We start from the raw sequence: 288,358 nt of genomic DNA, 5'->3' as shown, positions 1-288,358 counted from the left end.
CAAGGAAAGAAAGAGCCATGGAGGGCTCACCATTCCCTGCCAGGCTACCCACAAAAGTGTCTGCCTCTGCCCTGGATTTCATATCTTCCCCACAGACTCAGCAGGAAAAAAATATGTTTATATATACACTATCCCCTTCCCAGAAAGGATAGTCATTTTCTTTGAGTTCTGGCTTCCGCCCTGCCCTCTTCTTCAAAGGAAGGGTCTCTCCTATTTCTCTCACCTCTCCCTTTTTATGGCCACACCTCTTTCACCACAGGGGTTCTCCGTGTTTGCGGCTCACAGACCTCTTTGAGAAGGAGGTAAGCTGTCCGCAAGCCATCCTGAAGAGGGTGATAGATGCCTAGGCTCACAGAGCCAAGGGGAGGAATCCTGGCTATAGTAAGTTTCTTTCACCTTAGACCTTAGCAGCTAATAGACATTTCTCCATCATTTCTCCATCTAGAATACAGACCTCTCTCTCCCTAGATCCTATTTCCTCCTCAATCCACTTCCCTTACTCCACTAAAACTAATCCTGCTAAAGTTACCCCCGACATTCTAAATGCCAGACCCTGTGGGTACGTTTTTCTCTCATTTGATCTCCTGCTGTATCTCACAGTGCCTGTCCCCATATCCTAAAACTCTTCCTCAGATACTCTCGACACCAGGACAGTAAAGCCCTCTTAGAGCCTGACTAATGATTTCTTCTCTAGGAAGTGTTCAAACCACCCAGCTGGACCACAGCTACCATGCGTTTTTTTAGGGGGTTTTTTGGTTTTTCTTTTTCTTTTTTTTTTTTTTTTTTTTTTTTTTGGTGTTTGTTTATTTCTTTAGGGCTACATCCACAGCATATAGAAGTTCCCTGGCTGGGGTCAAATAGGAGCTGTAACTGCCAACCTACACCACAGCTCACAGCAATACCTGATCTTTAACCCACTGAGCAATGCCAGGGATTGAACCCGCATCCTCATGGATACTAGTTGGGTTCATTACCACTGAGCCACAAAGGGAACTCCTAGCTACCATGTTCTGTATACTTACGTGCCTTCACCTTCCCACTGTGGTTGACCAGCCCGGGGATGGGCCTCGCCAAACAATACAAATCAGTGACTTCCCTGAGAACTTGTGAATAGAGAGGAGAAACAAACAAACATAAAAGTCTTGGGTTTCCTATAATGTTTGGTGACAAATTCCAGCCACATGCTCATACCTACATACCTGACTACCCCTCTATCTTTAGAATACATTTCCATTTTTCCTCCAGTCAGTTTGCACTTCGCTTCTGTTACCTGCCGCCAAGAGTCCTAACCAAAATAAACATTCTCTCATTTCTCTCCTCTCTCTAGCTGCTCCTCTCAGTCTTCTCAGCAGGCAACTCTTTCTCTGCCCATCCCTCAAACACAGCCTGATCTATCACAATCACAGAGGACTATGGTTGGTGAGACACAAATGTAGCTACATCAGTGAACCAGATTGACCTGAGGTTTTGGATTTCACCAAACCCAAGCAGGCCTCACTCAACTATTTGAAATTTTGTTTTAGGAAAATAAAATCAAGGGGAAAAAATCAGAATTAGCAGTGGCAAAGTTGACTTAGGGTAGACTATATTTTAAAGATGAGAGACTCAGAATATGTATCACTTTGAACATGCACCCCAATGTTCACAGCAGCACTATGGGCAATAGCCAAGACATGGAAACAATCTGAATGTTCATCAAACAGACAAATGGGTAAAGGAGACATTTATAGAATGGAATACTACTCAGCCATAAAAAAAGAATGAAATCATGCCATTTGCAGCAACCGTGGATGGACCTAGAGATTATCACACTAAGTAGGAAATACCATAATATATCACTTATATACAGAATCTAAAATAGGACACAAACTTATTTATGAAACAGAAACAGACTTACAGACATAGAGAACAGTTTTGTAGCTGCCAAGAGGGAGAGGGTTGGGGGAAAGGCAGATTGAGAATTCAAGGTTAGCAGAGCCAAAAAATTTATGTATAACTGAATTAATTTTGCTTTACACCAGATAATAACACAACATGTTAAATCAACTATACTTCAATAAATTTTTTTTAAATATGAAATTGTTCCCCTAACAACAACAACAACAAAAGTATATGTACATCTCTGTACAAAAGACCAGGCAACCAAAATATATATGTAAAATTTGGATCCAGACATATATGTCAGGTCCAATAATTTGAGCAGTTTCTGATAAAATAGTCAAAAATCTAACTATAAAAGGGGCCTGTCCCTGACATTAGACCCTCTTTGATGTGATGCAGTGAGAGGTACAAATACCACTTGCTGATGAGCTTCTGGAAATGGCTGACCTAAATCTAACTACAGAATGTGGAGTATCCTGCAGAACAACTGGCTGGACTCTCAAAGAACTCAGTGTCATGGAGAAGGGGGACAGGATTCTCTAGACTGAGACTACAAAAAGGTAGCAGTCAAGTGCAATGCACGAAACTTGAGTAGAGCCTGGATTTTAAGAAATGTCTTAAAAGAACAGTTTTAGGAATTTGAGTATGGACAAGATTTTGAATGTTATTGAAATAAAAACATGGGCATTTGCACATGCCAATCTCTCAGCATAGATGCCGTCCCCTCCCACCTCTGCACCAACCCCTCTCCCTGCTACTCCTGCTAGAGAAGAGAGATCTGCTGGGCCACCTTCTTGACATTCCCCTGGTCCATTTAGGAGCTCCATTCCTCCTATGGCCCTACTGACACTGATACACAACCACTTTAAAACAACTGAGCCTATTGCATTAGCTTGTTTATGTAATTGGTCTCTGATAGACTACAAGATTCTTAATATGGGACCTTATTTCTTGTTTTTTAATTAACTAATCCATTCCCGGTTGATAATAGGCTCTCAACAATTATTTATTTTAAAAATTGGCCACTAGGGGGAGGGAATGATGACTAGGTGGAGCCTGGCAGATTTTTAGAGCAGTGAAATTACTTTGTGGATATACGTCCTGGAACATTTACCCAAGCCCATACAATGTGTTAACACCAGGTTAATACCCTAATGTAGGTAATGGACTCTGGGTGATGACGTGTCTATGTAAGTTCATCAGTGGTACCAAACGTACTGCTTTGGTGGGAGATGTTGATAGGGAGGAGCCTGTGAATGTGTAGGGGGAGGTGCTATATGAGGAATCTCTGTACCTTCCACTCACTTTGGCTGTGAGTGTAAAACTGCTCACATAAATTCTATTAAATACACATATACAAATACATATGTATATACATACACATAAAAATATATGCATATGTAAATACATGCACATGTGCATATGTAAACATATACATATATGCATATATTAAAATATATGTATATGGAGAGAGAGAAAGAAAGAGAATCACATTTGAGGAGGAAAGTACAGGTCAGACCAGTGCAGGGTAGCTATTCGGTGCCAAAATGAAAAAAAAAATGGACAGCCAGAGATGACCTTCTGAGAAGAATTTACTCAAAAAAACTTTTTTTTTTGCTTTTTCAGGCCACACCTGCAGCATATGGAAGTTCCCAGGCTAGTGATGGAATCAGAGCTGCAGGTGCCAGCCTATGCCACAGCAACGCAGAACCCAAGCCGAGTCTGCAACCTACACCACAGCTCACGGCAATGATCTTTAACCCACTGAGTGAGGCCAGGGATCAAACCCACATCCTCATGGATACTGCTTGGGTTCATAACCTGCTGAGCCACAACAGGAACTCCTAAAAAACTATTTTATTTTATTTTATTTTTTGTCTTTTTGCTATTTCTTGGGCTGCTCCAGCGGCATATGGAGGTTCCCAGGCTAGGGGTTGAATCGGAGCTGTAGCCACCGGCCTACGCCAGAGCCACAGCAACGCAGGACCCAAGCCCCGTCTGCAACCTACACCACAGCTCACGGCAACGCTGGATCGTTAACCCACTGAGCAAGGGCAGGGACCGAACCCGCAACCTCATGGTTCCTAGTCAGATTCGTTAACCACTGCGCCACGACGGGAACTCCCTAAAAAACTATTTTAGATGAATGACCATGGAGGTACTACTAACCAGCAGGAAAATTTTAAGGGGAAAATTGGAGATTCGGCCTCCTGCATTCAGTTGTGAGGGACAAGAAACTAGTCAAGGGGTGGAGATGAGAGACAAGCCAGGAATGAAGTGAAAAATTTGAAAGTCCCTTAAACAGACAGAGCAGGATAATTATTTAAACCAGGAAGGCAGTAATTTAGGTCTAAAATGTCACCACCATCAATTCTAAGTTTTATTGTAGCCTGTGAGGGAAGAGTTCTCTGGGGATTATGAATAACTGCTTCTTGAAATGGAAATTCTGCAAAAACAATTGACATTTCTATAATCCTTAAGGAACAGGACATAGAGGAAAAATGACTATTCAGGTGGCTATCTGTGTCTGAATAGCTAATATTCATCCTTGCTTTATGTCACCCTCATTAATCAACTCCTATTAAAGATAATGCCATACACATAATTGTATGGCACAGCACGATATTAAATATTTAAGACTTTCATACTGCACCATATCTTAGGTGTGGTGATATAGTGCCCCTGATTTGAGTACATGTGTCAATTTTTCATAATTTCATCTATATTCATGGCTCAAGGCCCCTAGCAAATTAATAACCAAGAGTATGGACTCCCCAATTTGTAAATCCATAGTCAGTTGCTTAATTTCTTCACGCTTGCTTCAGCTCTAATAGTGCTATTTGGCTTTTTAAAAATATGCCTACCCTTTGTTTTCTAATTGCCCTGTTTCCCAGTTAGATTTTTAAATCTAATCAGATGTGATTTTAAAATCACATCGCACTTGTAAACAGAGCCATCAAAAAGACAATAAAGGAAACAAATGATACATTGTAAGGGAAACAAGATTAACTAAATCCTAGCTCTTGCAATAAAACCTAACCTACCCCACTTATTCTACATTTTTAACATCCAACAAAACTCATCCTTTAAAAAAAAAAAAAGCACCTCATCTTTATAAAGTTTCCAAGTGCTAACACGGTGTTTCATTCATTACTCCTTGCAACAACCTTATGAAGAAAAGTCAGCACTGTTCTAACTATATGATCAGAAAACAGAGAAGGCAAGCGCTTTGGCCAAATAGCTGAATGGGGATTAAAACTCTGTGTTCAGGAGTTCCCGTTGTGGCACAGTGGTTAACAAATCCGACTAGGAACCATGAGGTTGCAGGTTCGGTCCCTGCCCTTGCTCAGTGGGTTAAGGATCCAGCGTTGCCGTGAGCGGTGGTGTAGGTTACAGACGTGGCTCGGATCCTGCGTTGCTCTGGCTCTGGTGTAGGCCGGTGGCTACAGCTCCGATTCAACCCCTAGCCTGGGAACCTCCATATGCCACGGGAGCGGCCCAAGAAATAACAACAACAACAAAAAGACAAAAAAAAAAAAAAAAAACTCTGTGTTCACACGTTTATAGTCCATTTTCCCCTGCATATGTTTTCGTGAAAATTCTGGTATCAGGTGTCTGGCCTCCCTGGGGCCACTCACATCAATCATTAACCACCATTAAATCAATAACCTCCTACCACTTTCACCCTAAGCCCAGCCTGTTCTTGGGAGAAGTAGCATAGTCAGAATTCAGTGCCAGACATCACTCTAATTGTGGCTGACACTCTCCGCAAAGGACCTCCTCCTTAGGAACTCCCAAAGGTCATTTCCTTTCTTCTAAGTCAGACAGGCCCAAATATGCTCTTCTAATTGGGTGAAAATCCATCCAGCTGTTATCATTTGATATAATGAAGAGTAGGCAGAAACTCTGTTTTATCCCAGGGGGTAGTACTGTCCTAGACACTGGGGCAAACTCCGTGGCAACAATGCATGTCCTGAGCAGGAAACACAGCTTTGATATGTGGTGCTGATGAGAAGACTAGATTACTTCCCCACTGGTGGCCTTACAAGGATCTTGTTAAAATGCAGATTCCTAGGTCCCAACCTACAGAATCAGACATAAGGTGATGATGCATTTAAACCAATAACATGGCAATTCTTCTGCATATGGAAGGAGGAAAGCCCCAGGTTGGACTGGGGATAGTACACTAGACTGCATGCTTCTGTGGACAGGAAGCAGTTCTTATTCATTCTCGTAGCCCCAGAATCCAGCCGAGGTACTTAACAATGTTCTGAGTGAATGCATAGGAATGGATCATGTTAATCGGATGTGCAGTGTAAGTGTCCAAAACCTTTTGTGTTAGAATTAGCTCATGCTTACTTAGGAAGCAGTGTAAACCTTTATAAATCCTTTAAACTGATGTTTAGTTTTATCCTCCTCCCGGTCTGCAGAGTGCAGAGTTGACTACGCCAAAGGCGTGACCTCAGCAAAACTCAGGTGTACACAGACGTGCTCCATCCCAGCCCAAGGCTCAGAGATTCTCCAGTCACTCAGAACATTAAGAATCCTTTGATCATTTTAGGCAAAAATTCTACTCTGGTCAAAAAGCCAATCTCCAAACCCTCATTCAATTAAAACTTCTCTTTTCCCCCAGTTGGGACTTACTTCTGCTGGGAAATCAGCTGAGAATGGGGTGCGTAGGCCACGGTCAGCTCCTTCTAAACCTCCCCTCCTGCACCCTCTGTTGCCTCTGGATCCCCCTGGGGCAGGGGAAGGGTTGGGAGGGAAAAGAAGTGGCAACAGGGAGGTCCTCCATCACTGCTGGGCTGTGATCTGAAAGCAGGCCTCAGCAAGGCAGACACACAACTACCAGCACGTCTTCCTCCCCAGTGAAGACCCGGATGTAGTTGCCAGTGCAGACGGATACTGAGCCCAAGCTCAAACTGCTCCACGAGAGACAGGCCAATACATCAAGAGATGAGTTTTCAGGGCAAAGAATTGCGACTTTATTCTGAGAGTCTGCAGATCAAGAAGATGGTGGAGTCGGGAGTAAAGTCAAACATTTCCTAGTTCTCATCAGCCTCCAGAGAGGACGTGTTAATTTCTTCCTCCCTGCAGTCACTCACAGGTGGACCCCGTCAGGATGGTCCCTGTGAGCTAAACGCAGGTATTTCAGCTTAAGGCTCATTACCTGGAAGGCAGGGTTCCCAGAGATGGGCCATTAGGCAACATCCCTTTAGTGATAAACTTGGAATAGAATGCAAAGTTTCTTTCCTGTTACAGTACTTCCTCTAACTGGCCACAAAGCCCGCCCTCAGCTCTAATTTCCCTAAATGCCAGCCCTCGCAGCTTCTCTCCCTTTTTTTTTGTTTTGTTTGGTTGGTTTTTGTCTTTTTAGGTCTGCACCCACAGTCCACAGTATATGGAAGTTCCCAGGCTAGGAGCTGAATCAGAGCTGCAGCTGCGACCAATGCAGGATCTGAGCTGCGTCTGCGACCTACGCCACAGCTCACAGCAACACCGGACCCTTAACCCACTGAGCGAGGACAGGGATCGAACCTGCATCCTCACGGATGCTAGTCAGCTATCTTTCCACTGAGCCATGACAGGAACTCCCACCTCCAGCCTCTTGATGCGGGTCCACCTCGCCCCTCCATGAGATCCTCCTCATTGTGGTAAAGTCCCACTGCCTCCGTCATGAGTCCTCACCTGTTCACATCTTGGTTCCTCCACCAGTGGGAATCCAGTTCCTCCATCATTGCTTTCTTGCTTCATTCTGCCATCTCTGGCCAGAAAAAAGCAGGCGCCAGTCTCTTCCCCTGAAACTCTGAAGGCTCCCTTATTTGTCTTACTAGCCTGGGGAGCACTCTCCCCTGTCCAGAGGAAGACACACTGACAACTCTCTCTCCAAAGGATTCTCACGTCCTTCTCTCTCTCCCCACCCCCGTCACCTGGAGCACGTGAGGGGCAAATGAGGCCACATCAGTGCCACAGACTCTTAGCATGTCCCACATAGGTGGTCCAACATCTCACGAGGTAGTAAGGATATTTGTCACCTGTCCTAGTATCTGGGGAAACACCCCTAAGATCCAGTTACATTAGTCAGACTCTTAGTTACAAATCAAAACACTCACTCGATTCATCTTAATTAGTGGAGCTTTGAGAGAAGAATCCTAGTGGAAATATGGAACATCAAATACCACGGCAGCCCATGGACAGCAAGCCCCAGACCTTATGATAACTAGAGGAAAGCTCAGTGTGTGGGACAGATCTGATGACCAGGAACTCAGCAGAGCTGCCTCTCTGTCCCCCACCCCTCCTTTTTCTCCCACCCACATGCCAGCTCCCACTCCCAACACCATTACCTTGAACACAGTAAGATTGGACCAGGTGAGAGTTCTGTTGTCAGACACATCTGGGAAACATTAAGTCAAGAGTATTTAGACAAGCTTCTTACTGTGAGATTTTCAAAATCTTTAAAATGCTAAGGCACCACGTGACTATCCAAGAGGAGGTATAGATGTGACGTTTCCCACACGGGCCTAGAAATGCACGGGCCTAGAACACCCCATCCAAGGAAGATCTGTTACCATGTTCAGGCCCCGTCCATGGCTGGGAGCTAGCTATACACGTCCTTCCTCCACCTCCTGACTTCAGCTTACGCATGCCTTTGAGGTCCCGTGGCATCTACAGACCACCTTCTCTCGATGTTTTCAGCTCCCACTCCCACAACCCACCCACCCAACTCTCTCTACATCTCGATCCTCTTCAAGAGAAAGAAATTGCTTATTCCTGTGTGGTCACCATCAGGACAGTCTGGGCAGATCCTTGGTACTGAGCCATCGAATAGGCCACTGACCAAATCTGAAGCCTGACTCACTGTGGCCTGGGTGCTCGTCCCTGACCATCAGGGTGAAATGAAATATGAACTCCTACTTTTGCTGGGAGACTATGAAGGGGACAGCATCAATGCTGATCTATAAACACCACAGTATCTATGAGCCCATTGTGACAGCTAACAAGTAATGCAGGGAGGGTAACTGAGAGACTTAAGTCGAATAAATGTTTTTCATGAGAATCCTCCCCCACAACCTAGTGAAGTATATGGCAATCAAGATGAAACCAGGCTACATACAAACCACTCTGTATAAAACAAATAAACAACAAGGTCCTACTGTATAGCACAGGGAACTATATTCAATATCCTATAATAAACCATAATGGAAGAGATATGAAAAGGAATATGAATATATATATATATATATACACACATATATATATGAATCACTTTGCTATATACCAAAAACTGACACAACATTGTAAATCAACTATACTTTGATTTTTTCCAAAAAAGACAAAAGGGAAAACATGAGTAGAGAATCCGTGTTTGTGGAGAATTAGTCTCCTCCAAATCTTAATTTCAAAATAGATAAATAGAAAAATGATGAAACCGGACTCCACATCAATGCATCCAAATTTCTTCACTGAACAAGTGAGCCACATTTTAAGTACCTATAATATTTTAAGTGTGTGTTTGTGTGTGTGTGTATACTATATAAGAGGTATAGCACATTTTAAGTACATATGTTTAAGGACATAATATTGACTTCGTCCTTCAACCCACTATGTAGCTCATACATCAAGGCTAAATTATATTTCTGCATGTTTGATGACTATTGACCCAGAGGCTTCAAGTCTTTAACAGGTAGTGGCTGACCAATTGTAAAATGAGTCTTTAACTTAATCCAAAATAAAAGAATCTGTGCAAAAATGTTTTGTTGGCATCTGCATTTACAAATGCTTATTGGAAACATTGAATTTAACATGTCTGTAGGTGGGCTTTGGTCTCCCTGGCATGTGATGATACAGCCCTATTCCAGTTAAACGGCTCGGCCCTCCTTATCATAACCTCAACAGTCACATTCAGCCCACATGAGGAAAGTACTGGTTCATTAACCTCGTTCCACTGATTGGATCATAAAAATGCACCTTCAACATTATAAAAACATAAGTCGGCCAATGTGACTGAAGGTCAATTTAAAAAGTCATGCATTCTTCAGGTGGCTCTTTCCCAGGGCCATTGTGAGTCATAATTAATATGCAATGGTAAGACAGAGGGGAGTTCCTGTTGTGGCTCAGCAGGTAAAGAACCTGACTAGTATCCATGAGGACAAGGGTTCGATCTCTGGCCTCGCTCACGGGGTTAAAGGATCCAGCATCGCTGTGAGCTGTGGTGTCGCTTGCAGATGTGACTCGGCTCGGATCTGGTGTGGCTGTGGCTGTGGATGTGGTTGGCAGCTGCAGCTCTGATTCAACCCATGCCACAGATGTGGCCCCCCCCCAAAAAAAGGACTCCCCAACCAGGACAAGGTTAATGCACTACAAAGTGCCTGAGCCTGGACTCAGACAGACTAGCTCCAGGACTTCCAGCAAGTGTGTTAAATTTTCTAAGTGTCAGCTTCCTCTTCTGTATGATGGTGAGTGTCATATGTAATGTTCAGAAAGAAGCTACATACATAAAGGACTTGCCCTGTGCCTAGAACACTGGTAGTTGTTCAATAAACTATGATGGGGTACCCCACCCCCTTGACCACAGCCATGGGCTTCTGTCTCAGGCCTTTGTAGGAAGCAGTGCTCTTCTTGGACCCAGGGATTGGAGTTGGGGGGGGCAGGGAGGGGGAGCAGGTAGAAGAGATGAGTCAAGCCGAACCAATCAGACCCTTTCCTCAGGATGTTATAGAGAGATGTTGAGAGGCAGGCGCTCTCATTCCTCTAGGGCGGCTGGGCTGGGCTGACAGCTCAAAACTGTTGGCAGCCAAACCGCCCTTCACCTCCTGCACAGAGGGAATGCATCTTGAAATAGGAGACAGTGTGGCCAGCCCGGAGCGTAGCAAAACACAAAAGAGAGAACAAACAATAATAGCTGTTTCCCTGGACCCATCTCTACCCCTAGATTTACCATTTAAATAAGTTAATATATTCCTTTTGTTTAGGCTTAAGCTAATTTGAACTACTTTTCTGCCCTTTGCATTAAAAGATTCCTGTCTAATATAAATCTACTATTTTTTGAAGTTGTTTTTGGTTTTAGTTAGTTTTTTGTTTTTGCTTTTCTTTTTGGTTTTGTTTGTTTTGTTTCTGCAGGATTGGGGATTTGCATTTTTTTAATGGACTAAGAACTAGCATTGTTTCTGTGGGAAGGTAGGTATCTTGGGTGACCCACGCCAGGAAGTTCACTTAGTCCAGCTTAAGGAAACCAGTACCCCTGGGGTGCTGTCGGAAACACTGGCAGCACATGTTGAGATGGTGTTTCCAGGTCAGACTGGCTGGCTGGAGCAGGCGCTGCAAGAGAACCCTGGCTGCATGTTCTCCAATGGCTGCCTGTGACCCATCTTGCTTTCTCTGACACAAGGAGGCAAGAGGCTAAATATGCTTTTTTAAAAGGAAGAAAGAGAAGAAGAGGAAGGTGGATGAGAAAAGGGAGCACAGAAGCAATAGCCAGAGGCACCGTCTCACCCTCCTTTCAGCACAGCCTGAAGGGTCTGGATCACTGCAGCCCTGAAGTGAGCAGCAACCGGAGTGGAACAGCCACTAAATAAGAGGCAGGTAACCTGCTGGGGGACACAGAACACCATGTGGCATCACTGCAATTTCTTGCCCAGAGTTTAGTCAGTGGAGAGAGCAAGGGGAGCCCTGACCCCTGCTCCACACACAAGACAGAGAGACAGAGGCCTGCAAAGCTGGAGGACCTGGTAGGGACCATGTCATGGTGGCCTCACTGTGAAATGGAAAGGAGCTTGGACTTTCCCCAAGAAGCCACAGGAGCCATGGAAACCTTTTAAGGAGGGAAAAACGACATGATTTTTGTGTTTGTGAACACTTTCCCTGGCCTCAGATTGGCGCCTAGATTGAGGGAGAACAAAGCCAGAAGCAAGGGAGACAGAGCAGTGGGAAGTTGTAGCAGCAATCAAGTGAGTGCTTGAAGGAGGACAAGCCAGCAAGGACAGAGACTAGAGGAGTTTCTGCTGTGATTCAATGGGATTGGAGAAGTCTCTGGAGCCCTTGGATGCAAGTTTGACCCCTGGCCAGGCACAGCGGGTTAAAGACATTAGACATTGCCTAAGTCGCACCTTCAGCTTGGATCTGATCCCTGGCCCAGGAACTCCACATGCTTCAGGGTGGCCACAAAAGAAAAGAAAAAAAGGACAGAGAATAGAGAATGTGAATTTAGCAGGTGACATGGACAAGACTTCATGATTGATTGTATGGGGTAAGGTAGGGCATTAAGGAAGGAACCCCAGCCATATAGTCACCAACCAACTTCAGGGAATCCAGAAGGAAGGCCTGGCCCTAGACATGGAGGAAGGGAAGGAGTTCAGGCTGGCCATGCTCAGCTGGAGAATTCATGGGATTAGCCAGGTAACGATGTCCAGAAGGAAATTAGGTCATATGAGTCACTGATTCTTCGATGACGGACATGTTTGAGCCTCAGTCTCTTTAGAGCTGCAGTCTTCTCACTTGTCAAGTGGGAATAATCTCTCATCAGAGATTTTAAGTAATTTGTCCAAGTCAGCCCAGCATAAAATATCTTCCTAAACAAAGAGAAAAGACTTGATGGAGGAGTTCCCATCGTGGCACAGCAGAAATGAATCCTATTAGGAACCATGAGGTTGCAGGTTTGATCCCTGACCTCGATCAGTGGGTTAAGAGTCTGGCGTTGCTGTGGTGTAGTTCGCAGATGCAGCTAGGGTCCCCGAGTTGCTGTGGCTTTGGCGTAGGCCGGCAGCTGTAGCTCCAATTCGACCCCTAGCCTGGGAGCCTCCATATGCCATGGGTGCGACCCTAAAAAGACAAAAGACAAGAAAAAAAATCATAACAGCTCTGAGGGTGAGATTCCTAGGAGGTCACTGGTCCTGCAAGCACCTCCTGCTTCCCCCAGTCACACCCTAACTCCTGCCTTATCCTAAGGAAGCTCAAAGACTTGAGTAGCTCAGGTTTTGCCCTGAGAGTTTTTATGTAAGTCATCCATTTTAAGGGTTTGGACCCAACTTTTGGTCTTTGCATCTATTGTTCCCTCTGCCTGGAACATCCTTCTTCCACTGGTTTGCCTAAGGAACACTTTTGCATCCTTCAAGACTTTTTTCCTATCTCCAGGCCTGTGATGTTTTAGCTGCCTTGTTTCCCCGGAATAAGTCTTTCTTCCTTTAAATCATCAGATTGTCTGTTAAGTCACTGAAGTCTGTAGGCTGACACAACTTGAAAATATCTGAATTTAGACACCATTGACATGTGTGCCAGTTACTAAGCTATAATCTCTCAGCTCCAAACCCAGCTTTCCATGCTATGCCCTGTGGTGCTGGGGCTGGCACTCTGCAAACCGCATTTCTGCTTGGCCAGCAGCCTCCCTGCTAAATTCTGTTCTGCTCGAGGAAGTCTTGGAGGGTGGAGGAGGGAGATCTAATTTGCAGTTTTTCCAACAGTAGTTTGAGCCTCATCCCAGCTGCTGCCTCCTTCCTAGCAGTCTGGTTCTCAAGCCCACAGGGCTCCTTCTCCAAATTCAGAGATGCTGGTTCCAGCAGAGCTGTGCCTCCTCCTCAGAGGTCTAAGCTCCACTCCATGGGTCCGTCCTCCAAGTTTCTAATTTGCTTTTCTTTTTAGGGCCACACCCATGTTACATGGAAGTTCCCAGGCTAGGGGTCGAATTAGAGCTGCAGCTGCCAGCCTATGCCACAGCCACAGCAACACCAGATCCAAGCCACGTCTGTGACCTGCACCACAGCTCACAGCAACACTGGATTCTTAACCCACTGAGCAGGGCCTGGGATCGAACCCACATCCTCGATACTACTTGGGTTCATTATCACTAAGCCACAAGGGGAACATCTCTAAATTTCAATAATCCCAGTCTTGGAGTTTCCATCATGGCTCAGTGAGTTAAAGGATCTGGTGTTGCCATGAGCTATGATATAAGTCGTAGACATGGCTCGGATCTGGCATTGCTGTGGCTGTGGTGTAGGCCAGTGGCTACAACTCTGATTCAATCCTTAGCCTGGGAATTTCTATATGCCACAGGTGCAGTCCTAAAAAGACCAAAAAAAAAAAAAGAAGAAGAAGAAGAAGAAAGAAAGAGAGAGAGAGATGGTTTCATGAAAGTTAAAAAAAAAAAAAAAAAAAAGTCCTTTCATTTGGAAGAAAAGAACAAATCTGTTTCCACTTCCACCTCCAGAGTCAACCTATTAGTCCTGAAATAGACATGCACAAATGGTGACTAGGACAATGCCCGTCCCCAAGTCGTTCCAGTCCACTGAGGAAGACAGATGGTAAGTTTCTAATTAGAATACAGGTTCAGATGCATGGAGCAGAGATTCAAAATTGCAATGAGTTAAGATTTCTTTCTTAGGAGTTCCGATCACGGTTCAGCAGAAACAAATCTGACTAGTATCCATGAGGATGCAGGTTCGATCCCTGGCCTCACTCAGTGGGTTAAGGATCCAGCATTGCCATGAGCTGTGGTGTAGGTTGCAGACTCAGCTCGGATCCTACGTTGCTGTGGCTGTGGTGTAGGCCAGAAGCTGTAGCTCCGATTGGACCCCTAGCCTGGGAGCCTCCATATGCTGCGGGTGCAGCCCTAAAAAGACAAAAAAAAAAAAAGCTTTCTTTCTCATGAAACAGCCCAGATGTCACTGGAGGGCAAGCAGAACCACTCTATTCCATGAGGTTGTCCAGAGGCCAAAGCTCTTTCTGTCTTGTTTAAAAAACCATCCTTTGAGGGTTGCCATTGTCCACAAGATTGAAGATGACCAGCTGTTACATTCACATTCTACTCAGCAGAGTGAAAGAGAGGAAGAAGAAAAGGCATGCCTTTCTTTCTAGAAGCCCTGTACATCCCTTTTCCTCACATCCCAACTGGCCAGAATAGAGTCATATGGCAACAGGGAGCTGCAAAGGATGTGGGGAAATCGAGGCTTTATTCTCAGAGCAACCACATGCCCAGCTAAAAATTAGAAATTCTATCTTTACAGAAGAAAGAGAAAATGGCTATTGAGGGGAACTAGCAGTCTGAATCATAACAGACAACTATAATAATGTAGTGGGTAGTCATGAGGAAGACGGGCTGTAGTGAGGAAAGTGCCTGAGAAAGCTTGAAGGATCTTCTTTTTCCAGTGCCCAAGAAATGCTTAAAATCCTTTTTTTTTTTTTTCCCCCTTGGCCACATCAGAGGCATACGGAAGTTCCCAGGCCAGGGATCAAATCCAAGCCTGAGCTGCAACCTGTTACAGCTGCAGAAACACCAGATCCTTAGCCCACTGCACAGAGGCAGGGATCAAATGGGTGCCTCCAAAGAGGTAAGCCGGATCATTAGCCTACTGCACCACAGTGGGAACGGCTTAACATCCTTTTATTTAGTAAATCTGGACAAACACAAAAACAAATAGATGTTCAGATGGGAATTGAACTTCAGATACCAACTGAATTGAAATCAAATACTACTAAGCAAAAGCCAGTGGGAAAAAATACATAAAATGTATCATTGTGGCAGGGCTAGACATGGGGACATGAGATCTTCTCTTCTTGCCCCAACTACTTTCTCTTTTTAACAGTAAATCCAGGAGTTCCCGTTGTGGCTCAGTGGAAACGAATCTAACAATATCCATGAAAATGCAGGTTCGATCCCTTGCCTCGCTCGGTGGGTTGAGGATCCGGCGTTGCTGTGAGCTGTGGTGTAGGTCACAGACTCGACTCAGATCTGGCATTGCTGTGGCTGTGGCGTAGGCTGGCAGCTACAGCTCTGATTTGACCCCTAGCTTGGGAACTTCCATATGCCATGGGAGTGGCCCTAAAAAGACCAAAAAAAAAAAATGTAAATCCAAGGAGTTCCCATTGTGGCTCAGCGGTAATGAATCCGACTAGGATCCATGAGGATATGGGTTCAACCCCTGGCCTTGCTCAGTGGGTCAAGGACCCATTGTTGCTGTGAGCTGGGGTGTAGGTCGCAGACTCGGCTCAGATCCCATGTTGCTGTGGCTGTGGCATAGGCCAGAAGCTGCAGCTTTGATACGACCCCAGCCTAGGAACTTCCATATGCCTCAGGTGCAGTCCTAAAGAGAAAAAGAAAAAGTAAATCCAGTACTACCATGATTCAGTACTTTAAAGGCCACACCAATAAGCTTTCACTTCAGACAAGCCAGAATCACAAAGAGCTTGACTGACAATTCCTCGAATTCATAAGTAATAACATCTTTAAAATGAGGGGATCTAGATTATCACATCCTTACTTCTTCTAAGGACTAAGGTATCCTTCAATCCTAGGACATAAAGAAAAATTATTTTGCCCAGCTTTGGGCCAACAGTGTTTAAAGGATGAGACAGTTTGAAGTTTTCCAAGGGTCACCAATAGCAGATATTTTTTTTTCTCTCAACTTCATTAAAAGGGAAACCAAATGATCTCTTACGCAATTTATAGGAGAAAACTCCTCTTGGCCAACCCAGAGTTCCTTGAATTGAAAGGGAAGTGCAAGGCCATTGCTTTCATAGATAACAAATCAGTTCAGTCAAAGAAAGACAGTAGATCTGACAAAGAAAAAAGGGCATGCTCAAGAAAAGATGAATTTTTACCATATTTCATTATAGGAAACCACAGTGAAAGAAAAATGACTTCATCAGTCCCATTCTAGGAGCCCTGGTGATGCTAAGGATAAAAGGAGAAAGCCTCTGGAACTGGCTTCCTGTCATACAAGTTGCATCCATCAATTCAGGGCGGCTTCAGAGGGGCACATGCAGCCACAGCTGACAGTGGATAAATCACAATTATCAAGACCTTATTAGCTATTGCCCTAGAGTTAAAGCGGGTCATTTGCCTCTATCGGGTAGCAATCAATTGCTTTGTATGGGCTACAACTTATAAGGCCAAGGTCAAGGTATGGTGATGGAAAATTAGGTTCGATATCATAAATCCTCCAGTGCCAATCCTTCTTATCTGAACGAGGGTGCTATAAACCACTAACCCGGAAGACAGGTTAGAGGGAAATATAACAGAATCCAAAATCATAGCCAATTCTCTGATGGATAATACAGTAGACCAGAAATACCTAGAAAGATTGACCTTTCTTCACTTGATAAGAAGAAAAGAAAATTGAATTCACCCTGCCTTGATGCACATGGTTAATTCTTCAGACCAGCAAAGACTCATCAAAAAGAGGTGGGGGTGGGGGGAGACACTTTATAGAGGAAATATTCTCTTATTTCCCCTCTTCTTCTCCTCTTGCTCTGATCGAAGAGAACCTATGCCCTGAATGAATGGCTCACAAGTAGAAATACCATGAGGCTGGCACCGACCAAAGTGAGGGGATGATTCTGTCTTTGTAACCAATCACCAAGAAGCAAACTACCAAATAAATTAACAAAAACAAAACATAATTCTCAACTGCTCAAGTAAAAGATGTGTTATAACGTTTTAAAACTGTCAGAAAGATTAACAACCCATAAACTGAGGTAAAAGGCATATGGTATCACTTGTGCCATTCTTCTAACATTTCTGAATGAATGAGACTATTCCATTTAAGAAGTTGCATGGAGAATTCCATGGGTAATGAACCCAACTAGCATCCATGAGGTTGCAGGTTCAACCCTTGGCCTCGCTCAGTGGGTTAAGGATCCAGCATTTATGTGGCCTGCAGTGTAGCTTGCAGATGTGGCTTGGATCTGGTGTTGCTGTGGCTGTGGCATAGGCCGGTGGCTATAGTTCTGATTCGACCCCTAGCCTGGGAACTTCCGTATGCTTCTGGTGCAGCCCTAAAAAGAAGAAAAGAGGAAAAAAAAAAGTTGGATGGGAGAGTTCCCTGGTGGTTCAGGAGGTTAAGGATCCAGTATTGTCACTGCTGTGGCTCAGGTCACTGCAATGGCACGAGTTTGATCACCGGCCTGGGAACCTCCACAAGTCACAGGCATGGCCAAAATAAAAATAAAAACAAACAAGCAAACAAAAGGTGGATGGGCTCTGATTCAGGTGACACACACAACTGAAAAAATATAAGCTTTCAGGGTATGTACTACTTTAAATGCATAATGCAACTTGATGCCAGTCCAGATGCGTTGAAAAACTAAACAAAACCACCTCCTTTTCTATAGCCACTGAATCAAAGTTTACTGTTCTAACAAGTTTGTATTTTATTTTGCATTGCCACACATCTGCTTATTTAAAAACCAATCTCGAGCCAGTGGGTTAACGATCCAGCGTTGCTGTGAGCTGTGGTGTAGGTTGCAGACGGGGCTTGGGTCCCGCGTTGCTGTGGCTCTGGCGTAGGCTAGTGGCTACAGCTCCAATTAGACCCCTAGCCTGGGAACCTCCATATGCTGCGGAAGCGGCCCTAGAAAAGACAAAAAATAATAATAATAAATTAAAAAAATAAATAAAAATAAAAATAAAAACCAATCTTGGAGTGCCCATCGTGGCTCAGTGGTTAACAAAGGAACCATGAGGTTGCAGGTTCAATCCCTGGCCTCGCTCAGCGGGTTAAGGATCTGGTGTTGCCATGAGCTGTGTTATAGATCACAGACGAGGCTCAGATCTGGCATTGCCGTGGCTGTGGCATAGGTTAGCAGCTACAGCTCTGATTAGACCCCTAGCCTGGAAACCTCCATATGCCTCAGGTGTGGCCCTAGAAAAAGACAAAAAACAAACAAAAAAAAAACCTTTAGTATTAAGGTTCAGCACGAGTAAGTATTACCGCTTGATGTTTGTGTGTTCTAATTCTACGTTCTTTGATTCCAGGTCTTATAGAGCAGGTAAGGCAACTGTAATGGCATTTTTTTTAATGGCCACACCCACAGCAAATGCAAGTTCCCAGGCCAGGAATTGAATCCAAACTGCAGCTGTGGCAATGCTGGATCCTTAACCTACTGCTCTAGGCTAGGGACTAAACCCACACCTCTCCAGTGACCCGAGCCACTGCAGTTGGATTCTTTTTAATTTTTATTCATTTACTCATTTATTTATTTATTGGTTGGTCTTTTTTTGTCTTTTCTAAGGCCAAACCCAAGGCACATGGAGGTTCCCAGGCTAGGAGTCAAATCGGAGCTGTAGCCACCAGCCTACACCACAGCCACAGCAAGGTGGGATCCCAGCCTCGTCTGTGACCCACACCACAGCTCAGGCAACGCCAGATCCTTAATTCCTGAGTGAGGCCAGAGATCAAACCTGCAACCTCATGGTTCCTAGTCAGATTCAGTAACCACTGAGCCATGATGAGAACTCCTGCAGTTAAATTCTCAACCTACTGTGCCACAGAGAGAACTCCAAAAGTTTTGAGGTTTTTTTTTTTTTTTTCCTTTTTGGCTGCCCCACAGCATATGGAGTTCCTGGGCCAGGGATCGGATCTAAGCCACAGTGTGACCTACACTGCAGCTGTGGTAGTTTTGGATCCTTTACCCACTGTGCTGGGCCAGGGGTCAAACCTGTGTCCCAGTGCTCCAGAGATGCCAATGATCGTGTTGCACCACGTCGGGAACTCCTATAATGGCATTTTTTTAAATACATTGTAAAATCATAAGAGGTAAAAAAAAATGCTTTAAAGTTGGAAAACTATCTTATCATAGTTGGTGCTTAAAAAAAGTAGCTGTGATTTAATTCATAAAAATAATTTGATATGCTCCCTGTATTTCTATTTTTCTTTTTTTTTGTCTTTTTGTTGTTGTTGCTATTTCTTGGGCCGCTCCCGCGGCATATGGAGGTTCCCAGGCTAGGGGTTGAATTGGAGCTGTAGCCACCGGCCTACGCCACAGCCACAGCAATGCGGGATCCGAAGCCGCGTCTGCACCTACACCACAGCTCACGGCAACACCGGATCGTTAACCCACTGAGCAAGGACAGGGACCGAACCCGCAACCTAATGGTTCCTAGTCAGATTCGTTAACTACTGCGCCACGATGGGAACTCCTCTATTTTTTCTTATGGAAGAGTTACTTGACTTTATACTGGCAAAATAAATGGTTTCCATTTTAATGTATATTGAAGTTTTTATACCTAGCATTGTACCAACTAGAAATATCTATAAATCAGCATTTTCATATGGATCACGACAAATATTCAATCAGTGACCTATCTAGTCCTGGTTTTGCATTTTCAAAAAACCTTGAAGAAGACACAAAAAATTAAAATCATTTCTGATGACTGCACTTTTTTTTTTGTCTTTTTGCCTTTTCTAGGGCTGCTCTCATGGCATATGGAGGTTTCTAGGCTAGGGGTCTAATTGGAGCTGTAGCCACCAACTTACACCACAGCCACAGCAATGTGGGATCCGAGCCGTGTCTACAACCCACACCACAACTCACGGCAATGATGGATCCCTAACCCGCTGAGCAAGGCCAGGGATCGAACCAGCAACCTCATGGTTCCTAGTCAGATTCATTAACCACTGTGCCACAACGGGAACTCCTGATGACTGTCTTTAACATAGTTGATTCAAGCAAGAAAAAAAAAAGAATCCATTTTCTAAACTTTTACACAGTTGAAAAGGTATAAAGTTTTATTAAGAACATGAGAGACGACAGATGTTTTTTAAATGAGTCTTGTTTAGAAATGTCAGAAGTTCAAGGAGTTCCTGTTGTGGTTCAGCAGTAATGAACCCAAAACTAGTACCCATGAGGACATGGGTTCAAACCCTGGCTTCGCTCAGTGAGTTAAGGATCCAGCATTGTGTGGCTGTGGTGTAGGCCAGCAGCTGCAGCTCTGATTCAACCCCTAGCCTGAGAACTTCCATATGCTGTGGGTTCGGCCCTAAAAAGCAAAAAAAAAAAGAAAGAAAGAAGAAATGTTACAAGTTTGAAATTGTTCTTAAAAACAATGGGCAATGAGAATGAATCTGATTAATTCTCTAAGCCCAGAAAGGGAAACAAGAAAACCTAAGTCCAAAGTTGTCTCTAGATTCTTAGCTAGTTGAACAAAGCTTGACACTAAATCAAATTTTTTAAAAATTAAAACCTCAGAGTTCCTGTTGTAGCACAGCAGAAACGAACCTGACTAGCATCTATGAGGATGCAGGTTTGATCCCTGGCTTCACTCAGTGAGTTAAGGATCCCACATTGCTGTGGCTGGGAACCTCCACATGCTGTGGGTGCAGCCCTAAAAAGACTGTGTGTGTGTGTGTGTGTGTGTGTATTACTTTGCAGTCTCCCACTGCTTTCTCCCACTATTATTGGACATTTTATCATCTAAAACGATCCATTGGAAATGCTAGATTTATTATCTGCTACCATATCTCAGCATCTCACTAGCCTAGACAGAGTTCTAGTTAATCAGTGACAATTTAAGTCTGCCCTAGTAATCTTTCAGTTTTAAGTATAACTTTTGAATAGAATCTTGGGGTTTTTTGGTAGGTTTTTGGGGGGTTTTCATTTGTTTGTTTGCTTTTTTAGGGCTGCACCCATAACACACTGAAGTTCCCAAGCTAGGGCTCAAATTGGAGCTACAGCTGCCAGCTTACACCACAGCAACACTGTAGGAGCTGAACCTCGCCTTCGACCTACACCAGAGCTCACAGCTGTGGGACAACATAGGTCGCAACTATGGCTTAGATTCAATCTCTGGCCTGGGAACTTTCATATGCCTCAGGTGTGACAATTTAAAAAGAAAAAAAAAGAGGATGTTTTCCTATCCAAGAACCTGTTGCTCTAAACCCCATATTTATTACCCATAAATTATATATGTCTTCAATATAAATTTTCTAAAAAATATATAGATCAAAGTAAAACAATAGCCAAACATATGCATGTTCCACTTCATGAGCTCTAGTATCCTAGAATTAAATTTCTTACCTTTTTTTAATAATTTGATTTGTTAAACTAGTATTTCTCTGATACCAAAACCAGAGAAAGACTGTGCAAGACAAGAAAAATACAGAACACCGTCCCTCGTGAACACAGATGCAAAAATTCCCAACAAAATATTGTAAACAGACTACAATATATAAAAAGATAATACATCATGACCAAGTCAGGCCCATTCCAAGAATGCATGGCTGGTTTAACATTCAAACAGAAAATTAATTCAAAAGTTAATTATTATGTTAATATAGTATAAATGGAGGGGGGAATGTATAATTCAACAGCTGCACACATACAAAAACTGTTGGAGTTCCTGTTGTGGCTCAGCAGGTTAAAGACCCAACATGGCTTCCATGAGGAGCCAGGTTCCATTGCTGGCCTTGCTCAGTGGGTTAAGGATCTGGCATTGCCACAAGCTATGTCGCAGATCGAAGATGTGGCTCTGATCCGGCATTATTGTGGCTGTGCCATGGGCTGGCAGCTGCAACTGTGATTTGACCCCTAGCCTGGGAATTTCCATATGCCGCAGGTCTGACTAGAAAAAGAAAAAATAAGGAGTCCCCTTTGTGGTTCAGGGGTTAAGGAACCCAACTAAGATCCATGAGGATTCGGGTTCAATCCCTGGCCTTGCTCAGTGGGCTAAGGATCTGGTGTGGCTGTGAGCTGTGGTGTACGTTGCAGACATGGCTCAGATCTGACAGTGATGTAGGCCAGCAGCTGTAGCTCCGATTCAACCCCTAGCCTGGGAACTTCCACATGTCACAGGTGTGGCCCTAAAAACCAAAAATAAATAAAGAGAAAATAGAGGGGAAAAAAACTTTGACAAAATTCAACCTAAAATCATAAAACTTTAGCAAGCTGCAAGCAAAGAGGATAAAGTTCCTATCTTTATAATGTCTGCTTTAACTTTTCAGCAACATATAGGAAGATGAAGAAATACATATTATAAATATCAGAAAGGTTTAAAGAAATTTTTTTTTGGCTGCACCCATGACATGTAGAAACTCCTGGACCAGGGATCAAATCTGTGCCACAGTAGCAGCCCAAGCCACTGCAGTGACAATGCTGGATCCTTAACACACTGCACCCAAGGGAACTCCAAGAAATTTAATTTTTTCTATAAGGTTCCGATTACAAAATTAATGCATGCTTATTTTTTAAATTTATAACTAAGTGAGGGGATGGATATTATCTAAACATAATGTGGAAAATCATTTTGCAATATATACATATATCAAATAATTACATTGTATACCTTAAACTAATACAATGTTATATGTCGACTATATCGCAATAAAATGGGGGGGGGGGCAAACATTACCCAACTATGCAAGATAGAAAGGGAAAGTCACCAAGAACCCCATCCCCTGGAGGCTGACCATCTTCTTCCAGATGCTTTTCCTACAGATATACTAACACACATATGTAATGTGGTTGTAAAGTTTAATTTGCTACAATGCATATTTGCAAAGAAAAATGAATTTGATTATGTTGTTATAGTTCTGGTCTGAGGCATTAACCACTTACCAGCTTAATCCACTGCAGCTTTAACTTAGTTGGATCCAGCACTTTCAACAGTCTCTTCAGTCTTCTGTCTGGATGAAGATGCTCACGATCTCAGACAGCATCCTCCTCTGCTCCTCCACCCGAAATAGGCTTACACATCCTTGTTGGAGTAGTGAAGGAAAGGGAGTCCCTGGCATCATGCTGATCCTTGGGTTGTTGCTACCTAGTGTCCCCTGAGCCCCAGGGTGACTATTCTAGTCTGCTGGACAGCCTGGATACTACTTATATGCTGGCTGTCCTGAAGACTCTGTGGTCTGTTCCCTTGGCTCACTCCACCTTCCAAGGTTTACTGGCCAAATTCTCCTTATTGATTCAGTTTCCTCTCATGCTTCCTCAGTAGGCCCCTCCAGTTTCTGACTGTGGCCCCCATTAGGTGCCAACCTAGAGATACCACCCTAAAGCCTCCTCTCAACCCCCAGCAATACTTCTCCCTGCCTTAGCAAGTCTCCTCTGACAAACTTCCCAGTCTGTCTCTCACCAGCTTCTGGGTCCATCTAAACCCCCAGGGAACTAGAGCAGCCTAGGGAGACTCAAATTCAAGGCCTCTCTCTGCTTCTCACTGCTAAGTTTACTTCATTGTGGCAATGCCCCACATTGGCAGTGCACAGGCTGAGAGGCCCTAAGGGCTCCCATCCTGGGTGCTCCCTTCAAGAGATCCAACACAGCACCTCATCTACAGGCCAAAGCCTCTGAGGACACTCCACTAACCACTTCACTCTCCACCCTTCTCTCTCATGCACCCCAAGGCTCTCAAGTCTGTTGCTTTACTGCAAAAACTTCTTTTGCACTTGTAGATGTTTGCACTTGTGCCAATAGGGTGATTATATAACTCTATTTTGCAACTTGTCTTATGTGTTCTGGACATCTTTCCAAGTCATTTCAGAGATATTCTTTTCAACTGTGTGGCATTTCATTGCACAGATGCACTTTATCACTTTATCTATTGATCCCTACTGATGGACATTTGTGATGTTTCCAATTTTTTAACATTAAAAACAATGCTGTAATCCTCATACACTGCTAGTTGGGGTATAAGTTAGCACAGTAGAATGGATAAACAAATTGTACCATATATTCATAAGCTTGAATACTATATACATGAAAATGAATGAATCACAGTTTTATGTGAGAGCAGGATTAATGACATAAACATAAACAAAAGAAACAAGATATAAGATACATAAAGCATTTTTTGGAGTTCCTGTTGTGGCTTGGCACTAACCTGACTAATACCATGAGAATGTGGGTTCAATCCATGGCCTCACTCAGTGAGTTAAGGATCAAGCATTGCCATGACCTGCAGTGTAGGTTTCAGACGTGGCTCAGATCTCGCATTGCCATGGCTGTGGTGTAGGCCAGCAGCTGCAGCTCTGATTCAACCCCTAGCCAGGGAACTTCCATATGCTGTGAGTGCAGCGCTAAAAAGAGACCCAAAATAAAAGCATTTTTCATTTTATAAAAATTTCAAAAGTGAGCAAAACTAAACTATATTATTTTACACAGGTGGCAAAAATCTAAAGGAAAGGAAAAATATTATCAATAAGTCAAGATAGTAGTTTAGTAGTTACCTACAGAGCTGGGCTGTTCAATATAAATATAATGTGAGCCACAAAAGCCATAAATGTAATTTTAAATTTTCTAGTAGTCACATTACACAAAGGGGAGAAAACAGGTGAAAGTAATGTATATTTCATTTAATCCAATATTAAAATATTATCATTTCACTACATAATCAATATTAAAAATTATTAATAAAGTGCTTTACTTTTTCTTATACTAAGTCTTCATAATCCAGTGTGAATTTTACACTTATAGCACATTTGAATCCCATCTAGCAGGTTTCACATGCTTATTAGCATGTGTGGCTGGTGTCTACCACGTTGGACATCTCAGTTCTAGGAGACTCAGTTCTAGGAGATATAAGTCAGGAAAGAAGTTATCTATATAGGAAAGAAGTAAGACTGCAATTGGGAAGAACACCTGGGGATTTCTGGGGAACTGGCATTGTTATCTTTCCTGATATGAATTTTGGTTACATGAATGGTTTGCTTCATAATTATTCATTAAACCATACATGTGAATTTTATGGGCTTTTTTAAATGTATTTTGTTTCATTAAAAAAGAAATGTTTTAGGATTTCCTGCCCAGCGTAGTGGGTTAAGAATCCAACTACAGTGGCTTGGGTAACTGCAAAAGTGAGAGTTCCATCCCCAGCCTGGAGCAGTGGGTTAAAAGGATCCAACATTGCCACAACTGCGGTATAGGTCACAACTGAGGCTCAGATTCAGTCCCTGGCCAGGGAACTTCCATATGCCATGGGTGCAGCCACAAAAAAAGAAAAGAAAAAAAATTAATGCGTTAAATAATACTGAATGTATATTCTTGTATGTTCATTGTTATAAACTTGAACAAATGTTTCTGCAGGATAAGTGTATAGAAGTATAGCCACGGGATCAAGTGATACAAACATAAAAACACTTAATAGCACTAAATTGCCTTTCAAATGCTTTACCAATTCTCACTCCTACCAATAAGAATGAGTGAAAACTCCCATTTCTCCACATACTTACCTACACTGGGTTTTATCAATTTCAGGACATTTTGACAGGTATGTGTAAGAGGATATTTGAAGAGTTAGGGTCATTCAGTGAGTATTTCAAGAAAACACAAAATATTCCATTCAATATGAGCTCTCCTTTTGCACATACAGGCACTAACAATCCACTTGTTGGTCCTTCTGGTGCCTCTGAAACAGATGGGGCACCTGCATTCTGGGGCCAACATTGCCCTGCACCAGTAACTTCACCCAGCAGCTAGGTAGTTAGTATGTGAAACAGCCTTCCCTTGAAAGTGCATAACACCAACCTTCATTCTGACTGAATGTATTTGCCTTTGGTACTTCACCTCAGGGCTGTTCATGCTGTCAAGCTTGAGTGTTGGCCAAAAGCAAAGCCCTCAAAGCCAAAGATGACCTTGATTCCACAGAATGAAAAATCTTCCACCTTGGCACTATTCCAAACTTTCTCCTCTAAAGTGGCATTTACAGTCCTGTTTCCTATTTTGTGATATTTTTTAATCTATTGGTTAGACTGTATGTTTGGAACTCCCTAACAGAACTGCCTTGGAGGAGATGGATTATCAGCCACATAAGAAAAATGAGTCTTATTTACTCTATAATCACCAAACATTCCTTTATTTGTCAGATTCTTCTCTCTCTCCCTCCCCTTCTCTTTCCTATTCCCCTTTCCTCTCCCTTCTCTCTCTCTCTTTTACTTCCCAGCATTGCTTAGCTCAGTTCTGACCTCTTCTTCCTTGCTCTTCAACTTGAGCCCACAGCCTAAGAATCCCCAGGGCTTGCAGCCCACAGAGAAGATGCCTCAGGACCAAAAGTTGGGCAGCAGAGAACTAAGGACCCTGGAGACCGAAAGCCTTACCCAGAGCATGAGCAAGCAGCTCTATGGCTTCCATGTTTAGCGCTTATTTGCTGACTTCTGCCAATAACGTGGGCACAAATAACTTGACGCCCAATGGGAATGATCAGTAATTAATTCAGGCCTGCTTGTACTTTTCTCTGAACTGAGAAAGAGACTATCTGGTATTGTAGAACTATAGTTACAGAATAGCATGACTGACTAGTAGGGATTTCCAGGCTCCATTGCAAATCTCCTGAATCAGATGCATCAAGGATGATCCTCCTGGTCAGGAACCACTTAACAGAGGGAGGTATACAGAGGTTCCAGCCTAACAGCCCAGGACATAAGTCTGCAGACAGGCAGACACATATATACACAGAGGCCCATCCCTGATTAGTATATGAATTTGAAAGTCTCTGAACCTGGAGTTCCCATTGTGGCTCAGCAGTAACAAACCCGACTAGTATCCATGAGGGTGCAGGTTCCATCCCTGGCCTTGCCAGTGGGTTAAGGATCCAACGTTGCCATGTGCTGTGGTGTAGGTCGTAGACAAGGCTTGGATCCCGCATTGCTGTGGCTCTGGCTGTGGCTGTGTCTGTGGCTGTGGCTGTGGCCAGCAACTGCAGCTCTGATTTGATCCCTAGCCTGGGAACTTCTATATGCCATGGGTACAGCCCTAAAAGACAAAAAAAAAAAAGCCTCTGAAATTGGTTTTTCTTATCTATAAGACAAGAATGATGCCACACAGGACTAGTTTAAAGATTCTGTGTATGAAGCACTTGCACATAGTAAGTTCTCGACAATAAGCACTTATGATAATAATATGATGATTTTACAAAATGATAAGCATCATCCAATTTTTCCATAATTTTTTATACGAAGCTCATATTATTTTTTACCTAGGGAAAAAAAATAAAGCTACTTCTGTCTTTAATAGGTCTTGCTTTTTCAAAAGCATAGCCTTTAAGTATCCATTATAGAATCAGCTATTAAAATTGTTAACTGGAGGGGGAGTATGGGCCAGCTTCAAAGGATAGGAAAAGGGGGAAAAAACTTTTCCATCTCTTCAAAACATAGCTTTTTTCATCCCAATTATATTTACAGATATTGAAATAGAAATGAACAAGAGAGACACAAGAGCTACTCTCAAATTTTTTACAAGGTAATAGGACAGCAACGCCTTGAAACAGAAATCACTGGAATTGTGCTATTGTGACACTGTGTCACAAGGCCCCCCCAACTTGTGGGGGGAGGGTGGGGTCACAGAAGTTTCCTGAGGAAGAGCTATCTGTGCTGGGTAGAAAAGAGAAACTCTCGAAGAGTAAGGAATTGCCTTCCTCTGTTTACCCAGAGGAAAGGGCCTGGGTAAACACCCCGAAGTGGAAAGAAGGGCCGGGAAGGGAGGGACAGTTGGTTGAGAATCATAAGAAAAAGCTTGTGGAGCACAGAGGGCAGATCATCCAGGCCTTGTGAAAATGTTAAGGATTTGGGACTTGATCCCAAATACAGCAGAAAGCCACGGGTGGGTTTTAGGTGGTAGTAATACAACAGGATCTGTTCTTCCAGATTAATATGGGTGCTTCATAAAGTACTGAGATGTATAATAAGAATGCATGTTTGGGAGTTCCCGTCGTGGCTCAGTGGAAATGAATCTGACTAGCAGCCATGAGGATGCAGGTTCGATCCCTGGCCTTGCTCAGTGGGTTAAAGGATCCAGTGTTGCTGTGAGCTATGGTGTAGATCGCAAACACGGCTTGGATCCCAAATTGCTATGGCTGTGGTGTAGGCCAGCAGCTACAGCTCCGATTCAACCCCTAGCCTGGAAACCTCCATATGCTACAGGTGAGCCCTAAAAATACAAAAAAGAAAGAAAGAAAGAAAGAAAGAAGAAAACAAGAAGAAAGAAAGAAAGAAAAAAAGACCGAAAGAAAACTGAAAAAGAAAGAAAGAAGAAAGAAAGAACGTAAAGAAAAAAGAAAGAAAGAAAGAAAGAAAGAAAGAAAGAAAGAAAGAAAGAAAAAAAAAAAAAAACTTTTCGGTCTTCATCCCAGGTTCTTGGCACAGAGCTCCTAATACCCTTGGAATTTCCTGAGTGGAGAGAGATGAGAGGAATTTTTCATTATTCATAGGAAGTCCTTTCCAACCATACATGGGTTTAAGTTAATGAGGGACTTTTCATAGGGCCCTGGATTAGCGTCGGGATGGGGTTGGAAGAAACAACCAGGTGATCAGAGTGTGGGAACTTTCAGTCCCATCCCTCCAGGCAGAGAAGAGAGGCTGGAGATTGAGTTTAGTCACCAATGGCCAGTTTTCTTTTGGTTTTTTTTTTGGGGGGGGTCTCTTTTTAGGGCCGCACCTGTGGCATGTGGAGCTTCCCAGGCTAGGGGTCAAATCAGAGCTTTAGTTGTTGGCCTACACCACAGCCACGGCAAAGCCACATCCATACCATGTTTGTGACCTATACCACAGGTCACAGCAACGCCAGATCCTTAAATCACTGAGCAAGGCCAGGGATAAAACCTGAGTCCTCATGAATGCTGGTCAGATTCGTTTCCGCTGAGCCACAATGGGAACTCCCAATGGCCAAGGATTTAGTCAATCTTGGCTATATAATGGAACCTCCAGGGAGTTCCCACTGTGGCTCAGTGGTAATGATCCCGACTAGGATCCATGAGGGATGCAGGTTCCATCCCTGGCCTCACTTAGTTGGTTAAAGATGTGGCGTTGCCATGAGCTGTGGTATAGGTCACAGACGTGGCTCGGATCTTATGTTGCCGTTGCCGTGGCATAGGCCGACAACTATATATCTCCAATTTGACCCCTAGTCAGGGAATTTTCATATGCCATGGGTGCAGCCTTCAAAAAGTCAAAAAACGTAAAAATTAAAAAATAATAATAATGGAACCTCCGTAAAAGCCTAAACAAAGGGGTCAGGAGAGTTTCTGGCTTAGTGAACACACTGAGGTGTGGTGCCCCTTCCCACAGACCTTCCCCAATGCATCTCTTCCATTTGGCTGCTCCTGAGTACTCTTGGAATCAGATGCACTAGCATTGTACCATGAGGTCCCTCTGAGTATCCCTTATTATAAACCAGTAATAGTAAGTAAAGTGTTCATTTGAGTTCTAACAAATTACTAAACCCCAGGAAGAGGTCATGGGAACCCCCAGCTAAAATCCAGTAGATCAGAAGTGCAGAGGTCCAGACTTTCCACTGGTGTCTGAAATGGCAGCAGTCTTGTGGGGCTGCACCTAAATCCGTGGGTTACTAACCCCAGGGAGACAGCGCCAGAATTTAATTGAATTGTAGGACACCTATCTAGTGTCAGAGAATGGGCTTTGGTATGGAGAGAAAACATACATTTGGTTTCAGAAGTATTGTGAGTAGAGAAGGTTTTACTTTAAGCATGGATTCAGGGTATAGATGGCCAACAAGCACATGATGAGATGCTCAGTATCACTAATTACTAGAGAAATGCAAGTTGAAACTACAATGAGGTATCACCTCACACCAGTCAGAAGGGCTATTATTAAAAAGTCTACATGAGTTTTCTGGTGGCCTAGCAGGTTAAGGATCTGATGTGGTGACTGCTGTGGTACAGATTCAAACCCTGACACAGGAACTTCTGCATGCCCCAAGCGCAGCCAAAAAAAAAAAAGGCTATGAATAGAGTGTAGAGAAAAAAGAACCTCCCCATGCTATTGGTGAGAATGCAAATGGTCCAGCCACTATGAAGAACAAAAAAAACTAAAAAGAGAGTTACCATCCTACAATCCCACTCCTGGGCACATATCCAGAGAACACTATAATTCGAAAAGATACATGTACCCCAATGTTCATAGCAGCACTAGTCACAATAGCAAAGACATGGAAACAACCTAAATGTCCATCAACAGATGAATGAAAATGTGGTGTATAAATACACAGTGGAATATTACTCAGTCATAAGAAAGAATGAAATAATACCATTACAGCAACATGGGTGGACCTAGAGATTATCATATTAAGTGAAGTAAGTCAGATAATGACAAATATTATATCACTTAGAAGAATAATATAGAGGCATTCCCGTTGTGGCACAGTGGTTAACGAATCCGACTAGGAACCATGAGGTTGCGGGTTCGATCCCTAGCCTCCATCAGTGGGTTAAGGATCTGGCATTGCCGTGAGCCATGTTGTACATTGCAGAAGTGGCTCACATCCTGTGTTGCTGTGGTTGTGATGTAGGTCAGCAGCCGTAGCTCCAACTCAACCCCTATACTGGGAACCTCCATATGTCTCAGGTGCGGCTCTAAAGAGAAAAAAAAAAAAAGTGGAATATAAAAAAATGATATAAATGAACTTATTTACAAAATAGAAATAGACTCACAGACATAGAAAACAAACTTATAGTTACCAAAGGGGAAAGGGTAGATGAGGAGGGTGGATAATTTAGAAATTTGGGATTAACATATACACACTACTGGGAGTTTCCTTTGGAGCTCAGCAGGTTAAGAACCCAACTAGTATCCATGATGGTTTGATCCCTGGCCTCACTCAGTGGGTTGAGGATCGATCCAGCAGTATCGCAAGCTGCAGTGTAGGTGGCAGACACATCTATAAAACAAACAACAGGGACCCACTATATAGCACAGAGATCCATATTCAATGTCCTACAATAACCTTCAATGGAAAAGAATCTGAAAAAGAATATATATGTGTATGTATATATATATTAAAAAACCTGAAAAAAAGTCAGAGAAGTAATTTACAAATGAAAAAAAAGAAACCCAAATCACTTTGCTACGCACTTGAAACTGATACAACATTGTAAATTAACTATACTCCAATTTTTTTAAAAAAGAGGAGTTCCAGAGTTCCCATTGTGGTACAGTGGTTAATGAATCCAACTAGGAACCTTAAGTTGCAGGTTCGATCTCTGGCCTTGCTCAGTGGGTTAAGAATCGGCATTGCTGTGGCTCTGGCATAGGCCGGTGGCTACAGCTCTGATTAGACCCCTAGCCTGGGAACCTCTATATGCTTCAGGAAGAGGCCCTAGAAAAAGGCAAAAAAAAAAAAAAAAGGAGTTCCCATCCTCTCACTCCTGATTTTCTTGAGTTTTCCTTCAGTGCAGTCCTGGCCCCTCTCCTCCTGGGGAGGTAAAATGACTTACTTGCTTGGAAATTTGGAAAGAACTGGAGATGCAAGATATTCACTATATTCTTGGGAATGAACTATCCACTGGGAACACCAATTTGCCTGCTCCTCCAGAGGCTGGCTCTTCCCCCACACCCTGGTCCAGCACTGCCTGTGACTGAGAAGGAAATTCTGCATAATTCTGGTTTTGTGACGAGCAACCATTTTGGACAACAGAACAAAGTATATCATGCCCTTTGATAGTAAGAGCTTGGAGGGGGGTGGATTTTCATCCATTATGGTACCTAGTACACACCATTTATTATTTGTTATCTTTTCCTAATGAAAACTAGATGTTGGGGTTCCCTGGTAGCTCAGCAGTTTGATCCATGGACTTGCTCAGTGGGTTAAGGATCCAGCATTTCCTGAAGCTGCAGTGTAGGTTGCAGATGTGGCTCAGATCCCCAGCTGCTATGGCTGTGGTGTAGGCCAGCAACTGCAGCTCTGATTCAACCTGATATGCCACAGAAGCAACCCTGAAAAAAAAAGAACATCTGCCCATTATGCTCTTCTTAAGAACTTGCATCCTTTCCTTTGACAAAGTATCATTCATCTATGACTCACATATTTATCTTTAGCCCAGATCCATTTCCTAATTATTATATCTCCATATTCATCAAACTACTAAACATCTCCACTCAAATATTTCACTGACATCAAACTCAGCATCCTACTATGCAAACCATTCACCTCTTTACATTACTAATTTTTTCCTTTTTTGGCCATTACCCATGGTATATGGAAGCATATGGTCTATCCCAGGCCAGGGATTGAATGTGAGCCACAGCTTCAACCTTAGCCACAGCCTGCAGCAACACCAGGTTCTTAACCTGCTGTGCCACAGCAGGAACTCATGGGGGGGGGGGCTTGCCCACAGTATGCAGAAATTCCCAGGCAAGGCATCAAGCCAGCACCATAGCAGGGACCCAAGTCACTGTAGTGACAATGCTGGATCCTTAACCTGTTATGCCACAAGAGAACTCCTACAATAATTTTTAGTGAGTGGAAATTCATTAAAAAATTTGCTAACCACTCATCTGAAGCAGGCAAAAATCTGGTCAGCAACCATGACTTCCAACTCTCCTCCAGCTCGACATCTGTCAATTTTATCCACTTTTCATCTCCATTGCAACAAACTTATTTTTGGCCACCATGGATTGACTAAACTACTCTAACAGCCTCCTAGTTTTCCTACCAAAAGTTTTATCCCCTCCAATCCATGTTTAACATTGCAACCAGAGTGATCTTTCTAAAATGCAAATCTGATATCACTCCATCATTTAAAACACTCCAGGAAGTTCCTATGTCGTGCAGATGGTTAAGGATCCAGTGTTGCCACAGCTATGGCACAGGTCACAATTATGGCAGGGGTTTGATCCCTGGCCCGGGAACTTCCACATGCCATGGGGGTGGCCAGAAAAAAACAAAAACAAAAAAACAACATTCCAGTTTCTCCCACTGCTCTCAAGATAAAGTCCATACTCCTTAACATCACTTACAAAATCCTCTATCATCTACAGCTCACTGATTCCTGCATGATCTTCCCTATACCTGATCCTTCCCCCAAGTCCCTGTGTTAGTGAATGTCACCATTTACTAAGTCGCTCAAGAAAGATACCCAGGCTCTCTCCTCCCCCTCTGTATCTAATTAGTCACCATATCCTGTTTCTACCACAGCGCCACCACCCTGGTCCAAAGTCAGCCTCTTCTTCTCACCTAGACTACTCAACCAGCCTTCCCTCACTGAGGAAAGAATGAAGCAGATAGTTCTCATGAATAGCTTGACCAACCAGGCTTAGTAAGGAATTCACTTTTGAGAAGAAAGAAGGAAGGAAGGAAAGAAGGAAGGAAGGAAGGAAAGGGGAAGGAAGAAGAAAGGAAAGAAAGAAAGAAAGAAAGAAGAAAGAAAGAAAGAAAGAAAGAAAGAAAGAAAGAAAGAAAGGAAGGAAAGAAGGAAAGAAGGAAAAGGAGGAGGGGGGGGGGGAGGGAAGGAAGGAAAGGAGTTCCCATTATGGCGCAGCAGAAACAAATCCCACTAGGAAACATGAGGTTGTAGGTTCAATCCCTGGCCTCACTCAGTGGGTTGGGGATCCAGCGTTGCCGTGAGCTGTGGTGTAGGTGGAAGACACAGCTCTGATCTGGATTTGCTATGACTATGGCATAGGCTGGCAGCTCTAGCTCCAATCAATTAGACCTCTAGCCTGGGAAACTCCATATGCTGCAGGTGCAGCCCAAAAAAAAAAAAAAAGAATTCACTTTTATACTGTAAAGACGTTTATGTAAGAACATATGATATGCTTTTAAAAACCCTAATGAGAAGTTCCCGCTGTGGCGCAGTGGGATCTACAGTGTCTCTGCAGTGGCAAGGACACAAGGTCTGATCCCCGGCCCAGTGCAGTGGGTTAAGGATCTGCCATCACCACAGCTGTGACGTGGGGTTGTAACTCCACCCTGGATTTGATCCCTGGCCCTAGAACTCCATATGCAAAGGGGCGGCCAAAAAACAAACAAAAACGAAAACAAAAAAACCTGGGGAATATTTAAGAACCATGGAAAGTAGGAGCTTCCTGGTAGCCCAGTGGCTAAGAATTCAAAAGCGGCATTCAGCATTGAGCTATGGTGTAGGTCAAAGACACAGCTCGGATCCCATGTTGCTGTGGCTGTTGCAGTTCCAATTCAACCCCTAGCCTGGGTACTTCCATACGCTGCAGGTGCAGCCATAAAAAGAAAAGAGAAAACAAATACCAAGAAAAAGAAGCCATAAAAAGAAAAAAGAAAACAAATACCAAGAAAAAAGGTTGGTTTAATTAAACCATAGTACTATCTTATTATTCAAAGTAAATGCAGTAAGGAAGTTTAAAGGGGAGTTCCTGTTATGGCTCGGTGGGTTATGAACCTGACTAGCATCCATGAGGAGGTAGGTTTGATCCCTGGACTTGCTCAGTGGGTTAAGGATTCCGTGTTGCCATGAGCTGAGCCATAGTCTGTAGATGTGGCTGGGATCCTGCATTGCTGCAGCTGTGGCATATATTGGTGGCTGCAGTTACAATTTGACCCCTAGTCTGGGAACTTACAAATGCCATGGGTGTGGCCCTAAAAACAAACAAACAAACAAACAAAAGTTTAAAGAGACTAAGATTTCATCCTGCCCGAAAGCTGACAAGTTAGCCTATTAACTCTTTGATGTCTGCTGAGGAAGACAGGAGACTCTAGGATCAGAGACAAAGGTCTTTATTGCCCTCAGCAACAGCAGTAGCTGAACACATTTTCCTGCTCTAGATCCTCAAGCTCTAATTTCCATAGAGCGACACTAAGAGGGCCTACGTGACATCTACACATACAATGAGTTTCAATGCAGGTGAGAAGCCCTGAGCTTCAAGAATCCAAATCTTTTCCACTTTTTTTTTTTTTGTCTTTTTTTCCTATGGCCGCACTGCAGCATTATGGAGGTTCCCAGGCTAGGGGGCCAGCCGCTGGCCTATGCTAGAGCCACAGCAACGTGGGATCCGAGGTGTGTTTGCAACCTACACCACAGCCCATGGCAATGCTGAATCCTTAACCCACTGAGCAAGGCCTCATGGTTCCTAGTTGGATTCGTTAACCACTGAGCCATGACAGGACCTCCCCAAATCTTTTTATACTGGACAATAAACATTTCTCTGCCCTTTGCCCCAGAGGTAAACACTGTATCTTCCAAGGTTCTAAGCATTCACCCTAAAAGGAGACGCTGCATCTTCCAAGGTTGTTTCCTTTACAAACATCCTTGAACAGATAGTCTGGAACAAAGACACTCAGGACCACTGTTTACAAGACATGCAGAAATGTGAGAGGTCTACAGAAAGCTATCACCCAACAATACCCACTTCCCACACATGTTAGTTTCTGCACATAATTATGCCACTCCAGTCCATCAGCCACTGTAGTTAATCTAACCAACAGAGGCTGGAACCAAATCAACTTGTCTAGCACAGCATTTAATTAAGGCTACTGTCAAATAGGACTCTGACACGATAAGATCATCCTATATGGATCTCAGCCATGGCCCCCAGTGTCCTAGGACCAACCTGCTTAACAAATCCCCAAAACTACCGGAGTCTACTTTGAAAAGCCACATTTCTGTAATGACCTTCCCACTTGGCCTAAGGCATTAATCCATGTACTTGAGATCACACAAAATCCACCTTGGCCCATGAGGAGGAAGTGTAGGGCAACCCTCTCATTCATAACAGCTTTGGCTAAGGAGCTGAAGCCAAGCTGAAATCCTTCCACAGCCAAGGCAGTGTCACTGATCACTTCAGCGAAAATCACAAAATTCTGTACCACCTTTTCTAGTTGGGTGACTCCTGTTAGAGGGATCGCTGTCCACAAGGTGTGAGTGAAGAATGAATCAGTTACCTTTCCAGAGAGCCCCATTTGTGTGAGATCTTTGCAGGCATCTGAGGGCCATGTGATCTGCCAGCGGTGTTTCTCAACACTCACAGGTCTCTTAGACTGCCCCGATGGGGGTTTTCAGGAGATACAAGTAACTCCTGGCTTCCACACAAGAAACAAAGTCCAGAAGTCACACATGGGGTCCCTGGAAAGAAAATGTTTTTACTATTATTAGCCTCAAGTGAGCCTCCATCATTCAAAGGGCACAGGTTCACAGTTCCTCACAGGGCCTCCTAGCAAGCTGGTAAGCTTCAGTTAGAGTTTTCAGCTCAGTTTGAATAACTGAACCTAGTCCCTGTTTTTGGAGGGATTGTCTGAGGGCTGACAGTCCAAATTGTCCTTTCTATCCAAACCCCCAGAAAGGTGGCATGTGTTTACCTCCTAGAAAGATGAAGCAATGGTTTTGGGACTGGAAGACATCAGAAAGTGTTAACCAGTGTTTTATATGAGACATGCAGAATCTGGGGTGATCCTCTGCTTTATCTGATAGATTTCTTGACAAGATCAAAGGGCATGGCAATCAAAATTGAATGGCCAGCTAAAAGGGGGCCTAGGGCTTTAAACTGGCTCAGCCTCCAAGATTTTCTTGTTGGGCTGAGATAGCCCATATCGCAAGGCTGATTATCACGTGGTTAAGTACACCCATTCAATTTACTGGCTTGGGGCTGCTATGTGTGAACAGAAAAGCATCATGCCCAGATACTGTCAGGGAGAAATCCCAAATTGTAAAATAATAATAGATTATCCTAATCATTAACCAGAATGTGGCTGAGAAAAGATGGTCCCTTTCTGAGCAGAGCCACATTCAGTGACCAAACTGCCTTAAAATATTCGGACCTGGAGTTGTGGACCCATTGTGGCTCAATGGGTTAAGAACCCAACATAGTGTCAGTGAGGATGTAGATTTGATACCTGACCTTGTTCAGCGGGTTAAGAACCCAGCATTGCCGAAAGCTGCAGCACGGATCGCAGATGAGTCTCGGATCTGGTGTTGCCCTGGCTGTGGACTTCAGCATTTCCATCTGACAGTGAGGCCAGTCTGGCCCTCCCCATCTTTCTCGTCTTTGACTCCAATTGCTTCACCCTGGAGACTCTCATGCGAGTCACAAAGCTTCCATGAGTCAGTTCCAAGAACAGCCCAGTAGCAAGTTCCTGGCTGTTTTTAAAAAGGAGAGTGGTATCAGGGGGCGAGGGGGCCAAGGAGTCCAAACAGCCCAGGAACATCTCAGAAGAAAGATGTTCCTTTTTGCCAGACTCTAACTGGTTAAGTCATCAGTCACAGAGACCTGTAGCTCAAAGGGGTCATTAGAGTTGCAGGGATCCAAAGGTACCAGTACATCCTCTACATGCACCTCTTCCCAAACCTGAGAATGACCTTTGGCATTTTCAAGCATTCACAGCACACACATGTGAACATGGATATGATTTACACCAACTTATGGAAGCTACAACCACACACTGAATAGGCTTAAAGGCCTCCACCCAACAGGGCCACAAATTTCCCTTCTCCACTGCAAAAATTGCCCAAACTCCACCCACAGAATTCTGGGGGCTCTCCTCCCACAAAAATGGGTAGGATAATAACTTGGGGCTACATCCAACAGAGCTATGCAGGTTTGGTGCTCTCTCCTCTGTGAAGCCTCCCAGGATACTCAGACAGGGGGCATGGGGCTCACCCTTGATCGTCTTCCTCTTTAATGAAACTGAAGTTGGGGTGGAAGAGAAGGGGACACGGAGAGTAAGAGCAGCTCCAAGTTGATAAGCAAGGCTCTGCATTCGATTTCAGTGGGCATGCACTAAATAAAGGTCAAATGTTTCAGACCCCCCCAAAGGTCTCTAGTGAATACCATGTCCCTCACTGCTGTCACCACTCATGTCAGTTTGGGGGCTTCTCTCGGTTAGCAGCAACCACCACATTGTCTTTAGAGCGATCCCTTTATCATATGATTTCTTCTTCCAGAGTTCCCACTGTGGCTCAGCTGTAACAAGACCAACTAGTATCCATAAGGACATGGGTTCAATCCCTAGCTCCATTCAGTGGGTTAAGGATCTGGCATTGCTGAGAGCTGTGGTATAGGTTGCAGATGCATCTTGGATCTGGCATTGTTATGGCTGTGCTGTAGGCTGGCAGCTACAGCTCCAATTCAACCCCTGGCCTGGGAATTTATATACGCCTCAGGTGCAGCCCTAAAATAAATAAATAAATAAATAAATAAATAAATAAATAAATAAATAAATAAATAAATAAATAAATAAATTTTAAAAAATAAAAATGTTTCCTTCTCCCAATTCCTGCCCAGAGGGGTGCAGCCAACCACTAAGGCACCTTGTAGGCAGTGGATTCCAATCCTACCTCTCACTGCTCAGCCTCTAATGATTAACAAGTAGGATGGTAGGAGATCCTTGGTCCCCTAACCACCCAATACTTGAGCCAGAGCACTTACTTATCCAGTAGGATACCAGGGTTGTCTCATCTCAGCATCTGGCCTGTAAGGCCATCATCTTTCCTCTCCTAGGAGACCATATCTCTTCATCACATTCTCACCACCAAAACCATCAAGAACTGTGAGGGATCTGAGACTCCACCCTACCTGTAAGCCAACAAGGCAGTGTGGCACAGTTTTGTGGGTGCTGGCAGAAGACATGAGATTCCAGGGTCAGACACAAAGGACTTAATTATTCTCAGAAAGAGTCCAAGTATCATTTTCTTGTTCTGATTCCCAAGCTTCAATTCCCACAGCTCAATGTAAAAGAAGGGCCAGGTGCCACCTGTACGTGAAGAGGACTGCATTACAGGAGACAGACCCCGAGCACAGGGAACCCAAATCTCTTACAGCACCCTTTGCTCCAAAAGGAGATGATCTTTATTTTCCAAGGCACTAAGCAAACCTGCTCTTTCTTCTGGACCAGACATTATCTCTTCTCTATCATACAAATGTCCTTGAAAAATATTTCATAAAAAAGGCAGTCAGTATCTCTGCTTAGACGACATACAGAAACATGAGACCTATAGAGCATTGTCTAGTTAAGTACCCCCTAGTAAACAGATGCAGTGAAATGATCCCCCCATTTGTTATTTACTGACAAACAGAATACACTCTTGCCTCAGCGGGTGAGAATATGCTTCCCTGATCACCTCTCAATGGACCTGCTCCTATTTCTCCTTCTGACTCTTCTCAAGATTCTCTGTAAGGCTAAACTTATCTTCCATCTATCTGACAGGCCAGTGTTGCATAACAACAATTGGCTATATACTACAATTTAATGGATTTCAGCAGAATGAGGATGAGTTAAAGATTTCTGAGTAGAGGACTAGGATAGATAATCTGGATACCTATCTAAACCAGTGATTCTCCTCTCTTTCTGTCTTCAACACACCAGAGATCTGGATATTAGAATATACTTGTCAGTGGTTAAGGTGGGGAGGGGAATGGACAGTGGAAAACCAAATTTGAGCATTAATTGAGCACAAATCCAAATTTAAGTTCTCATATTCATTATTTTACTTGAGATAGTATGAATCCTTCGATATGCCATGACCAGACATAACCACATCCAACTATTTTTAACCACTTCAAAACTAAAAAATTACATATTATCCTCACCATCTCTTACCTAATAGTGATGATATAAATTATTTAAAAATACCGGGAGTTGGGGAATTCCTGTTGTGGCTCAGCAGTTAAGGAACCCCACTAGTATCCATGAGGATGCAGGTTTGATCCCTGGCCTCGTTCAGGGGGTTAAGGAGTTAAGGAGCTGTGGTGTAGGTCACAGATAGAAGCGACTTGGATCCCGAGTGGCTGTAGTGTAGACCAGCAGCTACAGCTCTGATTTGACCCCTAGCCTGAGAATTTCCAAATGCTGAGGGTGCAGCCCTAAAAAAGACAAAAAAATAAATAAATAAATAGATAAAAAATTAAAATAGGGAGTTCCCATCGTGGCACAGCAGAAACAAATCCAACTAGGAACCATGAGGTTGCAGGTTTGATCCCTGGCCTCACTCACTGGGTTAAGGATCTGGCATTGCCGTGAACTGTGGTATAGGTCACAGACACGGCTCAGATCCAGCTTTGCTAAGGCTGTGGCCAGCAGCTATAGCTCCAATTGACCCCTAGCCTGGGAATGTCCATATGCTGCGGGTATAGCGCTAAAAAGAAAAAATAAATAAATAAATATAAAAATACCAGGTGTTCCCATGTGGCACAGCAGGCTAAGAATCCAGTGTTGTCACTGCAGCGGCTTGGGGCACCACTGTGGTGTGAGTTCAACCCCTGGCTCCAGAAAATCCACATGCCTTGAGTGCAGCCAAAAAAACCCCCCAAAAAAGCCAAAAAAAAAAAAAAAAGGATTTTTATGTATTACTTGATACTTCTGGACTAGAAAATACCTCAAAAGCCTAATCCTTACAATTTGGGGCCAAAAATACTTACATTTAAAAAAAAAAAAAAAAGAGCAAAGCATTCTAGGAGGTGTATTTTTTTAAAGTCTAACTTTTTTTTTTTTTTTTTGCTTTTTAGGGCCACACTCATGGCATATGGAGGTTCCCAGGCTAGGGACAGAATTGGAGCTACAACTGCTGGCCTATGCCAGAGGCACTGTAGGATCCAAGCCTATACCACAGCTCACAGGAACACCAGATCCTTAACCACTGAGCGAGGCCAGGGATTCAACCTGCAACTCATGGTTCCTAGTCGGATTTGTTTCCGCCAAGCCATGACGGGAACTCCAAAAGTTTAACTTTTAAAATAAGCAATACTTGGAGTTTCCGTGGTATTTAGCAAAACTGACTCGCATCCACGGGGGTTTGATCCCTAGCCTTGCTCAGTGGGTTAAGGATCCCGCCAGTGTTGCCATGAGCTGTGGTGTAGATCAAAGACGCAGCTTGGATCCCGTATTGCTGTGGCTCTGGCATAGGCCAGTGGCTACAGTTCCGATTGAACCTCCATATGCCCTAAAAGACAAAGAGATCAAAAAGAATAAATAAATAAATAATAAAATAAAATAAAATAAAATAAAATAAGCAATACTTTTATATTGAGAGACATGTTAAGATATACTTACTGCAGGAGTTCCCACTGTACCACAGTGGGAATGCCAGTGTTTTGGAAGCCCTGGACGCAGGTTCAATACCTGCCCAGCACAGTGGGTTAAGGATCCAGCATTGCCTCAGGTGTGGCTTAGGTGGCAACTAAGGCTCGGATCTGATCCCTGGTCCAAGAATTCCATATGCTATGGGGCGGCCAAAAAAAAAAAAGAAAGATATACTTACTAATTACTGCGTATTTTCCCATAGCAATTGATTCAGAAATAGAACTACTATTACATCAATATTTAACTATTGAGAGGGGTAAAAAAAATAACGTAGTGCAACATCAGCTGATTTTTCTCTCTTTGAATTTAATGAGTTTACATCAAAAAATCAGGTAGTCATTTTACATTTAAGGAATAAAAATCTTTTAAAAAAAACAATACAAAGCATGGAAGAATTTTAACCAAGTTTATGTTTCGTTTTGCTATAATTTTTATCAACAATTCATCTCATCATATGCAATTTGCAAACGCATTTGCAGCACCCATTACAATCATGGAACTAAATTTAAGGAAGTTCGCAGTTATTAATGGCGCTCAGAGGAAACTGATTTACCTTCTATTAAAAACTCTACAGTATTAAGCATTACATAATAATGCTACTTAACCATCATTTGTCACAAGAATCATCACCAAAATTTTCTGGAAATGAGTCCACACAAGAATTAAATATTTAAAAGGTGAAATGTTCCTTATTTTAACTTTAGCAAGATCTTTCTTTTTCATTGTTTAGAAACACTTTAATAGTTTTAAAGCAAAAGCTGTTAAGAGTAGAGTCTAGATAGCTAAAACTGTACTCCTGAGTTCAAACTTACAGATAAGTCTTTTGTAAATGGTTCTCAATAAAATATCCTCCCTCCCCAGCCCCCTGCCCAAAATCTTGAATTTTTCTTACAAAACTTTGGTCAAGAGTAGAAATATATCCAGGCAGATATGTTTTCCGTACAATAGCAAGAAAGAACGGTAGAGCCCAACTAATGACTTTGGGTTTTAGAAATAGAAGGCAATTAAAATGTACTCAAAGTTGTTACATTAAGAAAAGCTTTCACAGGGTATTATTGAAACAGTCACAAAGGTTAAGAAAATACTGATATCAAAGTACAAATGACTACAATGTTAAAATAGACAAAAACTACTATACAAGAGCTCCTTTTAAAATTAAAAATAAAGAACACAACACATGAGTCAGGATTGCTTTCCTGTTCTACTCATGAATTTTAGTCTTTATATTTGTAGGATTGATTATGTTGACATCTAGAAGAGTTTCTTACGACATTTGAATGAGGTCTCATTCCAACTTCAGACGGTGGCTCTTCCCTAAGGAACCTCTTGATTCCGGTCACATCCTGGTCATTGTACAATTTCAAAGTAGTGCAGTATCGCCATGATGTGCTGAGGCATGAAGACATATCCTGTGTACAGGGCCATCCCCACGATGGAAACCAGCATGGAATCTGAGTTGTTGTTAAGGAAACTTCATTTAATTTGCTTTCTCTTAATTTATTCAGAACTAAATCCCCCAATTTTCTTGAGTACTGTTTTTTGGGTTTGGTTTGGTTGCTTTTTAGGGCCGCGCCTGTGGCATATGGAAGTTCCCAGGCTAGAGATGGAATCAGAGCCAGCCTACACCGCAGCCGCACCAGTGCCCAGACCCAAGCCTTGTCTGCAACCTACACCACAGCTCACAGCAACACTGGATGCTTAACCCAATGAGTAGGACTAGGGGTCAAACCCACATCCTCATAAATACTAGTCGGGCTCATTACCACTGAGCCACAATGGGAAATCCCAAGAACTGCTTTATGTGGAAGTACCCATTCACTTGACGCTTTTCCAAACATGTCAAGTATTTATAAAGAACCAATAACTATACTTACGGCCACTAACCTTAACTATGTCTGACACCATTCTCAGAGACCTATTGACTTGAATAATAAGAATGCCTGACCTAGGCATTTTGGAATTATTTGGACTAGAATGTGGTAAAATATTAGCTTTAGAGCCAAAAGTAAGATCAATCACATACTAGTGACATAACCTGATAGCATCTGTTACTATTAAATGTTTATTACTATTATCACGAAACTTTGCAACAACATCAGAGTTATCTTGATAACCTAAACAATAACCATTCTCTGCTGCGTTCCCTTTTCTGCATTCCAAAAGGAACTGAAACTGTTGGGCAAAATCAACAAGGAGTCCTCCTTGTGGGCCACACAAAACCCTAACAAGAGTTATGTAAAAATCTAAGGCTTTTATTTTGGGGGGGGGGGGCTTGCAGAGTCACACAGCCATTCTAAGGGGAAATGCAGCTTCTGAACTGGGACTGTGTCTCACTCATTCATTCACATGCTCCCTCCCCCTCCCCCACCTCCCGGCTCTTTGAGCCAGTAGTTCCACAATACCTTACATTCCTTTACGAGAAGATAGGGTTTAAATAAACAAGGCACTTTACTACCAACTAATATTTGTATAACAGTTTAGTTGACAAAGCTCTTTCATATATTATCTTGCTTGACCCTTATAGCTTCCCTGTGAAATGTTTATTGGGACTGTTACTCACTGGGAAAGGACAGAGCACTGAGGGACATTCCAGAGCTGTACAGGAAGCTGTCTTAGCCTGACTGAAACCCTAAGTTCATTGCCCTCATCAAGGGGACATGGGTGAAAGGTCTCCCATGATAATTTTTTACAATTTATTTTTTAGCCTCCTTTGATTCAGTTCTTTCTTAAACCACCTTGCATTCACATTTTTTAACTGCATACTTGCAGCTTCCATGTCACCACTTACCACCCACACAACCACTTGCCTTCTACCCTCCAGACTATGGACACTGCTCTCAGGTCACTGGTGACCTATCCTATCCAATGGCTATTTGAATTGAGGCAGTTTCATCCCTCCTAATCAAGCTCCTTCCACTCTGGGCTGAGGTACTTCTCCGCAGCTCTCCTCCCTTCTCTCGCACCATTTTCCTATTTCCCTGGCCCTTCTTCCCTGTCTGCCCTAAAGTGTAAGATTAGCATCAAATTTGTTCTTTTCTCCCAAACATCCACTCCACTACCCCACCTGCTAGTAGCAGCCTCTTTCCCCCCCCCCTTTTTGACCCCCCCACAGCATACAGAGTTCCTGGGACCAAGGATCAGAACCAAGCTGTAGTTGAAAGTTGCAACCTACGCTGCAGCAGTGCTGGATCCTAAACCCACTGTGCCAGGCTGGGGATTGAACCTGCATCCCAGGCACAGCAGCCAGGCTCTTTGAGTGGGCCTAACCCTAACCCATCTCCAGGCGTAAGCCCTGATTGATCTTAGCCAACTGGTAAACTCTTCTCTTTGTAACAATGCTGACCTCCAAATCTGATCAACCAGCTCAAAGTTTAGGATTTCCACCAGGAATTCAGGATTCTCCTTCCAGAATATGCAGTTTGCTGATGGAAACCTGGAATCACTTTGCCTCCATGAGAAAAGCAAAACTCAGAACAAAAAAGTTGACAGATGAAGATGGCGGAACAAAAATAATCACAGAAAAATGGAGCCAGAACTCTGATCAAATGAATGGAAGCCCCACCCTACCACAGGATTTTTTGACACATAAACCAATACCTTCTCTTTACCCCAAACCACCTTTAGATATTGTCATATTTGTAGCTGAAAGGATTCTAAATGATAAAATGGAGTTCCCAATGATTCGTCTTGGGCACTACACACTCATAACTTAAACAATCACTTTAAAGTTGTTGACCTGGCCCCACAGTGTATAATGCAGACGAGTATTTCCTATGACACTGGACATTTCCACCTATGACGGTCTTAAATTCAACAGAGCCAAAACTGAACTCATTAACTTCTCCAAAACTACTTCTTCCTTATACGTCCTATTTTTCCAATGATTTGAAAAAACAGTTGATAGATTATTTGATGTAATGCTAGATTAACTATTTGCCAATCACTCAGTCTAGAAACTGCTTGGATTCCTTCTCCCTAAATATAAATGATTTAAGACTTCTCAGTTCTTTCCAACCCCTACCAATGACTCTTGTAAGTCATGTTCCCCTACCCTAATCAATGGTAAATATTTATCATGCCTCACTTAATCATGTAAAAGCTCCCATTTTTGGTCTCTAGCCATTTCCCATGCCATTCTGTACTAGAGTAAGCCTTTTACAATGCATTAAGCTTCCCAATGCCTATAGGACGGCACCTGAAATTCTAAGTCAAGCATCTGAGGACCTTTCCAATCCAGAGCAAAGTACCAGTCTTAAGTTGAGGTACAAGGAGTAGATAAGAATTGAGAGATTGGAAGAGGGATTCTTGTACTAGTTATTCTTTTTTTTTTTTTTGGCTTTTTAGGGCTGCACCCGAGGCATACAGAGGTTCCCATGCTAGAGGTGGAATAAGAGCTACAGCTGCCAATACACCACAGCAACAGCCCTCAGCCATGTCTGCGACCTACACCACAGTTCACGGCAACGCCAGATCCTTAACACACTGAGCAAGGCCAGGGATTGAACCCACAACCTCACGGATACTAGTTAAATTTGCGCCACAATGGGAACTCCTGTACCAGTTATTCTTAAGGTAGTTTTAGCAGAAAGGGAGTGAGTAGAACAGAACAGAGCAAGGGGAAGAGCTAAGGAGGTTCAGGGGCTTAGCTCCCACAGGGATCTCTGGAGCATGAATTGTACCCTATGTTGGTGTTGCTGTGAGGCAGGAGGACCTTCATATCCCTTTTGTATCATTGGTTACAGCGAGGGATGAGGAAAAACCACCTGGGCCAGACAGCTGCCCTGGCCAGGGGCAATACTCTGGAGAAGGGGGCAGCCAGAAGGCAGCAGCAGATGACAGTCACAGCTGCAGGGGACAAGGACATCAGCTGGCAAAGGAATCAAGGGGGGACCAAGAACAACTGGCCCTTGAAAAGCACAGGTTTGAACTGCATGAGTCCACTGACATATGGGTTTTTTTCAATAAATACACACTACAGGGCTACACAATCCATAGTTTGTTGAATCTACAGATGTGGAAGACAGATACAGGGAGCCCAACTGTAAAGTTATACTCAGATTTTTGACTATGTGGGGGTCAGCACACCTAACCCCTGCTTGTTCAAGGGTCAAGTGTACTATGCTGCTTTTCCATCAAACCTCCCAACACTCCAAATCATCCCAACAAATACACACCCTACTCAACACCATATTATGTGAGTCTCAGAAAACAACATTCTGTATTTTCATACTGTTCTGCCTTTGCTTATGGTTTAATAATATGAGTAAGGATAACAGCAGTAGCAGCTTTCATTTTGCAAATGTCTAGTGTGCCCCTGGCATTGTGTTAAGCTCTTCAGCAAGTTCAAGTAACATCTCGAAATCAGAGTAAGCAATGGAGTCAATGTCAAGCCCCCAAAAATATTTGTTCTTTGGCAGGGGGGCATGCCCACTGCATAGGGAGGAAGTTCTGGGCAGGGATTGAACCCACACCACAGCAGCAACCCAAGCCACTGCAGCAAAAATGCCAGATCCTTAACCCACTGCACCAGAGGAGAATTCCAAAAATCTGTGTTCCTAACCACTCTGCTATAATACCTCCCTATGTATGAAAAGTTCTACTCCTTCAAGTAAACCTAGTCTTCTTTTTTTTGGGGGGGGGGGGGCCCACACCTACAGCATATGCTAGGGGTATGGCTAGGGGTCAAATCAGAGCTACGGCTGCAGGCCCATACCAAAACCACAGCAACATGGGGTCCAAGCCGTGTCTGGGACCTACACTGCAGCTCACAGCAACACCAGATCCTTAACCCACTGAGCAAGGTCAGAGATCAAACCCACATCCTCATGGATACTAGTGAGATTTGTTACCACCGAGCCACAATAAGAACTCCCAACCTGATCATTCTTAAAACTCAACTTATCTCTTTTCCCAAGCATTCGCACATTTTCCATTCTTACCCCAAACTCCTGGCAGAATTAGTTACTCTCTGATGCTCATCAAGCTCTTTATTCATATCCCATAGCACTTCTCACCTGTCATTACCTAATTGTAGATACATTTATCTCATCCAGATTATCAACTCCTTGAACACAGGAATAATGTCTTATTATTTGCGTATCTCCAACATCTATCATCACACATGCTTAATAAATTGAATACTTGATGAATAAAGGAATTGCTCAAGGAACATTATGACTCTAGATCCCCTGTGGTGACTTCTACATGGTCCACATATTACTGTGACTGACAAACTCTAGAGTGACTACAACAAAGAAAAACAAAATCTATTTCCAAGTAATAATATATTTTCAAAATGCTTTTTGGTTTTTTTTTTAATTTTACAGTCTTTATATAAGACTTATAAGTGTTGCACAGCAAAGGAAACCAAAAAGAAAACAAAAAGACAACTTACAGAATGAGAGAAAATAGTCTCAAATGACACAACTGACAAGGGCTTAATCTCTAAAATGTACAACTTACACAACTCAACAGCAAAAAAGCCAACGACCCAATGAAAAAATGGGCAAAAGACCCGAACAGACATTTCTCCAAGGAAGATGTACGGATGGCCAACAAGCACATGAAAAAATGCTCAACATCCCTGATTATTTAGAGAAATGCAAATCAAAACTACCATGAGATACCACCTCATGCCAGTCAGAATGGCCATCATTAGTAAGTCCACAAATAACAAATCCTGAAGGGGGTGAGGAGAAAAGGGAACCCTCCTGCACTGTTGGTGGGAATGTAAGCTAGTACAGCCATTATGGAGAACAGTATGGAGGTACCTTAGAAAACTATACATAGAACTACCATATGACCCAGCAACTCCACTCTTGGGCATATATCCAAACAAAACTTTCCTTTAAAAAGACACATGTACCCACATGTTCATTGCAGCGCTATTTACAATAGCCAAGACATAGAAACAACCCAAATGTTCATCGACAGATGATTGGTTAGGAAGATGTGGTATATATATACACAATGGAATACTACTCAGCCATAAAAAAGAACAAAATAATGCCAACTGCAGCAACCTGGATGAAACTAGAGACTCTCATACTGAGTGAAGTAAGTCAGAAAGAGAAAGACAAATACCATATGATATCACTCATATCTGGAATCTTACATATGGCACAAATGAACCTTTCCATAGAAAAGAAAATCATGGACTTGGAGAATAGACTTGTGGTTGCCAAGGGGGAGGGGGAGGGAGTGGGGTGGATGGGGAGCTTGGGGTTAATAAATGCAAACCATTGCCTTTGGGATGGATTAGCAATGAGATCCTACTGTGTAGCACTGAGAATTATGTCTAGTCACTTATGACAGTATGATAATGGGAGAAAAAAGAATGTATATGTGTATGTATAACTGGGTCACCATGCTGTACAGTAGAAAAAAATTGTATCAGGGAAATAACAATTTTAAAAAAAAAGAAAAAAAAAGATTTATAAATGTATACACCAAGCAAATGACATGGTAGAGTAATAATCTTCAGGTCATTGGCTCAAATTCAATTCAAGTAAGAATTACTAAAAACAGCTATTTGAATGATTATATTACATACTCTTTATGGCACTACAATTCTTCAATTTAGCATGAAGAATATATCCATTAAAGAACATGCATAAATTACCTTAACAGAGATTGTGCCACTATAAGAATCTGAAATTTAAGCTCAATTTTGTGAACACTAAATTGTCAAGACTTTATATTCTCATATGCATGTAAAATCAGGGCATTTTTCCAACTGAAACAAGAATTTATCAAAGCTTGAAAAGGTTTTTAGGGGTTCCTTTCATGACTCAGTGGTTAAGGAACCCCACTAGGATCCATGAGGATTTGGGTTCGATCCCTAGCTTTGTTCACTGGATTAAGCATCTGGCGTTGCCATGAACTGTGGTATAGATCGCAGATGCAGCTTGGATCCCACATTGTGGCTGGCAGCTGTAGCTCCAATTTGACCCCAAGCCTGGGAATCTCCACATGCTGCAAGTTCGGCCCTAAAAAGCAAAAAGAAAAAAGAAAAGAAAAAGTAAAGAAAAGGTTTTTAGCCTGGTTAAATATAAGATTCTAAAGTTCATTACTTTCTACAGCATTATGTCGTGATGCATACACACAGAGTAAGAGTAGTAAGAATAAGAAATAGGAGTTCCTGTCATGGCTCAGTGGTTAACGAATCCCACTAGGAACCATGAGGCTGCGGGTTTGCTCAGTGGGTTAAGGATCTGGCGTTGCCCTGAGTTGTGGTGTAGGTCGCAGACGAGGCTCGGATCCCGCGTTGCTGTGACTCTGGCGTGAGCCAGTGGCTACAGCTCAGATTAGACCCCTAGCCTGGCAATCTCCATGTGTTGGATGTATAGTTGATTTACAATGTTTTAGGTGTACAGCAAAGTGATAGATAGACGATATAGGTATATATTTTACAGATTCTTCTCCATTATAGGTTATTACAAGATACTGGGTATAGTTCCCTGTACTATACAGTAATTCTTGTTTATCTATTTTATACACAGTAGTGTGCATCCATTAATCCCAAATTACCACTGTATCCCCCCTCCCAAATAAGAGAATATTTAAAACCAACATAACTATACAGTGACACTCATATTAAGTGAACAAGTAAACAATAGGACCATGAGGAATTTCTACTAGTTTAATAATCACCCTATAAAACATGCAAAAAGAAGGTGTGTTTAATAAGTTGCTTTCTACAAATGCAATTTTAACAATGTAGTTGAAATAGCTCCAATATACTGAGTTGAATATTCCCTGAGATTATGTTTGGCACCATTTAAAATGTCATTCTTACAGACACTCGTAGGATTGGGTTTTTTGTGACATTTGCAAGATTAGGGAACATGTGACCTCTATCTCCTCAGAAATATTTTCACAAACAGCTAAACATACACCATTTAGAGTATACTAGCTATTATTTGCTATGTGGTTACTGAGTGGATTTCTCAATCCACTGCGTTCTTTTAACACAACTCTCAAAGTTTAAAGTATACTTGACACGCTGTGAAGTATAAGAAATGGGTACTGGGAGTTCCCTTGTGGCTCAGTAGTAACAAACACAACTAGGATCCATGAGGATACACATTCAATCCCTGGCCTCACTCAGTGGGTTAAGGATCCGGCATCACCATGAACTGTGGGGTAGGTCGCAGACATGGCTCGGATCTGGCATTGCTGTGGCTCTGGCGCAGGCTGGCAACTGTAGCTCTGATTCAACCCCTAGCTTGGGAACTTCCATGTGCTGCATGTGCAGCCCTAAAAAGCAAAAGATTTTTTTTAATAGAAAAATAATAAATAAATAATAAATGGGTACTGGAATCACCATGGCACTGGTTTGTTGCAATCCTGCCAGTCCCTGGTTGCATCAAAAACTCTCTGATCATTAGTCTTCTCATCCCTGAAATGGAGACACACATCACCTACCTTTCCAGGTTGATATAAAAGTTTGGAATCAAATGTATTCTGCAAGAAAAGGTAATATAATCCTCATTAAAATTACTACTTGAGTGCTTAGACAGTCAACATTATGACTCAGACTTCAGTATGGAAATTACCTAAGGTCATCCTGCTATTAATTTGTTATTAATTTATAGTACAACCCTAGATTATCACAATGTCTCTGGACCTGAGTTTTTTCCTTCATAAAATGAGGTCCCTTCCTACATTATTGTTTTAGGATCCTAGAATAAATAAACAAATAAACAGTTTAGGATCCCACTTGCTCAGAGAGGGCATTCAGTAAATTTATAAATGTAAATAACCAATGTTGTATAACACACATGTATTGGAAGATGATATACAAAGTGATAGAGTAATCTTTCCATTCACCAAACACTTCCTGCTGTTTGTATAAGTATCAGTAGCTCTATACAAATTAATCATGTCTACATTTTAGAGGGGTTCCATGATTCAAGAAATATAGAATCAAGTTAGTGAAATCTAGACCATCACAAACAAAAAACCTCAAAGACTATAAAACTGGCTTCTCTGTTTCACGTGTTTATAACTGTCTCTACCACTGAATTTTAAGTGCTTGAGAGTGAACACATTGCTAGACAAAGCAGGCACTCCATCAGTCCAAGAACTGAGCAGATAACATGCTGGATCTGCTCGAACACAGCTGATAACTGTGTGTTCAAGGGCTGGGTGAACAATCGGAGGTTTTTCATAACCTGGACATAACAAATCTTTTATGGGTTCAATGGATTAGAAAGCAAATAAGTGTGAAACCTTGTATCTGGAAGTTGTTTGCTGTTTTCTTTAACAGGGATCCCCAACTGATCATGAGCTGATAAGTTCCCAGTTAAACTGAAAAAAAAGTACAGACTTGTTTGCCCATATAAGGAATTCATTGGCCATTCCCAGTCCTATTTCCCAGCAACTGAAAATAATAATAAAAACAAAAATAAGAAATGCTTTAAAGATAAAAACAGTACATCAGAAGTAAGACCACAGTAACTAACACTTCCTGCCCCAACCAGTAACCCCACACTATTACTACCTCCCTTAGGAAACTAGTCATGAGATTTCAGAGAAATCAAAAGTAGTTCCTCATTGGGAAAAAGTCAGGGATCTTTGTTCCAGCGGGTATGACTTACACCTCTTCACTAATCTAAATAATTTCAATGTTTTCAGTCTCTGATGGCACTGGTCATATCAAAAAAACAAACGTAGGAGTTCCCATCGTGGCGCAGCAGAAACAAATCCAACTAGATACCATGAGGTTTTGGGTCCGATCCCTGCCTTGCTCACTGGGTTAAGGATCTGGCATTGCTGTGGCTGTGGTGTAGGCTGGCAGCTGTAGACCCCTACCCTGGGAACCTCCATATGCCACAGGTGTGGCCCTAAAAAGCAAAAACAAAAAACAAAATGAAAAACTAAAACATCATCTGAAATAATTATTAGTCTATTAGTCAAATTCCTTTTGTAAAATCAAAATACTACTTTTATCCTCAGAAACACTTGAAAGTTTTGATAAATCAAACTTATTTTAAGGAACCATCTTAATGAAAAGAGAAAATAAGGCATTTGACAAAGTATCACCATAGGCTATTTGGTGAAAAGCAATCAAAGTGCTAAGGGAAAACAGGTGTTGGCTACTGAAGGATGCTCCAAAAAGGAAGCTTCCTTATCACTGCAGGTTTTTTCATTTGACCTCTAAAAACTGGAGATCGGAGTTCCCGTCATGGTGCAGCCGTTAACCAATCCGACTAGGAACCATGAAGTTGCAGGTTAGGTCCCTGCCCTTGCTCAGTGGGTTAACGATCCGATCCAGCATTGCCGTGAGCTGTGGTGTAGGTTGCAGACACGGCTCGGATCTCGTGTTGCTGTGGCTCTGGCGTAGGCCGGGGGCTACAGCTCTGATTCGACCCCTAGCCTGGGAACTTCCATATGCCGAGGGAGCGGCCCAAAGAAATAGCAAAAAGACAAAAATAAAAATAAAAATAAATAAATAAATAAAAACTGGAGATCATCACCAAAAGACATGGTAAGAAAGCTTATTTTTTGTCAAATACATAAACTATTTCTTGCTACTTTTCTAGTTGTCTTAAATGAAAGCAAGTAGGAGTTCCCCATCATGGCACATCAGAAATCGAATCTGACTAGGAATCATGAGGTTGTGGTGATCCCTGGCCTTGCTCAGTGGGTTAAGGATCCGGCATTGCCGTGAGCGGTGGTGTAGGTTGCAGACTCGGGTTGGATCTGATATTGCTGTGGCTATGGCGTGGGCCAGCAACTGTATACTGTAGCTCCAATTCAACCCCTGGCCTGGGAACCTCTATATGCCTCGGGTTCGGCCCTAAAAAATAAATAAATAAAGCCCCCCCCAAAAAAAATTTTGAAAGCAGGTAGAAGATAATGATACAGTTACAGTCCCATGTATGTGAGCCAACTTGACATTCTTAGGTCAGTTAAAGGATATCACATCAGCATCAGAAACAAATGTTGGCAAGCAAAACCCACTCTCTGAGCTTTCTGTAGTGTTGACTATACCTAAGTATGGAAATTGATTTCAGAACAACTTGATGACAAACTCCTTAAAAACTAGACAAAGGAGTTCCCATCGTGGCGCAGTGGTTAACGTATCTGACTAGGAACAATGAGGTTGCTGGCTCGATCCCTGGCCTTGCTCAGTGGGTTAAGGCTCCGGTGTTGCCGTGAGCTGTGGTGTAGGTTGCAGACACGGCTCGGATCCCCTGTTGCTGTGGCTCTGGCGTAGGCCAGTGGCTACAGCTCTGATTCGACCCCTAGCTCGGGAACCTCCATATGCCATGGTAGCGGCCCAAGAAATGGCAAAAAAAAAAAAAAACACTAGACAAAAAAATAAATAATAAATTGGGAGTTCTCCAGTTCTCCTTGTGGCTCAGCGGTAATAAACCCAACTAGTATCCAGGAGGACACAGGATGGATCCCTGGCCTCACTCAGTGGATTAAGAATCCAGCATTGCCATGAGCTGTGGTATAGACTGCAGACATGGCTTGGATCTGGCATTGCTGTGGCTGCAGCAACATAAGCCAGCAGCTACAGCTATAATTCAACCCCTAGCCTGGGGACTTACATATGCTGAGGTTACAACCCTAAAAAGACAAAAATAAATAAACAAAGAAATAAACAAGCCTACTGCTGAAACCAGCAATGATCATGTTCAAGCCTGAACTGAAATCCTAGAAATGGTTTGTAGCTCTGAGCCCAGATACCAAGGCTATGAATTGCTGTATGCCTTTATGATTAGAGCTTCTATTAACCTCATGCAGATCTAAAGCCCCAGAGTCAAGGGAGGAAAATTGCCTGTCTGCTCTAAAATATAATCCATTCTACTACAACACATTTCTGGAACATCAATTAGCTCCCATACGAAAAGACAGCATAGGAGCTACTTTGTTTCATGTGGCATTTTTCATGAATCAGGGGAGGCAGAGGAGTGGGAAAAGAATTAAAATCTTCAGCAAAAACATCCCTCAGCTCAGCTGCTGCAGTCCTTTTAGCTCTGTTTTAAGAAAATTAAAAATTAGCATCTGTACCCGGGCTTCTCCAGAAAGGCACACCTTCTAGCAGGCTAGCACAGCCCTCAACTAATGGCAGGATTGCACTGACTCCTGCCCCTCCTCTATGGCAGCCCACACCATCACCATTACTTCAGCACCTCCACTCAACTCTGCCAGGCATTCTTTTTTTTTTGTCTTTTTTTGCTATTTCTTGGGCCGCTCCCGCAGCATATGGAGATTCCCAGGCTAGGGGTCGAATCCGAGCTGTAGCCACCGGCCTACGCCAGAGCCACAGCAACTCGGGATTCGAGCCTCGTCTGCAACCTACACCACAGCTCACAGCAACGCCAGATCGTTAACCCACTGAGCAAGGGCAGGGACCGAACCCACAACCTCATGGTTCCTAGTCAGATTCGTTAACCACTGCGCCACGACGGGAACTCCTGCCAGACATTCTTAATGTCCCCTGGGGCAGGCTCCAGCCTGCCTGCCCAGGCTCCCCAAGTTGTGCCCCAAAATGCCAATTATTGTTTTTGTTAGCACCTGCTTATGAAGTCACATCAATTTTGAGTGGTCTGGCGGTCTGCTCAATGGTCTTTTCCCATAAACTTTTTTTTTTTTTTTTTGGTCTTTTTAGGCCCACACCCAGGGCATATAGAAGTTCCCAGGCCAGGGGTTGAATCAGAGCTGTAGCTGCCAGCCTACACCACAGCCACAGCCACAGCAGATGTGAGCCACTGTCTGAGATCTACACCACAGCTCTCAGCAATGCTAGATCCTTAACCCACTGAGCGAGGCCAGGGATAGACCCACAACCTCGTGGATACTAGTTGGGTTCTTTACTGCTGAGCCACAACAAGAACTCCCCATAAACTCTTTATCTGGGAATTTTTCAGGAACAAATATGACACATGATGGCCAAAATTCTTGTAGTAGTAATTCTACTTTTCATAACTGTTGATTAAATACTACCTTTCTACCATGCCATAACTATTAGTTTTTAAGCATTCCAATTCATGAAAAATATATATACTCTACCAAGTAGATTTTCTGGAATACATAGTTTAATGATTAAATTTGAGCATGGGTTTGTTTTTGGTTTTTTTCCCCTTAATCAAAATAATTTATCTGGCCTTTGCTCCTAAGTACCACAAATGTTACAAGCAACAAAGCCTGTGCTGGGGTGGGAATGGAGGGGAGTCACCAGGGCTTTAAGAGTATAAAGCAGGAGTTCCCTGGTGGCCTAATGATTAAGGATCTGGTGTTGTCACTGCTATGTCACAGATCACTGCTGTGGCATGGGTTTGATCCCTGACCCAGGAACTTTTGCAGGCCACAGGCACAGCCAAAAAATATATGTATGGAGCAGTGGAGAGAGGATCCACAGTCACCTCTATTGACAAATCACTGGTATCACCTGCTGAAACATTGTAGATGATTTACATATGCTTTGTCCCCACTGCCATCAACCTCCCACAACTTCCTTTGATGTCCTTGGTACAGATCACCTACTTATGCAGCGTAGTTTTGGTCCTGTTCCACCTTTCCTGAAAAACACTACAGAAAAAGGTCTAATATCCAAGGAGTACAGATGAGGGACAGTCTAACATTCTCATGTGGCCAGCCAAGTATCTGGGCAGTGTAAAACAGGTTAGAGCAGCTGTCCCCAAACTAAAGCACAGGACTGCTGGAGGGACAAGACTTCTCAGGGGGTTAGGATCCATTAAGGGGAATCAGGTCACAAATCTTCAGCTTCCACTGTACTCTCTCCTCAAGCTCTGAGAATTGTGATCTGCTAGCTCTCCCTCCCATTCCCTCCCCCCCCCCCAACAACTTCACTTCTCCCACTTTACTTCCTGAATCTCAGGACTGCGTGCGTTTCCCCAGGGTACAAAATAACCTCTGGGACAGCAAACAAAGGAATAACTAACTTACATTGAACTTTACTTCCTTCAGGTAACAAATACCTGGCACAACTTCAAGTCTCACCTATCTATCCACCTAATAATAGGAGTTTGAAAATGAGACACCTTTCCAACCTCGCAAATGCCTCCAGCAAAGGAGGATGGTGAGAAGAAACAGGAAGAAACATTCACAAGCCCATCCACAGAGTGAAGGTCAAAGGAGCAAGCCTCTGGGGCACTAAAAGCGACCCAGAAATCTGCCAGGAGGAGACAAGAACTCCAGATGTGCACAGGGACACAGGTGTCAACGAAGCTGTCTGGGCCAAAGGGATAGGAGTGCCCTGCACTGTGCAAGTGTGCAATTGTCCAGGAAATGTGATGGGCATGAAGATTCACCAAACAAGCTCTCTACCTTGCTTCCCTATGCACCTGTCACCATTTTCAAAAACCTATCATCAGTGTGGATGAGAACTAACCACTGATTGTCAAATACAATTATAAAATAGTGACAACAACAAAATGAGATAGTGTTCACCTAACAGTCATTTGAACAGAAGAATGGTACTGAGCTTTTCCTGGCAGAAACTAAGGCTGATTTTGCCTATTTGGCTTCCCAGTTGAGGGCCAGCTTTGCCAGTTAGGTCATGTGGTGGACATTTTCTATGAACCGTAGAAGAAAAAATTATAACTTTAAGGTTTGAACAAAAATATACAATAATAAAATGAAAAGCAAAAAAATAAATCCTGTGTAACTGCTTAAATTTACTATGAAAGATTTCAGATGTCAGCTTAAATGAGTGAGGATACGTTATATGCTTTTTGTTCTGGTAGGGGATACACAAACCAAAAGTCTGAATACCACTGGGCTGGAGGATTGGAAGTATTAATTTATTGGTTACATTAAATTTAATAATATAACCAGTAAATTTCCCTATGTAACCCTTCTTGAGGAGGGAAAACTGCATTCATTTCTACAAAAGGAAGATCAAAAAGAAATGGCATAAAATACCAAAAAAAACTGAAGATTGTTGGGAAAAAAATTTTTTTCCCACGGAAGTTTGAAGGTAGTGCAAAATGTTCAGGTTATTTCAAGGTCATTTGGAAATCACATGTGACTTGAAAGTACCCTGATAAAATCTTTCTAAAGGGCATTAACCTTATTTAGTAAGAATACTTTTCTAGAGGTAACTGTCTGATATTAAGAATTTTGCCTAATTATCCAATCACATGCTGATTTTTACTGGGAATCTCTACAAATTGTCAGATGATTCTATATATGCAGACATTTTCTTCTAAAAAGGAGTTCACTGAGAAAAAAGTTCTAGTAGAAGACTCTGGTAAATTGGAGTTTTAATGGTAATTCTCTTTACTGACTAGTTCAGAGGAAGCTCTGTCAAAGACAGAGACAGGCAGTGGCCTAAAGTTCCCACTGGCCAATATATAGTGTTTTTCTTGGTCAATTTTGTTTTATTTGTTGTATTTATTGACAAAATATACTTTATATAGAAAATATATAAAAAACAAGGACACTTAATTGTAGAGAACTGTATCAACCCTTTCTAGTACCTCCAAAAGAGCACAGCAAAATATATTCTTTGTTACCTCTCAACTTGCTTGTAAAAACTGATTTCACCAAACCACAAATACCAAAAAAACTATTTAAGAGTATTTTTGGGAGTTTCCCTTGTGGCTCAGTGGTAACAAACCCCTCTAGTATCCCTGAGATCGCGGGTTCAATCCCTGGCCTTGCTCAGTAGGTTAAGGATCCACTGTTGCCATGAGCTGTGTGTGTAGGGTCGCAGAAGTGGCTCGGATCTAGTGCTGCTGTGGCTGTGGCTGCGGCAGCTGACGCTCTGATTAGACCCCTAGCCTGGGAATTTCTTCATGCCACAGGTGCGGCCCCAAAAAAGAAAAGAGAAAAAAAAAAAAGTATTTTCCAGCTGTTCACAAAATATCTCAGGAAGGTGCACAGGCAATGCCTGCCACTGCCGGGGGCTGGAGTGGAAGGAAGACCTTCACCATCTATCTTTTTGTACCCTTTGAGTTTTGACCATGAGGATGGACAATCTATTTTTCATTTATAGTTCAAGAATTTGTATTTTCTAAGCTCTCAAACACTTTAACCACTCCAGCACATTGAGATGTGAAAAAAAAAAAAAAAATCCTCCTCAAGTCCAGCTGTAAGCATTCAAGGATATAGCAAAAATCTAAGAAAGTAAATTAACTTAGTTGCTACTGAAAAGAAGATACAGCTTAACAAGTATAATACAAAGCTGGAAAATACTCTTTTTTTTCCCCCCCTTTTCTTTTGTGTATCAGCAAATAAAACGGAACTGTGTAGCTCCAGTTTGACCCCTAGCCTGGGAACATCCATATGCCATGGGTGCAGCCCTAAAAAAGACCAAAAAAAAAAAGTCAGTGAGAAAATTGTTACTGGTTTGAGTGACTCTACTCAAAAGGTATGAGCACCTCTGTTCATCTCCAGAGCTCTCACTCCATGCCTAGGAGGCCCTACTGCATGAGATCTGACCTCTTATCCTACCACTCACCCCCTCTGCCCTCAGCCCCAGCCCCACCAGCCACTGAGCTGTCCCAGAAACACACCAGACACACTGAGGCTTTAGGGCATTTGTAGGTACTGTTCCTTCTGCCTGGAATTCTCAACCCCCTGGAATTTTCTCCCTACTTAAATCTTTCTAAATGTCCCCTTCCTGACCACTCTAGCCAAGAACACGCCTTCTTCCTTAGTTCCTAGCCTTCCATCTGCATTATCTTTCTCCATAACAGCTATAACAATTTAATAGTCTATATTTTTTAACTTATTTATCTAGTGGCATCAGAATAAACATCTTTATCTGTTTTATTCATAGGTACAGCCCTACTATCTAGAATAGTATGTGGCAGTTAGAAAGTACATAATACTTATGGAATCAGAATTCAGCAAATATTTTACAAAATGAGGAGGCAGAGCAAGGCAGGTTTTGTTAACATCTCTGAAATAAAAGTTCTTTCAATCTATAGCCTTTTATATTCCTTTAAATTCTCTCCAAGAACTGAATTTTGTTCACTGGAAACACCCCTGTCCCAAAGTTACTCTAAAAGTGGCTTAAAATCTTACCTCTTTTCCCATCCTTCTGCAATTTCTTTGAAATGAAAAATCAACATATAAACAAAGTTTGCCAAGCATTATTTGGGTGCCCAGTGCCACAATTAAAGAACACGCTCTGCTTATGACAATAAAAACAAAAATAAACAAAGGGACCTAATTAACCTTAAAAGTTTCTGCAGAGCAAAGGAAACCCTAAACAAAATGAAAAGACAACTCACAGAATGGGAGAAAATATTTATAAGTGAAGCAACTGACAAGGGATTAATCTCCAAAATTTATAAACAACTTCTGCAGCTCCATACCAAAAAAAAAACAAACAACTCCATCGAAACATGGGCAGATCTAAACAGACAATTCTCCAAAGACATACGGATGGCCAAAAAATACATGAGATGTTAAACATCACTCATTATTAGAGAAATGTAAATCAAAACCTCTATGAGGTACCACCTTACACCAGCTAAAATGGCCATCATCAAAAGTCCACAAACAATAAATGCTGGAGAGGGTATGGTGAAAAGGGAATCCTACTACACTGTTAGTGGGAATGTAAACTGGTGCTACCACTGTGGAAAACAGTATGGAGATTCCTCAGAAAACTAAAAATAGAATTACCATTTGATCCAGCAATCCCACTCCTGGGCATCTATCCAGAGAAAACCATGATTCAAAAAGATATGTGTATGCCAATATTCATTGCAGCACTCTATATAATAGCCAAGACATGAAAACAACCTAAATGTCCATTGACAGAGGAGTGGATCAAGACAATGTGGTACATATACACAACGGAATATTATTCAGCCATTAAAAGGAAAGAAATAATGGTATTTGCAGCAATAAGGATGGACCTAGAAATTATCATGCTAAGTGAAGTTAGTGAGACACCAAGGTCATATGCTATCACTGACATGTGGAATCTAAAAAAAAAGGACACAATGTACTTCTTTGCATAAGAGATACTGACTCACAAACTTTGCAAAACTTATGGATTCCAAAGGAGACAGGTTGGGAGTGGGGGATGGGCTGGGGGTTTGGGATGGAAATGCTATAAAATTGGGTTGCAATGATCACTGTACAACTATAAATATAATAAAATTCATTGAGCTAAAAAAATAAGAGCTAATAGATTTTAAAAATACACATGATTTTAACAGACAGAAGATTTACTGTTACTCAGGGTAATCGTATCAGGATGCAATATAAGCTTTATTCTAGAAGTAATATATTGTGATACTTACAAATTATTTTCCCACCCATTTCTAAATAAAAGTGTAATAAATACCCACTCAAAAAATAAAATAAAATAAAATTTAATTTTAAAAAAAACTCTTTCCCTGAAGAAACATGACTGTCTTGGGGGGATCTAATTCCCCCCCCCCAAAAAAAAACAAAAACAAAAAAACTGCCCACACTTTTTCTTAAAATAAAACAGAAGTAAAAATGCCATGGAAACATAAGAAGCTGTAGAGAGATGGCAAATATAACCCAGTGATTACAGAATAAAACTTTTTTTATTTAAAAAAAAAGGATAAAATAACTTTTATTTATGCTTACAAGGGGTTTTTTTTGGGGGGGGTTGTTTGTTTGTTTTTGTCTTTTTAGGGTCACACCCACGGCACATGGAGGTTCCCACAGCCTGGGTAGAATCGGAGGTGTAGCTGCCGGCCTATGCTACAGCCACAGCAACACAGCAACACAGGATTCGAGTCTGTCTGTGACCTACACCACAGCTCACAGCAACGCCGGATCCTTAACCCACTGAGCTCCTTAACCGGCTGAGCAAAGCCAGGGATCGAACCCACATGCTCATGAATCCTAGTCGGATTCCTTAACAGCTCAGCCACTACACTCCTATGCTTGCAAGTATTATAACAAAGTATTTTCAATTCTCCACCTCCCCTCAACAGCATGGTTACAATGTTACTCAGTGAGGCCCTCAGGGAGTGTCTCACTGGTTACAAAACCAGGTCTTTTCCTTTCCCAGGGATGGCTGTCAGCAGAGAAAGGGGACTTCTGAAACATGTTAAAAACTCCCCCTCCAGAGGTGAAAGTCAATGGGACCATGAGGTTGCGGGTTGGATCCCTGGCCTCGCTGTGTTAAGGATCCGCTGTTGCTATGAAGTGTGGTGTAGGTCACAGAGGCAGCTCCAATCCTGTGGCTCTGGCATAGGCCAGCAGCTGTAGCTCTGATTAGACCCTTAGCCTGGGAACCTCCATATGGCGTGGGTGTGGCCCTAAAGAGACAAAAAAGAAAAGAAAAAGAGATGCTCTACATTTCAGTATACAGTTTACTATACATTTTACAAAGAGGTCCTCATTAGCTCCAACCTATAGAACTTAGAGTGAAACTGAACTGTAGTAACAAATAAATGGTGTAGGAAATTAGAGCATACTTTACCTTCAAACTTTAAATCCAAAACATGCATTCTGGTTCTTAAATTCCAGGTTTGTAAAGAAATGTCAACAATAATAAAACTAAGTTTGCTTGTAAGCAGCTAAGATACCTCAGAAGTGGTGAAACAAGACTCTGCTTTTAGTGCAATCTTATGCCTGTTTAATATAAATAAACACACTGATTAAGCCTTGGAATGAAATTACCTCAGTCATTCTACCACAATGCAATAATGCATTTGCAAAGTTGTTCAAAGTTGTTCTGAAGCTACTCCAAACTAAACCACATTGAAGAGGAGAGGCCCTATAGGAAGCAAGCATGCTACGTAAATTATGTTCCTCATTGGCCCCCAAGTTAAAAAAAAAAAAAAAAGTTACATCTAATTATTAGTGTTTATTCTACAAGAATAATATCAAAGGATCTCAACACAGACAAGTGGAGACACTTCGGGAAGCATTTCTTCACAACCTTGAGTTATTAACTGAGGTTATGAAAGTTAGATGCCTTAAGATAACAGGCAAACTGCTTAGCAGAGTTGCTTGGCTCACAGTAAACGCTCAATAGTCGGACAAGTAGTTACTGGCTATCTACTAAACGGTTTCAAACACTACCTACAACTAACCACAAATTCCTTTCGAGCTTGACTGCTAAGAACTGTGCAAATGGCAAATTAACGAGTAGAATGCACTTTTTAAACTAACCATCATGAAAACCAAATAGGTACAATTTAAAAAATTGCTTTCTAAAACTATATTGGGACGCCATGAACACAAATTCACAACCCGATTTAAAAGCTGATAAAATGGTTAGCATTTTCATTAGAACTAAAGCCAGGTAAATCAGGGACAGTTAAAGGTCAAAGCCGTCCGAGCCGGGAGCAACCTGCTCCACTTACACCTCCCACAAGAACAGGAGACTGAACCAAAGGCTGCCACGGCTGAAGTGCAAGGGTAGGCACACCAGGCACACATCGCCGGAGGGGAATCTCCTCCACTAATAAAGACGCTTCTATTTCGGGTCAAGTGACTCATCCGCGACCTCGGATCTCAAGAGTTCCCGCCGCCTCCCCACCCCCCACCACCGCAGGAGCGTCACCCTCGGCGCCGAGACCTCGGCTCCGCGTGCCCGCCGCGAAGAAACGAGTCGGCGCGCGGCTCCCGCGGGGCCGCCTCTCCGCCCTCCCGCCGGCCCCTACCACCCAGCCCTCCAGGCCCTGGGCCCCGGGAGGATGCGGCCCCGGCTCCGCGCCCCCACCGGGCCCCGAGGCCCGGGCAGGATACTGAACACAGTCCGCTCCCACGGCTCCAGCATGTAGAGCGCCGTGACCAGCAGGTACTGGTAGTAGAACCAGGACATTTGCTTCCAGGCCCGCGCCAGCGCCATCCCGGACAAACCGCCACCCGCGTTGCAGCTGAACGTCAGTCTGTCCGGCCGGCCTCCCGTGCGCGCCCTAAACCCCTGGCCACCAGGCCCGCCCGCCCGCCACCCCGCGCCCATTGGCCCGCCCGGCCCGGCGCGTCACCCGTGGGCACGCCCAGCTCCGCGCGCGCTCGGACCGCCGGCCGCGAGTCCCGCCCTGCCGGCGCTCATTGGCCAGGCCTCGGCCTCGCGCCGTGTCCGCCCCCTCGGTGTTTCCGCCCTCCCCGGGCCGCGCCCACGCGAGCCGGAGAACTGTCCCCGCGAGAGCGCCCCGCCGGGCCCCGCCCGGCCCAGCCTTGAGCGGTAGTTGGTGGGCGGGGCGTTGTGCCCACTGGGGGCGGGCGCTGGCTCCCTTGTACGGTGGGTCCACCCAAGTCTTGCCCAGAAACAAGGGTCGAAGAAATATTTGTGGAATACCAGTGATGCCTTAGGCGTCCTACTGGGCTGGAGGATTACTAGTGTGAACAGGAACGTAATACATTCCTTACCTCGTCGGGTACAGTTTACCATCTAGCGAGGGAGACAAGCGGTCAGCACACACATGCAATCAGAGCTGTGATCAGTGCAGAGAAGGAGAATAAGGTGCTCGGAGAGGATGCAGAGGTGAATAGAATCCGGTCAACGAAGTTAGGGAAGGCATCTGAGGAAAAAAGAGATGAACCCTTGACCCTCTTCCTCCCTCCCCATGCACACATGCACTCAGACACACAAAAACACCCACATAGACCGACATCTGTGCATTCCTGAACCTAAAGACAAAAGAGATTACCCTAAATACATCTATCTGTTCACTTTTTTTAGTGTCTCTAGGTGCTATGTAGGTCAAGGCCAGGAGAAAGACGCAGATCTTGTGGGTTCTGCAGGTGACAGGCTGCTTGCAGTCTGTCTGTAGGCAGGTACCTCCAGGAGATTTACCCTTAAATGTTCAGGTTTTTCCACTGGCAAATGAGCCAGCAACAATGCACTCACCTTCAGGAATGAAGACACACAGTTAGTGAGATAATTAAATGGCCTGTCATTGAAATGTTAAAAGTTTTCTAAATAGCCTTTTGCTTAAACTTTTAAAACTTTACTGGTTGATAACTATTTATGCATTTAGACTGCTGTCGAGCTAAACATAAGAGATAGAAAGACAGACAGACTGAGATCTGCCTTCATAAATTACTTGGTCTACCAGGGAAGAGAAGCAAGTTAACGGATTACAGTGAAATGTTGTAAAGGGTATTTTTATGTTATGTGTAGAATGCTATGATAGCCCAGAGAAAATGAAATTGGTATTGTAAAAGTCTTCTGGGTTTTTTTGTTTGCTTGCTTTCTGTTTTTGTCTTTTTAGGGCCACACCCACTACATGTGGAGGTTCCCAGGCTAGGGGTTAAATGGGAGGTGCAGCTGCTGGCCTGCGCCACAGCCACAGCAACGCCAGATCCAAGCCATGTCTGTGACCTACACAATAGCTCATGGCAATGCCAGACTCTAAACCACTGAGCAAGGCCAGGGAGTGAACCCACATCCTCATGGATACTAGTCAGGTTCGTTACTTTTGAGCCATGACTGGAACTCCAGTATTCTAAAAGGCTTCTGGGAAATGGTGCTTAAATTGAGTCCTGAAGGGAAAGAAGAAATGGCAGAATGACTGGGGTTAGAAAGAAGAAGGTGAGGAGTTCCTGTCATGGCTCAGCAGTTGGCAGACCTGACCAGCACCCATGAGGACGTGGGTTCTATCCCTGGCCTCACTCAGTGGGTTAAGGATCTGGTGTTGCCATGAGCTGTGGTGTAGGTCGAAGACACAGCTTGGATCCTGCATTGCTGTGGCTCTGGCGTGGGCCGGCGGCTACGGCTCCGATTGTACCCCTAGCCTGCGAATATCCATATACCAGGGGTGCGGCCCTAAAAAGCCAAAAAGATCAAAAAAAAAAGAAGAAGAAGAAGAAAGAAAGAAACTGAGATGGGTATTCCAAGCATGGGAGCATGGAACCCCTATATGAAGGCCTGGTGCTTTTAAGAGATGGAATAACTTCCACACAGCTGAAGCAAAAAGAATACATAAGTAGTAGTGAGAGATGGGGCTAGATAGTAAACGGGACTTTGTCCAAAAGTTAAAAGAGCCAATGACTTAGTAAGATTTGCTTTTTGGACAAGATGTGGAGGTGAGCAGTAACCTGGAGGGAAAGAGGATCCTGTTGGAGACCTCACAGAAGTAAACACTGTAAATGGGACGTAAATAACACATACTCAGACTTCCTCATCCCTGAGAGATCCAAGTCCTCTTGGCCCTCCCACTTTTTTTTCTTTTTTCTTTTTCTTTTTTTTTTTTTTTTGTGACCACACCCATGGCACATGGAAGGTCCCAGGCTAGGGGTTGAATTGGAGCCATAGCTGCCAGCCACAGCCACAGCCACAGCAATGCCACATCCAAGCTGCATCTGCAACCTACACTGCAGTTCACGGCAATGTCAGATCTTTAGACCTGGGAGTGAAGCAGGAATCAAACATGCATCCTCGTGGATACTAGTCAGGTTCTTAACACTGAGCCACATGGGGAACTCCATTCCACTTCCAAGTCCTACTGTGTTAGGCTCCTTTCTGTCTCTGGTTCTCCCTGAGCTATCTCTTTCCAGATCTATTCGAGCACTGGCAGGCTCTGTTCCTTTCTCTTCAAATACTTCAGCCCTTGGTGATGCTCGGTTAAGTTTACACAAGATTGGAAGCCTCATCCACGGCTATCCTTCCCTCACTGAGCAGGCTCCCAAAGTGTCATTTCTATCATGAGGTCCTCCCCACTGTGTGTAGACCCCCCCAATCCACTGCATCTCTTCAGGAGAGCAGCCTTACCAAGCCAGTCTCCATCTCTCAGCTTCCCCAGGATTCCAGTGAACTCAAATCTTTCCATCTCTCTAGACTTTTTTTGTTTGTTGTTCATTTGTTTTCTGTTTGTTGTTGTTGTTGTTGTTGTTGTTGTTGTTGTTGTTGTTGTTGTTGCTATTTCTTGGGCCGCTCCCGAGGCATATGGAGGTTCCCAGGCTAGGGGTTGAATCGGAGCTGTAGCCACCGGCCTATGCCAGAGCCACAGCAATGTGGGATCCAAGCCGCGTCTGCAACCTACACCACAGCTCACGGCAACGCCGGATCGTTAACCCACTGAGCAAGGGCAGGGACCGAACCCGCAACCTCATGGTTCCTAGTCGGATTCGTTAACCACTGCGCCACGACGGGAACTCCTGTTTTCTGTTTTTAAAGGGTGATACCCACAGCATATGGAGGTTCCAAGGCTAAGGGTCTAATCAGAGCTACAACTGCTGGCCTACACCACAGCCACAGCAATGCCAGATCCAAGCTGCATCTTCTACCTATACCACAGCTCAGGGTAATGCCGGATCCTTAACCCACTGAGTGAGACCAGGAATCGAACCCACAACCTCATGGTTCCTAGTCAGATTAATTTCCACTGCACCACAACGTGAACTCCCATCTTTATAGAGGTGATGACTGGCTAGAAATGATGAAAAGAGGATGGGATCCTGGATAATGACAATATTCACAAAGAATCCAGGAGAAGTTTGGCTGAAAAGATAGGAATTCTGTTGGGAAGAGGCTGAGTCTGAGGTACCCGAGGGACTTGTAAGTGTCCAGTTGGGCATATGGTCTGAAACTCAGAAGAAAAGCCTAAACAGGAACTAAAGGCAAGAATTATTTTTTTTCCCTCTTTTGGCAGCCCTATAGCATATGGAGTTCCCAGGCCAGGGATCAGATCTGAGCCACAGTTGCGACCTAGGCCAGATCATTTAACCCACTGTGCTGGACTGGAGATCAAACCTATGTCCTGGCACTGCAGAGATGCTATAGATCCCACTGCACCACAGGGGGAACTCCAGAAATTTTCAATAAGCGGTGGTAATAGATGCCATGATTGCAGATGGGGTCAGCCAGGGAAAGCAGTCAGTGTGGGAAGAGCCCAGTACAGAACAAACCCGGTGACTCTGCATTTAGGGGATGAGAGTCCAAAGGGAGCCAATAAAGACACTCAGAAGCAGCTAAGAGATTTGACAGCAGAGAGGAGAGACAAATGAACAAAGCCAGGGGAGGAAGGGATAGCCCTCGGATCAAATGGCTCAGGGAGAACAGGCAAAGGAGGAAAGGAAGGGCCGGTTTGTTTTGTCCACAGTGGACTCAACTGATGACTCATTCGTTGTGGAGTGATAAGGCAGAAACTTGATTAGAGAGGAACCAGGAGGTAAGAAAAGAAGAGAGTGATCAGACTTCTCCTTGCAGGAAGCTGGCCTGTGAAGGGAGAAAGGATGGTAACAGAGGTTTTTTTGTTTGGTTTGATTTTCAGATGGAGAAAGTAAACAAGTTTATGAGCTTAGAGTAAAGATACAGGTGAAGGTGGTGGGTTGGGAGAGCCAGATCTGAAGCCTTAATCAACAGGAATCCATAAGGATGGAAAGATGGAAGCCACATAGACCTAAACATGGAAGAGTAAGTTTGGGAGCTCCCTAGTTTGCAGCCTCAGTTTTCTTAGTGAGGAAGAAAGGCCTTTTTATTTTATTTTTGTCTTTTGTCTTTTTAGGGCCACACCCTCGTCATGTGGAGGTTCCCAGGCCAGAAGTTGAATCGGAGCTGTAGCTGCTGGCCTACACCACAGCCACAGCAATGCCAGATCCAAGCTGCATCTGAGACCTACACCACAGCTCACAGCAATGCTGGATCCTTCACCCACTGAGCAGTGCCAAGGATCAAACCCGAGTCCTCATGAATACTAGTTGGGTTCATTAACCACTGAGCCACAATGGGAACTCCAGCAGGGCCTTTTTAAAGTAAGGCAGGCGTTCTGATCTGGCTTTGCTGCAGCTGCAGGGTAGGTCTCAATTGCAGCTCAGATCTGATCCCTAGCCTGGGAACTCCATATGCCACAGGGTGGCCAAAAAATAAATAAATAAAAATAAGGCCTTCTCTTGAGAGGAAGCAAGATGCTGAGGTAGACCATTGGAAAAGGACAAGGGGGAAGGGGTGAAACTCCCTACTGCTGCCTAGGGATCATCAGGCAGAAAAAGCCTTTCAGTTTCACAAGCAACTCACACGGACCCATGTATGGAACTGGAGAGTATGAATTAAGAGAATTACTCCAGGGTGGACTCTTGCCTGCTGAGTACACGGGAGAGACAAGGAAGCAAGAAGGTTGGTGGGAAGAGAATCATTGAAATAACTAACGGCTGTTGAGAACTGGGTCAGCGATGGAAGTAAATACAGCAAAGAGAAAATGGAATCATCAAGCGCTGTGCAAGGTTGGAAACTGTAGGGAGTCCAGGAGTGGGAGAGCTTCTGTCCCGGAGGAGAAGAGCCATGGATTTGCTGCCACAATTGAGATCGCAGAGACAGGTCAGTCCACGACAACCACGAGCACAGCTTTGAACCATGGGACAGGCAGCCAATGTGGGGTGGAGGAGAAGGGACTGTCAGTGACGATGGTGACGATGGTGTCAGCGGGGCCGGCCACATGCAAGCTGAAGTTGTTCAGGGCGGTGGCAGGACTAAAGGTTGAAAGTCCACAGCATCCTGGGGGAGCACAGAGAAAACCCAGGAGAGGAGTGGAACAGAAGGGGCAAAGCCCAGGGGCATGAGGTCTTGGTGTGGAGGCAGTAACAGGGGCAAGAAGGCAGCCAACGCACCCTGCCCCCAGCCCCTCAAGGGGCAGGGAGGAGGCGGAGTGTTCACAGTGAGGTGAAAGTGGAGGAGACCTTGTTTGTATGGGAGAGTCTGACCCAAGAGCAGGTTGGCAAGGAAGGTTCAGTGCAGGGGTGTGTCTGAAAGGAGGAAATGCCAGAGTTGAATGGGAAGGCGGGACATGGACCCTTAGGTAGGTAGTGCAATGGCAACACGGGCCAGGCTGACCTCCAGGTCTGGAGCATTGGTGTGGACATGGCAGGCCCCAGGTGGTGTCCAGGGCTAAGGGGCAACCACTGAGTGCAGTCTAATCAGCAAGCTTTTGCTCATTCATAGCCTGTTTTTCAATTACATGTTCATAGAAAGTCATTTGGGGCCTCAGCAAAGCTCAGCCCTGGGGTAGCAGGTGACACAACTGATGGAAGTAACCAATAGCCCGTGCAGCTCCCCCCCCTTCAGCTTTCTGTCCAGGCAGAGGAGGGGAAGGAGGAAACTATACCAGCTCAGGGCTTCCAGCTTCTGAAAAGTGGAGTCCTGGGTTAAAAGGGAGTGACACAGTTAGGTCTGAGTCAAGTGTGAAAGAAAACAATGTACTCTGCAGCATCTTTAAAAGAAACACACACACACACATAACTGTATTTATAAACAAGATCAATGCCAAGCAATGAGATCCTGCTGTATAGCACCGGGAACTATATCTAGTCAATTGTGACGGAGCATGATGGAGGATAATGTGAGAAAAAGAATGTGTATATGAGAAAAAGAATGTGTATACATATGTATGACTGGGTCACTTTGCTGTACAGCGGAAATCGACAGAATGTTGTAAATCGCCTATAATAAAAATAAATAATAGTCTATAATAGAAAAAATAAAAATCTTAAAAAAAGATAAGATTAACGCCAAACATATAATAAAAATAATGTAGGAGTTCCCTCATGGCTCAGTGGGCTAAGGATCTGGCATTGTCACTACTTCGACTCTGGTTAAAACTGTGGTGCAAGTTTGATCCCTGGCCAGATCCCTTGTCTTCTCCCCACCCCTGATGTCTGTCCCTAAGCAACATGGAGTCATTCTCCTAAGTATCTCAGGTTTGCCTTCTTTGGTAGGATCTGCATACAACCTAACTTTACTCAAGAAAACGAGCTCCTGTCACCCAAACTGACCTTATCAGCTACTATTGTCTGTTCCTGTTTGAAAACTCTCATCTTGAAAATATCTGTAGCCTATGAGAAGAAATGACAGGCTTTAAGGAAACTATCCCATGTTGTTTGCATCCTCATAGTTGTCACTTAAATCATCTTTTCAGTTAAAATGACCCAGTAGTTCACCAATCTACTCACTTACTGCCCGAAACATAGTGGCTGTGCCAAGGCTGGGTTACAGAAAGACCAATGCCGAGTTCCCATTGTGGTGAAGCGGAAACCATGAGGTTGCAGGTTCGATCCCTGGCCTCGCTCAGTGGGTTAAAGATCCGGCATTGCCATGAGCTATGCCATGTGGTGTAGGTCACAGACACAGCTAAAATCTGATGTTGCTGTGGCTGTGGTGTAGGCCAGCAGCTTTAGCTCTGATTGGACCCCTAGCCTGGGAACATCCATTGCCTCTGGTGCAGCCCTAAAAAAAGAAAAAAGAAGAAAGAAAGAAAAGAAAGACCAATGCAACACGACATCTGCCCTCAGAGTTTCCGGTCTGATGAAAAACATGTCCTTGTGTCCCTGGAAAGAATGTTATGTTTATCTTTTTTTTTTTTTTTGCCATTTTCTTGGGCCACTCTTGCGGCATATGGTGGTTCCCAGGTTAGGGGTCGAATTGGAGCTGTAGCCACCAGCCTACACCAGAGCCACACCAACGCGGGATCCAAGCTGCGTCTGCAATCTACACCACAGCTCACGGCAATGCCCGACCCTTAACCCACTGAGCAAGGCCAGGGATTGCACCTGAAACCTCATGGTTCCTAGTCGGATTCGTTAACCACTGAGCGATGATGGGAACTCCCAAGAATGTTATAATTATGTTTGAAACTACAGTGAGGGCCTCCTTTGCTAGGGGCTGTGGGACTAGTAGGGCGGGTAACACAGAGCCAGCCCCTAAGGAGTTCATGGCTCAGGGAAACCACACATAATGGCAACAAAATAGGGCATTCATCCTGCCCACTAGGTTTTCACGATATTCCTGGTCTGGCTGCCACAACCCCAGATTCTGGGCCCAAACCCCTCCTGCGGTGCCTGGGCAGCGCCGCTGGTGGCTGAGCTGTGCAGGGAGCCGTAGGGTGAAGAAAGAAAAGGTGAGAAGCAGAGAAGCAGAGGCTCTGGCAACAGCAGAGGTGAGAGCTGGTTCCCAGGGTAGAGAAAGTGATGGTCTGGTGGCTTCGTGGTAGGTGGAAAAGGGTCCAGCAAGGCAAACCAATGAGTTTAAACTAAGGTAAACCCTCCAAAAATGTTGCACAATGTCTCTAAACACAGTAAGTGCTTGCTGCAACTCTTGTGCATTTTTCACTATAGCAAATACAAAATGGCACAAAGAAGAAAATAAACGTTCCTAAGAGGATGACTATCAATACTTCCTCTATACATAATTTATTCAAATGGATTGTTCCTGTGGAATAAGAACAGAGTTCAGCAAATGAATGTGCTTCCAAATGCAACTGAAGCCACTCAATGCAACAGAAGCCACTCAATGCAAAAGAAGCCACTCATTCCCACGGCAATGTTACATGTAAAGGTAAATATGCATTGCCAGTTGGTTAAAATGCAGCAAAATATGGCTAGTAATTTGCTTCAAGAAGAAGGAGCTACAGGAAAGTTGATTTAACCACGGCCCCCATTCATCCATGCAAGCATTTAGCCCATCTTTATGGAATGCTTACTATGAGAGGCACCGAGGCCTGATTTCTAATACTCCCATCTTGTTTGTTGCCAGGTTACCTCTAGCGTTTTCTTTTTTTTGATTAGTTTTCTTTTGTATTTTGGGGTATTGTTTTATTTTGGCCACCCCGTGGCACATGGAGTTCCCAGTGTAGGGGTGTGGAAAAGGGCATAGGGAGCTTGACAAGAGCAAAACCATTTTGCTGCCACCGTCCATCTTGGTGAACTTAAGGTGACTCATATGAGGGCTCTGAGAAAAACAAAGTCACTAAGACTTGAGAACTAGAATTACTTGAGGTTAATCGTTAAAGTAACAATACAAGACATTCTGTACAGCTATCATCTTTCTGTATCCTGCATGTAACTAAAGGTTAATGTAGCATGTTAAACACATAAGCAAGCACTGTAAACGTATCTCCCCTTTCTGTTTGGGGTCCATGATTGGAAAGCGATTCCCCGTGGACCCACTGGTGTAATAAAGCTGTTCTCCAGCTTCCTCGAGTGTCCCCTGAGGTGATTTCTGGGAATTCTACAACTCCAGGCCAGGGATCAGATGTGACATACATACACTGTAGCTGCAGCAACTTCAGATCCTTTAACACACAGTGCCCGGGGGGAAGGAACCTGCCTTCCGGTGCTGCAGAGATGCCCCTGATCCCCTTGCCCCACAGCAGGAACTCCCTTCCTAGAGACTTCTGAGAATGCCAAGGAGAGAATGAGTAGGTGAAGAATTTGGTGTCACCTGACATGAAGGCTAGATGCCAGGGTTTCCTAGAAGATGAGTGGCAGGAAGTGAGGGGCCTGCCCCCCCAACAAGGACTGTAGTGTCAGCCCTATCAGTCCCCTCTCTGATCTCAGGTCTTCAAGGGAATGAAAACTTTCTCTCTCTTACAAAATGCCTGTGAGACTAGAAGGCTGGCATGATCTTACTCCCCTCCCGCCAGAATAAAGGCATTCATCCAAATACCCAGACCAACCAACCAAGTGGGGGAAGGGGCCCTAAGGGAGGGAGACCCAAACTATGAAAGGAGATGACCACGGAGGAGCCCTCAGCTTGAGAAGTCTGAGGCTAAGGAGGCAAGAAGGCTGGGCAGGGGAGAAGGCTGAGGAGATGGTGCCTAGGCTGCTGGGAGAAGAGGAAGGCAGGAAGCAGAGTCTGGCTGGAAGGGTGGGGTCCTTGCCAGTAGATCCAAGCACCAGAGCCAAAGGTATTTTTCAGAGACCCCACAGTTGTAAACCTGCTTGTCTCTTTAGAAAATGAATGCAGGCGTTCCTGTCATGGCTCAGTGGTTAACGAATCTTATTAGGAACCACGAAGTTTCGGGTTCTATCCCTGGCCTCACTCAGTGGGTTAAGGATCCGGCATTGCCGTGAGCTGCGTAGTGCAGGTCGCAGACGCGGCTCGGACCTGACATTGCTGTGGCTGTGGTGTAGGCCGGTGGCTGCAGCTCTGATTAGACCCCTAGCCTGGGAACCTCTATATGCTGTGGGTGCGGCTCCAAAAAATAAAAATAAAAAAAAAAGAAAATGAATGTAAACCAGAGGCCCCACTTAAGTCCTGCTTCCTCTCAGTTTTATTTCCAAGTGCAAATAGAGTAGTGATCTCAGGTTAGTTTCCTTTTTGTTGTAAATAAATAGCAGGCCTTGTCTGTGGTGTCATTCTTTGTAGCCTTTATAATAACCTCTATATAAATATAGAAACATAATTTACCTTGAAACTTTGCTGGGAAAAGTGAATCATTTTGACAGGCAATCATCAGTTTTAGGGTGTTGAGCTTTTCAAGCCTCAAATTCATATGCAGGAGATGTGGCTACTTTAAGGAGATATTTGAACTGATCAGCACTTCACCTATGAGACAGAATTCTATGAACTAATCATGTGGTGAAGTAAACTAACCTCTCTTCTATGACGCTGAAAATTATATCAAAGAGGTTCTGAACTGTGCTATTTATTCTAGACATAATTAAATCTACTTAAGGTCCTGGAAGAACTTGTCCAGAACTTAAGGTGAAGATGGGTTTCAACTATTTGAGAAAATTGCACATCTGCTCATTAAGGCTAATTAGTGTTTTCTGTCATTAGCGCTAGAATGCCAAGCTTCCTACTGCTGAATTTCAGTCCCACCTGGAACATATATCACACAGGCCAGAGATTTAGCAGCATCTGCCCTGTATTATTATGTCATATCACATGTTATCTCATTATAATTTTATAAATTATATGCGATGAAAGCTGGATTGATTATCTGACATTACCCTAACAAGTTCTAGGAACTGGTGTCTCTGATATGCTCCTAAAATAAATCTCTATGCTAACTGACTACTAATACTGAAATTCAACCAGTGTCAACACACTCTGAAGACCAGTCAGCATTGTCTCAGAGTCTTTAGATAAGGAGAATAGATAAGAAAAAAAAAATCAATTCATCAATCTTTCCCTGCAATTTTTTTTTTCTTTTTATGGCCACAACTGCAGCATATGGAAGTTCCCGGGCTAGGAGTCAAAGCCAAGCTGAAGCTGCTGGCCTATACCACAGCCACAGCCATAGCAACAACTAGATCTGAGCCATGTTTGTGACCTACACCGCAGCTCACAGCAACACCGGATACTTTAACCCACCAAGCAATGCCAGGGATTGAACTCGAATCCTCAGTGATACTAGTTGGGTTCTTAACCCACTGAGCGACAATGGGAACTCCTTCCCCCCAATTTAAAAATAAGAAAGGCAGAGTTCCCATTGTGGCTCAGCGGAAATGAATCTGACTAGCAGTCATGAGGACACAGGTTCGATCCCTGGACTTGCTCACTGGGTTAAGGATCCGGTGTTGCCATGAGCTGCAGTGTAGTTCACAGACAAAGCTCAGATCTGATGTTGCGGTGGCTGCGTCGTAGGCCAGTGGCTACAGCTCTGATTCAACCCCTAGCCTGGGAACCTCCATGTGCCAAGAGTGCAGCCCTAAAAAAACAAAATAAATAAATAAATATTTAAAAGGCGGGAGTTCCTATTGTGTCTCAGCAGGTTATGAACCTAACTAGTATCCATGAGAATGCAGGTTCCAACCCTGGCCTCACTCAGTGGGTTAAGGATCTAGTGTTTTCGAGAGCTGCAGTGTAGGTCACAGACCTGGCTTCGGTCCCAGGTTACTGTGGCTGTGGTGTAGGCCAGCAGCTGCAGCTCTGATTCGACCCCTAGCCTGGGAACTTCCATGTACCATGGGTGTAGCCTAAAAAACAATAAAAATTAATGAAATTTGATTTAGGAATACTGATGTAGGGCTGTTGCATTTTATGCAAGGGATGGGCTGCTAAAGAGATTGTATAATTGAAAACATTAATTCAAGACAGAGACTATGGCAGTTCCCTGGTGGTGCAGAAGCTTAAGGATCTGGCATTGTCACTGTTAGGGTCTGATCCCTAGCCCAGGAACTTCTGCATGCTGAGGGTGTGGCAAAAATTTAAAAAAAGAAATAAAGACAGACCACATGTGGCCTTCATTTTTGTTTATCTGATAAAGAAGAAATGTCATGTAGCAATACTTAAACACAGTTTGCAATTTATTAACACAACTACTTTTAGAATACATGATTCTAGATTATTCTGTAATTCAGGAAGATCTTCTTTGTTTCAAATTTTGCACAAAGATTGTGACAGTATCTTTATAATGCACTATTTCAAATTTAAATAATTGAAAATATATTAAACATGGTTACATTTCATAAGAAACTGGAGAAGGTTATAGAAAACAGAGAATATTCATTAAAATAATCTAGTTTAGCTAGAAATATAATTGCTCTTCATATTGTTTGTAGCATATATGACAAAGAGCCAATATGCCAAATAATATACAAAGAATTACTATAAATCAACAATAAAAAGATGAACTGGAGGAGTGTCCATTGTGGAGCAGCGGAAATGAATCTGACTAGGAACCATGAGGTTCCAGATCCCCTATTGGTATGGCTGTGGTGTAGGCCAGTGGCTAGAGCTCCAATTTGACCCCTAGCTTGGGAACTTCCATGTGCTGCAGGTGCAGTCCTAAAAAGACATAAGACAGAAAAAAATGAAATTAAAAATTAAAAAATTAAAAATAATAATAATCTGGTTTAGCCAGCAAGTATTACTTTTCCTTCATAATATTTGCAGCATATACACCATTCTGCAAGTCTTTTCCCTTTAGCTATTCCTCTTAGACATCATTCCATTTTAATCCAAAATCATTTTAGGAATGATCCAACTCATTCCTTTCAAAATCTGGTCCATTGTATGAATGTATCATAATTTATCTAATTCCCTTATACGTATGCATGGAGGTACCCTAATGCTTTGAACAATGTCTGGAACAAAGGAGGTGCTCAAATATTTGTTGGTTCTTTATTTTTTTATTTTGGGGGCGGGACATGGGCTGCATGTGTGGCGTATGGGGGTTCCCAGGCTAGGGGTGGAATTGGAGTGGCAGTTGCCCGCCTACACCATGGCCACATCAACACCATATACTCAACCCACTGAGCAAGGCCAAGGATCAAACACGCATCCTCATGGTTACTAGTCAGCTTCATACCACTGAGCCACAAAAGGAACTCCTGTTTATTATTTTAATTCAATGAATTTTATTATATTTATCATTGTAGTTGAATGCACGAATATTTATGAGAAAGATCAAGGAAGCCCACAATCTTGCCTATCATGTGGGCTTTAGAATGAGCCTCTTCAAAATGTGTCACTTCTGCATGAGGATTTTTTTTTTTCTTTTTATGTTTGCACTTGCAGAGCATGGAAGTTCCTAGGCCAGGGGTTGAATCAGAGCAGCAGCTGTGGCCTACACCACAGCCACAGCAATACCAGATCCAAGCCACATCTGTGACCTAAGCTGCAGCTTGCAGCAACGCTGGATCCTTAACCTACCAAACAAAGCCAGGGATCAAATCCACATACTCACTGAGACAATGTCGGATCCTTAAACCACTGAGCTGCAACGGGAACTCCTGCATGAGGATTTTTTTTTTTTAATCTAAAGGCCATCAAGACCCTGTGAGTTCTAGAGAAACTACTGTCCTTCCATAAGCTACCTAGAAGAATTTAAATTGGATGTTTTTCCCAAAAAGGAGTTACTACTGGAGATAAATTTTATCTAAGTAGCCCCATCTATTTATCAGAGCTGCTCTTCTTATCCTGTGAATGACCCTCCTGGCCTTGCAAGCTCCCAGCCCCTATCCCATTCCCTAGCTTAGGTGGTATACATACCTCGTCTTACCTTTTTTTGTTGTTGTTGTCTTTTTAGGGCCATACCCACAGCCAAATGGAGGTTGCCAGGCTAGGGGTCAAATTGGAGCTATAGCCCCTGGCCTATGCCTCAACCACAGCAACCCAGATCAAGACGCATCTACAATCTACACCACAGCTCATGGCAACACCAGATCCTTAACCCACTGAGGGAGGCCAGGGATCGAATCTGCATCCTCATGGATACTAGCCAGACTCCTTTCTGCTGAGACACGACAGGAACTCCTCATCTTACCTTTTCATCTCTCACCCTCTCATGTATGTGGAGTTCCTGCCCATACTAAATTAAATTTGATTTTTTCCTGTATCATGTCTATTTAATTCTTAGACCAGCCAGAAGAACCTCAAAGGGGAAAGAAAAGTTTTTCTTCTTCCCCAACACTAGTGTCCTCAGTAGTCTCCCAGAAGCTGGAAAATGAGCTGGTGGCCCAGATAATCCTATAGCATGTCCATAACAAATACATAATAGTTACCACAACTAACCTTGAGGGGAGGGAGACTGAAGGAAAAGGGAGGAAAGGCCACTTTTTAACTTTACCTAATCCTGAATTCTTTGGTTTTTCTCACAAGCATGTGAACTGTCATGATCACTCATAGTAACAGAGGTAGGAAGCAGAGAGCTTGACATTCTAAGAAAAATATAGGTAAAATAAGAATATGTCCTACAATCTGTTATCCTTCAAATTGTCCTCATTTTTTTTTCTCTTTTCTTTTTAGGGCCACAACAGGAACTCCTGTCCTCATTTCAACTACTTCACTCCAGCCGTTTTGTTTCCAAGTCTCTCAAAGCAATCCAGGAAAAACTTTAAATCAGCATCGGTTTGACTCTTGACTGAACTTGTTTACATTAACAATCTTTTCCACACTATTTCAGGGTCCACAAATGTCAAGTCTTTAAGTAACAATTTTCAATCAAGTAAAAACTTCTATTCCTCCAACACATAAAATAGCTGAAGTTTTTAATGTGGCATAACCTTTGGGTATGGTATGAAAATGATGGGCGATGTCTGGAGTTGAGTTTCCTTTTTTTCCTTTAAGTGGAGGGCTGACCCAATAGCAAGGTTGGCACAAAATAGAAGATTCCCTGGCTCTGCTGTCCCATTCTGTGCCAGCCCCTGACCTTCAGCCGCTGCTTTGACAAGGCTGAGTCGTCTTAACTCTCCCATCACCGCCATGGAGAATCTCGCAACTGGTCTTCTTTTTTTTTTTTTTTTTTTAGGGATGCACCCGCAGCACATGGAGGTTCCCAGTCTAGGGGTCGAATCAGGGCTTCAGCTGCCAGTCTACACCCAGCCACAGCAACACAAGAACCAAGCCACATCTGTGACCTATACCACAGCCCATGGCAACACCAGATCCTTAACCCACTGAGGGAGGCCAGGGATCATGAGAACCTGATATCGTCCTCATGGATACTAGTCAGGTCCTTAACCCGCTGAGCCACAAAGGGATCTCCTCAACTAGTCCTTTCATCCTTTACCACTGAGTCACCCCAAGAGGCTGGGGAGTGAGTCTTTTCTTGAGGCTTGGGGCTGGGTATGGCCTGAAGGGACCAGCCAAAAACAAGCACAACATTTACTTGAAACATTCTAAATTTGCATTCTCACTCCAAAAATATGTATCTGTACCTATTCACCCCCAAAATCTCTCCAGTGAATCCAATGTTCCAGGAAGATGGCAACTGTGCCTGTGTTGGGAGCATCACTGACTGAAACTGCCCACCTTGGCCAGGCACAATAATAGCCACTTGCATGACCTGTCACAACAGGAGGCCCTGATAAGGCACATGGTGCTGCACCCAAGACTAACTGGGTGGATTTGGGAGGGGCCAATAGGAGAGAGGAGACAACCATCCTCCCAGGATCTTTGGTGCTGGAATCCATGTTGGCTGAGAGCTGCAGGTGCCACTAAAAAGGACCCTGCGTCAGCTTAAGTATGAGAGGAGCAAGACAATTGGCCAGAGACAACACGAAAACAAACCTCATTCCCATAAAACCAGAGACAGCGAGCCACATGGCAGAGCAGTTCTCCTGAGTTCCCTTACCCTGCTGCTCTCCACCCAGGTGCCCCTTCCCAATAGAGACTTTTGCTTTGCCAACCCATGTCTCCTCAGACAATTCATTTCCCAGTGTTACCCTAGAGCCCCTTCTTGGGCCCTGGAAGGGACCCCCTTCCTATAACACCTATGGTGGTTTCAAGTATCCCTAGCACACATGCCAACTGAGATTCAAACTTGAAAATCTGGTCACAGGCCTTTTCCATCTCACCTTCAGCACAGATTTTATTCTCAAAATCTGGCAATTCCAGGATTCCAGCTGCAGACTTTTTTCTTTTAATTGCTTTTTAGGGCCACACTGCAACATATGGAAGTTCCCAGGCTCGGGTAGAATCAGAGCTTCACGACAACAACAACAAAAAAATCAAAGCTTCAGCTGCTGGCCTGTACCACAGCCACAGCAATGCTGGATCTCAGCCACATCTGAAACCTACCCTGCACCTCATGGCAACACCGGATCCTTAACCCACTGAGCAAGGCCAGGTATCAAACCCACGTCCACACAGATACTAGTTGAGTTCATTACCGGTGAGCCGTGACAGGAATTCCCCAGCTGCAGGCTTTAATCAGCCACTCACATCATCTCCTAAACACAGGGCTGGCCTCATATTTCTTTCTTTCTTCCTTTTTTTTTTTTTTTTTTGTCTTTTTAGGGCCACACCTGAGGCACACGGAAGTTCCCAGGCTAGGGGTTGAATCGCTGGCCTACACCACAGCTCACAACAACACCAGATCCTTAACCCACTGAGTGAGGTCATGGATCAAACACACATCCTCATGGATCCTAGTTGGGTTCATTAACCACTGAGCCACAGCAGGAACTCCTGACCCCATCTTTCTGCTCAGAAAGCATAGGGGTCCCCTACTTCCTTCTGCATTTGCTATGGACTCCTTAGCTGTGCTTTATAGAATCTCCACAGTTAAGCTGCACCCTCCTGGTTACTAAAGTCTCCACACCAGCTGGTGGCCCCACCCACACAAATGGCCTTTCCATTCACAAACATTACAAGCTTGCTTCTAGCTATATCCATGGAATCTCTTTCTTACTGGCCTCTCTAAGTATCCAAATCATGTTTTTCCAGACCCAGCTGAAGTTTTCCTCCTCGAATTTAATGATTCCCTGCTCTTTCAAAATAAAGTAACAGCAGCAGTCTGTGTTAGCGATTGGGTTTATCACTTGATTTTTTTCTCATATTTTGGATAATGTCTTAACTCTGGTCCTTAAGCCCCCTCCCTAAACCATTCCAGTAGCCCCTATCCTTCTCCCACCTCCCCAATCCAGTGCCAAGTCCTTGTCTTGGTCCTAGACTACCTTGCCCTGAACCCCAGCCCCAACCTGCTTTCATGTCACTCCTAACTGATGTGCACCTGTTGCTGCCAGGTGCCAAGAGGTTCTTCTCCCTCACTGGCACCTAATGTAGCCTCCTCACAGTGGGCTCTTGGTTCCAACCGTCCCAGGCAGATGGAAGATTGATTATCACATTTCTAAATCTACTCAACCCAATGAATTAAACTTATGCTATATCCACGTGTGTGAATGATGGTGACTCAAAGATGGGCATGTGGGGCCTCCACTGAAAGAGTCCAAATCTGGAGTTCCCATTCTGGCTCAGCGGGTTAAGAACCCAACTAGCATCCATGAGTATGCAGGTTCAATCCCTGGCCTTGCTCAGTGGATTAAGGATCTAGCATTGCCTCAAGCTGCAGTAAAGATAGCAGGTACAGCTGGGATCCTGCATGGCTGTGGCTGTGGCTGTGGTGTAAGCCAGCAGCTGCAGCTGCAATTCAACCCCTAGCCTGAGAATTTTCATATGCAGCCCTAAAAGGAAAGAAGGAAGGAAGAGAAGGAGGAAGGAAGGGAGGGAGAGAGGAAAGAAAGAAAGAAAGAAAGAAAGAAAGAAAGAAAGAAAGAAAGAAAGAAAGAAAGAAAGAAAGAAAGGGAGAGGAAGAGAAAGAAAGTCCAAATTTGATGACTAAATCAAGAATAGGAGATGTTTTCTATGTGTTACTTACATTAAAACAAGTTTTAAAGCAAAAGAGAGAAAGAGAGAGAGAATGCACAGTCTACTGGAGAAAACAGTCTGGAAGAGGTAGTGATTATCTTGCCTGGGATGTGAGGGTATCAGGAAGGCAAAAGAGGTAACATTCCACCTGGGCCTCGAAGGGTGTGTCTGACTCCCCAGTTAGAAATGGGGAGGAGGCTGACATGCTGGGACATCCCACACAGAAAAGTACCAGAGGCAGCGGCACTGAGGACACGAAAGGCCACATCTCTTGGAACAGCAAGCACACCGGCTCTGCTACAGACAGAGTTTTCACTAAATTTTTGTAGTTATGAAATGTTTCCCCAGTTCTCAATAAAAGAAGAGAACATTTTACAGGACAGAACCTGGCCTTGCTCTCATGCAAATCCTTACTGGGTTGTCCTTATTCTTTGAAAGCAAATCCCTTTTGTAAATATCCCAAAATTAATTAATGATTCATGAGGGTCATCAAACTGGTTTGTGCTCTATGGAATGAGTGAAAAAGATGACAAAAATGAGTCATTGTTCATGCTCTGTGGAGTAAGAAAGTCATTTTAAAAAAAGAAAAAAGAAACAAAGTCATGATACTGATCTTCTCGGCCCATAATGGGGCTCAGAAGACAATTTTTAAAATTAGGGACAAGGAGTTCCCGTCGTGGCGCAGTGGTTAACGAATCTGACTAGGAACCATGAGGTTGCGGGTTCGGTCCCTGCCCTTGCTCAGTGGGTTAACAATCCAGAGTTGCCGTGAGCCGTGGTGTAGGTCACAGACGCGGCTCGGATCCCGCGTTGCTGTGGCTCTGGCGTAGGCCAGTGGCTACAGCTCCGATTCGACCCCTAGCCTGGGAACCTCCATATGCCGCGGGAGCAGCCCAAAGAAATAGCAAAAAAAAAAAAAAGATATGAAATTAGGGACAAAAGGAAACAAAGAGGTAGTGAAGCTGGAAATACAGAAATTATCCTAGACTACTTACTCAGGCTCTCCTTTTACCGTAAATTGCAGACCAAGATCGGTAATCCTTTCCCTGACCACTGAATGACTTCACTGTCCTGGACACCTCCTTCCTTTCCTTCCCAGTTCTTTGCTTAGGTCAACCATTGATTCCTACCTGGATGGACCAAAGGTGCAGCACACTGTCAGGTTTTTTGATTGGGTGGAGGATGGGGATAACCAGGTTATTTTCTATCCTGAAGAAAAAGTTCAATTTTTGTGTTCCTTTAACCATGTGGAAGTGTGGGCTATATTTCACCATGTACATGTACAGTTCCCGTATTGGAGCTTTATCACGTTTCTGAGAGTTATAAAGGTATTTCAGGAGTTCCCGTCGTGGCACAGTGGTTAACGAATCCGACTAGGAACCATGAGGTTGCGGGTTCGATCCCTGGCCTTGCTCAGTGGGTTAATGATCCGGCGTTGCTGTGAGCTGTGGTATAGGTTGCAGACGCGGCTCAGATCCCGCTTTGCTGTGGCTCTGGCGTAGGCCAGCGGCTACAGCTCCGATTCGACCCCTAGACTGGGAACCTCCATATGCCACGGGAGCGGCCCAAGAAAAGGCAAAAAAACAAAACAAAACAAAAAAAGGTATTTCAAGGAGTTCCCATCATGGCTCAGTGGTTAATGAACCCGACTAGTATCCATGAGGATGCAGGTTCGATCCCTGGCCTCGCTCAGTGGGTTAAGGATCGGGCATTTGCCACGAGCTGTGGTGTAGGTCGCAGAGGCAGCTCAGATCCAGCATTGCTGTGGCTGTGGTATAGGCCAGCAGCTACAGCTCTGATTTGACCCCTAGCCTGGGAACCTCCATATGCCCCAGGTGCAGCCCTAAAAAGACAAAAAAAAAAAAAAAAAAGGATTTCAAGATCCACCACACTACCAAATACAAAGTAAACAACAAGGACCTACTGTAGAGGACAGAGAACTATATTCAGTGCCTTGTAATAACTGATAATGGAAAATAATCTGAAAAAGAATATATGTATACACACACACATATATGTATATATGAATATGATATATGTATAACTAAATCACTGTGCTGTACACCTGAAACTAACATAACATTGTAAATCAACTAAACTCAAATACCAAAAGAAAAAAAAAAAATAGGAGTTCACACTGGCACAATGGGAGCGGTGTCATCTCTGGAGTGCTGAGACACAGGTTGGAGCCCAGGTCTGGCACAGTGGGTTAAGAATCCAGTGTTGCCACAGCTGTGGTGTAGGTCACAACTATGGCTCAGATCTGATACATGTCCTGGAAACTCCATATGCTGCTGGGCAGTCAAAAAAATAGGAAAGAAAGAAAAAAAAATTACCAATGGCATTATTTTTAGAGTTCCCACTGTGGTGCAGTGGATTAAGAATCCAACTGCAATGGCTCAGGTCACTGTGAAGGCGTGGGTTTGTTCCAGTGTTGCCCCAGCTGCGGCTCAGGTTCAGTACCTGGCTGGGGGACTTCCATATTACATGGTTGTCGCCATTAAAATTTGTTTTCAATTAAATTGAATAAATAAGTAATAAAAATAAAAAATACTGGAGTTCCTGTCATGGCGCAGTGGTTAATGAATCTGACTAGGAACCAAGAGGTTGCGGGTTCTATCTCTGGCCTTGCTCAGTGGGTTCAGGATCTGGTGTTGCTGTGAGCTGTGATGTAGATCGCATATGTGGCTCGGATCCTGCGTTGCTGTGGCTGTGGCGTAGGCCGGCAGCTACAGCTCCAATTCGACCCCTAGCCTGAAAACCTCCATATGCCATGGGAAGCGGCCCTAGAAAAGGAAGACCAAAAAAAAAAAAAAAAAAAAAAACAATAATAATAATTTAAGTCCCCCTAGGAATTCAGGGAGGAGGGTGCACATTGGCATGGGCACCTCCCTTCCCTCCAACACTGCCCAGTTTATGCAGATAAGCAGTATTACCTTATATTCCTATCTTTTTTTTGGTCTTTTTAGGGCTGCACCCGCGGCATATGGAAATTCCCAGGCTAGGGGTGGAAATGGAGCTACAGCTGCCGGCCTACACCACAGCCACAGCAATGCGGGATCCAAGCTGCATCTTCAACTTACACCACAGTTCATGGCAACACTGATCCTTAACCCAATGAGGCAAGCCAGGGATTCAACCTGCATCCTCATGGATATTAGTCGGGTCGATTACAGCTGAACCACAAGGGGGAACTCCCTCATAATCCTGTCTTGCCTCTGAATCCAGTCCTTCCTCATTCCTGCCAGAGTCAACTTCCCAAGGCTCTTCATGACTTTTCATCACCTCAGCATAGTGGACAAGGCCCTTCATACTTCTGCTCTGCCCCCCCCACCGACACACACTGAACGATCACTGCTGTCTGTGGAACACTCTTCACACTCCCCTGTGCCTGCATAAAAGAACCTGTGTTCCCTCTGCCAAGAAGCCCTGGAGTCCCCACTTCTGTTCCTCCTGGCAAACTCCAGCTTACCAGCCCGAGGCCTCCTCCTGCATGTGTTTTCAAGTAGTCCTTCCTATCCCCATAAGGACCCGGCAAAACCCCCAAGAGCACCAGCTACCTGCATTGTCACCATCACTGCACTGTCACTATCACCCCACCATTCAGTGAGCCCCTGGAGGACAGGCCCTAGGCCTGTTCATATTTATATCCCCAGCAGAGATGGAGGCAAAATAGATTCTCAACAAATGTTTGTCGAAGCAATCAATAAAAGAATGAAGAGTGCTGAGAATATTTTAGCAAAAACAGCATCATGAAAATAAGCACACAGTTTCCCAAAGTAACTGCTATTAAGAACAAAATTTATTTTGAAAAACTATTTTAAAAATAGTGGCATGTTATACCTACATTGGATATGGCAGGGTGAAAGGCTTTTTTTTTTTTATAATACAAATGTCTCAGTTATTATCATCTCCATATTTTAAAAGTATTTAAAATGTGTCATACTTCAAAACACCTAATAGTCATGACTAATTAAAGCCAAAAATTATCACCTTCCTCTTCTTTCAGCCTGAAGGAACAATAGAAATCAGAAGGTATAAAAATTTGATGACTAGGAGTTCCCCTCCTGGAGCAGTGGTTAACGAATCCAACTAGGAACCATGAGGTTGCGGGTTCGGGTCCCTGCCCTTGCTCAGTGGGTTGACCATCCCGCGTTGCCGTGAGCTGTGGTGTAGGTTGCAGACGCGGCTCAGATCCCGCTTTGCTGTGGCTCTGGCGTAGGCCGGGGGCTACAGCTCCGATTCGACCCCTAGGCTGGGAAGCTCCATATGCCGCGGGAGAGGCCCAAAGAAATAGCAAAAAAAAGACAAAAAAATTTGATGACTAGAAAAAAAAAGCAAATGTCTGATGCACTATTAGCCTCCTAAGTACTTAATAAGACATACATCAAACCAACAACCCGGAAGATTTTCGCCTTCTCTGCTGGCTTTTTCCTTCCTCCTCCTCGGGTCAACCCGGCTAAGACAGTCTGTGAACTTCGTCAAGATGCGGGGCAGGCACCATGCTAGGGAAGACTCACACGGATCCTGCGGAGTGTTCCGTCTACTCTGAGAGACATTACCGGGGTGTTACTGCCCTCCCTGCCCCCACAGACAGGAGGCACTCAGCCCAGCGAAGACCACCACCCATTCCTCAAGGAGCTCTTTTTGTTACATTATTTCCTCAGCTGGCTGCTCTTGACTTTCATTACTTATTTCTTCCCCAGAACCTGCATTTTTCAAAATCACATTGATGTCCCCAACAACCCTTTCTGAACAGAATTCAGCTCTCTCCCCCAGCTTGACCAGCTTTCTATCCTGGCACTTCCCATTCCAACCAAGAGAATCTTGCCATTTTCTCGGCATGATCTGCTCATTCCCAGCTTGGTGCCTCTACAAATGCTATCCTCCCGGAAGCTTCTCCCTCAGGCAGCCTGATGTATTCTCCTTCTGCCAGTTGGTGGTTGTCATCCAGGGGTGATTTTTGCCCCCCAGGGACTATCTGGCAACTATCTTCAACCCCAGGATGAAGAGTTGCTATTAGCATCAAGTGGGTAGAGGCCAGGGATGCTGCTGAATATCCTACAATGCACAGGACAGCTCTCCAAGCAAAGAATTATCTGAGATCCTAAGACGTTAGTAATACCCAGACTGAGAAACTCTGCTAAGGTGAGCTTTAAATTCATCTATTTGAATCTGGAAATATTCCCAAATTAGCCATGCCCAAATCTGATTGTGCCCCTGCTTTGCATTACCCCAGAATGTATAGAATGCTAATAGTAACTTGGATGTGAGGATAAGAATCATAGAGTTAGGACAGAACAGGACTTACAAATAGAGTCTAACCACATCCTTGTCCACATTGCTTTGTAAACATCTGTTATATGTGAAAAGAAATTCTTTCTTCAACTAGATTATAAGCAATTCCATTAAGTCCTTTTACGCCCATGCACCCTGCAAACATTTATTTTGAGCACCTTCTATGTACCAAGCACTATTCTAGGCACTGGAGAGAAGTGATAATTAGACATTATCTCTACCCTTGTGGATCTTAAGTTTAATAGGTAATTTTTTTTTAATTTTATGGCCACGGTGGAGGCAAATTGAAGTTCTCGAGCCAGGAATTGAACAAGCAGCAGCTATAGCAATGCGAGGTCCTTTAACTCACTGCACCTGCCCAGGGATTGAACCCATACCTCCACAGTGACCCAAGCTGCTGCAGTTGGATTCCTAACCCACGGCGCCATGGCAGGAACTCCAGAGAGACATTTTTTTTAATTCTGTAACTTCCATAGTGATAAGTAGTCTAATGAGAAGGACATGGTTTACCTGATAACAGGAGCTCCTAACCTCATCTGGGACATCAGATGAGGTTTTCCTGAGGATGGGACATTTAAGCACGTATTAGGCACTCAGTCAGTATTTATTGAATAAATCAAGATGAAGCATCAAGGATAAATACAAGTCATCCAGGTCAAGTGTGCCAAAGTGGGAGGGGGACAGTAGAGGAGCTGAGTGGCCATGATGGGCTTTAGATGCAAATAAGACATCAAGGTAGAGGAACCATGTAGTCCATTGGCTCATGTGTCTGGAGCCCAGAAAGACTGAGGCCACACCCAGAAGGACCTCCAACTCCAACATTTAAGTCAGAAGAAGGAGGAAGAACCAATGTGGTATAATAAGGGGAGGCCAGAGATACAGGCAGAAAACCACAAAAGGGTCAAACGTCATAGAATAAAGCTTTTCAAGAAGAAGCCGGTCATCCTGCAAGACTGACCAGGAGGCGCATCCTCCTGCCACAAGCATCTCCGCTGTGTTGGCATGAGAGCAGCCTGGGTTGACTATACAAGCGACCCACAGGAAGAACAGACTGCTGTTTTTTCATTTTGCATTAGCATAAAGTCTTCCTGATGAGGTTTCCACTTCAAAGTTAACTACGTTGATCTGAGTAGCAATTGGAGTTTGATTTTGTGGGTGTTTTCATTTACGACACTTGAATTTTAAAAGATAAACTCTACCCAATCTCAAATTCCTTTTAGGCCTCAGAGTCACAATGCTTTACCAGTTTAGAGTATCACTGGGAAAGAGTTTTGGGCCAGCATTTCAGTGGCTTAATAAACAAAATATGCATCTAGCAACATGCAATTAGACACTATGTTGCCAATGAGGGGTAGGAATTCTTGAAAAAACTAATGGAATCTAAAACCCCCAGTTCAACCTTTTTTCCAGGTAAGTATTTTTTTTAATTACTAAGTAGCAGGAAATCTTACAGTAATCTTACTCTTCTTCCTTTCACTCTGATCTGGAAGGGGATAAAGCTGCTGGAAGGTGATGTAGATGGTGGAGATTTTTTTTTCTTTTTTCTTCTTTCTCATTTTGGATGGGAGGATATTAATAAGGTGGCAAATAACCTAGAAACTGAGAAATCAACTCCTCAATAATGTTAACCATATGGGTACATCTCACTGTTTCAGGTTAGACCCCCAAAGAGTGCTTTCTTTTCTGATTTTTTAAAAATGAGTTTTCATTGTCTATTTCCACAATGAGACACATCCTTAAATGATAAAATGAGACAGGGCCTTGCCCTGAAGGATCGTCAGTTCTACCAGTAAAACAACAAGCTAAAAGGCTGAATGGACTAAGTCGAACATAATCACAGACAAAAAGATGGAAGCACAGGAGAGGGAGTAAGTCATTCCAGTATGTGTGGCCCCCAGGTAAGGAATTGGAACAGGGAGAGCTTCATAGAGGGTGGTGAGAAGTAAGGGGAAAACATACTGGGTGAAAGAAGAGTAGGAACAGGACTTTCCAGCTACCCTGTAAGCCCGGAGGCTCTCTGAGGTAAAATTCACGACTGATGTAGCCAAAACATGCAAGTGCATGCGGAAATGTTGCGAGAGTGAGTAGGGAAGTCTGTTAGGGACAAAACATGGAAGATTGTGAGGATCTTGAGGATGGACTGTATTTTTCATGAAAATGGGGAAGCATTCTGAGAACTGAACTGTCAAGATTGGCTCTGTGAGCTGGAAGGAAGTGTGGCAACAATATAAATCATGGGTTTAGGGGGGAAGAGACTGGAGACAGGGAAAACCCCATCAGGCAATTATGGAAATAACCCTAGTTCAGGACTGGCCAACATGTTCCAAGGAACACTGGTGTTCTCAAAAGAAAGGTGGGGGGTCATCTTTGTGGGGAGTTATATGTGCATATTAGCCATATTAGCTCCTCTTAGAAGTCCTGCAGTAAACTTTGTTCAACCCAGTGTGCTGCAAACTCATTTGACCAAAGCATCTGTGTTGTTATGGTCGTTGTAGAACACCTATTAATACTGGGCAACACACTAGGGTTAAACAGGGTATAACTTGAGAAACAAAGTCCAGGTAGTAGGTAATGAGTTCTGGCCCAGGAACTTCCATATGGCACAGATGCAGCCGAAAAAGAAAAAAAAAAATTTTTTTTAATAAAATAAAATGGATGAGTCAAGAATCCTTGGTATATATTTTTTAGATAGAAGTGAATGACAGAAAAAAACATTTAAATTAGTAGAAGATGCCTCTGGTAGCAGTACCATAGCTAGGGGAGGGAAACACTGTTTTTATTGCATTTAATACTATTTCTTTTTTTTTTTTTTTTTAGAGTTGCATCAGAGGCATAGGAGGCTAGGAGGGTTTCAATGGGAGCTGCAGCTGCTGGCCTACATCACAGCCACAGCAATGCTAGATCTGAGCCACGTCTGCGACCTACACCACAGCTCACGGCAACGCCCAGTTCTTAACCCACTGAATGAGGCCAGGGATAGAACCTGTGTCCTCATGGACACTAGTCAGGTTCTTAACTCGCTGAACCACAATGGCAACTCCCAATACTATTTTATTCTTAAAAGAGTTTATATATTAGTTGATAAAAATTAAAATTAAGGAGTTGCCATCATGGCTCAGCAGAAACAATTCTGACTAACATCCATGAGGACACAGGCTGACTGACCCCTGGCCTCACTCAGTCGGGTAAGGATCTGGCATTACCATGAGGTGTGGTGTACGTCACAGATGTGGCTCAGATCTGGCGTTGCTGTGGCTGTGGTGTAGGCTGGCAGCTACAGCTCCGATTAGACCCCTAGCCTAGGAACCTCCATATGCCACGGGTGCAGCCCTAAAAAGAACAAAAGCCAAAAAAAAAAAATTCTAAGAACTGCGGTGATAACGAGCAATCCTTTAGGCCCTACCTAAAGATGAAGATAAGTGAGTATCTAGAGAAAAACCATAATTCAAAAAGTTCACAGTAGCACTATTTACAATAGTCAAGACAGAAACAACCTAAATGTCCATCAACAGAGGAGTAGATAAAGAAGATGTGGTACATATATAAATAGATAGATATTTGAATATTATTCAGCCATTAAAAAGAATGAAATAATGCCACTTGCAGCAACATGGATGGACCTAGAAATTATCATACTAAGTGAAATAAGTCAGACAGAGGAAGACAAATATCATACGCTATAACTTAAATGTGGAATCTAATAAAAAATAATACAAAAGAACTATTTACAAAGCAGAAACTGACTCAAAACCAAAGTCATGGTTACCAAAGGGGAAACTGGCAGGAAGGATAAATTAGGTGGTTGGGATTAACATACACACTGCTATATATAAAATAAATAACAAGCATGTGTATAGCACAGGGAAATCTACTTGATACTCTATAATAAATAGAAAAAGAAACTTAAAAGGAATGGAGAGATGTATATGTGTAACACATATATCACTTTGCTACACACCTGAAACTAACACAACATTTATAAGTCAACTAGATACCAATAAAATTTTTTTGAAAAAGAAAAAAAAAGATAGAAGAGCCTTCTTTTACTGAAAATGCTTTGGCAAACAGCACCTTCCATGCTAGTTGGAATTATCTGTGTAAAGCTCTCTTGAGATTCCCAGGTAAAAGCTACTTAAGGCACAAGATACATTTTGACAAAGATCCTCCCTATGAATCATTTATCCTATTTTTATAAAGTGGAAAACTGCCTTGGCAACTAGTGTATCATGATTATATTGTGGATGCAGATAGTTAAGACTGCTATATTTGGTCCAAAAAAAAAAAAAACAATTCTGAACCAGAAACTGAAGTTACTTTATTTATTTTATTTTTATTTTATTTTTTAGGGCTGCACCCGCAGCATATGGAGGTTCCCAGGCTAGGGGTCCAATCAGAGATACAGCTGCCGGCCTACACCACAGCCACAGCAATGCCAGATCTGAGCTACATCTGCAGCCTACACCACAGCTCATGGCAACGCTGGATCCTTAACCCACTGAGTAAGGCCAGGGATTGAACCCGCAACCTCATGGTTCCTAGTCAGATTTGTTTCCACTGCGCCACAATGGGAAATCCCTGAAGTTACTTTAGAAAGAAATTTACTCCAATAAAAGGAGAAAGGAACTCACCATGGCCTTTGTACCTTGACCCTATAAAAGCTGGCATTTCTGTATGTGCATAGGAATCTTGGGTCAAGCACTTGGCAGTTTAACACCCAAGAAAGGGTAATTTAACTTTAGAGACTTTGCTTCTTTATTTTTTTTAATTTTATTGAAGTATAGTTGATTTACAACGTTGTGTTAATAACTTGAAAGCCTTTAAAGTGACTTGTTCACTACTTCTGTGACAACAAGGATGGGTTACACACCAATGAAAGTAGTTTAAGAGGCTAAGAGTTTTTGGTTTTTATATTTTATGGCTGCACCTGCAGCATTCCACTGTAACTTCTTTAACCCACTGCAGTAGCTGGGATGTAACCCACACCTCCGCAGTGACCTAAGGCACTGCAGGCAGATTCTTAACCCACTGCACCAGGGCAGGAACTCCAGAGGCTAAGAGTTTAAGTATGAGACTGCTCCTTTTAAATCATGAATTGAAAAGTCCTTGACTGTTGCTTACCTGTTTGCGTTTTAGTTAAGGCTCTTCCGAGAAAGCGTCATCACTCTTTCCCATGCATGACAGCCTGAGCCTGGCGGGAGCGTCAGGGCCACACCTGCATAGCTAAAGGAGAGGCTTGCTTGTCAACGCTAGACCAGAGATGAGGCCAGAAGCTCAGAACATGTCTTAAGGCGATGTGTAAAGGCTCACGTGAGCTGATTTTGACACGTATGCAAATTTGCACACACACCCCACCCCGCCCCGCTTCTTCACTGATCAAGCAAGCCCAGGAGTCCACATTTCCTGGGACAGGTGGTGCTTGTTACCCCCACCTTGGATGTGTTGAAAGAGTGGCCGATGGGTAGAAACTTGGGGGAGAGCAACCCTGATAACTCACCTGTGAGTTCACTTGACAAGGTGGGCCAGATTGGGAGGACAAAGGGAGACTTTGAAAGGCCAGGTGTTCAAGAAGCTCACAGCTCAGATTCATAACAGATGATTACATACCACTCTATTACAGAGGTAAGCAGCTGACGCCAGGAGCATGGAGACCCACCAACCATAGGCTTCACAGAGGAGCACGTGCCTTCATCAGACCTCTTTGCCTTTTGTCAAGAGATCCTGCCTTATGGCGACAGGAGCACTGAAAAAGCCACAGTTTGGTAAGATGGAGAAAATTTTAAATCTGCCTTGCCATTGCTCAGGTTAGGATAATAGACACAGAGGCAGCTGCAAAATAATAAGAAAAGTGTCTCCCCATGACATAGTCCAGCTGTTAAGTATCAACACAACACCCTTCCTTTGCATGACTACTGCTTTCTTACTGAAAGCTTTTGTTCTCGAAAATCATAGACTATCAGAGACTTTGCTGTTTGAAATTTTATCTTTAAAATGAAACAGTCCATCTCTGATTGAGAATCCTTGTCACTTTCACACAGACAAGCAGTCTTGATTTACACTCAGGTGCAGAACTGGAGAAAGGGGTGGGTTGTGGACACAGCACGCCATATCTAAATTTTTAGTTTCCCAGGAAACATCACTCTGAGCTCACTTCATAGTTTAAAGCTGATACTGACCACATAAGCCCTGTTTTGTGTTCATCTTGTCAAAATACTGCTTCATTTAAATGTTGCCTCCACCCTTCCTTCAAATCCTATATTAACTCTGTCCTTTGGTCCTCGAGTGTGTAGCCTCCCTCATTGCAGTGGGTTAGTAAACCTGACTCTTGTCAGATTACAGATCTGTGAATGGGCTAAAACAGCATCATAATTTATGAGAGACTTGTTGATTTCTAGAATCCTATCATAACAATCTAGATAGTATAATATTTGAGATATATGAAAGATTGGCAAATTTATACCCAAGGTTTAGTTTCTTAGTAAATCTAGCCATTTGTTAGCTTGAAATTTGATTCCACGCTTGAATTACAATGATTGAAATGCAAAAATAGCAAAGAGACTTAAAGTCTACTATTAAAAAATAATAATACGGTATATGGGAAATTTGCATTCAGAGAGAAAAACTTTCCCAAAGAGGAGTTTGATCTAACAAAGTTAACAACCTCAGAGAGCTGAATTCCTAGTCAGTTCATATTGATCCTGTAAGACTCAGCTCAAACATTATCTTCTCTCCAGAGCTGTCCCTAGTCCTCCCTTTTTTATACTCTGGTGGCACCTGGTGTTACATTTCTGCCATGGCACACACCACACAATATTGTGAGGGTTGGAACAACCTGTTTCCCCCATTCATCTCAACTTGTTGACAGCATGTCCCTGTCTGCAAATTCCTATCACCTGACACAATCCCAGGCTGCAAGGAGCTTGCTGCATGTTGAGTCAATGAATCAGTGAAGGGGCGGAGGAGGGGACTGGGAGTAAGAAAACAGCTGGCAGGTGGATGTAATGGTCCCTGAGAGATGGAAATGACCTGGACTTGGTGTGACTGGAAGGAAATGATAGATGAGTATGGGACATTTGAAAGGAAGAAGAAGAAAAAAGCCTTGATAATTAAGCGGAAGTGGGAAACAGAAAATTTTAAACCTACACACCTAGGAAGTGGATACCACAACTGGTATAAAGGAATCCTACAGTAGCCCATTCACTCATTTTGTTTTGTTTTGCTTTGCTTTTTAGGGCTACACCTGCAGCATATGGAGGTTCCCAAGCTAGGGGTCTAATCAGAGCTACAGCTGCCAGCCACAGCCACAGAAACCTGGTATCCGAGCCATGTCTATGACCTACACTACAGCTCACGGCAATGCCAGATCCTTAACTCACTGAGCGAAGCCAGGAATCGAACCTGCAACCTCATGGTTCCTAGTCAGCTTCGTTTCCGCTGAGCCACAATGGGAACTCCATTCAGTTTTAGTTTTTGCGAGGTCCTACGAAAATCCAGTGTTTCTCCAGAATTAGAGTCAAGGCTCAAAATAGACTTCAGAACCACTAACAATGAGACTGAACTTTTTTGCAGGGGGGGAGGTTAAACCCACGGCGTGTGGAAGCTCCAGAGCCAGGGATTGAACCCATATGGCAGCACTGACAAGGCAGGATCCTCAACTCACTGAGCCACCAGGTACCTAGGGAACATTTTTCTTTTCCCTTCCTCTTCATTGGTCTGTGTTTTCCTTTTTCTGTTGTTTGTTGGTTTTTTTAGTGGGGGAGTTGGGATGGGGTTTTTTTTTGGCGTTTTAGGGCCAAACCTGCAGCATATGGAGGTTCCTAAGCTAGGGGTCTAATCAGAGCTACAGCTGCTGATCCTCGCCACAGCCACTGCAACACCAGATCCAAGCCATGTCTTTGACCTACACCATAGCTCACGGCAACACCAGATCCTTAACCTGCTGAGCAAGGCCAGGGATCAAACCCACAAGCTCATGGTTCCTAGTCAGGTTTGTTTCTGCTGCACCACAACAGGAACTCTCATTTTCCCTTTTGCTTTTTTAAAATGTTTAAATTTTCTTTTTTTTTCTTTTTTTTTTTTTTTGGCCATGCTTGCAGCATGCAGAAGTTCCTGAGCCAAGAATCAAACCCAAGCCACAGCAATGGCAATGCTGAATGCTTATCCATTAAGCTACCAGGGAACTCCTGAGACAGAATTTTTTTTAAAGTGGGTGAAATCCCCAAGAGACTATGCCTTCACTGGCTAAAACACAAGCTTGGAGAATGAAAAGGCCTAGAGGAAAAGAAGTAAAAATGCACCAAAGGGGGTTCCCGTTGTGGCACAGCAGAAATGAATCCAACTAGTATCCATGGGGATATGGATTCAATCCCTGGCCTTGCTCAGTAGGTCAGGGATCCAGTGTTGCTCTGAGCTGTGGTGTAGGTTGCAGACGCAACTCAGATACCCCACTGCTGTGGCTGTGGTGTAGGCCAATAGCTATAGCTCGGATTCAACCCCTAGCCTGGGAACTTCCATATGCCATGGGTGCAGCCCTACAAAAGCAAAAAAAAAGAAAGAAAGAAAGCAACAAAGCGAGAGTGTATTCATGGAGGAACAGGGCAGTGCAATGTCCTGAACACCAATGGAGAAGGACTGCCCACGGTAAGAGGAGGGCAACCCAGGAAAGTCATCTGAAAAACTTCTAGAACTCAAAGTTCAACACAGTAATGAGTTATAAAACAGAGCGATTGCTTATAACAATCAATGGCTTTCCTCCAACTACTGCCTCTTAGAAAATACAATGGACAAAAGATCCAATTTGTAGTAGCAAAAAGCAAAAGAAAAATATCCAGAGGGGAACTTTGAAAACGTGTGGTAAATTTTACAAGTTTACAAAAACAAAAAGATTTTTAACAATGAAGAGATGTAGTAGATAGCAAACATGATATTATGAAATGTTAGTGTCCTCCAAATTTGTACATTAAATAGAATTTCAAGCTAGAATAAATTCCAAATGGACCAATGAGAAATTTGAAAAACAAAAAAGAGATGAAGTATAAAAGGGCAGGAAAGGGTAACATTTTCTAGGCATAATCCCCAAAGCAGGACTATTTTTAAAAATGACTGGAGTTCCCATCATGGTACAGCAGAAGCAAATTCAACTAGGAACCATGAGGTTGTGGGTTCGATCCCTGACCTCACCGGTGATCTGGCGTTGCTGTGAGCTGTGGAGTAGGTTGCAGATGAGGCTTGGATCTGGCGTGGCTATGGCTCTGGCGTAGGCCAGCAGCAACAGCTCCAATTAGACCCCTAGCCTGGGAACCTCCATATGCTGAGGGTGCAGCCCTAAAAAGACCAAAAGAAAAAAGAAAAAAAAGAATGAGTAAGCTTTCCCATTTCTCTCATTGTAGCAAAACTAGTGATTATTTACCTTTGGATAAAATTACTGAGGAAGGAAAAACAAAATTAGGCAGTTCTGCTATGGCGCAGCAGAAACAAATCCAACTAGTACCCATCAGAATGCGGGTTCAATATCTGGCCTTGCTCAGTGGTGGGAGATCAGCATTACCGTGAGTTGTGGTGTCTGTCGGTCACAGATGTGGCTCGGATCCCGGGAGTTACTGTGGCTGTGGTGTAGGCTGGCAGCTATAGCTCCAATTTGACCCCTAGCCTAGGAATTTCAGGTGAGGCCCCAGAAAGAAAAAAAAAAATTACTGAGGAAGATGACTTTCATGATGGTTAATGCTTAAGTAAAAGAGAGGAACATTCTTTTGAGAGAAAGCATTAGAACCAGTTATTAGTGATCTAACTTGAATGAAAGTGAGGAAAGGAAGTTCCCTCGTGGTACAGCAAGTTAAGGATACAGTGTTGTCACTGCTGTGTCATGGTTCAACCCCGGCCTGAGAACTTCTGCATACCACACAGGTGGCCAAAAAAAAAAAAGGAATTGGGGTAGGTTAAAGCTACAAGTGGGGAGTTCCCGTCGTGGCGCAGTGGTTAACGAACCTGACTAGGAACCATGAGGTTGCGGGTTCGATCCCTGCCCTTGCTCAGTGGGTTAACGATCCAGCATTGCCGTGAGCTGTGGTGTAGGTCGCAGATGAGGCTCGGATCCTGCGTTGCTGTGGCTCTGGCATAGGCTGGGGGCTACAGCTCCGACTCGACCCCTAGCCTGGGAACCTCCATATGCCGAGGGAGGGGCCCAAGAAATGGCAAAAAGACCAAAAAAAAAAAAAAAAGCTACAAGTGGTCTTTTAAAGGTTCATGTGTAGCTGTTTAACAAAAGATTAGAGAAAAACAAAATTATAAAACATGAAAAGGCTATGCTGAAAAGCACTATGATAGCTGAATAATCTGAATGCAATCAAATTATAGATAATGGCATCCTAAGAAAACAAAGGAACAGAAGATATACTCAAAGCTATTCTCTAAAACTGAGGTAAAGAAGATCCTGCTGTGGCACAATGGGATAAGCGGCCTCTCTGCCTTACCAGGATGCAGGTTCAATCCTAGGCTCGGCACAGTGGGTTAAAGGATCCAGCACTGCCTCAGCTCAGATCTGATTCACAACAGGGGAACTCCACATGCTGTGGATTGGCCAAAAAAATAAAATAAAGAATAAAACTGAGATAGGAGTTCCCACTGTGGCTTAGCGGGTTAAGGACCTGATATTGTCTCTGTGAGGATGAGGGTTCAATCCCTAGTCTCACTCAGTGGGCTAAGGACCCAGCGTTGCAGATGTGGCGTGGATCTGGTGTTGCTGTAGCTATGGCCATAGTGGCTGTGATGTAGGCCACCAGCTGCAGCTATGATTTGACCCCTAGCTGGGGAAATTTCATATGTCACAGGTGCAGCTGTAAAATAAATAAATAAATAAATAAATGGAAGAAGATAGTCTCTGCAGCAACTGGTGCTGGGAAAATTGGACTGCTTATGTAAATCAATGAAATTAGAACACAACCTCAGAGAATGCGCAAAAATAAACTCTAAATGGCTTAAAGACTTAAACATAAAAAGACCAAAAAAAAAGAAAATGTTAAAAGAAGTTTCCATCTTGGTGCAGTGGAAACGAATCCGACTAGGAACCATGGCATTTCGGGTTCACTCTCTGGCCTCACTCAGTGGGTTAAGGCTCCGGCATTGCTGTTAGCTGTGGTGTAGGTCACAGACACGGCTCAGATCTGGCATTGCTGTGGCTCTGGCGTAGGCCGGCAGCAACAGCTTTGATTTGACCCCTTGCCTGGGAATCTCCATATGCAGCAGGTGCAGCCCTGAAAAAAAAAAAAAAAAAAAAAGACTTAAACATAAGACATGACACCATCAAACTCCTAGAGATAACATAGGCAAAACATTTTCCAACATAAATCTTATTAATGTTTTTAGATAAGTCTCCCAAGGCAATAGAAATAAAAACAAAAATAGGAGTTCCTGTTATGGCTCAGTGGAAATGAATCTGACTAGTATCCATGAGGATGCAGGTTTCATCCCCGGCCTCACTCAGTGGGTTAAAGATCCAGCGCTGATGTGAGCTGTGGTATAGGTTGCAGATGTGGCTCAGATCTGGCATTGCTGTGGTATGGCACAGGCCAGCAGCTACAGCTCCCATTTGACCCTTAGCCTGGGAACCTCCATATGCCACAGGTGTCGCCCTAAAAAAACAAACAAATAAATAAAAACCAAAAATAAACTAAATTAAAAAAAAAAAAAAACAGGGAGTTCCCATTGTGGCACAGCACAAACAAATCCAACAAGTAACCATGAGGTTACTGGCCTCGATCTGTGGGTCAAGGATCCAGCATTGCTGTGAATTGTGGTGTAGGTCTCAGACTCGGCTTGGATCCTGTGTTGCTGTCGCTGTGGAGTAGGCCGACAGCGGTAGCTCTGATTTGATCTTAGCCTGGGAACCTCCATATGCCATGGGTTTGGCCCCAAAAAGGAAAAATAAATAAATAAATAAATAAATAAATAATAAAAACAAAAATAAACAAATGGGACCTAATCAAACTTATAAGCTTTTGTACAGCAAAGGAAACCATTAAAAAAAAAAAAAAAGACAACCTACAGAATAGGAGAAAATATCTGCAAATGATGCAACCAACAAGGGCTTAATCTCCAAAATATACAAACGACTCACACAACTCAACAACAAAAAACAAACAACCCAATCGAAAAATGGGCACAAAACCTAAACAGACATTTCTCCAAAGAAGACGTATATGGATGGCCAGGGGGCACATGAAAATATGTTCAACATCACTAATTATTAGAGAAATGCAAATCAAACCTACAATGAGGTACCACCTCACACAGGTCAGAATGGCTATCATTAATAAGTCTACAAATAACAAATGCTAGAGAGGTTGTAGAGAAAATGAAACCCTCCTACATTGTTGGTGGGAATGTAAGATGGTACAACCATTATAATTTTGGTCAGTTTGATTAATATGTGTCTCAGGGTGTTCCTCCTTGAGTTCATTTTATATGGTACTCATTGTGCTTCCTGGATTTGAGTGATAGGTTCTTTTCCCATGTTAGGGAAGTTTTGGCAAATATTTTTCTGTCCCTCTCTCTCTCTTCTTCTTCTGTCACCCCTATAATATGGATGTTGGTGCATTTAACATTGTCCCAGAATTCTCTTAGACTGTCTTCATTACTTTTCCATTTTTTTTTCTTTTCTATTCTGCATCAGTGATTTCCACTAGACTATCCTCCACCTAGCTTATTCCTGTATTCTGCTGTTGGTTGCCTCTAATGAATTTATTTCAGTTATTATATTTTGCATCTCTGCTTACTTAAGTTTTAAATCTTGTATTTCTTTGCTCAATATTTGCTGTAAATTATCAATCTTTGCCTCCAGTTTATTTCCAATGTCTTGCATCATCTTCAGCATCACCAGTCTAAAGTCTTTTTCCTGGAGGCTGATATCTCCAGCTCACTTAGCTGTTTTTCTGGGGGTTTTTCTTGTTCTCTTATCTGAGTTAATAGTTCTCTGCCTTTTTTATTTTTGTAGGTTTTTGGTGTGGCTGAAGTTGCTACGGGGCTAGCTGTAGGCTTCCTGATGGGAGGGACTGGTGCCTGCCCACTGGTGGGTGAGGCTTATTTCTATCCCTCTGGTGGATGGGGTTTTGTCTTTGGGTGTGATTAGAGGTGGTTATGTGCCTGTGTCTTTAGGCAGCCTGTTAACTGCAGGTGGGGCTGTGATCCCACCTGGATTGTTGTTTGGCCTTTGGCTCCTCAGTGCTGATGGGTAGGGCCAGATTTTCCCAAAATGGCCACCTCTAGAGGAATACATGCTTATAAATATTCCTGAGACCTCTGCCTGCAATGTCCTTCCCTCACAACCAGCCACAGTCACCCCGTTTTCCCAGGAGATCCTCCAAGAACTGCAGTCAGGTCTGACCGGGATTCCTATGGAGCCTCTGCTTTGCCCTGGAACCCAGTGCACATGAAAGCCTGTGTGCGCCTTTCAGGAATGGGGTTTCCTGCGCCTTTCAAGAATGGGGTTTCCTGGCCTTCAATGCCAGATGCTCTAGGGGTTCTTTCTCCCAATTCCAGATCCCCAGGAGTGGGGACCTGATGTGGGGCTCAGAACTCTCACTCCTATAGGTGATCTCTGTGATACAGTTACTTTCCAGTCTGTGGGCTCACCACCTGGCAGGTATAGGGTTGCTTTTATCACGTAATCACCCCTCTTACCATCTTGATGTGGCCTTCTCTTTTTCTTCTGGAGTAGGGTATCTTTATGAAAGTTTCCAGTCCATTTGGTTGAAGGTTGTTCAGCATTTGGTTGTAATTCTGTTGTTTTTATGAGAGAAGTTTAGCTCGTCCTTCTAATTCACCATCTTAATCCCATTTCCTGGTACAACCATTATAGAAAACAGTATGGAGGTACTTCAGAAACTAAAAGTAGAATTACCATATGATCCAACAAACCACTCCTGGGCATATATCAGGACAGAATATAATTCAAAATGATATATGTACCTCTATGTTCATAACAGCACTATTCACAATAGCCAAGACATGGAAACAACCTAAATGTCCATTGACAGATGAATGGATTAGATGTAGTATATATACACAATAGAATACTACTCAGCCAAAAAAATGAACAAAATAATGCCATCTGCAGCAACATAGGTGCGACTAGAGATTCTCATGCTAGCTAAGTCAGAAAGAGAAAGACAAATACCATATAACATATGTGGAATCTAAAATATAACACAAATAAACCTAGCTACAAAACAGAAAACGACTGACAGACATAGAGAACAGACTTGTGGTTGAGAAGAGGGAGGCAGGAGAGAGTAGGATGGACTGGGAGTTTGGGGTAAACACAAGCAAACTATTACATTCAGAATGGATAAACAATAAGGTCCTACTGTATAGCACAGGGAAAGATACCAAATCTGCTGAAACAGTGATAGAAAAAAAAAATTTTTTAAAGAATGTGTGTATAGGGAGTTCCCGTCGTGGCGCAGTGGTTAACGAATCCAACTAGGAACCATGAGGTTGTGGGTTCAGTCCCTGGTCTTGCTCAGTGGGTTAATGATCCGGCGTTGCTGTGAGCTGCTCAGATCCCACATTGCTGTGGTTCTGGTGTAGGCCAGTGGCTACAGCTCCGATTAGACCCCAGCCTGGGAATTTCCATATGCCGCAGGAACGGCCCCAGAAAAGGCAAAAAGACAAAAAGACCAAAAAAAAGAATGTGTGTATATATGTATGTGTGTGTAACTGAGTCATTTGCTATACAGCAGAAATTGGCACATTGTAAATCAACTATAAAGAAAATTTTAAAAAAATAAGTATATGTATTATTTCCAATTAGAAAGATACCAGCATTCATATAAATTATCAGACATCTACTTGGACATTTCCTGAAAGCATATTCTTTATCATTTTTTTGCCTCCACCCAGCTCCTATGAACACCACACCATCACTGGTTCCAACTCACCTTATGTGTAGCTTTTAAAAAGTGCAGAAGGCAAGGTGATGGGAAGCATATGTTTTCCCTTCCAGAGGTTTCTCTTTCTCTGAGAGTGGATGTGGAGGCACCGCTCAAGCTGTCGAGCCCTGACCTCTGTAGAGAATCACTGCTCTAGTGTAATCTTTCCATTTTATAAATGAGAAATGACATACAGACTTGCCAAAGATTACCATGGTATAGCCTGAATTAAAACATATTTCCTGACTTCTTTCCACTCTATCACGTCTCTATTAAAATAAGAGGACCCGGAGTTTCCTAATGTTGTTTTTGGAAACAGTCCAATCATAATGTTTTAAACGGCTAAAATGGACAGAAGCCTATAATGCGATTTCCTTCAAGCTGCCACTAATGATTTTTCTATTATTAATAGCAAAAACAAATATATCTCGGTTGCTGCAACAGAAATTCCAGAATAAATAGTACTACAAGAGGCAGCAACAGAATTTTTTTTTCTTTTTGGTCTTTTTGCCATTTCTTGGGCCACTCTCACAGCATATGGAGGTTCCCAGGCTAGGGGTCTAATCAGAGCTGTAGCTGCTGGCCTATGCCAGAGCCACAGCAACGTGGGATCTAAGCCGCATCTGCGACCTACACCACAGCTCACGGCAATGCCAGATCCTTAACCCACTGAGCAAGGGCAGGGATCGAACCCGCAACCTCATGGTTCCTAGTCAGATTTGTTAACCACTGAGCCAAGACGAGAACTCCCCAACAAGAGAATTTTTAAGGCTGGAGTTTCCACTGTGGTGCAGTGGGTTAAGTATCCTACTGCAGTATCTTGGATCACTGCATGCAGAGGTAAGGGTTCAATCCCCAGCCAGGCACAGTGGGTTAAAGGATCTGGCATTCAGTCCTTGGCCTGGTAACTTCCATATGACACAGGTGCAGCCACAAAAAAAATAATTTTCAAGTCTAAGCCTGGAAGGTAAGGTTGCTCTTCCTTACCAAAAATTTCTATTTTACCATATTAATTCATTAAGTTCAGAATACTTAGGGAAAGACCTATGTTAATTGCTCAAGGCACCCCAATACTAACTCCAAGTAAACTGTAACAGTTACTAAATATTGTTACTCCATCCTGTGGAGTAGAAGCTAAATAAAGATACTTCTTACCAAAAACAACACAAAAGTCAGAAAATAGTTTCCAGTTTAACCACAGCAAGAATATATCCAAAATAAAAAATAAAAACACTCTGAAACAAAGGTTACTTATAACTCTAGCATATTTTAATTCTAAAGAGCTTTAATAAATAAAAAGCCCCAATTTCCAAATATCTATCAAAAAGGGTATGAATAATGAGTCCCATCAAAGCTGAGGGAAAAAAATTTTTTGAGGGAGAAGGATGAAGGTTGATAACCATTTTCTTTCAAAAAGATAAAGATAAAACACTGTTCCCTCAAATAACAATTTCGAATGTCACTTGAGATGAGCAGGCAAATATGTCCATATTTGCACCACCATAATACTGGGCAACTAAATGCCAACTTAGCTATTTAGGAATGGCTTGCTAAAACGTTGAAAAAATGAAAGACTTCATCCTTGTCGTAGACTGCTACTTCAGTGGAACATTCAGTGCACATGACTGGGTGATAGATTTCTTCCACATTGGTCTCTGCCTGCTCTGCAGCATCTTCATGGTTAGATTTCATCTTCTTATGGCCTCGCCTTTTCTTCCTGTTCTCTGGGGTTTTGTATCTTAGAATCTCTTCTTTGTTGACAGAACAATTCATGACAAACATTGCTCTATATTGAGTTTTGTATGATTCATGCCTAAGACAAAAATGAAACGGAGAGTTTGGATTCAGGTTCTATTTTAACAGTTACAGATTTAGACAAATTTTGAGCACACCAAAAACTTACTAAAATACCAAAGTAAAGACATGAGAACGAAATGAGAAATTAAAAAACTTTCAAGAGTTTTTTCTTATTTTCTTTTTAGGGCCACACCCATGGCATATGGAGATTCCCAGGGGTCGAATTGGAGCTGTAGCTGCCAGCCTATGCCACAGCCTCAACAACGCTGAGTGTCTGTAGCCTACACCACAGCTCACAGTAACACCGTGTCCTTAACCCACCAAGCAAGGCCAGGGATCGAACCCGCAACCTCATGGTTACTAGTCAGATTCATTTCCACTGCACCACAACAGGAACTCCCCAAGAATTATTCTAAGAATAGGAAGAGACTTGTTTTGGGGGGGGGGGTTTACTCAATGAATTTTATTACATTTATAGTTGTACAATGATCATCATAACCAAATTTTATAGCATTTCCACCCCAAGCCCCCAGAGACTTGTTAATACATAATAAAGAATGAATGTAATCTCTTTTCTACTGCTCTGGTTTTTTGGTTTGTTGTTTTTTTGTTTTTTGGTTTTTTTTTGGTCTTCTGAGGGCCACACCCACAGCATATGGAAGTTCCCAGGCCAGGCAGGGGTCTAATCGGAACTGTTGCTGCCAGCCTATGCCACAGCCACAGCAATGCCAGATGAAAGCCACGTCTGCAAACTATACCACAGCCAATGGAAACGCTGAATCCTTAACCCACTGACGAGGCTGGAATTGAACCCGCAACTTCATGGCTCCTAGTTGAATTCCATTTCCACTGTGCCATGACAGGAACTCCTCAGAAAAAAATTTTTTATTTGCTCTTCAAACTTAGAAAGACAAGGAGTTCCCTTTGTGGCTCAGTGGGTAATGAACCTGGCTAGGATCCGTGAGGATGTGGGTTCAACACCTGGCCTCAATCAGTGGGTTAAGGATCCAGCATTGCCGTGATCCTTAGGGTGCAGGGTGCAGACATGGCTTGGATCTCATGTGGCTGTGGCTTCGGCTCAGGCCGGCAGCTGTATCCAATTCAACCACTAGCCTGGGAACCTCCATAAAAAAAAAAAGACAAGAAAAGTTGCTGGAAGTAATGTTTTAATAAATTTTGTGTCTTTTCCTGTTGTGGGCTAAGACCCTGCCCTTTTCTCATTATAGGTAATGTCAATCTGGTCACCATTTTAGTAAAAGCTAGTTTTATTTATTTATTTATTTTTGGCTATACTCATGGTATGCAGAAGCTCCCTGGCCAGGGATGGAACCCAAGCCACAGCAGTGACAACACTGAATCCATAACCTCTAGGCCACCAGGGAACTCCTACAAGCTACAGTTTTAAAAGTTTAAAGGGCATCTAACTTTATAATGTGCACCCTTGGCTTTACTCCAGCAGTCTAAACAGACAATGCTTCCTTTGTTCTCCTCATGTACTCAATACTCTCCTACTTCTTTCTCAACTTGGTAAGTTACTTTCCCTTTTTTTCCCTCTTAAACCTCATACAGTAGAAATACCTACCTGGCTAAAAACAGTGAACTCAAGTTATGCCTTCCTTAGTCTTTTTTTAGGGCCGCACTTGCCATATATGAAAGTTCCCAGATTAGGGGTCGAATCAGAGCTACAGCTGCCAGCCTATACCACAGCCACAGCAACACAGGATCTGAGCCACATCTGTGACCTACACCACAGCTCATGGCAATGCCGGATCCTTAACCCAGTGAGAAGAGCCAGGGATCCAACTTGCATCCTCATGGAGACTAGTCAGGTTCATAACCCACAGAGCCACAACAGGAACACGCCCTTCCTTAGTTCTGAATGCTGATCCTCTCCTCCACCACCACACTGGTGCTTCTCTAGATGAGACTATAAAAAATTTCATTTATACTGCACTGTATTGGAATCCTATATTGCTGCAGAACACAACTTTTACCAAGGCCAATATCTACTGTTAGATCATGAAGCAACTTCTTTTGGGTGTAGGAACTCTGTAACATGGTAATATGGTTTAATTTAAAAGAGAAGCAACTTAACTACAAAGACATTTTACTTTTTCTTTATTTCATATTGTGGTTGTCAATATATACACAAAAATCTTAAGAGTTCATATGAAGAGTACAAAAATTGTTGCAAATGATCAGAAACCTCAAGCTACCTAGTAAGAATAAACTACATTTGGTACTCACTAGTTACTAGAACAAATCCACCACCTACATCATCATTTAGTTTCAGTTAACCTGATTGAGAACATGGACTAAGTTAGGTATTTATAAGACTACCCGGAAAAAAAAAAGGGGAAAAGAAATGGGGAAGAAAATATTTGGATTGATAGAATGAATTTAAAAAAAAAGATCATCTCAATTGATGAAGTAGAAAAAGTATTTGTCAAAATTCAATACTCTTACTTGATAAAAACAACAAATAAACTAAGAAGAGAAAAATCTCAATACAATAAAAGTCGTATATTAAAAATCCATAGCTAACATCATATTACATGATGAATGACTGAAAACTCTTCCTCTAAGACAAGGAACAAGACAAAAACGCATTTCACCACATCTATTCAACAAAGTACTAGAAGTTCTTTGTTTTTTAGCTTTTTAGGGCCACACCGTGGCACATGGAGGTTCCCAGGCTAGGGGTCAAATAGGAGCTGCAGCCACTAGCCTATGCCACAGCCACAGCAACTTGGGATCTGAGCCTCATCTTCAACCTACACCACGGTTCAGGGCAACAGCGGACCCTTAACCCACTGAGCAGAGCCAGGGATCGAAGCCATGGACACTAGTCAGATTCGTTTCCATTGAGCCACAAGGGGAACGCCTAGAAGTTCTAATCAGAGCAATTAGGTAAGAATTGAGCTGCGACCTACACCACAGCACACAGCAATGCAGGATCCTTAACTCACTGAGCAGAGCCATGGATTGGAGCCATAGACACTAGTCAGATTCATTTCCACTGAGCCATAACAGGAACTCCTAGAAGTTTTAATCAGAGAAATTAGCTAAGAAAAAGAAATAAAAGGCATCCAAATTTGCAAGGAAGAAGTTAAATTTTCTTTGTTCATGATAACTTGATGTTATATGTAAAAAAACTCTAAAGATTATACACACAAAAAAAATCTATTAGAGCTAATAAGCTAACGTAGTAAAGTTGCAGAATACAAAAGCAACACATAAAAATCTCATTTCTTCTATACACTAGCAGTGAACAATCCAAAATGGCAAGTAGAACAGAGATTACCAGAGACTGCTGGGGATGGATGTAGAGATTAGGGAATTATTTTCTAATGGGTACAGTTTCTGTCTGGAGTGACAAAAAAGTTCTGGAAATGGGCAGTTGTGATGGCTGTATGATATTGTGAATATAGTTCATGTCACTAAATTATATGCTTAAAATGGTTAAAATGAAGAACAAGATAAGCATGCTCATCCTCACTACTCCTATTCAGCACAGTGCTGGAAATTCTAGCAAGAGCAATAGGTTAAAAAAAGAGGAGTTTCCAGAGTTCCCGTCGTGGCTCAGTAGTTAATGAATCCGACTAGGAACCATGAGGTTGCGGGTTCAATCTCTGGCCTTGCTCAGTGGGTTAAGGATCTGGCATTGCCGTGAGCTGTGATGTAGGTTGCAGACGCGGCTCGGACCCCGAGTTGCTGTGGCTCTGGCGTAGGCCAGTGGCTACAGCTCCAATTAGACCCCTAGCCTGGGAAACTCCATATGCCGCAGGAGCGGCCCAAGACAAAAAAAAAAAAGAAAGAAAATGTTAGAATAAACAAATTCACTAAAACTCAGGATACAAAAGCAAAAAACAGGAGTTCCCATCGTGGCGCAGTGGTTAACGAATCCGACTAGGAACCATGAGGTCGCAGGTTCGATCCCTGCCCTTGCTCAGTGGGTTAACAATCCGGCGTTGCCGTGAGCTGTGGTGTAGATTGCAGACGCAGCTCGGATCCAGCGTTGCTGTGGTTCTGGCATAGGCTGTGGCTACAGCTCCGACACGACCCCTAGCCTGGGAACCTCCATATGCCACAAGAGCGGCCCAAGAAAATGGCAAAAAGACAAAAAAAAAGCAAAAAACAAAATTCTGTTGCATTTTCACTAACAACAAACAGAAATTAAGAAAACAATCTCATTCACAATAGCATCAAAAATAATAAAATACTTAGGAATAAATTTAACCAAGGAGGTGAAAGATCTGTACACTGAAACCTATAAGACACTGAGGGAAGAAACTGAAGAAAACACAAATTAATGCAAAGATATCACCATGTTCACAGATTACAAGAATTAATATTGTTACAATGTCCATGTTACTCAAAACTATTCCCTATCAAAATTCCAATGGCATTTTCCATTGGAGTAGAAAAAAATATATATAGAAAAAAAAAAATCCTAAAATGTATATGGAACCAGAAAAGACCCCAAACAGCCAAAGCAATCTTGAGAAAGAATAAAGTTGGAGGCATCACACTTCCTGATTCCTTACTACAAAGCTATAATAATCAAAACAGTATCGGATTGGCATAAAAACAGATTCATCAATCAATGGAACAGAATCAAGAGGCCAGAAATAGGGAGTTCCCATTGTGGCTCAGTGGGTTAAGGACCCAAAGTCATCTCTGTGAGAATCCAGGTTTGATCCCTGGCCTTACTCAGTGCGTTAAGGATTTGGCACTGCCAGCTGCTGCACAGGTCACAGTACAGCATGGATCCATTATTGCCATAACTACGGCACAGGCCTGTGGCTGCAGCTCTGATTGAACTCCTGGCCCAGGAACTTCTATATGCTGCAGGTGTGGCCTTAAAAATTAAAAAGAAAAAAAAAAAAAAGAGCCCAGAAATAAACCCATGCATAAACCATCAACTATTACTTGACAAGGGAGTCAAGAATATTCAACAGGGGAAAGATAGTTTCTTCAGTGAATGGTACTGGGAAAACCGGAGTCACATACAAAAAACGAAATTAGACCCTTAACTTATACCACTCACAAAAATTAACTTGAAATAGACTGAAGACTAAAATATAAGATCTGGGAGTTCCTGCTATGGCACAGTGGGTTAAAAATGCAACTGCAGCAGCTAGGGTCACAGCAGAGGTGCAGGTTCAATCCCCAGCCTGGTGCAGTGGGCTAAAGAATCTGGCACTGCCACAGATGCAGCATAGGTCATAGGTGCAGCTCAAATTCAATCCCTGACCAAGGAACTTCCACATGTCACGGGTGCAGCCATTAAAAAAAATAAATAATAATAATAAGATAAAACATAAGATCTGAAATCATAAAACTCCTAGAATAAAACAGGGAAGGGAATTCCCATCGTGACTCAGTGGAAACGAATCTGTCTAGTAAGCATGAGGACGCAGGTTCGAACCCTGGCCTCACTCAGTGGCTCAAGGATCCAGCATTGCTGTTAGCTGTGGTGTAGGTCACAGACACGGCTCAGATCTGGTGTTGCCATGGCTGTGGTATAGGCTAGTTCCCATTCAACACCTGCCTCCATATACCGCGGATGCAGCCTAAAAAGACAAAACAAGAAAAAAAGAAAAAAGAAAACAGGGCAAAAACTCCTTGACACTGATCTTGACAACAGTTTTTTGAAGATGATATCTAAAGCACAAGAAACAAAAGCAAAAATAAGCCAGTGGATGTTCTTAAAAATAGTCTGAAATAAAAACAAGTTTAAAGGTATGTTCAGAGAGCAAGGAACTCTAAAAACTGCCCCACCGGAAATTAAAAAGGACTTAAATAAAAAGTCTTCAATGAAAAATGCAATAACCGGAGTTCCCGTCGTGGCTCAGTGGTTAATGAATCCAACTAGTATCCTTGAGGACAAGGGTTTGATCCCTGGCCTTGCTCAGTGGGTTAAGGATCTGGCGTTGCCATGAGCTGTGGTGTAGGTTGCAGACACGGCTCAGATCCCAAGTTGCTGTGGCTGTGGTGCAAGCTGGCAGCTGTAGCTCTGATTCAACCCCTGGCCTGGGAACCTCCATATGCTGTGGGCACAGCCCTAAAAAGACAAAAGACCAAAAGACCAAAAAAAAAAAAAAGCAATAACTACAACTAAAACTTGAAATAGATTAAAAACTAAAATATAACTCACTTATTTTAGCACTGAATAATATTCCCATCCTGGCTTAGCAGTAATGAACCCAATTAGTATCCGTGAGGACAAGGGTTTAATCCCTGGCCTCACTCAGTGGGTTAAGGATCTGGTATTGCCATAAGCTGTATCGTAGGTCAAGGGTTCGGAGCCCATGTTACTATGGCTATGGGGTAGGCCAGCAGCTGCAGCTCCAACCAACCCATACCTCTTGGAACTTCAATATGATGCAGGTGCAGCCCCCCCCCCAAAAAAAATCATCACGGAAATAAATATTGAAATTATAGTAAGATATTACTTCATATCTGTTAGAATAGCTATTATCAAAGACACAAAAGATGAGTTCCTGTTGTGGCTCAGCAAGTTAAGAACTCAACATAGTGTCTGTGAGGATGCAGGTTTGATCACTGGCCTCGCTCAGTGGGTTAACAACCCAGCATTGTCACTGCAGTGGCTTGGGTCACTGCTGTGGTGCTGGTTCAGTCCTTGGCCCAGGACCTTTGGGCGAGGCTTAAAAAAAAAAGAAGAGTTACTTATAAAAGAGGATGTATCCCACTCTTGGGCATATATCTGGATAAAACTCTCATTGAAAAAGACTCATGCACCCCTATGTTCACTGCAGCACTATTCACAATAGCCAAGACATGGAGACAAACTAAATGTCTATCATCAAATGAATGGATTAAGAAGATGTGGTACATATACACAATTGAATACTACTCAGCCATGAAAAAGAACAAAATTAGGTCATTTGCAGCAACATGGATGGAACTAGAGAATCTCATACTAAGTGAAGTCAGTCAGAAAGAGAAAGACAAATACCATATGATAGCACTTATATCTGGAATATAATATATGGCACAAATGAACCTATCCACAGAAACGAAACTCATGGACCAGAAGAAAAGACTTGTGATTGCCAATGGGGAGGGGGAGGGAGTAGGATGGACTGGGAGTCTGGGGTTAATAGATGCAAACTATTCTATCTGGAGCAGATAAGCAATGAGATCCTGCTATATAGCCCAGGGAACTATATCTAGTCACTTATGATGGAACATGATGGAGGATAACGTGAGAAAAAGAATATGTGTGTGTGTGTGTGTGTGTGTATATATATATATATACACACACATATATATGTATATATGTATGACTGAGTCATTTTCCTGTACAGTAGAAATTGACACAACACTGTAAATCAACTATAACAGACAAAATAGAAATCATTAAAAAAACAAAAAAACAGACAATGTATAGCCAAAATTACTCGTATAAAGATTAGTCATGTGGCACTAAGGATATGTAAAAAAAGAATATCATAATTCTTAAGTACCTCAAGTCTCTTTTTTTTTTTTTGTCTTTTTGCTATTTCTTTGGGCCGCACCCGCGACATATGGAGGTTCCCAGGCTAGGGGTCAAATTGGAGCTGTCGCCACTGGCCTACACCAGAGCCACAGCAATGCAGGATCCGAGCCGCATCTGCAACCCACACCACAGTTCACGGCAATGCCGGATCGTTAACCCACTGAGCAAGGCCAGGGACTGAACCTGTAACCTCATGGTTCCTAGTCGGATTCGTTAACCACTGCACCACGACGGGAACTCCTCAAGTCTATTTCTTAAACAACCAACACCATGCGGCTTTTTCATGTGTGTGTGTGTGTGTGTGTGTGTGTGTGAGATTACACTTTAGCCATTACCTTTGGCAATCAAGACACAGTGTTGTCATGCAGGCAGGGCAATTCAAGACAGCATCACTATTTGGAACAGGCTGTTGCTGTTGACGTGGCCTCTGTATTCCAAAACCATGGTACCTAAAACAGAAAAAGAAAATAGAAGGTGGAAACATTAAAGCCAGGTCTTGATTTCTTTTTTTCTTTTTCTTTTTTTTTTCTTTTCAGGCCACACCCATGGCATATGGAGGTTCCAAGGCTAGGGGTCTAATCAGAGCTACAGCTGCCAGCCTACGCCACAGCCACAGCAACACATGATCCGAGCTGTGTCTGGGACCTACGCCACAGCTCACGGCCACACCAGATCCTTAACCCACTGAGTGAGGTCAGGGATCAAACCCGAAACCTCATGGTTCCTAGTCAGATTCATTTCCGCTGCACCACAACAGGAACTCCCAAATCTTGATTTCTAATGCTACTCTCCGATAGAAGAAAATAATACTCCTTAGAGAAATGGTTGATTCTAGGAATGGGGCATACAAGATGGACCTGGAACATCTTGCAGTGCAGGAAAGTAATGATGTGCTAAAAAGGAAACATACATGCACAGTAAGATAGGTATATTAAAGGGGCACAGGAGCCAACCAATTATAGCATGAAAATGAAGTACTATTAAATTATAACCAAAGTAGGAGTTCCCGTACTGGCGCAGCAGAAACGAATCTGACTAGGAACCATGAGGTTGCAGGTTCAATCGCTGGCCTCACTCAGTGGATTAAGGATCTGGTGTTGCCATGAGCTGTGGTGTATGTCGCAGATGTAGCTTGGATCTGGTGTTGCTGTGGCTGTGGGTGTAGGCTGACAGCCGTGGCTCCGATTCAACCACTACCCTGGGAACCTCCATATTCCATGGGTGTGGCCCTAAAAAGAAAAAAAAAAAAAAAATATATATATATATAGCCAAAGTATAAATAAATGTCCATGAGTCCATGCTGACATAAATGATTTAATAAAAAAATAAATGGGGGAGAATAGATAAACCTCCCATATGTAAAAATTACAAATAATTTATGAAGACATCTCTCCTCAAGGAGGTGGAGCATAACTCCATTCCTAAGTCTAGGCTAAACATAGTGACACCCTTCCAAAAGTATGATACAAAAGGGATGGAAAGGGTAACTTTACAGTAGAGAAGCCTGACAAACAGGACCTTACCACAGTGATCAAAGTCAAGATTAGGAGACATAAAGCATGTGACATGACTGTGCCCTTGATATAAAGTGATGAAAAGGCACTTTACTTCTGTGGTCTTCTTCCCAAAAACTTGTAATTCCAGTCTAATCATGAGAAAAACATTAGATAAATTCTAATAGTGGGGCCTCCCACAATATACCTGACCAATGCTCCTCAGAACTGTTAAGGTCATCAAAACAAGGAAAGTCTGAGAAACTGCCACAGCCAAGAAAAGCCTAAGTAAGGAGATATGACAACGAAATGGGCTCTTGGAACAGAAAATGGATATTAGATAAAAACTAAAGAAATCTGGGAGTTCCCCTGTAGCTCAACAGGCGAGGGATCTGGCATTATCACTGCTGCCCCTCAGGTTGCTGCTGTGGCTTGGGTTCGATCCCTGGCCTCAGAACTTCCACATGCTAAAGGTAAAGTCAAAAATAAACAAAAACAACGGCAAAAAAAATAAACTAAGGAAATCACAATAAGAAAGAAAAAAACAGAACACTGTAAATCAACTATAATGGGAAAAATAAAAATCGTAATAAGAAAAAAAATTCAGAAGTCCCGTCATGGCACAGCAGAAATGAATCTGACTAGGAACCATGAGACTGCGAGTTTGATCCCTGGCCTCGCTGAGTGGGGGTTAAGGATCTGGCGTTGTCGTGAGCTGTGGTGTAGGTTGCAGACATGGCTCAGATCTGATGTTGCTGTGGCTGTGGTATAGGCCAGCAGCTGTAGCTCCAATTGGACCCCTAGCCTAGGAACCTCCATATGCCACAGGTGTGGCCCTAAAAAGCAGAAAAAAAAAAGAATGGATGTGTATGTATAACTGAATCACTTTGCTGTACAGCAGAAATTATCACAACACTGTAAATCAACTATACTTCAATAAAATGTTACAAAATTTAAAAGTCGGAGTTCTCATTGTGGCTCAGCAGGTTAAGAACCTGACTAGCATCCATGAGGATGCAGGTTTGATCCCTGGCCTCACTCAGTGGGTTAAGTAGCTGGTGTTGCTGCAGCTGTGTTACAGACTGGCAGCTGCCCCTCTGATTCAACCCCTGGCCCAGGAACTTCCACATGCCACATGCGTGGTACTAAAAAAAGAGAAAAAAAGGCAAAAGGAAAAAAAATGATATAAATGAATTTATTTATAAAACAAGAGACTCCAGGAGTTCTCCGTCACTCAGTGGCTAACAAACCCGGCTAGTATCCATGAGGTCGTAGGTTCAATCCTTGGCCTCACTCAGTGGGTTAAAGGTCTGGCGTTACCGTGAGCTGTGGTCTATGTTGCAAACACGGCTCGGATTCTGCATTGCCGTGGCTGTCATGTAGGCCGGAAACTGTAGCTCCAATTCAACCCCTAGCCTAAGAACTTCCATATGCCATGGGTGTGGTCCTAAAAAGCCAAAAAAAGAGAGAGAGAGAGAGAGACAGGCTCAGACATTATAAACCATATGTTCTTTTTTTTTTTTTTTTGTCTTGTTAGGCATATGGAGGTTCCCAGGCTAGAGGCTGAATGGGAGCTGCAGTCGCCGGCCTGCACCACAGCCACACCAGATCCAAGCCACATCTGCGACCTACACCACTGCCCACAGCAACACCAGATCCTTCACCCACTGAGCAAGGCCAGGGATCAAACCCACATCCTTCCTGATTAACCCTAGTCAGATTTGTTTCTGCTGAGCCATGATAGGAACTCCTGCATTTCATTTTTAAATTAAACTATTCAGGGAGTTCCCATTGTAGCTCAGCAGGTTAAGAACCCAACTAGTATCCATGAGGACACAGATTTGATCCCTGGCCTCACTCAGTGGGTTAAGGATTTGGAGTTGCCACAAGCTGTGGCGCAGGTCGCAGATGCGGCTTGGAGCCAGTGTTGTCATGCCTATAGCATAGGCTGGCAGCTGCAGTTCCAATACAACCCCTAGAACAGGAACTTCTATATACCACAGGTGCAGCCCTAAAAAGAAAAAATACAATAAAGGAAGAAAAAAATAAATAAATAAAATAAAATATTCAGGAGTTCCCTGTGGCTGAGCAGCATTCTCACTGTTGTGGCTTGGGTGACTGCTGTGGTTCAGGTTTGATCTCTGGCCCAGGAACCCCTAGCCTGCGAACTTCCACATGCTGCAGGAGTGACCAAAGATAAAAATAAAAATAAAAGAAAAGAAACTATTCAGCAGTTTTTTCTCACAATTTCTCTACACACATCTGTATAAACATACACACAAAACATGAATGCAGTGAAAATCATCTTTTAATAATTTTTTTCTAAAGATTCTAAATATTAAAGTTCTTACCCTCTTCTCTGTGCATCAACCCAAGCCTGATCTCTGTTATCTTTTTCAGGATCATAGAGTAATTCATCATTTGTTGGAATTCTGTGTTGTTTCTTCTTTTTTTTCTTGGTCCCCTGTGCTAATTTTGAAAATGTTAAGGATATGGATAAGTATCATGTCTAAAGTTCACAACTGTTTAATACAGAATAAAATATCTCATCCCCTAAGCTACATATTTTTTCTACTATATCTTCCTAAAAAAGAATTTTTTTTTTGTCTTTTTTGGCATTTCTTGGGCCGCTCCCACAGCATATGGAGGTTCCCAGGCTAGGGGTCTAATCAGAGCGGTAGCCACTGGCCTACGCCAGAACCACAGCAACGCAGGATCCAAGCCGCGTCTGCAACCTACACCACAGCTCACAGCAACACTGGATCGTTAACCCACTGAGCAAGGCCAGGGATCGAACCCGCAAACTCATGGTTCTTAGTTGGATTCGTTAACCACTACGCCATGACGGGAACTCCTAAAAAAGAATTTTTAAACTATTCTTGCAATAAAGTTCAGAATTGAGCTCAAATAATAATTGAGTCTCAAAAAGACCAATCAAAGCATGTCAAGAATAGAAACTATTTTTATTTATTTACTTTGCTTTTTTAGGGCTGCACCTGCAGCATATGGAAGTTCCCAGGCTAGGGGTTGAATCGGAGCTGCAGCTGCCAGCCTACACCACAGCCACAGCAACACAGGATCCGAGCCAGGTCTGCAAGCTACACCACAGCTCATGGCAACACCAGACCCTTAAGTCACTGAGCGAGGCCAGGGATCGAACCTACAACTTCATGGATCCTAGCTGGGTCTCCTTCCACTGAGCCACAATGGGAACTCCTGGAAACTACTTTTTTTTTTTCTTTTCAGACTGAACAGATTCAGGGTTTAATTTCGAATCCCTCACCTCTACAAATTATTGGCCAAAAGTTTGCTCAACCAAGTGATAAATGCCAAATAGAATGAAATATTTTTGCACAGTCTCTAACCTTTCACAATGTCACAGTTAAGTGAGACAAAATACTTTTCAAAGCAAATTGAATTCATTTGCAATATATAACACAACTAGCATTAGTTTAAATGAAATTACATAAGATGGCATTTCTTTTTTGAAAGTTACTTGAGAATTTACCTCTATGTGATCAAGTTTACATATTCCCTTTTTTTTTTTCCAACTGTACAGCATGGGGACCAAGTTACAAATACATGTATACATTCTTTTTCCTCCCATTGTTCTGTTGCAATGTAAGTACCTACATATAGTTTTCAATGCTACACAGCAGGATCTCATTGTGGAAACTATTTTTGATGTCTTAAATTCTCTGTAAGTTCTCATACATAAAATGCTACTGATAATCAAAACAAAAACAAATAAAAAAAAACAAACTACAGTCATCCACATACACTAGACCTACTTGAGCTGGTCATAATTGTCAAAAAATATAAAAATATAAAATTGTTCCTTCACCATATAAATTGGTTATTTGCATATTCCAGTATAATTACTGATATAATTAAGTCAGTTTTCGCTCTTGTCATTATGCTCAACTTTGTTCAAATTTTATACAAAATCAATTCCAGGAGTTCCCGTCGTGGCTCAGTGGTTAATGAATCCAACTAGGAACCATGAGGTTTCGGGTTTGATCCCTGGCCTTGCTTAGTGGGTTAAGGATCCAGTGTTGCCGTGAGCTGTAGTGTAGGTCACAGACACAGCTTGGATCTGGTGTTGCTGTGGTGTAGGCGGGCAGCTCCAGCTCCTATAAGACCCCTAGCCTGGGAACCTCCATATGCTGCGGGTGCAGCCCCAGAAAAGACAAAAAGACCAAAAAAATAATAATAATAATAAATAAAATCAATTCCAAAGATCAGAGATTGATTTTAAAAAAAAAAAAAAAAGCAGCAAGGGAAAATTCTGCAAGACTATAAAAACATAGAAACTATCTGCAGTTGTGAAGGCAAATGTTGCTACATTAAAGAAGCTGAAGGAAGAGGGGCGCAAGGCCCTAAGGAAGGAGCTACTGAGTGGGGACATCCTCTTCCTCTCCCAGGTGCATCTCTGCAACACCCGCCTCAGTCCCACGTATTCATTTGTGTGTGTTCCCCATCTGTTCTTATGCATCAATCCTGCTTTTGTTTTCACACCAATTTCCCGCAATTTCCTAAAAGCTAAAACTCAGAGGGAAATCCTAATATCAAATAATTGCTGGATAACCCTTTTTTCATAAAATGTAACTGCTTAACCTAGTACACATGTTACTCACCTGCTTTGTCTTCATCCTCAGAATCAGAATCAAAGTATATATCGTCATAATACTTTGTTGGAGCTGTTCCAACTTTCCCATGTCCTGAGGAAGACCCTATTAAAACCATAAGGGAAGTTTAAAGACCAAACCATACATAATTGACAAGAAAAAAACCTCCATACATTCTCCGGCACTTCAGAATTCTTTCATTTTCTTTTTTTTTGTGGGGGGGGGGGGGTTTAGGGCTGCACCCGCAGCACATAAAAGTTCCCAGGCTAGGGGTCAAACAGAGCTGCAGCTGCTGGCCTACACCACATCCACAGCAATGTGAGATTCAAGCCGTGTCTGTGACCTACACCACAGCTCACAGCAACACTGGATCCTTAATCCATTGAGCGAAGCCAGGGTTCAAACCCAAGTCCTCATGGATACTAATTGGGTTCGTTACTGCTAAGAAACAATGGGAACTCCTTCAGTTTCATTTGGGTGGGAAAATACTTTCACATCAATGACTTACCGGATTTCTGTGCCCTGTGCAATTACAGAGAACTTCCCTTCCTTGAATAAGTGTTCCAAATCATGAGAAAATTATTCTCATCCTTCCCACAGAGACTAAAAGCATATATAATGATAAAAGCACATCTAGGAGTTCCTGTTGTGGCTCAGGAGGTTAAGACCCTAACATAGTGTCCATGAGGATGCAGGTAGATCCCTGGCCTCGTTCAGTGGGTTAAGGATTCAGCATTACCACAAGCTGCAGCAAAGGTCACAGATGACACTTGGATCTGACATTACTGTGGCTGTGGCACAGATCTTGGGTGTAGCTCCAATTCAACCCCTAGCCCAGGAACTTCCATATGCCACAGGTGTGGCCATTTAAAAAAAAAAAGCACATCTAACTAAAGAGACATGTTTTCAAGTTGTCTGCCACGTAGTATACTATAGAGAACAGGGAATAAACATCTTTTTTTTTGGGGGGGGGGACCTTTTAGGGCATATGGAAGCACCCATAGCCACAGCAATGCCAGATCCTTAACCCACTGAGCGGGGCCAGGGATCAAACCTGCATCCTCATGGATACTAGTCAGATTCATTACTGATGACCCATGACAGGAACTCCTAAACGTCTTGGTTTTTTTCAGTTTTTTAATCTTTTTTTAAGACCACACCCGTGGCATGTGGAGGTTCCCAGGCTAGGGGTTGAATCGGAGCTGCAGCTGTCAGCCTACACCACAGCCACATGGGATCTGAGCCTCATCTGCAACCTACACCACAGCTCACGGCACACCAGATCCTTAACCCAATGAGCGTTGCCAGGGATCAAACATGCATCCTCATGGATCCTAGTCGGGTTCATTAACTGATGAGCCACGAAGAGAACTCCTTAAGGGACTTTAGAAGAAAGAGGATAAGAGCCCTAGAGGGTCAGGAGGAATGAGTCAGAGACACATTCTTCCTTTCCCCAGTTGTGCCTAGTGCCACGACATCACCTTACTTATATCATCTATGCCTGCATCCCTAATTCTTAATTATCATCTGCTTTTGCTTTTATCATTATTATATATACTTTCAATTCTTTTTCCTTTTTTTTTTTTTGGTCTTTTTTAGGGCCGCATCCGTGGCTTATGGAGGTTTCCAGGCTAGGGGTCCGGAGCTGCTAGCCTATACCACAGCCACAGCAACTCAGGATCCAAGCCATGTCTATGACCTACACCACAGCTCATGGTAACACCAGATCCTTAACCCACTGAGCAAGGCCAGGGATCGAACCAACATCCTCATGGATGCTAGACAGGTTTGTTAACCTCTGAGCCATGACGGGAACTCCTACTTTCAATTCTTAACAATTAATATATAGCATAACAACATGGACACACAGCTGAGTTCTACTTTCAAACCAGTTTTCAAGTCGGGTATATTTTACATATAGACCAAGTTATCAAAATGATGTATGTCTCATTACTTAGTAAAATGAAAATGAGACAGGAATTGTGGTGACACAATTCAAGCTGCTATGTCAGTGCTATGTAACCTTAAAAATACTTCTATAGGAGTTTCCATTGTGGAGCAGTGGAATCCGACTAGGAACCATGAGATTGCAGGTTCAATCCCTGGCCTTGCTCAGTGGGTTAAGGATCTGGCATTGCCCTGAGCTGTGGTGTAGGTCGCAGACTCGGCTCGGATCTGATGTTGCTGTGGCTATGGCCAACAGCTATAGCTCCAATTTGACTCCTAGCCTGGGAACTTCCATATGCCACAGGTGCGGCCCTAAACAGAAAAAAAACAAAAAAAAAACAAAAACAAAAAACCCTTCTGTTAAGTGTGGCTTTTTTCTTTTATTCTGGAGTAAAAATTACAAAAGGAAATCAAACAAGTAAACAGTACTAAACAGCCTCCTTCCAGAAACACAGGAAACCGCTTCACTTGTGATCAAAGAAAACTAGGCTCAGGTTGCCAAGCACATTTATTCATTTACTCAATAAGTATTTACTGAGCACCTACTCAAAGTGCTGGGGACACAACACAGTTCAAATAAGGTTCCTTGCCATTATGGAGCTAAGAGAAATATATGAAAATCTAACTAAAATTTTACCTGTTTCCAGAGAGGATAACTTGTCCTCCATTGTTTTTATGGTGGAATTCAATTCGGCTTCCATTTCTTTTTCGAATTCATCTTCACTAGATGATTCACTTTCTCCAGTAAGACATTCTCTGATGAGTTTCCGCTTTTGGTCAGGGGTTCCATGTAAAAGCACATCCACTTCATCTTCAGAACTAGAACACATTTAAATTATAAAAAACATGAATTTTTTTTTTTTTTTGGTCTTTTCTAGGGCCGCTCCCATGGTATATGGAGGTTCCCAAGCTAGGGGTCAAATCGGAGCTGTAGCCACCAGCCTACGCCAGAGCCACAGCAAGGCGGGATCCGAGCCGTGTCTGCAACCTACACCACAGCTCACAGCAACGCCGGATCGTTAACCCACTGAGCAAGGGCAGGGATCGAACCCGCAACCTCATGGTTCCTAGTTGGATTCATTAACCACTGAGCCATGACGGGAACTCCAAGAACATGAATATTAAAGAGTTATAATAACTTAAAATGTCCATCACCTCACGCCCCAACAACTTTATTGCATTTGATTCATCTGTCCTTACACACAGATCTCCCCACTTAATAGATCATTTATACATATTTCCAAATATATTTTTAAGTCTGTACATTTCCTCTTGTAAATGTTGTACAGCTATTTCTCTTTGCCATTAAATACTACAACGAACATCTCTGTAAATATCTTGTTTCTGTAGAATTTCTTAGGCTAAATGTCTAGAATTAGATGCAAACATCTTTCCAACTTCTGGAATTATCACACTACTTTCCAAGAGTATTGCACCAATTCATAATACCATCAGCAATGAAAAATTTATCTCACAGAACTGGGAGTTTTTTTGAAACTCTGGATACTTAAATAAAACTTAATCAATGTAACAGATAGCTAACATATCCATACAAAATGTTAACAGATAGTAAGTAAATATTACAGTATAAAAGGCACAGTGCTACAGAGAACCATAAAGAGAGAAAGCTAAATTATATTCCAGGAGTTCCCATCATGGCGAAGCAGAGAAACAAAACCGACTAGGAACCATGAGGTTGCGGGTTCAATCCCTGGCCTCACTTGGTGGGTTAAGGATCTGGCCCTGCCATGCACTGTGGTGTAGGTTGCAGATGTGGCTCAGATCTGAGGATGCTGTGGCTAGGCTCTGACTACCTCTGGCCTGGGTACCTCCCTATGCCATGGGTGTGGCCCTAAAAAGCAAATAAATAAATAAATAATATTTCAAATTCTCCTGAGCAATTTCTGCCAATTTCCTTGCTGTTTCATACCTAGGTTTCCCCACCAAGAGCAGTATGACAGAATTAAACCGGATACCAGCAGGAATGAAATGTTATCAAGATGAATGAAATGGTCAAGACATTTCTAATACAGTCAACAGTTTATACACAACGTTCAATTATTCATAGTCTGAAATACAGAGTATTCTTGGGTTTTGTCTCTCTATTTTTATCTTCTGCAATGCTTGTGAGCTTCCAGAAGAAGGTAAATAAGAAGAACACAATACACACCAATCAAGTTTGCTAATGACAGAAGCCTTGTTCAGATTCTACTCTCAAGATAATTCCCCATCTGACACTGCTCATCCTGACCAGCATGCTCCCTTTCTCCACTACCACTATATTCACTCAGGTCTGCTTAACTCTGCCTGCACCATCATGGCCTAAAGATCCCCAAGCCTCCAAACTCTTGTTTCATTCCACCCTTAACCCTGCTGCCAGAATGTTATTCCTAAAGAACTCCCATCACATCACTACCCAAATCCAAAAGAAAATCATCCATGGGGTTCCCATCATGGCTCAGTGGTTAACAAACCCAACTAGTATCCAGGAGGATGTGGGTTCAATCCCTGGACTCACTCAGGGGGTTAAGGATCCACTGTTGTATGAGCTGTAATGTAGATGGCAGATGTGGCTCGGATCCCATGTGTTGTAGGCCCCAGTTCCAATTTGACTCCTAGCCTGGGAACTTCCATATGCCACAGGTGCAGCCCCAAAAAGCAAAAAAGAGAAAGAGCCTTCCGCAGTCTGATTTCGACACGTCTTTTCAGCCTTAGCTCTCAAGATTACCCTGGAACTACCCCAGTGGTCTTCAACTGGGAGCAATTTTGGCTGCTTCCCTACCTCCTCTAACCCCAGGAACATTTGGCTTAGAGATTTTTTTTTTTTTTCTTTTTCGGCTGTACCCTCAACACATGGAAATTCCCAGGCCAGAGAATCAATCCAAGCTGCAGCTGCAACCTACACAGCAGCTATAGCAATGCCAGAATCTTAACCTATTGCGCCACAGTGGGGAAGTCCAGTTAGAGATTTTTTTCTTTTTTTTAATAATGATTTTTACTTTTTCCATTATAGCTGGTTTATAGTGTCCTGCCAATTTTCTACTGCAGAGTGAGGTGACCCGGTCACACATACATGTATACATTCTTTTTTCTCACATTATCATGCTCCATCACAAGTGACCAGATATAGTTCCCAGTGCAGTCAAAGATGTATTTGATTGTCTTAACTGGGAGGCAAGAGGAGCTACTGGCATCTAGTGGCTTATTCACCACCTGCTGTAAAAGAGGTAGATTCTCCAAGCTCAAATGGTCCTAAACCATGATACCAACCCAATGAATGTGTAGCACCCATCTGGGCCTCTCCAGGTACAAGAGTTGGGAAGTAAGAGTGACTAACACAAACATGATGCTCATGCTTCTTGTTGCGCTGAGTTCTCTCCAACTCAGAAGTCTCATATGTTCTGCTGGTTTCTGTGAAACAGTAACAGGCTATAAAAGATTCACTTATAAGCAGGGTAAAATCAAATCCTGATAGACACCTCTTAAACACCTCTAACACAATCTCGCTTCTTAAAACAAGCATTCATTTCAGAGCCCTGAGTAGGGCAATAGTGCCTAATAACACGGTTTTGTTTCCACAGTATTTATTTTTACAGTTAGCAATTACCTTACGAGCGGCAACTGTCAGGGGAATATAAAGCATCCTTAAAGAAATTTAACTACAGGAGTTCCTGTTGTGGCTCAGCGGGTTACTAAACAGATGGGTATCCATGAGGATATGGGTTCAATCCCTGCCCTGGCTCAATGGGTTAAGAATCTGGCATTGCCACAAGCTGTGGCATAGGTTGAAGATGTGGCTCAGACTGGTGTTGCTGTGGCTATGGCAGAGACCCCAGCTACAGCTCTGATTTGACCCCTAGCCTGGGAACATCCATTTGCTGCAGGTGTGGCCCTAAAAAGAAATTTAACTACAAAATGTAAACTGAGAGTTCCCACTGTGGTGCAGTGGATTAAGAATCTGACTTGGGTGGTTGCAGAGGGATGGGTTCGATCCCCAGCCTGTCACAGTGGGTTAAAGAATCTGACAGCGTTGCCACAGCTGCATCTTGCATTCAATCCCTGGCCCGGGAACTTTCATATGCAACAGGTGCAATCATAAAACTTTTTTAAGTTGTAATTTGTGAATTTAAAAAAAATTAACAGCAGAGTTCCTGTTGTAGTGCAGTGGAAACAAGCCAACTAGTATCCACAAGGATTCAGGTTCAATCCCTGGCATCGTTCAGTGGGTCAGGGATCTGGCACTGCCATGAGCTGTGGTACAGATCACAGATGCAGCACAGATCCCTCATTGCTGTGGCTGTGGCAATAGGCCGGCAGCTGTAGCTCTGATTCAACTCCTAGCCTGGGAACTTCCATATGCCACAGGTGCAGCCCTAAAAAGCAAAAAAAAAAAAAAAATTAACACACAAAAAAAGTAAACTGACTTTAAGAAAAAAATAAATAATAACAGGGATGAGTATGGAGATGGCAAGGGCAGAATAACTCAAGTTCAGGAAACACTGTTATATGGCTATCAAACTGAATTACTTATTGATGCCCTCATATGCCTCCTATCACAGACTGGGCTGTGAAATTAACTGAAAGAAATGCTTTTTTTTTGTCTTTTTGTCTCTTTAGGGCCACACTCACACCATATGGAGGTTCTGAGGGTAGAGTCTAATCAGAGCTGTAGCCGCCAGCCTACACCAGAGCCACAGCAACACCAGATCCCAGCCAGGTCTTCAACCTACACCACAGCTCACGGCAGCACTAGATCCACAACCCACAGAGGGAGGCCAAGGATCGAACCCTCAACCCCATGGTTCCTAGTTGGATTCGTTTCCACTGAGCCATGACGGGAACTCCTGATTCTTGGACTCCATCCTCACTCCCCACAACAGAAATCTTCACAGCAGCCCAACCTCCCATACCTCTAACCCCTCCACAGGGTAACATAAGGAAACATTGCAACTAAAGAAAAGGCAGTTTCACGGAAAGCTTAGTCCCACAGAATGTTTTAAAGTTAATGAATGAGAGTTCCAGTTGTGGCATGGCGGAAACAAACCCGACTAGGAACCATGAGGTTTCAGATTCAATCCCTGGCCTTGCTCAGTGGGTTAATGATCTGGCGTTGCCGTGAGCTGTGGTGTAGGTCGAAGACAGGCTCAGATTCTGCGTTGCTGTAGCGTAGGCCAGCAGCTGTAGCTCCGACTGGACCCCAGTCTGGGAACCTCCATATGCCACAGGTTTGGCCCTAAAAAGGAAAAAATAATAAAGTTTATGAACAAGATCTTCTGACAGTTTAAAAAAATGGCTAAAAGTGCCTGGAAATCTCTCGTCAACATAACTGCAAATTTCCCCCAGACAAGATTAACCCCTCCCTCCTGGAAATTCACACGGTACTTAATCTGTGACTATCCGAGGTCATCTTTTCCTACAGTACTCTTGGAGAAACACATTTATTTCCCAGGCATACATCTTCCAAAATAAGTATCTTATTTCCCCTACTTTACCATAGGCCTATAGAAGACAAAATATCTTATGATTGACCTATGTCGCCCAAACCAAGCATATATTAGATGCTCAAAAAAAAAAAGTTAAATATTCCCTTATTTCTGTTTACAGCAGTTTATTCTTCATGATGGTCACTTCACAGTAAGTCCCGTGAGCTTAACATATCTCTGATATACTTACTATACTTCCTTTTTATGGATGAGAAATCGAAGATAAGTGCTTTCCTTCGGTCACAGTGCTAGTAAGATGCAGAAGCAAGATTCCATCTCACAGCTTTTGAATCTTACGCATAATTCCAGAATACGCCCCTTCCCCGCACGTGTGTCGGCCCCGCCTCCCCGGTGGCTGCGCGAACACACCAGAACCCCCTCGGCGTCCCACTGGTGACAGCGGGGAGCGACGGGCATCCGAACCGCTGGGCCGAGCGTCCGCACCTGCCCGGCAAGCGCACTGAGGGGGAGGCCTAGGTCGAAGCCTCGAGGGCCGGGGCGGGGCAGGGGCCCACCTGCTCAAAGCCGGTTCCTCGTCGCTAGGTTCTTCAACTGCGTAGGCGTCGTAGTCACCTTGGAGGCGGTTCATGGTGGCCTGCACCCACCAACACCGTCCTCAGGCGTCGACAGGCTATCTGTTTACTCCGCCGGTCCCTTCCCTAAAGCGCTCCTACACCACTTCCGCCAGCACTTCCTGCGCGCTTGCGCAGACCATCCCAGCAAGGGGTGGGGAAAGGGGAGGGTCCTAGTGTCCTGCTGCTGCGCCCTGCAGCTTCTGCTTCCTGGGAACCCGCTTCCTTATTACTTATTCATTATTATTACGAAGTTACAGTCGGCACCCTCAGAAGTGGCAGTCTCTGAGATTAGCCCTGTACTTGCAGTGTGTCACGTTATGACGAGAAAACGCCGACATCTGTGTGCTGAGGAATTGTAGCCTGAGATCGGGGCCAGTAGGTCTCCAGACAGTAGCACCCGATGTCCCCAACCTTCTCTCCTGAAGTCTTTATGCCTTCTTTTCACGTGAGACTGACTGCCTTTCCTTCACACTGCTCACTTCTCAGTCTGACCTTTGCCCTACCGAGTACCTACCGAAAAGTTGCGAGGTCGTCACCTAATTGCCTTTACTTGGCCTCTTTTCCGTCCCGAAAGAAGAAAAGAAAGAAGTTCCCATTGTGGCGCAGCGGAAAGGAGTGTGACTAGGAACTATGGGGTTGTAGGTTCGATCCCTGGCCTCGCTTAGTGCTTTGCAGTGAGCTGTGGTGTAGGTCGCAGATGGGGCTCGGATTCCGCGTTGCTGTGACTGTGGCCTAGGCTGGCAGCTGTAACTCTAATTAGACCCCTAGCCTGGGAACCTCCATATGCCGCGGGTGAGGCCCTAAAAGACAAAAAACCAAAAAAGACCTTTTCCTCCCCTTTTTCTGTAGGGGCCTATACTCCAGGCCTGCCTCCTTACCAACAGCTCTCCCCTCTTCTTGATTCAAATCAGATGACTACCCGGTCTTATTTAATCTTTGCCTTCTCCCCCATGCACTGCCGGTTTTCCAATTGCTTTGCTCCATATATCCGCCTGTTGCAGCGCTGACAATTCAGTCAGTGCAGCCCAACTCAGCTCAGCATCTTCCATCCCATTCTTATACCTCACCAATAGCTACCTATGACCCAGTTTCTGCCTTTGGAAGTTCCTGTTGTGGGGCAGAGGAAACGAATTTGAGTAGTATCTCTGAGGATGTGGGTTCAATCCCTGGCCTCGCTCAGTGGGTTGGGGATGGGGGTTGCCATGAGCTATGATGAGCGATGGTATAGGTCTCAGAGACTGCTCAGATCCTGCTTTGCTGTGGGTGTGGTGTAGGCCGGCAGCTGTAACTCCAATTAGACCCCTAGCCTGGGAACTTCCATATGCGGCAAATATCACCCTAAAAAGCAAAAAAAAAAAAAAAAGTCGTATATTTAAAAAAAAAAATTTCTGCCCTTGGCTGCTTCCTCCATCCTCACAAGTGCCATAGACCGGAAGTCTTGGAACTGATTGATTCCTTTCTCTGTCCCTCCATGAGCCCCAGGTCCCAAGACTGCAGATCTCTTAGCAACTTTTCTCTCATCTACATTCCACCTCCTCACCCCTCACCTTGACTATTGAATAGACTCTTAATTGACAGCCTTGTTTTGTTTTTGTTCCCTCTCCTAACAATGCTATTGTCTACCAGCATAGCTTTACTCTGAACAATTTCCTTCCCAAAAAAGTGCTAATATTTCACCTTTACCTGCTGATTCCATCACCTCAATCTGCAGTATTCTTGGTCCTCATCCACCATATGCTTCAACGCATCATACCAAACTGATTTCCCATACATATCCAGTTCAATTTGCTGTTAGAGAAAATGTGTTAGGCCTTCCACTGTTAGGTCCTTGCTTATGCTATTCACAGGAGCAACTACTCCTATTATTAATTCTAACATCCAAGCCCTACCTGTCCTTCAAGATCTGTCTGCAAGCAAAGCATGGGTCAGTAACTAAATAGAATAATCCTTTAGAATACCTTTCAGCCATGAGATGCCTTGTTATAGTAAATCACACTATACTATTGCTGTGATGCCTTTTCAGACTCTCCCTCTACACGGGACATTTCTGTGCTTTGAAATCTTGTAGGATAATGTATTTCCCTGGTTTTTAACTATTGTTCCACCTAACTCTTTAGCAAAGTAAAATACTCTTCCTGAGTCACAGTGATGTGAAGGAGACACCTGTTGGGAATCCATTTTTCCTTTTCTGGGAATCGTGGCTCTCCTCAAGGATGTGCCCTGGCATCCATGTTCATTCTGTTCCACACAAGTCAAGCCATTACTTACTTATTTACTCCCATAAACTTAAAATTAGGAGTCAGAGATTCTAAAGAGCTGGCTGTAGTCCTAGGACTTGTAACAGAATAAGTAAACTCAGGTGGAGCCTGCCAATTTTGGTGGCTTTTGGGGGGTTACATGTGTTCATGATGAGCAAGCAAAGAAAAGCAGGAAGGAGTATGCAGCAAAGAGAAGCAGAGGAGCTGCATACTCCTTCCTGTTTTTCTTCTCTTGTCAAAAACTGCTTTTTGACTGTCAAAAACTGTTTTTCTTTGCTTTGTCAAAAACTATAAGCCCTCAACTCCAACCCCTTCTCTCCATCCCATCTTCTCTATCCCTTAATCCACTTTTCCCCCATCTACTTCATGTTATTTATTTGCTTAATTCTTTCTCCTTCTTCCCTTTATTGCTGCACAAAATAATCACCTCAAAACTTAAGAGCTTTTGGAGTTCCCGTCATGGTGCAGCAGAAATGAATCCAAATCTGACTAGGAACCATGAGGTTGTGGGTTAGATCCCTGGCCTCACTCAGTGGGTTAAGGATCTGGCGTTGCTGGGGCTGTGGTGTAGGCTGACAGCTGTAGCTCTGATTGGACCTCTAGCCTGGGAACCTCCATATGCCACAAGCACAGCCCTAAAAATTAAAAAAAAAAAAAAAAAAAAAAAAAACCTTAAGAGCTTTAAAACAAAAACAATCATCTATTTTCATCCAAATCTGCAGTTTGGGCAGGGATTACATGCTCCCCAATGTCTGGGGTCTCAGTTTGGGACTGAACCAGCTGGGGACTTATCCAGGCATCTGTCTTTTCTATGCATCATTCTCCACCAAGCTTGGGGCTTCTGTTGAAGGAGATGATCTGATCAGTGGGGTTGTGACCACTGGTTGAGCTTTGAGCCGCACTCAGGCAATCCAGGTTCCTCACTCCCCATTCCTTGAAATGTATATTCTGCCCACTGTTCCTACAATGGGAGCTGTTCCAAGGATGCAACCTTGAGAAAATAAGGTGATGGTAAGACTGTCTGCACAGTATACCTGACTGAACCCAATTAAGGCCTCTGTGTAAACTTTTAAGATTTGGCTGGCAGAGGCAGAAATCATCTCATCTTTTCACAGCCCAAGACAAGTGTAGTAAGTTCTCTTGCTCATGAAATCTGCCATCTGCCAATTTAGAGTGGACTGCCTCTTTCTTTACTCTCTCTTTAGTGGGGGAGGGGGTCAGTACGCAAACCAACAGCTTCCTCACAACATGGTAGCCCCACAGCTGTCAGCCTTTTTACATGGCAGCTCAAGTCTCCCACACAAGATTCCCAGAGACCTAGATGGAAGCCCAAGGCTTCTGAGGACCTAGCCTCAGAATTCCCAGAACATCTGTAAAAACTATCAATAACACTTTCCTAAAGTGAGAATGGGCTGAAGGAGGCTAGGTTGAAGGCCAATGGTGTGGAATAGTGAGTTCTCTCCCTAAGCTCATCAAGGACTGTTTGTTTGTTTTAATTTTTTTAGCTCTCACCTAGGGGCTCAGCAAATGTTCAGAAACATTGTTAATGAAGCTGAACAGGGAATGCTCTGTGATTTCTCTGTAGGAAGGACAGTGTTATTAATCTTCTCTGGACTCAGCTAGATCCTTTTCAGGAAATTTTTTGCTTGTTTGTTTTTAATTGTGAGGTCAGTAAGGTAATTCAATAAGTATATTAAAAGCTTATAATCAGCACTATTCTAGCCAACTATGGCAACTACTTTAGTCAAAAAAAATAGACAAGAATCCATGACCTCACTGAATCTTATATTCCAGTGGGTGAAGTTAGGAAACTAAAACATGTTAGATGAGTGCTTCTCAAAGTTCAGTGTGTATAGAATCAACTAGGAATCTTGTTGAAATGTTGATTCTCAATAGCTCTTGCAAAGGTGAAGTTTAAGATTCTGCATTCTTTTTTTAAAAAATTACTTATTAAAGTATAGTTGATTTACAATATTGTGGAGATCCCTTGTGGAACAGGGATCTGGCATTGTCACAGCACAGGCTCTGGCATGGGTTGGACACAAGGCCTTGGAAAAACAAAACATTGTTATAGCTTCAAGTGTAAAGCTTCAGATTATTCTCTATTATAGGTCCTTATAAAATATTGAATATAGTTCTGTGTGCTATACACTAAGATCCTTGTTTATATGATATGTGTCTATTAATCCCATACTCCTAGTTTATCTCCTTTTTTCGCTGTCGGTATCCACAAATTTGGTTTCTAATTTGTTTTCTAACTCTGTTTGTTTTGTAATAAGCTGATTCGTATTATTTTTATGCTCCGCATATGACATGACTCTACTTGTCTTCTGCTGATTTACCTCACTCCATCCATCCTCGTTGATGCAAATGGCAATACTTACTTTTCTTTCTTTCTTTCTTTCTTTCTTTTTTTTGCTTTTTCGTACTGCACCTGCGGTGTCTTATATAGAGGTTTCCTGGCTAGGGATTCCAATCCGAGCTACAGCTGCCTGCACTGACAGCCAGGCCAGATCGGATCCTCATCCCTTGCAACCTACACACCGCAGCGAACGCCGGCCAGGAATCAGCCAGGGATCGAACTTCAACCTCCTGGTTGTTACTAGTCCAATTTGTTCTTGGGGAATCACAACCGGAATTCGTAAGATTGAGCATTTTTAACGTTTCGCCTAGCAACGACAGAGCGGGGGAGAAAAAACTAAAACGATCAGTAACGAATCAAACGCTAAAAACAGCAACAAAACTGTAAAAACCAAAGACAGCAGTAGCAAAACCTTCCATATAGAGAAGAAAACGCCGGAATTTAAACGATTCTTCTTTCTGATAGTGAATACTTCACCAAGCCAAGAAAAAAAAAAAACAATAAAAATTCATAATATGATAAACACCACAGACCCAAACAAAGAAAAATTTATAGCTATTGAAACTCAAGCTGTCTTTCTGAAAAAAAGTTCAGAAAGCACAAAGAACTTAAAAAAGAAACCGAAATAGTAAAAGCAACGTCACTTAAAAGAAAAGAAACAAAAAAATTCATCTAATATTTACATATGTACAAGTCAGGGGAGAGCGCGAACGCAGTCCCCCACTACCACAAATTATGCAGTCGAGTTTCCCACGTTTGGGGAAATCGCAGGGGTCAGCACACCCGCAGTGCAATGGGTGAGCCTCGCCCTGGGAAAACCACCTGCCGGATCATGGTATCTCCCCTGCCAGGTAAGTATGCCCCGCCACCCACCCCTCGCCCCACACCCTCGCCCTCGCCCCGCTCTCAACGCACGCTCACTGCCCGCCCGCCGCCTCCGCGCCCTCCCCCCAGCCACGCCCCTCGCCCCGCCTCGCCCGCCCGCACCGCAACCTCGCAGAGCCCCCGCGGGGGTCCACACGCAAACGCAGAGGCGCAGGCGCAGCGGGACCAGCAGCCTCTGCGCGCGCGCTCATCTACATACGCCACGCCCCAGCCCCGACCTCCCGGGCACCCCGCTCTTTTCCCCGCTGGGGGCAAGGGACCTACTGAGAGTCACCCTGAGACGCGCGGGTGTCTCTGGGCCGGGGGCCGCGGCCAAGAGTGGGAACCTGAAGGGGGGCCCCGGGAAGACGCGAGCTCGCGGCCTCGCACCCCCAGTTGGTTGATCCCGCGGGTCTGGGCTCCGGTCTGGTCCTACTTTCCTGTTTTGTTTTTTGCCAGCTTGACTGAACTCCTCACTATGCATGGTTATTATGAGGATCTTTCACTCCTCCCCACTTCCGTTAAACATTTAAGTAATAAAATGTCTGCAATCAACTTAAAAGGGATCTTTTTTTCGTGGAATCTTCCGATTAAGTTTCTAGTAAACTACTTTAACATGTCAGCTGCTTCAATGGACACAACTGAACCTCGTGAAAACAAAAGGGGGAAAAAAGTCAAGATTCTAACCTTGAAGAAAGAAATCTGGGACAAATTACAAACTTCATCTGTTTCACAAATTATGTAGTACCTGAGTTAAGTATGTAATATAGCAAACGCAAAGAAATGTAAATACTTAAACTTAGCAAATAGTAGAGTATTAGGTTATCTAGCCAATTTATGGTATCTGATATATTTCATTTAATCTAGTCAACTCATATTGTTTTTAGACGGTGAGCTAAACAATTTTTTAAATTATTTTTCAATATATGTAAGTTCCTGGGCCAGGGATTAAATCCCAGCCACAGCTGCAGAAATTCTGTATCCTTAACCCACTGTGATACAGCAGTTACTCCCAAACAAATTTTTAAGACACTAAAAAGAACTTTTATACCTCAACTACTCTGCCCATTCAGATGATGGAGTCTACCCTTACCCTGGAATCTGGACTTAGTGATTAGCTTCATCAATATAGTGAGACCAATACCACGGTGACTTTATGCGGCAGTGAGGCTTTGAGGAGAGATGGAAAAGGGATGTCAGAGGGGAGACCACATTCAGGGCTCAACAAGGCCAATAGCTATGCAGCCTTGGCTCCCCTCCTTTGCCCCCCTGCCCTGACTCCTTGGGCAGAGGAGGCTGCTTCCTGAACTAGGTCTGGGTTCTGGGGGTCCCCGGAGGGGCACCATATGCATATGTACACTCACATGGGGCAGGGGCCGGGGCCGGGGCGGAGAGGGAGAAGGAGGTACAGATACATCCAATATGGCAGAAGAATGGGTGCGAGCGTTTTAGCACCCTCGTACAGAGCGTGAGCAATCGCTGCTCTTTCTGAAGGAACGCAAGCCCTCCGGCTGCTCCCAGAACAGGTGCGAAGGCATCTGAAAGCTGAGGTTTCCCAGGGACCACATCCCTGCCCTCAGACTAAGAGGAAACCTGAACGCACCACCGCTGAAGTCAAGGCTCACTGAGAACCCTGCGGCGTTTTTTGCTTCGGCCAATGTCAACCCGGACGCAGGTGCACACCTGGCAGGGGCTTGGAAAATCTCAGGGTGGCAGTTCTGCCCCACGGAGCGAGAGCTTGGGACAGTGGAAGGCTGTAGCCGGGAGAGACAGCGACAGTGACCATCCTTTGGGGGGCAGAGCTGGGGACAGAGCCCGAGACTGAGAGGGAGTTTTCAGGGAGGGTGCCATGGTTCTCCCTGGCCCACGCGACGGCCTGTGTGCTCCTGGGCCTCCGGGGCTGGCGGGGGGCAGCTGCTGCGCGCCCAGCTGTTTGGCTGCAGGGACGTGCGCGTGAGGAGCGGAGCGGCAGGCGGTGAGGGACTAAAAGAGGAGAGGGCGAGGACCGTGGTGGGGCCAGAGGGGCCGCGCGCTGAGGCGGGAGCGGCCCGGCTGCGGGCGGGGGTGTCGCCCGCCACGGCCCCACGGCCCACGCGTGGCTGGGCAGGTGTCCCCAGACACCTCGGGCCTCCGGCCAGTAAGAGGGGAGGCTGCGCGCGGCGCAAAAGCCACAGGCACCTCCTTCGAGCCGGAATCGAACCAGCGACCTAAGGATGTCCGCACGGATCCCGTCTACAGTCCTCCGCTCTACCAGCTGAGCTATCGAAGGGTGCGCGCCGCCAAACCCGAGCTCTTCCTTTTTCTTGCGAAGCCGGACCCGCGGCGCCGGGACGCCCGAGGTGGGACACGCCCTGGGCTGTTTGGAAGCCGCTTTGAAGAGAGCGGCGAGCTCCGAGCCACGGCGTCCTGTGCGGGCGCGGCCGGGCCGTGGCGGTGGCCGCCATCCGCGCAGCGATTTTCAAAGAAAGATGCCCGGTCCCCGGCGCCCACCTGTGGCCGCCTGTCCCCTCCCCCGCCCCTTGCTACAGGCGGGGGGACCATGGGTCAGCGGCCGCAAAGCCGCTAAGACCGGCAGGGGAGGGGCGTTGGCGAAGCCAGTGCGCGCGCGGAGAGGCGGAGGCCTGGCAGAGCACAGGGGAACCCACCGGGAGCGGCATCTCCTCCCCGGCTGCCAGCCTGGTGCTTTTCAAGTGCCTTTAGTTCAAGATCAACCTTGGGCCAACATGGCGGGGTTTGATGGGGCACTTTCTGCCACCTTTCGAAGCCACCATCATCTTGCCCGCGTTACAAAGTCTCCTGTTGATCTCCCCCCCACGCCCACCCCGCTTTCGCCCTGCTACCCTGACAGCCAGAGTGATTTTCTTTTCTTTTCTTGCGGGGGGGGGGGGGGCGGGGCGGAGGCCTCCTTGCTCTTTACTTTGCTCTGGCTGATTTTTGTGGCCGGGCTGCTCTTCCCCAGGAGCCCCAGGACCAACTCCCCTCACCTCCTTCAATCTGCTCCCATTGGCCCCTTCTCCAGGGAGCCTCCTCTGACCACCCAGGGTAACACAGCAGCCTGCCCCTTATGGCAACCCCCATCCCTTTCCCGCCTCATTGCTTTTTCTTCTTCTTTTTCTTCTTTCACACCTCTCAACAGCTAACATTCTAGGTCATTGGCCGATCGTGTCCACTGCCCAGTTGCTCCCACCTTCCAACAGCCTCTTCTCTAAGACATGAACACCCACAGGCCTTTTGTTCCAAAATTCCTCAGCTGTGAGTGCCACGGGGGTTGCAGTAAAGTAGTTGGATAGGCAAATGCCCAAGGTCAGCAAAGAGGAGATCAGGATATAAAAGACCAGGCCAGGAGCCAGGACTCGCTCAGGGGGAGGTGCAGTTTTCTTGTTTGATCACAAAACACAGAGTTCCTTAAGGTGAGAACTGTACAGGTCCCAGCAGGTGACAACCCATGCAAACCGTTTCCTGCACTCACTGAGACACTTGCACACCAGACTCTAGTTGGGCTTCTAGCAGCATAATAAGGTCTTGTCCCCGGGCTTGACCTCCAGCCCCCTTAATAATACGCCTGCCCGAGAAAGTCCAACCCCTGACACTTATTTATTTATGTATTTATTTATTTATTTTAAAAAGAGCATTACAGTTGTGAATGTGGTTTCTCTTACAGTCCCAAAGTGTCCCTCCAGGACTGGGAGCCATTGCTTGGAAATGTCGTCCCGAGGGCTAGGGCCTCTGTCTCTGAGTCTCCGGGGGAGGCTCCACCCTAACTTCGCTAAGTACCTTTATCCCGACCAAAGCTTTGTAGTTTTTCACTTCCGACTCTACTCGGCGCCCCCCGCCCCTACCTCCCCATCCCCCCTTAAAACGCCCCAATCCCCTCTTCCCAATTCCGAACGGACCGCAAGTCTTTCTCCTACCAGCAGCACCTACCGAGCAAAATTTGTTTTCACCACCTTCCAAATCGGAAAGGACCAGAGGGCACGGGTGGGGCCGCCCTGTGCGCGCTCTGCGGCGGCAGGAGGGGGCAAGGGCGCCCGCCCCGAGCACCGCACTCCGGGAGGCCCCAGCGCCACCCCCACCCCGGGTGTTCCTGCCAGTGTCACCCGGTTAGGCTACTCTGAAGCCCTCTGTGTCCCTTTTACTCCGTACGACCTCCTGGAGAACCAGCACCACGCTTCCTTAACTAAGGCGGCTACTGAGCGCTTCAGGTCCACCGGCAGGCAGACCTTTCCCGAGTTTTGCAGGACTAGAAGATGAGTTTGAACAGGCGAGGGCAAAACGGGCTGACATGTTCTTTTCGCCGAAAGGAAGGTGAGGGGCGACCCGGGCCCAGACCCGCGGGATCAACCAACTGGGGGTGCGAGGCCGCGAGCTCGCGTCTTCCCGGGGCCCCCCTTCAGGTTCCCACTCTTGGCCGCGGCCCCCGGCCCAGAGACACCCGCGCGTCTCAGGGTGACTCTCAGTAGGTCCCTTGCCCCCAGCGGGGAAAAGAGCGGGGTGCCCGGGAGGTCGGGGCTGGGGCGTGGCGTATGTAGATGAGCGCGCGCGCAGAGGCTGCTGGTCCCGCTGCGCCTGCGCCTCTGCGTTTGCGTGTGGACCCCCGAGGGGGCTCTGCGAGGTTGCGGTGCGGGCGGGCGAGGCGGGGCGAGGGGCGTGGCTGGGGGGAGGGCGCGGAGGCGGCGGGCGGGCAGTGAGCGTGCGTTGAGAGCGGGGCGAGGGCGAGGGTGTGGGGCGAGGGGTGGGTGGCGGGGCATACTTACCTGGCAGGGGAGATACCATGATCCGGCAGGTGGTTTTCCCAGGGCGAGGCTCACCCATTGCACTGCGGGTGTGCTGACCCCTGCGATTTCCCCAAATGTGGGAAACTCGACTGCATAATTTGTGGTAGTGGGGGACTGCGTTCGCGCTCTCCCCTGACTTTTACGTATGTAAACATTAGACGAGCTTTTTTGTTCTTTCTTTTAAATGACGTTGTTTTTAGCATTTTGGCTTTTTTCCAGGCTCCTTTTCTGTTGTATTTTTTTGCTTGTATGATATTCTTTGGTTTACTTAGCTGTTTCAATAACCAGATGTACGCAACAAGGCTTTCACAACGATAGTGTCAGTATCATACTTAAAACTCTCCATTGGGGTCTCATCGGAGGGACTTGGCGGAATTCTCAGTAGTTGCAGTTTACTTTAAGCAGCAAGTACTTGTTAACTCAAACTCTCATACCATAGAGAAGGTGTGAGAAAATATTCACCAGGTGTAGAAACTTGTACCGGATTCTTGTGGTGTAGTTAAGGGATTTTTTTTTTTTTTTTTTTTGTCCTTTTGCCTTTTCTAGGGCCGCTCCCTAGGCATATGGAGGTTCCCAGGCTAGGGGTCGAATCAGAGCCGTGGCCACCGGCATACACCAGAGCCACAGCAACGCGGAATCTGAGCCGTGTCTGCAACCTACAACCACAGCTTAGGGCAACGCTGGATCCTTAACCCACTGAGCAAGGCCAGGAATCGAACCTGCAACCTCATGGTTCCTGGTCGGATTCATTAACCACTGCGCCACGACGGGAACTCCGGGATTTTTCTTCTATACAGATCTTTCCAATCAATTAATTTTTTATCCTTCCAACCAAAATTGTCATGTTTGGTGCCTGAGAACATGGACTCAAGCTAGTTTACATGAATGGAGATGGTCTCAATTTTGTTCTGCCAATAATCATCAGTAATTGAACTGACTTAAATACCATGTCTATATCCTGGGAGTACGAAGTGGAATTCTCTTCTCTGGGAAGATTCACTGTTTAAATTCACTGTAAAAATCATTACCTTTTCAGTTGAGTTCAGTTGCAAATGTCAGTTATTTTAGAAAACTTAAATATCGAGTCCCTGTGTAAACCCGCTTGGTCTCCCTGAGGTACTGGCTTTACATGGGAAGTATGAATTCAACTGATTTTTCTCTTTTGCTTTCAATAGCAAGTAAGTAACCCAAGGTAAGGGTTTGAACATTTTCAAAAAGTGTGGCAGCTGCTGCCACACCTTTTTAAAGGCACTCAAGACTCCCAGGGTATCTATCTCATGCTAGTTTTGATTTGCATTTCTCTAATAATCAGTGATGTTGAGCATTTTTTCATGTGCTTGTTGGCCATCTGTATATCATCCTTGGAGAAACGTCTATTCAGGTCTTTTGCCCATTTTTGAATTGGGTTGTGGGCTTTTTCGCTGTTGAGTTGTATAAATTGTTTGTATATTTTAGAGATTAAGCCCTTGTCAGTTGCATTGTTTGAAATTGTTTTCTCCCATTCTGTAAGTTGTCTTTTCGTTTACTTTTTGGTTTCCTTTGCTGTGCAAAAGCTTGTCAGTTTGATTAGGTCCAATTGGTTTATTTTTGCTTTTTTGCCTTTTTAAGCCCTCTCCCAAGGCATATGGAGATTCCCAGGCTAGGGATCTAATTGGAGCTATTGCCGCTGGCCTGAGCCAGAGCCGCACCACCACCAGATCCAAGCTGTGTCTGCAACCTATACCACAACTCACAGCAACTCTGGATCCTTAACCCGCTGAGCAAGGCCAGGGATCAAACCCGCGACCTCATGGTTCCTAGTGGGATTCATTTCTGCTGCACCACGAGGGTAACTCCTGTTCTTGCCTCTTTTGTCAAGGATTAATTGTCCATAGATGTCTGGGTTTACTTCTGGGTTCTCAGTTCTGTTCCATTGGTCTGTATGTCTGTTTTGGTACCTGTACCACACTGTCTTGATGACTGTGGCTTTGTAATATTGCCTGAAGTCTGGGAGCATTATGCCTCCTGCTTGGTTTTTGTTCCTCAGAATTGCTTTGGCAATTCTGGGTCTTTTATGGTTCCATATAAATTTTTGGATTGTTTGTTCTAGTCCTGTGAAAAATGTCATGGGTAATTTGAAAGGGATCACATTGAATCTGCAGATTGCTTTGGGTAGTATGGCCATTTTTACACTATTAATTTGTCCAACCCAGGAGCATGGAATATCTTTCCATTTCTTTACATCTTCTTTAATTTCCTTGATTAATGTTTTATAGTTCTCAGCATATAAGTCTTTCACCTTCTTGGTCAGGTTTATTCCCAGGTATTTGATTTTTGGGGGTGCAATTTTAAAAGGTATTGTATTTTTGTATTCCTCACACCAGTCAGAATGGCCATCATTAATAAGTCCACAAATAACAAATCCTGGAGGGAGTGTGGAGAAAACAAAACCCTCCCTGCACTGTTGGTGGGAATGTAAATTGGTACAACCACTATAGAAAGCAGTATGGAGGTACCTTAGAAAACTATACACAGAACTACCATATGACCCAGAAATCCCACTCTTGGGCATATATCCAAACAAAACTTTCCTTGAAAAAGACACATGCACCCATATGTTCATTGCAGCACTATTCACAATAGCCAAGACATAGAAACAACCTGATCCAACCACCATGAACAGATGATTGGATTAAGAAGATGTGATATGTACACAATGGAATACTACTCAGCCATAAAAAGAACAAAATAGCGCCATTTGCAGCAACGTGGATGGAACTAGAGACTGTCATACTAAGTGAAGTAAGTCAGAAAGAGAAAGACAGGGAGATCCCATCCTGGCTCAGTGGTTAATGAATCGGACTAGGAACCATAAGGTTGCAGGTTCGATCCCTGACCTTGCTCAGTGGGTTAAGGATCCGGCAATGCCATGAGCTGCGGTGTAGGTAGCAGATACAGCTTGGATCCTGCATTGCTGTGGCTCTGGGGTAGGCAGGTAGCTACAGCTCCGATTACACCCCTAGCCTGGGAACCTCCATATGCCGAGGGAGCGGCCCTAGAAAAGGCAAAAAGACAAAAAAAAAAAGAAAAGAAAAAAGACAAAGACAAATACCATATGACATCACTTATATCTGGAAACTAATATACAGCACAAATGAACCTTTCCACAGGAAAAAAAAATCATAGACATGGGGAACAGACTTGTGGTTGACAAGGGGGAAGGGGAGGGAGCGGGATGGATGGGGAGCTTGGGGTTAATAGATGCAGACTACTGCCTTTGGAATGGATTAGCAGTGAGATCCTGCTGTGTAGCACTGGGAACTATGTCTAGTCACTTACAGTGGAGCATGATAATGTGAGAAAATAGAATGTGTGCATGTATGTGTAACCGGGTCACCATGCTGTACAGTAGAAAATTGACAGAACACTGTAAACCAGCTATAGTGGAAAAAAATAAAAATCATTATATTTAAAGAAAAAAAAAGGCTCCCAGGGCTCTAACATCTACAACTGAGAACTGTGCTATTCGGTTTATAGTCTATCCTCAACTTTTGAGTTAAAATTCCATTAGCACATCTTTGTTTTCATAAAAATAAGTGTAAATTTTTCAGAAATTGGAACGCCTAGTGGCTCAGTGAGTTAAGGATTGTCACTGCTGTTCTAGGCCTGGCCCTGGGAACTTCTACACACTGCAGGTAAGGCCAAAAAAAAAAAAAAAAAAAAAGGAATAACCAAAGTTATTGAATGAGAATAGCTGATTTCATTTCTTCAAAATCTTTTTTTCTAGCAGTTCCTGTCATGGCTCAGGGGTTAACAAATCCGACTAGGAACCATGAGGTTGCCAGTTTGATCCCTGGCCTTTCTCAATGGGTTAAGGATCCAGCATTGCCATGAGCTGAGGTAGGTTGCAGATGCAGCTCAGATCCCAAGTTGCTGTGGCTGTGGTGCAGGCCAGCAGCTATAGCTTGGTTTAGATCCCTAGCCTGGGAACCTCCATATGCCGCAGGTGCGGCCCTAGAAAAAAGACCATAAAAAAATCTTTTTTTCTAGAGACCAAACCAGAAGATCTGAAGAATTCCATGCAATGCTTTGTCATAGGTTTTTGCCTCTTTAAAGGCTGCTATCTGCTATCTAAGGTACCGTATTGTACTCCAAATTGTCTTCTTTTTTTTTTTTTGTACTAGATGCTTTACAGCATAACTGAGGGAATTGGAACTTGTAACACTTTGCTGCCTTCGACTGACAACCTGCCCCATATATCTGACTTCAGTGCACAATATTGCAATTTGTCTGGTGAGGCCTTGTGCCCTGTGAAGCCAGGAGTTTTAGCAAAGCTGAAGGGTCCATTTTTTGTTTTCCATTGCTCTTCAGTTTTGGAGGCTACAAGCAAACCATCTATATGGTGAATAATTATGGAATCTTCTACTCATATCTCTAAGTTTTCCCGTAAATGATATCATCATAGGACTTCGTAAGTAAAAGCAAAGACTCATCCACTAGAGGGACGGAAAAACAGGAGTTCCTGTTATGGTTCATCGGGTTACAAACCCAACTAGTATCCATGAGGATGTAGGTTTGATCCCTGGCCTCACTCTTTGGGGTAAGGAGCTGGCATTGCCATGAACTGTGGTATACGTCATAGATGAGTCTTGGATCTGGTGTTGCTGTGCCTGTGGTATAGTTCAGAGGCTGTAGCTCCAGTGTGAACCCTGGCTGGCAACTTGCATGTGCCTCTGGTGTGGCTCTAAAAAGCAAAAAATAAAAACAACCCCCCCCCCCAAAAAAAAAAAGAAAAAGAAGACAGATTAACTACAGAGAGAAACATCCCAGATGATGGTACTAAAGTCAGAATAATTGCAGAGTCAGGAGTTAATATTAACGGAATAACAAATTTTTTTTCTAATGTCATATACAGATCTACATTATTTTATCAAATTTAAATAATTAGGTCAATTATTTTATCAAATTTAAATTACTTTTTTACAGAGTGAGTGCTCTTTTAAAATGATCTCATTTTTCTAATTATTTTATAAGGGGTTTTATTCCTTCTAATTGAGTTCTTGACAAAAAATTTGTTTACACCTGACCATGGCTTAGCCTTTTGGTAAATTATTTTTATTGGTTCGATGGAATAAAATTTCTAAAGCAAGACAAAAAATTTTAAGCATAATATATTCCCTGCCTATATTGGGCTCTCCTCAAAGATGGAATACCAGCTGGACTATAAAGATGAATTTTTTTCACTTGGAGGTCCCATTGCAGCACAGTAGAAATGAATCCAACTAGGAACCATGAGGTTGTAGGTTCGATCCCTGGCCTCACTCAGTGGGTTAAGGATCCCGCGTTGCTGTGAGCTGTGGTGTAGGTCTCAGACTCGGCTCGGATCTCAAGTTGCTGTGGCCGGCAGCTGTAGCTGCAATTCGACCCCTAGCCTGGGAATCTCCAAATGACACAAGTGCAGCCTTAAAAAAAAATTTCCCTTTCCTTTGACACCAGAGACATAACTTAGAAGATCGGCATTCTTTCTCAACTGTGTGTAAGTGCATGGTAACTTGATCCTCTATTTGTATGTGTTTATCTGGACTATGCTCTTTGGTGATCTTGATGTAAAATATCAATGTCTTTTTTTTTTTTTTTTTTTAGGGTCACACCCACGGCGTATGGAGGTTCCCAGGCTAGAAGTTGAATCAGAGCTGCAGCTGCTGGCCTATGCCAGAGCCACAGCAACATGGGATCCCAGCCACATCTGCAACCTACATCCCACCTTGCAGCAACACAGGATTCTTAACCCACTAAGTGAGGGCAGGGATTGAACCTGAATTCTCATGGATACTAGTCAGGTTCCTAAGCCGCTGAATTACATCAGGAACTCCCAATACGTCATTTTGATGTATGAGCCTTTGTCTTTTTTTTTTTTTCTCTTTTTAGGGCCGCACCCACCGCATATGTAGGTTCCTGGGTTAGGGGTCCAATCAGGAGCTGTAGCTGCCAACCACAGCCACAGCCATGCCAAATCCAAGCCACGTTTGCAGTCTACACCACAGGTCATGGCAGTGCTGGATCCTTAATCCACTGAGCGAGGCCAGGCATCAAACCTGCGTCCTCATGGATGCTAGTCAGATTTGTTTCCACTGAGCCACAATGGAACATGTGTGGCTCAGTGGAAACATGTGTGGAGTTGGGCCTTAGAATAAATAGAATAAAATTCTTTTTTTTTTCTTCTTTTTGCCTTTTCTAGGGCTGCTTCCCGCGGCATATGGAGGTTCCCAGGCTAGGAGTCTAATCAGAGATGTAGCCGCCGGCCTACACCAGAGCCACAGCAACGCAGGATCCGAGCCACGTCTGCAACTTACACCACAGGTCAAGGCAACGCCAGATCCTTAACCCACTGAGCAAGGCCAGGGACCGAACCCGCAACCTCATGGTTCCTAGTCAGATTCATTAACCACTGCTCCACGACGGGAACTCCCAAAATTCTTTTTTTCTTAACTTGATTGTTAAATGAATTTTTGTCAGCTGTTCTATATCTCAAAGTACATCGGCATCCTTATTTCCTAAGGCCCAACTCCACACATGCATTTGTTTTAGCTTGGAGTGCTTTTCCAGGGCAGTATAAGACTGTAACTCTCGGCCATACCTCTTCTCTTTCAGAAGCTACCTAGTTGCCAAGGGGCCTTTTTCTCCAGGGAGCACCACCAGCACGCTATCTAGTACAGAATATGGGAGGCTTTAATTTGCACAGAAAGTCTTTCCCCAGTAGGTTAACAGGAGTATCAAGAGAAAGTAAGAATATGCTTCTCGGAGTTCCCACCATAGTGGAGTGGGTTAAGAATCCAACTGCAGCAGCCCAGGTTGCTGCAAAGGCGCAGGTCAGATTCCAAGCGTGCAGTGGGTTAAAGGATCAGGTGTTGCCACAGCTGTGGCTCATATTCAGTCCCTGGCTGGGGAACTTACACTTGCTGCAGGTGTGGCCATTGGAGAAAAAAAAAAAAAATTGTTCCTCAGACGACTCTCTATATAGACACCATGGAGGAAAGGGGACAAGTAGAAATTTGACCCCTCAAAACAAGAGCTTGTATTGTTTTGTCACCAGACAGAAGTGAGACATTTCCAGGAAATTGCAGAGTAAATAGAACCAGTTTCAGTAAAGATAAGGCTAGGAGTTCCCTTCATTGCTCAGCGGTTAAGGATCCATGAGGATGAGGGTTCAATCCCTGGCGCAACTCGGTGGATTAAGGATCTGGTGTTGCTATCTATGGCTGTGGTGTAGGCTGGCAGCTACAGATCTGACTCCACCCCTAGTCTAGGAACCCCCATATGCCTCAGGTGCAGCCCTAAAAAGCCAAACCAAAAAGAAAGAAAGCAAGCTAAGCCTATCTTGGGCCAACGGCAAGTTTTTGACACATGCGGTTGGCTCACCAGTGCCCATGTCTGAGATTCCCTCAACTTGCCAGCTTTGAGCCAATTTATCAGTTATTTCCTAACTGAGGGTTTTGACTTGATTCTCTTGTTCCTGAAATGGCTGCATCTTCTGCAGTCTCTTTCTCTAATCCCTCTTCCAATGTCCTGGCTTCTTGTGCTAATAATAATATGCAAGCTTTCTCTTCTTCCTTTGCTCCCTTTATAGGTTGTCCAGACTGGGGATTCTTTTTTTTCATAGCTGCACTTGGTGGTATATGGAAGTTCCAAGGCTAGGGGTTGAATCAGAGCTGCAGCTGTCGGCTTACACCACAGCCACATGGGACCTGAGCCTCGCCTGCAACCTACACCACAGCTCATGGCAACACACAGTATCCTTAACCCACTGAGTGAGGCCAGGGATCAAACCTGTCCTCAAAGATACTAGTCTGGTTTGTCACCCCTGAGCCACAATGGGAACTCTGGGAATCATTTTCTTTAGTGAATAGTTTTGAGCAACTTAGGGGTTTTTTTTTGGCTATGCCTGGAGCATATGGAAGTTCCTGGGCCAAAGATCAAGCACAAGCCACAGCTCTAACCAGAGCCACAGCAGTGACAATGCTGGATTCTTTTTTTTTTTTTTTTAATTACTCAGTAAATTTTATTACGTTTATAGTTGTACAACAATCATCACAACCATCCCAAACCTCCGGTGACAATGCTGGATTCTTAACACACTGAGCCACCAGGAAACTCCAACAGAGCAGCTTTAAATTCCTTAATTTCTTCTTTATCTTTCTCTAGATTGTACCAAACACTGAGTAGCTGTTGTTAAGAATTGAGCAAGTTTGCCCCTAAATCCCACCAGCATTCCCTGACTTGAGTTTGGATATTTCAGTAAGAGAGATGAGACTAAGGGTTAGAGTAAGAGCAGTTACAGTGGATCCAAGTGCATTTTGAGAAATATCAATCATCAGACCACTAATGAAAATCAGTGGGGGACCCAAGGTCTTCTGAGTACACTGCTGTCAATTTCTCCCAGCTTACCTTTAGCAGGAAAGCCTTCAAATATGTCCATCAACTATCCCTCTGGATGGTTCTCTAAAAGTCTTAGTTCTGCCAAGTCATGGGGGGTGGCTTCCCTTGGTCACAAATAGCCTTTGTGTGGTGGGTCATCGGGTCACCTATATGCTGGCTCCATCAAAGGAGCCAAGGCTTGTGGTTGCAGAACTCCATGCAGCAGCCAGTGTTCATCCCCACGAGTGGGGCTGGTAACTGGAAACACATGGAATACGTCTGCAGACCTCTGTGGGTCTTCCTGGGGCACAAAAAAAGAAGCCTGTAAGTGATGAATATCAGAGGGTGGGAAGGGCATGTGTTTCACCTGGGGATGGGGATGGGGATGGGGAGTTGGCGGCTGGGGAGCTTGACAATGACCTTAGTTTTTGCTGGTGAGCTGAGTAGGAAGGGGCTGGTTTACCTCTCACATCAAGAAAAGAAAAAAAAAAAAAAAGAATCATTTGGTTGAACTAACGTAACATTGTAAGTCAACCCAACGCTAATAAAATTTAAAAAGTAATTATATGGCATATCAGTTTATTTTCCATATTGGATTTGTCGGCCTAACATTTTAAATTTGCCCCCCCCCCTTTCTTTTAGGGCCATACCTGCATCATATGGAAGTTCCCAGGCTAGGGTTCAAACTGGAGCTACAGCTGCCAGCATATACCACAGACACAGCAATGTGGGATCCGAACCCCGTCTATGACCTACACCACAGATATGGCACTATCAGATCCTTAACCCAGTGAGTGGGGTCAGGGATCAAAACCACATCCTCATGAATATTAGTAGGGTTCATTACCGCTGAGCCACAACAGAAACTCCTCTGTTTGCCCTTTTTTTTTTTTTTTTTGTCTTTTTGCCATTTCTTGGGCCGCTCCCGCGGCATATGGAGGTTCCCAGGCTAGGGGTCGAATCAGAGCTGTAGCCCCCAGCCTACGCCAGAGCCACAGCAACTCGGGATCCGAGCCGCGTCTGTGACCTACACCACAGCTCACGGCAACGCCGGATCGTTAACCCACTGAGCAAGGGCAGGGATCGAACCTGCAACCTCATGGTTCCCAGTCGGATTTGTTAACCACTGCACCATGACGGGAACTCCTTGCCCTTTTTCTAAATGACTAGTACAACTCTCCATCCTGTGGCCTTCATAAAGGCCTATATCCACATTCTCCATTACTCCCTGATCATATCTCTGAGTCCCATCTGCTGTCCTAACTTCATGGTGTATGTGTGGTAAATACATGGTGTATCTTGGAGGTGGAATCTGGACTGAAATGGGCTCTGGCCAGAGGCCCACACATCCATGTCCTCAAACAGCAGCAAAAGAAGTTGTGCCTTCATCTCCTTTCCCTCTTCCCAGGAGCTGATTTAAGGCTGGGAGGGATGAAAAGGAAGCTGGAGTACCACAGGGAAGTGGGGGTTGAGGGGTGGCTGGTGGCTGGGAGGGTTAAAACATGGGAATTTTTCTCAGTTCTGGGGGCTGTGAATCCAAGAACAAGGTATTGGCAGGTTTGGTTTCTATGGAGGACTCTCCTTGGCCTGCAGCCATCCCAGGTGTCTCCAGCTAAAGGTAGCCGCCATTGAATTGGAGCCCCACCTTATGATCTCACTTAACCTTGATTACCTCCTTAAAGGCCCTGTCGCTAAACACAGTCTCATGGGGGTTGGGACCTTAACGTATGAATTTGGGGGGACAATTCATCCCATAACAATAAGAAAAGTTCCCTGTTATATAGGCAGGCAGATAGAACTCATTTCACTTCGTTCTCAAGAATTTTCCTAAGAGGACTTGACATAGTTCATCCTAAATTCAACCGGTAATTGGAGCGGCCATCTGTGTACCTTTATCCAAAGGGAAATAAAACTCCATCTCCATGATAAGCAGGTGGTTATAACCTGGAGCCAGCCACTTAAGCTAAATTCCCAAGGTAGAGGGAGATTGTTCCTTAATGTTCACATTTCCAAAAGACAGCTTCAAGGCCTTCAAGACAAGCATTCTTAGGCTGCAAAACTTCCAAGAGTTTTATTTACCTATTAATAACATTTATAAACATCTCAAAGGGACGCAAGAATTTCAAAATTTTCTAAGAGGGAAAAAATGTCTACCTATTGGCACCTGGGGAAAAAAATTTCCCCTGATTTCATATTCACTTGTATTGCACAAGTTCCAGTGTCTGAGCTCAGCGGAGGCCTGGAGATAAGGAACTTAGGGTGGTAAAACCGCAAACACATCATTGGAGGAAAGGTTCATGTAAGGATGGCAGCACCAAGTGTTAAAATAAAACTGTAGGTGATCCCTTGTGGCTAGAGGTTTAGGGAACTGGCTTTGTCACTGCAGCTGTTAAGGTCGCTTTTGCGGGAGGGTTCGATCCCTGGCTTGGAAACTTCCAAGCGGGAAGGGCTGGAGAGTCAGCCAATTTAAAAAATATATATATATATCGCAGTCTCGTGTTTGTTCCTGGGTACATGTTCCTAGTAAGTCTGAAGACTCCATTCATCATTTTAAGAAAAATCCTTAGCAAAAAGCCTGCTCTGTATCCTAAGTGCATCAAATGAGAGGAACAAGTCTCGTGTTTTAGGACATCTACCTCTATGAGCAGGCCATAACTGTAAACCACCCAAGTATATTTGAACTTGGGAGTGAAAACACACAACACAGCTCCACTCTTCAAGAACCCAGCGCCTGATCACTGCCAGTTACCTCGAATTTATCCAGATTAGATTAACTGCTGAACTACCTAGGTTTGATTAATCCCAGCTAACAATGAACTTCTTTTGTATACCTTAGGCCATAACACGTCTAAGAACTCAGACTCTCAACTCCAAGTACCCCACTATTGAGACTAAAAAAAAAAAAGCACGCAGAAAAAAAAACACGAAGCTTTCCTTACACCTGCAAAGAAAAAAGAGGAAGAAGAGATCGCGAGCGCGAAAGCAGTCCCCCACTACCACAAATTATGCAGTCGAGTTTCCCACATTTGGGGAAATTGCAGGGGTCAGCACACCCGCAGTGCAATGGGTGAGCCTCGCCCTGGGAAAACCACCTGCCAGGTAAGTATGCCCCGCCACCCACCCCTCGCCCCACACCAAAAAAAAAGGCAAAAAAGCAAAAATAAACCAATTGGACCTAATCAAACTGACAAGCTTTTGCACAGCAAAGGAAACCAAAAAGTAAACGAAAAGACAACTTACAGAATGGGAGAAAACAATTTCAAACAATGCAACTGACAAGGGCTTAATCTCTAAAATATACAAACAATTTATACAACTCAACAGCGAAAAAGCCCACAACCCAATTCAAAAATGGGCAAAAGACCTGAACAGACGTTTCTCCAAGGATGATATACAGATGGCCAACAAGCACATGAAAAAATGCTCAACATCACTGATTATTAGAGAAATGCAAATCAAAACTAGCATGAGATAGATACCCTGGGAGTCTTGAGTGCCTTTAAAAAGGTGTGGCAGCAGCTGCCACACTTTTTGAAAATGTTCAAACCCTTACCTTGGGTTACTTACTTGCTATTGAAAGCAAAAGAGAAAAATCAGTTGAATTCATACTTCCCATGTAAAGCCAGTACCTCAGGGAGACCAAGCGGGTTTACACAGGGACTCGATATTTAAGTTTTCTAAAATAACTGACATTTGCAACTGAACTCAACTGAAAAGGTAATGATTTTTACAGTGAATTTAAACAGTGAATCTTCCCAGAGAAGAGAATTCCACTTCGTACTCCCAGGATATAGACATGGTATTTAAGTCAGTTCAATTACTGATGATTATTGGCAGAACAGAATTGAGACCATCTCCATTCATGTAAACTAGCTTGAGTCCATGTTCTCAGGCACCAAACATGACAATTTTGGTTGGAAGGATAAAAAATTAATTGATTGGAAAGATCTGTATAGAAGAAAAATCCCGGAGTTCCCGTCGTGGCGCAGTGGTTAATGAATCCGACCAGGAACCATGAGGTTGCAGGTTCGATTCCTGGCCTTGCTCAGTGGGTTAAGGATCCAGCGTTGCCCTAAGCTGTGGTTGTAGGTTGCAGACACGGCTCAGATTCCGCGTTGCTGTGGCTCTGGTGTATGCCGGTGGCCACGGCTCTGATTCGACCCCTAGCCTGGGAACCTCCATATGCCTAGGGAGCGGCCCTAGAAAAGGCAAAAGGACAAAAAAAAAAAAAAAAAAATCCCTTAACTACACCACAAGAATCCGGTACAAGTTTCTACACCTGGTGAATATCTTCTCACACCTTCTCTATGGTATGAGAGTTTGAGTTAACAAGTACTTGCTGCTTAAAGTAAACTGCAACTACTGAGAATTCCGCCAAGTCCCTCCGATGAGACCCCAATGAAGAGTTTTAAGTATGATACTGACACTATCGTTGTGAAAGCCTTGTTGCGTACATCTGGTTATTGAAACAGCTAAGTAAACCAAAGAATATCATACAAGCAAAAAAATACAACAGAAAAGGAGCCTGGAAAAAGCCAAAATGCTAAAAACAACGTCATTTAAAAGAAAGAACAAAAAAGCTCGTCTAATGTTTACATACGTAAAAGTCAGGGGAGAGCGCGAACGCAGTCCCCCACTACCACAAATTATGCAGTCGAGTTTCCCACATTTGGGGAAATCGCAGGGGTCAGCACACCCGCAGTGCAATGGGTGAGCCTCGCCCTGGGAAAACCACCTGCCGGATCATGGTATCTCCCCTGCCAGGTAAGTATGCCCCGCCACCCACCCCTCGCCCCACACCCTCGCCCTCGCCCCGCTCTCAACGCACGCTCACTGCCCGCCCGCCGCCTCCGCGCCCTCCCCCCAGCCACGCCCCTCGCCCCGCCTCGCCCGCCCGCACCGCAACCTCGCAGAGCCCCCTCGGGGGTCCACACGCAAACGCAGAGGCGCAGGCGCAGCGGGACCAGCAGCCTCTGCGCGCGCGCTCATCTACATACGCCACGCCCCAGCCCCGACCTCCCGGGCACCCCGCTCTTTTCCCCGCTGGGGGCAAGGGACCTACTGAGAGTCACCCTGAGACGCGCGGGTGTCTCTGGGCCGGGGGCCGCGGCCAAGAGTGGGAACCTGAAGGGGGGCCCCGGGAAGACGCGAGCTCGCGGCCTCGCACCCCCAGTTGGTTGATCCCGCGGGTCTGGGCCCGGGTCGCCCCTCACCTTCCTTTCGGCGAAAAGAACATGTCAGCCCGTTTTGCCCTCGCCTGTTCAAACTCATCTTCTAGTCCTGCAAAACTCGGGAAAGGTCTGCCTGCCGGTGGACCTGAAGCGCTCAGTAGCCGCCTTAGTTAAGGAAGCGTGGTGCTGGTTCTCCAGGAGGTCGTACGGAGTAAAAGGGACACAGAGGGCTTCAGAGTACACCTAACCGGGTGACACTGGCAGGAACACCCGGGGTGGGGGTGGCGCTGGGGCCTCCCGGAGTGCGGTGCTCGGGGCGGGCGCCCTTGCCCCCTCCTGCCGCCGCAGAGCGCGCACAGGGCGGCCCCACCCGTGCCCTCTGGTCCTTTCCGATTTGGAAGGTGGTGAAAACAAATTTTGCTCGGTAGGTGCTGCTGGTAGGAGAAAGACTTGCGGTCCGTTCGGAATTGGGAAGAGGGGATTGGGGCGTTTTAAGGGGGGATGGGGAGGTAGGGGCGGGGGGCGCCGAGTAGAGTCGGAAGTGAAAAACTACAAAGCTTTGGTCGGGATAAAGGTACTTAGCGAAGTTAGGGTGGAGCCTCCCCCGGAGACTCAGAGACAGAGGCCCTAGCCCTCGGGACGACATTTCCAAGCAATGGCTCCCAGTCCTGGAGGGACACTTTGGGACTGTAAGAGAAACCACATTCACAACTGTAATGCTCTTTTTAAAATAAATAAATAAATACATAAATAAATAAGTGTCAGGGGTTGGACTTTCTCGGGCAGGCGTATTATTAAGGGGGCTGGAGGTCAAGCCCGGGGACAAGACCTTATTATGCTGCTAGAAGCCCAACTAGAGTCTGGTGTGCAAGTGTCTCAGTGAGTGCAGGAAACGGTTTGCATGGGTTGTCACCTGCTGGGACCTGTACAGTTCTCACCTTAAGGAACTCTGTGTTTTGTGATCAAACAAGAAAACTGCACCTCCCCCTGAGCGAGTCCTGGCTCCTGGCCTGGTCTTTTATATCCTGATCTCCTCTTTGCTGACCTTGGGCATTTGCCTATCCAACTACTTTACTGCAACCCCCGTGGCACTCACAGCTGAGGAATTTTGGAACAAAAGGCCTGTGGGTGTTCATGTCTTAGAGAAGAGGCTGTTGGAAGGTGGGAGCAACTGGGCAGTGGACACGATCGGCCAATGACCTAGAATGTTAGCTGTTGAGAGGTGTGAAAGAAGAAAAAGAAGAAGAAAAAGCAATGAGGCGGGAAAGGGATGGGGGTTGCCATAAGGGGCAGGCTGCTGTGTTACCCTGGGTGGTCAGAGGAGGCTCCCTGGAGAAGGGGCCAATGGGAGCAGATTGAAGGAGGTGAGGGAGTTGGTCCTGGGGCTCCTGGGGAAGAGCAGCCCGGCCACAAAAATCAGCCAGAGCAAAGTAAAGAGCAAGGAGGCCTCCGCCCCGCCCCCCCCCCCCCCCGCAAGAAAAGAAAAGAAAATCACTCTGGCTGTCAGGGTAGCAGGGCGAAAGCGGGGTGGGCGTGGGGGGGAGATCAACAGGAGACTTTGTAACGCGGGCAAGATGATGGTGGCTTCGAAAGGTGGCAGAAAGTGCCCCATCAAACCCCGCCATGTTGGCCCAAGGTTGATCTTGAACTAAAGGCACTTGAAAAGCACCAGGCTGGCAGCCGGGGAGGAGATGCCGCTCCCGGTGGGTTCCCCTGTGCTCTGCCAGGCCTCCGCCTCTCCGCGCGCGCACTGGCTTCGCCAACGCCCCTCCCCTGCCGGTCTTAGCGGCTTTGCGGCCGCGGACCCATGGTCCCCCCGCCTGTAGCAAGGGGCGGGGGAGGGGACAGGCGGCCACAGGTGGGCGCCGGGGACCGGGCATCTTTCTTTGAAAATCGCTGCGCGGATGGCGGCCACCGCCACGGCCCGGCCGCGCCCGCACAGGACGCCGTGGCTCGGAGCTCGCCGCTCTCTTCAAAGCGGCTTCCAAACAGCCCAGGGCGTGTCCCACCTCGGGCGTCCCGGCGCCGCGGGTCCGGCTTCGCAAGAAAAAGGAAGAGCTCGGGTTTGGCGGCGCGCACCCTTCGATAGCTCAGCTGGTAGAGCGGAGGACTGTAGACGGGATCCGTGCGGACATCCTTAGGTCGCTGGTTCGATTCCGGCTCGAAGGAGGTGCCTGTGGCTTTTGCGCCGCGCGCAGCCTCCCCTCTTACTGGCCGGAGGCCCGAGGTGTCTGGGGACACCTGCCCAGCCACGCGTGGGCCGTGGGGCCGTGGCGGGCGACACCCCCGCCCGCAGCCGGGCCGCTCCCGCCTCAGCGCGCGGCCCCTCTGGCCCCACCACGGTCCTCGCCCTCTCCTCTTTTAGTCCCTCACCGCCTGCCGCTCCGCTCCTCACGCGCACGTCCCTGCAGCCAAACAGCTGGGCGCGCAGCAGCTGCCCCCCGCCAGCCCCGGAGGCCCAGGAGCACACAGGCCGTCGCGTGGGCCAGGGAGAACCATGGCACCCTCCCTGAAAACTCCCTCTCAGTCTCGGGCTCTGTCCCCAGCTCTGCCCCCCAAAGGATGGTCACTGTCGCTGTCTCTCCCGGCTACAGCCTTCCACTGTCCCAAGCTCTCGCTCCGTGGGGCAGAACTGCCACCCTGAGATTTTCCAAGCCCCTGCCAGGTGTGCACCTGCGCCCGGGTTGACATTGGCCGAAGCAAAAAACGCCGCAGGGTTCTCAGTGAGCCTTGACTTCAGCGGTGGTGCGTTCAGGTTTCCTCTTAGTCTGAGGGCAGGGATGTGGTCCCTGGGAAACCTCAGCTTTCAGATGCCTTCGCACCTGTTCTGGGAGCAGCCGGAGGGCTTGCGTTCCTTCAGAAAGAGCAGCGATTGCTCACGCTCTGTACGAGGGTGCTAAAACGCTCGCACCCATTCTTCTGCCATATTGGATGTATCTGTACCTCCTTCTCCCTCTCCGCCCCGGCCCCGGCCCCTGCCCCATGTGAGTGTACATATGCATATGGTGCCCCTCCGGGGACCCCCAGAACCCAGACCTAGTTCAGGAAGCAGCCTCCTCTGCCCAAGGAGTCAGGGCAGGGGGGCAAAGGAGGGGAGCCAAGGCTGCATAGCTATTGGCCTTGTTGAGCCCTGAATGTGGTCTCCCCTCTGACATCCCTTTTCCATCTCTCCTCAAAGCCTCACTGCCGCATACAGTCACCGTGGGCAGGAGGGTGGAGGGGCTGATCAGCACCCAGCGGCTACTAGGCTTTTCATTGGCAAATCACCAGCTTCGCACATGCAGCCATGTCACAATGTACAGAAATGTAGAGTGACTGATTCGGGAGGCATGTCAAGCACACAGGAGTGAAAGGATTCCCACTCCCAAATCAAGTTTAGATATAATATATCATCCATTGAGTAAAATAGGTACAGGGCCTAATAGCAAAGACACACCAGTGTTAATAAAGCTGAAGTACCAGATTTTGGCCTGTAAATACTATTCTTCAACAAAAGGAACCAGGGCCAATAAAGAAACCAGGGTTCCGGAGTTCCTGTTGTGGCACAAGTGTTAACGAATCCGACTAGGAACCATAAGGTTGGGGGTTCGATCCCTGCCCTTGCTCAGTGGGCTAAGGATCTGGCATTGCTGTAAGCTGTAGTGTAGGCTGCAGACACGGCTCAGATCCCGAGTTGCTGTGGCTGTGGTGTAGGCCGGCGGCTGCAGCTCCAATTAGACCCCTAGCCTGGGAACCTCCATATCCCGTGGGAGTGGCCCTAGAAAAGGCAAAAAGACAAAAAAAAAAGAAGAAGAAACCAAGGTTCCTTGAAGACCCACTTAGCCACTTCTTTGAGTCTTCACTTTCCCATTGTGGGGGGTCACATGTAAAAATCTGGGCTTTTGTCTTTTTAGGGCTGCACCTGGGACATATGGAGATTCCCAGGCTCGGGGTCTAATCAGAGCTGTTGACGCCAGAGCCACAGCAACTCGGGATCCAAGCTGTGTCTGCAACCTACACCACAGCTCAGGGCAATGCCAGATCCTTAACCCACTGAGCAAGGCCAGGGATCAAACCCTCAACCTCATTGTTCCTAGTTGGATTCATTTCCACTACGCCACAACGGGAACTCCAACATGTAAAAGTCTATATTTTTCTCATTTTTATGTCCATGATTCTCAGGTCCTGCCAGAGACCCCAAAAGAGTAAAAAGTAAAGTTTTGCCTCCCTTACTGCTTGAGTCAGGGTGAAGCAACAGCTGAACTGAAGGAGCAGGTATGTGAGAAGAATATGGTACTTAGGAGGTCATACTGGTGCAGTAGGGTTGGCAGTGTCTTGGAAAGGCTGGGAATTGGTGGCTTAACACAGTGGGTTAAGGATCCCTCATTGCTATGTAGAAAATGTCCCAATAAAAAGGTAGAAAGGAGAGACCCCGGCTGTGATGACTAAGCAAAGTCCAGCCAACTGCCCCAACCACCCCTCCCCCACGCATCTGCTTCTGTAAATTTCTTTCCGCATCTACTACCGTGCCTGATGTCACTCCAGTCCAACTAGCCAAGCATGGACCCGGAAGAAGTAGCCCATAAAAGCCTTGTGAAACCCTTCTTCAGGGCTCAGACTCTGGAGATCGATCTCCTCTGAGCCCACAGGCGTAATAAACCTGAGTTCTCCAACTCTCCGAGTGCTCGCTTAGTTTGTCGCTGGGTAAAAGAGCTGATCCACTGCAGTCACAAAGCTGCCGGAGCTGGTACACTACAGCCACGGGGCTGTCGCCAGAGATGATACGCTGCAGCGCAGGGCTGCTGGGCAGCTGCCATAACAGCTACAGCTGTGGTGTAGGCCGAAACTGTGGCTGGGATCCGACCCCCGGCCTAGGAACTTCACATGCTGCGGGGTGGCCAAAAAGAAAAAGAAACTTACATTTGACTTGCATTTTTCTAATCATCTCACGCTTTTGCTGGTTTTCTTTCTTTCTTTTTTTTTTTTTTTTTTGCTTTTTAGGGCTGCACCCCCCACCCCCACATATGGAAGTTCCCAGGCTAGAAGTCGAATCAGAGCTGTAGGTACTGGCCTACACCACAGCCGCAGCAATGCTGGTTCCAAGCCACATTTGCGACTTACACCACAGTTCAAGGCAATGCCAGATCCTTAACCCACCCAAGCAAGGCCCGGGATGAAACCTGCGTCCTCATAGATGCTAGTCAGATTTGTTTCCGCTGAGCCACTATGGGGAACTCCCGATCTTCTCGCTCTTCTAAAGTGAGAAGGGGCTGCAGTTCTCCTGTGGCACAGCAGGTTAAGGATCTGGTATGGTCACTGTTGTGTCTCCGTTAGCTGCTGTGATTCATAGGTTCCTCCCCCAGCCCAGGGACTTCCACATGGCACAGGTGTAGCCAAATAAATAAATAAATACAATAAAATAAAGTAGAAGGGGTCTGAAAGAGGCTAGGTTGGAGGCAATGGTGTGGACTAGTGGGGCCCTTTCCCTGGGCTCATGGACTGTTTGTATCTCTATAGTTTTAGCTCTCACCTAGGGACTTAAAGAAATGGTGTTGAGAGACATTGCTGACGAAGCTGAACAGGGACTGTTTTGTGATTTCTCTGCGGAAAGGACAAAGTATTATTCATTTGACCTGGACTTAGACCAAAAACCTGCTGTGGACTTTTTTTTTTTAAGCGTGATATCAATAAGGTAATTCAATATGTATATTAAAAGCCTATTATAATCATGCACTATTCTAGCCAAGTATGGATGGAGCAGTCTGCCGAGACCAGCTCAGCAGGATGGGGCTGAAGAACAGGTGCTGTGAAACTTAAGGAAAAAAGTTAACATAAAACAAGACACAGAGACATTTATCTTAAGTAATTGTGGGAACCGGGGGACTCAAGGTCTCAGGGACCAAGAGCACCGCCTCAAGAAACCACACTGCTTTTATTGTGCTCTTTAGGATGACATCAAGTGAGGAGGGGACTATGTGTGGAGGATATAGGGTTTGTTTATTATAAGTTATTTTATTATTTTAAAAGTCACTTAGCTGGTAGAAGGTTAAGCTTTCACTGTGACCTTTAGGCACATAACAATCATTAGCATTTGCGTTAGCTATGCATAGCATTTCAGAAAATCCTCACTGTGCTTCCGCAAAGGGCATATCTATTTGCGGCAACTCGGTGTGCCTAGGTTTGCCCTTTGGTTCTCTTTGCTAATGCATATTCTGCTAACGACTGCTCATAAACCACTTGGCTGTGAGGTTCCTCTTTCTCTTATTCCTTAGAGGACATATCACGCTTGTGCAAACGGTGTGCCAATCTGCACAGGTCCAGTGTGCCTAGACCAACCATTATGTCCTCATTCAGCTAACCCTATGAATAATTTAGGCCTTTAGGTCTTTGTTCTTAAGCTTTAGTCATTTACCAGCACTGTGTTTTTCAAACAGCAAGATGGGATAAAGTAAAGCTGGAAGATGGGATTAAGTAAAGCAGGACAACATGGAGTTTTCAGCAAAGAGGCTAAGAAAATATTGTAGAAACATGTCTCGCAACAGCAGTCAATACACAAGAATCCCTGACTTCATGAAACATATTACAGTGGGAAAGAGAAAGGAAATTAAAAAATATATGTGTATGTAAGATCAGAGCCTCTCAAACTTCAATGTGTATAGAATCAACTGAGAATCTCATTTAAAATGTTGGTTCTCAATAGTTGCAAGAACTAGTGAGATCTTAGAGCAAGGTAAGCTCTAAGATCCTGCATTCTTAAAAAAAATTGTATTAAACTATAGTTGATTTACAATAAATGTTGTTAGTTTCATTTGTACAGCTTCAGATTATTTTCCATTTTAAGTTATTAAAAGATATTAAATACTTCCATGGGCTACACAATAAATACTTCTTTGTCTATTTTATATGTAGGAATGTATCTATTAATCCCACACTCTATCTTTCCCTTAGCCTCTCCTTCTTTGTCAACCGTAGGTTTGTTGTTTATGTCTTTGAGTCAGCTTCTGTTTTGTAAATTAGTTGATTTATATTATTTTTTAGATTTCACTTATAAGTGATAGTATATAAATCTTTGATTTGCCTCATTTAAAACGATAATCTCTAGAAGAAGAATGTATATATGTACACGTGACTGGGTCACCTTGCTGTACAGTAGAAAATTCACAGAACACCATACACCAGCTATGACGGAAAAGATAATCAGTTAAAAAAAAATCTCTAGCAGGTCCATTCAAGTTGCTGCAAATAATATCCCATTTCTTTTCTAGAGGTTTCCCCATACCCCCTGCCAAATAAAGCTTAAAGTTGCTGATAAACGATCACACAAAAACATGAAAATAAACACTTTGAAAAAAAAACTGTATAAAGGATATTGGATAGATCCACATTTCCTCATCAGTTTTTGGAAATTCAGTTCTTGGTACAGTTCAGAGTTATCAAATAGCTAAAGATCCACAAAAAACAAGAAAAACAACGTTCTAAACACCAACTAAAAGCAAAAAACCCAAAAGACTGAACAAACCCGCACAAAAAAGCTTCTAAAGTACGAATTTAACCAGAAACCTTTGGTATGTAATGGAACTACTAAATAACCGTCTAAAAATTCTAATCTTAATCATAACGTCGTCAGGGGAAAGCGCGAACGCAGTCCCCCACTACCACAAATTATGCAGTCGAGTTTCCCACATTTGGGGAAATCGCAGGGGTCAGCACACCCGCAGTGCAATGGGTGAGCCTCGCCCTGGGAAAACCACCTGCCGGATCATGGTATCTCCCCTGCCAGGTAAGTATGCCCCGCCACCCACCCCTCGCCCCACACCCTCGCCCTCGCCCCGCTCTCAACGCACGCTCACTGCCCGCCCGCCGCCTCCGCGCCCTCCCCCCAGCCACGCCCCTCGCCCCGCCTCGCCCGCCCGCACCGCAACCTCGCAGAGCCCCCTCGGGGGTCCACACGCAAACGCAGAGGCGCAGGCGCAGCGGGACCAGCAGCCTCTGCGCGTGCGCTTATCTACATACGCCACGCCCCGTCCCGACTTCCACGGTCCCCTTTTATTTCCTGTCGGGGACACCGGCCCGATTCATCTCCGTGAGACGCGCCAGTGTCTGTGGGCGGGACGGCGTGGGTACACACCGACCAGGCGGAACCCCGGAGGGGCAGCGCAGGAAGACGGGAACTCGCGACGCGGGCGCCCCGCAGTTGATGCAGTTGATGGGGTGCATCTGGGCTCAGGCCTGTCTGGTCTCACCTTCCTTTTGGCCACTATGAAACAGTCCTGTCAATCCAACGTTAAATACTAAGATCCGTGTATCTCTTTCTTTCCTTCTTCGTTTTTGCTTTTGTCTTTTGTTTTTATAGGGGCGCACCCGTGGCATATGGAGGTTCCCAGGCTAGGGGTCGAATAGGAGCTGTAGCCGCTGGCCTACGCCAGAGCCACAGTAACTCAGGATCCGAGCCACCCCTGCCTGCGACCTACACCACAGCTCAAGGCAACGCTGGATCCTTAACCCACTGAGCAAGGCCAGGGGTCAAACCTATATCCTCATGGATAATAGTCGGGTTCCTTTAACTACTAAGCCACAAGGGGAACGCCTGTATTCTGTCTCTTTAACCTGAAGTAATCTTAAATAATCCCCAGGTCCACCTTATTTCATTATGCAAGAATTTTTCGAAATTACAGGCCAGTTGGAGTTCCCATCCTGGCTCAGTGATTAATTAACACCGCTAGCATCCATGAGGACACGGGTTCAATCCCCGGCGCCTCTCAGTGTGGTTGACGATCCAGCATTGCCATGAGAGTCGGTTTAAGTTGCAGAGGCAGCTCAGATCTGGCTTCGCTGTGGTTGTGGCATAGGCCGGCGGCTACAGCTCCAATTCGACACCTAGCCGCCAGTGAGGCCCTAAAAGACAAAAAAAAAAAAAAAGAGAGAGAGAGAGAGAGAGAATTCTCTTCTCTACTTGTAGAAAATACACAATAAGAAAGGAAACTTCTTGAAGCAAGCAATAATCAAAAAGGGTGCTACCATACGTTTCCTAGGATCTTTGCGCAGTTAGGCCCTCTGGGAAACCTGCCCTGACCCTGTAATCTACGGTCCTGTCTCTCTTTGCTCCACAGCACCCACCACCCTTGAACACACAAAAGTTCAATCATTTTGCTCACATCCGGGGAGGATGAATCTTTAACCTCTACTTGATCTCAGAAAAAGAATCTTCATGTATCCAGCCGACTGAAAGAGGCAGCATAGTCCCTCAGAACGAGAATGTGACATTTTCACAGTACAACTGATTTTCACAGACTATTCAACATCCTTTTCTTGCTCACACATCTACCCCTTCCGTGATAGCTTCCTTTTGCTGTTGCAAGATTAGATTGTACCTAATTTGAGGGATCATGGATGAGCACTAAAAATTTCACTTTAAACTGATGAGGAAACACAGATCTTAGTATTTAACGTTGGATTGACAGGACTGTTTCATAGTGGCCAAAAGGAAGGTGAGACCAGACAGGCCTGAGCCCAGATGCACCCCATCAACTGCATCAACTGCGGGGCGCCCGCGTCGCGAGTTCCCGTCTTCCTGCGCTGCCCCTCCGGGGTTCCGCCTGGTCGGTGTGTACCCACGCCGTCCCGCCCACAGACACTGGCGCGTCTCACGGAGATGAATCGGGCCGGTGTCCCCGACAGGAAATAAAAGGGGACCGTGGAAGTCGGGACGGGGCGTGGCGTATGTAGATGAGCGCACGCGCAGAGGCTGCTGGTCCCGCTGCGCCTGCGCCTCTGCGTTTGCGTGTGGACCCCCGAGGGGGCTCTGCGAGGTTGCGGTGCGGGCGGGCGAGGCGGGGCGAGGGGCGTGGCTGGGGGGAGGGCGCGGAGGCGGCGGGCGGGCAGTGAGCGTGCGTTGAGAGCGGGGCGAGGGCGAGGGTGTGGGGCGAGGGTGTGGGGCGAGGGGTGGGTGGCGGGGCATACTTACCTGGCAGGGGAGATACCATGATCCGGCAGGTGGTTTTCCCAGGGCGAGGCTCACCCATTGCACTGCGGGTGTGCTGACCCCTGCGATTTCCCCAAATGTGGGAAACTCGACTGCATAATTTGTGGTAGTGGGGGACTGCGTTCGCGCTCTCCCCTGAATTTTCCTGGGTGTTGAAAAATAGATTAAGTGTTTTTCGTGTGTTCATTATTGTGTTTTTATTGTGACAGTATAAATTCGGGAGCGCAAATAAGCTGCTTTTATATTTTAAATGTGTTGTGTAAGTTTGTGTTTCATTTTTCAGCGTGAGGAACTATCGCTTGTGATTTTTGTTTTTATTTCTTCAGAAGTCCAGACATACTTAAACCAACGTACACCCTACAGGCTATTCCCTACAGTCTGAGTTCTTTTTTTTTTTTTTTTTTTCTCTGAGCATGAAACATCAGTTAAGGGGAAATTCTAGGCCGCTCCTTGGCTGACTACCAGTAGACGACTTCCCAGATTCAGCTTTGTGTTCTTAGCCACGAGATGTAGCAGTTTTATAACTGCTACATCTCAACAGTAGTGAATCCACAGCTATTTTTATCCGAGACTAGCAGTGAGCTTGGAGTAAGTTTCAGTATATGCCTTTCCCAAGTATGACCTTGATGGAGGAACATGCATTCTTTCCCTTATTTGTACATTTTGTGAGAAGCCCTCTGGCTAGTGTTGTCATCAGTCAACTCATACATGTATTTATTAAGCACTCCCCACCCACACCCCTGCAACACTTAATTGCTGCTTCCAGCCTACCCCCACCCCATCAAGCACTCTAAAGTGTAAACAACAAAACCCCAAAAGTGCCACAGGTGGGGCCATAAAAAAAAAAAAAACAACAAAGGGCCAAATGGATGTACCTTACATATTCCCTTTCCAGAAAAAGGCCACCTTGGTATAAACAGATTAGCTGATGGATGTGTGGAAAATTGTGTAGCTTTTTGCCTTGTATTTGCTATTTTTTTTAGCATTTACACAGCATCTTCACATTTCCAAAGCGCTGTACCAACATTTATTAATCCTCACAACAGCCCTGTGAGGTAGGTCAATTGCATCCTTTATTGTAGAGAAACAGGCAGAGATGTTGGGCAAACTTGTCCAAGGCCATAAGGGCAGTGGGTAAATGTACTTGCCCTGAATCCAGAAGCTAGAGCAATCCAACTCATGCTCACCTACTTGTGGGCATTGCAGGGGCATATCTCACCACTGAAGGTGACACAGGTGACAAAACAAGCTCTCAGCTAACACATACATCCACAATTCAAATGCACTGAGGAACGTCAATAAAAGAGAGAAACACTGACCAGCACACCAGCGAGGCAAGAGACAAGCAGTGGTTGAAGGCTAGAATCACAGCGACTAGCCCTGAGATCCAGGAAGGCCGCCTTCAGAATGGTTTGGGAAAAACTAGGAATCTACTGGAGGGGTGACCAACCCAAATGCCTATGGTTTACATGTAGGAGACAAGTTTAATGTTCATTCACATTAGAAAGTCCAATAATATGTTATGTTGCTACTGATAATTAGTATCTTTTTTTTTTTTTTTAAAGGACCAGGGGCATATGAAAAGTTCCCAGGCCAGGGACTGAATAGGAGCCACAGCTATGACTTATACCACAGTTGCAGCAACACTAGATCCTTAACCCAATGCACCATAGCAGGAACTCCTTAGTATCTTTTTGCATTGTAATTTTCACTCCAAATATTCCAACCTTTTCTCCACTGACAAGTGCTATTCCCTACAGCAGCCCTCTTTCTCTCTACGTACCAATCTATATACACTGGCCTTATGCTGCATGGTTAACTGCTTCAACTGGGGCAGGGTAGAAGCCTGGAAATCACAACAGACCATACTCTCTGCTCCTGTATTTTAGAAATAGCTGTCTTTGACCTGCCTCTGCCCAATTCTATCTTACAGGAAGTGCTGCAAGGACACAGAGAAGCAGTTCATTTTTTCGTAAAGTGATTGGTGAACTTGGTTCAATATGCCATTTTATTTTTATTTTTGGCCACACCCGCGGCATGAGGCAGTTCCCAGGCCAGGGATGAACCTGCACCACAGCAGAGACCCAAGGCACTGCAGGGAAAACTCAGGATCCTTAATCCTCTGTGCCACAAGGGAATTCCTCAATGTGCCATTAAAAAAAAAAACAAAACAAAAACTAAGACCTGCACTGTAAAGCAAAATACAGGAGTAGATTTATTACAGCTACTCCAAATTTAGAGTGATACAATGACCACAGAGTTAAAAACTATCACTGTTATCACTGTTTATTTGACAATAGTTGGTTTAGTCTACAAGTTTAAGGCAAACATACTAATGCATCTGCTTTTCTTCAGAAATCATACTTAAAAAGATTACATAAAGTCTGTCCCAAAACTTCTAAGAAATGTTCATTAATTAAAAATAAGTCTGATTAAGATGCTTTACCTGGATACAAGAGTGAACTAAGGTGGTTGGTGTACAATGTTTTTTTAAAACAAAATTTAAAAAAAGGTAATGGCAATCCTTAACTGGTTTGAACAATGTATTTTGAAACGGTTAAACGTCAGAAATTACTTAAATGTAAATAAGACTGGCAGCCATAAGGAATACTACTCATAAAATAAACACAGTTATAGAGGCTACTTGAAAAAGACTGAACTTTGGGCTTCTGAAGAGGAGTAGGGCATGATGACAGGCATCTGTCCAGGGTACAGGCACAGGTCCCACCACCTGCAATTGGCAGCACTCGTGGGAGGCAATGCTCCATTGTTTCTCAGAAAAAGGGAGGAGATGCACTTTGTCAGCTGTTTCTTTTGTTTCCAGTGAGCAGTAAAATGCCTAACATCATTAAGAAAAAAAATAGAATCTGAAGGAAGGCAGCCCTTTTTAACTGGAAGGTGGAGTATGGCTTATGTGTCTCCATTTAACACTGCCAGGCAGTTCTGCAGCAACTGTAGGTTACCCTAAAAAAGAAGGGAAAATAAACAACGAAGTTCAGGCAATTTGGAAGAGTCTTACTGAAAATATACAGTATTAGAAATCACTAACTTTATTTATTTTTGTCTTTTCTGGGGCCGTACCAGTGGTATATGGAGGTTTCCACGCCAGCGGTTGATTTGGAGTCATAGCCACCGGCCTATGCCAGAGCCACAGCAACACGGGATCTGAGCCGCGTCCGCAACCTACACCACAGCTCACGGCAATGCCAGATCCTTAACCCACTGAGCAAGGCCATGGATCGAACCCACAACCTCATGGTTCCTAGTCGGATTCATTAACGACTGCGCCATGACAGGAACTCCCCGGGAATCACTAACTTTAAATGTAAGATATCAGAGCTTTGAAAACAATAATTTATTATATGCAAATAAAAGTTTAAAAACATAAAACTATACAATTTGTTCCATGTATAATACTATTTTCCATATACCAGATTCTTTGGTAAATTTCCATCTATACCAATATTAATATTTTGAATTATCTGGCATGTTCTAATGAGGGTTATAAAATAACCCTCATTAATAATAAAAATAAAAGGAGTTCCCGTCGTGGCTCAGTGGTTAACAAATCCGACTAGGAACCATGAGGTTGCGGGTTCGATCCCTGGCCTTGCTCACTGGATTAAGGATCCAGTGTTGTTGTGAGCTGTGGTGTAGGTTGCTAACTCGGCTTGGATCTGACATTGCTGTGGCTCTGGCGTAGGCTGGCAGCTACAGCTCTGATTCGACCCCTAGCCTGGGAACCTCCATATGGTGCAGGAGCAGCCCTAGAAAAAGGAAAAAAATAAAATAATCTGAATACAGATTAAACTCTTGAACTATTCTCATTGTCTTTTTAGGGCTGCACCTGCAGCATATAGAAGTTTCCAGGGTAGGGGTCAAATCTGAGCTGCAGCCACTGGCCTACGCCACAGCCATAGCAACTTGGGATTCAAGTCACATCTGTGATTACACAGCTCATGGCAACACTGGATCCTTAACCCACTGGCAAGGCCAGGGTTCGAACCTGCATTCTCATGCATACTAGCCAGGCTTGCTACCGCTGAGCCACAGTGATAGTGGGAACTCCCAAACATTTTCTGATTGTAAGATAGCTTATCACATTCCCTTAGCCATTAAAATATACATTACCTTTATTTATAGTAGTTTTTATAAAAACATTTAGGACTTTTTTTTCTTTTTTTTTTTTGGCTGCACCCACAGCATTTGGAAATTCCCAGGCCAGGGACTGAACCCAAGCCACAGCAGTGACAATGTTGATTCCTTAACTGCTAGGCCAACATGGGACTCCAAAAATAATAAGATTTTATATATGAAAGTAATTATCTATATATCTATCTTTTTTAGGGCTGCACCCATGGCATATACAAGTGCCCAGACTAGGGGTAGAATTGGGAGCTGTAGCTGCTGGCCTACATCACAGCAACTCCAGACCCGAGCTGCATCTGTGTCCTACACCACAGCTCACGGCATCGCCAGATTCTTAACCCACTGAGTGAGGCAGGCATCAAACCCGCATCCTCATGGATACTAACTGGGTTTGTTACCACTGAGCCATAACAGGAACCTGAGGTTGTGCGTTCAATCCCTTTCCTTGTTCAGTGGATTAAGGATCTGGTGTTGCCATGAGCTGTGGTGTAGGTCGAAGACTCGGCTTGGATCCCGAGTTGCTATGGCTGTCATGTAGGCCGGCAGCTGTAGCTCCGAATGGACCCCTAGCCTGGGAACCTCCATATGCCTTGAGTGCGGCCCTAAAAAGCAAAAAAAAAAAAAAAAAGTCATATCTAAATGCTCATTTGTAAAACATGAACTGGCATCTAAATTCAGAGACATACATAAAAGCACAAATGAAGTACATTCAGGTTACATTAGTATATAAACAGGGAAGAAGGAAAACCCCCTCTTTAGAATAGAAAGTTAACTAACTTGTAGAAAGAATGATGGAATTAGAAAGTGACCACTTTGGGAGTTCCCGCTGTGGTGCAGCAGAAACAAATCCAACTAGAACTGATGAGGATGCGGGTTCAATCCCTGGGCTCTCTGAGTGGGTCAGGGATTCAGTGTTGTCCTGAGCTATGGTATAGGTTGCAGACATGGCTTGGATCCTGAGTTGCTGCGTTTGTGGTGTTGGCCAGGAGATGTAGCTCAGATTGGACCCCTAGCCTGGGAACCTCCATATGCCTTGGGTGTGGCCCTAAAAAGCAAAAAAAAAAAAAAAAAAAAGACCATCTGGCAATCATCATAACCACTATTTCAGGCAAAAATCGTGATAGATGCTAAAAACAATATGGGACTAAAATGCCAATACTGTAGCTATTAGCTATGTGCAGCTACATAATTAAAATTTGCTAATTAAAATTAAATAAAAACTCAGTTCCTCAATTGCACTATTCACATTTCAAATGTTCAATAGGCACACATGGATAGTGCCTACCATACTGGGGAGCACTGATTATAGAATAGTTCCACCATGGTACAAAGTCCTATTGGTCATGCTGGTTGAGTGATGGAGTATTTAACAGTCTCAAGTATCTCCCCACAGAACACTTAATTCCAACAGTCTCAAATATCTCCCCACAGAACACTTAATTCCATGGTGGCTAACTTTGCCACCGTGAAATCTGCAGACATCACTTTAAGCAAATGGTCAAAGTTATATATATAATCAACAGCATCTGCCTCCTGGCGTGATGCAATAAGAAAATCTGAACATCACTTCTGTGTGGTATTCCTGCCCAAAGTGGATAACCTAACCCCAGCAATTAAACAAACCTAAACTGAGGGACATTCTATAGGCCTGTGCTCTAGTGTGTCTAATGTGATGAAATACAAAGACTCAAGACCTTTTCCAAATTAAGTCTAAGACAACATGTGCACTGAATGGAACACATTCTCTTGAATTTCCTTTTGCCATTAATGATAGTGAGACAACTGGGGAAATGTGAATAAAGTCTCTGGATTAGATAACAGAATTATGTCAACATTAACTTCCTCATCTTTTTAATTGTATGGAGTATTTAAGAAAATAACCTGGTTTTAGGAAATTCACACTGAAATGTATAAGAGGGAAGAAGCATCACATCTGCAACTGACCCACATACAGTTTAAGCAAAATCAGTTGTGGAGTTCCCGCCATGGCACGATTGGGTTGTGGCATCTCTGGAGTGCTGGGATGCAGGTTCAATCCCTGGCCCAGCACAGCACAGTGGGTTAAGGATTTGGTGTGGCTGCAACTGCGGCTAGGTTGAAACTGCAGCTAGGATCTGATCCCTGACCCAGGAACTCCATATACCAAAGGGTGGCCAGAAAAAGAAAAAGGTGTAGAGCTCCTTGTGGTGCAGCGGGTTAAAGACCCAGTGCTGTCGCTGCAGCGGCTTGGGTCATTGCCGTTGGGGGAATTTGATCCCTGGCCTGGGAATCTCCACATGTTGTGAGAGCAGTGGGAAAAAAAAAAATGTGTTATAGGGGTGTGGTGTGTGTGTGTGTGTGTGTGTGTGTGTGTGTGAAAAGAGACAGGGAAGGAGAAGGACAAAGCAGATGTGATAATATGTACATTTGGGGAATCTTCGAGAAGACTATCCAGGGATTCTTTGTATTTTCCTTGCAACATTCCTAAAAGTCTAAAATTAAGTAAAATAAAACATTCAATATTTTTAGATGTTTAGGTTACTGTCAAATTTTTTTTGTGTGTGTGTGTCTTTTTGCCTTTTCTAGGGCTGCTCCCGAGGCACATGGCGGTTCCTAGGCTCAGGGTCTAATCAGAGCTGTAGCCACCAGCCTACACCACAGCCACAGCAGTGCAGGATCCGAACCACGTCTGCAACCTACACCACAGCTCACGGCAACACCAGATCCTCAACCCACTGAGCAAGGCCAGGGATCAAACCCGCAACCTCATGGTTCCTAGTCGGATTCGTTAACCACTGTGCCATGATGGGAACTCCAGGTTACTGTCAATTTTTTGGCTAGTATCAGAACTATGACAAATGACTTTGTGCCTGGCTATAGTTATGAAATTATCTTCTTACAAGTATGCAGAAGTTCCCAGGCCAGAGATTGAGCTCATGTCACAGTAGTGACAATGCCAGATCCTTAACCTGCTGTGCCTTAAGGGAGCTCCTGGGGAATTTTGAATACATTTAAAATTTTCAGTCCCTTTGACAAAAAATGGCAAATGCTAAAATATAATTTTATGTGGCACTTTTAGTAAGGAAGATTTTTAAGATTCTGTTTCCTTTTTTTGTGTGTGTGTGCCCATGGCATATGGAAGTTCCCAGGTCAGGGATCAAACCAGTGTCACAACAATGACCTGAGCTGCTGCAGTGACAACACCAGGTACTTAACCCACTGTGCCACAAGGGAATTCCTAAGAATCTCTATTTTTAAAATTACTATAAGGTTTCATGACTGTCTATTTTTAAATTATAAGTCACTTAAATTATTAAATCTTTAATATGACACTACCTTTGCATGCTTCAGTTCTAACTCTGCCAGTTCCACTAAATTTTTCCTGAATGCAGCAACTCTTCTTGTCTTAAAATCTATAAGTTCTGTGAACAAAACAAATTAGGATTAATTATTTACATAACAGTCTAAAACATGCCTTATGATTAAAGGTTATTATAAGAGTACCTTGTTTTGCAGATTCAGATATTTTTTCAAATTTCTGACAACATAATTGTTGGGATGTTTCAGCCTGCAGAACATCTTTATTTTTCGCTCTTGCTTTATCCAGTGCTTTATTAGCATTTTCATAATCCACTAGTGACCTAGATCTTCGATAGAGGAGATCCTATAAAAACAGTATGCTTCACGGTAATAAATGCTGCATGTTTCTAGCAGTTACCCTCAACCACCCCCACCCAATCATCATCAGAGCTAACACATATACAGTGAATGCCACATGTCAGTTACTCTTCTAAAGGGCTTTTGGTAACAGTTTTATTGAGATATAATTCACATCACCATATAAGTCATTTAAAATGCACAATTCAATAGTTTGTAGTATGCTCAGAGTTGTGTAACCACCACTATAATCAATTTTAAAACATTTTCATCACTCAAAGAAATCCAGATCTATTAGCAGTTGTTCTCCATTTCCTCCCTACCCCCACCTCCAGCCACAGAAAACCATTAATCTGTTTTCTGTCTCTACAGATTTGCCTATTCCAAATATTTCATTAAAAAAAGGAATCATACAGGGAGTTCCTGCTGTGGCTCAGTGGTAACAAACCCAACTGGTATCCATGAGGATGCAAGTTTGGCCCCTGGCCTTGCTCAGTGGGTTAAGTATCTGGTGTTGCCATGAGCTCTGGTATAGGTTGCAGATATAGCTTGGATCTGGCATTGCTGTGGCTGTGGTGTAGGCCAGCAGCTTCAGCTCCAACTGGACCCCTAGCCTGGGAACTTTCATATGCCATGGGTTTGGTCCTAAAAAGACAAAAAGAAAAAAGTAAACAGATATGGAAGAAAGAAACAAAACTCTCATTTGACAGATGACATGGCTGTTTACAAAGAGAAAACTCTTTGAATTAATAAATGAGTATAATTAAGTTTTAGGAGATAACAGCAAACAAAAGAAACTTGCTTTCTTATATTTCAGCAATGAATAAATTAAATTTTAAATTAAAAACACAATACTATTGGGAGTTCCCATCGTGGCTCAATGGTTAATGAATCCGACTAGGAACCATGAGGTTGAGGGTTTGATCCCTGGCCTTGCTCAGTGGGTTAAGGATCTGGCATTGCCATGAGCTGTGGTGTAGGTTGCAGACGCGGCTCGGATCCCGCATTGCTGTGGCTGTGGCGTAGGCCAGTGGCTACAGCTCCGATTAGACCCCTAGCCTGGGAACCTTCATGTGAGTCGGGAGCAGCCCTAGAAAAGGCAAAAAGACAAAAAAAAACAAACAACAAACAACAACAAAAATACCATTATTAATTACTACTCCAGAAAATGAAATAATCAGGTATTAATCTAACAAAGTATGCATAACTTTTGAGGAAAACTATACAACTGTGATAAAAGAAATCAAAGAAGAACTCAATAAATGGAAAGACATTCCATGTTCATGGATGGAGATTCAATATTGTCAAAATCAGTTCTTTTCAAATTGACCTATAAATTCTGACAAGTTATTTTGTAAACATTAACAAATTGATTCTAAAGTTTGTGCAGAGAGGGAAAAGAGAGAGAATAACTAACATGATGATAGTGAAAGAGACGAACAGAGTCAGAGGACTGACACTTCCTCATTTAAGCCTTACCACAAAGCTACAGCAATCGTGTAGTGGTGGTGAAGAAGCAGACAAACAGATCAATAGAACAGAATGAGAGCCTAGAACTAGACTCACACAAATGAGTGATCTTTTGACAAAAAAGCGAAGGCAATACAATGGAGAAAAGATAACCTTTTTAACAAATGGTGCTGAGAGACCTGTATGTGAACATGCAAATAAATAAATTTATACAGTCTTTACATTCTTCACAAAAATTAAGTCAAAATGGATCACAGACCTAAATGTATAATGCAAAACACAGGAGAAAATCCAGATGACCCTGGGCTTGTTGATGACTTTTTAGATAGAACACTGAAGGGATGATCCAAGAAAGAAATAACTGATAAGTTGGACTTCATTAAAAATAAAAATTTCTTGGAGTTCACTGGTAGCTAAAGCAGGTTAGGGATTCAGTGTTGTCACTGCTGTGGTTTGGGTTGTGGTGTGGCATGGATTCGATCACTGGCCCAGGAATTCTGCATGCTGAGGGTATGGTCAAAAAACCCCCAAAAAACTAAAAATTTCTGCTGCAAGAAAAGCCACCAAGGAGTTCCTGTTGTGGCTCAGCAGAAATGAATCTGACTAGCATGAATGAAGACACAGGTTCTACCCCTGGCCTTGATCAGTGGGTTAAGGATCCAGCATTGTCGTGAGCTGTGGTGTAGGTTGCAGACGTGGCTCGGATCCTGCGTTGCTGTGGCTCTGGTGTAGGCTGGTGGCTACAGCTCCGATTAGACCCCTAGCCTGGGAACCTCCGTATATCACAGGTGTGGCCCTGTAAAGCAAATAAATAAATATTAAAAAAAAAAAAAAACCCAAAACCCCAAACAGACAGGGAGTTCTCTTGTGGTGCAGTGGATTAAGGATCTGGCATTGTCACTGCAGTGGTTTGGGTCACTGCTGTGGCTTGGGTTCAATCCCTGGTCTGGGAACTTCCATATGCTGCAGGTGGGGGAAAAAACCCCAAACCACAACAACCTCCCCATCCCAAACTCCAGACACCTCACCACAGAAAACACAAAGACGGCAAATAAACTTGTGAAGAGATGCTTCACATCAAATGCCATCAGGGAAAAGCAAATTAAAACAAGGTAACACTCTAAGCCTGTTACAATGGCCCAAATCCACAATTCTGACTATGCCAAATGCTGGTGAGAATGTGAAGTAACAGGTGAACTCTCATTCATTGCTGGTGCGAATGCAGTGAGACAGCCGCTTTGGAAGACAGTTTGGAAGAACTAAACACGCTCTTACCAAATGATCCAACAATTGTGCTGCTTTGTATTTATTACTAAAAGGGGTTGAAAACTTACGTCCACACAAAAACCTGCACACCATATTTATAGCAGCTTTATTCATAATCATTAAAACTTAGAAGCAACCAAGATGCCCTTCGGTAGGTCAGCATATTCAGGAGGATAAATACACTTGGTGTATCAAGGCAAAAGAATGTTACTCAGTGCTGAAGAGAAATGAGCTATCAAGCCATGAAAAGACTTAGAGGAAACGTAAATGCACATTTCTTTTTTTTATTTTTAGGGCCGTACCTGCGGCATATGGAGGTTCCCAGCCTAGGGGTCAAATCAGAGCCGTAGCAGCTGGCCTACACCACAGCCATAGCAACATCAGATCCAAGCCAAGTCTTTGACCTACACCACAGCTGAAAGCAAGGCCAGATCCTTTACCCACTAAGCGAGGTCAGGGATTGAACCTATGTCCTCATCAATGCCACTTAGATTGTTTCTGCTGAGCCACGAGAACTCCCGTAAATGGACATTTCTAAGTGAAGAAGCCAATGTGAAAAGACCCAACTATATGAAAAGGCAAACTAGGGAAGGCAGGAATTTCTGTCGTGGCTCAGTGGTTAACGAATTGGACTAGGAACCATGACGTTGTGGGTTTGATCCCTGGCCTCACTCAGTGGGTTAAGGATCCAGCGGTGCTATGAGCTGTGGTGCAGGTCACAGACATAGCTCGGATCCTGCATTGCTGTGGCTGTGATGTAGGTCGGCAGCTACAGCTCTGATTAGTCTCCTAGCCTGGGTGCCTCCATGTGCTGCAGGAGCGGCCCTAGAAAAGGCAAAAAGACCAAAAAAAAAAAAAAAAAAACTAGGGAAGGAAATTACAAAATCAATGGGGGATAGGAGGAAGGTGAATGAATAGCTGGAGCACAGAGGATTTTTAAGGCAGTGAAACTATTTTGTATGATACTTAATGATAGATACATGTCATTATACATTTGTCCGAAGCTCAAGAAAGTATAAGACCAAGAGTGAATGCTAATGTGAACTAAAGTCTTTATCACTGGGCTTCTTTCACTCAGCAAAGTTATCTTGAGAGTAATCCATTTTGTTGTGTGCATACATAGTTTATTCCTTTTTATTGGCCAAGTAGCATTCCTTTATATGAATATACCACAATCTGTTTATCCATCCACCTCTTCACTGGTAGACACTTGGATTGTTGCCAGTTTTCAGCTATCACAAATATAGCTGCTATGAACATCTGTGGAAACACATAGTTTCAAATACCTAGGACTAAAATGACTGGATCATATAGTAGATGTATGTTTATGAAATTGCAAAACTTTTCCAAAGTATTGTATCATGGTCCCACTAACGGTGTGTGACAATTCCAGTTGCTATAATTTTTTTTTTTTTTTTACTTTTTAGGCCTGCACCGGTGGCATATGGAAGTTTTAAGGCTAGGGGTCAAATTGGAGCCACAGCTACCAGCCTATTCCACAGCCATAGCAACTCGGGATCTGAGCCATGCCTGCAACCTACACTACAGCTCACAGCAACATCGGATCTTTAACCCACTGAGTGAGGCCAGGGATCAAACCTGAGTCCTCATGGATGCTAGTGGGGTTCATTACCACTGAGCCATGACAGGAATTCCCCGTTGCTATAATTTTTGCCAGAATGTTTAATTTTAGCCATTCTTTTTTTGTCTTTTTTTGCTATTTCTTGGGCCGCTCCCGCGGCATATGGAGGTTCCCAGGCTAGGGGTCTAATCGGAGCTGTAATCTCCGGCCTACGCCAGAGCCACAGCAACGCAGGATCCGAGCCACGTCTGCAACCTACACCACAGCTCATGGCAATGCCGGATCGTTACCCCACTGAGCAAGCGCAGGGACCGAACCCGCAACCTCAGGGTTCCTAGTCAGATTTGTTAACCACTGCGCCACGAAGGGAACTCCTAATTTTAGCCATTCTAATTACGGTGTGTGGTGATACCTCAAAACAGTTTTAATTCTCACAGTTAAATTTCAATTTTTTTTCTTGTAGTTACTAAAACATTTGGATTTACTTTTATTTGATTATTATTTTTTAAAAATAATAATTCCTTTGTTTTTGTCTTTTCTAGGGCTGCACACACAGCATATGGAGGTCCCCAGGCTAGGGGTCTGTGGCCTCCGGCCTACACTGGAGCCACAGAAATGGGGCATCCGAGCCACGTCTGCGGCCCACACCAAGTTCACGGCAATGCCGGATCCTTAACCCGCTGAGCGAGGCCAGGGATCGAACCTGCAACCTCATGGTTCCTGGTCAGATTTGTTAACCACTGAGCCATGACAGGAACTCCTGGATTTACTTTTAAAGCCATGTTCTAAAAAGTTATCTATTGACAACTATACATTATAATAAAACAATAAATTTAAAATCTTCAAAAGTTAATTTTATCCCTGCTCAGCCAGTGTAAGTAGTTTATAAGATAGTCTGATTTAAAATAATTTGATATGGACAGTGTATCTGTAAGTACTTAAGTCCTCAAAGTTAAAAGGGTTATTTATAATTTGATAAGGAATAAGTGTTCAAAGCACCACTGATCAGATGGGAATTTTCTGTATAACATCTCAATTCATAAATTAACACAGAATTTGGCATATCTGAGCCACTAAGTTCTCAGTGCTTTTTGGATACTTTTGTTAAACACTTTTCTTTTTTTCTTTTTTCTTTGGCTATGCCAAGGCATAGGGAAGTTCCTGGGCCAGAGCTCAAAGCTGCACCATAGCAGCAACCCAAGCCACTGCAGTGACAGCACTGGACCCTTACCCCACTGCGCCGCAAGAGAACACCTAAACACTTTATTTGATTAGTAAGTTTTAGTTCTGTACACAGATTTCCAAAAAGAAATTTGAGAAGCCTTAAAATACTCCCGCTGTGGCAAAAACGGTATTGGTGGCGTCTTGGAAGTGCAGGGACCCAGGTTCAATCCTCAGCCTGGCGCAGTGTGTTAAGGATCCAGTGTTGCCTCAGCTGTGGCTTAGGTCAAAGCTATGGCCCAGATCTGATCCCTGGCCTGGGAACAGCCAAAAAAGAAAAAGAAAAACAAAAAAAATCCTTATTTTATGGCTCTCTCACCTTCAATAGAGGACTTAGATAAACTAAATTAGGAATCCTTTAGCTGTACAACTGGTATTTGGGAGTTTTACTTTTGTTTTTGCAGGCACTTTACCTGGTTAAATATACTAAATTCAACTAAAAAAAAAGTTCCAAACTGTATCAGAAGTTTAGAGAAAACTTTTATGTGAGGTTCCCTGACCTACAAACTACCTATAAAGGAAGAAAAAGAAAATTCACACTGGAAAATATAATTTAAAATCAAGAGACAGGAGTTCCTGTTGTGGCTCAATGGTAATGAACCCAGCTAGTATCCATGAGGATGTGGATTAAATCTCTGGCTTCTCCTGGGTTAAAGCATCTGGCGTTTAAACAAAACAAAACAAAACAAATACCAATCAAGAGATAAATCATCTTTAACAATCTTAAGTGTGGAGTTCCCACTGTTGCTCAGCAGATTAAGAGCCCAACTAGTATCCATGAGGATGTGGGTTCAATTCCTGGCCTCATGGCATTTTCAAGAGCTGTGGTGTAGGTCGCAGATGTGGCTTGGATCTGGTGTTACTGTGGCTGTGGGGTAGGCTGGCATCTGCTGCTCCGTTTTGACTCCTAGCCGAGAACTTCCTATGCCACAGGTCCGGCCCTAAGAAGAAAAACAACAACAACAACAACAAAAACAACCTTAAAGTCTAACAGCCTTTAAAGAGATGATGCCTTTTTATAAAACAGCGAATTTTTTATTATTTTATTTTTTGTCTTTTTGCCATTTCTTGGGCCACTCCTGCAGCATATGGAGGTTCCCAGGCTAGAAGTCTAATCAGAGCTGTAGCTGCCGGCCTACACCAGAGCCACAGCAAAGCGGGATCCAAGCTGAGTCTGCAACTTACACCACAGCTCATGGCAACACTGGATCCTTAACCCACCGAGCAAAGCCAGGGATCGAACCCGAAACCTCATGGTTCCTCGTCGGATTTGTTAACCACGAGCCACGACGGGAACTACGACGGGAACTCCTAAAAAAGACCGTTTTTTAAAAACAATGAATACATTACCTTAGCAGCTTGAGATTCTCTTAAGTAATATTTTAAAAGGTCAGAAAGTTTGAGGTCCTCATCAGCTGACACTCGTGCTTCTATTTTCTGAAAAAGGGAAAAAACTGGGATTTAATCAATCTTTATATACTACATCCAGTGTTTTCTTTATTTCTTTCTTTCTTTTTTTTTTTTTTTGCTTTTTCGGGCAGAACCTGCAGCATATAGAAGTTCTCAGGCTAGGGGTCAAATCAGAGCTATAGCTGCTGGCCTACGCCACAGCCACAGCAACACAGGATCCGAGCCACATCTGTGACCTCACCACAGCTCACAGCAACACCAGATCCTTAACTCACTGAGAGAGGCTAGGGATTAAACCTGCAACCTCATGATTACTAGTTGGATTCATTTCTGCTGCGCCACAACAGGAACTTTCAGTGTTTTCTTTTTTTTTTTGGTCTTTTGTTGTTGTTGCTATTTCTTGGGCCGCTCCCGCGGCATATGGAGGTTCCCAGGCCAGGGGTTGAATCGGAGCTATAGCCACCGGCCTACGCCAGAGCCACAGCAACGCGGGATCCGAGCCACGTCTGCAACCTACACCACAGCTCACGGCAACGCCGGATCGTTAACCCACTGAGCAAGGGCAGGGACCGAACCGCAACCTCATGGTTCCTAGTCGGATTTGTTAACCACTGCGCCACGACGGGAACTCCAGTGTTTTCTTAATTATTGTAAAAAAAACAAAAACAACAACAAAAAAACCACAACGTTATAAAAGTAACTATAGTTATCAATTCCTATTTAATCTAAGTCTCCTTCCCTCCTTCTATTGGCCTGTTACTTTTCTTTGTAACTGACAAAAAACTAATAGAAAAAAAAATGAGATCAAACAAAATTAGTGAATTTACAGGACTCTGATTTGACTCAAGTTCTTGGCTGTAATGAGTTTCAATATCATCTTTCAGTTTCACTTCTATTTTCTCTCTATTCATTTCAACAGCAACTGCTACGTACACATGACTATAAAGTAATAAAGGCTGGCGAGAGTAGTAGACTACCAATTCTCCTGCTGCAGATAATGTTTTGACATTGTTTTCTGGTTAACAAAATGTGCCTGAAGAGACCAAAGAGTAATAAACAGATGTGGGTATCAGTCTGAGTTGGGATGAAGTTGGAAAGTAGCCATGTCAGACTAAAAAGATAAGAACTCTTCATTCAGTCTAAAGAGAGAAAGGATAAAGAAGAATGTACTGTCAACTAAATACAACAAGGGGACCTCCCATTGTGGCTCAGCGGAAATGAATTCAACTAGGAAGGAACCATGAGGTTTCTGGTTCAATCCCTGGCCTCGCTCAGTGGGTTAACGATCTGGTGTTGCTGTGAGCTGTGGTATAGGTCTCAGACACAGCTCGGATCTGGCGTTGCTGTGACTGTGCCATAGGCCAGCAGTTACAGCTCTGACTGGACCCCTAGCCTGGGAATCTCCATATGCCTCGGGTGCGGCCCTAAAAAAAAAGACAAAAAAACCCATAACCCCCCCACCCCCAAACAACATGGGAACCTTGTTTGGATCCTGACTCAAACAACGTCCACCATAAAAAGCCATTTATGAGACAACTGGGAATGTCTATACACTAGGTATTGATGACACTAGGGGGATAACATAATTGTATTGTCATATTAAAATTGATTCTTTTAAAAAGAGAGAGAGATGTGAACAAAGGGCAAAAAACAATATGTACTTGGAATAAAAGAAATTTAATGTAGCAAATATTAATATTTAAAAAATCTGAGTGACACACGTGCAGGAATTCTTTGTACTATTCTTGCAACTTTTCTGTAAGTCTGAAATTGCTGTGAAAATAAAAAGTTAAAAAAAAAAAACCTACATATTCATCAGAATGACTAAAAGAAAAAAGATACCAAATATTACAACTTTGTGCAGCAGCCCTATGCTCACGTTCATTCTAGTGAGAATGTAAGTTGGTACAATTACTTTTGGAAACAGTTTGCAGTATCCACAAAAAATTTTCACATGGATAGCCTATGACCCACTGGGTCCCCCCCTAATTATATACACACAACAGAAATGCACATTTATGTTCAGATGAAGATAAGAATGGTCTTAAGCAGTACTCTTTGTAAAGAGAGCCAAACTAGAAACTATCCAAATGCCTACCAGTAGAACAGCCTACACCACAGCCACAGCAACATCAGATCCAAGCCATGTCTTCGATCTACACCATAGCTCACGGCAGTGCTGGATCCTTAACCTACTGATGAAGGCCAGGGATCAAGCCTGTGTCCTCATGGATGCTGGTCAAATTCATTTCTTCTGGGCCACAACAGGAACTCTGTTGGGCCCTTTTAAATACAGTTCCTCTCCTTCCATTAAGAAGTAGGGTATGTGGAGTTCCCTTCGTGGCGCAGCAGAAACAAATCTGACTAGGAACCACGTGGGTTCGATCCCTGTTCTCGCTCAGTGGGTTAAAGATCTGGCGTTGCAGTGAACCGGGGTATAGGCTGCAGATGCAGCTTGGATCTGGCATTGCTGTGCTGTGACACAAGCCGGCAGCTGTAGCTCCGATTCAACCCCTAGCCTGGGAACCTCCACATGCTGTAGGTGCGGCCCTAGAAAAGACAAAAAGACAATCAATCAATCAATCAATCAATAGATAGCAAAAAAACAAAAAACAAAAAACAAAAGTAGGGTATGTGTCCTTTCCCCTTGAACCTGGGGTCTAAGACCACCAGCGAGGCTATGCCAATGTTCAGACTCAGGCCTTTATGGAACTAGCAGCTTCCACTTCCCATCACTAGGGATGCTCGCTTTTGGAATCTTTTCACCACACTGTGAAGAAGTCTAAGCAGCTCCATGGAAAGCCACATGTAGGTGTTAGAGCTAATAGCCCTAGGAGAAGTTCCAGCTGATAGCCAGTATCAATCCTCAGACATGAGCGCCTTCAGATGATTCCAGGCCCTGGCCTTCCTATCCCCCGCCCATTGAGGCTTTAGACACCTTAGATCAGAGACAAGCCATCTCTGCTGTGCCCTTTCTGAGCTCCTGAACTAAAGAGTTCACCAGCATAATAAAATGGCTGCTGTTTAAAGCTATAGATTTTAGGGTGGTTTGTTACACAGCAATAATAACCAGAACAACATGCAATTACTAAAGGAAATAAGAATTGCGGGGCTAAAAAAAAAGTATCACCCAGATCTCCTCATGAGAAATGCTTGCTTCAAGGAGCATAGTTGACTTATAGCTCCAACTGCAATACTTCTGGATCTGGAACCATGTTCATAGCAAGGTTATGTTCTATCTTCCCCTCCTGGCCCCCACTGCACCCAGCCAATGACAGAGCACAGGCCCTCATACCAGCTCACTCCTGCCTGATGCACAACTCCTCTAACGGGCAGCTCTGGCTCAGGGAGGTCCCTCTGACACAGACAAAGCTTTCTTAGAAGTGTGCTATGCTCTGAACCTCTTTCTACCCAGCCCTCCTTCCTCCTCCTCTTCTTTCGCAGGTGCAGACCTGCACTATGATCTGAAGCCTCCTCCTGTCTACTCCTGCTCCTACCTCTTTGTTCTTCACAATAAATCCCTTGTACATCTAATCCCAACTTAACACCTGCTTCTTCTTCTTCTTTTTTTTTTTTGTCTTTTTGCCATTTCTTGGGCCGCTCCTGCAGCGTGTGGAGGTTCCCAGGCTAGGGGTCGAACCGGAGCTGTAGCTGCTGGCCTACGCCAGAGCCACAGCAACGCAGCATCCGAGCCGAGTCTGCCACCTACACCACAGCTCACAGCAATGCCAGATCCTTAACCCACTGAGCAAGGCCAGGGATCAAACCCGCAACTTCATGGTTCCTAGGTGGATTCATTAACCACTGAGCCACGACAGGAAATCCCAACACCTGCTTCTGAAAGAACTGATACATAAAGCTATTTTTAAAATGATCCCTATTCTTTTGATGTAAACACGCACATAAATACAACAACTGCATCTTCTCAGAAAACCGTCACTGGTACAAATATCAAAAGCAGAATAATGGGCTATACCGACCCAGTATAACATTTACATACTTAAGAACTTTTTCCTTTGTGAGAGAATATCTCCTTTTCTTCCACTTGTCTCTACTACACATAATTCAACTGACAAGGTCATGATAAAATCAGATTTCTACAATGGACTAGCCAACACCACTCTAAGTACCACTAAACATCTAATAAATATTTTCACTACTCTGTTGACTGATTAAAGTGTTAAGGTTTTTTGTTTGTTTTTTTGCTTTTTAGGGCTGCACCCACAGCAGATGGAAGTTCCCAGGCTAGGGGTCAAACTGGAGCTACAGCTGCCAGCCTACACCACAGCCACAGCAACGTGGGATCTGAGCTGCATCTTGACCTACACCAAAGCTCACAGGCAGCGCCAGATCCCCGACCCAATGAGTGGAGCCAGGGACCAAACCCACATCTTCATGGACACTAGTCAGATTCATTTCCGCTGTGCCATGACAGGAAGTCCCAAATGTGTTAAATATTTTTTAATGATCATAATGACCATAAACAATATGATTCCTGAAAACCAAGACTACATCAGTATTAAATTACTACTACTATGAATGTAAGTTTTCTGTGGTTGTATACTTGCCTTATATTGTTATAACTCACTTTTAAACCAGTGTGTCATGAGGGGATTGAAAGTAATGTAATGCTTGGTAAAGTTACAACGAATCCAAGACTTTCTTTTAGCTTACAAAGCTCCAGGATAGATGATTCTTCATAAAAACAAATCCAGTCTCCTAATGAACAAATTTTCTGATCAAGAATATGAGCTTTTATACATATACCAAAATGCAATAACAAAAACTGAGTTTCTTAAAAAACTCTCGTATTTTCAAATCTAAATCTGCCTCTTTATCCTTCTAGAGTATAATTCATCTTCCTCAATAAAGTTAAACACTACTATACGTAGAGATTTAGATTCCCAAAGGTTAATTAATAGTACTTACTCTTGTTTTGTCAAACAGTTCTGAAACTTTAAGAAAAAACCTGGAAGGGAAAAATATTTCATCATAAGCTATCTTAGAAATAATTTCCTATTTCAAATGTTCAGAGACTATGGCCCAAACCATATTAACAATGAACGTTTTAATCTCTTCACAGATATTTAATGGTTTTGTTCACTGCAAACTTCATTTAGTTCAACAAAAATCTCTCTATATGCCCACCCATAACAGATTCATTGTAACATACTGTTACAGAAAATCTTCCCATATCAAGGTAACAGTCCCATACATTAAAAACTTAAAAAATGTGTCTGGATATTCTTTAGTAATATGGCACATAATACTAAATAAAGCCTATACCCTCAAATTATTAAAGTATACAACAATCACATGCAAAGAGACAAAAAGCTGACTTAAAAGGAAAACACTAAAGCCGGAAGAATTCTTGAAGCTATCTGATAGCTATGTTTCAAAATATTTTTGGCCACACCAGTGGCATGCAGAAGTTGCCAGGCCAGGAATTGAACTCGAGCCACAGCAGTGAAAACGTGGAATCCTTAACCCACTGGGAATTTCCAGAAACGAATAACCTCTATTTTTACCTCAGAATTCACCTTGACTTTTAATGAAAAAACCTATCTCTTGGAGTTCCTGTCATGGCTCAGCTGTAATGAACCCAACTAGTATCCATGACCATGTGCGTTTGATCCTTGGCCTCACTCAGTGGGTGAAGGATCCAGCGTTGCCATGTGCTGTGCTGTAGGTCACAGATGTGCTGTGGCTGTGGCATAGGCCAGTGGCTGCAGCTCTGATTCAACCCCTAGCCCGGGAACTTCAATATGCTGCAGGCGTGGCCCTAAGTAAGAAGCAAAACAACAAAACCTCTCTCTCTCAAATGCTGACACCAACTAAAATATCCCAATGCTAAACTAATAAAAGACATTATGTAAAATATGCAACTATAGATAACATTATAATTGGGTTAGGGAAAATACTATTGAAAGCTAAAATAAATTTTATGAATTTCACTTCATTAAAAATAAATTTCTTTGACAGGCTTTTGTCACAAATGACAAAATTCACAATTTCCCTTCTTATCAAAGACTTAACTAATTCTTTGGGAAGGCAGTATGTTAATTAGTGTACGCTATGGTGCCTTGTTTTGTTGAAAAATTGGATCTGACACATCTACTGAGGCAGGATATACTTTTATCCTATTTAAGTTTAAGGATGTGGTTTAGAAAAAGGCATGGACTATGAAAGTAGTTTTCCATTTAAAATTTTAAAAATATCTTTCAATTATTTTTCTTTTATTAAAAAATATTTTTCAATGAAGAGCTGGGTTTAAACATTATAGAAGCAACAAATTATTTATGGCTAGATTAAAACTTGGCTTCCAATGATATATATATTCTAATTCCAAAACAGCATTTCTTATTTATAATGAACTTAAAACCTAAGAACGTTTCTCTCTCGCTCTCTCACACACATACACAAGCAAACTGGCAAATTTTCATCAAACATAACATTGTAAATGTTAAAATTATATTCACTAAGATCAATTTTTATTTATCAGATTTAAAAAAATAAAAGAGAAAGGGAAGAGAAAAATGACACCGACCTAAGTTTACAAAGAAGCTCCTTATTATCAATATGTTTTGATAAAAATATTCCAAAATGCCTGCTGGGTCAGAAGTATTGTGTGTGCCCGAGCTGCCAACAAAAATTTTGTTTTATTTAATGTTTTAAATCATAATTCTTACTTGCATATATCTGTAGAATCCTGAGTTCCTAAAGCATATAATGAAGAACCAATTCTATTGTAATCATCTGCAGCACCTATGGAAAAAGTTTTAAGAATTTAATATATTTATTGACTGATTCAAAAATAGTTACTGAATTCCTACCTGCCCAAAAATGTGTATGTAGTATGAGATACCCAAAATGTAGTCAGAGAAATGACAAGAACTATAACACAATGTGATGAATATTATATTAGAAGTAGGTATAAACTATTTTGGAAGCAGGGGAAACGTGGTCCCCTTGGAGGAGGTCAGGGAAGGATTTAGACACCACAGAAAGAGTTGGAGCTTGTAGGATAAGCCAATATTTACTAGGCAAAGTGGAGGAGAGAGCATTCTGGATAAAGGCCAGGGAGACATAAAAAAGCAAGGTATATTCAGAGAGCCTTCTGGGATTATGCACTGCAGGGTACAGAGGGGAGTGGACAGAGTTGAAGATGGAAAAATAAATAGGAAGCATCTTGGGGAAAAAAAGGTTTTGTAAGCCATGATGAAGTTCAGATTTATCTTGTGGTAATGGGTGTTATGAAACATTTTAAAATCCTAGTAGTGGTGAAATCAACATGATAAAACTTAATTTTTAATTTATTTTTTTATTTTATATTATTATTTTTTGTCTTTTCTAGGGCCACTCGTGACATATGTAGGTTCCCAGGCTAGGGGTCTCATTAGAGCTGTAGCCGCCGGCCTACACCAGAGCCACAGCAACGTGGGATCCCAGCCGCGTCTGCAACCTAGACCACAGGTCACAGCAACACAGGATCCTTAACCCACTGAGCAGGACCAGGGATCAAACCCGTGTCTTCACGGATACTAGTCAGGTTACCACTAAGCCATGCTGGGGACTCAAAATATTTATTATTTTAAAGTAACAGTATTAAAATCATTATACGTTAATATTTCAAATAAAAAATAAATATACGTATATATATATATATTTTTAATTAGTAAGCATAGTAACTGTTGGATTTTTACCAATCTCTTTCATGTCTGGATTAATATAAGATAGCTCCATTCTCTTAAATTGCTTTTGCATTCAGTCTGCTGTGATGCACTGTTTTTGCTCAAGTATGTGGAGAAAAATCTAGCCTCAAACAGATAGGTAGCTGGAAACAGAAAAGGTGTCTTACTAATATTTTCAGATACTCAACAAGCAGTAATTTCCTCAGGGTCTAGTTGCACTGGGGAATCTAAAATCCTATTGATGAATTTTGTATACTCTATTATATTGAACTCCAATGGTATATGTGATATTTATCCTAAGAACATAAGGTTGGTTTAATATCTGAAAATCAATCAATTAACCATATTAATAAACTAAAAAAGAAAAGCCATATGGTTATCTCAATTGTTGCAAAAAGAGCATCTGATAAAATCCAACATTTACTGCTGACTTAAAAAAAAAAAAAATCCTCCCAGAAAACCAAGAATTTAAGACAATGTTCTCAACCTGATAAAAGGCATCTGGGAAAAAACTATACCTTACATCATAATTAATGGCTTAAGACTAATGCATTCCTCATAAAGTAAGGAACAAGGTCGAAGTGCCTGCCCTCATCACTTCTATCAGCACTGTACTGGAGGTATAGCTATAGGACAATGAGGCAAGGAAAAGAAAGAAATAGCATCCAAATTGGAAAGGAGGAAATGTAACTGTTTTTATGAGCAGATGATCATGCATGTAGAAAATCCTAAGGAATCTACAAAATAGTTAATAAAACTAACAAGTGAGTTGATTTAGAAAGGTTGCAAGACATAAAATCAGTATTGAATTACAGTGTACTTCTATATATTGGCAAAAAATAACCAGAAACTGCAAAGTAAAAAATATATCATTTACAATAGCATCAAAAGTTAATCAGGGATCTAACTAAAGATGTATAAGATCCGTGCAAAAGAAATGATACAACATTGCTGAGAGAGAGAGATAACTAAAAGGAGAGATATAACCATGGAGAGATATAACTATGTTAATGGAGAGATATAACCATGTTCACGTATCAGAAGAACCATTACTGTTAAGATGTCAATCCTCCCTAAACTGATCTATAGATTCTACACAATCCCAATCAACATCCCAGCAGGCACTTTTGCAGAAAGTGACAAGTTGATTCTAAAATCCATATGAAAATGCAGAGAACCTAGAGGCCAAAACACTTCAAAAGAGAATAATCACTTATATCTGGAGTCTGATATATGGCACAAGTGAACCTATCTACAGAAAAGAAACAAACTCATGGACATGCAGAACAGACTTGAGGTTGCTGAGGGGGAGGGAGTGGGATGGACTGGGAGTTTGGGGTTAGTAGATGCAAATTACAGCATTTGGATGGATAAGCAATGATATCCTGCTGTGTAGCACAGGGAAACTATATCTAATCACTTGTGATGGAAAATGATGGAGGATAATGTTAGAAAAATAATGTGTATGTATATATATAACTGGGTCACTTTGTAGTACAGCAGAAATTGATAGAACACTGTTAAGTCAACTACAATTAAAAAAAAGAAAAAGAAGAATAAAGTTGGTAGACTTGACACAAGAAAAGATGTTCAACATCATCAGTCATTAGGGAAATGCAAATTAAAACCACACTAAGACACCACCACTGGCCTATCAGAATGCATAAAATTTAAAAGACTAATTAACTTTGTGGGCAAGGATGTGCAACTGGAACTCTCATGTATAACTGGTGGGAATGAAACATGGTACAATCATTTTGGAAACAAGTTTGGCAGTTTTAAAAAAGTTAATTATTTGGAGTTCCTGTCGTGGCGCAGTGGAAACAAATCCGACTAGGAACCATGAGGTTGCGGGTTTGATCCCTGGCCCTGCTCAGTGGGTTAAGGATCCAGCGTGGCCATGACCTGTGGTGTAGGCTGCAGACGCAGCTCAGATCTGGTGTTGCTGTGGCTGTGGTGTAAGCCGGTAGCTGTAGCTCTGATTAGACCCCTAGCCTGGGAATCTCCATACACCGAGGGTGTGGCCCTAAAAAGCCAAAAAAAAAAAAAGTTAATTATTTACTCACACGTGACCCAGCCATTCTACTCTAGGTATTACCCAAGAGAAATGAAAGACTTACATATAGATGGTTCATGTCAACCTTATTTGAAATAGCCAAAAGCTAGCAACAATCCAAATGTCCACCAACAGCTGAATGGATAAACAATTATGGTATTTCCACACAATGGAACACCACTCAGCAATAAAGAATGAATTGCTGATACTCACAACAAATGGATGAATTTCAAGATAACTGTGTTGAATTTCAAAGTCAAAAAATAAGAAGTATGATTCCATTTATATAAAAATCTAGAAAATGCAAACTAATTTATAGAGACAGAAAGCAAAGCAGGGGTGGCCTGGGGACAGGGGCAGGAGGGAGGGATTGCAAGGGGTCACAAGGAAACTTTTGGTGGTGATAGTTCATTATATATATATATATATATTATTTTTTTAGTTCATTATATTGATTGTAGTGATTTCATGCATATGTCAGAACTTATCTATCCAACTCTATACTTTGAACACTGCAGCTTATTGATATCAATTATACCTCAATAAAGCTGTTAAAAAAAAAACAAACCCATTAGTCTATCTTGCACTTTAAATGAATCTTTTACATACATGATTTTGATCATTTAAAAATACTGTTTCAATAAATCACATAGCTCTTCCAAATGTTGATACATTTCAGCATATAATATAAAAAATATCACACTATTATCATCAGACAAATCTTTAATTACTGGGAAGCAAGGTTATGGTGAATGATATAAGTTTTCCAAAATTCTAATTATTGCTGGAAAACGTAACTCTTATCACTATCAGTGAACACTGTCAGTTGTTTTCCTTGAAGTATCAGCCTCATCTAATTTTTAAGAAAATATCTACCAAATACTCAAGCCTGAATAATCAGCTTGTCAGCTGTTCTTTGAAGTAAAAAGGGTGTTTTATGAAAACAGCTGGTTCAGTTGCAATTCATTCACTAAAATACTTTTCTAGAGAACCATCACACTTCAGTATACAAAATACTTTATGCACACCTCCCATTTCATCACTCAGAATATTAAAAAAATACACTCAAGGGAGGAGGAGACTAACTACAAGCAATAATCTCACTGCTTCACCAAGGACATTCTTTTTCTTTTTTGGCCTTGACCCTGGTATGTGGAAATTCCCGGGCCAGGGGTTGAACAGCCACAGTAGTGACAATGCAGGATCCTCAACCACTAGGCTACCAGGTAACTCCAGGAACATTGTTTTTTTCTTACTTTTTCTTTTTTTTTTTCTCTTTTGGTCATCCTGCAGCACATGAGTTCCCAGGCCAAGGATCAGATCCTAACATCTGCAACCGGATTCTTAACCCACTGTGCCACATGAGAACTCCACCAGGGACTTTTTTTTTTTTTTGGTCTTTTTGCTATTTCTTTGGGCCACTTCCACGGCATATGGAGGTTCCCAGGCTAGGGGTTGAATCAGAGCTGTAGCCACCGGCCTACGCCAGAGCCACAGCAACGCGGGATCCGAGCCGCGTCTGTGACCTACACCACAACTCACGGCAATGCCGGATCGTTAACCCACTGAGCAAGGCCAGGGACCAAACCCGCAACCTCATGGTTCCTAGTCGGATTCGTTAACCACTGCGCCACGATGGGAACTCCACATTCTTAACTGAATTTTTTAAATTGCAAATGCACTGTGGGAAAGCATATGATGACTATTAGTACAGTTTGGTGCCCATGCCTTGATTTGCACTAAGGCACCAGCAATTTATCCACCACGGCTTTTGCAACATCGGTGTAAATGTCAACATGGTGAAAAAGACATAAAACATCACAGAATTATGAAAATTTTGACCTCCCTCACAGACTTGCTAAAAACAGCCTTGGGATCAAGGCTTCGTAGACCAGTTTGAGAACCATGGCTCTATATCAAGACTTTTGCAAGTGGTAAATAACATAATAACTTTATTATTATTTCATTAAAAAAATGTAAGCTTTAGTCACAGAGAAAAATCTTACTTTTGTGGGATCTTGTCATCCTATCAGATTTAGCAGACGCATCCTTAACTCGATTATGATATTCTAAAAGGAATGTTCGTTCATGCTCAAAGAAATCATCTACATCCTATGGGATCAAAAGAAAATATGAGCTTTTTTCACTTATTTGCTTTAGTCTAACATGTAAACCACTGTTACCCTTCTAATCATAAAAGATCATCAGTAAAACAGCATAGCTATCCTTGAATGATCGGATGTTATACTGATTTCACCAAGAACTTCAGACTTTAAAAACATGTGTTTTTATCTATCAAGTAAGAAAGAAATCTACAGTTTTGAGAGCTCCCATATGGTGCATGCTCACATGCTGTACTTCGAAATGCATTCCTACTCGTGCTCTGCCTCTACAATCCTGCTTTTCCAACAGATACAGTTCTGCCAGTGCAAGTGATCAATTGCTTTTAAGAAACAAGTAAAAGAGGCCTGGTAGACAAGTGAAAATCTGCTTCTCTTGGTCTATTATGCATTCGCTGGGCCATTTCTGAATGCTGCCAGGCCTCAGTCATTACGGTCTTCTCTGATTGCTCTGGGGAATCTGGCCAAACCAGCCATTTGGAAGCACCCCCCCCCCCCCTTTTCTGACTGCACCTGTGACATGAGGAAGTTCCTGGGCCAGGGACTGAACCCGTGGCACAGCAGTGACCCAAGACACTGCAGTGACAATGCTGGAGTTTTAACCTGCTGTACCACAAGAGAACTCCCTGGAAGCAATATTCATATTAAAATTTCACTATTTTTTGGAACATAGCTAGAAATACATTAGAAATAAAAACTATTAACAGTACTTTCCTCTCTTTTAAAACGGCAATTGTTTATTTTCAAAAGCACTAGCTGAAATGATACAATTTGAGACCCACATCAAGAGAACAAGGAAGCAAAAGTTGGTACTGACAAAATATCATTTAACATCTGTTAATTCATGTGTACTAATTTTCATAACTGTAAAACTGGGGATAAAACTAACCTGTAGAGTTATAGTGAAGATTAAGGAAATGTGGTCTAGGTTACTAAACACCACACTGTAAATGTTCAAAAATGTTACTTATTACTTTAATTAAATTATCAAATTGATAATATGGTGGCTTATACATAACAAGAAAAAAGTTCAATATTAATGTATGAGCAGCATCAAAATGGAAGTAACCTCTTTACTACACAGTAGCCACAGCAAATGCAGTGTCAACATATCAACTGACCTGTTTCTGCAAAATCAAACTATATATCAAATAGTACTTTACATCTAAATTTTACTGTAGATGTATTTATAAAAACAGGCAATGATGACAAAACAGCATTACTTATCTCTTATTAATATCTGCTTGATAATGTAAACATTTTTCTGATATTATAATGGTAAAAGTTTTCAGAAAAAACAATTCTTGTACCATTTTTAGAACATCATTAAGAAAAAGCATTATTTAGGTAAATAATTAACTTGGTATTTTCACACATATTATCTCATTCAACCTTTCCAACAATTTTGTGAGTTAGACGCTATTACTAACCAAATTCTGAAAATAGGAAAACTGATGAAGAAAAAGAAAGGGACTTTTCCTAGGGTCATGTAGCTACTATGAGACAAAACGAAAACCTCAAGTGAACTCTTCTCACTCCAAACCTAAACCCAGGTCTGCCCCTAACACCTGAGAGACCAAGGGAAAGTGTACAAATGGAGGCAGCCCCTCTGTGACCCCCCTGTGGCTCTGTAGGGCACCTGGAGGGACCTCATGTGTACTCGGCTGGACTTTGATTCCACCCTACACACTCATCCTCTCCCCTGTGCTTTCCCCATATCCCTCGGCCACATGTGAAGCACACACACCAGTGGCACAGTCTACACACAGGCAGATGAACTCGAGAAAGAAGCCCATGCAGGACCCAAAAGAAGGCTTGGGATTTGGGCAAGGAAATATGGAGTTCTAGATACCTGGACAACCATCTTTTGGGGGAAAGAGGTGTAGGCTCTGGGTGGACAAATCCCCTTGGACCTACAGACCTCTCATCCCCTGAAGAAGGGAGCACTGCTCTAAAGGGTGGAACCCAGGACAGGGGGCCTAAGAATTCTACTATCCAAACTTTTCCTTTACTCCAATATAATCTTTTGCACATCTCAATCTATCATCCTCTTACAAGAAGTAAATTCTCAAACCAGTATCCTGTTAATCAAATAGAATCTTACCTTAATAAAATCAAAAAATAAATAAAAAACAGAAAAACATTTTAAAAAACAAATAAAATTTTACCTTTACTCCAGAAACAATTACTCCATCTGCTGATTTAACCATATTTTTAAAGAAATCTTCAAGTTTCTCTTTTTTATTTTTTCCTCTTACACTCAACTGCAGGAAAGATAAATTTAAATTAGCATTTCTTTTAAGATTATAAATGGTAAGTAATGCCTCTTAATTCTTTGACATCAAAATAGCAATTTCAAAAGGATCCTAGTTTTTAAAGTAAATGAAGTGGCAATTTTATCATGAGTATTAATGATTTTCAAATTCTGGGATGTTACAGAGGAGTTTGGTCTCCCTCCCAAAGAATTCAGGTTCAGGATTTCCCTTGTGGCACACCGAGTTAAGGGCCTGGCGTTGTCACTACAGCAGCTTGAGTTGCTGCTGGCGAGGGTTCAGTTCCTGGCTTGGGAATTTCCATATGCTGCAGGTGCAAGCAAAAATAATAATAAGGTGAGGATACAGTGGTGAAAAATTAAAGTCTTATTCCCAGAGAATTTACATTTTAGTAGAGGGAGACAGATAACTGATATATAAACAGATTTTTAAAATACAGACACATAATTTCAGATAGTACTAAGGGCTGTGGCAATGGGATACAGTATTTGGAGGTTGAGTACTCTAGCTCAGGTGTCCCTGCAATGATACACCATCCCTCACTTTATACCTATGCTGCTCTACCCTATTATTATGATTATTATTATTATTACTGTCTTTTTGAGGGCCGCTCCTTCAGCATATGGAGGTTCCCAGGATAGGGGTCTAATCAGAGCTGTAGCCACCAGCTGACGTCACAGTCACAGCAATGCATGATCTGAGCCTCGTCTGTGACCTACACCACAGCTCACAGCCATGCTGGATCCTTAACCCACTGAGCAAGGCCAGGAATCGAACCCGCAACCTCATGGTTCCTAGTCGGATTCGTTTTTTCCTGTGCCACGATGGAAACTCCTACCCAATTATTATTAAGGCCAGAATAAGGGCCAGAATAAACAAACTTATAAAGGTAAGGAAGTGATAACAGCAGTCATGTGTTCTTTAGCAATCCTATTCATGAATCATTTTTATTTATTTATTTTTTGTCTTTTTAGGGCCACACCTGTGGCATGTGCAAGTTCCCAGGCTAGGGGTTGAAATGGAGCTGCAGCTGCTGGCCTACACCACAGCCACAGCAACATGGGATTCTTAACCCACCGAGAAGGCAGGGATTGAACACACATCCTTATGGATCCTAGTCTGGTTCATTACTGCTGGGCCACAATGAGAACTCCATGGGTCATTTTTAGATTCTTATAATCCTTGACTAACTAATATTCTTTACAAATCCTAGTTATAAGTGACCATAGGCTAGTACCACATACCACATTTATGCCTGTGAAAGTACCCATACTCAAATGCTCTATTTCTGTGATCTTGAGTTACACTTCATACTTTTCAAAAAAATTATTTTCTCTACTACTAGACTTAGGATAGTTTAACGTCATCTCTACTAAAACAAAAAAACCAGGAGTTCCCACTGTGGTTCAGTGGAAATGAATCCGACTAGTATTCACAAGGATGTGGGTTCAATTCCTGCCCTCTCTCAGTGGGTTAAGGATCCAGCATTACCATGAGCTGTAGGTTGCAGACGTGGCTCAGGTCCTGCGTTGCTGTTGCTGTGGCTGTGGCACAGACTGGTAGCTGAAGCTCCTAGCCACAGGAGCAGCCAAAAACACAAAACAAAACAAAACTCCAGGAGTTCCCGTCATGGCTCAGTGGTTAACGAATCCAGCTAGGAACCACGAGGTTGTAGGTTCGATCCCTGGTCTTGCTCAGTAGGTTAAGGATCGGGCGTTGCCGTGAGCTGTGGTGTAGGTTGCAGATGCAGCTCGGATCCCGTGTTGCTGTGGCTTTGCTGTGGCTCTGGCGTAGGCCTATGGCTACAGCTCTGATTTGACCTCTAGCCTGGGAACCTCCATATGCCACAGGAGCGGCCCAAGAAATGGCAAAAAGACAAAAAAAAAAAAAAAACCTCCAAAGGAAAAATTTATATATACACAAAATTCTTTGATCTTGATGTTAACTAACTGTAAGCAATCAAGGATTATGCTTACATTTGTTTTCTGCTAAAATCAAGTTAATCTTCTCATCCAAATATAAATGCCAAGATCTCTATCACCCATCCACTAGAGATATTTTATCTAGGGAGGTCCCCTCATGGCTCAGTGTTAACAGACCCAACTAGTATCCATGAGAAGGCACGTTCGATCCCTGGCCTTGCCCAGTGGGTTAAGGATTTGGTGTTGCTGTAAGCTGTGGTGTAGGTCACAGATGAGGCTTGGATCTGGTGTTGCTGAGGCTGTGTTGTAGGCCAGCAGCTGTAGCGCCTATTCAACCCCTAGCCTGGGAACTTCCACATGCTGTGGGTGCGGCCCTAAAAAGACGAAAGAAAGAAAGGAAGAAAGAAAGGAAGAAAGAAAGGAAGGAAGGAAGGAAGGAAGGAAGGAAGGAAGAAAGAAAGAAAGAAAAGAAAGAAAAGAAGGAAAGAAAGAAAGAAAGAAAGAAAGAAAGAAAGAAAGAAAAGAAAGAAAGAAAGAAAGAAAGAAAGAAAGAAAGAAAGAAAGAAAGAAAAAGAAAGATATTTTTTCTAGCACCATGAATGAATACACTTTCAACTTCAACCACCTCAATCTCTCTTTTTGCACTGTAACAGTTTTCATTCAGGGAGGGAGGGAGGAAAGTTAGCAATCAGCTCTGAAGAAGGTCAATTAAACAGATTAAGAGTAAATGATTACAACTGTAAGGAAATGACTTAAAACATCAAAAGTCCAATTAACACAATAAAAAAATTAACACACACAAAGTTAATGATTAGCCTAAAAGTAATGTGGAATTCTTAAGCTCAGCTATCTCTCTGGAATTCTCTATAAGGCTTCAGAAGACTCCAAACTCAAATTTAAGAAACACTAATCAATTTAATAACCCTGTTTCTTAAGAAATTCACAGTTCAGGATGAAAATCAATACCCTACGTAGTAACATGACTTAACTTAATTCTTCACTTAATCTACTGAAGTTGTACTGAAAAGTCCTTTATTTATTTACTTACTGCTTTTTAGGGCCACACCTGTGGCATATGAAAGTTCCCAGGACAGGGGTTAAATCAGAGCTGCACCTGACCTGTGCCACAGCAACAGCCACACCAGATCTGAGACACATCTGTGACCTATGCTGTAGCTCAAGGCAACATCAGATCCTTAACCACTGAGGGAAGCCAGGGATCGAACTGAATCCTCATGGATACTAGTCAGATTCGTAACCCCCCGAGCCACAACGGCAACTCCCAGAGTCTTTTCAATTGCCTTGAAAAATGAGAACATTACGGGGTGTGGGGAGTTCCTGTTGTGGCTCAGTGGGTTAAGGACCCAATATACTGTCCTTGCAGGTTCAATCCCCTGGCCCCGCTCAGTGGGCACAGGATCTGATGTTGCTGCAAGCTGTGGCAGAGGTTACAAGATATGGCTCTGAACGGTATGTTGCCATGGCTGTGGTATAGGCCTCAGCTTCAGCTCCAATTTGACCCCTAGCTCAGAAACTTCCATATGCTGCAGGTGAACTAAAGAACTAAATGAAACTGAGAATGATGTTTAACCAAATTGAGAATTTCAATTAAAAAAACAAATTTTTTTTTTTTTAAAAAAGGGTGGCTTAAACTTTCTTTTTTGCTTTTAAGGGCTGCACTTGCAGCATATGGAGGTTCCCAGGCTAGGGGTCTAATCAGAGCTGTAGCTGCCAGCCTACATCACAGCCACAGCAACACAGGATTTGAGCCTAGTCTGCAACCTACACCACAGCTCAGGGCAACACTGGATCCTTAACCCACTGAGCAAGGCCAGGGATTCAGCCTACATCCTCATGGATCCTAGTCAGATTTGTTTCTGTTGAGCCCCAACGGGAACTCCTAAACCTTTTCTAATAACTCCCTGACCTTCAGCTGACTTTCAAAATAAACCCTGATCACTACTTTGATTGATTCAATACTCACATCTTGATTATATTCCAAGAAGACATGGAAATTTAAATCTTTTCTCAAAATGGGATGTGCCGCCACACGACACAGGAACACCTCATGCATTGCAACGGTCTTCTTGAATATTGCCAAATATTCACTAGAAACAATACACAAAACTAAAGGTAAGACACTGCATCAACTGGGAAATCATCTGTGACAAATTTTTTCAGCAAATACTATTTGAATTATTCTAAATGAAAAATCAGAGATACAAAGACAAAATCCATGTAAACAAAGGTTTTAGTTGAACTGTTAATGAAATATATAAAACCCAGCTCTGAAAAGACTTCATGCTAGTTAATAGTATTTACTATATTTAAATGTTAATGTTCTTAGATTTTATGAACCTTTCTTCCTATGCAAGTTGATGTTAAAACTACAGTGGTGTTTGTTTTCAGCTCCAGAGAAAGTATACTACAAATTATATTGTACCATCTTAATGACTCTATTTCGAGATAACTACTGCTTTTAAACGTCTTCATATTAAAAGAATCAAAAACCAAACCTCAGTAAGCATATTTTCAACATTAATAATTATTTTAATTTAATGACCCAAGCAAACAAGAAAGAAACACACCAAGGAGAGACTAAAATTTTTTTTGCCACTATATCAAAGAACTGTGTTTAAAATATTTTAATATAACCAGTGAATCACAACGATCATATAGTAATATATGTCAGTTTGGGAAGAAAGAAAAAAACACACACTCAAGAAAAAAGCCCATTATTCTTGCTTCAACTACGTGCAAGGAGGTTAAGTTCTACATACCAGCAAACCAGCAGGACCAATGTTGGGAGAAGTTTGATCTCTGTGAGGGTAGTCATTCAGTGAAGACAAAAAAGAAGGATGCAGAGGATGGAGGTAGCAGTAGAATAAACCCAAGGTTCTCTGTTATCCAACCCCTAACCAGACCACAAAAGAATCATGATCAGGGCCACTGGAAAACCACAGATTCTTCAATTATAAATGTGCTCCGCTAATTTCCAGTTTTTAGTCTTATAAACTATAGAAGTATCTCTCTGTCTGCTATAAGACTACTGCTTGCACTCAGTATTGACAGAATTCTTAAAATATCTGTCACGTTACACTTTAACAAAGATATCTATTTTGTTAATTTATCTTGTCAAGAGTTTAGCATTCTGAAAAGGGGTCTAGCAGTAGTACGAATATATGCTTAAAAACTGAAATTCAGTGGAAAGAGGAGAAAAGGAAATGCACAAAGGGGAGATATGACCAAAAAAAGAGTGATGGAGGTGATGATAATGCAAGGAAAGTTATTTCCTTGTATAACTCTCGAAATACAGAAAAACAATATGCAATAAATTAAAAATTATTTCAAATGTTTAATAAAAGGGAAAGATTTTCAGAGAATTTATTAAAAATGAAATAGAAATTATTTTAATTTTAAAGGACTTAATATATACACCCTGCATATATGAAGCTAATAATCATTTAATTAAAAACATTTAAAAAAACTATTGTCTCATTACTTTGCTCCTATTCTTTTCCCTTCAGTCAGAGGCCAAAGGCAGAGCAAAGAGGGGGAAAATTACTTAAACACATGCACAGTTTTTTTTTGAAAAAGAAAGCAGAATATATTCAGAGTTGCTCAGTGCACACTTCTATGAGAAACAGAAGTCTTGGTAGTATGGACTTATTGAAAAAAGAGAACCAAACTGGTAACGACTAATGCCTTGTAAATAAAAAACAAAATGATTTCCATTGTGCTTTAAAAAGTCATTATTTCCCTTTCTATTATTTTTCTTTTGGATCCTCTGTTTTCAATTTTCAGAGTCTATTTAAAATGTGAATTTAAAGAATTTTACAACACAGACAATTATTCTATAATTTTCCTGTAGGCTCTGATCATGATCACTAACACTGGTTATATGGCTTAAACCTGCATCTTCCAGAAAGGGTCACTGTGGTGAGATGATTGAAAGAATGGGATATCACAGAGAGAGGGGAAAAAAAATGGCATTAACAGCAAGCACAATTAACCACAAAAATCACATACGCTTCCAGCTCCTGTTTCATCTTTGTGAATTCTTCTTTTGTCATGGACCCTTCTCCTTCTCCAAGCTTCTGCAGTTTTTCCCTTGAAGCGTCAAAATCAGGTCTTGGTGGGGCTGGAGGGATCTGTAACAGAACAAATGACTAGTTTTTTTTTTTGTCTTTTTTGTTGTTGTTGTTGTTGTTGTTGCTATTTCTTGGGCCGCTCCTGCAGCATATGGAGGTTCCCAGGCTAGGGGTTGAATCGGAGCTGTAGCCACCGGCCTACGCCAGAGCCACAGCAACTCGGGATCCGAGCCGTGTCTGCAACCTACACCACAGCTCACGGCAACGCCGGATCGTTAACCTACTGAGCAAGGGCAGGGACCTACCCTGCAACCTCATGGTTCCTAGTCGGATTCGTTAACCACTGCGCCACGACAGGAACTCCATGACTAGTTTTAAAGACTACTTTATTTCTTGTAGCAGTTATACTAGTGTCACCATAAAAGACGGTCATGTGGGAGAGCTAAAGACACCCTGAATGAACTAGATACGAAGAATATCCCAATTAAGGTTAGAAAATTTAATTAAGTCTAGAAATTAAGATCCTTGAGCTCCTTTACACCAAGGAAGAAACAGCAGAGCACGATTTTCTGGTATTAGAACAGTGGTCTCCAAACTTGCGACTGCAGATTCTTATGTGACAACCCAGAGCCCTCAAATGTATATGTGCATAAAGCTCTGACTACAAACTAAATGAATGTGTATAGCAAATATGCATACTATTTTTCAGAAGTATGCAAACGGTATGATTAGAGTGTACCAGAGGCAGAAAGCACTGACTTAAAAACAAGAGAACAAGACACAGACACAGACTAATGACTAACCTCATTCTATTTGCCCATAGTAAGGGGGAAAGTAAACACTTACTTTAAATAAAAATATAAGATCTAGAAGGGACACATCATCCAAGGGAAGGATATAAGAAAAAAATTTATCTTAGGAAGAAGGGCTTACAAGTAAGAACTACTAAGGGAAAATGATGGAAAAGAAAGAGAGCAAGTAAGGTAAGAAGAAAAAAAGTAAGCAGGGGAAAGTTAAAATAATGACTAGAAGAAAAGGATTACATCAAGGAAAGCTATAAGAAGCACCAAGGACAAATCAGCACATTCACTGATGCCTGCACACAGCATCTACTATGTGCTAGGCGTGATGCTGAACAATAGGCATAAAAAGATAAATAAGACATGGCCTTGGAGTGCCTGCTGCGGTTCAGCAGGTTAAGAACCCAACATAGTATTCTTGAGGATGTGGATTTGATCCCTGGCCTCATTCAGTGGGTTAAGGAACCAGCATTGCTACAAGCTGTGGCGTAGGTCACAGATACTGCTAAGATCCCAAGTTGCTGTGACTGCAGCTCCAATTCAACCCCTAGCCCAGGAACTTCCATAGCTTCAGTTGCAGCCCTAAAAAGAAAAATAAAGGGAGTTCCTCTTGTGGTAGTACCATGAGGATATGGGTTCAATCCCTGGCCTTGCTCGTGGGTTAAGGATCCAGCCCTGCTGAGAGCTGTGGTATAGGTCACAGACAAGGCTTGGACCTGGTGTTGCTGGGGCTGTGGGGTAGGCCAGCAGCTGCAACCCCGATTCGACCCCAAGCCTAGGAACTTCCATATGCCTTAAAAACACACACACACACACAAAGACATGGTCTCGTTTTTAGGAGTGTTTAGTCTATGGGAAGAAAAAGCAGTGAAAATGCCATCAAACAAGATGAGGGGAAAAAAAGCAGAAAGAGGATGGAAAGAGAAGGCACTTTCAGGCTGGTAAACACACTGATATGTTGGGAAAATGGAAGGTGGTGTGCCTGGGAAGGGCAAGAAAGTACTGAACAGGCACCTCCACCCCAAACCCAATACCTTATCCTATGCATTTCTTCCATTTGGCTGTTCTCAAGTTGTACCCTTTATATAAACTGGTAATTTAAAAAAAAAAAAAAAAAAGGCACTGCCAGTTGTCCCCAAACTCTTCAGCTGGAGAAAGAAAAAGCAAACGACTGAGAAGGAGAGGCCACAAGGATGAAGATGGAATCAGGTCAGGATGATTTCAAGGAAATCAAATGAAACTAAATTTCAGAAATCTGAGTGTGGTTAACAGCTGAAGCACAATACCTGGAGCATATTTACATTTGATAACCTCTTAAGGAGCCCCTCCAACTCTAAATACCTGTCTACCTAAGGGTTCAGGACCAGCATGATTTGTAACACCCCCTCAGTTACCCCCTATGAAAAGCCCATTTCAATGATAATCAAGAGCAAGAATTTAAGTTTAAATGAGGGAGCATAACATATCCAGAGCCTCAAACTCCCAAACAAGACAACTCAGGATAAAAGGTGGGTACCCAATTATGTTTTGTAACTGGAAATTAAAAAAACATCAGTTCAATGAAAGTGCTAAATAAGATTTCAACACATAATAAAGTCTCTTAAAAACTCCTAGAAAATGGGATTAAAATGGAATCTCAACACTTACAATGTAACCTGCATAGTCTTCATTTTCAACGAAGGAATCATGAAGCCAGATAAATTCCTCATGTTGTCGAACAACAGAAAACTCATTTTGTTTAAAATTTGGTAATGAACTCTGAAAAAATAGAGATTCTCCTAAATAAAAATCAAAGTTTACACTAAAAAGCTTTTAATAAACATTTTATACGTTTATTTTTTTTTTTAATAAACATTTTATACCTTTTTAAAAAAATTATAGTCTTATGTGAAAGATTAACAGTGCTTTTAACTCTATTATGAAAACCCTGAGACACCCAGACAAAATTATCCTGGGATCTTTGAGAAAATAAGCTGGCAGCCTCTTATTATACTGTACTTCCACTATTAAAGTTATCCTATTAATATATCAAACTCTAACTATTCAAACAAAGGATCACAATCTGAAAATGTGCCTGAGAACTGAAATCTAAAAAGAAAATAATTTGTTAAGACAGTAATTTAACTGAAGGAATGCAACAACTCTGAATATAACAAGAATGGTAAAAGATACTACTAAAAGTATAAAGAAAATTAAATTTGTACTATGTCTAGTTCCATGATTAATTCTCCAATGTTAATCTTTAAAAAGTACATCCCCCTAAAACTTTTTGTTAAAACAACAGGAGTAAATTATAAAAATACAATTTCTAATTACATTCACAACCAAAATTCTAGTCAATGTATTTTAACATATGTAACATTAGCACGATAAACACCTAAAATAATACAAGTACCAGTACCTTTGTGTGAACAGTGAATTTTACTTTATCTCTCTCACTAAGAGCATCAGAAATGTCCACCTGCAGTGCAGCATCACTTTGAAGATCTACATTTATTGCTTTAAGCTAGAAAAAGAAAACAATACCTCAATGAAAATTCTGTAAGCTTTTATAGAATATCGTTCTTCTCCCAGACGATAAGACAATGCAAAGATAAAAGAATCCTAAATCTAAAAAAGGTACTCAAGTTCATTTAATTCACATATATATATTTTGAGGGGAAGTGTTTTGGGTATGTTATTATCTTCCTGTGTGTCAATGTGCTAGACATGATTCATTACAGTTTCACTCAAAAAGTAAACCATTTTTCAAGAAGGTGGTCCTTTAACATTTCAAATGTTCATAAATTAAGGAATGTATCCACCTTTAAGAACAAGAAAAATAGGGAGTTCCCATCATGACCCAGCAGTAATGAGCCAGACTCATATCCATGAGGATGTGGGTTCGATCCCTGGCCTCGCTCAGTGGGTTAAGGATCTGGTGTTCCCATAAACTGTGGTGTAGGTCACAGACCCAGCTTGAATCTGATGTTACTGTGGCTGTAGTATAGGCCAGCAGCTGTAGCTCTGATTCCACCCCTAGCATGGGAACGTCCATAAACCGCGGACACAGCCCTAAAAAGACAAAGAAAAGGAAAGAAAAATAATAAAAAAAAATACTGGCCAATCATTTTACCTCTGTTGCTTATTTTAATTCAGGAACATAAAATAAAACTATTAATTATAGTTAAATATATTACATGTATGAATTACTTATGTGCAAACTGCTAAGAAAAATATTAACATATAATAAATACTCAATAACTAACTCCTGTGATTGAATTAAAACTTACTCCACAGCTTAAATACATTAGAATAACTGGAGACATTCTCTATTTAGTGCTTCCATTTACTCATCTATGAGACGACTTTCCACTTTTTCCACAATTCAACTCATAATTCTACTTATAGTTCTTAAATTCCATCCACTTTTCTTTCTCTTTACACACATATTCTAACATCTTTGGGTAATTTGGAGACTTACAAAAGCAAATACACTAAAAGATAAATTCTTAGCCAGCTGCAAAAATATGAAATATTTAAAGTCTAAATAACTACCCTGTTTCAAATATTCTAAGCTGTAAAACCCAGGACTGACTTTGGAATCTCACCTAGTCATTAGCATTTCAAATTTCAATTACAATGTAAATGGGAAAAAATGCTGGAAGCTATACTGTTTATACTCGATGATTACAATTGTATTTTTAAAAAGTGCATATATAAAAGGTTTATAGGAAATACAAAATGTGAACTGCAGTGGATTTTCTTCTTTATATATTTTTTCTCTCTACTTCCTACAACATGCATGTATTACTTTTATAAATACGAAAAAAGTAAATTTTTTCTTTCTTTTTTTTTGCTTTATAGGGTCGCACCCGCAGCATATGGAGATTCCCAGGCTAGGGGTCCAATCAGAGCTGTAGCAACTGGCCTACACCACAGCCACAGCAACATGGGATCCAAGCCACATCTGCAACTTACACCACAGCTCACGGCAACACTGGATCCTTAACCCACTGAGCAAGGCCAGGGATCGAACCCGCAACCTCATGGTTCCTAGTCGGATTCGTTAACCACTGTGCCACGATGGGAACTCCAAAAAAAGTAAACTTTCTTTAAACAGAAATCCTGTGATATATACATGTATGTGTGTGTGTGTACATATATATATATATATACACATACTTTTATATATGTGTACATATATATATATATATACACACATATTTTTAGGGCTACACCTGTAGCATATGGAAGTTCCCAGGCTAGAGGTTGAATTTTAGCTGCAGCTGCTGGCCTACGCCACAGCCACAGCAATGCAGTATCTGAGCTGTGTCTGCAACCTACACCACAGCTCATGGCAATGCCGGATCCTTAACCCACTGAGTGAAGCCAGGGATCAAAGCTGCAACATCATGGTTCCTAGTCAAATTCATTTCTGCTGTGCCACGACAGGAACTGCTGTCCTCTTATATGCATTATTAAAGCATGTATCCATTCATTTACTATCTTAACAGCTATTAACTTGTTTACCATTTGTCTTTTTCATTCTTTGAACAGCTGAGTTCCAGAATTGAGCTCAGAAAAATGTGCATGAATCACAAACGTGGTTACTGCAAAATGCTGATAAGATTCTGACTCCTTTAATTTAAATTTCATAATCAGTTCAGCTAAATATCAGCTAAAGTGTTCATTTTGATATTGCATGTTCCCATGGTCAGCCTCTATACACACATACCACAAATAACTTTTTTCCATTTTCTGAGCCTATGGAGAAGGATTTTGTTTGACAGTAAAGATTTTTTTTCACAAATATAAGGGCTTGCCAGCCAAAAAAAGTCATCCCCCACATGAATAAAAAATTTTCACTTAAAGCTAATCTGCTGTCATGTTTCATCAATTCCAGATGCATGTTTTCCATATTTTTATGGATCTCGAATAGGGATGCCTCACAATTGATGATAAATTAGTTTAACTGGTGGTATTTTTTTCTCTCCTGGTGTTATATAAAAGAAAATGTCTTCTAATCAATTGCACCTTAGATCTAAGAAAATATCATACTGTAAATTTAAATGTTAATTACATAAAATATACACAGGTTTTCCAGGTGGATTTTCTTCTTTCTTAAAGAAAAGTCAATAGATTTCAGAGGTTTTTTGTTTTTTTTTCTTTTTAGTACCACACACGTGGCATACGGAGGTTGCCAGGCTAGGAGTCAGATCCGAGCTGTAGCTGCCAGCCTATGTCACAGCCACAGTAACGTGGGATCCAAGCCATGTCTGCGACCTACACCACAGCTCACGGTAATGCCAGATCCTTAACCCACTGAGCAAGGCCAGGGATTGAACCTGAGTCCTCATGGATGCCAGTCAGGTTCATTAACTGCTGAGCCATGATGGAAACTCCTAGTTTTCAGAGTTTTTATTAACAGAAAGTGTTGAAGCAAACAACTTGTGACTGTATAACATTTAGTTAACTTTCTGCAACTAGAGAGGTCAGTTTGAGGAAATTCTAATTTGACTACATTCACTGGTTTAATCCTTACCTGTCCGATAAACTTTGTATTTTCCTTTGTCAGAGACTGACTAGGTTGTGTCATGGTCAAGAGAGAGACCAGGCAGAAAAATGGCTTAAGTAACACAAATACAACAGCCTTAAAAAAAATAACTTAAAGACACTGCCCTACTGGAGTTCCCTCATGGCTCAGCAGGTTAAGAATCCAGGGCTGTCACTGGTGTGGCTCTGGTTCTATCCCTGCTGTTCCCTGCCAGGAACTTCTGTATGCTGTGAGTGCGGCCAAAAAGAAAAAAAAAAAAAAAAAGTCATGGCCCTCTTATTGATAATTAGTTCTTCACATGTAATTATGTAATTACTCAGTAAAGATATTCACTACTAGTTTAGTACACTGATGTGTTTACACATTCAAGTATCTACCTTAAGACACTCCTGAAAAATTAGTTATCTTTTGCTAGAAAATACAGGGACAGGGACAGGGATAGAGGGATGAATGAGGGAGAAAGGAAAAAGGAAGACAACTGACCAGGACAATAGCTTCCCAACTGGTCTCTTGCTTCTGCCCTTTTCCCTCAGTCTATATTCCTTACAGAGCCACCAGAAGAATGATCCCATTAAATTAGAAATCCTTCTTCTGCTCAAACCTAAGGGATTCCCATTTGGAGAAAAGCACATCCTTACAGTGGCCTCCAGCCCTACACCTTTGGCTCAACACAGCCCTCCAAGTGCTCCTTGAACTTGCTGGGATGTGGCCACCTCAGGAGTCTTGCACTTCCTCTCTCTCTGCCCACAGATACCCATCTGTATGGCTCATTCCCTCATTTCCTTCTAGTCTTTACTGAGATGTCACCTTCTCAGGAAGGCCTTTCCCAACCACCCTATCTAAAATTGGCTAAATCCTCTACCACCTCCAAACAATCCCTATTCCTTCCCTCATTTTTCCCCATAGGACTTGTTCACCACTTACTAAATTTTATTTCGTTTTTTAATGATCCTTACTAGAATGTCAGTCCCAGGAAAACATGGGTTTCTGTTTGGTTTGTGTCAACAAATATTTATTGAATGGAAAGAAGGGAAGAGTAGAAAGAAAGGTAGGAACCATAACTGGATTAAGAAACTATTTTTGGGTAATCAGAGTATAATCAGTGAAAAACTCCATGACAGACAGAAGTAAATTCTGTTAAGTTCACTAATTCAGGCTAATATTTAAATCTATTTACTCTCAGCCCAGTTATGATTCCAGAAGTCCCATAATACAGTATTTCTATTATTACTATACACCTTTATATCCAGCAGTCAAATCAGTGGTTCATTATACATATACTTTTTTTTTTTTTGTCTTTTTGCCATTTCTTGGGCTGCTCCCACGGCATATGGAGGTTCCCAGGCTAGGGGTCAAATCGGAGCTGTAGCCACCGGCCTACTCCAGAGCCACAGCAACACGGGATCCAAGCCGCGTCTGCAACCTACACCACAGCTCACAGCAACACCAGATCCTTAACCCGATGAGCAACACCAGATCCTTAACCCGATGAGCAAGGCCAGGGATCGAGCCCGCAACCTCATGGTTCCTAGTCGGATTCATTAACCACTGAGCCACGATGGGAACTCCCATTATACATATACCTTCTATCATTTGCAACCAGATTTCCTCTACCATACCAGAAACAGTACAATGTTACCAGAGCCACACGATGTCACTCCAATGCCTTCCTTTCTGGTCAACTCCCACTGCTTGCCATACCTAACTCACAAATTCCTACATGTAGGATCAACTGAATCATTCACTTTCTTTGCTTTTTTTTCTTTTCTTTTTTTCTTTTTAGGGCCCCACCCATGGTATATGGAGGTTCCCAGGCCAGGGGTCAAATTGGAGCTACAGCTGCCGGCCTACACCACAGCCACAGCAATGCAGGATCCGAGCTGCATCTGCCACCTACACCATAGCTCATGGCAATGCTGAATCCTTAACCCGTTGAGCGAGGCCAGGGATCGAACCTGCAACCTCATGGTTCCTAGTTGTATTGTTTCCGCTGTGCCATGATGGGAACTCCTACTTTCTTTGCTTTTTGAGTCAAGTGTGGCTAGAGAAAAGTCACAATTGTTTGTACTTGTCCACTACAAATTATTGGTCTGCAAACTGCATTAGACTCTTAAAACCACTCAATAGTCCTGCACCGATCTGCTCAGCTCCCGTTCCGATTCCCTTAGCAACCAGTGCAAACCTTTACTATCTCAAGCCACCACCGCATTTGCACCCCTACACTCAACAAGCGATCTTGCCTCCCACACAAACAAGGAATAAACATTAGCAGTTGTTTTTCCCTCAGACCCGTCAATAAACCTTTTTACAAACAGATCTGGACTCACCAACTTCTCTAGCTACCTGAGCACGTAATTTCCCTGTCCGCTCTAGGACCTGCTCACACACTGCTCTCCTAGTCAAATTAGGCCTGGTCTCGCAAAACCTCTACATAGTGAGGACCTAATTTCTAAATTCAATTTTGCCTTCTTGATCATTCTGCCATTTCCTGAAAACTCTCTTGACTTTTGGGGACCCCTCTTATTCTCTTCCTACCCATCCCAGCTCCATCAACTAGCCCATTTCTTCCTCTAGGCACTATACAGCTTTGGCAATCTCAGCCATTTTCAACTAAGAATTCCTAAATGTATGCCTTGACTCATGCATCTCACTCTAAGTTCCCAATAATAATTTCAAGTTGCCCACTGGACATACCCACTTGGATGTATTTACTTATTAAACAGCTGAGTGCCTTCGACATGCCAGCCACTGTCTGAGATGCTAGCGATAGAGCAATGAAAAGACATGATTTTCACCCTTTCAGATCTTACTTTCTAGTCTGGCAGGGAAGAGATCAGACATTTCACAGACACTTCAAATCCAGCAGATCTGAAAACCAAACTTATAATCTACCTTCTAAAACTGCTTTTTTCTCCTGTACTCCTTAGCTTCTCCTCCTCCTCTCCTAGCCCATGCATTTATTCAGTCATTATGTCCTGCCCACTCTATCTGCTCAATACCTCTTTGGTACGTCCCCTCCTTCAGCCCCTCTTCCACTACCTCAGTTCTACTTTCAACATTTCTCACCTGGACTGCTGCCACAGCCTGTTAACTGGTTTCTTTGCTTTCTGTAAGGAAGAAGAAATCCACCTTCCATATCACTCATCTACAAAGCTATGGTCACCTGGGCATATATCCCTCCCAGCTTAAGATCCCTCAGACTTTATCACGATGCACTCTATCTGTACTACCCATATTTACCCCTGCTCCCAGGATATGCTCCAGGTGGAACCAAATGACTTACATGTGTTAGCCTCTTTGCTGGGAAGTCTTCCCTGACCCTGGGAGCCTACAAATTCCTGAACATTTAAGGCTTGGCTCATTTAGGCACAACAGCACAGTGGTTAATAACTCAGGACCACAGCTAGAGTCCCTGAGTTTGTTTTGGGGTTTTTTTGGCAGCACCCACGGCATATAAAAGTTCCCAGGCTGGGGATCTAACCTACTCCTCAGCAGCAACCTGAGTTGCCACAGAGATGCTGGATCCTTAACCTGCTGCACCACAGCAGGAACTCATAGAATCCCTGAGTCTGAAGCCAGCTTATATAAGCTGTATGAACTTGGGCAAGTTATTTACGCCCTCTGAACCTCAATCTCCTTTCCCAAAGTAGGAACAGCAGCAGTTACTTCAAAGGGATTTGAGAACTAATATATCAAAAGTCCCCGGCAGGCGGCAAATGCTTTATCAATATGCGGCTATCTTATCTTCATTCTCCTTTGCACTCCCATGATACTTTATCGTAAATCCCTCACTATACAGCAGTGTCCCGGGGCAAGAACTTTCTCTTCCTCCTCTGCCAACATTCATCTCTCTTTTTTTTTTTTTGCTTTTTAGGGCCACACTTGTGGGCATATGGATATGGAAGTTCCCAGGCTAGGGGTCCAACCGGAGCTATAGCTGTGGCCTATACCACATCCACAGAAACTGAGATCCAAGCTGTGCCTGTGACCTATACCACAGCTCACAGCAACGCCAGAACCTTAACCCACTGCGTGAGGCCAGGGATTGAACCCGCAACCTCACGGTTCCTAGTGAGATTCATTTCCGCTGAGCCATGACGGAAATTCCATCATCTTATCTTTATCCTTTGCCAAAAAAATCTATGTCACATTTTTATCTGAAATAACTATCAATAAATGTGAAATGTGTTCAAGCTAAATGCTGTGTAAGCACACAAGAAAAAGCAAACATCTCAGCCAAATTTTAAAAGATTAAGTCAAATTTCACGTGAAACAAAAAGGTGGTGGTGGGGGGAAGTCTACAGCACTGAAAAGCATGCATAAAGCAGACTTTAAAGTGCAGAGGTGCCTTGGCAATGACAAGTAGACTGGATGAGTATGACTTTAGTTTGTGTGTGTTCGTGTGTATTGGGGGGTGGAGATGCATCTTGAGAAATGAAGCCAGCCAGAGTTACGAAAGTCTTCAATGCTAGCCTAAGGAGACTGGATCTTGCTGCAAAAAGAACTGGGTCCAAGTAAGTCCTGTGACTAGTGGCGCCACATGATTTAATCATTTAGTTAGGTATCTTGAAGTAATGTGAAGTCTGGACAGGAAAGTAGAAAGACGACACAGAGACCAATGACAATCCAGGCAAGATAGCAGGGACCTTAATTGCGGCCATGTAAATGAAAGACAGGCTAAACATTATTTCTGAACTGAAATTATCTGGCCTCAGTGACTGTTCTGGTATGGGGATGAATGATGTGATTCAGAGGTTTCTTGCCTGCATGACTGGAAAATGATGATATTAACAAAAAAAAAGGAATACAGAGGGAAGAACAAGGCTAGGAGTCCAGAAAAGGTGTAGTTACTTCACCTGAAGTTATTCTGAAAACAATAAACAGATTATTTAGAATTCAAATCAAATGCTACAAGCGAATTAGGCCATGATGCTGGTACCTACTGTTATTATCTAATAAGCACATCAATGCAATGTGTGTCCACTTCAAAGGGCTCATTTGTTCACTAAATAAAATGTCACTGTCCTTCATTTGGGAAAAAAAATACCCTATTATGTAGAGGTGTGACTGGAGATCAAAAAGCAGCCAATTGTTTTCAATATTGGTATTATAAATCTGCTTTTTTGGTTTCTCACAAAATGGTAATCCCTTCCCCAACCTCCACCCAAGGCATATGGAAGTTCTCCAGGCCAGGGATTGAACCTGAGCCACAGCTGTGACCTATGCCACAGCTACAGCAATGCTGGATCTTTTAACCCACTGAGCTGAGCAGGGACACGAATTGTACTTCTGCAGTGACCCGAGCTGCTGCAGACTTACTTGGACCCAATTCTTAACCCACTGCACCACAGCAGGAATTCCAAACAGCTATTTCTTAAGGCTGTAAATTCCCTTCTGTTCCAAATATCATAATGAAAATTTGAAGCCTGCTTAAAATGAATTTAAAAATACTGACTTTAATTTTGCTTACTTGCTGCTTTGAATGAATTGCTTGAATTACTATTTTTATAGACATGGCCTTCCTCAGCAGCATGCAGAAGTTCCCAGGCGAGGGATCAAACCCAATCCACAGTAGTGACAATGCTGAATCCTTTACCAATAGGCTACCAGGGAACTCCTGCATTACTTTTTTTGATTCTGTGATGTCCCCTCTGCATATGTATCAGATATGTGCTTCATGCTTTTTCTCTATCCAGATTTTGTTAAATAGCTGAACAAGGTAATCTAAACTAAAAGTGCAACACCTAAAAGTTCTAATCTATTTATGGCAACCAATTCCTATCAGGACAAATATAAGGAGATTTAAACAGGCTTCAAATTTCTTTTCCTGAAGTGAGGAAATACGATAACTTTGTGTAGCCATAATCAAACTTCAGTGCACAAAAGAATCTTCCTGTTCGTTAAAAAATAGTTATCTGTCCTTCCTACCTCAAAAGACTGACTCACTTGGGCACAGACCTAGAAACTTTTAACTGTGGTTTTTCAAACACCCCAAGTGATTCTTTTTATTTTTTTTTCTCTTTTTGGTCACACCAGGCATGCAAAAGTTCCTGGGCCAGGAATCAAACCCGAATCACAGCAGTAACAATGCTGGATCCTTAACCTTTAGAGCCATGAGGAGACTTCATCTCAGGTGATTCTGATGCAAGTGTTTCAAGGCAACTTTGGAAACATGTGACTGGCTTTGATGTCAGAAACATGGTTAAAGTCCACCTCTTCCATTCATTGGCTGGGTGCCTTCAGTCTACTTACTTAGTTTCCGAGGTTCAGATTTCTCATCTGTAAAAGGGGGATACTAAAAGCCTCACATGGATGACAAGAGGATATAATGAAACAATGCTTTTATAGCACTTAACACATGCCCAGCTGTGATTATTAACATGATTCGTTTAGTTCTACAGGACAAAAACAAGGAAAAACTGGACAAGTATATACATTCATCTTAACATTCTAAATGCTTTCAAATCTATGGTAATGTGAAAAAAAACAAATTTATGGTAATTTTTTTTCAATTTCCATATTAAAATCTTCATCTACAAGACTCTATAAGAACCTCTTGGTAGTTCCCATTGTGGTTCAGCAGGTTATAAACCTGACTAGTATCCATGAGGATGCAAGTTAGATCCTCGGCCTCACTCTGTGGGTTAAGTGTCCGGCGTTGCCATGAGCTAGGATGTAGGTTGCAGACACAGTTCGGATCCCATGTTGCTGTGGTGTAGGCTGGCAGCTGCAGCTCCAATTCAACCTCTATCCTGGGAATTTCCACATGCCTCAAGTGCAGCTCTAAGAAGCAAAAAAATATATAAATAAAAAGAAAGAAAAGAACCTCCTGGTCAGGCATGCTCTTTGTCTCTCTCCCTTTAATCTTGTAATACATGAAAAAAAGTTTTTGGACACATTACTTAAGTGGTTCCAGTACCATAAGCAAACCTCAATAAAGGCATCAAGCCTAGAACACAAATATTCACCCCAAAATACTCTATTTTTCACATCAACAAAAATACTCAAATGAGTCAGATTTTATAAGCAAATCCTGTTTACTTCTACTGGTAGACAACAAAAATAAGACACAAAGTTGTTATGTAAATAAAGGAGTTCCCTTGTGGCAAAGTGGGTTAAGGATCTGGTGTCCCTGCAGCAGCTCCGGTTTGATTCCTGGCCTGGGAACTTCCACATGCCATGGGGCGGGTCGGAGTGGAAGGAAGGAAGGAAAGAAGGCCATATTCTTCACGTTTAGAAAAATCAGTTTGTGCTATAATCAATTCTCATTTCACTGAGAACTCTGCTAGTTATTCCTATTTTAAAATCCAGAATACAATTTATATTGTTACATCTAACTCCATTATCTTATCCCAGATGATATATATACACATTCACACACAAACATTCCCTTAAAATTCATTACAACCAGAGATCCTGTCATGGCTCAGTGGTTAGGGAACCCAACTAGCATCCATGAGGACATAGGTTCAATCCCTGGCATCATTCAGTGTTGCCAGTTGCCATGAGCTGTGGTGTAGGTTGCAGACGCGGCTCGGATCCAGAGTTACTATGGCTGTGGTGTAGGCTGGTGGCTATGGCTTGGATCTGACTCCTAGCCTGGGAACCTCCATATACTGCAGCTGCGGCCCTAAAAGACATAAAGATAAAAAATTAAAAATAAATAAAATTAATTACAACCTAAAATTTTTAGAAGTAATCAGAAATCCTATGCGATGCTTTCATACCAACAAGAAATAGTAACATTCTATAAGAGTATTTTCTCACCTGCCAAAAATCAACTAATGGAAGTGTCTCTAACATTAAGATAAACAAGTAAAAGCAAAACAGAAAACTAAAGTGCAGGCTGTTTAAATGTGACGGAACCATGGAACCCTGCTGAGCGGCAATCATCATATATCAGTATTTTTCAAGTGCTCACTTGTGCAAGGCACTATACAGATTACCACCCTTCGGTCAAGATAAATTGGGGGAAGAGAGTGGGGGAGGAGGAATCAGAGCCCAGAAAGTCCTTTCTGAAGTGAAATGCAATTTGCCTCAAACCACCACTAAGGGAACTTTGCAAAAGATGTATTTTTTGACCATTAAGAAAAGTAAAAGTACTGTGGGCTACCAGCACTTTGCAAAATCTAGTAGCATACTGGAGAAGAGTTAAGATTCAGCGACTGTAAAATCCCTTGCACAAGGGAACGAGCCTATACTACAACGTTTTAGAGAGAGAGAGAGAAGGGTGGGTGGGGGCGAGTTCGAGAGGTCTACGAGGGGAAATGAAGGGGTACCGGCAGGAAGGTCTGACAATGGGTTCTTATAGCTCCCAACCTGGCAGGAGAGGTGGAAGGGTCCAGCTCCGGTTTCTGTCTCCACTTCCCCACCTGCACACCGGCCGCGGCGGGGGAGGAGGTCCACCCGCAGGTCCGAGCCGAAGCTGGGCACTAGACAGGCCGCGGCTCCCGGGGAAATCAGAACCGAACGGCCCAGAGGGAGGAAAGGCTGCAGGAGGGCGGGGCGCGGGAAGGCAAGGAAACCGAAAGGAGCCCAGCGGGGAGGGGGTGCCTTGCGGCCTGGCCCCCTACCCCGCAGTACCACACCCCAGAGCCAAGGCGCGGGAGGGAGGTTCCCGCGAGCGAGGAGGCAGAACTTACTCCGCGGTCCTCGTCGGAGAGGAAGTCGGGGCCGTCGTCCAGGCCTTCCTGCGGGGGCAGCAGGGCCCGGCGTGCCAGGGAAGAGTATGGAGTAGGGGAGATACAAAGGGAGACATTAGTGCCAGGCCAGCGCGGCCCCCGAGCCCTCCCCGAGCCCGCCACCCCCACCGCGCGCCCGGAGCTCGGCGCCGCCGAACACCCACCATCATGGCTGCTCCGAAGCGACAGCCAGCGCAGGCGCGCACAGCACCGCGGGCCGGAGGGAGCCGGCGGCAGCGAGGGGGGGGCGGGGCCTCGGAACAGCCCCGCCCCGCCCCTCCCGCCCCGACACAGGGATGCCCGGGTCCGAGAGTGCGGAAGAAGGAAGACCCCGCCCTCCGCCCAAGGTCCGAGCCCCTAAGATGGAGAGGGCCCGAAGACCCAGACTCTCGTGGGTGAGGACAGCTCATCGCTGGCAGCTATGACCCTGGAAGGGCCGAAGGCCACGCAGGGAGCTGTCCAGTTCCCTTTCCCTGAGAGCTGCAGCAAGAAAGCCAACAAGCGCCTTCTGGAAGCCACAATACATCATCTAGTCTTTGTATGGTGCCACAGGATAATTAATCACAATTAATATTTTGCCTGTAGAAGTTGTGGGAACCAAGGCCCTTCACACAGTCATCAGTTAGGGGTTGTATTCAAGCTTTTACTGTTGGCGTGGTAATAACTATCTCAGGGTTTGGGGCGCTAATGGCTGAGCACTATAAAAATGAGCCGTTCTCATTACAAGAGTATGCTTTCCTTTATGCCAAGAAATGTTCCCAGACTCCTCTTACTGTCGTGCTTTACAGCACCACACAGGTGTCCACAGCCCTTGAGACAAGACAAAATCAGTTCTTATCCCCTGCGCACTTCTGGTACACTTTCCAGCTTGCGCGCGTGGGCACACACACGCACACACAAGCAATCCTGTACTTTCATTCAGTTAATGGCATCAGCATCTTCAGGCCAGAAACCACAAAAGTCCCATTCAAGTTCTTCCTTCCTCTCCTTCACTGATCACACCATTAGTAACCAAATCCTATTATGACTATGACTGATGATCTGCTGTTATCTCTTAAATTGGTCTGTTCCTCCTCCTAATCCTTTTCCACAACAATTAACCTCAGCATCTGTCTGCCCCCCCCCCTTTTTTTGGTTTTTTGGTCTTTTGGCCTTTTCCAGGGCCGCTCCCAGGGCATATGGAAGTTCCCAGGCTAGGGGTCTAATCAGAGCTGTAGATGCCAGCCTACGCCAGAGCCACAGCAACGCGGGATCCTAGCCGAGTCTGCGACCTACACCACAGCTCATGGCATTTCCAGATCCTTAACCCACTGAGCAAGGGCAGGGACCAAACCTGCAACCTCATGGTTCCTAGTCGGATTCGTTAACCACTGTGCCACGACGGGAACACCAGTTTGGCCCTTTTTTAAAAAAAGTTTTTTAAAACTGAAGTATCTTTAATGTACGATATTGCGTTTCAGGTGTACAGCAAAGTGATTCAGTTATGTACACACACATTCTTTTTCAGATTATTTTCCATTATAGGTTATTACAAGATATTGAGTATATTTCCCTGTGTCATACAGTAGGTCTTTGTTCTTTATTTTATATACAGTAGTGTGTATATGTTAATCCCTAACTCCTAATTTATCTCTCTCCCCCCTTGTCTGGCCCTTTACAATACTCTTGTAATTTTATTTCCAACTCTCTCTTACCATTCTGTAAACTGCTGCCAGTTTTCCTCCTAAGACACAGATATGGATGATTATGCTACTACCCCGTTCAATAATCTTCACAAGTTTCCATTATGTGAAGGTCCAACTCTTCAGCCTACAATTCTAGGCCTTCCACATTTGATTCCCTCCCTATTTTGCCAGGACCTCTGTCCTATCTTATTGAATTGAAGCTCTCAAAACAATAATGGTAAACTTCCAGACATTTTCATGAGAGCTTGTCGTTTTCATTTTGTATGTAAGGAGAACTTAAAAGAGGTTATGTTATTGCCCCAATCAGTGTTATTCTCCAACATAGGGGTGAGGTGGGAGGGTAGACGTTATTTTTCTGTCTTTCATTTCTTGTTTCCCAATGCACTGTAGTAACTACTAGAGTTACATTTTTCACTAGGAGTCATGAGGTATCATGTGATGTCAGTGCAGTGTGATGGAATGTTTCAGTAACTTGTTGTTGATAAAAGGTGTCATGATTTCCTAATCACTTGTTTTTTGGCTGGAAGGTAATGCCTATAAGGTTCTGGGAGAGAAGAGTGGAGCTACAATCAATGACTTGGATTTGTTCACAATCAGCAGCAGGGTCAAGTGTGGACATAGGTCAAGAAGTGTCACATAGGATGACTTAGAAGCTTCTGATTATTAACCAAGGGTTTTAAATTTTAATATTTAAGCCAAGTCCAGCAACATTGTACAGAAACACTGAAATCCTCAAATGCCAAAACTTTAAAATCACTAGTTCTGGAAAAAAAAAAAAAAAGAATAATATATGAGTAATCGGAGTTCCCCTGGTGGCTCAGAGGTTAATGAACAAGACCAGCATCCATGAAGATGCAAGTTCGATCCCTGGCCTCGTTCAGTGGGTTAAGGATCTGGCATTGCTGTGAGCTGTGGTGATGGGGCTCGGATCCGTGTTGCTGTGGCTGTGGTGTAGGCCAGCAGCTATAGCTCTGATTCAACCCCTAGGCTGGGAATCTCCATATGCCGTGGGTGTGGCCCTAAAAAGACCAAAAAAAAAAAAAAATCATATGAATAACCAATGAAGATTATCAACAAAGACATATAGTAATTACTGCAATTAAAATCAGTAGCCAAAAACTCACGTGAGTATAGAAACCAACCTTGAAATAACAAAGTTGTTCATTAATAGCCGAGCCTTCCTTTCTGAGCAAAGGTCTCAAAAATATATTTCGTGAATGATAAAAAGGAATTATCAGTAACGGATACTAACAACTATCAAAAGGCGAGTTATAGAAGTTAAGGAATATGAAAAGAAAAGAAATTAAGATCATTTCACAAAATAGATTTTTCTACTACTTGTAAAATAAATCAGAAAGATATTAAAGCTAAACTACTCCTGTAATACTTGTAACCAAATAATTTATTTTTCATCTTGTTTTGATAGATTTCTATGAAATTACCTTCTTCTGTATAAATGTCATGAGCAAATTATGTGGAGTCCCAATCTGATTACATCGTAGACTAAACTGTACAAAAGTAAAATGTTATAATTGTGAACAGTTTCCCAACAGTGTACTTCAAAAGACATGCATTAGAAGATTTTAAAGAAGAGCAAAATTTTAGAGAATAATGAATGAGTTACTTTAAAATTTTGGAGATCAGGAGTTTCTCATCGCGGCGCAGTGGTTAATGAATCTGACTAGGAACCATGAGGTTTCGAGTTCGATCCCTGGACTTGCTCAGTGGGTTAAGGATCTGGCATTGCCACAAGCTGCGGCATAGGTCCTAGTTGTGGCTTGGATCCAGTGTCGCCTCAGCTGTGGCATAGACCAGAGCTGCAGCTCCAACTTGACCCTGGCCTGGAAACTTCCACATGCTGCAGGCGAGGCCTTAAAAAAGAAAGAAAAAAAAGTCAAGTTTTCTTCTAGAAAAAAACTTAGGGAGTTCCGATTGCAGGTCAGTGGGTCAAGAACCCGACTAGTATCCATGAGGATGTGTGTTCCATTCCTGGCCTCGATCAGTGGGTTAAGGATCTGGCATTGCTGCAAGCTGTAGCATACGCCAGCAGCTGCAACTCCATTCGACCCCTAGCCTCGGAACTTCCATATCTCACGGGTGTGGCCCGTAAAAGAAAAAAATGTATATATATGAAATAGTAATTATTTAATTAGATGGAAAAATGATTTAATTCCTTTCATCATGTTCTGATCAAAGACTTCTCACCAAAATGTATTTTTATCAGTTCACCACTTCCTCAAATTCTAGGAGATTCTTTTTGGTTTTGGACAAACTTTGGATCCTAATTCTTTCGCCCTTCTCCATGGGAGTACTGCTACAACAAAATTCTCCACAGAAAGATTGCTTAACTCCATTTTTTCCAAGGTGTGCTGTATCTATTGTGATGTCTTTATTTGCACGTAAAAATTCAAATAAACTTGAGCAGTAAGGAAATTTATATCTCACAACAAAAAGCTGAGAAATAAGGAGTCTCTGGGCATAGCACAATCAGTTTTTTTTTTTTTTCTTTTAGGGCCGCACCTGCAGCATATGGAAGTTTTCAGGCTAGGGCTTGAATTTGGAGCTACAGCTGCCAGTCTACACCACAACCACAGCAATGCAGGATCCGGGCTGCATCTGTGACCTACACCACAGCTCACGGCAACACCAGATCCTTAACTCACTGAGCGGGGCCAGGGATAGAACCCGAATCTTCATGGATACTAGTCAGGTTCATAACCCAAAAAAATCATGACGGGAACTCCCAATCAGCAGCTTAATGGTGTCATCAAAGACCTAGTTGCCTTCTAGCTCTTCATTCTGCCATCTTCAGTGACAACCTCATTCTAAGAATCATTCTCCTCATGGTCCAAAAATGACTTTGGCAGTTTTAGGTTTCATATTCTGACAGAACAACCACAAGGAGAAAAAGTTTGCTCAGAAACTCTCTGCCCTCTTGTTGGTCTCTCATATCTCTGGAACTAGAATTGGATCACATAACCCCCTTTAAAGGGGAATGGTATAACCATGACTGACTTAGGGTCTTAGCCTTAGGCTAATCTGGAATTAACCTCAAGGCCTTGGACTAGGGCTAGCCTCCCCAGACCACAAAACTTAGAAGAATGTGGGCGCCTGAATAAAACTGGAGTTTCCAGGAAGGATAGGAAGGTAAGTGGATGTGGGGTAGAAAGCTATTAAGTGTCTCCCATAATCACAATCAACTAAGCAATCAACAAAAGCATGTTCTGGAGTTCCCAATGTGGCTCATTGGAAATGAATCTGACTAGTATCCATGAGGACATGGGTTGGATCCCTAGCCTCGCTCAGTGGGTTAAGGCTCCGGCGTTGCCATGAGCTGTGGTGTAGGTCACAGACCCAGCTTGGACCCTGTGTTGCTGTGGCTGTGGCGTAGGCCAGAGGCTACAGCTCCTATTCAACCTCTAGCCTGGGAACCTCCATATGCCTTGCGTGCAGCCCAAAAATGACAAACCCTGCCCCCCTCCAAAAAAGGCGTGTTCTGGAGTTCCCATTGTGACTCAGTGAAAAGGAACCCAACTAGTATCCATGAGGATGTTGTTCCATCCCTGGCCGCCACTCAGTGGGTTAAGGATCTGGTGGTGTCGCCAGCTGTGGTGTAAGTTACAGATTCGGCTCAGATCTGGTGTTGCTGTGGCTGTGGCGCAGGCCGTGGGCTATAGCTCCGATTTGACCCCTAGCCTGGGAAATTCCATGTGCCATGGGTGTGGCCCAAAAAAGACACACACACACACACACACACACACACACACACACACACACACACACACACAAACCTAGAAAACAAAAAACAAAAAAAACAAACCCTGATTATTTTATTTTATGTTACTTTTATCTTTTATCTTCTTCCACCTGCGCCATTTGGAAGTTGCCAGGCTAGGGGTCGAATCAGAGGCACAGCTGCCAGCCCATGTCACAGCCACAGCAATGCCACGGATCCGAGCCGCATCTGTGATTTACCACAGCTGGCTGTAATTCCAGATCCTTAACCCACTGAGCAAGGCCAGTGATTGAACCTCCCATTCTCATGGATTACTAATCATCTTCTTAAACTACTGAACCACAACCAGAACTCCTGATTATTTTTTAGATGTGTAATTATTAGTTCAAAAGTTTTATATACACATTTCCAAATTACTCTCTATAAATGTACTAATTTACATTCCGACCAATGTTGTCAAACATGTCCATTTCCTTCATACTGCTTCCCTCCATGGGTTTTCTATATCCAGCACAGTGCCTGCCACATAGCAGGCATGAAAGAAAACATTAATTGAATAATTTATTTACAAAATAAGAATGAAACCTTATTGTTTGTTTAGGTTTTTTGTCTTTTTAGCTATTTCTTGGGCCGCTCCCGAGGCATATGGAGGTTCCCAGGCTAGGGGTCTAATCGGAGCTGTAGCCTCCGGCCTACGCCAGAGCCACAGCAACGCGGGATCCGAGCCGCGTCTGCAACCTACACCACAGCTCACAGCAACGCCGGATCATTAACCCACTGAGCAAGGGCAGGGACCGAACCCGCAACCTCATGGTTCCTAGTCGGATTCGCTAACCACTGCGCCACGACGGGAACTCCTGTTTATTTCGTTTTGGTTTTTGTTTTTGGCTATGCCTGAGGCACGTGGCAGTGACCTGAGCCACAGCAGTCACAGTGCCAGATCCTTAGCCCAATGGCCACCAGGGAATTCCTGTAATCTCATTGTTCTAACATGTCTCTTGAAAGACTAGTGACTTTGAACATTATATGTCTGATATTTGTATTTCCTCTTTTGTGAATTATCTATTTTTGTTTTTAGCCTATATATATATTTTTTTTCCTCTTTGTTTAAAATTTTTCTTTTTGGAGTTCCCGTGGTGGCACAGTGGTAAATGAATCCGACTAGGAGCCATGAGGTTGCAGATTCGATCTCTGGCCTTGCTCAGTGGGTTAAGGATCCCGAGTTGCCGTGAGCTGTGGTGTAGGTTGCAGACACGGCTCGGATACTGCGTTGCTGTGGCTCTGGCGTAGGCCGGTGGCTACAGCTCTGAATAGACCCCTAGCCTGGGAACCTCCATATGCCACGGGAGCGGCCCAGGAAATGGCAAAATGACAAAAAAAAAAAAAATTCCTTTTTATGGCCACACCTTCGGCACATGGAAGCTTCCAGACTAGAGGTTGAATGGGAGCCTGAGCTGCAACTTTGGATCTGTGCCACATCTGTGACCTACGCTGCAGCATGCAGCAATGCTGGATCCTTAATCCACCTGGTGAGGCCAGGGATTGAACTAGCAGCCTCATAGACACTATGTCAGATTCTTAATCTGCTGAGCCACAATGGGAACTCCTAAGCCTAATTTTTACTATTTCTTTTGACAACTCTTTATATATTAAGGATAAGAGCCCTTTATTAGGGATGATAAATATATATTTTAAAATTGTTTGCTTTCTAACTTTAGGTTGTAATGTTGACATGCACAAGGGTTTTTTTTTGGGGGGGAGGCTTATTTTTGTTTTTGTTTTTTTGGCTGCACCCATAGCAGGTGGAAATTCCCTGGGCCAGGGACTGAGCCCGATCCACAACAGCAAGCCAAGCTACTGCAGTGACAACACCAGATCCTTAACCCACTGCACAAGAGAATTCCTCTAATAACTTTCTAGATTGAAAGTACTGACTTTAGGAGTTCCCGTCGTGGCACATTGGAAATGAACCTGACTAGGAATCATGAGGTTGCGGGTTTGATCCTTGGCCTCACTCAGTGATTAAGGATCCGGCATTGTGTGACCTTGCGTGAGCTGTGGTGTAGGTCTCAGACTTGTCTCGGATCCCGGGTTGCTGTGGCTGTGGTGTAGGCCGGTGGCTACAGCTCCAATTCCGATTCGACCCCTAGCCTGGGAAACTCCATTTACCGTGGGTGCAGCCCTATAAAAAAAAAGACAAAAAAAAAAGAGTACTGACTTTAGTTAGTAGACCAAATCAGATGAACAAATAAACTTGACAATCTCATTGCTCCTTGATCCTCCCCTCTAATTTAGGAGTTAAAAAAAAAAAAAACCACACCTTATTTAAATAAATCAATAAGCAAGCAAGCAACACAGACACCACATATAGAAGGTCAAAAAAAAAATGTCTCAGCAGATTGAGGTTGGAAAGGCTAATGTTCCAGTCATGAAAATTACTCTTAGAGAAACAATTAATTCCCACTTCTCTGGGATTCAGTCCTGGGAATCAACACCAATAGTGAACCAACTGATCCTGACCATGAGGTCTGAGGACCAGGAGAAAAAAACAACATGGCATCTACCGAACCCAGACCCCAGGGCACATGTGGATTAATTACTTCATGTCTGTAACGCTAATTCTATTTGAAACAAGAGTGCAGATCTTTCAAACATTTTAAATAAAATATGTGGTATAATGTCTTACTTTGTCTTTGGCCTTTTTTAGGGCTGCACCTGCAGCATATGGATGTTCCCAGGCTAGGGGTAGAATGGGAGCTGTAATTGCCCACCACAGCCACAGCAACACGGGATCTGAGCCGTGTCTGAGACCTACATCACAACTCACGGCAACACGGTATTCTTAACCCACTGAGCAAGGCCACGGATTGAACCTGTGTCCTCATGGATACTAGTGGGGTTCGTTAACCACTGAGCCATGATGGGAATTCCCAATAAGGTCTTACTTTGCATTCTAGGTACAGTGAAGCAGAATAAGAACCCTAATATTGATTACCCCAGAGATCATTCTGATTTTATTTTAAATCCAGAAAACTTTCAGACATCCAAAGCATTTAATTTCAAAAAATTACAATTTTACTCAGATTTGTATGTTTTTGTGCAACCTAAGATGGAGCTGCATTTTTTAGGTCATAGAAAAAAGGATTTTAACAGATTTCACAAAAGTTTTGAACTATACGCAGCATTGTTCCTCCAGAATTTCTACCTTCAGAATAAAAAACATGGTTCCCCCAAATAAGACATTCTACTACTTCCTTAGGCTCTCCTCCCCCTACCCCTTTTCATTCTTGTATGTATGAAGCTTTTCACTTCCACTTTTTTCCATATTTTGGAATCTGGAATATTTGTTAAAGTCTTTGTCTGCAAAGAATGTTGATGACTCAAGATGTCTCCAGAAAAACTGATTAATCAAAAAAGAAGACTCAACGACATCAAAATCATTTTTGGATACTCCATCTACCCACAGTGCACTGTCATCAGTGCTATATGTTCTCTTCTTTCAAAGACTGAATTTAGGAGTTAAGAAACCTATTGTCTCTTATTTAATCATATCACATTAACTTTTTTTTTCTTTTTATGGCTTCACCTGCAGCACATGGAAGTTCTTGGGCTGGGGTCGAATAGGAGCTGCACCTGAGGCCTACACCATAGCCACAGCAATACCAGATCTGAGCTGCATCTGCAGCGTATGCTGGAGCTTGCAGCAATAATGGATCCTTAACCCACCAAGTGAGGCCAGGGATTGAACCCAAATCTTCATGGACACTGTGTTGGGTTCTTAACCTGCTGAGCCACAAGGAGAACTCCCACGTTAACATTTTAGAGCTAAAACTTTTTATTCTTGTGGTCAACTAACAGATAATTAACTTTGACAATTGCATTCACTGTACTGACAAATATGGCTTTTATAATTTTTCAATTTTTCAATACCAGATGAGTCCTCCTGGATGAAATTTCAATTTGGTAATTGCATTGTGCAATCTTTTATGCAACAGTGAATGAGGCACTGCAGCTTTAAAAAAAGTTCTGTGGAGGGAGTTCCTGTCACGGCTCATCAGTAATGAATCTGATCAGCATCCATGAGGACTCCGGTTGGATCCCTGGCTTTGCTCAGTGGGTTAAGGATCTGGCATTGCCATGAGCTGTGGTGGAGGTCGCAGATGTGGCTTGGATCTGGTGTTGCTGTGGCTGTGGTGTAAGCTGGCAGCTATTGCTCTAATTCGACCTGGGAACTTCTGTATGTCAAGAGTGCAGCTCTAAAAAGACAAAAAAAAAAAAAAATCTGTGGAACTATTAACAGGCTTCTATAAACTTCCTAAAGTATGTTACAAATGCGTTCTGTACCCCCTTTTTTTTTTTTTGATCTCCTACACACATTTTACCCCCTACCTATTTCTCCCCATCTCCCACCTCTGGTGACAAGATCTGTCCTCTGTATCTATCAGCTCAGTTTTTCTGTTTGCTTTTTTTTAGATTCCACATATAAGTGAAATCATACTGTATTTCTCTTTCTTTGTCTGACTTATTTCACTTAGCACGATGCCCTCAAGGTCCATGTCACGAGTGGTAAGATTTCATTTTTCTCAAATGGCTAAATAATATTTCATTGTGTGTGTGTATGTGTGTACACAAAGTGTGTGTGTGTGTCACATTTTCTTTACTCATTCATCCATTAATGGACACTGAGTCTGTTTCCATATCTTGGCTATTGTAAATAATGCAATGAATTGGGGCTGCATATATCTTTTCGAGTTAGTTTTTGTTTTCTTCAGATAAATACCCAGAAGTGGAATTGCTGGATCATGTGGTAGTTCTATTTTTAATTTTTTGGGAACCTCCATACTGTTTCCTATCGTGACTGCATCAATTTACATTCTTACCAACAGTGCACAAAGGTTCCCTTTGCTCTACATCCTTGCCAACACTGGTTGTTTCTTTTCTTTTACATAATAGCCATTCCAATAGATGTGAGGTAATCATTGTGGTTTTGATTTGCATTTCTCTGACAATTAACGATGTTGAGCATCTTTTTGTGTACCTGCCGGTCATCTGTATGTCTTCTTTGGAAAACTGTCTATTCAGATTTTTACCCATGTTTTAATCAAATTGTTTTCTTGTCATTAAGTTGTATGAGTTCTTCATATATTTTGGACACTGACTCCTTATTTGATACATGATTTGCAAATATTTCCTCCCATTCAATAGGTTGCCTTTTCACTGCTGATGCTTTCCTTTGTTGTGTACAAGCTTCTTAGTTTGATATGGTCCCACTAATATTTTTTTATTTTTGCTGCCTTTGCTTTTGGTGTCAGGTCCAACAAATCATTGCCAAGACCAATGTCAGGGAGCTTGCTGTCTTTGTTTTCTTCTAGGAGTTTTATGATATCAGCTCTTAAGTCTTTAACCTATTTTGAATTAATTTTTGTGTATAGTGTGTATAGTGTAAGATAGCTGTCCACTTTCATTCTTTTTTGGGGGGGGGGGTGGCCCGCAGTGCGCAGCAGCTTAATGTGGATCTCGGTTCCCAGACCAGGGACTGAATCCAGGCTGCAGCGGTGGAAGTGCTGAGTCCTAACCACTAGACTACCAGGTAATTCCTCACTCTCCTTCTTTTTCATGTTGTGGTCCAGTTGTTCCAACACCATATGTTGAAGTGCCAGATATTAAATTTATGTGTTTTTAAGGAAAAAAGATCAGAAAATAAATTGAAAATTGTTCCTTGATACACATACATCTCTAAAAATAGACAGTGATTGCCTGGAGCTGAGAGGGGCAGGAAATAGGGAGTGACTGCTAATGGGTAAGTGGTTTCTTTTTAGAGTGATCAAAATATTTTGGAATTAAGCAGTGGCAATGGTTGCACATGATGTATATACTAAAAACCACTAATTATACACTTTAAAAGGGTGAATTTTATGGTATGTGAATTATATCTCAATTTAAAGAAGAAAGAATGAAGTGACTGGAGAATTTCTTAGGGTCTTACACATAGTGTTTTTAAGAATGATATTCCAGGGAGTTCCCACTGTGGCTCAGTGGGTGGGTTAAAGACCCAATGTGGTCTCTGTGATAATGCAGGTTTGATCCCTGATCTCACTCCGTGGGTTAAGGATCCAGCATTGCTGAAAGCTGCAGCATAGGTCGCAGATGCAGCACTGATTTGACCCCTGACTCGGGAACTTCTGTATTTCTGCAGGTCAAAGAAAAAAAAAGGAATGCTATTTCAAAGGTCACTGCATTCTTTTCTGTAAAGGTATCTGCAGAATTCCCGTCATGGCTCAGTGGTTAACAAATCCGACTAGGAACCATGAGGTTGCAGGTTCGATCCCTGGCCTTGCTCAGTGGGTTGAGGATCTGGTGTTGCCGTGAGCTGTTGTGCAGGTCGCAGACATAGCTCGGATCCTCTGTTGCTATGGCCTTGGTATAGGCCGGAGGCTATAGCTCTGATTAGACCCCTAGCCTGGGAACCTCCACATGCTGCAGGTGGGGCCCTAAAAAGACAAAAAGACAAAAAAAAAAGGAAAAAAGAAAAGAAGAGAAAAGGTATCTGCATCTTTGCATAAAAGAGAATGAGAAATGCTTACAGACCCCAGGCTTTGTTTGGAAAACCTTCTGCTTTCATCTCTTTAGTATTAGCTATCCCTTTAAGATCTAAAAGCACCTGGGTGTGAGTAACCCTTGTGGCTCAGCAGTAAGAACCCAACTAGTATCCATGAGGATGCAGATTCCATCTCTGGTCTCACTCAGTGGGTTAAGGAGCCGGCATTGCTGTAGGTCACAGACGTGGCTCAGATCCCATGTTGTCATGGCTGTGGCGTAGGCCAGAAGCTACAGCTCCTATTCGACTCCTAGCCTGGGAACTTCCATATGCCATGGGTAGGACCCTAAAAAGACAAAAATAAAATTAAAATTAAAAAATAAATAAATAAAAGCACCTCGGCAAGAGCCATTTTTCAGCAAAGAATAATGGGGTGCAGCAGTCTCAACCTTTGTCATAGGAGTCCCAAGAAAGGAAGCTTTTGGAGTTCCTTGGTGTCCTAGCAAGTTAAGGATAGGGCTTTGGCACTTCTGTGGCTCAGGTTCCCAGCTCCTACTGCCAAAGGCCTAGAAATCCCTCACAGAGGCTCAGCCATAGGCCCTGTCTCCCTGCCCCACTTCTGTTTGTCTTTTTTTTTTTTTGTCTTTTGTCTTTTTCTAAGGCCACTCCAGCAGCATATGGAGGTTCCTAGGCTAGGGGTCAAATCAGAGCTGTAGCCACTGGCCTACACTAGAGCCACAGCAACGCGGGATCTGAGCCGCGTCTGCAACCTACACCACAGCTCACAGCAACTCGGATCTCTAACCCACTGAGCAAGGCCAAGGACGGAACTTGCAACCTCATGGTTCCTAGTTGGATTCGTTAACCACTGCGCCACGACGGGAACTCCCTGTTTGTCTCTTCTGTACTACTGTTCACCCTGAGCCAGGCCCAAGAGTGTCCACACTTATAAACTTTTCCACTTCAGGAGTGAGCTTGAAACAGTTTTTGAGGAGTTACTGTCATGGCTCAGTGGTTAACAAACCTGACTAGTATCCATGAGGACTTCAGTTTGATCCTGGCCTCGCTCAGCGGATTAAGGATCCAGTATTTCAGTGAGCTGTGGTGTAGGTCACAAAAGAGGCTTGGGGAGTTCCCGTAGTGGTGCAGTGGTTAACGAACCCGACTAGGAACTATGAGGTTGCGGGTTCGATCCCTGGCCTTGCTCAGTGGGTTAAGGATCCGGCGTTGCCGTGAGCTGTGGTGTAGGTTGCAGACAAGGCTCGGATCCCGCGTTGCTGTGGCTCTGGCGTAGGCCGGTGGCTATAGCTCCGATTCAACCCCTAGCCTGGGAATCTCCATATGCTGCGGGAGCGGCCCAAGAAATAGCAGCAACAACAGCAACAGACAAAAAAAGACAAAAAAAAAAAAAAAAAGAGGCTTGGTTCTGGCATTGCTGTGGCTGTGGTGTAGGCTGGCAGCTACAGCTCTGATTCGACCCCTAGCCTGGGAACTTCCATATGCCACCAGTGTGGCCCTAAAAGGACAAACAACAACAATAACAAAAAAAAAAAAAAAACAACGGAAAAAAAAGAAACAGTGTTTGGACACTGCATTCAATAGTGAAAAAAATGGCAGGTCCAGGAAAACCTTTGATCTATGGTGTTAAACTTGCCCTCTCATTGTAGTGAAGAGACCCAGAGTATACCTGGCCCAGAAAGGGGTGCTGACCTTTCCAGTCTGAGCAGGTCATGCAAGGCTTTCTCTGTTCGAATTGTCTGAACTGACTTCCTGCTCATCTGTTCCTCTCCATCCTTCAAGATGGGCCCAGGAGTTGCTTCCACCACTACCACCCCTCCTTTACCTGCAACAGTTAGGAAAGGACAAGGGCTCTGGGGACAGTCTCCTGTTCGGATCTTGGCCCTGTATCCTGTAACTGTGAGCAAACCAAGCTGTTTTTCTGAGCCTGTTTCCTCATGTGTAATATGGCAACAGTAACACAGACTCTGGAGTTAGATGGTCTGAGTCTAACATCTCGGTTTTCCATTTAATTATTATGGAGCCCCAAATATTTTTCTAAACTATTTTGTTTTTTGGTTTCTTCTTTGTTAAAATGGGAATAATAGCATGTATCTATCTCAAAGGGTTTGAGGAGGTTTAAAATAATCCATATAAAGCACACGGAAGAGCATTTGGTTTATGGCAAAAGCTCAGATATTTGTTATAATGCCATTGTTATCATTTGCTTAGAACTACCTGTCCCAGTCAAGAGATAGTGGCCCCCAAAGCCATGTTTCAATCATGGACAGTAAACCCCTGTCACAGCTGATTGGACCAGAGGAGGTCATCTGACTCAAGGTGGCTGGGCCAATCAGATTTCTGTGCCTAAGGATCTTGGCAGAGACTTTCCACAACATAGGTGGAAGCTAAGTCTTATTAATGGCAGGGTCCATCATAAGAGGCAAGACCCCAGAATGCTGCTGCTGAGATTCCTGGAGCTGCTCTGACCTAAACACTTTTTTTTTTTTTTTGTCTTTTTAGGTCCACACCCTTCGCATATGGAAGTTCCCAGGCTAGGGGTTGAATTGGTGCCGTGGCTGCTGGCCTACGCCACAGCCACAGCAATGCAGGGGATCTGAGCCATGTCTGTGACCTACACCAGAGCTCAGGGCAATGCTGGATCCTTAACCCACTGAGCAAGGCCAGGGATTGAACCCACATCCTCATGGATACTAGTCAGATTAGTTACTGCTGAGCCATAACGGGAACTCCCTGACCTGAACCCTTTAAGAAGCCTGATGATTCAACTTCTTGTATCCAGTGAGATACCCCAATTCTCTTCCAGCAACATCTTTTTTGGTTGGACTTTTGGTCACTTGTAAGAAAAAGAATTAATACAAATACATGCACTTTTGTATTTTCAGTACATATATATGTATAAAATTTAGTGGTTAAGAGTCATATTAGTTGAAAGCTAAGTAAGTCAGAAAGAGAAAGACAAATATCATATGGTGTCACTTATACGTGGACTCTAAAATATGACACAAATGAACCCGTCTATGAAACAAACAAATTCGTGGACATAGAGAACATACTTGTGATTGCCAAGGGAGAGGCGGTGGGGAAGAGGCTGGATTGGAAGTTCTGGGGCAGCAGATATAAGCTATTATATATAGAATGGATAAATAATAAGGTCCTACTGTGTAACACAGGGAACTATTTCAATATCCTGTAGTAAACCATAATGAAAAAGAATATATTAGAAAAGAATACATACGCACAACTGAATCACTTTGCTGTACAGCAGAAATTAATACAACATTACAAATGAACTATAATTCAATTTTTTAAAAAAGAGTCATATTAGTTAAGATGATGCCAACTGCTTTAACATATAAACCCCAAACTTCAATGGTGCAACCTCACAGGATTTATTTCTTACTTAGGCAAAGTGTGTTTGGCAACGGAAGAGAGTCTGAGGGTGGAGTCTCTGATATATGCAGATACTCAGGAACTCAGTATCTTGTGGTCCCATCTTGTGGTCCTGCCATCTCTTTTAGGACAGTCCTCGAGACCGCAGAATTCAGAGAATCTGTAAATTTGGATGGGAAAAAATTTACATCTCTATTTTCTCTAGCCTTTACTATAGGCAGCAAATCATAGTAGTATTAGTGGTACCCATGACTGCCACCAAGACAACTCACAGGTATTTTCATGTTATATTATAGTTGTTACAGAATCTCAAAATAATGTGTATACTCACCACTATTTCAAAGTTAAGATAGTTACTAAATCTAGTTACATAATGTATTAAAGTAAAGGCACATATATTGGAGTTCCCATTGTGGCTCATTGGTTAACGAACCTGACGAGCATCTATGAGAACATGAGTTCGATCCCTGGCCTCCCTCAGTGGGTTAAGGATCCTGCATTGCCGTGGCTGTGTTGTTGTAGACCAGCAGCTACAGATCTGATTCGACCCTTAACCTTGGAACCTCCATACACCATGGGTACAGCCCTAAAAAAAAAAAAAAAAAGACAAAAAAAAGCGTGCGCACACACACACATATATCTATTTTTTTGCTTTTTTAGGGCCGCGCCTGCAGCATATGGAGGTTCCCAGGCCAGGGGTCCAATTGGAGCTGCTGTCCTATACCACAGCTCAAGGCAATGCCGGATCCTTATCCCACTGAGCGAGGTCAGGGATCAAACCCGCAACCTCATGGTTCCTAGTCAGATTCATTTCCGCTATGACAAGACGGGAACTCCACACATATATTATTGTATCACAATTTTTAAAAATTCCTATATAGGTATTAGAAAAATGGTACCTATATTTTGATATGATTTGTTTTCCTTTATATCTTATTTTACGCATGTAAAACATTATTTTGGAATTCCACAAAATACCTGACCAGTACTTCTCAAAAGTGCCTATCAAATTCATGAAAAAAGGAAAGACTGAGACACCGTCACAGACCAAAGAAGGCTGAGGAGACATAACAACTAGAGACATCCTGAATTAGACCCTGGGACTGAAAAGGGATATTAATGGAAAAACTGGTGAAATCTGAATAAAGTCCAGAGTTTACTTAATAATACTGTACTTATGTTGGTTTTAGCAAATGCACCCTAGTCATGTAAACTGATAACATTAGAAGAAACTAGGAGTTCCTGTAGTGGCTCAGTGGTTAACGAACCTGACTAGTATCCATGAGAATTAGGGTTCCATCCCTGGCCTTACTCAGTGGGTTAAAGATCTGGTGTTGCCATGAAGTGTGGTGTAGGTTGCAGACGTGGCTCAGATCCTGAGTTGCTGTGGCTGTGGCGTAGGCTGGCAGCTACAGCTCCAACTGGACCCCTAGCCTGGGAACTTCCATATGCTGAGGGTGTGGCCCTAAAAAAAGAAAAAAGAAGAAGAAGAAGAAACTAAAACCAAGTGGGGAATATACAGAAATTCAACCATCGCAATGGACTGCACGTTTACGCCCCTCGAAATTCATGTTGAAATGCTAACCCCCAAGGTGATGGTATTAGGAGGTGGGTTCTTTGGGTAGTGACTAGGGTCTCCCATGAATGGGATTAGTGCCCTCATAAATGAGGCCCTGAAAAGATCCCTCATCCTTTGCTACATGAGGTGACAGCAAAAAGATGGCCATCGCTGAGGAAGTAGGCCTTCACCAGATGCTAAATCTGCTGGCGCCTTGATCTTGGACTAACCAGCCTCTAGAACCATGAGAAATAAATTTCTGTTGTTTATAAGCCACCCCGTCTATGATACTCTGTGATAGCCCCAATAACAAAGACACTATCTTTGCAATTTCTCTGTAAATCCAAAATTATTCCAAAGTTAAAAAAAAAAAAAAAAAGAGAGAGAGAGAGAGAGATTCTGGGAAGGGATGCAGTTATCCATGGCTCGAAATGATTAGGAATGCCTGCCCAGAAGGCTCAGATGCTATAGAACAAGGGCACAGGAAGGCCCAGATCAAGTGGGAGGCTTTAGTGGGCCAGGCCTGGCAGCAGAAACACCTCCTCTGTTCACATTCAGTCACGTGACTCCTCCTGACACAAGGGGTCTGGGAAATGACAGTAACCTCTTGGCTGAGCAGCAGCAACTCTGCACTTCAGAAGGGCGCGTGACTTAGCTAGCCATCTGCCACAGGAGTTAAAGCAGTGGAGCCACATACTTCCTGTCTACCAGTCAGGATTCTAATAGGAAACAGATGTCACACTCAACTAAGAGTCAAAGAGGGTTCATTTACAAAGCAAAAAAGTTCAAGGCTGAGGATGGGGATAACACAGAACTAAAACCAGCAGAACCCAGGCCAGCAGAAGTCCCAAAGGATTTAAATCTCTTTGAGGGCAGAAAGAAGTCCACCACAGCAATAGCACCGTAAGGAGTCCTTAATGGAGAGTTTTAACCAAATTGCAATAAAATGGAATTTAAAAGCTGGGGAATAGATATGAAATGCTCTCCAAGATATACTGTGGGAACTTTTCACTGACAGTTGGATACAGTATAAAATTAAAACATTAAAAAGCTGGGAAACACAATGCAAGGCTGACTTTGAGCAAAAAAAAAAAGTTAAAACGACTTCATGTGCAAAGATTTGAGTCAGACAGAACTTTGCCACTCCTTAGTGAAATAGGACTTGTTTTTGTAAATATCAAGACACTGAATAGAAATACATCCCTAGGAGTTCCCATTGTGGCTCAGTGGCTTCCCAAACCTGAGTAGTATCCATGAGGATGTGGGTTTGATCCCTGACCTCGTTCAGTGGGTTAAGGATCTGTGTTGTGTGACCTGTGATGTAGGTCGCAGACATGGCTCAGATCCTGCATTGCTGTGGCTGTGGTGTTGGCCAGGGGCTATAGCTCCAATTGACCCCTAGCCTGGGAACTTCCTCCATAAGCCACGGGTGCAGCCCTAAAAAGCAAAATAAATAAATAAATAAATAAATAAAATAAATAAAAAGAAAAAAAAAGAAATACATCCCTAAATTGTGTTCCCTAGCTTTCTATCTTTGGCCTCAGTCTAGAGGTTTACTGCCTCAGAGTAAAAAAGAGTGATCCCTTGCAGGACTCTTGGCTGGTAGAAGAAGTTATAACATAGAGCTCCCATGACAGTGGAAATAAGACTTTCCTGCCTGCCCCTAAGATCTTGCCTTGGGGTAGAGGTGGAAACAGAGATATAGGATTGTCAGCAACTTTCAGCCCTGATGCAGGGAAGGGGAAGCAAGAGGAGAGGAGTGTATGGACAATCACGTGGGTCTTGATTTCCTCTCTTCAGACTTTAGGTCTGGAGAGAATCGGGGCTTCAGATGCACTGAGGCACGTGCTGACCTGGGAGATACTCTTGCTCTTAATTTTAGGACTCAGAAGGCTGCCTCCTGGGAGTTTCCCAGTTAAGGGTCCGGTGTTGTCACTGCTGTGGCTTGGGTTCAACCCCTGCCTTGGCCCAACTAACCTAGCAGTTCAGCCCCACCAGGCAGAGAGGAGGCTTGAGGGTTAGTTTTCCTTCAGCTAGGATGGAGACCCAGAGTTTCTCCACCCTGCAGCTGAGCTAGGTGCCAGCAGGTCTTCCATGGATAAGGCACCTAGCAGATACTGGACATTGACTTTGAGGACTCAGACAAAACTTTGAAAAGGTCTCTACAACCTTCTCCGTGCTTAACGATCTTGAAACAGAACGGATGACACCTCCCTGTCTCCCCCGCCCCACACCCCATCTGGGGTGATTTCCATCTGTCTTCCCAGAAGCAGAGAGTTGGGCCAAATGACCTCTTGAGGTTTCTTTCTGCTTGTTGACTCAGAAAAGATACTGAATTATTTACTCTTTTATATTCTACAACCACAGTTTTCAGTCACTTCTCTGACCTTGCTATTTACACAATTTCCTTTGCCTTGCAGTTTCTAAAAAGGAAAGTCAGAACATGTGCATCCTCGTTTTAAAGGCATCTTGGCAGCATACACTAAATTCTAAATCATTAAAGGTATTTCTTTTGTCCTCTTGCATTTAACTGAATGGGGACACTGTATGAACTTGGTGTGGGAGGGTCTCAGAAATCCTGATGAAAATCACAATCACCCCTGACAGGATTCACTTCATGTCTGAGGCCGAAATAATTGTAATGATCTGGTATGGGGCAGGAGCCTGGTGCAGGTGAAGCACAAAAGATGTTTGGTTTGAGTGGTGGGATCCTCATTTTGGATGCTCACGTGAAGGGCTATGGAGGAGAATGGCCAGATAGTCACCCAACCCTCTTCCTATTTTTTTTCCTGGACATTGAAGAAACTACATTCCCTAGACCCCATGGAGACAGGAGTGGCTGTGTGACTGGGTTCAATGCGATGTGAATAAAAATGATGTGCACGTCTGCCCCTGAAAAACCTCTTGTGTAATTGTATTCATTTCCTATTACTTCTCTAACAAATCACCACAAACTTAGTCACTTAAAACAGGAGTTCCCGTTGTGGCGAAGAGGAAATGAATTTGACTAGTATCCATGGGGATGTGGGTTCTGTCCCTGGCCTCACTCAGTAGGTCAAGGATCCAGCACTGCCACGAGCTGTGATGTAGGTTGCAGATGGGGCTTGGATCCTGCGTTGCTGTGGCTGTGGTGTAGGCTGGCAGCTATAGCTCTGATTCAACCCCTAGCCTGGGAATTTCCATATGCCAAGAGTGTGGCCACCCCCCCTAAAAAAACGCAAAAAAAAAACCCCCCAAAAAACCCCACAACAAAACACCAATACAAATGTATCATCTTAATGATAGAGGCCATCAGTCCCAAATCAGTTTCACTAGCTAAAGTCAGGGTGTAGCAGGGCTGGTTCCTTCAGGAGGGTCTAGTGGAGAATCCATTTCCTTGTTTTTTTTAGCTTCTGGAGCCTACCTGCTGCATTCCTTGGCTTCTGACCCCTTCCTCACATCACGGCATCTTTGATCTTCAAATATGCTTATTTCTTCCTCCTTTGACCTTCTTGCCTCCCTCTTCTATGAGGACATTAGTAGTTACATTTAGGGCCCACTCAGATATTCCAGGAAAATTTACCCAATTTAAGACCCTCATCACATCTGCAAAGTCCCTTTTGCAATGTAAGGTAACAGTCACAATTCTAGAGATTAGGATGAGGACCTCCTTGGGGTCATTACTCGGCCTGCCTCCGTGATCATGCACACTTTGCCTCTCTTTCCACCTCTGCCAGCTGGATACAGAGAATGATAAAGCCCAGAGAGATGAGAGAACCACACAGCAGAAGGAGGCTGGGTTGAGGTATGACTGGGTAGAGCAGCATTCCCCTGCTGATCATACTGGATGCACTGTGAAATGAGAGAGAGAAGTCTTTAATTGTGTTCAGCTACTATGGTTGACTGTATTTTTCACCCCAATGCTTCCACTCTCCCTGGGTCCACACTCATGCCACCATCCCTTGTACCTTGTGGCCCCTTAACTTCGGGCATGACCATGTGACTTGCTTTGGTCCATAACACGTGAGGGGAAGTGACTGTTAGTGCGCTTAGGGTCCAAGACCTGGCTTGTGCTTCCACTTGCACTCATCTGTCTCTGCCACTGCCATGAGCTCATCCAGAGCTCAGCTCAGCCACACTCAGCTGATCTGCAAATCTGTGTTCATAATGAATAACTGCTGTTTTAAGGCAATACATTTTAGGGTGGTTTATTAGATAGCAATGGCTAACTAATGTAACCACAGAGATTTTAATTTGTTTATTATAGCAGTTAGACTCAAACAGAGGCCAGGAGAGTAACTGAATGAGGGAGCAAGAAGAACAGAATGCTGTGGCCAGAAAGTGGAATGAGAGAGAGAAGCTCTGGGTTTGATCCCTGACCTTGTTCAGTGGGTTAAGGATCTGTGTTGCCGTGAACTGTGGTGTAGGTCGCAGACATGGCTCAGATCCTGCACTGAGCAATCTATTGTTCCAACTGGGTAGGAGTTCCCAGGGTGCAACCATGGAAGGGAGTGGCTAAAAGTGAGTGGAGGCAAAGGTCACTGGAGATAAGCAGATCAAAGATAATGACATTACTTTGAGTTAGAATAGAGGACTCCAAGCCAAGTGCCTAAGCCAACCTTGAATACTGGGGACTGGTCTTGAGACTGGAAAGCTAAACATCAGGTAATCTGGGGAAAAAAAGAAAATTCAGAATTGTTATAATGTGATCCAGCAATCCCATTTCTGGGCATCTATCCAGAGAAAATCATGACTTGAAAAGATACATGTACTCCAATGTTCACTGCAGCACTATGTTCAATAGTCAAGACACGGAAACAACCTAAATGTCCATCAACAGAGGAGTAGATAAAGAAGTTGTGGTATACATACACAATGGAATATTACTAAGCCATTAAAAGGAAAGAAATAATGGCCTTTGCAGCAACATGGATGGCCCTAGAAATTATCATGCTAAGTGAAGTCAATCAGATGGTGAGACACCAACATCAAATGCTATCACTTACATGTGGAATCTAAAAAAAGGACACAATGAACTTCTTTGCAGAACAGATACTGACTCACAGATTTTGAAAAACTTATGGTTTCCAAATGAGACAGGTTGGGAGGTGGGGGGATGCACTGAGGGTTTGGAATGGAAATGCTTTAAAATTTTGTTGTGATAATTGTTGTACAATAAATGTAATAAAATTCATTGAATAATAAAAAAAAGAATCGCTAGAATGACCCTAAGAATAGTAACTGGAAGAGGGAGACCTCCTACTAACTCCTGTATTGTGTGGAAGGAAGGGAAGGTAAGATTATACTGAAGCTTCTGCTGAGTGAACCAAAGAACTGTAGCACTGGCTGGATACGTCAGTAATGCCCAAACTGGAGTTCCCATTGTGGCTCACTGGGTTAAGGACCCGACACTGTCTCTATGAAGATGCAGGTTCAATCCCTGGCCTGGGTCAGTGGTTAAGGATCTGGTATTGCTGCAAGTGACAGGCCACAGACGTGGCTCAGATCTGGTGTGGCTATGGCTGTGACATAGGCCACAGCTGCAGCTCCAATTTGACCCCTGGCCTGGAAACTTCCATATGCTGCAGGTGAGGCCATAAAAAGGAAAAAAAAAAAAAAGGCCCAAATTAAGCACGAGTGCAAAAATGTCTTCCACTAATATATTTATTTGATAATTGCTTTTGTATCAATTGGCTCATTATTTCATTGTTTCATAAATTTTTCTTGGAGTTCCGGTCATGGCTTAGTGGCTAACAAATCCGACTAGGAACCATGAGGTTTCAGGTTTGATCCCTGGCCTTGCTCAGCGGGTTAAGGATCCAGTGTTGCCATGAGCTGTGGTATAGGTTGCAGACTCGACTTGGATCCCATGTTGCTGTGGCTGTGACGTAGGCTGGCGGTTACAGTTCCAATTAGAACCCTATCCTGGGAACCTCCACATGCCGTGGGTGCGGCCCTAGAAAAGGCAAAAAGACAAACAAATAAATAAATTTTTCTTTTTATGGCTGCACCTGCTGCATAGGGAAGTTCCTGGGCCTGGGGTCAAATCAGAGCTGCAGCTGCTGGCCTACGCCACAGCCACAGCAAGGTGGGATCCGAGCCACGTCCGCAACCTACACCACAGCTCACGGCAACGCCGGATTGTTAACCCACTGAGCAAGGGCAGGGATCGAACCCGCAACCTCATGGTTCCTAGTCGGATTCGTCAACCACTGCGCCACGACGGGAACTCCAGAAACTTCTTTCTGTAGCTCCAAAGACACTCTAAAGATATCAAGTTCTTTTTTAAGCAAAGTTGCCCAAAGCTGCCCTCAGAAACAGACTACAGCTTCTTGTCCTCATTACAGATGACACTGCATGGCATGTTTCTAAGTCTAACTATATTTACGTGGTGTGATAAATAGAATAACGGCCCCCAAAGAGATTCGTGTCCTGACTTCTAGAACCTGTGAGTATGTTACCTTACCTGGCAAAGGGGAATTAATCTTGCAGATGGACTTAAGGTTGCTAATCAGTTAACTTTGAGATGGGAAAATTATCCTGGGTTATACTGGGTGGGCCCAATATAATCCTAAGTGTCCTCATAAGTGAGTGGAAGACAGAGGCAGAAGGGAACCAGGAAGATGGCAGTCTGAGAAAGACTTGGCCCAACAATGCTGGCTTTGATGACAGAAGAAGTGGGCCACGACCTCAGGAGTGTGTCTGGCCTCTAGAAGTTGAAAAAGGCAAGGAAACAGATTCCCCCCCAGAGCCTCCAGAAGAAATGCAGCCCTACGGACGCCTAAAGTTTAGTCCCATGAGACTCTTTTATCTCTGACCTCCAAAATATTAAATATTAAATTTGTGTTGTTTTAAGCCACCAAGTTTGTGGTAATCTGGTACAGCAGCCATAGGAAACTACTATACATGGCATTCCTCAAGTCTGTCAGCTATTCCAGGATTCTTCCAACAAATCTTCCTTTTTAGTAACACTGATTTGAGTTGGGCTTCAATTCCTGGAAATCCAGTATACAAAGACATCTCATTATAAAACAGTTATGCTCACTAGGGAAATAAAACAGATCTCCAGAAATAAAATACATACATTAAACCTTAAAGAATCATAACAAGATTGCTTCTGCATGATGATTCGACAGGAAAATAGATTCGAAGAAGAAGAATAAATTAGCATTTGAGGAGTAAATGTGTTTCACTTAATGGAAATAAAAATTAAGCCACATGTTATAATTTCTTTCGGATTTCTTCTTTGATCCACGTGTTATTTAGAAGAATACAGCTTAGTTTCCAAATATTTGGGCATTTTTCAAATATCTGTCATCTATTTTTAATTTAATTTTATTTGGTCATAGAATTACTTTGTATTATTGAATCTTTTAAAATATATTGAGACTTGTTTTATGGCCCAGAATAAATATAAGTCTATTTTGATAAATGTTCGGTGTGTCCTTAAGAAAGAATGTGGGAGTTCCCACTGTGGCACAGCAGGTTAAGGATCCGGCATTGTCTCTGTGGTGGCTTGGGTCACTGCTGAGGTGTTCTATCCCCAGCCCAGTGTCAATTAGGTTACATTTGTTGATAGTGTTGTTCAAGTCTTCCATAGCTTTTCTGACTGTCTACTTGTTTTATCAATTATTGTGAGATGCTGAAATCTCTGTAATTGTGGATTTGTCTATTTTTCATTGCGATTCTACCATTTTTTGCTTCATTTTATTTTGAAACTCTGTTACTAAGTGTATAAACAGTTAAGATTGTCCTTTGAGGAAGTGACTCAATTATGAAAGGAACCTCTTTATTCTTGCTAATGTTCTCTGCTCTGCAATCTACTTCGTCTGATACTAACATAGCCCCTACAGCTCTCTTTTGACCTGGTATATTTTGGTTTTCTTTTTACAGCCACACCTTTTATCATTTCCTTTTATGACTGTGCTATGCTGCATGTTGTCCAATGTCTGTACTTTTTTTTTTTTTTTTTTTGGTCTTTTTAGGGCTGCACCAGAGGCATGAGGAAGTTCCCAGGCTAGGGGTCAAATCGGAGCTGCAGCTGCCGGCCTACATCACAGCCACAGCAATGCTGGATCCTTAACCCACTGAGCAGGGCCAGCAATCGAACCCTTGTCCTCATGGATACTAGCCAGGTTTGTTAACTGCAGAGCCACAACAGGAACTCCCTGAATTTTCTTTTCTTTTTAGAGCTACATCCGTGGCATATGGAAGTGCCCAGGCTAGGGTTTGAATCAGAGCTGCAGCTGCCAGCCTACGCCACAGCCACAGCAATGTGGGATCTGAGCCAAATCTATAACCTACACTACAGCTCACAGCAACTCTGGATCCTTAACCCACTGAGTGAGGCCAGGGATCGAACCTGAGTCCTCATGGATACTAGTCAGGGGTTGTTACTGCTGAGCCATGACGGGAACTCCCCAATGTCTGAATTTGAAACTGTTGTTTCAAATATTTTTGTTCAGTTTTTCAATTTTTTAAGGCAGGCAGAAAACTTAGTTCCTGCTACTCCATTGTGACAGAAAGCAGAAGTCCCAGGAGCCATATTTTAATCACAGATGTGCTATTTTTCTCCGAGAAAGTTAGTTAACCTCTCAGACCTCACTTCCTCAAATGATCTTTTTAAAATGTATTTTTTAAGAGCAGTTTTAGGATCACAGTAAAATTGAGGGAAAGGTACAGAGATTTTCTATATGTGCCTGAGTCCACACATGAATAGTCTTCCCCATTATCAACATCCCCCACCAGAACGATAAATTTGGTACAAATGATGAACATGCACTGAGTCATCATTACCACCTAGAGTCTGCAGTTCACACTAGGGTTCATTCTTGGTGTTGTCCATTCTACGGTTTTGGAAAAATGTATAATGATAGGTATCCACCATTATAGTATCATACAGAGTAGTTTCATTGTCTTGCTCAGGTTGTTTATTTTTTTATTGTTAAGTTTTTAAGAGTTCTTTGTATATTTTGAGTAATAGTCCCTTACCAGATACGTCTTTGGCAGACATTTTCTCCCAGTCCGTGGCTTGTTTTTTTGTTTTCTTGGCAGTATTTTTCTTTTTCTTTGTTTTTTGGGGCCGAACCTGCGGCATATGGAAATTCCCAGGGCAGAGGTCGAATCAGAGCTACAGCTGCCGGCGTATAGCACAGCCACAGCAACTTGGGATCTGAGCTGTGTCTGCGACCTACACCAGAGCTCATGGCAACACCGCATCCTTAACCCACTGAGCAAGCCCAGGGATTGAACCCGCATCCTCATGGATCCTAGTTGGGTTCCTTAACCACTGAGCCACGACAGGAACGCCCTCATGTATTTCTTGTAGAGCACTTTAGCTCTTTCTTTACAGGCTCCAGGCCAGCCAAGTCATTCCCAAAGGTCTCATCTTCATAATTAATTTTAAAATGTGTTCTTCTACTTTAACAATGATAACTCTGGAAGGAACCCTGGGGTGTTGGGCTTTTTCCCCCCACAAGGTACATCATGATTATGAACATCACAGTGATGGTGATAGAGATGGTGATGCTGAAGATAATGACAATAGGACTTAATATGCTTAAGTTACTATATGAGGAGAAATATGGTCTTTTCCAGTAAAATCAATGGTCCTTTCCTTGTTATATAGGAGACCGTATATTTTATCTTTGTTTACTACAGAATATTAACCAGAGTCTCTAAAGTGCTTCAACCTCTCAAAAGCAAAAGTGCTGAACTCTGCAGATGCATTTTGTAAATGTATAAGTATGGCAGAAAGCCAGCAAGTTCCTGGAAGACAAGAGGATGTTGGCCCAGCTTTATGAAGTATATGTATTGTCATCACATTCTTTTATAGACCATGGGAAGGCAGAGGCATGGGCCATGTCTTTGACATAATGTATTTTTGCAGTTCTAAGGGGCACCAGCAGCATTTGAGAGAAACAAAAAAGGCAGTGTAGTAAGTGTTTACACCAACAATAAGCTATATCCATCCTGATTTCAGAACTTTAAAATGAGAATATAAAACTATCTTAGAAGTAAGGAGGATTGTTCTTTCTTTCTCTCTTTCTTTCTTTCTTTCTTTCTTTTTTCTTTTCAGGGCCACACCTGCAACATATGGAAGTTCCTGGGCTAGGGGTTGATTTGGAGCTGCAGTTGCTGGCCTTCCCACAGCCACAACAAGACAGGATCTGTGACCTACACCACAGCTCATAGCAACGCCATATCCTTAACCCACTGAGCGAGGTCCGGGGACGAACCCACATCCTCATGGATACTAGTCAGCCACAATGGGAACTCCAGGAGTACTGTATTTTCTGTTCAGATATTCTACAGCACATTCCTCTATATCCTGAAGAATAATACTTCAATAATATTGTTGTTAAATACATGCACAATTGGCTTTCAAATAGAAATCACAGATCAGTATATTCATAACTAGGCATAAAATTTACTGAATAGTCTTTTTCAGGACTTAATTATGGAATATAAAGAATTTTCTGAGGCTTGAATAGTAGAGACCAACTTCTCTAAGCCTCAGTTCTCTCAGCTATAAAATGGGTAAAATAAAGCACCACTGTCATAAGATTGGTGAGGAGATAAATGGGACAATACATGTAAAGTGCTTAGCATAATGCCTGGAACACAATACTGTCTCCTGCACTGGAGAAGTTCAAAGGGAACTGCAAAGAGAGGGCTGAGGGAGTACTTATTAATGCTATTATTCAATCCAATCCAACAATTTTTTTTTTATATATATTTACAGCTGTACCTGTGGCATATGGAAGTTCCCGGGCTAGGGGTCGAATTGGAGCTGCAGCTGCAGCCTATGCCACAGCTATAGCAACACCAGATCTGAGCTGCATCTGCAACAACAACCCTGGATACAAGCTGCATTTGCAACAGCAACCCTCGATACGAGCTGCATCTGAAACTACCTGTAGCTGTAACAACTCCAGATCCTTAACCCATTGAGCCAGGCCAGGCATCAAACCTGCATCCTCACAGAGACAATATTGACTCCTTAACCTGCTGAGCCACAACAGAAACTACCAATCCAACAAATATTTTTTGGCCATTTACTTTATGCTAAGAATTGGGCTGGGAGGTGCTATAGGAGAAATAAAGAAGGGTGCTTGTCTGGTCTTAGAAAGAGAGAGCTGATGAGAAATACTGGGTACATTTCATGACATTTTTCATAGAACTAGAAGAAATAATCCCAAAACTTATATGGAACCATAAAAGACCCAGAAGTGCCAAAGCAATCCTGAGGAAAAAAGCAAAGTAGGAGGTGTAACTCTCCCAGACTTCAGACAATATTACAAAGCTACAGTAATCAAGACAGTGTGCTATTGGTACAAAAACAGAAATACAGATCAATGGAACAGAACAGAGAGCCCAGCAATAAACCCAGACACCTACAACAAAGGAGATAAGAATATAAAATGGGAAAAAGTCAGGAGTTCCCATCGTGGCTCAGTGGTAACAAATCTGACTAGTGGACACGTGTTTGATTCCTGGCCTTGCTCAGTGGGTTAAGGATCCAGTGTTGCTGTAAGCTGCAGCGTATGTTGAAGACACAGCTTGGATCTGACCTCTAGCCTGGGAGCTGCAGCATATTTGAAGACACAGCTTGGATCTGACCTCTAGCCTGGGAGCTTCCATATGCCGCAGGTGCAGCCCTAAAAAAACTAAAAAAAAAAAAAAAGGGGGGGGGGGAGCCTCTTCAGCAAGTCGTGCTGGGAAAAGTGGACAGCCGCATGTAAATCAGTGAAACCAGAACACACCCTTACACCATATATAAAAATAAACACAAAATGGCTTAAAGACTTAAATATAAGGCATGACACCATAGAACTCCTAGAAGAGAATATAGGCAAAGCATTCTCTTATATAAACTATACAAGTGTTTTTTTTAAGTCAGTCTCCCAAGGCAATAGAAATAAAAACAAACAAATGGTACCTAATCAAACTTATAAGCTTTTGCAAAACAAAACAAACCATAAAAAACCCTGAAAAGACAACCTACAGAATGGGAGAAAATAGTTGTAAATGATGCAACACACAGGGGCTTAATTTCCAAAATATACAAATAACTCATACAACTCTACAACAACAACAAAAAAACAAACAATCCAACTGAAAAAATGGCAGAAGATCTAAATAGACATTTCTCCCAAGAAGACATACAGATGGCCAACAGGCACATGAAAGAATGCTCAATATCACTAATTATTAGAGAAATGTAAATCAAACCTATGATGAAGTACCACCTCACACCAGTCAGAATGGTCATCATTTATAAGTCCACAAATAACAAATGCTGGAGAGGGTGTGGAGAAAACGGAACTCTCCTGCACTGTTGGTGGGAATGTAAATTGGTATAACCACTATGGAAAACAGTAAGGAGGGACCCCAGAAAACTAAATATAGAAATACAATATGATCCAGCAATCCCACTCCTGGGAATATATCCAGACAAAACTATAATTCATTAAGATACCTGCACCCCTATGTTCACTGCAGCACTATTCACAATAGCCAAAGCATGGTAACAACCTATTACGTCTTGTTTGTCCATTGACAGATAAATGGATTAAAAAGATATGGAACATATATATATATAATGTAATACTATTCAGCCACAGAACAGAATTTAATAGTGCCATTTGCAGCAACATGGATACAACCAGAAATTCTCATACTAAGTGAAGTTAAGTCAGAAAGAGAAAGACAAATTCCATATGATATCGCTTATATGTGGAATCTAAAATATGGTACAAATAGCTTACACAGACAGAATGGCCATGATTAATAAGTCCACAATTAACAAATGCTGGAGAAAGTGTGGAGAAAAGGGAATCCTCCTGCACTGTTGGTGGGAATGTAAATTGGTACAACCACTATGGAAAACAGTATGGAGGTACCTTAGAAAGCTATGCATAGAACAACCATATGACCCAGCAATCCCACTCTTGGGCATATATCTGAACAAAACTTTCCTTGAAAAAGACACATGTTCACCCACATGTTCATTGCAGCACTACTCACAATAGCCAAGACATAGAAATAACCTAAATGTCCACCAACACAGTGGTGGATTAAGATGTGATATATAGATATATATATATAGATATATAGATATATAGATATATGGAATAGGACTCAGCCATAAAAAGAACAAAATAATGCCATTTGCAGCAAATACCATATTATATCACTATATCTTGAATCTAATACACGGCATAAATTAACCTTTCCACAGAAAAGAAAATCATGGACATGGAGAACAGATTTGTGGTTGCCAAGGGGGAGGGAGTGGGATAGACTGGGAATTTGGGGTTAATAGATGCAAACTAGTGCCTTTGGAATGGATAGGCAATGAGATCCTGCTGTATAGCATTGGGGACTATGTCTGGTCACTTTTGATGGAGCATGATAATGTGAGAGAAAAGAATATATACATGCATGTGTGGCTGGGTCACCTTGCTGTGCAGTGGAAAATTGACAAAACACTGTAAACCAGCTACAATGGAAAAAATAAAAATAAATAAAGAAAATATGGCACAAATGAATCTATCTACAAAACAGAAACAGACTCACAGACATAGAGAACAGACTTGTGTTTGCCAAAGGGGCGTTGGGGGAGTGGGATGGACTAGGAATTTGGGGTTGGTAGATGCAAAGTATTACATTTAGAATGGATGGGCAATGAGGTACTACTGTACAGCACAGGGAACTATGTCCAATCTCTTGAGATAGGCCATGATGGAAGATAACATAAGAAAAGGAATGTTGGAGTTCCTGTCGTGGTGCAGTGGTTAACGAATCCGACTAGGAACCATGAGGTTGCAGGTTCGATCCCTGGCCTTGCTCAGTGGGTTAAGGGATCCAGTGTTGCCGTTGCCATGAGCTGTGGTGTAGGGTGCAGAGGCGGCTCGCATCCTGCGTTGCTGTGGCTCTGGTGTAGGCTGGCGGCTACAGCTTCGATTCGACCCCTAGCTGAGGGAGCAGCCCTAGAAAAGGCCAAAAAAAAAAAAAAAGAAAGAAAAGGAAAGTATATACATGTATGGCTGGGTCACTTTGTGGTACAGCAGAAATTGGCACAAAATTTTTTTTTTTTTTGGTCTTTTTGCCATTTCTTGGGCCGCTCCCGAGGCAAATGGAGGTTCCTGAAAGGGGTCAAATTGGAGTCGTAGCCGTCCGCCTATGCCACAGCCACAGCAACACAGGATCTGAGCTGTGTCTGCGACCTACACCACAGCTCACGGCAATGCCAGATCCCCAACACACTGGGCAAGGCCAGGGATCGAACCCACAACCTCATGGTTCCTAGTTGGATTCGTTTCCACTGCGCCATGACGGGAACTCCAGCATACACAATATTTAAAGTTCGTTAGTAAAATTAAATGTTCAGCAGGTTGGTACAACATTGTAAATCAACTATACTTTGAAGAAGCAAAAATGGAGTTCCCGTCATGGCGCAGTGGAAACGAATCCAACTAGGAACCATGAGGTTGCGGGTTCAATCCCTGGCTTCAATCAGTGGGTTAAGGATCCAGCAGCTCGTGGTATAGGCCAGCAGCTGTAGCTCCAATTGGACCCCTAGCCTGGGAAGCTCCATATGCTGTGGGTGTAACCCTAAAAAGCAAAATAAATAAATAAATAAATATTGTGTATGCTATACTTAAGTTATCAAAAACGTTAAACTTGAGGTAATAAGTATGTTATGTCGCTCTGAATATACATGCTTAATATATACTGTTTTATATACATGTTTTAGAGATAATTTTGTATTTTTCAGTAACACTAACCAAAGAACATTTTATTTTTAAGTGGTATTAACCCTTACTTTCCCAAGAAAATTAAAATAAATGAACTAAAGTCTATACCTCTAACTGCTGGGCTTTAGGAGTAAATGAATGAGAAACTACTCCTTACTTCTGAAATAGCAAATTTGGAGATGTACTAGGACATGGCAGGTCCTTGTTCCTGCTGACAAGGATGAAGAATCTTATAGGACATTTTAAGATCAGACATTATCCTAGGTATGTGCACCAGCCAGTTTCTAAAACAGCTATCAGTGATCCTTGCCTCTGATAACAGCAGCCCCAGCCAAAATCTGACTGCATGCTCATAAAAGACTCCAAAGCAAGAACTCCCTGGCCATGCCCTTTCCAAATTCCAGAACCATACGTGATTACCGATGTTTTTTTGTGAGTGTTTTTTGTTTTTGTTTTTGCTTATTAGGACCCCACCCGCAGCATATGGAAGTTCCCAGGCTAGGGGTCGAATTGGAGCTGCAGGTACCAGCCTACACCACAGCCACAGCAACACCAGATCAGAGCTTCGTCTGCAACCTACACCACAGCTCAGGGCAACACCGGATCCTTAACCCACTGAGCGAGGCCAGGGATTGAACCTGCATCCTCATGGATACCAGCTGGGTTCATTTCCACTGAGCCACAACAGGAACTCCATGATTATTGATGCTTTAAGCCACTACATTTTAGGATAATTTATCACTGACACAATGTATTGAGGTGAGTGTAAGTCATTGGAAGTTTATTAAATAGAGAAGTAAGTAGTCAGATTTGCATCTCTGAAATAATTCTGCCTGAGAGGTGGAAGTTGGGAAAGGCAGGACACTAGTTATGAAGCAATGACACCATTCAGGTAGGATGTGGGAGGGACTAAAACTGAGTGGCAATCAAGCTGGTGGTTAGAGAAATGGAGTGTAAACCAAAATTTCATAAACGGAGAGCAGATTGAAATGGTGTTTATTTGGGGTCTGTTAGGACTGTAGCCAGGGAGACAGATTCAAGAAACACTTAGGAGTTCCCGTCGTGGCGCAGTGGTTAGCGAATCCGACTAGGAACCATGAGGTTGCGGGTTCAGTCCCTGCCCTTGCTCAGTGGGTTAACGATCCGGCATTGCCGTGAGCTGTGGTGTAGGTTGCAGACGAGGCTCGGATCCCACGTTGCTGTGGCTCTGGCGTAGGCCGGTGGCTACAGCTCTGATTCAACCCCTAGCCTGGGAACCTCCATATGCCGCGGGAGCGGCCCAAGAAATAGCAACAACAACAACAACAACAACAAAAGAAACTAAAAATGCTACGTTAAAAAAAAAAAAGAAATTAAAAATGCTATGTTAAAAAAAAAAAAGAAGCACTTAGATTGTTGTTCTGCTGGACAAAAAATGGAGGAGGCCTATAAAGGCAAACAGTGCAAGGTTGCAGTCAGCTGCATGAGTTGTTTATCAAGAATTGTTATTGGAGCTGGCAAGAAGTAAGGGTGCTTGTTAAGTAAGGATTGGCTGGGTCCGAAATGGCTGCACAGTTACCAGGGGAGACCCTGAGACTAGAAGGTTGCAACTGGCACGTGTGGTTCTAAAGAAGGCTGGTGGTGTCCTTGGGTCTGATACATTTCGGTAAAGTTCAAGTTCTCTTTAGTGCAGAGATTGAGACCAGATCCTCAACGGCTACCTGACTCCATTTTTGTAGAAACTGTGACTACTCCATTATGACTGCAATTTGTCATCAGGATCAAGCAGTGTTTATAAAAGATAGAACTGGAGTTCCTGTTGTGGCTCAGCTGTAATGAACCCGACTAGTATCCATGAGGACTTAGGTTCAATCCTTGGCCTCACTCAGCCTGGTATGCATATACATACGGGGAGATCCCAATCAAAGGGACTTCGGTCCTCATGGAATGTGGGGCCTAGGACAATGGTGGCACACATGTGGAAGGAAACATTCTGGTTCACCAACCTAAAAGCTCTCCAAATCCCAACCTTTTGGGTTTTTATGGAAGCTTCATTACCCAAACATGACTGATTAAATCACTGGCCATTGGTGACTAATCAACCTCTAGCTCTCTTCTCCCTGGAGGTCAGGGCATGGGACTGAAAGTTCCAACCTCTAATTAGGTGGCTGGTTCTCCAGGCCTACACCCTCGATCTGAGGTGCATTCAAAAGTCATCATTAACACAATAAAAGACACCTTGATCGCTCTCTTCACTTGGGAAATTCTCTTTGGGAACTGGAGCTCTGTGCTAGAAATAGGGACCAAGACCGGAACTATAATTCTGATTATAAATCACAATATCACAATGAGTCATCATTAGATGACTCCAGGAGTCCCTTATTAAATTGTGTGCGACCTTTGTTAACTAAAAAATTAATCAATAGCTAATCTAAGAAAGAAACGGAAATTTTTATTTGAGCCAACCTGAGGATTATAACCCAGGAGCCAGTCTCTCATAAAGCTCTGAGGTCTATTTCCCTCTTTAGAGGTCAAGATAGAGTTATATAAGTTTTTGAGAAAAAGGGTTATTGTTTCCACAACCTAGATTTACATGTGACAGACAAGTGCTTTACAAGATTAAGGCAGGAAGGTTATCTCCTAGGGAATTCTAACCCTTGATGAGATTAAGAAAGAATGTTATCTGCTGAAGAGGTCTGGTTAAAGCAGAGGCACAACAGGTGCTAAAGGGAGGCAGGAGGCCCAAACAAACAGGCAAAGGAAAATTTTGTTTAAATTTTTCTTGTCCTGCCATAACATATGAATTCGATTTCCTCAATTTACAGAAAGGGTCTTTTCCACTGCCCCCTAGATCCAGTCTCAACCCTTCTTCAGTCAGGTCTGTAGGGGGACTGACCCATATGGACTTTAACTTCCAGTTGGGGTCAACCAGTGAGGCTCCCCGGTGGGGATCAGAGGAAGACCGTAAGGATGCTGTTATAACTGCTCAACTTCAACCCTGAAAGGTCACCCTGGGCTGCTTGGGTCCTATGGCCAAAGGTCACAGCTCCTTTTCTGGCAATCTCCTGCCTCCCTGGAGAGTCTGCTCCCTCCCTTCATCCTTCTGGGAATAGGGTGGGAAAAGCCCTGGGACTGCCACCCCTTGTAGTCTCTGCCTACATACTATGCACACTTGTGTAAATAGTGATAGGTTCCCATGAGGATGTAGACAGACCCCTCCACTCCCCAAATGTGGCTGTTTGCCTTGGAGACCTGCTGTGGACACCCTCTCCCAGAATGTTGGGTGCTCAAGTTGGGCAGTAAGAAACAATGGCCTGCGGAAAACAACTGTCTGCATAGATTAACCACCTACAAGGATTAACTGCCCTCTGTCAAGGGACTCAACCCCCCTATGCCTCCCTTGACCTTCCGCTCCTCCTTCATTGTTCCCGCCACAAGTTCCCACCATGAACTCCAGCCACAGATCTTTTATAAGCCTAGTGCCTCCTCACAGTCGTGAATGGTGCCATCTTGAGCTCAGCCTGTCCCCCTCTGATGATAAATCTCTCTTGCCTTACCAACTTGGCCCTGCGTGTTCCTCCCTTGGCAAACCTAACAGATAGTACCTTATTTATTTATTTATTTATTTATTTTTGTCTTTTTGTCTTTGTTGTTGTTGTTGTTGCTATTTCTTGGGCCACTCCTGCGGCATATGGAGGTTCCCGGCTAGGGGTCGAATCGGAGCTATAGCCACCGGCCTACGCCAGAGCCACAGCAACGTGGGATCCGAGCCGCGTCTGCAACCTACACCACAGCTCACGGCAACGCCGGATCGTTAACCCACTGAGCAAGGGCAGGGACCGAACCCGCAACCTCATGGTTCCTAGTCGGATTCGTTAACCACTGCGCCAGGACGGGAACTCCAGATAGTACCTTTATTAAACCAACTTTGAATTATCCTAATTGGGATGAGCCATCTGTTTCCTCCAGGGACTTTGACAGATACTCCTTGATAGAAACAATTTACTAAGCTGTTATTGGCCATAAACATCCAATTATAAATTAGTTTATGAGACTGATTTTTCAAGGTATTAACTACCTAAGGTTGGGCTCGGAGGGAATGGGACCTAGGATAAATAAATCTTCATAGAGATAGAAAAGAAACAATAGAAAGCAACAGAAAGAGCGAGAGGTTTGAAATTAGGAGGTCTCAGGTTTGAAATCAGGAGAGGAGGATACAACACCTCTGGGCCTCATTTTTCTCATTTGTAAAGTAAAAGTTTTTAAATAGATCAGTGGCTTTCAATTTGTATTTCAGAAAACCTCACAGCTCTGCAGAAGAACCTCTGTGTCCACCAACCTGGGAGGGGAGAGATGCAAAGAAAAGATAGGAGGAAAGAGACAGAGCCCCATCTTACTCCACCCTGAGCAAGCTCTGCTCTCTGCTTTAATGTGGAATGAGATAACCAAGGATATCCTGCTGAATAGCATTGAGAACTTTGTCTAGATACTCATGTTGCAACAGAAGAAAGGCTGGGGGAAAAATGTAATTGTAATGTATACATATAAGGATAACCTGACCCCCTTGCTGTACAGTGGGAAAATAAAAATAAAAATAAAAATAAAAAAAAAACCCAAGGATGTGACTGAGGAATCCAGATCAAGGACAGGCTTCTTTGTTCTGGAGATTTCTGAGGTCATGGATGTAAGACTTGATATTCCTGTTGCCAGTCCTCTGAGGAAATGTGGGTTTTAGTGTGTGTGTGGGTGGGTATGTGGGTGTGGGTGTGGTGGGGATTTCTGCCCTCTGTGTGTAGTAACACTGGGTGGGGAAAAACATCCTTCCCTCTTCTAGGACCCAATGGAGGACAATCCAGGCAATACTGAGGGCGATGGAAACTAGTCCAAATCTGAGTCCCTACACTCCCAGCAGAGACAAGGAGGCAAGCCAAGTGGAGGACTGGTCCCAGCCTGAGTCAGCCTTCTGGCATTCATGGACTTATTACAGAGAGGAATCTGGGGAAGGGGAAAAAAAAGTTTTTTTCCTGTGTGTGTGTGTGTGTGTGTGGTTAGTTTTAATGTTAAAAGGAATGTATTAAATTTTAGACCCCTATTTGGTAGAAGTGACACATATTCATGATATACAGACGGTGTAGCACAAGAAGGGCGCTCGATATCTGTGGAACAAATGAATGTCTGGATGAACGAAAAGTGGATGAATTCTGAGTAACACTGCATTAGAAGATAAGGATTCTGCTTTTAAACATACATGTGAAAAGCAGTAAGCTTGTTCGCATTAGAAGTCTGGTTAGCTCAGATGGCCAAAGAGCCTGAGCATACCTACTCTGGCCAGATCCTTGCAGGTTCCTCAGGGACTATCAGTCAGTAAGGGCTACAGGCCACTGGCAAGAGGAGAGCAGGGGAAGAAAAAAGGATAGAAACATCCAAATTGCAAATGATGTACACTTTAACATCTTTGTCTTTGGCGTTTTCTTTCTATTACGGTTCCACAAGGTCAAAGAAAAATTTTAATTATTTAAAGCTGCAAAGTAGAGTCACAACATTTGTTTCCTAACTTTTCATTTTGAAATAATTATAGGTTCACAGGAAATTGAAAAACTAGTACAGAGAGACTACTGTACTCTAGAAACTCTCTAGCATACAACAAAAAATTTTAAAATGTAAAATACAGTTAAATATTTGGGGGCCACTTTATTCCATTTAATTGTTTTTCTGAAATGCTGATTACTTTAAAACTTAGGATCCAACAGACATAACTGATCATAATCAAAATGGCATCTCAGACACACTTCTAATTAAAGAATCAAGTTGGCATCAAGAAAAGGCATTGCTCTCTCTCTTTCAGACGATAAGCTTTCAGAAAGAGGCCACTCAATAGGAAAGTTACAGGTCTAAGGGATTGTATTTACAGTGTCTCAAAAAATCGGAGTCCTCTGTTAAACTATTAGCTGCCTGGTTTTCTGGAAAGCAACCAGTAGAGGGCACTCTAGGCTTCAAAGACTGCAGAAAATGCTCCAGGATCCCTCCAGAAGCCTTAATCTTTATCTTCTGAAAGATGCTTTCATCTTATTGCTTGCCTACTGGATGACTACAGAGTAGTTTGTTGTTGTTGCTGATTGGTTTTTTAGTGATGAAAATAAAAAATTATGAATTCCCAAATAGCCATGTTAATATTATACAAATATATATATACATATATATTTTTAAATCCAACGTTCTTACATCAGTGTTCCCCAGTTATTCAAAGTGATCTTTGACTCTGTCACTTAATGACACAGGGTTCTGGGAGATAATGATTGTCAGGATTTCATAACTCTGAACACTCTTGCCTGAATCCACACACATTGCCTGAACTTAAATATGATGCAGATCTTTTCTACACTAGCCTTTAATTAAAGGCTAATTAACCTATAACCCATAAAGCACTGACATTGCTGAGCAGTTTGGCAGTTTGGCAGGAGAGCAAAGCACACCCTTTTTTCACCTTTTATAAACAGTGTACAAAATAGGATTATAATTTCCCCATGAACATGCCCAGAACCTCATCGGAAATAAACCAGTGTGTGCTTTAGATGCATCAAAGTTCCTCTGGAAGTGCGAGGAAAACCAGTGTTTGCCAAAGACCTAGTGTATATCAGGCGCTTGCTAGATGTTTCCCTCTCATGATCCCATTTCAGGCTCCTACTGTCATGCCTACTTTACTGCTGGGAAACAAAATTGCTCAAGGACATCCAGCAAGCTAGTGGCCAGGGGAGAAGCAAACCCAGATGTTTCTGGCCCCATGCGCCTTGTACACAGAGGAGCTGCCCTGGTCTGTGTTCAGTCACTCTGCCACCTTTTCCCCTGGCACTTTCTGGGACTGTACTTCACAGTGAGGTTTGGTTTCCGTGATTCCTCGTTGTCTACACTTTGGAATTTGCCTGTTGATTGAATATACCATCTGTTGTTATGAAACTGCCTCAAACCAGGGTAATTAAGAAAGCGATCGAGCGAGAGAGCGAGCAAGCTTTTTGCTAGAACTAAATAATGGGGGTGGGGGGGCTGGGCAAGGGCAGTGAAGGGAGACTCTTATTTTTTACAGTCATTTCTGCAATGTTTGAATATTTTATGATTTGAACATTTTCACACAGTACTTTAGAAAAAAAAAAGAAACTTTCCAGGAAAATATGAAAAAACAATGTAGAAAGGGCCACCATGAAGTATATATTCTATTTTCATGATTATATTTATAGTAACTTGAAGATAAAGACCTCTTTTGAGAGAGGGAAAAAGAGGACCAAAGTTTCATTATATGGCTATTCTCCTCTCTTCATCCCTCACACCCTACACACAGAAACACAAACAAAAGCCTCTTATTGTTTCCCCTGACGGAACAACGATGACTAAGTGAATAAATCATCCAGTCACCAAAACTTCATTCCCAGTCATTTGACACCATTTAGGGAATACTATGTTGGAAATGTGCAGCTGTTCGAATCCCCACCAGCACCACCCCTTCAGATGAGAGGATCTGAGGAACAGGAAAGAAGTGGTCAATACTACAGTTTCTAAATGAACTGTGGAGGTTTCATTCAAACGGTTATGCTGTTAATCTGAAGGTGAAAAGGGTGAAAACATGTTTCTCCCTTTCCTCTCCTTAACTCAGGCACAGAATTATCTTCATAATAAATTGAGGGAAATAAGCTTAAAATTTTTAGGGTTAAATTTACAAACTATAGCCCGTTAAATTCATTCACGGTCCTGTAAACCATTTTAAAGTAAGGTTTGTACCAGGAAACTGAAGTACTATGTAGGTAAATTTTAGACACCAAAAGGGTTTAATAATCTCCCTGATGATTCAGTATCTGCTGAGAAGAGTTTGCAGCAGAGAAACCCACAATAGGAACAGTGTCACGACACTTCCCCCTTCCCTATTACTCATACGGCTTTGAAACCTTATTAGAACTGGTGCATTGTGAAAGCTCTATTTATTCTAGGTATTCTGGCAAAAATTCCCTTGTTAGGTAGCAAGAGCACCTCAAACCTCTTTTCACCTTCAGCAGTCATTATCCTATTTTCTCTTCTCTCACCACCTGGGGTGATGTACTCAGCAGTGTCTCCTATGTGGGGCAAGCTTTGTACATATATACATATATATTGTGTTATATGCGGGTTGTGAACGTGTGTACATACATGTGTGTTCGTATGTTTTCTCTTAAGAAAGCAGATTTGCCTTCTCCCTGCCTTTCTGGTTTTCTGTCTTAGTAATTCTTTAAAGTCATTGAACTACTGGCTTATAGGCTTGTTTTTTGCAAATTTTTCAAGGTAATCATACGTTAATAAGCTGAGTGGATTTGCTGCAGTCATTGTGACTATGTTTACCTATTTGATATTTTAACTTCATTTTCTTTTTTTTTTTTGTCTTTTTTTTAGGGCTGTACTTGCGGCATATGGAAGTTTCCAGGCTAGAGGTTGAATCCGAGCTGTAGCTGCCAGCCTATGCCACAGCAACGCCAGATCTGAGCCACGTCTGTAACCTACATCACAGCTCACAGCAATGCCAGATCCTTAACCCACTGAGCAAGGCCAGGGATCAAACCTGAGTCAGGCTCATTACTAGTCGGGTTCATTACCGCTGAGCCACAATGGGAACTCCTTCATGGCAAATATGCTTGTCACAGAGTTTAATTCATCAAGTTAGGTGGGCTTTTTTTTTTTTTTTTTTGGTCTTCTTAGGGCTTCACCTGAGGCTTATGGAAGTTCCCAGGCTACAGGTTGAATCGGAGCTATAGCCACTGGCCACAGGCACAGCCTTACCAGATCCAAGCTGCGTCTACAACCTACACCACAGTTCATGGCAACTCCGGATCCTTAACCCACTGAGAAAGGTTGGGGATTGAACCTATGTCCTCATGGATACTAGTCAAATTCGTTTCTGCCGAGGATGGCCTCTTATTTTTAATAGTATGAGAATTTATTATTTTATGTAACAAGAAGTCCAGAGGTGGGGTGGTTTTGGAGTTGGTTAATTCAGTGGCTCAATGTTGTCAAGGACACAGATTCTTTCCACTTGTTCCCTGGCCATCTCCGCTGAATTGGCTTTTGTCCTCCTGCTTGTCCCTTCACGGTCACCTCGGCAACTTCTCTTCCTGATGATTATTTGGGATCCTTTCTCCAATTTCCTTTCCTAAAGAGTCTTGCCTCAGGAGACCTGAGGTCTGGGGTTCTGCACCTCTAGCCTGCCCTCTACCCCTCCCATCCAGAAGGCTACCTGATCTGACTCCAGCCGGCATAGCTCTGGGTCCCAGGACCCCTCTCGTGGCCTGGTCTTGAAAATTAATTTGTACCTTGAACTAAAAACTATACACAGCTCGGGTGGGATTCACTGCTTCTCCCTCATCACTTGGGTACTCCCTCCCCTGCTTGCTCTAGGTCTCCAGCCTGCCCTCCTGCTTCTCCTCTGGCCTGGAAGTCTTCTAGGGTTCAGACTGGCCCTCCTCAGAGAACAGTGTCTCCCCTGAGCAAGTTACCAACGCTGTGTCTTCCCCTCTCACTCCTCTGTAGTGACTTTCTTCACCTCACCTAGGGAGAGATTGAGGTTCCTGTCTTCAGCTACAGCCTGTTGTCACCTGGATGTTCTGTCATTACTTTGACTTGAACATGCTCCAGGCTGAATGCCCCCCGATTCCTTCCCTTCCCAGACTTGTCACTGTGTGGCTGCTGTTAACATTCATTATTCTATTGAAATATGGTTAAAGCAAAGAACTGAAAAATAATGGGATTATATTCAGTACAAGACACCTTTTTTAAAAGTACGTGGATCAAAAATGAAAATGAGGAGTTCCCATTGCGGCGCAGCGGAAACGAATCTGACTAGGAACGATGAGGTTGCAGGTTTGATCCCTGGCCTCGCTCAGTGGGTTAAGGATCCAGCGTGGCTGTGAGCTGTGGTATAGGTTGCAGACGCGGCTTGGATCTGGCGTTGCTGTGGCTCTGGCGTAGGCTGGCGGCTACAGCTCTGATTAGACCCCTAGCCTGGGAACTTCCATGTGCCACAAATGTGGACCCAAAAAGAAAAAAAAAAAAGATGAAAAATTGCTGCATTTAGTTTTGAGGCTCACTGATGTAAATAAAAATGAAGAAAACAACAGCCCTGGCTCCAAAGGGAGATGGTCTGGATTTCAGAGTGACTGGGTGAGACATCATAATTAATGTGTGATTTTTTTTCTCCTTTTTTTCCTTTTTGAAGTCTAGATTAAAAGAAAAAAAATCTACAAAGGATATTGTTGGGACAACTGGGAATATTTGAACATGGACTCTATATTAGATACTAGCAGTGGGTCAACATTAGATTTCCTGAGTGAGATTCTTATTCCATGGTTGGTTACACAGGAGAAATGGGTCTTGTTCTTAGGAAATACATGCTGAAGTATTTTAGGATGAAGTGTCAGAGTGTCAATAATTAACTCTTTTGTGTATGTGTGTGTGTGTGTGTGCTTTTTAGAGCCTAACAGGAGACATACAGAGGTTCCCAGGCTAGGTGTTGAAAGGAGCTGCAGCCGCTGGCCTACACCACAACCACAGCAACTTGGGATCCGAGCCAGGTCTGTGACCTACACCACAGCTCACGGCAACACCGTGAGGTTAACACCTCACGTGGGCTAATACCACTTAACCCACTGAGCGAGGCCAGGGATTGAACCCGAGTCTTCATGGATGCTAGTCAGGTTCATTACTGCTGAGTCACAATGGGAACTCCCTACAATTAATTCTTAAATAGTTTGAAAGAAAATAAAAGATTAAAAACCAGAAGGAGAGAAAGGAAATGCAGTGAAATTCAATTGATAAATCTAAATGAACCGCATATGGTGTTCCTTGTACTACTTGTAACTTTTCTGTTTCCAATTTGTTTGAAATTTTTCAAAATAAAAAGTTGAGGAAAGGCTATGACTGGTGGAGAAATTCGCTCTTCTGATTCAAGGACTCCATGTATGGGGATATTATCATGGTTTAAATTTATATTTAGAAACTTCAGAGGTATAATCATTCAAGAAGCATATGTGATCATTGTCTATTTAAAACCAATAAGAGTTTGAACTGTGCTAATAGGTGGAAGGACTGGTTAGGAATGCTGCTTCCTGAAGGCAGGGGTTGCATCAAACGGCTCCCTGAAGGCCTCTAACATCTGGCACACAGTCCTGTTTGCTGGACTTAAGCACCAGGAAAGAATTGGGCTGCATTTCTCACTGCAGTAGCCATGCTCAGATATAGGCATGGTGGTCTGGTTCTGTCCCATGGGCTGGGTCACCGTGGGAGGTGGGAAATAATACATTGATTCTGCCAGTTCTCAGGCTTTGTTCTAGGCTTTCATATTCATCTCTTTCCACCTGCATAGCCTCCCCCTAGAGCAGGAATTATCATCTCCAGCTACAAGTGAGAAAATGAAGCTCATGTGTGATTAAATTTTAGTCAAGGAGTTCCCATCGTGGCATAGCAGAAACAAATCCAACTGGGGAACATGAGGTTGCGGGTTTAATCCCTGGCCTGGCTCGGTGGGTTAAGGATCTGGCATTGCCATGAGCTGTGGTGTAGGTCGCAGACTCGGCTCAGATCCCAAGTTGCTGTGGCTGTGGTGTAGGCTGGAGGCTGTAGCTCTGATTAGACCCCTAACCTGGGAACCTCCATATGTCATGGGTGTAGCCCTAACAAGCCTCTCTCCCCAAAAAAGTTTAGCTCAAAGTTATAAAGCTGGGTAAGTGGTAGAGCTTAGATTCCAGCAAAGACTTTACACCAGAAAAAAACCTAACAATTGCTACTAAGTTGGTCTCCCTAACTACACACACTTTTGGCTAGAACATGATGCACAAGTTTTGGATAGCTTACAAATGATCAACCTGGTTGTGGAGCCAACTTATGCCAGGGAGAAGCCAAGGTTATATAAGTCTGCCCATCAAGTAGAGGGTTATCCAGATTCCAAAGCTGCCCACTATATTGTTGACACAGGTCAACTCGAACAGTTTGGTTAAATCATTGCCTGCTTGTGAAGAGCTCTGAGCAGCTCTCCTGCAGCAGCTGCCCTTCACTACAGGAGTCCACTCATTTCTCTTCAGGCTGGTAACATTAGGGTTTTGGTTTTACTTTTCAGAAAGTGATTCAGGAATTAATTTTTTTATTTATTTTTTTCTTTTCTTGTGTGTGTCTTTTTAGGGCTGCACCTTCTGCATGTGGAAGTTCCCAGGCTAGGGGTTGAATTGGAGCTATAGCTGCCGGCCTGCACCACCACAGTCATAGCAACACCAGATCCAAGACATGTCTGTGACCTACACTAGAGCTCACAGCAATGCCGGATCCTTAACCCACTGAGCCAGGCCAGGGATCGAAAACGCATCCTCATAGAGACTAGTCAGGTTGGTTAACCACTGAGCCACTACAGGCACTCCCTGGGTAAGGTTTATTCTGAGGGGAAATAATTAATCTGCCAGGTCACTCAGCTACTGGGTGGCAGATGCAGAACTAGAATTGGAACTCAGATCTAGCTAACATCAAAGCCCATGTTATATTCTTTTTAAAAATTTTCTTTTTACAGCCACATCCACGGCAGATGGAAGTTCAAATTGGAGCTGCAGCTGCTGGCCTATGCAACAGCCACAGCAACATGGGATCCGAGCCGCATCCAACACCACAGCTTGTGGCAATGCCAGATCCTTAACCCACTGAGGGAATCCACATCCTCACAGACACTGCGTCGGGTTCTTAATCCACTGAGCCAACAATGGGAACTCCCCCAAAGTCCATGTTCTTAATTATAGCTGCCTCCTAATTATAAAATTGTGTTTATTATAAAGATATTTGGAAAATACAGAAGTCTGGAGAAGAAATAAATTCCTCTAAAATCCTGTCTATCAAAATAAATAACAAATGCTGGAGAGGATGTTGAGAAAAGGGTACCCTCCTTCACTGTTGGTGGGAATGTAAATTGGTACAACCACTATGGAAAACAGTCTGGAGGTACCTCAGAAAACTAAATATAGAACTACCATATAATGCAGCAATCTCACTCCTGGACATATATCTGGACAAAACTTTCATTGAAAAAGATACATGCACCCCTATATTCACTGCAGCACTATTCACAATAGCCAAGACATGGAAACAACATAATGTCCATTAACAGATAAGTGGATTAAGAAGATGTGGTATATATACACACTGGAATAGTACTCAACCATAAAAAAGAACAAAATAATGCCATCTTCAGCAAACATGGATTGAACTAGAGACTCTTATACTAAGTGAAGTAAGTCAGAAAGAAAAAGACAAATATCATATGATATCACTTATATCTGGAATCTAATATACAGCACAAATGAACTTAGCTACAGAAAAGAAAGAAATCCATAGACATGGAGAACAGACTTGTGTTTGCCAAGGGGCAAGGGGAGGGAGTGGGACAGACTGGACTGGGAGTTTGGGGTTGGTAGATGCAAACTATTGCATTTGGAGTGAATAAGTAATGAGATCCTGCTGTATAGCACAGGGAACTATGGTCACTTGTGATGGAACATGACGGGGGATAATTTGAGAAAAATAATGTGTGTATGTGTGTGTGTGTGTGTGTGTGTGTGTGTATGCATGACTGGATCACTTTGATGTACAGCAGAAATTGACAGAACATTGTAAATAAACTATAATAAAAATTTTTTAGGCGTTCCCATTGTGGCTCAGCAGTTGACGAACCTGACTAGCACCCATGAGGATGTGGGTTTGATCCCTGGCCTCGCTCAGCAGGTTAAGGATCCGGCATTGCTGTGAGCTGTGGTGTAGGATGCAGACGCGGCTTGGACCCTGCGTTGCTGTGGTTCTGGCGTAGGTTGGTGGCTACAGCTCTGATTGGACCCCTAGCCTGGGAACCTCCATATGCCATGGGTATGGCCTTAAAAAGACAAAAATAATAAAATAAAATAAAATAAAATAAAATAAAATAAAATAAATAAAATGAAACATGAGAAAAAATTTTTTAATAAAGCAGGAGATTCTAAAATAAATAAATCACCAATAAAAATGTCTTTAACTTTTTTCTCTGCATATATACCTTTTACAGATATATATTTCCATAAAGCTATATAGTATATACTTCCATAAATATTAAGTGAAAAACAAGAAACGACTTCACTGAATAACTCTACTTTCAAAAATATGTGGGAATGATAAATAAATAGAACTCTTTCCACATTCTTTTCTTTTCCTTTTTTTTGGGCTGCGCCTACAGCATATACAAATACCCGGGCCAGGAACAGATGCCAGGCGATTGTAGCAACTCAAGCTGTTGCAGTGACAACACTGGATCCTTAACCTGCTGCACCAGAGAACTCCTCCACATCCTTTTTTTTTGCTTTTTTATGGATGCACTTACAGCATATAGAAGTTTCCAGGTTAGGGGTCCAATAGGAGCTGCAGCTGCCAGCCTACACCATAGCTCACAGCAATGCCAAATCCTTTAACCCACTAAAGCAAGGCCAGGGATCAAACCCACATCCTCATGGACACCAGGCAGATTCTTAATTCTCAGCCACAACAGGAACTCCCTGCATTCATTTTTTAACTTAACATTATGTAATTAAAGTTGCCTAGTATCATTACATATTACTCAGAAACATGATTTCTTTTTTTTTCTTTTTTTTCTTTTTTTATAAGGGCAGCACCTATGGCATATGGACATTCCCAGGCTAGGGGTCGAATTGGAGCTACAGCTGCCAGTCTATGCCACAGCCACAGCAACGTGGGGTCCAAGCTGTGTCTGCAACCTACACACCAGCTCTTGACAATACTGGATCTTTAGCCCAATGAGCAAGGCCAGGGATTGAACCCACATCCTCATGGATACTAGTCAGGTTCGTTTCTGCTGAGCCACAACAGGAACTCCCAGAAAGTTGATTTTGTTAATGGCTACATATTTCACTGTGTAAATTTTTAGTAATTTAACCCATATATTGATTCTTTTATTTTTAATCATAAAATTGTAGTAAACATTTACATAAGATTTTATTCTGTATATCTGAATGATCAGGTATATATTGAACTCCTACTACATATCAGCTACTGTGCTAGGCACAAGAGAGAAAATGGTGAGCAAAAGAGGCCCAGTTCCACCCTTCAGGGAGGTAGCAATCTACTGGGGGAGATTTACTTAATTCACATTAACCCACTGATCACACACAAAATTGTAAATACATAATGTGATAAAAAGGAAAGACACAAGTTGCTGGACAGTCCTAGGCTAGGGGTTCATGGAAGGTCTCTCTAAGGAAATAATATCGGGCTTGAGATCTGAGTGAAAGGTAGGAGCCAGGTGAGCAAGAAAGTTGGACAAGCATTCAAGGCAATGGGAACAGTGGATGTAAAATCCCTGTGACAGGATGCAGCACGAGGCATTTGAGGAATAGTCGGCGTAGTAAGTTTGAAGGAGCGGGTATAATCATGAAGCTGGGTTAGGAAATACCTTTTTTTCTTTTGTAAAGAACCAATTATTAAATCTTTGGGGTTTTTTTTTCTCCTTTCTTTTTGTCTTTTTTAGGGCCACACCCGCCACATATGGAGGTTCCCAGGCTAGGGGCTGAATTGGAGCTGTAGCCACTGGTCACAGCCACAGCCCAGATTCAAGCTGAGTCTGTGACCCACACCCCAGCTTACGGCAATGCCATATCCCTAACCCACTGAGCAAGGCCAGGGATCGAACCTGCATCCTCATGCTTACTAGTCAGATTCATTTCCACGAAGCTACAACAGGAACTCCACAACCTTGGTTTTAATTTCCACATATTTGTGAATTTCCTAAGTTTCTTTCCATTACTGATTTCTAATTCCACTCCATTGTGATCAGAGAACATACTTTGTTTCAATCCACTGATTCAAACTAGAAGAGCAAAGATAATTTTTAATTTATTGTTTCCCTTTAATCTTTTAGGACTTGGCATGGCACATGGCAGCAATAACTAGAAGGACCAAAGTATTACCCCAAGAAGTCACTTAACTGGTCATAGCAGAAACACAGCTTTGTAATGAGAATGATCACACTGGATCATCTGGCTGCACTGATCAGCCTTGCCCTCAGTGTTGTGGGACAACCAGATATTGTGCACACCTGACCTGATGGAGTACAAAGGACACAGCATCACCTATGAAGTATTCTTGCCAAAAATGTTTAGCCTGAATCTAACCACCTTATATATCCAACTACCAGCTTACAAGGAATAGTTGGAGCTCAAGAGGCACAACTGGCAAGCGCATGGTACTTATATAGCAGTACATGCAGAGCAATGCTGAGGAATAGAGGAACAAGGGAAATAACATTCCAAAGAAACCATCAGACAAAGTAAGAAGGTAGGATATTCTCCAGGTCACACTGAGTTTCTTCAACAAGTCAATGGCATTAAAAAAAAAAAGTGGATTTCCCTGGTGGATCAAAGGGTTAAGGATCTTGTATTGTCACTGCTGCAGCTCAGGTGGCAGCTGTGGCGTGGGTTTGATTCCTAGCCTGGGAACTTCTGCATGCTGTAAGCATGGCCAAAAAAGAAAAAGAAAGTGTTGGAGAATATTCTAGATTACAGGAGACTTATGAAGAATAAGACCAAAAGCAACATGTAGACTTTGTTGGATCATGGTTTGAACATACGAGCTGTAAATGACATTTGGGGAGAAACTGGGAAAATTTTAACATAGATCAGGTATCAGACTGTATGAAGAAGTCATTAATTTTGTTAGGTGTGATGATGGTCTCTCCCTGATGCACAGCCATGGCTCAGAATCTCAGGTCCTGGCTCTTCAAGACTTGGGCAGCAGACCTGGGTGTCCACAAGACCAAGAGTAGTCATAATCTCCCTGGATTTATCTCAGCAGTGAGAGAGAAATCACTGCTGCAGGACTAGCTCTGGATAAAAAGTGGTGGCTAAGGGTCTGATGTCTGAAGAGCATGGATGGCAGGTCTGGAATTCATAAAAATTCCAGTAAGTCTAACAGCTTCTTGGGAAGCATGTGGATTTCAGTGGAGTGAAAATTGTTCTTGAGTCTCCTAGGATCCAATGTTGTGATTGATTCTTCAAGATAAAACAATAAGTAGGGTCATGTGGTGCCCTACTTTTCACCTATTCCATGTCACTGTCCAGAAAGAAACTAACCTTTCCTGTTGGCACTTCTGGTAAAACTTCAGCTTTGGTCTGTTTTCTCTCACAGCTCCTTCCTCATGTCCACACGCAAAATGTGGGGATGTGAAAAAGCCTGCATTAGTTAATAGGATTTTTTTTCTTTTTTTTTTTAATGGCCTCACTTGCTGCTCACAGAGGGTTCCCCAGCCAGGGACTGAATCTGAGTCACAGCTGCAGCAACACTGGCTCCTTAGACCACTGTACCGGCTGGGGATTGAACCTGCACCTCTGCAGCGACCCAAGCCACTGTGTTTGGATTCTTAACCCACTTCACCACAGTAGGAACTCCCAGTAAATAAGATTTCTTATTTTGCTGTAGAATAGGCTTCCTTGAGCTGAAGTTCCTGCTACCTTAAAAAATAAGTTATGATAGTTTGAATTATCTGTTTTGTTTTCTGTTAATTTAACTATTCATAGAATTCATCACTCTAATAAAATCAACCACAGATTGGACAGTTGGATTACCAGTTTGGATGCCCACCTTCCTAGTTTCACCGACTTTGGTCCAGGAATACTGCAGACAGTAAGGTCCGTAAATCTTTATTTGGATCTTCCTTCTCTCATCTTGATGTAGAGCTTGTAGCCCCCGAGCCTACATAAAGTTTCTAAGTATGGAGAAAAAGAGGAAAGGAGGAAATTTACACTTATTGAGTAGCTATTATCAGCTAGGCATTATACTAAGTACTTCATCTATTTTCAGTCATTTAATTGGGTATGAATACAAAGTAGTAGTTGAGGGCTGACCCTAAAAAAATGAAATCAGAGGGAGGGTGGGAAGAAGCAGGGCTGTAAAACTAGTAAAATATTAACAATTATTTAATCTAAATGGAGGGTATTCAGGTACTCTGTACTATTCTTTCAACTTTTGAAACTTTTCACAATTAAAAAAAAAGAATATCCTTAAATAGTAATATCATGTGACCTAGCATATGACTGCTAGATATATAATCAAGAGAAATGAAAGTCTACATCTGCACTCAAAAAATCTTGTACAAAAATGTTCATAGCCCCAAATATTCATGATAGCCAAAAAGCAGAAAAAACCTAAAAGAGGAAACAACCCAAAAGTTGATGAATGAATAAACAAAAGTGGTATATCCATACCACTTTATTTAGCAATAAAGAGGAATGATTTTCTGATTTACACAGCAACATGGATCAATTTTTAGACTATTTTGCTAAGTGAAAGAAGCCAATCATAAAAACCATATATTTTATGATTCTTTTTACATAAAATGTTTAGAATAGGTACATCTATAGAAATACAAAGTAGATCCGTGGCTACCTAGGGCTGGGAGGAGGGGATTGGGGGTAGAGTACATGTTAATGGGTATGAAATTTCTTTTGGGAAGGGATGAAAATATTTTAAAATTAGATTGTGGTGATGGCTACATAAATAACTGTGAACATACTAAAAACCACTGAAGTTTACACTTTAAGTGGGTAAATTGTAAGACATATGGATTATATATCAATAAAGCTGCTTAAAAAGGAAAATAAAGAATGACAAGTCTGAAGTCGAGACTGTCTGGGTTTGAATCTTGTCTCTACTGCTTTCTTTGACAGATAACCTTGGGCAACAGTTCTACAGGCTACAGTTTCTAATTTGTAAATAGAGAAGTAGTAGCACCACTATCAGACTTGTTTGGGGGGATGATCTATGAGATAATCTACATGAAGTACCCAAAGTAAATGCTCAATACATATTAGCTATTTTCAATATTACCGATTATCCAACAACTCTAGAGAATGGTACTATTCCTATTTTTCAGATTAGGACTCTGAGGCCCCCAAAAGTTAATATTTTCCTATGGTCATGCATCTAACAGAAAGTAACTATGGGCATTCTGATGACACATGACTGCAAAAGCCAGGCTTTTCCACTATGCAATTTTGCCTGCCAGAATAGATGTATCTTTTGTGGTATGATGTGCATTTATAGAAAGTGCTTTAAGAATCAATCATGTAACATAGGAGAAATCAATATGGTTAAAAAAACACTTCTAATTTTGACATAGTCTTTTATGCCAAGGTGATATTATTTATTTAATATTCCCCAAACTTCTCTAGCTTGATCATCTGACATAAAGGGGATCGACAATTTGACTTTGTGAAAAACAAGCAGACTTTCCCTCCATTCATGTGGTATTTCTGAATGGCCTTGGGCTATTTTTACAGCCAGGTTAATGGAATTAATAACGTATTATCTAAGCACAGCACCAAATTCTTTCCACCTTGTGTTACAACTCTTGACATATTTCTTCTCTTCCCTTCTCAGCCAAGCTCTTTTAGGGAAGTTAAAGATTTTTAAACATAGAATGTATTTAGTAAATTGTTTTTGAATGAATGAATAAGTGAATGAACAAGTACATGGCAGCCACATCCTTCAGCAGTCATTGGGTCTAATGTGGCAATAGATTTTCCTACAGATTGGGTACTTTATATTAAGGACCAGATGAAGAATAAAATTTACAACTGAGTTAAGGTTCTCCTCACCCCAGAATTGGGCAAAAAGCCATTAATAACTCTTACTGATTAAGCTATAAATTCAAGTACCACTTATTTTCAGAAGGTACTAAAACTTCCCATTTAATTATCACCCTCTCTACCCTACTCCCAAAACCAAATACACATACACAGCTGGGATTTTCCTGCTTCTTCCTTAAACTTGCTAGACAATGTCTAAGGTTAACAACCTATTACAGGATATACTTGAATGGCATAAGTGATCCACACTGTGGAAGGCCTTCCAGCTACCACAGGAAACAAGCCTTCCAACTACCACAGAGTGAGTACTTAAAGACCCATGTCTAGCCTGCTACAGCAATTAGCACTGAGTTTTAAGCCTCCCTAGGGGGAAATTACATACCTGGCACATATGTGTCTGGCACATATTAAGCATTCAGTAAAGGTCTGCTGCCTGAATGACAGAAATTGTCCACTTTTCTTTGGTTCCTATTCATATCGCCCACATTTTAGATTAGAATTCTCATTTTTCCAGGTACAAATTTGAGTTCCTCTGTGTGGGCTATGGGCAATGCTGTAGATGAGAAAAATATGAGGAGATTTGAAAATCACTCCCTTTAGAGAAAGAGGAAAGTAAAGAGTTTTGTGGAAAACCAAAGTCCTTTCTGTTAAATTATTCTCTTGGGTTTGAGCTCTGTGCCAGTCAATTCAGTTCTCTTTATTCTGTGGTCATGATACAGACCCAAATCTGACCAGTATTTTGTTAATAACTGTCCTCCAAGAGGGGAGAGGAGGCAAAGCAAGAGATATATTCACTCCCAATTTTGAAAAAACAAACAAAACCCCTCAAAGCACAGGTCCTACTAAGTAAGAGTAAGTGATGTCCTCTTTGAAAACAGGGGGTAGTGATTGAACGCACTCAAAAACTGTGAAAATTATCGTCTCCCTGACAATTCCCTGACCACAGGCAAAATAAATATCCAGAGATTAAATGTAAAATCTGGAAACACAGGACCACTTAGATCTTCCACAGTTCACATGAATTTTCACTTAATAATCTTTTAATTTAAATGCTTTCTATGTATCAGGGAACTATTTTAGGTATTAGAGCTCCAAAGTTGGGGCTGAAAAGAATGTGAAGCATGAAGAACATCGGGAGATATTCAGAGGAGGAAGTTGCAAGAAATAATATTGGCAGAAACCTTCTCTCAATCCTACAAGTCAGCCCCATAGAGTAGGGGCTATTCTTTCTCTTCCTTGACAGGTAAGCTTTTTGAAAGAATAGTCTGCACCTAGACTACAATACAGAATTAAGAATAAGCATTTAGAAATTTGAATAGCAATGTGACATGGCCATGACATTCAAGCCTGTCATCAGTGGACCTGTCTTGAGAGAGTCTAGATCAGTTTGGCTGTCATCCAGTTCTTAGGGTACCTAACATATGGTGTAAGTGGCACGCCAGACATGCATGGCAGGACTGCGGTCAGTTTTCAACAGATTGGAAACTACAGATACTGTTTCACCACATTCATTTGAAAAGCACCGGTCTATACCACACTGTCTTCACCTCATCTCTTATTCACTCTTCAGGCCATTTCATTCTGGCATCTGCCCACCTCACTCTGCTGAAAATGCCATAGGAAAGGTCACTCACCTCCTGCTTAAGTTTGCTGGATTCTTTTTGGTCATCGTCTATGACATCTCCACAGTACTGACATCCTTTGCTTCTTTAATGTTACGGAAATGTTCTTCTCCTACCTCTCTGACAGCTCCTTCTCTGTCTTCTTTCCGGGGCTTTGCTTCTTCTTCACTACTCCTTAGCCTGTTCATCTCAGGCTACACTCACACGGATTATTGCTGGGCAGTCTTATTGGTGTTCCACGCCTTCCACTATTTCCTGTTGACTTCTAAATCTCTATTTTCGGGGTTATAAACTTGATGGTACACTAACATGCTGAGAATGTTTATAAAGGAAGTTAAGTTTTAAGTTAAAAAGTAAGATAAAGAATCAATATTTTTTTGTTTACAATTGTTTTCAAAATTACACATTTAGCCCCAGAAACCATTTCTATTTCAAATGAAATCTTATGTGAAATTCTGATAGATAAAACAAGATAAAATTAGATTATTTGGTAAGGTGAACCACCCTGTTCATTCCTTTACTTCCTGGGGCTTCTTAGTAATTGCTAAACTACAGAGTTTCCTAACTAGGGGTCTTAGGACCCCCAAGTGACCCATGAAAAGAAATCAAAGGACCCACAAAAAATTACACCTTCATTTTAACTAATCACTACTTGAAACCTACCAGTTCTTTCAGTTATCAGTATAGGCCATAAACCACAGCAGTATCAACAATATCTGTGGGCTTACCACCAAAAGAAATCAGACACAAGTCATGTTATGTAGTTGCAGTATCATTTCCCTTCAACACTACATAGTATGGTAGTTATTCCTGTCCTAGACAGTATTATACAACGTGTTAAAAAAAAACAAAAACCATAAAGGTATCACAACTTTTAATTGCTATATAATAGGCATAGTACTAACTTTAAAACATTATTTTGAGGAGAGATTCTTGTGCTTGACCAGACTGCCAAAGGGATTAATGGCACAAGAAAAGTTTAAGGGCCCATGTGGAAACTCTGGGCTCCATGACAATTTACCCACATGGAACATACAGCTGCCAGATTAAGATCCCTACTTTGGCCCTAGTTCTTCTCCAAAATGACTTAATGGAAGAAGTGATTAAAAAGGCCTTTTTCTGGAGCCCCTGTTGTGGCTCAGCAGTAACAAACTCGACTAGGATCCATGAGGACATGGGTTTGATCTCCGGCCTTGCTCAGTGGGTTAAGGATCCAGCGTTGCTGTGAACTGTGGTGCAGGTTGCAGACACAGCTCATATCCGGTGTTGCTGTGGCTGTGGCGTAGGCCAGCAGCTGTAGCTCTGATTCGACCCCTAGCCTAGGAACTTCCACATGCCTCAGGTGCGGCTCTAAAGACAAAAAAGAAAAAATAAAAAGGCTTTTCTGATCTTGATGTTAAGGAGATATTCTCTGTGAAGAAAGAGCCTACTGGAACCTCATTTCAAATAATAATTATATATCTGAAGTGAAAATATCTTGATTAAAAAAAATTTTCTCTAAGTGCTGTTTAAAACTTACTTCTAGGAAATTTTTTCTCTTCTGATAGTTCCTTTTCCCTGCATTCCCTCAATGTTTATCCAAATGTTTATCATTGAATACTTTTTAGTTCACAGGTCTATACTGTCTCTGCAGCTGGATTATAACATTGCCCTTGAGAAGTTTTTTTTTCCTCAGGATGGTCAGAATTGCGTTCTACAAATAGACATTCAATAAATGCTTCCTGATGAGTGTAAGGCTTTTCAGAAAAGTGCATTTATTTATCATAAAACCAATATGGTTGAGTAATTTTATTACATGGTGACAAAAAAGGAGGAATCCCTGATTCTGGATAAGTGCTTGTGAAAAGAATTAAGACACCATGTTTATAAATAACTTTTATTTAGTAGTAAGGATTAAACATCTTAATAGAAAGTGAGCCCTCAGATGACCTGAAAATACCATTTTCTATCACCAGCAGAGTGGGCCAGGCTTGCTCTAATGAGCAGATTATGTGATGAAGAATATTGCTAAATTCCCTCTAAAATCTTTGATCCAGGAATTCAGCCATTGCTTGTATGCAGACAGACAGATGTTTTACAATAAAAGCTCAAGCACAGAATAATAGAAAATATAACTATGATTTAAAAAGCTGTAGAATATTCCATTTCGAAGATGCTATAGCTGTGGTAGTTTTAAAATTTCTTATCTATTGAAACCACTATTATACAAAAATTACTGCAAATCAATCTTGCAAATCTAAATTCAAATAGCAGACCTATGACATTTTAGCCAATGATTTATTTCATGCTTATAAAATGTTACCTTCATTAAAAATGTATTTAATATTTTTTTCTTTCCACATTTACAAGTTACCTGTTAAGTCTTTCCTGAGCCAATCTAATGCTTAAATGATCTTAAATGTCAACAATACTAAAAATATAGCTAACATTTTTCTAAATTAAAGCCTTGCACCCTTTCATTTAATTATGAAATTAAGTCCTGTCAATTCCCCTACATACCTCTCAAACATACACACCCTAGATGAATGTGCTACTGCCTCAATTCGGCCTTCTAGCTGCCTCCATACATCTCAACATGAGATTTGAGATGTATTTCACAAATTTCACTCTCCCATACATCCCAACATGATCACAAAATGATCCAGCTTTGTTTCAGAAAGACCACACTACCCCTCTGCTGAAAACCTTGCCCTGGCTCCTCACCATGCACACGTTTCATGTTCATCATGGCCCCTAGTGATCTGGCCCACACCACCTCTGCTGCACTCCTCTCCTTACAGTGCTTCACACTAGGCTAATCAGCTAAAATGACCTATCATCAGGGCTCTGCACTGCTCTCCTTTCTCCAGGACCGTCTTTTCATACTGAGTTCTGGTGGACTTCGTCATCCTTCACTCAGCTCAAATATGACTTGTATAAGGTGTTCTTGAAGTCCATCCAATGCCAAAGTTAACCACTCCTTCTTTTATTTTTATTTATTTATCTTTTTGCCTTTTCTAGGGCTGCTCCTGTGTCATATGGAGGTTCCCAGGCTAGGTGTCTAATCGGAGCTGTAGGCGCCAGCACCACAGCTACTTGGGATCCCAGCCACATCTGCGATCTACTCCACAGCTCACGGCAATGCCGGATTCTTAACCCACTGAGCAAGGCCAGGGATCGAACCTGCAACCTCATGGTTCCTAGTCGGATTCGTTAACCACTGAGCCATGATGGGAACTCCCCACTCCTTCTTTTAAATCTTACATTGTACTTATCACACTGTATTATGATTGTTTATACATCTGACTTTTCTCTATCACTGTAAGCTTTTGGAGATTATGAAAGGTGTTTCATGTTTGTTAAACCAAATTGAACTTGATGGAATGATCTGAGTAACTGGGAAAAAGAGATGGGGTGTTTCCAGAGTGATTCATAGTGGCTGGGATAATCATGTTTCTCCACAGCAAACATAAATCTTATGTTTCTTTAATCCCAGGATTATCAGACCCTCTTGGAACAGCATACAAAACACAAACTCTTAAATACAGATTGAGAATTTCTGGCTTAGTGGAAAATATATACATTATGCTTTATTTGGAATTTTTTGGCAGGGTACAAAGTAGATTAAAGGATGGTTTACTTTGTGTACTAGGAACTAGCTTCTACTGAAATTTATCATACACATACCAGGAGAAAAGGATAATCTTAACATACTAGAAACTACTTTGTAAAATAACTTATCAAATCCCAATTAAACAAAAGTAGGTGACATGAGAAACAAAGGGAAATTTTGTGGCTTCAAATACTTTTTTTTTTTTTTGCCATTTTTTGGGCCGCTCTCGCAGCATATGGAGGTTCCCTGGCTAGGGGTCAAATTGGAGCTGCAGCCGTCAGCCTACGCCAGAGCCACAGCAACGCGGGACCCGAGCCACATCTACAACCTACACCACAGCTCACGGCAACACCAGGTCCTTAACCCACTGAGCAAGGGCAGGGACCGAACCCGCAACCTCATGGTTCCTAGTCGGATTCGTTAACCACTGCGCCACCACGGGAACTCCGAGGCTTCAAATATTTACAGCGGATGGCCCTAAGTCATACTGCAAGCATTCAGTAAGTACCACAAGTAATTTTCAAGATCTAAATCTGCCCCTCTGTGTCTAGAATTACAACAAAGTTCTTTCTGGGATGAAAAATACTACAGAATGTGCACAAATAATATTTAAGAATAAAATCTCCCCTCTTACAGCAGATACTAATAATCTAAAAGTAGTTTTAACTACAGCTATCTCCCTATTAGTCATAATAATTTACAAGAAATCTGCCTTAAGTATTTAAAATTAGCTCATAATTGAACTTTCTTATTTGTTCTTTTCTGTATTTTGCAAAGGTTCCACACTGGACACATTATTTTTGAAATAAAAATACAATTATTTTAAAGTGTTACCCAGAAGACTACTGAACATATTAGCTTAGCCCAATTTTTATGGTTTCCCTGAGAATGTCATTAGATTGTCTTCGTTTAACCTAAGGCTCAATTTTAAGAATTTATTTACTTTACGTATTGCCCAGAGAAAATCCAAGTAAAATAAAATATCTAGTGCAGAGAAGGAAACTTTTTGTTTCAGCGGCAATGACACTTCAACTAATCCCAAAACTTTTTTCTACAGCCAGGACACAAGTTATCTAATTTGGTCACTTGGTATTTTTCTCTTTTTTCCTCCCTTTTTCTAGCTGTAATCACAGCATATTTAAGTACTTGGGCCAAGGATCAAATCCAGGCCACAGTTTGCAGCAACAATGGATCCTTAATCCACTGCCCCAGGCGCGGGGGGCGGGGGGGGGGGGGAATGGGGGGATGGGGGATGGAACGTGCACCACCACAGAGACAATGCTGGATCCTTAACCTGTTGCGCCCAGTGGGAACTCCAGTCACTTGCTGTTTCTTAAAAACTGCTATACTATTACCATAAAGCATTTTTCTTTAGCAGGTAGGTAAAAATAAAATTAAAATGAGGGAGGTACTTGGAGTTCCCATTGTGGCACAGTGGTTAACAAATCCGACTAGGAACCATGAGGTTGCGGGTTCGATCCCTGGTCTTGCTCAGTGGGTTGAGGATCCAGCGTTGCCCTGAGCTGTGGTGTAGTTTGCAGACGCGGCTCGGATCCCATGTTGCTGTGGCTCTGTTGTAGGCCAGTGGCTATGGCTCCAATTAGACCCCTAGCCTGGGAACCTCCATATGCCGTGGGAAGCGGCCCTAGAAAAGGCAAAAAGACAAAAAAAAATGAGGGAGGTAATGCTCAATCGACTTCGTAACAAATATAACTCTTGGAGTTCCTGTTGAGGCTCAGTGCAAACAAGTCTGAGTAGTATCCATGAGGACAAAAATTCATTCCCTGGCCTCACTGGGTTAAGGATCCAGTGTTGCCATGAGCTGTGGTGTAGGTAGGTCACAGGTGCAGCTTGGATTTGGTGTGGCTGTGACGTAAGCCAGCAGCTGCAGCTCCGATTCAGCCCTAGCCTGGGAACCTCCATGTGGAGTGGGTGGGGCCCTAAAAAGACAAAAGAAGACTATACACACACACACACATATTTAAAACTCTTAATGCAGCAATTATTCAAGGTGTACATATTACTCAATATGTAACAGTATTAAAAATTATAAAACAATTTTATTTCTCTTTAAAAAATCAGCTCAACCTTAAAAAAAAAAACCAGATACATTCTAAAATAAAAATATATTTCAAATTAGGAAAATAGATAATACCAATCTTGTTAGCTCCTCATCCCTTTTCTTCCTCAAGTAAGACTTTTTGAAATGGAAATTATATAAAATTTCTATACATTCCTTCATAACACAGTTATCAATAAGCAGCAATGAGTAAAGGGAACATCACTTCTTTTCTCGCTGTTCTTGACCCATGGCTATTTTACACACGGAAGGTTTAAATATTAATCTTCACATAAAATTATTTTTCTACTCATTTCATAAAGTCTACATCTCTTTCATATCTTATTTCTTGTGCAGTATAACAAGAGTTTTATGATTTCTAGAACAAAATATTCTGCTGCCATTTTACATTTTTATAAAACTGTGTCCAATTATGCCAATTTGGGAACTGCCTTTCTTTTTAATCTGATAATTTAGTTTGCAGCTAATAAAAAAAAAGGCCCCATCAGCTAACAGGAACACACAGAAGGCTTTGGGCCACATGCCCAGGAATTTTGTGATTCACTCAGTAACTATCATCTTCCCAAAGGAAATATTTAAAATTCCACTATTAAGAATACATAACACAAGAAAAAAAGTGCTACTAGAAAATAGTATACCATTAACATAAGTGCTTTTTCATTTGTGAGAAAATTATACATTTGAGAAAAATCTGCTTCAGATTTTTGTTATGCCAAACTACCAAAATGTTGTATATGCATAATCAAATTAGCTGACAGAAGTCAGGAGTAAATGAAAAGTAATTACATATCTAGATGAAGAGTAATCATAGTTACTACCAAATGAACATGCCCAGGGTATATGTAAGAAAAAAACTAATAAATTTTTTAAAAATCAACTTGCATTTCGTATTTTTAAAGTCATATCAAATGCTTGTTCTCAGATCCTATTACTGTTCCCATAATCTAAAAAAGTTGGATCAAGAATAAACCTTCTCTTAATAGGGAACAAATTCTTCCGTGTACCTTTAATGACACAAGTACAATCAAAAGCAAATACAACCTCTTTAAATATTAATGATATTTTAGACACCTCATTGGGACACAATAATGTCTCCTTTACCTATAGCTCAGCTATCTTACAAATCTTACCTATAAAAAAGATAAAACCAAAACCCAGACATATACCAAAGGTCTTTGAACAGCCAAAAGGAATGTTAGAAGGCTCTTGTGCTCAGGCATTCTGCTCTCAAGCCGGCGTCCTTCTACACAATTCTAACATACTTGGCTTTGCAAGTCCACATGAAATGAAGAGACAATAAGAAGCTGCTACAGGCAAAGCATACTGTAACAGCAAAATGCAATTATCTCAGAGTTTGTAAGTACAAAAAGCAAAAGGAAATTCAAAAAAAAGAGGGCTTAAAAAGCCAAAATTGACCCTTCTGAGGTAATTACTTAAGAGCAATCCTGTACTTCAGGAGACTCTCAAGTCAGCATGCTAGCACTGTATATAACTGAAATGAATGTTGACCTTGAGTCTTCAATACAGTTCTATGTATCACATGTTGACATCAGTCTACTTCTTGATACAAGGAACCACATCTGGTTTGCCTGGGGTTGTATCAGCTTAAGCCTGTTGTCCAGGCATAATTATTAGCCCTCCCTTTCACTCTTGAAACAAATGGTTTGGACTATACATTTTAAGGTCATCCTACCAAATGCCTACTATGTGCCAGGAACTATTCCAAGAGCTTTCATTTATCCTTATGGTCCTGTGAGATGGGGAATAATTATTATTCCCTTTTCTTAGGGTTCTGAGAGGTTATTTTCCTAAGATTGTTCAATCGGGAAGTATTAAAGGCCTATATGTGAACCCAGAGAGTCTGATACCAAAGTCCTAGTATTTATTTAGTTAGTTATTTTTTGTCTTTCTCCCTTTTTAGGGCCACACCCACAGCATATGGAGGTTCCCAGGCTAGGGGTCCAACTGGAGTTGTAGCCGCCGGCCTACACCACAGCCACAGTCATTCAGGATCCGAGCAACATCTGTGACCTGCACTATAGCTAACGGCAATGCCAGATCCTTAACCCACTGAGTGAGGCCAGGGATCGAACCTGTGTCCTCATGGATGCCAGTCAGTTTTGTTAACATTGAGCCATGATGGGAACTCCCAAAGTCCTAGTATTAAAGCACTATTAATACACTGTATTATTTCTCCTTAGAAAGACGGGTAGAGGAACAGGGAGAGGGAGATACCCAAGTTTTTGGAAAAGGATCGAGAGGTATCAGCTTTCTGGAAAATGCATCTACACAATACTTACGGTTTTCACAGTAATGTAAACTTACAATAATGGAACATCTTTATTGAAGTGTAAAAATATTTCATATTTTTATGAGCATGGGCTTTCTTAGAAAATAAAAATTCCAGGAGTTCCCATAGTGGCGCAGCAGAAATGAATCAGACTAGGAACCATAAGGTTGTGGGTTCAATCCCTGGCCTTGCTCAGTGGGTTAAAGGATCCAGCGTTGCCGTGAGCTGTGGTATAGGTTGCAGACACGGCTCAGATCTGGCATTGCTGTGGCTCAGCTCCGATTAGACCCCTAGCTTGGGAACCTCCATATGCCGCAGGTGCAGCCCTAAAAAGACAAAAAGACAAAAAAAGAAAAGATTCTTAAGATGCTACTTTTAAAACATGCTAAATAACGAGTTATGTTCTGATCAAAAAACCAGATTATTTCATCTTTTAAAAAAGAAAATTAGTAACTCACTGTATGTTACAATATAAACGCAGAGCTTAAAATGTACTGGACTGGAATCCATTTTGCTACTCAAGGGCTGGCACGTCCCTTAAACCTCTCCAAACTTCATTTTCTTCATGTTCAGCAGAGAAATATGGTTTAGCTCGTTAAGAGGACCTAAGGAGAGCAAACGGATTTCAAGTGCCTTGAGAACTATGAAGGAAGACCTAAATTTAGGGTGTTAATTAGTTAATTAATTCATAAACAGTAATGGATTTTCAACAACCTGGATGATAAATTATGCCAAGTATTTCAAATGATATTTTTTTATTTCCTCTTTTATTTTTCGCTTCAAAATTCTGGGGGAAAAAAACTAGTCTGATGGGTCACTAGTAAAAAAGAAAATTACACCAAAAAGATTAAGAGCAGTCAGGGTCTACACTTTATACTTCATTCTGAAAACCAGATGCTACTCATCAGCTAATTAGCCTCTTTTTTTGGTTGTTTTTTTTTTTATTATAGTTGATTTACAATGTTGTACCTATTTCTGCTATACAGCTTATCAGCAAATTAGTTCTTAAACCAGTGAAATTAAGCAAAATAGTAATAATAAAATAAAGAGGTTCAAAGACTTACAATAAATCTTATTTTCAACATAGTTCTTTACCTAACTACAATTACTTAGAGTGAAGTTGAAATGATTACATTTACGTAGCATTTTCCTGTTTTCCAAAAGCATTTCCATATTTGATCCTCAGCAACCAGGTATGGTAGAAAGATACCATGTTTTGCATATAATGAAGAAACTGAGGCTGAGAGAGATTAATTTGCACAACTGCTTTCTGACAGGAAACTCAAATGGAAGGATGACTCCTAATCTACAGGGAAAGAAAGTAACTGTTTGGATGCTCTAGAGCAAAAGAAAAGCCTCAGACTTCTTTATTGGCTGAAATGAGACAGAGCCTGCCGCACATCTCTAGCAGTATTAATATTCATAGAAAAATAAATATTCATGTTTGTTTGGGATCTCAAACTATTACTAAGATTGCAAGTAAAAACAGGACCTATCAAGAACAGAACCAGATTATTTTTTCATAATCTAATGAAAGTCCCAAGTCTTCTATGATTTGCCATTGCTGAGATTACTCCTTTACAAGGAAATACTTAAAATAATTTTCCTCCAAAGCTCATTTACTAGTTCCATAAATTAGCTGTTACAAAGAATCTACATCAGAATTCAAACCTAATAAGAGGCTTTTCTTCCAATCTACTCAAAAGGCATATTAAAAACACACAATGTTGGCCACATTATTTTAGATAATGATGGAAAACAACAGCTGATAGGCAGTTTGGGACAAATGCCAACTGCTCCCATTTGTCTGAAAATGTCAAAATTAATTGCTACAACACTCAGTTTTCAGAGAATATTGTTATCGCTAAATGAGAAAGTAAGTCAACTAAAATCCTAAAAAACAGACAAAAGATAATGGTGCCTCTCTGATCTGCCCTATTAGTTTAAAATTTTAGTGTTCCAAAGTATAAGTAAACACATCTCAACAGCTTTATATATTTTCAGATATTTTATTTTTTTAAACACTTATAATTTTGCAAGCTAGCAGTAAAATATTGTCCTCAGTATTTTACTAATTAGCACCGTATACCTTTTAAAGCTAACTGGAACATTGTTTCACTGTAAATGATTGTAAAGTAAAATGATCATTTCAAATGCCAAATTAGTTTCAAGTAACATGAACCATTAATTATCATTATTTTTGGCTTTATGCACGAAGATGTTTTTCAAAGAGAAATTTAATATTACTATCAATTCTGTCAATCTAACAAATCAGAGTACCACAGTTTAAAGCCATATTTAATCTCTGAGGTTATTATATAATTAAAGAGGCATTTACGAAAGTTGAGAAATCAGCTATAAAAACAAAATAAACCATATAACTTATTTAGAGTCCCTTATTTTTTCAAAGAATGAGGAAAATAATGAAAAATGTCACGGTACAAATATCAGTTACACATATGGTTTAGTGTACTCTCATGCTTTACTTATGAGTTTGGCCTTACCAAAAAGCCATCAAAATGTCCAGGGTAATTCACAGGGACAGCTGGAAGCCTGAAATAAAATTGCTCAGTGCAAAAGATTCCAAGCCATTCATATAATTTTAAACAGAAACCTAGACTTTAACTTCTATTTTTGTTTTCATCTGAAAAAACCTTTTGAAATATGGAATATTTCATTAACCTCAAATTACTTCCACACATTGAAAAAAAGGGGATTTTTTTCATTTCCTGTTTTCTAAAAGAGCATTCTTCAGAGCTATGGGGTTAAGTTCTAAGTTAAAATCCACTGCTTACTAGCATGCCTGTTTTGCATACCAGTAGAATCAAGTCCAGTTTTGCCATTTGTGGATAACTATGACAAGATACAAAAGCATGTGTTTGCCATAAATAGCTCTGGCTAACAGCAAACTGCTCACAGTGAGCAGATCAAATTCTCTATAAGGAGAACTGTCTGGATCACAGCCAAACCCCACTACTAATGTTTAAGAAAGCTATATCATTTTTCCCCCAATTTATGAAATATATTAAGAAATAGTAGCTGAAATGAAAATTCCTAAACATGAGAAGTATTGTTAACCTTTTGAAGGACAACATTTTACAAATTATTTTATGACTAAATACGCAGTAAGAGCTCCCTGCTTCTTCTACTACTCAACTTAGAAATGTAAACGTGAATTAAAAAATAACTACTCTAACTTATCCAGAGAACAAATCAGATATTAAAGAGTATTTATGTCAAAGTGCAAAAAAATAATTCCTGATCATATTAACACATAAGGAAATAAATAACTAAAGCTTGTAAAAGTACCCTTCTATAATAATAATAATTTATATTAATTGGATTTAGGATAGAATATTTTTTAAACCAAATATGCCAACAAACTGGAAAATATCATGCATGAATATTGTACAAAAAAATTCTTAAATGACCAGTGCAGAGATTAATAATAGCTGTTTATCCTAGGAGTTGCTTCACATGGTATTTTGCAAAATGTCCAAGGAAAACAAGGCAACGTTCTGTAATATGCCACAATTTTTATTGCAACGTGGCCATTTTTGTGAGGGTGGGGAGTTGATCTCAAAAACAATGTTCCATTTAAGGCTCTTTTATACAGAAATTGCCATCATGACTGATATTCAAAATATCTTTAGTGTTGCAAGACTTACATACTTACATGGTAAACATAAAACTCCTACACTTACTCAGTAGTGTATACTCAATGGAAAACAAAAAGGCATTGATAATTGCTATTTCTTTTAGGAAGATTCGCAGGTAACAGGAATGAACACTGAGGTACTAGGATAAGCTGATGACACAGTTAACACAACTTAATTGGCATTCCTTTTGAGGTGGGAGATTAAACTCATTACAAAAAAAGTGCTTTCAATGCATAGTGTTATATCCGTGCTGCCAAGTCACAAAAAATTGGCTTGCCAAGGCAGGTGAGGTGTATGAATGCTCGAGCCTCACAGAACTGCGATCAAGTGCAACTATAAATAATACTGAATAAAGTTTACCATCTTACCAGTGGATAATGCTTTCAAGGCATTCAATTAGCTTAACCCTTTGCAGTATTCTAAACTATTCACATTGACAATCACATTCATTGTAGTGCTTGCTGCAAGGGAGGCATGTAATCAGTTGTTTTGGCTAAAATATGAGGGGAAGGCATTCCTTGGGTTCTACATAAAAGTAACAGTATTAAACAGTCTAATGGCAATCACTGATAGGCTGCTTACATGAATGGTATTTCCTTCATTCACTGTGTTGGAAGGACCCAGTGGGAAAAGGAAGAAAGAAAGAAAAAAAAAAAACACCTAATACTATTCCAATCGACTGAGCTGGAGAAATGGAAGCTCCTTAAGATCCGGATGGCACTTGACTGTCATTTTATAAGGGTTTTCCTTCAAGTGAAACGACTACGTTGCCTCCCAATTTCTCTCCAAGTGTTGAACGGTCCTTTATATCGTCCAAGCCATTTACTTGCCACTCATGTTTAATACCTAAAAAAAAAAAACACATTACCCCATTACTTTATCATAACTAAGAAAGAGCAGTTCCTCTGCACAAAATATCCAATGTCTATACCTGTAAATTTCTTTTTAATGGCATCTTTAGAGCTAGCATAAATCATCTTGCTTTTTAAAGGTGCACTTTCAGGAGCCCTATAGGGAAGAAAGAAAAAAACTGTTGACTCCCACTTAAGAGAAAAACAAAGGCAAAACTGACTCTGTTAATAACAATCCTTGCATTTTAAAAGTACTTTTTTCTTTTGTTTTTACACACCAGAATATAAATACTAGGTCTTCTTTCTTAGACTCTTTTGTTTCGTATGTGGCATCGTACAAAGCATATCGGCAATCATTCAGAGGTAGCAACTTCACAAAAGATGTGTAGGGGTCCTCTACAGTATCACCAATGTCACCCACCAAGATCTGCTTTGCTTCCTCTACAATTATTTGTCTTTTGTCATCGCTTAAACAGAAGAGAACTGCTTTCTTTCTTTTTTTGATCTCTTCTTGTGTAGAAGATTTCCTTACTTTCATGTCATTAAAAACTTTGATGACTTCATCATTCACTGTAACTCCAGAAGCCTGAAAATAAAGAAAGAAAAGCAATTCAGTGCATACATTTTGGTTTTAACCGAAATTACTGTTTGCCCAGGGAGGATTCACTTTAGTCTGGACATCGAAAATTGCATCATACCATGCAAGTAGTCCAATCAAATTTGCCACATTTTAAGTACCAGTCCTTGATGCACCTAAGGATTCTAACTCATCCTGCCCCATTCATCCTTCTTTTAAAAAGAGGTTTGGAGGTGAAGTAACTGGAAGGTAGAGGGAAAGGGACAAATACAGGCTGTCCCATCCCTGAAATGTTTCCTATTTCACTGGGTGATGTCAGAGCTTCAGGAACAGCAGCAAAAATACCTTCTGTATTGTGTCAACCCAGCAGGCCTTAAAAAAACACTTTTGGATTTCAGTTAATGCTTCTACTATTTTTTTTTTAAAAGTCATCCTAGCCAGTGCCGTTTCCTCATATGGAAAGAGAATCGAGTGTGAACTCCAAGCCGCCCACGGCTACAACATAATTGCCTCACAGCTCAAAGGCAGACACTTCACAACTAACGGATCGGATCGCGTGTAAAAAGCTTTTTACAGCGAGAAAGCATTTTTAAGAGTTTTCCCACCTCCTTAATCTCCCCCTAAGGGTTTTATGACAGGCCATCAAGACCCTCACCGAAAGCCTCCAGAAAGGGCTTTACAGCACGTACCAATTTGAGAGCTCGCGTGCGGGGTAAAATTAGGTAGCGGAAGGCAAAGACGGCGAGAGGAGGCGGGGAGGGTGGGGAGGAAGCTCAGTGGACCCTCCGGCGCCCCCGGCCGCCGCCCCCCGGCCCAGGCTCCAGCCCCCGCCCCGCGCCCCCCGCCCCGCGCCCGGGCTCTCCCTGCCCCCAGGAATCCGGAGAGCGGCTGGGCAGGGCCTGACGGCGGGAGGGCAGGCCGGCTGGAAGAGAGCAGCGGGGCCGCAGCGCCCACCTTGGAGGCCAAAATCAGGTTAAAATGGCGGCCTCAGGCCCGAGGCCCGGCGGGGCCGCGCGGGGGTTTATGCTCGCCGTGCCCCGGCCCCCTTGGCCGCCGGGGTCCCCGGCCGGCGCTCCCGCCTTACCATAGTGCCCGCGGCTGAGACTGCGGCGGCGGCGGCGGCGGCTCGGCTCCGGCTGTGTGGCGATGCGAGCAGAAGGAGGGGCGGGAGGCGGCAAGTGCGGGGCACGCCGGGAGTGCGGCCCGAGAGGCGGCGGCGGCGGCTCGGGGGGCTGCGGCGCAGGCGGGGCGGTCACGTGGGCGCGCCCCTGTCCGGCCCTTCGGCCCCGCCCGCGTCCTCGACCTGACCCCGCTCGCGCCCTGCAGGCCCGGCTGTCGCGGTCGGAGCCCCGGGACCTGGCGAGGAGGCCTCTACCCCAGGGCACCAGTGGTCCGGTCCTCCAGCTCCCTGAGGGCTGTTTCTACACTGCTTCCCCGAGAGCGAGGGCGCGGGCGCATCTGTGGGGAACCGCGCTCCGAGGTGGTCTCTCCTTCGCCTGCGGTTTCCACCGAAAGGGGCTGTATTCCTACGTTGTGGGTCTTTTTTAGAAAACCCTTTAAGAGATGGTGTGAATTGTTTAGATCTCCTTCCTCCAATTCAATGAGAATAAACACTATGGGGGGGGGTCCCCCCCGCAATTGATGGAATTAATGAGCAAAAACAAAATGACAAATAGAGATGGAGAAATCACTTTCCAAAAGTCTGTGTTTCAAATAATAATAGGGGGAAAATTGGGTAGTAACATTCCTTGGTAAAATTCTTTTATATATTAGACTTCGTAGGAAATGGATTGCACTCTTTGCTAGTAGTCGTTTCTTCCTGAGGCCCCAGCTATGACAGCTGGCGTCAATAAGTGGACCCAAGAGTAGAGATTCTTCCGTCTTGGCAACTGCAATCTCTTCTAGCAAAGCCCGTATAACGGAGCCAAGGCTCTTCTCTAAACCTTTTTGATACTTACAATTATACATCGCATTTATCATAGAAAAAAATTGTCATTTTAGACATTGAAGAAATTTTTCATAAAGATTCAGTGCTTTGTAAGTTTATAGTGAAAATGTTTTAAATGAAACATTTTATGTGTTTATGTATAATAAAAGGAAGATTTAATAAAATATTTCATTACTTTGGGTTGATTTATGCTACCTTTTATCCTGAACATTTATCATTTCTACCTTACTTTCTTCATTTGTAAAATTGGTAAAAATGAATTTAAAACATTAATGGTTGAACATATTTTGGAGTTCCCTGGTGACCTAGTGGTTAAGGATCAGGTGTGTCACTGCTGTGCTTGTGTCACTGTTGTGCCACGGGTTTCATCCCTGGCTGGGGAAGTGGGTGAGGCCAAGAAAAAAAAAAAGTTGAGGAGTTCCTCTTGTGGCTCAGCAGGTTAGAAACCTGACTAGTATCCATGAGGATGCAGCATCAATCAATCAATCGATGCAGTGGGTTAAGGATCCTGCAATGCCTGTGAGCTGTGGTGTAGGTCACAGACACAGTTAGGATCCTCTGTAGTGGTGGCTGTGGCATAGGCTGGCAGCTGCAGCTCCAATTAGACCCCTAGCCTGGGACCTTCCATATGTGGCAGGTAAGTCCCTAAAACAAAACAAAACAAAAGTTGAATTTAGGAGTTCCCGTCATGGCGCAGTGGAAACGAATCCGACTAGGAACCATAAGGTTGCGGGTTCGGTCCCTGCCCTTGCTCAGTGGGTTGACGATCTGGTGTTGCCGTGAGCTGTGGTGTAGGTTGCAGACATGGCTCAGATCCTGCATTGCTGTGGCTCTGGCATAGGCTGGCAGCTACAGCTCCGATTCGACCCCTAACCCGGGAACCTCCATATGCCGCGGGAGCGGCCCAAGAAATGGCAAAAAGACAAAAAAAAAGTTGAATTTATTTCATGAAAAATACTTATACTAAGAAGGTGGAATCGTTATTGTTTAAAGCTCTTGGAAACAAAATAGTAAGTAAGCCCAGGTAATCCTTAAACCAGAAGCACAGTGTAAGGGCAAAAACTTTGGGCTGGGAGTTGAGTGAGACTTGAGTATTCATCTTAGCAATGCCCTATCTTTCCAAATCAGAAGGGTTTTCAGCACCTGCAGATCTGCTTCATCTGTATTATAAGCTGTGATTATCTTTAAAAATCAGTTTCCAGCTATAAAATTCAGTTTCTTAGTATGCCATTGTTTCTGAGGAAATGGTGTATATGTATTCTCAGGTTTAAGTTTAGGCTTAGAAAATCTTAACAAGAAAGGATTTTGCCCTAGTTTGTGTGATAAATTCTTATACCCCAAAGTTAATATATTTCCAATGGAGCACATCAGCTGTTGCCCAGGAAACAGACCTAGTTTTTTATGTCCATTATTTGTACTTCTTTTCTTTTCTTTTTTTCTTTTTTAGGGCCATGCCCACAGCATATGGAGGTTCCCAAGTTAGGGGTCAAACCAGAGCTACAGCTGCCAGCCTACACCACAGCCATAGCAATGCCAGATCCCAGCCGTGTCTGTGACCTACACCACGGCTCACAGCAACGCCGTATCCTTGACTCACTGAGCAAGGGCAGGGATCGAACCTGCATCATCATGGATGCTAGCCATGACAGGAACTCCCAGAGAAGAAATTTCCTAATGTCTAAGCATGACTCCCAAGCAGGTAGGTAATAATACTTTACATTAGGTCATACATTACAGTTTATTAAATCTTTCACTTTCTTGATATCTGATTGAAAGAATCATAGAGAATGAATCTCCAGGGGGCTCCAAACATTTTCTCTGTGGATATCAGCAATTTTCCTTCCTGAACTCTTCCTCTCATGGGATTTCCCTCCCTTTTCAGCCTTGAAATTTGCAGCAAAGAGATTCCACAGGAGCCATAGCCCCAGCAGAGACCAGGTCTGGACACAAGGTGACCTAGATCAGGTGTTAGAACTTCTCCCACCAAAACTGGGGATTCTGGAGATGTTAGTCCCCCCACCTCCAGCTTTAACCCCTCTCCAAGCTTCCCTGTCCCTCTTCCCCTCCCCAGGTAGAGTTTGAACTTCCCACGTGCTAGGAGTCTTTCCCTGAAGGTATTTGTTTGTTTTTGCACTTATTTCATTGCATTGTAATCACTTGTTTACATGGTATTCTGCCACCCCACTAGACTGGAAGCTCCTTTCAGGATATGCAACTCATCTTTGAGTTGCTGGAATCTGGTACATAGTAGGTGCTCAATAGATGATAAAGTAACAAATTTAAGAGGCTTTAGTGCTATAAAGAGAACAAAAAGAAAAGGAAGTTCCTGAAGATTGTAAGGCTTTTGTTCCTGCCCTTGTGAGGCTGGCTCTTAGAACATCAGAGCCACTAATAACTCTTTTTAAAAAAAATTTTATTGGAGTACAGTTGACTTCACAATGTTGTATCAGTTTCAGGAGTACAGTAAAATGAATCAGATATATATCTCCATTCTTTTTTCCCATACAGGTTATTACAAACGATTGAGTAGATTTCCCCTGTGCCAAAGAGTAGGCACTAATAATCACTTTTTTTTTTTTTTGTGCCACATTTGCAGCATATGGAAGTTCCCAGGTTAGGGGTGGAACCGGAGCTACAGCTGCTGGCTGAGCCACAGCCACAGCAACTCGGGATCCAAGCCGTGTCTATAAACTACACCACAGCTCATGGTAATATCAGATCCTTAACCTACTGAGTGAGGCCAGGGATCGAACTCTCATCCTCTTGGATCATTAATGGGTTCGTTAATGCTGAGCCACGAAGGGAACTCCCACTAATAACTTTTTACATCTGTTATTCATAATCAGAACTTACCACTTCTTGGTAAAGGCACTGCATTACCAAGCACTGCTACATGAATTTTGGCCTGTGTGGTGGAAGAAGCTGGCTGTCAAACATCATGTGTATCCATTTCCTGTGACTGCTGTAACAAACTGCCATGAATTTAGTGGCTAAAACAACACAAATATATTGTCTTATAGTTCTGAAAGTTAAAAGTGAGAAATTAGGAGTTCCTGGTGGTTCACTGGGTTAAGGTTCTGATATTGTCATTGCTGTGGCAAGGGTTTGAGCCCTGGCCTGGGAACTTCTGCATGCTGTGGGTGGGGGCAAAAAATAAAATAAAATAAAAAGTAAATAAAGAAGTGAGAAATGACTTAAAGTGCTTCATTGCTTCCGGCAGCTGTAGGAGGAAAATCAGTTTCCTTCTCTTTTCCAGCTTCTAGAGGCTGCCCACATTTCTTGGTGTGTCGCTCTCAGAGAGCAACTATTTCACTCGTACCTCTGCTTCCATCATTCTACCTCTGACTCTCTTTGGCCTCTCTCTTTTGATGCTCATGACTGTTGTCCTCTAATTCTGGACCCACTGGATCATTTAGGATAACCTCCCATCTCAAAATCATCTAATTAATCACATCTGCAGAGTCACTTTTGCTATGTAAGTAACATAATCAGAGGCGCTGGGGTTTAGGACAGGGAGGTCTTTGGGGAGGCATTATTCTGCCCACCACACCACATCTATTCTCTTTAGCAATTTCAAGCCTGAGGAAACAATGAAGTGGTGGGACACAAGGACCCTGAGCAATCCGGTACTAGAACACACACGTCTGAGCTATAGTTGTCCATTTCCTGGACCACACATGGATGACAGCCACAGACAACCATTAGGAGCTAAGTGAAAGTAACCTCAAAGAGGGTGATGGGTCTGAAAGGAATCTCAGCTCTGACCCAGCAGAGGGGCACTCTCAGCCCATTTACTTAGCTGCTCTAGGCCTGCTTCCTCGTATATGAAATGGGGATCATGTTACACCCTTCCTCCTCGGAGTTGGTGAGGATTAAATGAGCTAAAGTAAGTAAAGCTCTTTCCAGCCACAGGAAAAGGAACCCTGGGGGTATTACCACCAGGATGGAGTGAAGGGAAGAGAGTGATTTTACGAACTCACAGGCAACAGTCATGAAGCAATCACAAATCTCTCTTGTCTTTTTTGTGTGCGTCTTTTTGTCCCTTATAGGGCCGCTCCCGCGGCATGTGGAGGTTCCCAGGCTAGGGGTCTAATTGGAGCTGTAGCTGCCAGCCTATGCCAGAGGGGATCCAAACTGCATCTTTGACCTACACCACAGCTCACAGCAACACCGGATCTCTAACCCACTGAGCGAGGCCAGGGATTGAACTTGCAACCTCATGGTTCCTAGTCAGATTTGTTTCCACTGCTCCATGATGGGAACTCCAAGCCTCTCTAGTATTGATTTGTAAGGCTCAGCTAAAGTTTGCTCAAGATTCCTTAGCAAACTGGAAAAGTTAACATCCCTAATGCATAGTCTCCCATGAAGCAAACTAGATGGAGTTTCTGTGGTGTGCAAAAGTTCAGACTTTTCAAGTCCTAGCTAAAGCAGTGACTCTAGAAGATTATGTAGAAAAATTCTATTTCAGCCCCACTCCCTGTCAAGCCACATCAGCCTCAGCTCCCACAGCCACTTCCTAACAAAGACAAATGTAAGGATAAAGATGCTTACCACTGCCAAATGTACCTTTCTACCCCCGTGCCTGCTTCATCTGACATCTCCTGCCTAACCCATGCCTGCGCTAAAAGATGGGTAAGGAGGCATGCATTTTTCTAAAGCCAAGTTTGAACTTAAAACTAGGAAAAAAACATAGTGGGAGATGTGTGTTGGAGTCTGTTCTCTGTGACTCTCTAATCCACAAACTCAATTGGGATCTTCCATGTCTCACCTTTCATTCTTTCTAATTTAGGAAGATGACCTCACAACAAAGGAACTTAGACTATGTCAAGGGAAGAGGTGATGAGGTAGAGGGTAGCAGCAGGGAAATGCTGTAAGTAGTGACGTGTAGTTCAAAATGGTCTCAAATTCTATATTTACAAATGCCCATTTCTATTTATGTACTCACAAGTGCATTTATCAGATCCACCTATCAGTTGTTTCTGATATTAATTGATTCAAAATAGCAACTGGTTACCTAAATTATGCAAACCATTCAAAAACAGCATCTGAGAAGAGAAACTTGCTAGTAATTTATTAAAGGTGGAGATCCCTTGTTTAGCTTGCTTTATTACAAAAGCCGACAATTTTTATTTCCTGGAAAATCATATAGACATGAAAAATGGAACATACTAAAACTGCATGTTAACAGACATCAGGAGTTCCTCTTGTGGTGCAGCAGAAACGAATCTGACTAGTAACTATGAGGTTGTGGGTTCGATCCTTGGCCTTGCTCAGTGGGTCGGGGATCTGGCATTGTCATGAGCTGTGGTGTAATTCGAAGACTGGGCTGAGATCCTGCGTTGCTGTGGCTGTGGTGTAGACAGGCAGCTGTAGCTCTGATTTGGCCCCTAGCCTGGGAACCTCCATATGCTGCAGGGGCAGCGCCCACTCCCCCCAAAAAAGAACAAAACATAAAACAACTGACATGAATAAGAGCAGGCAAGAGATCAAAAACCAAATCAAGAATGAGAAGAGCTTATTCATTTCACTCATTCATTCATTCATTCCTTTATTTCATTTATTGAGCACCTCTGCTAGGGGCTGGGAATGCAAAGATAAAACTAACAGTCTCTGCCTTGAAGAAAGTCAGCTCTGTGAGAATACAACAAGGAAGCCAGTATCTATGGGACAATCCCATGTGTGCTCTAATGGGGACATACAAGATGCCTGGGGAGCAGAGGGCAGGGCTGCCAACTCACTCAGTCTGGAGTGAGTTGGGTTTTAAGGGACTAGTGAGATTTGGCGTGGCAAAGAGGGATAGGGCATTCAAAGCAGAGGGAAACAAAAGTACAAAGCTACAGCAGCACCGGTAACACATAAGAAACCCAAGTCATTAGCTACCACTGAAGCCTGAGCGCTCGGTAGGGAATGAAGATGGAGTGATGGGAGGTACCGGAAGAGCCTCGAGTATAATCATACAGTCAGAATTGTATTCCGAAGTAGATAAGGGAGACAGTAAAGATTTTTCAAAGTTATTTTAAATCAGTCAATCAATCATTTATTTATTTTTTTTTTGTTGTGCCTGCAGGGTGCAAAAATTCCCTGGGCCAGGGATGAAACCCACATCACAGTTGTAACCAGAACCACAGCCGTGACAACACTAGAGCCTTAACCCACTGAGCCACAAGTTAACTCCAAAATACAATATTATACTTCTTCTTCTTTTTTTTTTGTTTTTTTAGGGTCACACCTGTGGCAAATGGAAATTCCCAGGCTAGGAGTCTAATCAGAGCTGCAGCTTCCACCTACACCATAGCCACAGCAACACCACATCCGAGCCACATCTTCAACCTATACCACAGCTCACAGCAACACTGGATCCTAAACCCACTGAGCAAGGCCAGGGACTGAACCATATCCTCATGGATACCAGTCTGGTTCCTTACCACTAAGGCAGCACAGGAGAACTCCCATACTTCTTTTTTTCTTTCTTTCTTTTTTTTTTTTTTTGTCCTTTGAGGACCAAACCCGCGGCATATGGAGGTTCCTAGGCTAGGGGTCTAGTTGGAGCTGTTGCCACTGGCCTTTGCCAGAACCACAGCAACTCCGGATCTGAGCCGTGTCTGCGACCTACACCACAGTTCACAGCAATGCCAGATCCTTAACCCACTGAGCAAGGCCAAGGATTGAACCTGCAACCTCATGGTTCCTAGTCGGATTCGTTTCCGCTGCGCCATGATGGGAACTCCCATACTTTTAATTTATAAGAAATTAAACAGAAAACTGAAATTTTGGTGAAGTCTAGTTTATCCAGTTTTTCTTCTGTTGCTTGTACTTTCGGTATTAAAATGAACTATACCTAATCTATGTTTATAATGTTTACTCCCATTTTCTTTCTAAGAATTTTATAGTTTCAGCTTCATGAATAGGTCTATGATCTATTTTGAGTTATTTTTTAGTATGTCGAGGTAGGGGTCCAACTCATTCTTGGACTTGCATGTGGATATCCGTTTGTCTCAGAAGCATTTGTTGCAAGATTACTCTTCTCTTCAAATTTGTTTTTTTAAATGCTGTTACTGGTATGCTGGCAATCACATTCTAAAATGCTATCAATTTGTAGATTTATAATTGCTTGCTGATGAATTGAATTGATAATAAGAAAGGAATTTCTCTTGTATTTCACAATAGATTTATTGTGTTTGAAAACTAAATTCTTAATAAGCATGTCAGTAGAAATATAGTTTTTGAGTTTTTTTTTTCTTTTGTCTTTTTTGTTGTTGTTGTTGCTATTTCTTGGGCCACTCCCGCGGCATATGGAGGTTCCCAGGCTAGGGGTTGAATCGGAGCTGTAGCCGCCGGCCAATGCCAGAGCCACAGCAACACGGGATCCGAGCCTCATCTGCAACCTACACCACAGCTCACGGCAACACCGGATCGTTAACCCACTGAGCAAGGGCAGGGACCAAACCCGCAACCTCATGGTTCCTAGTCGGATTCGTTAACCACTGCGCCACGACGGGAACTCCAGTTTTTGAGTTTTTTTGCTTTTTAGGGCCATACCCATGGCATATGGAAGTTCTCAGGCTAGGGGCTGAATTGGAGCTACAGCTGCTGGTCTATGCTACAGCCACAACACAGAATCTGAGCTGAGTCTGCAACCTACATCACAGCTCATGGTAACGCTGGATCCCCTACACACTGATTGAGGCCAGGGATCGAACCTGCATCCTCATGGATACTAGTCAGATTCATTTCTTCTGTGCCATACTGGGAACTCCCTAGGTTTTTTGCTGTTTTTTGTTTTTTGTTTTGTTTTGTTTTGTTTTTTTGGCTTATCAGGGCCGCACAGGCAGCATATGGAAGTTCTAAGACTAGGGGCTGAATCAGAGCTATAGCTGCTGATCTATGCCACAGCCACAGCAGCTCGGGATCCGAGCTGAGTCTGTGACCTACACCACAGCTCAGGTAACGCCGGATCCCCGACCCACTGAGAGAGACCAGGGATCAAACCCGCATCCTCATGGATACTAGTCGGATTCGTTTCCACTGCACCGCAACGGTAACTCCCAGAAACTCCCTAGTTTTAAGTACTGAATTCCTACTATGTGCCATAGAAGCTGTGCTAGGCGCTGGGTATAAAATGAACAAAACACACACAGTCCCTGTCTTCATGGTGTTTGTAGTCTGGTGAGAAAATAACAGGGCCCACTCCCATATAGATTATGGAAATTCGGGAGGGTTTCTCTGGTTGAAGAATGCCCCAAACGAAAGCAAAGACATGAAAAAAAGACTGAACACTGACCTTTTAGGGAAAATAAAAGTGGAGTGCTGTGGAGCCACAGTGGAGCAGACAAGGAGATAACTACAAGATGAGGATGAAGAAGTGGTCAGGGGCCAGTGAATGCAGACTTTATAAACTCTGTTCCAAACTACCATATCCCATGTACCAAACTACCAGTCTCCTAGGTGCCCCAGCATCTCAGGGGCGCTGTGGCTACTTTAAATTTTAAGGGAAACGTAGCGCCACCTGTCGGGCACAACAGGAATTACTAAATGGAGCTGTTTTATATTTTATTTTTATTTGTTTCATTTTTGGCCGCGCTCCCGGGGCATATGGAGTTCCCGGGGCCAGGGATCAGATCCCAGCCACAGTCACGACCTAAGCAGCTGCTGGGGAAATGCTGGATCCTTAACCCACTGTGTTGGGCCAGGGATTGGACCTGCATCCTCATGGAAACTACACATGTTCCTTACCAATGAGCCACAAGGGGAACTCCATCACCATGATTTTAATTTTCACTTTTCTGACTCCTAGTGGGGTTGACCACCTTAAACCATGTCGCTTCACATGCTTTATAAGATTTTCCATAAGGTCATTTTTCTTTTGCTTGTTTATAGCAGTTCTTTATAGATTCCGTATAGGGACCCTTCGTCTGTTATATACATTGCAGACATTTTCCTCCTTCTCTGGTCTGTCTTTTCATTTTGTTTACGCTGTCTCCTAAGTGAAGAAGTTAAACAAAATTTATGTGACAGAATGTATAAAGTTATTCCTTTAGGTTTATGCCTCTTCCTTTATGTTTATGCTTTGTCTTCCTTCCTTCTTCATTTAATCCACTTTCCCTCCCTCCCTTCCACCATTCCCCCTCTTTTCTGCTTTTCCTCATCCTCCTCTCCTCTGCCTTTCTTCCTTTCTTTCAGGAAATCCTTCCTGACCAGATATCTGATGCAGTCAAGGAATTAGTTTTAAAGAGTTTTTTAAAGTGTAATAATGGGGTCATTTTTATTTAGGGTCCATTTTCTTTTAGACATAAAATAGTGTGATGAGTGGGTTTTTCTTCAAAATAATATAGGGAGGAAATGGGAGAAGGGCAGATAATGCAAGATTCACTATGAGTTGGTAACTGTCAAAGCTGAGGAATAAGTACATGGGGGTTCATTACATTATTCTATCTAATTTTGTATATTTTATATTTTTTCCCATAGTAAAAATAGAATACAGCAGAAATTGGCAGAACATTGTAAATCAACTATGATAAAAAATTTAAAAAATAGAGAATGAGAGAAGAAATCTTTTTCAATCTTGATATAAAATTATTTCCCTATATGTTCTTCAAATAATTTTAAAGTTTTGCGTTTTGCATTTAAGGCCTCTAATCCTGGTTGACTCTGAAAGGAACAGCCTAGAAGACCAGAGAGCAGGCTTTTATTGGGCTATCCAAATATGGTCAAGAGGAATGCTTTGTGGTTGGCTGATTCCTGTGACAATCCTTGGAAAGCCCTTTCCAAATCAAAGAGGACAGTTTGCCTTGGCTGTGTAGAAACATAGTTTTTGACCCCAATTTGAAAAATTCCTATGAAATAGGATAACCAAAGGAAGCATTTGAAATTATTATAAGATTAAATACTTGCTCTCTTTTTGACCATTTAGCCTTTTTTGGTCATAGATCAGAATATTTTTAAAAATGTAATGATTACATTATTTATCTAACTGAGATAATTTTGCTAAAGTCTTCATCTCAGAAAGTGAGCTCTTGGGAGTTTTCTGCTGGCTCAGCAGGTTAAGGATCTGGCGTTGTCATTACAGTGGCTTTGGTTGCAGCTGTGGCGCAGGTTGAGTCTATGGCCTGGGAACTTCCACATGCCAAGGGTGTGGCCAAAAAAAAAAAAAGTCAGGTCTTCAAGACTCTACCCTGGAAATTCCTATCTTCAAAGTAACATGCACATTTAGAGAGACAAAGAGCTTTTGCTACATTTGGATGGGGGAGTGGCAGATGTTTTTGGATCTACTAAGAAAGTATTTGAGCTCAGAGCCTTTGATCTGCTGGGATTTCTAACACATGTGAACTCTCAACACACTCTCTAATTCTACCAGATGTAGACAAATGGTTCAAAGTGAGTCCATCAACTTATAAGTTGCTTTAGTTATAGATCTCTTGCTTTGTATTATATAGGATGGATTTCCAGATGTTCTTTTGATTTGTGGTTTTCTCCTTTCCCTCCAAGAAATTTTCAAGAATGGTCTGGACTGTTGGACCCTTTATCTTTATTTGCCCTAGGAGATGGCATTGTTAGGGCACCAGGTAAGTTAAACAAATGCAGACCTTGACATCATTAGTTTAGACCTTAGAGAGAAAAAGGGCTGAGTTGAAATGGAGGAGGAGCATTAGGAATGGGAACCATATGACTTAAAAAATTTTTTTCTTTTCGTCCTCAAATGAAATTACCCATTCAGATCTCAGGATGAAGCTGAATGTGCTGTAGTAACACAACTCAGCACACATCTCTTGGCTTTCTTTCCTGCAAGTTTAACAACCACACTATTTTTATTGAGTGTCCACTATGTGCCTGGTACTCAACTGGCTTAACTCTACAGAAAGGTTTAACCAACCCATGATTAACTCTAATGGTAAATTAAGCTGTGGTGTAGTTTGCAGACGCGGCTCGGATCCCGAGTTGCTGTGGCTCTGGCATAGGTGGCTACAATTCCAATTGGACCCTTAGCCTGCGAACCTCCATATGCTGCTGAGTGCAGCCCTAGAAAAGACAAAAAAAAAAAAAAAAGAAGGAGTTCCCGTGGTGGCGCAGTGGTTAACGAATCCGACTAGGAACCATGAGGTTGAAGGTTCGGTTCCTGCCCTTGCTCAGTGGGTTAACGATCTGGCGTTGCCGTGAGCTGTGGTGTAGGTTGCAGAGGTGGCTCGGATCCTGCGTTGCTGTGGCTCTGGCGTAGGCCGGTGGCTGCAGCTCCGATTAGACCCCTAGCCTGGGAACCTCCATATGCCGCGGAAGCAGCCCAAAGAAATAGCAAAAAGACAAAAAACAAAACAAAACACAAAACAAAACAACAACAACAAAAAAAGAATAGATATCTGAAAGGGGACATTCACACCTCTAACAATCTTCAACTTTTAATAACCAAAATGAAATAGAGAACATCAAATACTTGGCTGTCTCTGCAACTTCTATTTTGCCATGAGAGAAGCAAAAATATGTCATTGATGAGCTCATGTCCCTTCTAGTAGTGCTCGCTAGCGTATTTCTCATCACTTGATCCATAGCCTAGCATCAGTATCCAAGAACTTTGAAAGTGTTAGCCTTTTACTACCATAATGTTGCAGAATGAATCACTCTGAGTCACATTGCTTTTTTAACATTCCAAATATAAATTTGCAAGCTTAGGATGAACATAGAAGAATTAACAGAGATGGATAGTTGAGTAAGGTTTAGGAGTGGGGCAGAGTCTGAAACAATGGGAAAATGACTGTAGAGGTAGTTTCCTCCATTTGTTTATTTGTACTAGAAATTCTTCCAAAAAGAGTTTAAAGTTGCTTAAAAGACACAGGGTTGAGATATTGCCCTTTCCTATCAATATATTTTAATTTTTAAAAGGGCACAGGGATGAAAACAATAAAGTTTAGCCTTAAGTTTCCTGGTGGTCAAGGCAAAAGGGAAAGTCCTCTCCAATTAGCTAATAAAGAAAAGCACAAAGTTTGTAAGGAGAAACAGTTCCCCTGCCTCCCCCACCCCCCAGGACTAAATTCTAAGA

General features: G+C 42.9%; 4 protein-coding genes, 1 long non-coding RNA gene, 7 other non-coding genes and 1 pseudogene across 16 annotated transcripts; 3 read left to right on the top strand and 10 right to left on the bottom strand.

The window, feature by feature from the left end:
- Nucleotides 1-41,641: 41,641 nt before the first annotated feature.
- Nucleotides 41,642-63,212, bottom strand: SPTSSA (serine palmitoyltransferase small subunit A). The gene is made up of 2 exons (XM_047796301.1): nucleotides 63,034-63,212; nucleotides 41,642-42,806 (listed from the first exon to the last, which is right to left on the bottom strand). Exons 1-2 carry the CDS (start codon nucleotides 63,134-63,136, stop codon nucleotides 42,703-42,705), a joined length of 207 nt encoding a protein of 68 aa, XP_047652257.1. The 5' UTR covers nucleotides 63,137-63,212; the 3' UTR covers nucleotides 41,642-42,702.
- Nucleotides 63,213-102,506: 39,294 nt separating this feature from the next.
- EAPP (E2F associated phosphoprotein) lies at nucleotides 102,507-124,837 on the bottom strand. Of its 2 annotated transcripts, XM_047796618.1 has the most exons (6): nucleotides 124,648-124,837; nucleotides 119,287-119,468; nucleotides 116,712-116,807; nucleotides 114,426-114,543; nucleotides 110,917-111,030; nucleotides 102,507-103,072 (listed from the first exon to the last, which is right to left on the bottom strand). In XM_047796618.1, the coding sequence occupies exons 1-6, from the start codon at nucleotides 124,719-124,721 to the stop codon at nucleotides 102,796-102,798; spliced, it is 861 nt and encodes a 286-aa protein (XP_047652574.1). In that variant the 5' UTR covers nucleotides 124,722-124,837; the 3' UTR covers nucleotides 102,507-102,795. The 2 variants fall into 2 exon arrangements, with proteins under 2 accessions (XP_047652574.1, XP_047652575.1); XM_047796619.1 differs by lacking the exon at nucleotides 114,426-114,543 and having other exon boundaries at nucleotides 102,934-103,072.
- A 5,185-nt stretch (nucleotides 124,838-130,022) lies between these two features.
- Nucleotides 130,023-130,186, bottom strand: LOC125136973 (U1 spliceosomal RNA). Its single transcript, XR_007137296.1, has one exon. It is a non-coding gene; the product is annotated as a U1 spliceosomal RNA (small nuclear RNA).
- A 2,184-nt stretch (nucleotides 130,187-132,370) lies between these two features.
- TRNAY-GUA (transfer RNA tyrosine (anticodon GUA)) lies at nucleotides 132,371-132,460 on the bottom strand. The gene is given in 2 exon segments: nucleotides 132,371-132,406; nucleotides 132,424-132,460. It is a non-coding gene; the product is annotated as a tRNA-Tyr (tRNA).
- Nucleotides 132,461-134,937: 2,477 nt separating this feature from the next.
- Nucleotides 134,938-135,101, top strand: LOC125136962 (U1 spliceosomal RNA). Its single transcript, XR_007137286.1, has one exon. It is a non-coding gene; the product is annotated as a U1 spliceosomal RNA (small nuclear RNA).
- Nucleotides 135,102-146,321: 11,220 nt separating this feature from the next.
- On the bottom strand, nucleotides 146,322-146,467 carry LOC125137006 (uncharacterized; annotated as a pseudogene).
- Nucleotides 146,468-147,968: 1,501 nt separating this feature from the next.
- Nucleotides 147,969-148,132, bottom strand: LOC125136951 (U1 spliceosomal RNA). Its single transcript, XR_007137276.1, has one exon. It is a non-coding gene; the product is annotated as a U1 spliceosomal RNA (small nuclear RNA).
- A 2,478-nt stretch (nucleotides 148,133-150,610) lies between these two features.
- Nucleotides 150,611-150,700, top strand: TRNAY-GUA (transfer RNA tyrosine (anticodon GUA)). The gene is given in 2 exon segments: nucleotides 150,611-150,647; nucleotides 150,665-150,700. It is a non-coding gene; the product is annotated as a tRNA-Tyr (tRNA).
- Nucleotides 150,701-156,134: 5,434 nt separating this feature from the next.
- Nucleotides 156,135-156,298, bottom strand: LOC125137093 (U1 spliceosomal RNA). The gene has a single exon (XR_007137397.1). It is a non-coding gene; the product is annotated as a U1 spliceosomal RNA (small nuclear RNA).
- Nucleotides 156,299-158,466: 2,168 nt separating this feature from the next.
- LOC125136940 (U1 spliceosomal RNA) lies at nucleotides 158,467-158,630 on the top strand. Its single transcript, XR_007137268.1, has one exon. It is a non-coding gene; the product is annotated as a U1 spliceosomal RNA (small nuclear RNA).
- An 866-nt stretch (nucleotides 158,631-159,496) lies between these two features.
- SNX6 (sorting nexin 6) lies at nucleotides 159,497-208,645 on the bottom strand. 3 transcript variants are annotated; one of them, XM_047795320.1, is made up of 14 exons: nucleotides 208,561-208,645; nucleotides 208,358-208,405; nucleotides 196,581-196,685; nucleotides 195,827-195,937; nucleotides 193,318-193,439; nucleotides 191,273-191,396; nucleotides 187,262-187,357; nucleotides 184,980-185,085; nucleotides 179,916-179,991; nucleotides 178,156-178,195; nucleotides 173,167-173,253; nucleotides 166,125-166,284; nucleotides 165,957-166,042; nucleotides 159,497-161,456 (listed from the first exon to the last, which is right to left on the bottom strand). In XM_047795320.1, the coding sequence occupies exons 1-14, from the start codon at nucleotides 208,564-208,566 to the stop codon at nucleotides 161,403-161,405; spliced, it is 1,221 nt and encodes a 406-aa protein (XP_047651276.1). In that variant the 5' UTR covers nucleotides 208,567-208,645; the 3' UTR covers nucleotides 159,497-161,402. The 3 variants fall into 3 exon arrangements, with proteins under 3 accessions (XP_047651276.1, XP_047651279.1, XP_047651278.1); XM_047795323.1 differs by lacking the exons at nucleotides 208,358-208,405; nucleotides 208,561-208,645 and adding an exon at nucleotides 208,035-208,336; XM_047795322.1 differs by lacking the exons at nucleotides 195,827-195,937; nucleotides 196,581-196,685 and having other exon boundaries at nucleotides 208,561-208,638.
- Nucleotides 208,646-223,744: 15,099 nt separating this feature from the next.
- On the bottom strand, nucleotides 223,745-262,550 carry LOC125135300 (uncharacterized). The gene is made up of 3 exons (XR_007136941.1): nucleotides 260,094-262,550; nucleotides 257,706-257,829; nucleotides 223,745-223,926 (listed from the first exon to the last, which is right to left on the bottom strand). It is a non-coding gene; the product is annotated as an uncharacterized LOC125135300 (long non-coding RNA).
- A 10,264-nt stretch (nucleotides 262,551-272,814) lies between these two features.
- On the bottom strand, nucleotides 272,815-275,615 carry CFL2 (cofilin 2). 2 transcript variants are annotated; one of them, XM_047795292.1, is made up of 4 exons: nucleotides 275,467-275,615; nucleotides 274,084-274,391; nucleotides 273,886-273,962; nucleotides 272,815-273,800 (listed from the first exon to the last, which is right to left on the bottom strand). In XM_047795292.1, the coding sequence occupies exons 1-4, from the start codon at nucleotides 275,467-275,469 to the stop codon at nucleotides 273,688-273,690; spliced, it is 501 nt and encodes a 166-aa protein (XP_047651248.1). In that variant the 5' UTR covers nucleotides 275,470-275,615; the 3' UTR covers nucleotides 272,815-273,687. The 2 variants fall into 2 exon arrangements, with proteins under 2 accessions (XP_047651248.1, XP_047651249.1); XM_047795293.1 differs by lacking the exon at nucleotides 275,467-275,615 and adding an exon at nucleotides 274,504-274,673.
- Nucleotides 275,616-288,358: the final 12,743 nt, after the last annotated feature.

This window comes from Phacochoerus africanus, chromosome 9, assembly GCF_016906955.1.
Source record: "Phacochoerus africanus isolate WHEZ1 chromosome 9, ROS_Pafr_v1, whole genome shotgun sequence".
In the NCBI taxonomy this organism is placed as follows: Eukaryota; Metazoa; Chordata; class Mammalia; order Artiodactyla; family Suidae; genus Phacochoerus; species Phacochoerus africanus.
Note: the sequence above shows the minus strand (reverse complement) of the source record. Positions and strands in the feature narration are given on the sequence as shown.

Coding starts and splice junctions, on each gene's coding strand:
- SNX6 (XM_047795320.1), bottom strand. Junction 196,686..208,357: donor TCTCCGACGAGGACCGCGGA/GTAAGTTCTGCC, acceptor TTCTTTTTCTAG/CTTAAAGCAATAAATGTAGA. Junction 173,254..178,155: donor AACTGTTTGACAAAACAAGA/GTAAGTACTATT, acceptor TCCCTTTTTCAG/AAAATAGAAGCACGAGTGTC.
- SPTSSA (XM_047796301.1), bottom strand. CDS start 63,136: ATGGCGCTGGCGCGGGCCTGGAAGCAAATGTCCTGGTTCTACTACCAG. Junction 42,807..63,033: donor GTGGGAGCGGACTGTGTTCA/GTATCCTGCCCG, acceptor ACAACAACTCAG/ATTCCATGCTGGTTTCCATC.
- EAPP (XM_047796618.1), bottom strand. CDS start 124,721: ATGAACCGCCTCCAAGGTGACTACGACGCCTACGCAGTTGAAGAACCT. Junction 119,469..124,647: donor GAGGAACCGGCTTTGAGCAG/GTGGGCCCCTGC, acceptor AATGTGTTCTAG/TTCTGAAGATGAAGTGGATG. Junction 111,031..114,425: donor GTTGATGCACAGAGAAGAGG/GTAAGAACTTTA, acceptor TTTCTGTTTTAG/GTACCATGGTTTTGGAATAC.
- CFL2 (XM_047795292.1), bottom strand. Junction 273,963..274,083: donor GACCTAGTATTTATATTCTG/GTGTGTAAAAAC, acceptor TCTTCCCTATAG/GGCTCCTGAAAGTGCACCTT. Junction 273,801..273,885: donor CATTAAAAAGAAATTTACAG/GTATAGACATTG, acceptor TTTTTTTTTTAG/GTATTAAACATGAGTGGCAA.